General features: G+C 36.0%; 8 protein-coding genes across 13 annotated transcripts; 5 read left to right on the top strand and 3 right to left on the bottom strand.

Moving 5' to 3' along the window:
• Positions 1 to 73224: 73224 nt before the first annotated feature.
• On the top strand, positions 73225 to 79018 carry LOC123869290. Of its 2 annotated transcripts, none has more exons than XM_045912137.1 (4): positions 73225 to 73459; positions 74049 to 74184; positions 74755 to 74882; positions 78781 to 79018. In XM_045912137.1, the coding sequence occupies exons 1-4, from the start codon at positions 73440 to 73442 to the stop codon at positions 78953 to 78955; spliced, it is 459 nt and encodes a 152-aa protein (XP_045768093.1). In that variant the 5' UTR covers positions 73225 to 73439; the 3' UTR covers positions 78956 to 79018. The 2 variants fall into 2 exon arrangements, with proteins under 2 accessions (XP_045768093.1, XP_045768094.1); XM_045912138.1 differs by having other exon boundaries at positions 73230 to 73518; positions 78781 to 79016.
• Positions 79019 to 123510: 44492 nt separating this feature from the next.
• On the bottom strand, positions 123511 to 212239 carry LOC123869912. 2 transcript variants are annotated; one of them, XM_045913001.1, is made up of 7 exons: positions 211969 to 212239; positions 171274 to 171479; positions 160387 to 160522; positions 143839 to 143972; positions 134096 to 134215; positions 130750 to 130897; positions 123511 to 125708 (listed from the first exon to the last, which is right to left on the bottom strand). In XM_045913001.1, the coding sequence occupies exons 1-7, from the start codon at positions 212027 to 212029 to the stop codon at positions 125626 to 125628; spliced, it is 888 nt and encodes a 295-aa protein (XP_045768957.1). In that variant the 5' UTR covers positions 212030 to 212239; the 3' UTR covers positions 123511 to 125625. The 2 variants fall into 2 exon arrangements, with proteins under 2 accessions (XP_045768957.1, XP_045768956.1); XM_045913000.1 differs by lacking the exon at positions 211969 to 212239 and adding an exon at positions 189893 to 190144.
• An 849-nt stretch (positions 212240 to 213088) lies between these two features.
• LOC123869914 lies at positions 213089 to 235450 on the top strand. 3 transcript variants are annotated; one of them, XM_045913004.1, is made up of 6 exons: positions 213948 to 213952; positions 231957 to 231963; positions 233093 to 233244; positions 233899 to 234234; positions 234489 to 234670; positions 235093 to 235450. In XM_045913004.1, the coding sequence occupies exons 3-6, from the start codon at positions 233118 to 233120 to the stop codon at positions 235150 to 235152; spliced, it is 705 nt and encodes a 234-aa protein (XP_045768960.1). In that variant the 5' UTR covers positions 213948 to 213952; positions 231957 to 231963; positions 233093 to 233117; the 3' UTR covers positions 235153 to 235450. The 3 variants fall into 3 exon arrangements, with proteins under 3 accessions (XP_045768959.1, XP_045768960.1, XP_045768961.1); XM_045913003.1 differs by lacking the exons at positions 213948 to 213952; positions 231957 to 231963 and adding an exon at positions 213089 to 213101; XM_045913005.1 differs by lacking the exons at positions 213948 to 213952; positions 231957 to 231963 and adding an exon at positions 217702 to 217713.
• Positions 235451 to 236224: 774 nt separating this feature from the next.
• On the bottom strand, positions 236225 to 237739 carry LOC123869913 (39S ribosomal protein L4, mitochondrial). Its single transcript, XM_045913002.1, has 2 exons — positions 236937 to 237739; positions 236225 to 236484 (listed from the first exon to the last, which is right to left on the bottom strand). Exons 1-2 carry the CDS (start codon positions 237578 to 237580, stop codon positions 236268 to 236270), a joined length of 861 nt encoding a protein of 286 aa, XP_045768958.1. The 5' UTR covers positions 237581 to 237739; the 3' UTR covers positions 236225 to 236267.
• A 7708-nt stretch (positions 237740 to 245447) lies between these two features.
• On the top strand, positions 245448 to 259395 carry LOC123869910 (aminoacylase-1-like). 2 transcript variants are annotated; one of them, XM_045912997.1, is made up of 10 exons: positions 245448 to 245658; positions 248139 to 248308; positions 251000 to 251171; positions 252768 to 252914; positions 253927 to 253997; positions 255127 to 255243; positions 257139 to 257234; positions 257355 to 257488; positions 258163 to 258396; positions 258465 to 259395. In XM_045912997.1, the coding sequence occupies exons 1-9, from the start codon at positions 245571 to 245573 to the stop codon at positions 258365 to 258367; spliced, it is 1200 nt and encodes a 399-aa protein (XP_045768953.1). In that variant the 5' UTR covers positions 245448 to 245570; the 3' UTR covers positions 258368 to 258396; positions 258465 to 259395. The 2 variants fall into 2 exon arrangements, with proteins under 2 accessions (XP_045768953.1, XP_045768952.1); XM_045912996.1 differs by having other exon boundaries at positions 258163 to 259395.
• Positions 252024 to 278353, top strand: LOC123869909 (beta-1-syntrophin). Its single transcript, XM_045912995.1, has 8 exons — positions 252024 to 252038; positions 265505 to 266424; positions 267267 to 267461; positions 268196 to 268413; positions 268607 to 268692; positions 268808 to 269064; positions 269304 to 269494; positions 269886 to 278353. The coding sequence occupies exons 2-8, from the start codon at positions 265929 to 265931 to the stop codon at positions 269991 to 269993; spliced, it is 1551 nt and encodes a 516-aa protein (XP_045768951.1). The 5' UTR covers positions 252024 to 252038; positions 265505 to 265928; the 3' UTR covers positions 269994 to 278353.
• LOC123869911 (zinc finger protein OZF) lies at positions 259845 to 264166 on the top strand. The gene is made up of 9 exons (XM_045912998.1): positions 259845 to 260038; positions 260391 to 260530; positions 260962 to 260995; positions 261580 to 261611; positions 261701 to 261862; positions 261990 to 262115; positions 262895 to 262961; positions 263054 to 263182; positions 263476 to 264166. The coding sequence occupies exons 1-9, from the start codon at positions 259928 to 259930 to the stop codon at positions 263788 to 263790; spliced, it is 1116 nt and encodes a 371-aa protein (XP_045768954.1). The 5' UTR covers positions 259845 to 259927; the 3' UTR covers positions 263791 to 264166.
• Positions 264098 to 264909, bottom strand: LOC123869915 (NADH dehydrogenase [ubiquinone] 1 subunit C2). Its single transcript, XM_045913006.1, has 3 exons — positions 264660 to 264909; positions 264399 to 264542; positions 264098 to 264319 (listed from the first exon to the last, which is right to left on the bottom strand). The coding sequence occupies exons 1-3, from the start codon at positions 264817 to 264819 to the stop codon at positions 264270 to 264272; spliced, it is 354 nt and encodes a 117-aa protein (XP_045768962.1). The 5' UTR covers positions 264820 to 264909; the 3' UTR covers positions 264098 to 264269.
• Positions 278354 to 288358: the final 10005 nt, after the last annotated feature.

Genomic DNA, 288358 nt, shown 5'->3' with positions numbered 1-288358 from the left:
AGTAAATAAACAATTATTTACCAGAAATAAATGCACTTGGGTATAACTATCATCTTTTATTTGCTATATTTAGATACATTTTCCTAGACATTTAATAATGGAGATTCAATTTGTTTGGAGGCTAGACTATCGTATTGTAATATTAACAAAGCCAAAGATACAAAGAAACCATGTATCGAACTAACTTGAGCTCCAATATTAAGATTTTCTCATATGACCTATTTACCAATCACAATTTCCTATTATTAAGTAAAAATTAGGTTAGGTTTTTTTTTCAGCAGTGCACCTATTTATAATACTAGCTCTTATTCAGCATTAAATAGGGATTAGAATTGAATTAGCAGTCTAATGCAGTCTGATGGAATGACTCTTGTCGTTACAATTATTGATTTGGTAGAAAAAAATCACTCAATAGCTAAAATAAGGTGGTGTACTAATAAACTACTAGCTACCGCGGTATCAACATAGTCTTCATCAACATGGACAGCTTTCACCGGCTCACTACTGAGCGCGGACTTCATAGAGAACTCTCAGACTTGTAGTTTTCCTCACGATGTTATTCTCTGCACTAAACAAGTGATGTTTTAAATTAATTGTAATGTATACAACTACGAAAGATTTAGGAATAGTTGCCAAAGTTTCGAACCCTGACCTTCTAGTAGATAGAGAAATGACTTAACCACGGTGCCATCGCGGTTAATAATCATTTCAAGAAATGTACGAGAGGCAGCGAGCATCGATGGCTGCGAGCGGACAAAAAAAAAAGGGCAGGTATAAACCTTTTTTTTTGTGTGTCATTGTTACGCCGAGGTTTTGGGAGATCGAGCGACGACACTGTATTCTGGTAAAACCTAGGGACATTCGAAAGCATAATTCGGGAGAACTATTAATTTGATATCCATGACTTATAAAGTCGGATTTAATTAAAAAAAAGGCACACGGTCGATTAGGTGGCTCCTGGCGGCAGAGTTCCGGCACACCAATACACGCCATGTCTTATAAGCAGCGACTTCCCGACCTCTAAATTGGCCAATTTAGACATAATATAACAAATGAATATATATACCAAAATATACCATGGTAAGGGGCGAGCCCAGAGCTCATTGAAAAGAACCTAGGTTTACGTACCTAGGCAATTGAAAACGCTTCGCAGCGCAAATAGGGAAGTTGACTGCAGCCCCATAACAATGCTAAAAGACCGGATACCGGCGCAGGGATCCCCCCGTGCTAGAAGGAGCTCTGGTCAGTAGAAGATGGCCGAATCGGCATATACATGTATCAACCGACCTTTCATTCAAGCCAGAACGTATAAATTAAACTTTTTTTTTTTTTCTCCTCAGGTTTTTCTCTTGAGAGAGTAGAATGAGTCAAAATAATAATTCTATAAGATAAAGTTCTTCTTTTAAACCGCGAAAGTCTGGTAGTTTGATTGTGGACGTCTACATTGTCCACCCGACGTATTGTGCCTGCCATATACTTGGCATTACGTGTATTAACATATAACTCCAAATGCTAAAGGTGTCCCTGAGTTTAGCCGTTTTATTTATAATAATTTCCTCATTATAGCCAATCACCAAATATTAAACAGAGACGATCCACGTACCATCACAAAACTATGTTGATCTTCATTTTTATGGAGGTTTACATAGGTATTTTGTAAATCTTAGATGTTGTGTGATGTGTCACAAATACTTGTGATTCCGTAAGAACATCTATTAATATTGTAAGACACCCCCGGCCCCGTTTCTGGGCATCTTACGATAAACGATGTGTGAATGAATATATATCATTGAAGTGAGGCTTTTAGGAACATACCTAATAAAACACTGATTGAAATCATATACTTAGGTATTATAATTCAAATCCACATTATTGATCACTCAGTTAGTAAAACAATATCTTTTCCTCAATACAATTTTTTACTCCTCAATTCTTAACTTCCCAAAAACGTATATCCAAATCAAGTACTCTTTTTTCTCTCTTGACATTTCTTTGACAGCTCCCTAACGTCCCTTTTTAACCCCCGACCCAAAAAGAGGAGTGTTATAAGTTTGACGTGTGTGTCTGTGTATCTGTGTGTTTGTGGGATCGTAGCTCCTAAAAGAATGAACCGATTTTAATTTAGTTTTTTTTGTTTGAAAGGTGGCTTGATCGAGAGTGTTCTTAGCTATAATTTAAGAAAATCGGTTCAGCTGTTTGAAAGTTACTTAGCTCTCTTCTAGTTTTCTTATTAGACCGGTTATTACTATCCGACTAATACAAATTAGTGTCCAATCAAATTGTAATAAAAATGTGTCGGGTGTATTTTAATTTTGAAATTTAATTTTTTCAGATAGCTAATAATATATTCAACCTTTATGCAATACATAAGAGTTGTGTATGACACGTGTCTGAATCGTCCTCTAAAGAAGGCTCTATCTTAACTATAAATTCCTGTGTTAATCTCCCAAGGAATATGCCTTATTTTACAAAATATACGTAATTTATTGCAACTGTTGGAAAGAGGCTTCATTTTATTGCAAAAAACTTGAACGTACAGCTTCTCTCGAGCAAACTACGCTTTGAACAATTTTCGCGTTTCCTTTGTCTTGAGTTTATGACACCGTAACAAGATAGAAGTACAACGCTTTGCAGTTTTTACGTGATGCGGATGCAAAATAAATCGTATGGCATAAAGATAGAAAAGCTACTTCTAGTCACACTAATATTATAAAGGAGAAAATTTGTATGTGTGTGTGTGTGTGTGTGTGTGTGTGTGTGTGTATGTTTGTTACTCCTTCACGCAAAAACTACTGGACGGATTGGGCTGAAAAGAATGGAGATAGATTATACCCTGGATTAGCACATAGGCTACTTTTTATCCCGGAAAATCAAAGAGTTCCCACGGGAATTTTAAAAAACCTACATCCACGCGAACGAAGTCGCGGGTATCAGCTAGTATCTTATAATTCTAATACCTACTTACAGTGTTCCAACAAGTTTTCTAATTTAAAAACTTCATTGAATGACTTAATTTTTAAGTTGGGTAATTTTTTACCAATTTTACCTAAGCACCTTATTTTAATATTAATTTTAAATAAGTATCTAAATATCATGATCAATGCCTCTTCTGATGACAAAACTAGCTTACCTATCTATTATTTGCCCAATAAATCAGGTTGACTCTTCAACACTGAAATATAGCCACTTTTTTTTGTTTGTCCTAGTTTAGGGGTCAGGATCCCGTATAAGCTAATGTAACCAATTATTATTGTTGATCAATAAATATTCATTCATTCGTTTTACTGTAGCAACTCTGAATTATTACGATGAAAGAAGTCTCAATCCGCTTCGTTCTGTGTAATCGCTTATTCCCTAAACGGTTCTGGCTGACAATGTCTAGTCTCCTAGAGTGTCTAGTATAATTTAAAGTATCTAGTGTTCACAATGTGTTTCATGATGACCAGTGTCTAAGCGCGTCCAGCGTACCATTACGTCAAATGAGCTATAAGGGCTAGTGTCTCAATATGGTTTTCACCAGAATATTTTTGAAATTTTAGAAAATTTGATGGAAATGATCCAAGCTAGTTTTTAGGGACACTATTACTAAGACTCCGCTGTTCGTCCGTCCGTCCGTCAGTTCGCCTGTCCGTCTGTCTGTCAGCGAGCTGTAGGTATCGTGAACCGTAATAGTTAAATCACAGAATCTGTATTTGACGCTATAACAACAAATAATAAGTACCTAAGTATTTCAAAACGTCCGCCATGAAAATTTAAAAAACATATATGTTATTTCTTGTACGATGGTACGGAACCCGTATAATTTTATGAGCCAGCCCGACTCGCACTTGACCGATTTTTTAAATAAAAATATCTACCTACGATCTAAACACAATAGTTACTTGGTACATAAACAAACATCCAGTGGGCTCAGGTGTGTTCGGGAATTAGCCGTGTGCACTGACTCACAGCGTGGATATTTATCACACTACCTGATTTACTCACTGTTTTGTCCATAAATTCATACCCGAATAAATACTATAGTATTGGATAGAAGCAGGTGCTACTTTGCGGAAGAAGATTATTCGATATTCCATCTGCTGCTATCACTACCTGTCCCTACCCATATAAAACCAACAAAGAAACACAAATGTGCAAATGTTTGTTTCTTTGTTGGTTTGTCCTTCAATCACGTCGCAACGGAACAACGGATCAACGTGATTTTTTGCCTGAATATACATACCTGCCTAATTAAAGACTTTGAGAATGACATCGGCTACTTTTTATCCCACAAAAGTAAAGAGTTCTCAAGGAATTTTAAAAACCCATATCCGCGTGGTCGAAGTGCATAAATCGTATATTTATCTACCTACCAAATAAAATAAAAATGGTTTTATTCTAATTTATTGTTAAGGAAATGAATTTTCGAAAAGAGCAACCGCCGAGTTACTTGTTGGTTCTTTTTGGTGAGAAAGGCATTTTGTATTCTGGCAAATTCACTTGAAAATTCGAAAGCATTTGTATTTATTTAAATAAAAAAATTATTCTAAGGCTCTCCAGTGCGTCTAGGCGGTCGTTGAAATACATTATAAAGCAGAGTCATTACCTACCTACCCTTTCCTTGCTTACCCGTCTACACCTGTCATTCATTATTCAAGCCAAAGGGCGCAGTTGAGATGCGACAATACGAGTACCTATAACTTTTGTCAGAGCCTCCATCTGCTTGTATCAATTTAACATTGGCATAGTGTTTCAGCTACTTATACGACGACGACAGGTTAACCCTTAACTGGAATCTAACACTAACTTTATTTGATTAAAACTCTGTTCCTGTATATGTATGTATTACGTATATAGTAAGATATACATATAGTAAGGATCTCCAGTGCGTCAAGACGGTCGTCGAAATACATTATCAAGCAGAGTCATTACCTTACCCTTTCCTTGCTTACCTATCTGCGCCGTGTTATTCATTATTCAAGGCAAAGGGAACACTTGAAATACGTCAGTACGAGTACCTTTAACTTTTGCACGAGCTTGCATAGCTTGTTAATGGTTGTTGTTTATTGGTGTATTTTTTTAGCTATTTATGACGATGGCAACAAATACCATCTGCTTGCTATACCACTATTGTCACTGTGGATGCAATCTAGTATGGAGACGGGCTTATTTGGAAGGTACCTATACCTATGGCAGCTTTAAACCAATATCCCTAGTAGGTCCAAAAAGCAATCAAGAGATACGACAGTATGAGTTATTATAACTTTTGTACAAGCTTCTACAATACTGTACTCATTATAATTGTATATAATTGTTTAATTATAAAAATTGAAATTTAACAAAAAATAAAACAACTTAAGTATTCATTAATTATTATCTATTGGTGTATTTTAGTTACTGCAGGTTAGCCCTTGATTGTGATCTCATCTGATGGTAAGTGACGATTCAGTCTAACATGGATACGAATTAACCTCGAAGGGACATGACAATTTTTATTGAGCCCATAAACCTATTTTTTCGTTTAAATGCTAATATTGCTACAAGAAAACAGAAATATGTAGAACTCATAAAAGCATTAACATTTTCCAACATTCCAGTGATATTATTGCTGTTTTTACATTGTTGCTGAATTAAAGATGACTACAAATCACGTTTTATTACGAGAAGCATTGAAAAGAACGAAGCTAAAACGCCTCTAAGAGTTTTTATTTCCAACATAAATCATATTAATTGTTTCGCGAAGGGTTAACGACGCGACGGGGGGGTTGGATTTGTGGCAGTCGTTAACAATGCTGACAAATGTCTCCAGTAGGTACTCTCGATCTTTGTCGTATTCCTCATTACTGAAAGTCGTGTAACTTCTGTGGCATATAATTGTTGGAGATCGATTTAGACCCCTAAGTCAAATCTATATGAGTAAGAACTAAGAAGAACTTATTTCATTAGGTACTACTTAGATGATGCCAGCGAATTCGTACGCGTGGATTTAGGTTTTTGAAAATTTTGGATTTAGGTTCTCTTTGACTTTCCGAGTCTAAACTAGCCTATATTGTACCCAATGTCGTCAAAATCGATTTAACGGTTGGGCCGTAAAAAGCTAAAAAGACAACGATACTATAAATGAGATCTTCACCAAACTACTCGAAAGTATGACCTACCAAATAAAAAAAATTATCAAAATCGGTTCATATTTGGCGGAGTAATCGCGTAACAAACATACAAAAAAACCTTCTCCTTTTTTTGAAGTCGGTTACAATATAATGCGTCACATGCGGGTCTGGCAGCTTTTTCGTCTCTTGGAGGTCATTTCGTGGTGCATAATAAGCATCTATAAAATTGCCACGATTTATACTATCTGTTCTAGTTACGTTGCCAGCAACCAGTATAGATCTTTGGCGAAAAATAATTGTGTTGAGCATCGAAGCACAAATAGGCTATATGGACGTGATTTCTAAGTAAAAAAGACCGTCCAGGCAAACACAGATCTTTTCGTGCCTGCAAGCAATTTTTTTCGCTTTGTTTCGAACTAATTAGTTTACTTAATTAGTTTCTCAGTGATTTTAAGCAATATTCGATTAGACTTACGGGAGCAGAGTCTGGTCTTACTTTTAAACTACCAATTTCTTCCCAGCTGTACTTTCATCTCAGACTAATGGTAGATGCCAGGTTAGCAGTCGGGCACCTTGTCTTCATTCGTTTGTTAGTGTGAGCTTTGAAAAATTAAGCGTGAGCAAGGCGGGAAGTTGCTCAGATTTACTGCCATAGTTTTAAGCGGTGTTGATTTATGTTACATGAATTTTACAAATGATGTTATAAAAGCATTATTTTAAACTCTGTTTAAAAATATGACGTTGAAAATGTAATCTGAAAGTTCAACGCATAATTAAACCAAGAAAACTCCTAACATTAGGTGATTAGGGGTCACGACTCTCAGAAATGAGGAGTACGACGCTGAGAGAGAGATAGAAGAAAGGAGAAAAATTGTTAGTCAAAGTCATAGTCCAGTAATTCTGTAATATGAGATGGAAAGTTTTCAGAATGTTATGCAAATTAGTGGTTTTATAGATTTCGATGTGCTCTTTCCGAATTTTTATTTTGCCACCTCGTACCTTTGCCGCTCGCGCCGCCATCTTGGAAAAATGGCGCCCAAAAACAGTTTTTTCACGATAACTTCTTTCCCACTCATTTTACGATAAAAATGGCTATGTAACAATTAAACTAGAGACAATTTCCTACAAATAGTGTAGTCACCTTTTTTTGTAGACCCAATAGTTTCAGCCTACGAGCGCCACAAAGCCCACTAAAGAGTTATATAGAGAGATAAGAGTAAATATACTGCATCGTAGTTTCGATCTCACGTGCATATGAGCCTTTTTTTTGGGTTTTAAACCCAAAAGATGCCCATGGGACCTTATTGCTAAGCCTTCGCTGTCATCCGTTTGCTTGTCCATCTGTCCGTCTGTCTGTCAGCGTGCTGTATCTCATGAACCGTAATAGGTAGAAAGTTGAAATTTTCACAGAATGTGTATTTTTATTGCCGTTATAATAAAAAATAATAAAAATTTCAAAATAGCCGTCATGAAAAAAAATAAAAAAGAGCATTATTTCCTGTATTATGGTACGGAACCCTTCCTATGTGAGTTGGACTCGCACTTGACCGATTTTTCGGCGTCTCGAGCATGTTTATAATGTGGTCGCAGTCAATACACAATATCGCAATTCGTGCATGAAAAATTTTACCTCGCACTACAAACTAAAAAAATAAAAAAATGGGTCAAGTGCAAGCCCAACTCGCACACGAAGGGCTCCGTACCATCAAACAAGAATTAACATTACTTTTTTGTTTTTTTTTTATGTCAGCCATTTTGAAATTTTTATTATTTGTTGTTATAACGGTAATAGAAATACACATTTTGTGAAAATTTCAACTCTCTATCTATTACGGTTCACGAGATACAGCCCGCTGACAGACAAACGGACGGACGGACGGACGGACGGATGACAGCGAAGACTTAGTAATAAGGTCCCGTTGGCATCCTTTGGGTTCGAAACCCAAAAAAAAGGTCCATATTCACATGAGATCGAAACTGCGATGCAGTATATTTACTCTTATCTCGAGCAGAATTCTGAAGAGTGTTAGTATTATCTGAACGAAGTGATGGCTTAAATTGAAGGTGACTACCGGCTCCTGGAGATACCATAAAAAAAATCACGCCACTCACTCTACCACATGGTGGTGTGGAAATGAGTTATTTAGCCAAAACGAGTGTTGGAGTGGGCTTTGTGGCGCTCGTACACTGAAACTATTGAGTCTACAAAAAAAGGTGACTACACAAATTGTAGGAAATTGTCTCTAGTTTAATTGTTACATAGCAATTTTTGTCGTAAAATGAATGGGAAAGAAGTTATCGTGAAAAAACTGTTTTTGGGCGCCATTTTTCCAAGATGGCGGCGCGAGCGGCAAAGGTACGAGGTGGCAAAATAAAAATTCGGAAAGAGCACATCGAAATCTATAAAACCACCAATTTGCATAACTTTCTGAAAACTTTCCAGATAAGCCCCTTTTTGACGACCAAATTACTGGGCTATCAGTCATTTTTTCAAATCAGATACTATTGTACATTTTCTGATTGTCAAACAATGATGCTTGGTGATAATTACCTAAAGCTACGAGGATTCCAAACGCACTCAAGTCTGAGAAGAGTACACAACAAACTCAGCCGGGTATTCTTTTTTTATCACTACTTTACAAAATTTACTATGGGATAAAAAATACCGAAATAACGAAAATTCCGTAATATTATATTCATCTATGAAATTGTATCAACATACGACCACCATAAAACCGTCTGACGATGTGAAACGTAGTCCCAATTTTCATCTAGTCAGCAAGGCGTCCAATCCCAGAAAATTTTATGCGAGGATCCCCCGTATTCCTAATAAAATTTAAGGTTCTTTATCATGCAAAAAAATCCTTTGACTAGGTAAATTGTGTAATATTGAATGGAATAAAATGTTTGCTCGATTATTTTTTGTATTGTTGCCTATCAACCCGATCCGTCCAGTAGTTATTTCAGTCAGTCAGTTATTTCGTCTGCAACTCAGTCAGTCAGTCAGTCAGGTATTTTTTCCTTTTAGGTACCTAGGTATACCTATATTTAGATCTGAGCTTCACCATTAACCAGGCTCTCGCATATTCTGAATTCATTTCACAGTATGCGAGATAAGTCACATAAAAGTACGTTGACCCCGATGAATAGCGTGATAACATTTTTTGCTCCAAGTCAGCGTAAATTTTAGTCCCAACTTTTTATAGGCATCCTAGACAAATAAAGTTTGAGACCCTTCTACCCAAAAAATACGCAAGGAAAAACAACCGGTTAAAACTTGTCGAAATGTATTGAAGAGTTTTATTGGCTGCTTCGGATTTATAAGGGTACCCGTAGTTTTTCATGTATTATTGCCCTCTGAGAATTGTGCGTGAAAGCTATAAATTACAAGTAGGTACTCACCTAAATGTAGAAAATGGGTAGGTAAATAGGTGCATTTCAAATATTATATTAGTTGGTACTATGAGATAGTTTTTTTTTTTTTCACAATCGTGTCACAAATAAATAAAAATAAAGGTCCTGACTCACTCACTGACTAATTCATCATTTCTCAGCCCAAATCCTTAAAAACCTAGAAAGCTGAATTTTTTGCCAAACGTTCCTTTTATAAGTAAACAAGGAATAAGGCTGGATTTTTCGTACTTCCCTCGGAAGCGATGCCATGGGTGATCGCTAATTAATAATAGATAGATAAATAATGAATAATAAAAAGAAACTAACTGACTGGCACAATATCAACGTACGGCTCAAATCGCTTGGTCTAGTAACTACTAACTTGTGATTTTGCACTATTTTCTTTCTAACGTACAACCCCACTAAAGATGCATTTTTTAGTAATTACGGCAGAATCTTTATCCACGAAATCGACGTGAACAAAGTCACAGGAAAAACTAGCATATTATGCCTACGTATGTGTCAATAATATTTACTCTATTTTATTTCCTTAGGTATATTATGAAGCGGCCAATGTTGAAAACTTGTAAAATTTACAACTTCAGTTTAAAGTTCAAAATTACTGGCGGCTTGCAACAAGTTGTGAATATGCCCGACAAACTTGATGCTAATAGCGGTAACTTGGCGTCGAGCTCGTATGAATTAAACTAACTGGTTGCACCTACAGACTCTACCTATCTGGCAATTTTAAAATGTTTTTAAAGTCTTTATTTTTTGCCGGGGCTTTATCACTTCGTGGTTATGTCGCTCCCATGAACAAATCAACTTATATTAAAACTTAATCCTTAATTGAAAACATTATTTCCCTATATTACTGGACCGCAAATAGTAATGTGCAGAGCTTTCTCGCCTACCTATTACGAGAAGATTTTTTTAAATTTAAAATGTTGAAGGTAATTAAAATTAAAGCTAGCCTCATCTAATTACTACACAAATCCCACCCGTGTAAAATAGTTTCATTGGTACAGGTTGCATTTTCGCGCTGGACAGCCAGGCTGATCCTTTGGGTAAAAAATGATCCAACCCTTCTTCATCATTATTCTTCACTGATAATCTCGGTGAAAGGTTTTTGCATTAAGACTCCGTGGAACCAGGGTCTCTACGGCAAACGGAACAAAAAAATAACTCTCAATACAAGAAGTTTACTTGCATACGAGAAGAATTGCATCGGAAAATTAATTAAACCTGTCTATACCATAAGTTTTCTAAACAAATCCCTAACGTTCCCAAAATAGATTTCATAGGTAGCCCTGAGATTTCTAGACAGATATGCCTGTCGTATCTATATCTAAGAAAATCCCCTTGGCATTGGTAATATTTGTAATGAGAATTTTTTTATGTCCAATAACGTGTGAGCCTTTTTCAATATACTTGACACCAAGGTGGAAATATTATCTTCCTTTTCGTGCATTATATACGGTAAAATATGTGTATAACAAGTGTAAATTAAAAATTTATAACACCCCCGACGATCCAAAGTATTTGAGTTTTCCAAAACATCATTTTCAAATAAATAATTATGTATTTAGGCAACGCCCATCTTGACAGCTTGACATTTGTCTATTGACATAATATTATGAACCTAACGGTTATCTAACCTTCTTTTCTACAAGAAAACTAGAAAAGAGCTGATAACTCTTAAACGGCTGAACCAATTTTTTTGGATTATAGCTAAGAACACTCTCGATCAAGCCACCTTTCAAACAAAAAAAGTAAATTAAAATCGGTTCATTCGTTTAGGCGCTACGATGCCACAGACAGATACACAGATACACAGATACACAGATACACAGATACACTGATACACACGTCAAACTTATAACACCCCTCTTTTTGGGTCGGGGGTTAAAAATGACGGATAACATAATGCAAATATAGGAACTATTATATAAAAGTTTGGTTTCACTCTTATTCAGCATATCATACCTACTATAACACAAATACAATTTTTCAAAAAACGTAGCTTCTTTTGATTAATATTTGATAACAAAGAAAACAAATAAGTATCTTAGAATAAAATGTTATGGCACGAAATAAAAAAACCCATAATCGAAAACTTCCGTTCTACATTCAAACTTTAGTATGGAAATAAATCCAAGTAGATAATACCTACTAGATCCTTGAATACAAAGGAGAGTAGGTACATCCGCAAGGAAATTGTGCGGAAACATAAAACATATTCTGAAGCATTTCAGCACAAGTGTAAATTAAAAATTTATAACAACCCCCGACGATCCAAAGTATTTGAGTTTTCCAAAACATCATTTTCAAAATAAATAATTATGTATTTAGGCAACGTCCATCTTGACAGCTTGACATTTGTCTATTGACATAATATTATGAAACTAACGGTTATATAACCTTCTTTTCTACAAGAAAACTAGAAAAGAGCTGATAACTCTTAAACGGCTGAACCAATTTTTTTAGATTATAGCTAAGAACACTCTCGATCAAGCCACCTTTCAAACAAAAAAAACTAAATTAAAATCGGTTCATTCGTTTAAGCGCTACGATGCCACAGACAGATACACAGATACACAGATACACAGATACACAGACACACAGATACACAGATACACAGATACACAGACACACAGATACACAGATACACACGCCAAACTTATAACACCCCTCTTTTTGGGTCGGGGGTTAAAAATAATCTTGAGAATCCCATATTTTGAATAAAGAAGCGGAAATAAAAAAATACGGATGTACATTGTACATTTTACGCGCGTAAAAAGTTAAGCCAGAATGTTGCGATAAAATACGAATCCGATTTGAAGATAACGCTGCCGTTTTTTTGCTAAAAAGCGGTTAACTACAAAAAACAACGGCAGGTGGTAAGCGCTGCGGTTTGACGAGAGAAAGGTCCTGGGTTCGATTCTTGATAAAATAAGAGAATTTCAGTATTTGAGAGTATTATCGGTTTATCCGTGCCTTAGAGAGTGTTGGATACTCATATTCTGATAAAATAATCGTTAAAAACTTAAGAGCTGGAACTTTGAAGTCTGACTACTTTTAGTTGTGTGTGGAACAAAGACATTACAAATGATATAGTATGCCCGTCTGTCTGTCTGTAGCTATTCACGACCCATTCTTTTGACAGATTTTGACGAAAATTACACAAATAGCTTGCATCCCATATACGGATATAGGCTACGTGTTTTTATCCCGGAAAATCGGAGAGTACCCTTGGGATTTAAAAAATCTAATTCCATACAGATGAAGTTGCGAGTTACATTTACTGTAAAATGTGGAAAAATCTGGTAAGTAAATTTATTACATTACTAGCTGATGCCCGCAGCTTCGCCCGCGTGGATTGGTCAGATCCCCTGCAGCATGAGGATTGAGGAGATGGAATCCAAATTTTTTATGAAACAATGTCGCAAAGTTCCTCTATCGATTAAAAAAGAAATGACGCAAATCGGTTCAGAAATCTCGGAGATTTCGATGTACATAGGTAGAAAAACACAACTCCCTTCTTGAAAGTCGGTTAAAAAAGTAGCCTATGTTACACCCTGGTCAATCCTCTACTTGTATGTGAAAATCCCGTTAAAATCGGTTCAGCCGTTCCGAAGATTAGCCTTTTCAAACAGACAGACAGACAGACAGACAGACAGACAGACAGACAGACAAAAATTTTAAAAACGTGTGATTCAGTTATGGTATCGTTCAAATAACCATATGACCTTAATATGTGGTAGTTATTTTGAAATTACAGACAGACACTCCAATTTTATTTATTAGTATAGATTATTACCCCAGGAAAACTCCTACCCTCCCCCTATTGATTGATACCCTTTCAGTTTTGTGAACAATGGAAAGAGGCCACGACTCTCAGCAATGAGGAATACAACACAGAGAGACTTTATAACCTTAAACCTATCTTACAATTATATAATCGCGTCATGAACTACAGTTCAAGCTTGCATGAGCCCACAAATTCCTACACGTTTTCATTAAACTGTCGAGTTGCTTCGTAAATAGAGACTTGTGAGCCGTGGGAGCAATCCATTGACGTCGGTGTTCGTACTCGTACCCACTACAATAATGAATCACAATTAAAAAGCAATCTCGCTTAATGACGCAAGCTATTGTGTCGCACTCGATAAACACAGACAAAGTTACGAATACGAGGCGTGGTTTCCACATACTCCAATCAATCAATCAATCAGCTTGTTTGTATCCACGGCAGGGCGCACTCTGACTTTGCTTATACTTAAGGCAGCGTTATAACGAGACCGATGTTATATCTCGTATTAAAGTCTGAGTAAAATCAAGTGCGCTCAATAAATCTCACTCTTAGGCCTTCTCGAGAGCGTCTCACCACACACGGTCCACCTTTTTTATCTACTCACTTCCTGTTACCTTCCAGCGAGCTTGAGGTCATCCCACACTACGCTTGCTGGTACGCAGCCTTCTGCGTCAGACATGACTGTCACTTCAGGTTACTAATTTGTTAACCCTATGTCGGTCACTCAGGTTGGATCAACTACGGATTTCCTCGGTACGGAGTAGTATCTTTGTCCCTCAGAGACACCTCTCTACTTTTGTTGTCCCTTGGAGGTAAGGATGATGCAGGCTGTGATATGGACACCCCTGGAATGAGTATGGCAGTTTTCATTAGACATTTAAGTTACTTCAAGAAAGTTTAATACCCAATATCCTTGCCCACTAGTTTATTTCCTTGTCAACTAGAAAGAACGAACTTTGGAACCCTCTAATGTTGGCAACACCTCGTTCTCACGTTCGGTGTTGCTTGGTGTTGGTAGTTATGCTGTGGTCGTGACGTCAGAGCCCCCTCCATCGAGACGAAAAGATGGCGCTAGGGCGAGGACGTGGCGTGGAACGACAAGCTTCAGTTGCTGTTTGCGCTCCGACCGATTTACATTGCATTATACGGGTTGATTTTACTATCTGAGAGTTTAATTGTTAACATCAGAAGTGTGTAGTAACTTACGCTTTGAGGAAAAATCGGTCGAAACGCAAACGTACTTTTCCACCTAGAGGTCTTCAAGTGCCAGGACACCGTCGGCCGCGATGGAAACGTAATAAGGTATCTCGTAAAGATACCGAAACTGTGAGTACTTTGAATAATTATTAAAGATTAAGTGAATATGGTTTAAATTACTAAATCGTATTCTCAAACTTTTGTATAGTCAGGTGAGATAATTCGTTACTAAACTAAGTTGAAGGTATCAGCTAAAAGTCTGGCACGATTTAATATTGCGTACAGTCTATAAGTGGCCCTCATGGGAATAGTGATCGGTAAACGAAATTGTCTTTTAGTTCCAAATTCAAAGGAATATGTTTTTAAAATGGTTAATTTTTAGTTTGTTCGAATTTTATTTTGGAACTAAATGTTAAATTCACGTTTGTCCCAACTTTTTTTCGAACAAAATATTATTTAAATTATAGTGGGTCAATTATTATAGTAGCATCAGTAATATACGTCCTTAGAAGATAATAATTTAAAAACGTGTGACGATTGAGCTAGTTATTTACATAGAAGTTTTTATAATAAAAATATTAAACATGTGGGTAGACGAACAAGTTAAAATGTTATAGTGGTAGTGGTAAAAGTAATCGAAGAATGTCTTAGGTTAGTCAAACTTCACAAGTGAAATGTTAGCTCAGAGATATAAATCATGATAACCAATCCCGAACTCGTATACTGAAATGAAATGAAATTTATTTATTTGCTGAATATCAGTTGTTGAGTTCAAAATTATAACTAAGTAGCGACCTTCATATTCTACTTCATAAGCATGCAAATATTTAATACTCATCAGGAATAATCCGTACAAATAATCCTGATGAGACCAAAAAGTGAATTAATTTCTATGGTAACATGTCTCTTAATTAAATGTCAATATTAATATTATAATAATAAGTTATTATATTAATTGTAAGTAAATGTTACATAATATATGGGGTTAAAAAGTGTATATTTTTGATACATGTCACGAGGCGTTTATAGATACTGGAAGTAGTTGTCCGCGCATATCAAAATCGTTAGTAAAGGGATTTCAGTTTAAAAACATTTATTTATCAATAAAGAGCATAACAGTCTTTTAGATATCAGGAATTACAGCTATTTACATTTACAATGGTAGGTACTTACGCACATGATATCAAGTATCCATTTTAGTACTTCATATTATCTACATTGAATAATTGTGTGGGTAAGTAATAACATCCATACGTTTATAATACTAGTTTTTAGGGAAGTTTTCGTAATTGTTCTTCTTTTAAAGCATAATTGGGAGTGTATATATCCTGTTATTATTTTCCTGATAGGAATACAAGTTTGAAGCGCGTACGAGTGACTTATATTTAGAATTTTCGTATCTTTATAGAGGTAATTCTTTATTCTTCTTTATTTGCATTCATGTCTTACATCATAAATAAAAAAAAAAAATATCATAATATTACAACATGAAGCCCCGTTGGGGCGTTGCAAAGTAAAACATATGTAAATAATCAAAGGTAATATTACAATTCTTATGAAATATGAAATATGAATAGCAAAAATTATGAATTAATTATATGGTCATTAAATAAAAATAAAATAAAAAGGTCACATATAAATAAAGATTATGGGAGTTTTCAAATTATGTCCTATTATAACTAATCAGACTTTAAAAAAAAAGTACTTACAAATAAAAAGTGGTTAACAAAGTTATCACAATCTTCTTATATCGTATTATCATATTATTGAGGTATATTCATTCAATAGTTCATGCACACTGTAGTAACATTTTTGGATTAGCCATTTTTTTTTAGTTTTGTTTAAATATTGTTTCTTTTGTTTCATCTATTATTATTGCTATACAGGTTATTTAAATCAGTAAATATTTAAAAAAGAGGCTTTGTTGCAGTTTAAAATAAGTACTGTACAGGTTTACCTTAGTGCTACCTAAGTAAATAATTAATTAGATAGATAATAACTTTAAGTTATTACAGTAAAGATTATTTACATATGAAGTTTTAGTTTTATTTTTTTATATTCTGCGTGCTCATCGACATAGGCATCCCCTTTTCGATATACTATTCAATATACAATAGAATAGAATAGACTAGACTAGAATAGAATATGATATAATAATTCAAGTAAACTTTTACAAATGCTTTTGAATCGTCAAAATAATTTACCATGCATTACAATATGATGTTTGACTAGATCGTTATAATATTAGGGCGTACTTTTGGCATACAAGATGAATAATTTTACGTAAGGTTTCTATTTAAAGATAAAGCTGAATTTTTTTTTGTTGATACAAGGGTTTTTAGCAGAATTACAAAAAGGTAATAAAAAAAAAACAAAATGTATTAACATTCCTTTTGATTCAATTGCGTTAAGCGAATTTATTTTTACATTATAGGTATGTACCTATTGGGTACTAGGGAGTAATAACTTGCTTGAACGGAATGTAACAGAGTGATCCGATTCGGTTTATCCCCGAGAAAAGTAATGTAATAATGTAATAGTAGACTCGTATACACATTGACCTCTGAAAGCATTTTAGCTATTTTTTGTCCATCCAAACAGAGAACCGTTTTGTATACATGTACAAGTCGATTAGATTGAACTAGAACGAAGGTAAAAGGATTATACATTATATTTTAATAAAATAGACACAGACAGACTAGTAACGATGAAAGTAATATTTCTCTTCAGAGTTAGAACTATTGCCTGTAGTCTGTTCAATTCAAAAGTTTTGTTGTATTTGTTGGGTACCTGCTTCAAAAACAAATAATAATTACGGATTGTGGTGTGTATAATATGATAATGAAGCTTTATTTAGTTTGTAAAGTCATAGTATATCATTAATAATGCAAATTAGAATAATATTTAAAAAAAAAATAACTATGATTTATGTTGGTAGTTAATACCTAATATTACAAATGTGGGTAAAAGCTTCACATTTGCGTTGAACAAAGAAATATTCTTGTCCGGATAGCTAAGTGGGTATTATTAACTTGAGAAATTCTCATTTAAAAGATTACAATAAGAGGGTAGACAAATGCAACATTTTTATGCTCTCAGCTGCAATTCTGTGCTATAATCAGGACAGGCCGAAAATAATAAAGAGTGACAGTAAGAGTATATTGTGCGAATAGAAATATTAGATAGCATACAGTGGCAGTAGATGAATTCCCTGCGTGAATGGACAGATGAATGAGTTAAAAAGAAAGTCTTGGTTCTGGCAGTGGCATGCATCGGTGTCGCTCATAATCCATGACTCTCTGTTTATCATTTTTAAGTAGCCTAATAATTATTTGAGATAGCGTAATTAATATTTGCATATATGGAATATGAAATACCAATTATTATTATTGTTTGATACTAGAGTAATTCATGAATTAAAATAGTTTGTGGGTTATAAGATTATATTTGGTGACCAACCCTCGTAATTAATAATGCAGTGAACTAGTGAAATCATTAATATAACTGCAGTTAAGATATTGATTAGTTTAAAAAGTGATAGTTTTAGTATGATAATAATTATTTAAAGTTAACTTTGATAGCACCAGCTTTACAATCAAATGATCCGTTTATAATAATAAAGCATTGATAGTTAAAATAAAATGGATGAGATCAAATATGATTCTTATGAGATCAAATACCTTGTATTATGGTAAACTAGGCACCGGTGATCCCTTGCGTGGATGCGCGGTAGATAAAGATAATGTGGTGATTGCATACGTGGATGAATAGTGTCGGAGCACTGTGTGGGTGCACGATGCTATGGCATTGAGTATGTGTTCAGAATTTAGTAAAGGATTTTGAGATTTAGTAAAGAGGTATGATCTGATTTTAATCGTGAGTGCTAATGCATTGCTTCTTTAAAGAATATTCATGGAGTATTAAAAACCGTGTTGGCAAGGCTACCTTGTGTATTATGTTGAATAATCTATTTAAAATTAAGTATGTATAGCAACATAATTGATACAGCGAGCCGTGATAAAATTTTGGAAGATTAATTAGTTGGAATATTGCACCATGGATATAAGATATCACACTGGGATACGAAGCTTGAACTTTGATAAAATATTCGAAAGATAATTGGGAATATTGTACCATGAATATAAAATATCACATTGGAATACGATGCTTAAACTTGAAGGCGAACTTGGTACGCTTAAGTGAGTGAAATGCTCTTTAAGTGCAAGTGGTCTTCAAGTGATCTTCTACGATGCTTGACCTTGATGGCGAACTTGGTACGCTTAAGTGAGTGAAATGCTCTTTAAGTGCAAGTGGTCTTCAAGTGATCTTCTACGATGCTTGACCTTGATGGCAAACTTGGTACGCTTAAGTGAGTGAAATGCTCTTTAAGTGCAAGTAGTCTTCAAGTGGTCTTCTATAATGCTTAGAACTTGATGGCGAACTTGGTACGCTTAAGTGAGCGAAATGCTCTTTAAGTGCAAGTGGTCTTCAAGTGGTCTTCTATGATGCTTGGAACTTGAAGGTGAACTTGGTACACTTAAGTGAGCGAAATGTTCTTTAAGTGCAAGTGATCTTCAAGTGGTCTTCACCAACTTGGTACGCTTAAGTGAGCGAAATGTTCTTTAAGTGCAAGTGGTCTTGACCAACTTGCTGCATTTAAGTGAGCGAAACGCTCTTTAAGTGCAGTTGGTTTTCAACTACGACAAATCTGGTCCCCTAAGTGTGGCAAAGTCCCTTTAGATGCGGTTGTTTTGTTCTTTAAATTGAAAGCTGTTGTTGTGATGAGTGATAACGAATGGACAATATTCCTGGATCTTACGAGTACATAGTGGAGGTGTCTTGTTAAGTTGCAAGCTGTCGTATGATTGTGAAGTGATAAGTGACAATGAATGGGCAATATTCCTTAGGAAGTTAGGAAGGATCCTTACAAGTAGGTAATGTGAATCAGGTGTTAACGGTTGTTTATTTTGCAGTAATTTTATCCCGACTCGTGGGGTGCCCGGGGCGGGCACCATGCAGCATGGCCGTGTTGGCAACACCTCGTTCTCACGTTCGGTGTTGCTTGGTGTTGGTAGTTATGCTGTGGTCGTGACGTCAGAGCCCCCTCCATCGAGACGAAAAGATGGCGCTAGGGCGAGGACGTGGCGTGGAACGACAAGCTTCAGTTGCTGTTTGCGCTCCGACCGATTTACATTGCATTATACGGGTTGATTTTACTATCTGAGAGTTTAATTGTTAACACTAAAAGCAAACTTACTTTAACTTCACATTGATTGCATTGATTATTCAGACTGAGACTAACTTTATTGTATAACTTCAATAAGGAACTTTCTTATCAATAGGTAGTGAATAAGAACTTTATAGGTGTCCCACTAGACCAGACAGACTCGTGCCAGATATAAATACTTAAGTTACTAGAATTTCAATCAAAAGTTATCACTAAATCAGTAGGTATAGAAGATAATAATATAAATAACGTTCTTTTAGCACGGGGTATAATAAGTAGGTATAATAACAGAACCTTTCCAATGCAAAGTAACTGAGAATTATTTGACGAAACCTCCAATTACTTTATTTGGAACTTGATCCCGGTACTTTATAATCAACAGCTAAATCAAATTCATTCTATGATAGCCACTGAAGTAGACCAACAAGGAGGTAGGACACACAAATCATAGGTATCTGTTTTATCACCTAGCTAGTTTTCACCATTATTACAACACTATTTTGAAATGCAGACACCTACCTACAAGATTTCACCACCTACGAAACGTGTCGTAGAATCAACTTTATTGAGATTCTCGAACGCAGTTGTAAAATGCACTTTAAAGATATATTCGATATATAAACGCGATATAGGAACTATGTAAAGGAATACCGTAAGAATAAGCAAAACTATGGCTCTCTTCTAGAATCAAGGGCAATACCTATCTCTCTGCGCCTTATTCCTCATTGGTAAGAGTCGCTGCCCCTTCCATTATTCACAGTAGAGAGAAGTGGTAGAGCTTTTCTTGGGATAAGTAATAGGTACTGCAATGGACTCACAGACAGTTAAGATACCAAAGTCAAATCATAAAGTCAACAGACATAGGTTAGCATTGCTTTCAATGGAGATTGATATTAATGCGCTGTCACAACTAATTCCCACAAAGCTTGCTTTTACCGCACAGTTTTTTTATTGAAAACGATGTGTAGGTTGGAGCGTGCTTGCCTAGAAGATGCATATTGCATAAGTAGATATTCACTCTCGCCTTAGAAGTCTTTAGGTTATACGTGGCAGGATACATAGACGCTGCAAGGCCAATCTATACCTTAAGTCACGTATCAGATTTAATTATGGTTAAGCTGTATTATGTTAATTATAATTATTTATCGATTATACTTATAACCTACTGAAGTTTTGTATCGTAAATCAATCAATGATAATATTATCTAACAATTATTTGGAAAAACTAGGTAGGTAAGTAGTGTAAGTTTAATAATAGGTAAAGGTTCTAATCTAAGGCCTAGATTATAGACTTGACTGAGCGAGACGAGTGCTCAAGCATGCAGAATTTTCCGCTCGGCCTACGTTAACCCTAAAGGCTAATCTACGCCAGAACAAATCATGCAACATTGAGGGTCGCATACTACAATAATATTAAAAGTAATATTCCAATACTACTGACAGCAACAAATTTTCTCGGCGTAAATTGGACTGCCTAGATTTGTAGTATGTCGCGTGGTCGCATGTTGGTGCTCCGACGTGAAACAGCTAAGCATCATCCAAACCTGCGTGACCAAAGCGATTACGAAGCGGGAACGTCAGCTGTATGAGTCGCCTGTCACGATATTATATACTTATTTAATGTATTAATTACCGCCACAGCGCCATTGCACACCTACACCACTATAACACGATTCAAACGCGTTTACAGTGTGGGAATCACTCGTCTAGTGAGGTTCACAATTCCAATGAGGTTCACAGTTTGCATTGAAGTCGCGCAGGTATGCACATATAGATTCGCGTCATGGGCTCTCGCATCGCATCTCGCATCCCGAGTTCATGACGCGCAGATGTAGCTGTAGATTTAAAGTTAAAATCTATAGAGGGCACTATGACTGCTTGTCTTCTTTTAACAGTGTCTCAAAGTGCGCTCAATATACATATCTCAGCGTAGTGTCTTTGCACTTAGTGATATTTTTACTTGCAGTTGAAACAGTTGAAAGCGCGCCAGACGGAACTACACGCACTGCCTAGACAATTCAGTTGTAACCTGTTGAGCGGGGGCACACGATGCGTTGAAAAAAAAAAAACTAAATTAAAATCGGTTCATTCGTTTAGGCGCCACGATGCCACATCCAGATACACAGATACACACGTCAAACTTATAACACCCCTCTTTTTGGGTCGGGGGTTAAAAAATATGTCACACGAAGCGCTCCGGCGCCGCACCGGACTTGCAACCACCGAGACGAGGCGGGGAGGGGTGAATGCGTTGCTACGTCGGAGCGGCACCGCTCAGTTGTTTATGAATACATACATATTATATGGTGTAAACGAACGCTGCTACGGTGTCGGTGCGACATAACAACGTTGCGGCGCCGCACCGCTCGTGTGCCCGCTGATACGGTGAAATCTTTGCGGTGCGGCGCCGCAACGCACCGTGTGCCCCCAGCCTTATTGTGTATGCACCCTTTTATTCTAATCCATGACATACACAATGTTACACAACGCTCTCGACGTGCGTTTGTAAAACGAGTAGTCAGCGCTTGAAAATAATTGATCATGTGGAAAGGCTCTAAAATCGTCCTTCTTCAAAAATATATATAGTTTCAAAAATCTAAATTAAGTATTTCTATTCGGAAAATTTCCATCTAGTGGTGTATTCATACAATACTGAGGGAATGTATTCAAAAGAGTTAAATTGTTGTACAGTAGATGGCACTTGGCAGTGAAGTAAATTATTTTTCCTATTGTATTTAATTAATGTTTGGGGATTTACTTTTTTTGAGCAATTCAGTTTTATAATAATATTAATTTAAACAATAATTTTATGTAAACATAACATTTTATGTAACATAATTAAGTATACTATTTGTATTAAAAGTGTAATTAAGTTCTGGTGATTTTAAATTTTTGATCTGCCATCTAGTGACATGTAACTGCACTTCCACGTAATGGTTCAAATATGAATGGGACACACTTGAAGGAACTTTATTTTCCGTTAGATGGCGCTATTTTGTTTTCCGGAAAACGTAATTTATTCTCCCACTTTTTTCTCCGGCGTAGAGTGTAGGCAGGTGGCGCTGTTTGCCGAACAACGTGGCGTAGCGACGCGCTACGGAACTTTAACAGAGTGAACTTATACTACACTGTAGTCTGTTTAGAAATTAGATGCACAGAATTAGGTACCTAATAAAATGTTATTAATTTTATTATAATCACAGAGTAGTCCCACCCACATCAATGATCATTCTATTATATTTCCTAGGGAACAAATGTTTCTGATGAGACAAATTCGTCCTCGTGGATTTAAGAATTTTGAAAATCCCGTGGGAACGCTTTGACAGGATAAAAAGTAGCCTACGTCTTCGGGAAGCTATCGTAAGATATACTTATATTCACTTGAAATTCGGTTATAGTCATTCCTGCGGGAACTTTTGAACTTTTCTGGGATAAAAATAGAGGCTGTGTTAATATAACATAATATATAACATGATATAAGCTATCTTCATTCAAAATTTCAGTCAAACCGGCTCATTTATTGTGCTATGCAGGAGTAACAGATATCCAAACTTTCACATTGATAACATGAATTAGGATTAGAATAAAGCGCGGACGAAGTCATGGACACAAGCTAGTCTTTATCAAAATTTCATTGAGTTCAAATTCATAATGTTTGTTGCCTACAATTCGTATTCAAAATGAACGCATTATTGACTCATAAGTTCATAACTTTACGGTGCATGGAAACCTCTCTGCTATAAATATCTACTCATCATTTCAATTCCAATTAAACTTCAAAAACTACAAGCTCACAACCACAGTGTAATTAAAAAGAACAATATTCAATAGGCACTCTGTCTTTAAAATTTTATTTATTTAATCCACCGAAATGACCTGTGATTTAATTATGCCACGGCCAACGATATTTTCATCGAAGTGCGGTCTAGCGGTGTAATTATATTATGTAGGTATCAATCAAATAACTTTTTGCGTCCACAGCTGGACATAATCTAAACTAGTCCATAGGTACTAATATTATAAATGAGAAATTTTGATTTTCGTACTTTCATCTCATCACGTGTAATGTATGTATGAAGTCGGGCGAGCTTCACACTTGGATTTCTAGTTTCTTTTATTATGCTCGCTCGACTTCATAAACAAAATTTTTTTTTTTTTTTACTTTTTAGTGTTTGTGGTTTTTGAAGTAGGTTTTATTTTTCTTTTGAAAAATTTTATAGGATGAACAAAAGCGATTTTCGCCACGTGACAATGACAACTTTGGAGCTAGACTCCGGATGTTTTGTGCTGATTAGTATTATGTCAAGAGCGTGGATTAAGTTGGTCCTCAAATTGTAAATTCTGCGTGATTACTTACACTGTGACCTCATTGCACTTTGGCTCATACAACAAACTGCATGCTCTATGAACTCTCGCAACCAATTGAACAACAAACTGAATAACAAGCTGTGACGCACGAGGGAGTTTTATAAATTACTGCATAGAAAAACTTTTTATCGGTCTGTGGACGAAACTAGTCAAAATCAAAATCAAAATTTATGTAGGTACTAGCTGATGCCCGCGACTTAGTCCGTGTTGATTTACGTTTTTAAAATCCCGTGGGAACTCTTTGATTTTCCGGGAAAAAAGTAGCCTGTGTCACTCTCCAGGTCCCTAAATATTATCTGAGCAAAAAATACGCTGATCTGCTGCTTGCCGCGGCTGTGGCATGATTGAAGGACAAATAAACACATTTGCATTTATGATATTAGTTTCTTGTAAGGGCAACTAGTGCCGTAATGCAGATTGCAAATGCAAAAACTCAGTCAGTACCTGGTTGATCTCTTCAAATCATAAAAAATTACATTATTATCAACTAGCTGATGCCCGCAGCTACGCCCGCGTGGATTTAGGATGCATGTATTATACATATAAACCTTCCTCTTGAATCGCTCTATCTATTAAAAAAAATTGCATCAAAATCCGTTACGTAGTTTTAAAGATCTAAGCATATATAGGGACAGACAGACAGGGAAGCGACTTTGTTTTATACTATGTAGTGATGTAACAATTCAGTACACCGTCTTGTGGGCAACTCAAAGCTCAGCCGGTTTCTTCCACGCAACTTTGTCACTGAAGAATTCATGAATTAGTACATTAATAATAAGAAGTAGGCACTTACATAACATTAGAAGAAAATACCCTGAATATACTTAGGTGGGAGTCCACATTTCAAAGAACCAAAGTTATTATATTTTCATGGGTCTTTAAAAATGTTCTCTTCAATTATGTTTATATAACTCCGGTTTCTATATTTACATAATAGTTGATGCCCATGATTTCGTCCGTGGATATTAAGGTTTTAAAATCTAGCAGAAACTCTTTGATAGAAGTAACTTAAATCACACCTCAGATTTTTACCATGCTCAAAAATCACGTTGATCCGTAGCTCCTTTGCAGCGTGAACTGGATGTGTCCAGTTGGTTGGTAAATTAGTAGATGAACCAAAGTTATAACCTAGTAAAACTTTTTGTTGAGTCGGTGGACTAAAATATAGATGAGGTTGAAACAAACAGAACGCCTACGACAGCGCGGCGCGTTTTCTAGAACCTGTTCCACCTAAAGGCCGATTCACACCAAGCACGTACACGTGACACTTGCTAGTGATGCGAGTAAACCCTAACACACCGGGTTACGCATACGTCCACGCTTTACGCAGTGTTTCATATAGTTCCATACATTACAACGCAATGGTACGCGCTACGTCTACGCTTACGCAACGCTTACGTAGCCTGTGTCGTTCACATAGGCTACGTAATCGTTGCGTAAGCATACATCAAGCATCGTATGGACACAGCGCAAGTTGCCGTTACCAGCCGGGTATGCTTTTTCGTTATCACCAGTTTACAAAATCATTTAAACTTATTAGAACTATCGAAGCTGTTTGGCAACTCATTCCCAATTTTTCATATCGTTTAAATAATCCTACCCATAATAAATTAACCGGCTTAATTATATTAAATTAACCGTTGGAAAGCCTGAAGCACCGCAGAGACGTAAGCTCTCTTGGTGTGTTCTACCGCCTTTATAATGGGGAGTGCTCTGAACAGTTGTTTGATCTCATTCCACCCTCCTTTTTCTACAACCGCACCGCACGCCATCGCAAGCAATTTCACCTTCACCGCCTGGGTGTCTGGTGCACTTCGATCTCCCGTTGTGCCAGATCCTTTTTTTATCCTCGCTATTTTTATTATAAAAACATCCTTCACACTGAGAATTTTAAAAAGTTTTTTATACAAATAAACCTAAGTTAGTTACTCTAACTTCCTCATCCACCTGCTTCCCGCCACCTTCTAAAGGCTGGGACAGATACAATTACGCGCAATTCGAACTTGTTCATTGTTGTTATTGTATTACTAGAACTGTTGATATGAATTGTAGAGCACGTCATAGCAACCGCACCGCAGCAATCCTGACTCTTGAGTCGTTACCATAGTTCCCAGCTGTGCATCATACAGCCTTCCATGCATAATAATCGTTCACGCGTTCAGAATAACGTTCACTTCTTATTTCTCTTTATTGCGACGACGTTTGCGCTTGACCATATATTATAATCAATCGTAATAAAATGCAAAGATGAGGTTTAAGTTGGAGCGCGCTTGCCTTGAAGGTGCCTATGCACTTTTGCCTTGAAGGTATTTTGGTGACGTATGGAAGAAAACACGGACGACGGAAGAGTATTCGACAGCTTAGGTTAGCTTCTTAGATTGGATGTTGACCACATAAAGGTGCCAACCTTCACAGTCTCTCACTGTTCTGTGGTAGAATGATGAAGGAGGAACAAGGTTATATCTCGACACCTCCCACGTAAGTTGTTGTAAGCCACAAAATTGCCATTTTGCGTTTTTTACATAACAATGTCTATTTTTATCTATTTTATATGTTCAATTAAAAAAAATCCTAAAAATGTTGTTTTTTAAGGTACTTATGAGGCGTATAATGTTGTATTTTTCAAACGAGTACGACGTAAAATATCATATCGACCTTTACAACATTTTATGTGGGGTGAAGTCGCGCGTTTGCGCCTCGTATGTATCAGATACAACAGATCACGCCGGACTTTAAATGAAATGTTTGTAACTCAAGACACTGATATGTCACGGTTGTGTTTGCATTTTTTTATTTCATTATCGTATTTTAGTAATTTAATAGTGATGCCAAGCTAAACTATTGTATAGATTACATACAACAATTTACGTCGTTGAGGACACCCAAAAACAGTATTGTATGATGACATACAACCGTTTACGTTGCAGAATTATAATAAATTTTGTGTTAAGTGATACATACAACATTTTACTTCGGCATTTATTTCTCAAAATTTTGTTGTATGATTACATGCTATATTTTACATTGCTATGACATTGTTTTTTTCTTACATACGACATTGTATACAGTAAAACTATGTTAAAATTTAGTTTGATGGCGACGTAAACCTATGATAGTCAATGAAATAACTAATCGGCTCATCATACCACTAGGTTACCATATAATTAACAAAAAAATCACTACTGCAATATATTATTTCAGAGCCTACCTTTCCAATAAATAGGTTGGTAGAACCTGCCAGGTGGTGGAGTCCAATTTCTTTACGACCTATCATCCAAAAATAACAAATATTTTTTATGATTTTAAAGCTCATGGCCAGAAAAAGGCCAGAAATGATACTGTAGTCTTCAGCAGATGCACCTACCTACTGGCAGATCTCTATTGTACAAACACGTGACTTATGGATCTTTAATTTCGTTTTAAAGATACCATAGAGCGGAACAGGAACTCAAACGTATTCACGAAAGATCTGTCTACTAAACAGGGCCTGCTGATACGACAAAAAACTGACAACACCTCATTTCAGCTAAACTTGAGCTCTTGAAATAAGTGGAGAAGTTCTATGGACAGTTATACACAATACAACACAATACAATACAAAGACTTGTTGAAGATTTGGATACAGATCCCAGAGCTAAATTGACGGGACACTATACCCAAGATATCCCAGATGCCAGTTTATACGAGATAAGTATGGCTCTCAAACAACTCAAGGATAAAAATTCGCTCGGTGATATCAGAATCACAGTAGAATTCCTGAAAGCTGGTGGCAAACTATTACTTAAGGTCTTTCAGCGATTTTCCAATCGCTATGAGGGGATTTTCAATCCCGTCATGGCGATAATACCGTAATAAATAATAAGTAATGGTTTATTTGTTGCAATGTGGGCATAAAAGGTTAGTGAGTCTTATATTCAAATTAATCTAGTTCATTGCATAACGAAATTACAAAGTTACAAACATTACTCAAGAAGAGTCATAGACTCATCTCGCTGCTAAGCCATGTCTATAAGCTGCAGTTGTTATCGTAAGTGATTATGAATCGTCACAATAATAAGTTCGATGACTTTCAGCATCCCTAACAAGCTTGATTCTGAAAAAACTTAAGCACTATAGGTCACATTCATAAGCTGCGACATGTTATGCATAATATAACTGAAGGCTATTATAATAATCTGCCTCTTTGCTAAGCGTTTGTAAACTATGAGAAAGTTTTTGATTTGGTGGAAACTGGGGCTGTATTAAGGTCGCTATTAAGATGCTGAAACAACTGCCTGTTCATACAAATGCTGAAATAGAATCCTGTACGAAAACACCATGTCAGTCGACATATAGGACCAGACTAGGCCAGTCCAATTGCAGTGACAGAGTGCACATTGTGACGTAATTCTCTGAAACTCTTTACCGCTGCTTTGGAAGACGTCCTTATCTTTAAGCTTGGATTGGAATGAACTTGACATTAATATCAAAAGAAATTCACCTTCGATTTGTCGATGACATAGTCACTATCGCAGAAACTCTGGGAAACCTCATTAGGTTTCCCAGAGTTTCTACATTTACAGCTCAATGACCTTTGCAAAGTTTCACAACAGATGAGCCTGAAAATGAACATGAGTAAGACGAAAATTATGTCTAATTCTTATGTCTCGGCCCACCCAGTAATCGTTGAGGGCTCTGCACTCGAAATTATAGAAAAGTGTGTAAACCTGGAACAGATACCTGGACCAGGTAGGTAAGTGCAATTTCAAGAAACAGGTCAGCCAACGAATTCGACTCGGCGGCAGCGTATGGAAACTAAATTAGTCTTCGAACAGTGCGTGTTACCAGTGATGACATTTTATGGATCCGAGATAATATGGTCACATATTATAATGGAATTCATAAGAAAGTTCAGAGTCACTAAGCGGGCAATTAAAGAGCTATATTTGAAGTTTCTCTACGTGATCGAATCTGGAATGTGGATATCGGTAGGAAAATCAGAGTAACCGGCATAAATGGGTTGCGAAGCTGAAGTGTAAATGGCCGGGGCACATAATTCGAAGGACCCATAGACGTTGAGGTCCCAAGGTGCTGGAACCTCGCACTGTAAGGCGCAGCGTTGACAGACTCCCACTAGGTGCACAGACGACATCAAACGAGTCACAAGAAGCCACTGGATTCAGGTGGTGAAAGACCGTGGCATATAGAAGTCCCTACAAGAGACCTATGTCCAGTAGTGGATATCCATTGGTTGGAAATGATGAATCGGACTACACATACTACATTTTTTTTTAATTTTAAACGACGTACACTGTTGTATTTAATACATACGATGACACTCAACCCGTTTTTTCCAGCGTAATTTGTTGTAAGTATCTTATACAACATTTTACAATGATGAAACACGCCGTAAAATGTTGTATGAACAAAATCTCAGAAATGTGAAGTATTTCCATAAATTATCTTTCAGAATATGTGAAAGTACTGTAAACTATAACCAAATACCGAATTTCACAAAAATATATTGAAAAATGGAGTTTTAATTTCAATTTATATCTTTAAAACGCTCTACTGAAAAGTTGTAGTTTTGGGGATACAACAACTTACGTGGGAGGTGTCGATCTATCCAGGTCTTAATAATAATATGAGCACGGCACGGCATGGCAGGTAAAATTTACGGACACTTTTAAAAATCTCGAACTTTTAAAGCTTAATTTTCAAAGTACGGCCATAAAATTTTCCACTTTAATGCACTTAATAAGAAAACTGCTTAGCTTTTTTATATTACCCTTAATAGGTATAGTTATCATGTGCCTAAGTTCTTTTCCAGTGAATTCGCTTTTGAAGTGATCCTTATGTGACCTTATTAAATTGAAATGTTGTAGTACCTTATATACCTTCTTAGTATAGAATGGTCATGATACGTTCAGATTATTACCATATTATTGTTATAGAATCGTTGAATTTTTCCGGCATGTAAGCTATGTTAATTCTACGCACATATCGACACCTGCAAGGAATAACATTGAATCACATGATATTTGCATTCGTATTTGTGATAATTACTGTGCTTTGGAGGCTTTACACGTGGAAAATAATTATAAATAATCACCTACCGCGGTTCGATAAAAGAGTATCTAGAATTACATAAATTTAGACCAGCCAAGAAGCTACAGAAGCCAAGCCTTGAAGTAGGTAAGTACATCTGGACGCCGCAAATCCAATCAGCCTGCCCAATATTACTTAGAACCTTTGTATCAACTACCACGTACCTACTTTATTTTCATTCGTCTGTCAATACCTCTCAATTCCTTGCTCCAAATACGAAAAATCGATCCATTCTCATAGGTAGGAAAAAGGCACGGGTGGCTTACATACTATTTTGTTTCCTGTAAAGTTAACAAAAATGATAAATTCTTATTTCTTATATATGTCGATGTATTCGTAACACAATAATTATTATATTATAGGCTATAGCCATATCGTCTCGTCACACGCAGTTTGATTCTTGCGGCCGGCATAGTGAATAATAAATAAGCTATAATTATGTACCTACAGGAAGCCGAGAAGGTTGGTGACAGTTTTTAGTGTTATCGAGCTTTAAAATACGATTCCTCCAGTAGTTTGAGCTGTGTTTGAGATCAGTCAGTCAGTCAATCATGTAGTCAGTGTAGTAGTAGTCAGTCATGTAGGTATATGTATATATGTATAAAAGAAGATTTGCAAAACTTTTATACGTACTTAAAATGATTATTAATATTAGCACCCAGCATATCAAATGTAATGTTTTACATACCGTCTAATTTACAAAAGTTATTATAACCCGAGCCCGACACCAATTATTGTAATTGGCTTTGTAACAACCGAACTTGGAGAAACATGTTACAAAGAATGACATACCTAATTTAAAGTACCTGCACACGACTTAGCTACGCAGTGAGTAAAATGCAAAGACATGTAAAATGTATTAAAATAATTCTTTTTGAAATGAAACAGCACGAAATGTATGGGTAGTTAAATAATTGGCCGTAAAATAGCCACTTCAATTTTTTTTTGACTATTTTGGTGGTCAAGAACTTGGCTATTAGAACATTTTAAGAAAAATTCATTTTGTGAATAGGTAATTTTCACAAAAAGAAACTTTGAGGGCTGGAGAAAAGATTTTTGAGAAAGGATTTTATGAGAAAAGAACATTTTGAGAAAAATACATTCTGAGAAATTACAAAAAAGACATTACGAGAAAGCACATTATTTTTGTGAAATGACCACGAAATTATACTCGTACTACATTGCGCACGCGCATGCGCTCATTTAGACTAGGGCCTTAGAATAAGATCAGGACATTGAAATGACCAGCTAGAGTCTAAACAAATAGCCAGCCGAAGTATATAAAAGTGCAATACTGTGAGTACAATAATATGCCCTCTGCTATTGCCCTGAACCTTTTATACATGATGTTAATTGGATAACTGCGTAATTGCTACACAGTGGCAACTGTGGGTTACGTGGTAGAATTCCCCCTACCGTAATAAATTTAATCAACCTTAAATACGAGTATTATTAACTAAATTAAATCTTCCTTTGACCAATAGATAAATAGATTATACTTTACAAGGTCTCTCCGCCCTGTTCTTAATAAGTCTAATTCCCTGAAAATTCATATAACTATTAAATAGTCAATGTTAAATAGATAATATTTTATTCATACCTACTTATTGTATTTCCAGGATTGAAACCCACATAACTAAATTTGTAAAAAAGATACTCAATGTTATATTACGTGTTTTCAGAGCAAGACGTGGTCCTAATTGAAAACGGCAGAAGTTAAAAATATTTATTTCATTTTGGAAAATGTTTTATACTCAAAAGGAAAACAATGAAATGGATAAATTAGAGGGGTCTCTCCGTCACTCGCTTCATTCAAACGTAGTTTCAATTTCATTTGAACATCAAGCAACCAAAGTCCTTGAAATTTTGCAGACATATTCTAGAAACTAATATCTATGTCTGTGGTTTTCCAGATTTCTGTTAATATATTCGGTTTCACAGCTACGCGGTCTTAAAAATTCACATACAAATCTTTGAGCCCCTGTAATTTTAAAACTACACATTTTTAGAAAAATCTAAAACACCACAGACACAGATATTATTTTCTAAAATATGTCTGAGAAATTTCATGGACTTTGGTTGCTTATTATTCAAATGAAATTGGAACTACAGTTGTATGGAGTAAGTGACGGACACAGCCCTGTTAAACATAACATAACATTTCACTAAGTAGTTCATTCCGTTTTCATGGCTTATAGCTAGTTTTAAAAACTTGCAAGTTTCGTCGCTTAACAAAATTGCAGGAAAATGATGATTGACGACCACAAAATCACTGTCGCGAGCCAAAATTTTGACACTGACGTGGAAATCGTTCTCTTATTCATTTCAGTTTTCATACTGAGACATACAGACATTCATACAGAGTGCAGACCGTTCACTTTTATAGCTTGTCCCTTGTCGTGATGTTGGCACCATTGCAAATACACCCTAAGTTAAGGGTAGCAAACAAAGCAATGATGCCAATGACGGCAGAGGACAAGTTATAGTGAATATTATACACACAGACACATTCCTGTAGGTACATATTATTATGTATTAGTATCAATCAGTCAATCAGCCGGTTTGCGTCTACTGCTGGACATAGGCCTTCCCAAGAGCGCGCCACCACACACGGTCCACCACCACTTCTCTACCTTCTTAAGGTCGTCAGTCCAGCGAGTTGGAGGTCATTCCACACTGAGCTTGTTGGTACGCGGTCCCCACTTCAGAACACGTCTGCCCCAGCAGCCATCGGTTCTGCGACGGACTCTGCCCACTGCCACTTCAGCTGACTAATTCATTGAGCTTTAACGGTCACTTTGGTTCTCCTACGAATTTCCTCGTTACGGATACAATTATGACGTATATATACGAAGTAATATTATAACGCATTTCTAATACGAACTGATATATGTATACCCTTAACCCTTACCCTTTTCCAGTCACTTGTGAATTACAGTATCTTCAAAATTGGCGTCAACAGACTGTAAGCGTCGTCTAGGCAAGCACGCTCCATCTTAGCCTGCAATGTGTACTGCAGAAAGTTTCTCAACAGCACAGCTGGTGTCCAGAGGGTTTCCGTGTAGAGCTTTTCGGTTAATGCTTGTTATAAATTAAACAAAGCAACATAAGACAAAAGAGTTCCTTATTTATAAAAAAAAAAACACATGACCAGTAATAAAATCTATATTACATCGAGCGCAAGTATAGACTTAGTAAAAAACATTAAACTAAATAAAACCACAGACAATATACCTACTACAATGCTAAAGCATTAAACACACATAGTTGCGGGCAGTCTGAGGATGGGCTGGGAACGTTTTATTGTTAGATTTTGTATGAAAGGTTCATACAATACCGAATAAAGCTGCAGGATCCTGGCGTAGACGCTCGCGGCCACTGAAACTTCGTACCTACATACCTCTACCTCGCTCTATCTCACAATTCTGATGTAGGTATGTGGTATTGTTGATGATGTTTCACTATTTGCTATTGGTATGTGATCGCAACCACATTTTGAGAGAGAGACTACGTGTAAACTAAATTTAAATTTAACTACATATTATTTGTAGCAAATCTTTGAGCATTTCAGCTTTGAAAGTACATATATACCTACTTAGTAGTTCTCTCAAATTGTTATAATTTCCTGCCAAGGGTCACTGGTAGAGACCTCTTATAGAAATAAGTTCTTCTCTGTCCACCTTGCTTTCTTTTTCTCTTTATTGTTACAAGCTTCTGGTACAAATAAAAAAATGAAAAAAAAATTAAATATTATAATCATTATGAGGCTGGCATAAGCCACCTATAAAGCCTCTTAAAATATCAAATTTAAAAAATCTCTGGCCTGTGACAGTAGGTATACAATATAGTGTAGTCGTTAAAACAATTAAAAGTCTAAAGATAAAGAAGAGGTCTTATGATATTTAATATTTTAGGTGCTGACCTTTCAAATTGTAAGTAAAGCTTTTTGAAAGATGTTTTACAAATCTTTATTACAGGGACCGTGTAATAATTATCAAGTTTAAAAAACCGGACTTACGTAAATGTCATATCGTGCCGCCCATACTAACTAACAGATTTACCTCGTCTCCAACTTAGTTAACTGGAAAAGTATATCTTTCCGGGTCTCAGGTAACCACCAGTTTTTAGCAGGTCATTGCAGTTAAGAGCGTTAAACGGAATATGGTGGTATGCCGTTTTATCCGCGTAAATACTATGAAACGCAATGATTTATTTTGGAACTGATTGTTTCATATTTCAGGCAGAATGCTCTTCCAGATATACACTACAATAACATAATATGATACCCTCCAAACACTTCAATAATACACATATTATGGCATTGTTGGTGCGAAATGCAGCTCGCGTTTTTCCTCTACATTTGCCCCCGGCCTAAAATGTTACAAATGAAGGTACTGGGAGACAAGAAGAATGGCAAAGTTTTTTAATTTACTTAAAATATATTTTACCTTATGGTAGTATTATGAACCCTTTGTGTGAGACACACAAAGAGTTAATAAAAAGACTAGCCTACTTCATAATAAATTGTTCTCCATTTATTTCTGTCTTTCACCTTTTTAATCCGGTAAAATACTTATGTTTTAACAGATTAGTCACAAAATATTGCTGTTTTATTTTAATACCTTCTCTTTTGGAACAAATATTCTTCTTATTTTTTTTATTAGTGTTACATAATAATGTAATCATCATTAGATCCACCTGTCGCCGGCTCACTACAGAGCACGGGTCTTCTCTCAGAGTGAGAAGGGTTTTGGCCATAGTATACCACGCTGGCCACTTGCGGATTGGCAAACACCACCATTGACAATATTATAATCATAATCATAATTATGATTATGATCATAATTATGATTATGATTATGATCATAATTATGATTATGATTATGATCATTGTGTGAGAGTACTCTCAGGCATGCAGGTTTTATCACGATGTTCTCCTTCACCTTAATTACTTAGAACGCAGATTTATCTCCGAAAAGTTAGAGGTGCGTGCCCGGGATCGAACACCCGACCTCCGATTAGGACGCGGACGTTATAACCACTAGGTTAACTTTTTTTTAATCTTTCTTCACTCCTTTTCTCTATATAAAAAACCTGACAAGTGTGATTAGAACTCGGGAACTCGTACGATGAATAGAATAGGTACGATGCCGTGTAGAAACCAAAGGAATATGGGTTTAATGAAAACTGCCATGTACCTTCCACGTCAGCTCGTTTTCATTTTAGGCTGCATCATCACTTACCACCAGGTGAGATCAAAGTCAAGGGCTAACTTGTAACTGAAAAAAAGTATAATTAGTAACTTAGCAAAAGAACACGGACAGGATTGATTAATTATTATCAATTAATTTTGGCCGTACGTAAAACAAGTTTAGGTCCAGCTCTTCGACGTCATCTGTAAAAGTAGTAAGTAGGCACCTAAAGCTTTTAGGAATGAACATTTCTTAACAGGTTTATTATAGCCAAAAGCACTCAGAATAATGTCAAAAATACGGCTTATCAAAAATGTCCAAAAACTCTGAGACCCATAAAAGTTGGTTGCGACAAAATGATGCTAGTAAGTTACACCCGGCCCTATAATAAACTTGAAATATATCGAAAGAAGTTTTCATAACTCGTAAGTACCTTCTTACTACGCTTCATAATAAAATATGAAATCATCCCTCATGTTTCAGAGTCCCTTGAACTAATTAATTTTTCCTTATCATAATTACCGTATTAAGTAATAATTTACTGGCTTAATTATTTTCCCCGTAATAGGCAAAGCATATTAAATAAGGTAATTTTTTCTTTTGTTAAAAAGTTTTTCCACCAAAAAGTTATTGTTACTGACATAATAATTATTATTTATTAAATAAAGTGGACAAAGAAGAAGTTATTACCTATTATATATTGGAAAGAAAATTAATATGTTTTAAGATTGGGATTCCTCGGTGTATTTAAATGCAACGTCAAGGTGTAGACGATCTGCATTACTTTATCTCATTTTTTTTTTATCCCGGGGAGACCTAAATGACGTTTCATACCTGTGTTGTCTGTTTTTTACGGATCTTTAATAGTGATGTGGTGCAATCGATACTTACCAATAAATAGTAACCGATACCGATAACAATTATTTATTATATGTATGAGACAACAAAATGTGATGAAAATAATTCCGATTCAAACGAAAAGTATGGGATGATTCTCAATTTATGAGTTTTACATACCATTGAAAAATTCCTTAAGTGAATTATTTTTTGTTAGGTACTCACTTTATTCTTTAAGTCTTTCAAATAATATGTGATTAGTGCTACTTTTTTATTTTTTATTACACATTTCGTAAGTTAATTTACTCATTATGCAAAAATGATTTTTATCTGAACCGGAACCATAGGAGGGGGTTAAGCTGGAAGGCACTTTCTGTACCTACATAAACGTGACACAAGAGATATGTTAACTTAGAGATGTCATGTCACGACGTTTTCACGGACGAAGTTGCCGGAAAAGCTATTTATTTTCGCCGCAAATCACACGCGAGTGAAGAGCGGGCTTTATACAAGGAAGTGGGCTTTATACTCTACTAGCCGATGCCCGCGACTTCGCCCGCGTGGATTTAGGTTTTTCGAAATCCTGTGGGAACTCTTTGATTTTCCGGGATAAAAAGAAGCCTATGTGCTAATCCAGGATATTATCTATCTCCATTCTAAATTTCAGCCCAATCCGTCCAGTAGTTTTTGCGTGAAGGAGTAACAAACATACACACACACACACACACACACACACACACACAGATACAAACTTTCTCCTTTATAATATTAGTGTGATGAAAAAGCTATTTGAGCTTTAAACTACAAGCATTACGATCGATTTTAAATTGTCTAATGAACAGGGATTGGCTCCAATTTCGTCTTTATTGAACATTACTATTTTACGTACGAATCTGATGCCATCGCCTAATAAAGTGCCTAATTTCAGAGAGGCGTCACTATACTAGAGGCGATGATGGCTCGCAAAACGACCTATATCCTATAGTTCTTTAATTTCAAATTTCAAATTTGGCGGTAGACCTTCTTTTACAAAAATATCGCTATCCCTTATGACGTAACTATAATAGCGTCGATTCTGATGTTTTCTCTAAGCTAAATTTAGAGTATCTGCATCTTTTTAATATTTTTAATATCTTTTTAATATAGTTGTGATCAGAATCCGTACCATAACAGTAAAAGAAAGAAATCAATGATTAAAAAAACTACCAGTGATTTGCCATGAGCCTATACGTTCATAATTATTATCATAGAGCGTGATTTTCAGACGTTTAGAACCTAATAGGTAACTATTTTCCCTATTATTTTTTAATAAATTGTATAAATAGGTGTTTTTTTTTAGATTACACAATTTTTTTAAACCCCGATTAAACATCGTATGTATCTCTATGATCTACAACTCAACGCCTAATTTAACGTCGTAAAACAAGTACAAACACAATTTAAACTTGATTCATAAATGAAATCTGTTTGCTATCCTCTGCAGTCTTAAGATTGCTTTTTCACCAGAGATGTGCGAGTGTTAAGGCTAGAACACACAGAAAGAATGTCTACAGCGACACACAACGGAAACTTCAACACTTATGTTGACACTAAACAAGATAAAGTTGAAAACTAAAACCCGTCTGCGATCGTCTTAATAAACGCTGAAATATTATAGTAAAATTATTTTTCTGTCGCTTGGTATATTTTAATGTTGTAGTACATTTATATTTATGAACTCAGAATTTTCTCCTCTTTCATTTGACACTCTATACAATAGCAAAAAAATTTTGGAGACCCCCACTTTTTTCATGTAACATCCTGTGATGGTACGGTGTGATCGTCTATACTAGTGGTTAAGATTAGGCATTATGAAGAGATAAATAAGAAATAAACTCAGCTGAATTATAGAAACACCTAGGTATTTAAAGTCATGAGTTATTTACAAGTAATTAATTGGTACAGTACGTTGGGTGAACACGTAGACTTCTCGACCAGCTAACAGGTTTACACGGATTGAATTATAAAAAATTAATGTAAAATTTCAACTCCTCAAAATAAATATAATGAATGGAGAGATTTGTTAATTTAGAACGTCCTGTTAGTGTGGAAAATCAGTTGATACGTGTATTTGCCTTATTTAGGCCATCGGTTTGAGACCAACCGGCATTCCTCAAGCACGGGGGAAATACCTACGCTGAAACTTCAGCCTTAATCCATGTTATGTGGGGCACAGCAATTTGACTCTCCTATTTTCGCTGCGAAGCGTTTTCAATTGCCTAGGTACGGAAACCTAGGTTCTTTTCAGTGAGCTCTGGGCTCGCCCCAAAACCATGGTATTTTTGTATATTTATATATTTGTTTGATTGATTGTCAATAAATTGGCCAATTTATTAGTTCGGAGAGTCCAGCTGTATAAAGACATGACGTGTTTGCTTTGTGCCGGAATCTCGCTGCTGGTACGTCACCAATCAACCATGTACCATATAATATCAAGCAAAGGAATTACAAAGTACAGCAAAACTAGTATTTTTATCTATTCAAAAACTCGGTGATTCACAAATTCAGCTGGCGTCGGTTTTAACAGATAATGTTACCTAAAATGCTGTTTGGGAAAGATCGGTACACCATAAAAAAAAAGGTACCTACCTGCCTCGCCATCTGTCCTCCGGAGGCAGCGTGTATTCCATTGTCTCGTTCAGGGTATTTTAGTAGGTAGATGAAATTTAGCTGTTACTCGAAAGTATCCTCGACAAGGTCCCTTTAAGGTGTCTTTAGCCTGGGATTCGAACCCAGCCAACTCTATTATCTTTAGTAGTGGAGAGCATTCTTGGTATATTAGTACTAATCGTTTTGTGATAATAAAAGTATAAGGAAAAACCATCGTGAGAATTTCACATAATGGTATAAAATACCATATGATGAAGGTAAACTTGATCGAGAGTTCTCTATGAAGTCCGCGCTCAGTAGTGAGCCGGTGAAAGCTGTTCATGTTGATGAAGACGATGTTTATACCGCGGTAGCTAGTAGTTTATAGCACACCACCTTATTTTAGCTATTGAGTAATTTTTCTACCAAATCTATAATTGTAACGACAAGTGTCATTCCATCAGACTGCATTAGACTGCTAATTCAATTTTATTCCCTATTTAATGCTGAATAAGAGCTAGTATTATAAATAGGTGCACTGCTGAAAAAAAAACCTAACCTAATTTTTACTTAATAATAGGAATTGTGATTGGTAAATAGGTCATATGAGAAAATCTTAATATTGGAGCTCAAGTTAGTTCGATACATGGTTTCTTCGTATCTTTGGCTTTGTTAATATTACAATACGATAGTCTAGCCTCCAAACAAATTGAATCTCCATTATTAAATGTCTAGGAAAATGTATCTAAATATAGCAAATAAAAGATGATAGTTATACCCAAGTGCATTTATTTCTGGTAAATAATTGTTTATTTACTCATACAGTTGAGTATTTAGAAAAAAAGAAGAGAAACTGAATTTATTATTTAGACTGGGAATTAAGTAACTTTATTACATTAATTAATTCCCGGCCGAACATTTGCTTCCTAAGCCATACTAATTATTGAAAGGGAAAAGCAAATATTCAAACAAAAAAACCCTTTCGGCTTTATATAATATTATGTACACCATTTTATCTAAAATACACACATGCCCACATAATCAATAGAGATATTATCTATAATTCTTACTTCTATAATAAAGTAAATTTTAAGGACACACATTATGCGTAAATTATAATATATTCATTATTTATTCTAGATATATTTGAATCCTAGTTCCACAAAGAGAAATGTCCCATTTCTATAATTTTGGATGCAAATCTAATAGTTATACACAATATTGTAACACCTCCTAATATCCAAATAATAATATCATCTCTAATTTAGTTTGTAAAATAATTCTTTACTCAAGATTTTTGGAACTGATTTTCAAATAATCTAGTTTAAAATTAAATGTAAATTAGTACATCACCATATATCAGCTTCTGCTGGCCCGGATACACACTATTTTATTCTATTTATAATTTTTCTATTATTAACTATACAATTGCAATATATTTCTACACTTAATTAATATTCACTGTTAGGCTCTACTGCACGTTGAGCCAGACCTCAATCGAATGTCCCTCTCGGTCCCCCAGTGTAGACTTAAAAACGTCCACACGGATATCTTTTGTTCACGCCCATGATCTGAAATGAAAAAAAAACCAGCGAAATTTCGGTTTCTGATTGGTTCACTCTTGCGCACAGAATTACCCTGGCTGATGGCTAATTGGCTGAAAATAAAATGTATTTCAAACATCCCTTAATGGGCCGTACCTTTTGCTTTCTCACGCTCTTGCCTTGCCTAGACCACTCGCATAACACGTGATTACAATTTTGTACACTTGTAGAGATTTCTAAGTTAAAATTTACGACTTTTATCTAATTTATGACCGACCCTAACGCAATTTAGCTTTAGAGCAATTTATTTTGCCCTTTTGTTTTTTATACTTCCTTTCCTACAATTACTCAGAATCTTAACTAATTTATTTCTTTTCGTGCGAGATTTTTGTTTTTAAGAGCAAGGCTTCAAATTTCCGACAGTCATAAAACCGTATGACGGATGGCAAGGCCATCTCACGCTCCCCCAAAATAGATTTTTAATACACGCAGTAATCCCCTATTTTCATTGCAGCTGTACTAGTCGTTTCAAAATCTATTTTTTTTTTTTTTTTTTCTTATCTGTATTCGAGCGCTAGTCTTAAACCTCCCACGCCTATCTATTATACCCTCGGGCATGACCATAACTACTTAACTCAGGTATCTCTTTGTTTAGCGTACCCCAAACTACCTGTCTTCTGTTCCTTTCAATACTCTAGTTTTACCTATCTTTCTAGTTATCTACATAGTACCTAAACAAATGAATGGCATTGTAGTTACCCTTAACTTTACCAGTATGAACGTCTATTAATGTATATACATTATTATATGGAACTGCCCCTATTATGTACGGTCCTTCATATAAGCGCATGAATTTTTTTGTCAACTTTTTATCCGCATCTGACTTCGTAAAAGTCTTAAGTTTCACTAAATCTCCGATTTCGAATTGTATTAACTTATGATTTTTGTTATAATGTAATTGCCTACTTTCGGCCGCCTTATCTATGTTTTGCCGTGCCTGCTGTCGAATCTGTTCTAACGGTTCACCCTGTAAGTCTGCCCTCACCGATGAGTCAGTGTTGAAATCAGTCGATAGCAGAGTACGTTTTCCATATATAATCTCGTTTGGCGAATATCCCGTTGTAGTATGTATTACCTGATTGTAACAATCTTCTATATCCGATAATAGATCTACCCATGAACGATGTGATTTGTCGCAATACGTCCTGAATAATCTACCTAATTCTTTATTAACCCTCTCTGTCGAATTTGGCCGCGGATTTCTAACAGATGTGTGCGTTAATTCGATACCTAGTTGGCGAATACCTAACTCGAAAACTTTTGAAGTAAAATTCGCGCCTCTGTCTGAGCATAATGTCTTAATTGTGACCTGCTTATGAAACTTTTTTACACAAGTTAAAGTAGCCTTCCCACTAGCCTGGCGTAGTGGGTATAGTCTGATTAACTTACTATAAGCATCTTGCATTACGAATATGTATTTAAAACCAAATCGTCCTGCCGGTAAAGGTCCAAAAATATCGCAAAAAACTCTCTCTCCTATTTCCTTCGCTATTACAGTTTTTATCGGCCCCGTGTGCGTTTCCAAAGCATGTTTTGACTTTTGACATGCCTCGCAAGCTCTTACAACACGACCTATTATACGAGACATGTTTGGGAAATAATATTGACGTTTCATCAGAGCATAAACCTTGTATCGCCCGAAATGACCTACTTCTTCATGTATGCTAACTATCAAATCCCTTAGTATGTTCTCGGGAACATATAACCTTAAGATATCCCCTTTTATGTCTCTTCTATAAAGAATCCCTTCTTTAAGCACGTAGTACTTTGATTCAGAAGTGTCTGCTGTTTGCACGCGTCTAATTATCTCACTAGCAGTCTTGTCGCGACTTTGATAACTACCTATCTCTCTCCATCGCTCCCGCACTAATCGTCCTAATGATGTTTTAAATAGATTCATTTCAGGCCCCGTGACCTTGTTAGTTAATACATCGGTGGTCCCCTTTAAGTGTCGAGACAATACGTCTGCTACAATGTTTAGTTTACCTTTCACATGTTCGACTGTGTAATTAAATCGCCCTATATAATGTACCCAACGTATCATCCTAGCACTCAATAGTTTGCACGTCTGCAAGAAAATCAGACTTTTATGATCAGTCCTAATGACTAAATTCGCTCCTCTCAAATATGTTTCAAACTTTGACAAACTGAAAATGATGGCCCATAGTTCTTGTTCAGTAACTGTCCATTTGCGTTCTGTCTCTGTCAATGTTTTACTACAGAACCCTAATATTTGTTCTTCACCTGCTTCATTCAATTGATAGACATAACCCGAAACCCCCAAATTACTGCTATCGGTTTGTAAATAATAAGTTCCCTTAGGATTTGGGTGTACAAGGAGTATCGTGTCTATAAACAATTTCTTGACCCTTTCAAAACAATCGTTAATTTCCTCTGTCCATGACCATTTCGTATTTTGTTTTAATAGGTCACACAGTGGTTTAACCTCTTCGCTATATTTTGAAATAAATCTTCTGAAATAATTTATTAATCCCAGAAATCCTCGTAATTGTTTTATAGTCCGAGGTATAGGGAAGTCTAATATGGCTTTAACCCGTTCAGGATCCATACGTACCCCGTTAGTATTTACTATGTGTCCTAACAACTTTACCTCTACACATAAGAACCGACACTTCTCTAACCTTCCAGTTAAACCTGCGGTTTCTAATTTATCTAACACTCGATCTAAATGTTCTAAGTGTAACTTCATGTCCCCCGTAGTGAATATGACTATGTCGTCTAAATAGTTTACGCAAAACTCTCGTACTCCTACTAGGATATAATCCATTGCTCTCGAGAACCCTGCTACAGAAGTTTTTAAACCTTGAGGTAAAACATTATAAGTATACGTCTTCCCCATGAACGAGAACCCAGTATACTTCCTAGAATCTTTATGCAAAGGTATTTGAAAATAGGCATTATTCAAATCAATTAAACTGATATAATTTACTCCATGAAAGGATTGTAAAATCTCAGATGTGAGTGGAGGCGCGCCCGCGTCACCTACCATTTTCTTATTCAACTCTCGTGCGTCCAATAAGAGTCTTATTGACCCATCTCGCTTCTTAGTGAAAGTGAGAGGACTACAGTAAGGAGTCGCTTCCTGTCTGATCACGCCTAGTTTTTCTAACTCTTCTAATTCGGTTTTTACCTGTTCTCTATACGCCAAAGGTACCGGATAACTGTGTTTTACAAAAGGTGTTTCGTCTAATAGCTCAATAACGTGTTCGTACTTGTTTGTCAAACCTAAACCTACCGTAAATACCTTACAGTGTTTGTTTAACACAGGTAGTAATAATTCCTTTTGTTCATTACTTAAGTTCGCGTCATCTAATTTTAATCCCTTAAATTTCTCATTATCTAAATTCATGTCTGATACACTTTGTTCCACTGGCCTAGAGTTTTGATTTAATATTAAATTAATCGTGGCTGCGTTCGTCTCTCCCCCTAACCTTTCGATTTTGCAGTCCGAATTCAGCCTAACACAAGACCTAACGCCCATATGTTCAATAGTCAAAGTGTGTTCACCATTACAGTTCACTATTCCTTTTACCCGCTCTAACCAATCGTATCCTAGTATCAATGACCTAGGAAGACGTCGCATAACTAGTACAGGTGCTTCAACTAAAGTACTACCTAACTGAAACTCTATTAGCACTAACCGATTCGTGCTTTCACTTCGCGATCCAAACGCGCCTTGTATTTGAATTGCTGGAATAGCGATCTCTGGCAATGTCCCATGTTCTCTTAGAATAGAGTCGTACAATTCCCTAGTTATTCCACTAATCTGACTTCCCGTATCTATGAGTGCACTCATACTTCTTCCATACAATCTAACACATACTTCAGGTAACCTAGGTAAAGAATAATCAACACTCACATCGGTTTGTTCATCTAATTCATGATACATTGTGTACACATTCAAACCTCTCCTCATACAAGTTTCACAAGTCACGCCTAACTCATTACACTCTGTTACATTTTCAAACTGGTTTTCCAATAAGATTCCTATACTCCTAATTTCAAATTGACTACTATACTCGTTATAATCAACGCCGCCTCTTAATAACCGTTTAAGTCCCTTATCTCCGGTCCCCAAACTCTGTCCTGGCTTCCATCCACTATTAATTAAGATCCTATAGACTACACCTGTCCTTTCGTGATCTGAGGTCTTTCTGACGCCCGTGCCACACAAGAATAACTGATTTGACCTCGTTTGTGTTGGGCATTCTAGTTTTTTGATGATCCCTCCCCCACATTCTTAGACACAGTAAGATCCTCGCCCTCTTTCACGAACGTGATAGCCGGCCTAATTTGTTTAGATTCGGATACCGTAGGCCTGTTAAAGTTAACCCTAGAACCTAATCGACCACGATAGCCGCGTCCCCTCGTCGAATTTCCCCTAGCTCTCCAACTTCTTGTTGACATTGTTGCTACAATAGGTCGTCTCGATGATGACTCATTGTATCGTCTACCTCTGTAATTATTACTAACAGTACCTCTCGTAATTTGCCTAGGTTTTTCAACAATATTTTGCTCTATGTTTCGAAGAAATTTCGCTCCGTTCATGATGTTAACTTCTTCTGTTCTAGTAAACCATAATCGCTGTATATCTATAGCATAATGTCGCATAATAGAATTGACCAAATCTCTCTCACTAAACGCAATAGTTAATGACTGCATTGATTCTGCTTGCTCAGCAAAATGTTCGGACATCGACATTCCCGAATCGCTTGAATATACCGCATTAATCAATTTATATCTTATAGATTCCTGAATTTGTTCGGTCCAATAATTTCGTCTAAAATCAATCTCGAAGTCAGCGAACGTAGTCCAGCCCTTCGAATACAAGTCCATAACCTTCCGAGCATGCCCCGAGATGCAACCTAACGCTATATCTATTTCGCGATCTAATCCATTTACCGCCCTTATATATTTCTTTAATCGTTTAAGAAAAACGATGGGGTTAGTGAATGGTTTTCCGTCGAAATTTGGTTTAGTTACTGACGGCTGTACAACATATAAATTCCGGGTCTCAGATAATGTACTTGTGCTCGCGGTTTCAAGATTCGACCCCTGCCTATCAGATTTTTCATTTTCATTAATCCCGTTCGACTCGTGTGAAGAGACGCTCGCGATTTCATTTGAACCGGTATTTGAATTTAACTGATGTAATTTTGCTTCGAACTCGGTGATTTTTTTCAAAATCAACTCTAATGTAGCATTCCCTAAGGTCGTTGTTTGTTCGCTCGATTCTACGGTACTAACATCGCTTTGCCCCGCACCTACTTGCTTTGTTCTACGTCCTTTTCTACCTGAAGACATCTTTTTTTTTTCAATTTGACCCTATTTCTTTTACCTACCCAAGTGCCAACTTAAATTTTATTTGAATAACTTTCATAAGTCGCGAAGCCGTATTTTTAATACTAATATATTACTGTTACTAATTGCAATCACATGTTTGGGTCTGCTTCGATTATATGTATTCTCAGAGTTTGAAAAAAATTAAGTCTGAGAAATAAGCAAGGAATAATAGCTCGATCTCTGTAGTATCTTCTGAAAACCTGTAAATTTTACATTTATAAGACATACAGCTTATTTCTGCTCTCCTGCTCCCCCTATACATAAATAAATGTAAATGTACAACATATAAATATAAAACAACATGCAGTGTGTCCTTAAAACTTATAATTTATAAATAGCAATGTAAGTTTATAAATTTTTCTCTCTCAAATACCCAATCACAATTTCTACGTTGTGTTATTTTTATGTTAATGTAAATCTAGTCATATCGTTATTTCGAATACGTACATAGATCCCTGGTCACTCGGCATCAAATTTCTGTGATGGTACGGTGTGATCGTCTATACTAGTGGTTAAGATTAGGCATTATGAAGAGATAAATAAGAAATAAACTCAGCTGAATTATAGAAACACCTAGGTATTTAAAGTCATGAGTTATTTACAAGTAATTAATTGGTACAGTACGTTGGGTGAACACGTAGACTTCTCGACCAGCTAACAGGTTTACACGGATTGAATTATAAAAAATTAATGTAAAATTTCAACTCCTCAAAATAAATATAATGAATGGAGAGATTTGTTAATTTAGAACGTCCTGTTAGTGTGGAAAATCAGTTGATACGTGTATTTGCCTTATTTAGGCCATCGGTTTGAGACCAACCGGCATTCCTCAAGCACGGGGGAAATACCTACGCTGAAACTTCAGCCTTAATCCATGTTATGTGGGGCACAGCAATTTGACTCTCCTATTTTCGCTGCGAAGCGTTTTCAATTGCCTAGGTACGGAAACCTAGGTTCTTTTCAGTGAGCTCTGGGCTCGCCCCAAAACCATGGTATTTTTGTATATTTATATATTTGTTTGATTGATTGTCAATAAATTGGCCAATTTATTAGTTCGGAGAGTCCAGCTGTATAAAGACATGACGTGTTTGCTTTGTGCCGGAATCTCGCTGCTGGTACGTCACCAATCAACCATGTACCATATAATATCAAGCAAAGGAATTACAAAGTACAGCAAAACTAGTATTTTTATCTATTCAAAAACTCGGTGATTCACAAATTCAGCTGGCGTCGGTTTTAACAGATAATGTTACCTAAAATGCTGTTTGGGAAAGATCGGTACACCATAAAAAAAAAGGTACCTACCTGCCTCGCCATCTGTCCTCCGGAGGCAGCGTGTATTCCATTGTCTCGTTCAGGGTATTTTAGTAGGTAGATGAAATTTAGCTGTTACTCGAAAGTATCCTCGACAAGGTCCCTTTAAGGTGTCTTTAGCCTGGGATTCGAACCCAGCCAACTCTATTATCTTTAGTAGTGGAGAGCATTCTTGGTATATTAGTACTAATCGTTTTGTGATAATAAAAGTATAAGGAAAAACCATCGTGAGAATTTCACATAATGGTATAAAATACCATATGATGAAGGTAAACTTGATCGAGAGTTCTCTATGAAGTCCGCGCTCAGTAGTGAGCCGGTGAAAGCTGTTCATGTTGATGAAGACGATGTTTATACCGCGGTAGCTAGTAGTTTATAGCACACCACCTTATTTTAGCTATTGAGTAATTTTTCTACCAAATCTATAATTGTAACGACAAGTGTCATTCCATCAGACTGCATTAGACTGCTAATTCAATTTTATTCCCTATTTAATGCTGAATAAGAGCTAGTATTATAAATAGGTGCACTGCTGAAAAAAAAACCTAACCTAATTTTTACTTAATAATAGGAATTGTGATTGGTAAATAGGTCATATGAGAAAATCTTAATATTGGAGCTCAAGTTAGTTCGATACATGGTTTCTTCGTATCTTTGGCTTTGTTAATATTACAATACGATAGTCTAGCCTCCAAACAAATTGAATCTCCATTATTAAATGTCTAGGAAAATGTATCTAAATATAGCAAATAAAAGATGATAGTTATACCCAAGTGCATTTATTTCTGGTAAATAATTGTTTATTTACTCATACAGTTGAGTATTTAGAAAAAAAGAAGAGAAACTGAATTTATTATTTAGACTGGGAATTAAGTAACTTTATTACATTAATTAATTCCCGGCCGAACATTTGCTTCCTAAGCCATACTAATTATTGAAAGGGAAAAGCAAATATTCAAACAAAAAAACCCTTTCGGCTTTATATAATATTATGTACACCATTTTATCTAAAATACACACATGCCCACATAATCAATAGAGATATTATCTATAATTCTTACTTCTATAATAAAGTAAATTTTAAGGACACACATTATGCGTAAATTATAATATATTCATTATTTATTCTAGATATATTTGAATCCTAGTTCCACAAAGAGAAATGTCCCATTTCTATAATTTTGGATGCAAATCTAATAGTTATACACAATATTGTAACACCTCCTAATATCCAAATAATAATATCATCTCTAATTTAGTTTGTAAAATAATTCTTTACTCAAGATTTTTGGAACTGATTTTCAAATAATCTAGTTTAAAATTAAATGTAAATTAGTACATCACCATATATCAGCTTCTGCTGGCCCGGATACACACTATTTTATTCTATTTATAATTTTTCTATTATTAACTATACAATTGCAATATATTTCTACACTTAATTAATATTCACTGTTAGGCTCTACTGCACGTTGAGCCAGACCTCAATCGAATGTCCCTCTCGGTCCCCCAGTGTAGACTTAAAAACGTCCACACGGATATCTTTTGTTCACGCCCATGATCTGAAATGAAAAAAAAACCAGCGAAATTTCGGTTTCTGATTGGTTCACTCTTGCGCACAGAATTACCCTGGCTGATGGCTAATTGGCTGAAAATAAAATGTATTTCAAACATCCCTTAATGGGCCGTACCTTTTGCTTTCTCACGCTCTTGCCTTGCCTAGACCACTCGCATAACACGTGATTACAATTTTGTACACTTGTAGAGATTTCTAAGTTAAAATTTACGACTTTTATCTAATTTATGACCGACCCTAACGCAATTTAGCTTTAGAGCAATTTATTTTGCCCTTTTGTTTTTTATACTTCCTTTCCTACAATTACTCAGAATCTTAACTAATTTATTTCTTTTCGTGCGAGATTTTTGTTTTTAAGAGCAAGGCTTCAAATTTCCGACAGTCATAAAACCGTATGACGGATGGCAAGGCCATCTCAATCCGTTAGGTAAATTTTTTTCGTATAAAATGTAGCCTATGTCACCCGGACCTTTGCGGCAAATCGATTAACACCTCATTCATCAAAATCGGCCTAGTAGTTTAGGCGCTACAGTGGAACACACAGAATCTGGATACAAACATACACACATTCATACACTCGTACATACATACATAGACTGCTAAAATCATAACCCTTCCTTTTGACTTTGCCGCAGTCGGGTAAGAAAAGGTCGGATCGTATCTCACATGGAGTGTTCCGTGTCATCGTACAAGAAATAACACTCTTTTTTAAACTTTCATGCACCATTTTGTATTATTTGTTGTTATAGCTGCAACAGATATTTTACACAATTTGTAAAAGTTTCGACTCTCCACTTATTACGGTTCACGAGATATTGCCCGCTGACAGGCGGACGGACAGGGAATGCCTAGTAATAGTCCCTTCGGGTGAAGGGACTACTACTAGGCCTTCGGGGCCTGTACCCACAGAACCCTAAAAAGGTACGATAAGGTAAAGGTAAAGCATGGGGCGAGTCAAAACATAACATGCAACGTACTCCCTCGAGTGATACCTCGTTATATCGGTATTTAATTTAAAGTAATAATTGGTTTCTTACAGGTATACACTATACAGTTTAAAAAAAACTACTGTTTCAGAAATAATTATAACCAAAGTTTTAAGCAACTAGCATGGCTACGGAACCTACCACCATGTTCTGACACGCACGTCTTGGCCAGTTTATAACTTCAATCAGCCACATTTCCGCATTAGAGACATTGTGTGTTTCAGATGTGTTCAGACTTAACGAAACGGATTCATAAATATCTATTGCGGCCTCGACTCAGGAAGTTGATATTTGGCAAAAAATTGGAAAAATATTCGAGAGGAGGAAATGAATACAAGTTCAGATACAGCCTTGATAGTCAAACTCAATACTGAGGTTCAACTAGGTCAATTTTGAACGCCGATAACTCCAGTAGGTACAGTTAAATAGTAGGTCGTTATTCCAGACCCAGTTATTTAATCAAATGGAAATAATATCCATTGTTAACGCTTATTGAATTTGTTACTGATTTTGTAATAGGTGCCTACTGCGTATTTAAAGTGGATTTGCGGTACACAATGCATGAGTTGTGGCCGGGAATTCGAGGGTCTGGTCTGGTGAATGCTGAAATTCAATAACCGACCGTTTTGACCGAATTTCGGTCACGGCAGCCATATGTCAATGGACACTAGACAACTAGCAGGATACAAGTGTAAATTAAAAATTTATAACACCCCCGACAAGTGAAGGTTACAGTAATAACTAGAAAAGAGCTGATAACTTTTAAACGGCTGAACTGATTTTCTCGGATTATAGCTAAGAACACTCTCGATCAAGCCACCTTTCAAACAAAAAAAAAAACTAAATTAAAATCGGTTCATTAGTTTCACACAGATACACACATCAAACTTATAACACCCCTCTTTTTGGGTTGGGGGTTAGTAAATAGATTTAAGTAGGAACTAACTACGCAGCATTAAGTAGGTTAGATTATATACATAGTGATGATGATGAAGCTTTTATGGAGCTCAAATAATATCTGGTAGCATTATTAAATTAAGTCTCTGTCAGATGATACGTTTTGAGACCGTAAAGTTAAGAGGGCTCTCTCCGTCACTCGTTTCATACAATCGTAGTTCCAATTTCATTTGAATATCAAGCAACCAAAGTCCATGAAATTTTGCAGACATATTCTAGAGACTAATATCTATGTCTGTGGTTTTCCAGATTTCTGTTAAAATATTCGGTTTCAAAGTTACGCGGTCTTAAACATTTTCATACAAATCTTTGAACCCCTGTAATTTTAAAACTACATATTTTTAGAAAAATCTAAAACAACACAGACACAGATATTGGTTTCTAGAATATGTCTGCAAAATTTCATGGACTTTGGTTGCTTAATATTTAAATGAAATTGGACCTACGATTGTATGAAACGAGTGACGGAGAGAGCCCTGTTAAGTAATTTATACTAATAACGTAATTTTCTGAGCATTCTGAAAATTTTCAGCTCATAATGTTATCATACAAACCCTAAACTTTCACTGGAATTACCAATATCGAAATAGTTTGTAAATGTTATTATTTTTGTCTCATAAAATACCTACGCCCATCTGGCGGTTTTGTTTTCGTATTATTTATTAGATCGGTAGGTATATTTTGTCATTAGTTCTCCTAAATTAAAACTCTGGAAAAACCTCTACGCGTTGTAACCTGTGTTCCTCACGAATGTTTTGGGAGGATATCCCAATAATTCGTTAAAAATATTTCAGTAAACCTGCTTCCTAAGTTTATTCTAAGTGTTTAGAGATAATGAACTTGTACTTGTATCCTTTATACTTTCTAGTCGCGCGTCGGCTTGGATATAAAAATGTAAATTAACTGCCTATTAATCCTCTGCGAAAGCCTGAAAAGCAGAGCCTTTCTATTCTCTAAATGAAAGAGTTTTTGGAGTTTTATATTAAAACATAAAGTTCCAGCTTTGTGAACGAAATTTACATAGATACGAGGGTACAAATTATTACACACATTTTATACCGTACGTTTTATCGTCTGATTTATTAGTTCCAAGTTTAATTACAATGACAAATTCTACTGTACTGTTTAGTTACCAATATTAATATTATCCTCATCCTAATAAGTATCCTAATCACACTAAAGGACAAGTTTGGGTGTTCGGTAGTTTGTAGTAACAATCCACAATGACTAAACCGATTTGGCTGGGAATGAGTATGCATAACTATACCTACCCTGAATTAGCACATTTTTGTTTTTTAAAACCTAAATCTTCATGGACAAAGTTGCGCACCTACTAATATCATAACTATGATATATTATAAGTAGTTTAGTAACTTATGATGACGAGCGATTACCATAGTGGAGTCAATGAAACCTTTTCGTCGGAACTCCTCAGAAACAGCTCCAATTTAGATGTTTTTTTTTTTAATTTTTGGTTTTTTTAATATTATGTCAAACTAGCTGATACCCGCGACTTCGTTCGCGTGGATGTAGGTTATTGAAAATTCCCGTGGGAACTCTTTGATTTTCCGGGATAAAAAGTAGCCTATGAGCTAATCCAGGGTATAATCTATCTCCATTCTAAATTTCAGCTCAATCCGTCCAGTAGTTTTTGCGTGAAGGAGTAACAAACATACACACACACACACACACACACACACACACACACATACAAACTTTCTCCTCTATAATATTAGTGTGATCAGAAACCTTTTGAAGCGGGGAAGTAATTTTTAATATTTTTTAATCCCATATTTGGCGTTGTTTCTGAGGACTTCCTAAGATTGGCTGTTTTACGCCTTCATTTACTCCACTATACCTTGGCCTGGCAAACTGGCCTATCGATGGGCCTATAATCTATATATCTAATAGATTAATAAATTCCTCACGACTTCAAGTAAGATATTATTAAACAAATAAATTTTGATACGGCTCCAATAGTCTCACGTAGAACGATCGAATAAAATGGGCTCAAATGTCGGATTACAGAGGAGATTTATATATGCAGCACTTACTGCCACTGAAGTTTTATATTCTTTAAATTCATTCTTTCAGAATAAAATAGTAATGAAAATATTGGAGTTATTTCAGTTACTCCAAAATACAAAGCCCTGAGAAAACTAATTAAAAACCACTGCTAGGTAGTCACATAAGCTAACTCTGTACCAAACATCAAAATCGGATAAACTGTTGGGCCGTCAAAAGCTATCAGACAGACAGACAGACACATTTTCGCATTTATAATAATATTATAGTATATAGTATGGTTTACTTTCTTTAATAAGGATGAAGGAATCATGAAGAAACCTGCATGCCTGAGTGTACCCCATAATATTTCCAAAGGTGTGTTTAGGTTGCCAATCTGCTAATGACATCCTTCTCATTGTGAAAGGAGACCGGTGCCCAGGAGTGGGCCAGTAATGGGTTGATTGAATGAATTAATATCTAACATAAACAAAATACCAACACAATATTTTGATTTTCTCATCAGAACATTATTTTAGTACGAAATTGATTTAACGGCTGGTTCCAATCATCCAATGGTTCATCGCACTCTGTGATAAACTTGTTTGATAGGTTGATAAGTTAGCCGAGGCGTCGCGTACAATACAAAGATATTAAACAGCTATGTTTATGCATTATTATGAGGGATTGTGTTTATTTAGGTCAATTTATCCTCAGCCATCGTATAGATGGGTAACGATGTTTGGGAACATAACAAAACTGAGATATTGAGCAAAAGTGAGATTGCCCCGTCTAAGTTGACTTTGAGCCTAATTTGCTGAAATCCGCGGAAACAGATAAATTTGTATGGTGCAACATGCATTATGCGATATGCACCGCCCACCCTCCCACTGCTGGAAAAGCCAGCCACCAGGCAATGCACACTACCACTACGCAGCACCACACAAATCCTCCAAAACACACTCGACGAGCGTTTTGCACCGACACCGGAGCATCGCATTTAGCAAAGTAAATAGACCTTACAATGCACAATCATTGTAAAGTGATAAGCTTTCGTTTACTTGTAGATATATAATGGACTTCCACAAGAAACGCCTGCTTCTTCACATGCCCAACACGCTTTCTAGAAGTTTCAATACCTGGAACTGAATTTTATTACTTTCAGACTATTAGTGCTTGGCTGCAATCACACTCGCTGGCAGATTATGGAGCAGCCTAAGATGGAGCTCGTCTACCTATAACTATCTGATTCCCGTGTTGGGCCAAAAATATTTAGGCATTGGGGTTTCTGCCTAGAATTGCTCAGTACTAGCCCGGAGCAAAGAAGTTGGCTTCTGTGATTCACCCCCGTGCCTCGGAGAACACGAAATGCCGTCGTTCCTGCACCTGATCTCTCTTCGGTCGTGTCGGATTGCCGTCCCATCAGGCTATGAGTGTGAGGGAATAGAGAGTGCACCTAGGTTTGTGTACACATTCGAGCATATTTCCCGGGCAGATGGCTAATGTCTGTGGAGATTGGCCGCCGTGGACAAAATTCGAACGGGTGGACTTTATTGGAACCCAAGAAAATGGCTATTCATCTGACCTTATTTTCATTTTGAAAAATTTTGTTTAAAAAGTCAAATATCCATAACTGAGACTAACCGAAACTATCGAATATTCAAAACAATTTATTGAATCTGATGAAGTATTTATTAATGAATGCCATATCAATATCCAGTCCGGAAATCTCATATCCGTAACAACTCTAATATTTTGCTAACCTTTCACAATGCAGTACGTTTCATAGTCATTATATGGGGTAAATGGGTAAAATATAGGGTTTGTGAGTTGTGGCGCAACACAATGCGCCATTGTCAGGCTGAGCATGTTCGCCGGACAATGAGGACGGGGAGTTTTCATCTTCATGCTCATCTCACGGTCTTATTGTATTTACTCGGAATAATTTAACTCAACAAACAAGAGGAACTGAGTAATTTTGTGTCATATTTCCCATTATAATAATAAACGAGCAGCCCCGCGCTTGCTCACTGGGCTAGAGTTCCTGAAAATTCTCTCTTAGTTCGTAGGGTTGATACTCTGATATAATGTATTTGCACATTACAAACATTACCATGCTAACATGCGCAATGCACACACGTAATATTTTGCAAACATACACACACTTTTAATTAACTATTATATTTAATTGAGTAATGTTTTTGATTCTTCCTTTCTGTAAACTTCTAGAATAGAATAGAAATTCATTATTTGTTTAATGTGTGTTACAAAAGATGTTGGTAATTTCATTACAAAGTTCAACACTATTGTGGTAGTTAATTATAAATCAAATGATAATCAAGAAAACTAAATCTAGATGTGGAAGGTTGAATACAATTTTTTAACAAACATGGGTATTACCGTTCCCTAGCTTTTAATGCTTATAAGGTACCCTTGTAACATATTATTATAGAGAGCACCTTAATGCAAAATTTCAAATATCTAGGCCCACCTATCTAGAAATATCTACACAGTAGCTGTACATTGATATGTCTGTTTTTCTTTTCTGTAGCAGACTTTGTCGTTTTTACCTGTAGCAGACTTGCCAGGCTTTATTCGAGTGCCAGGCTTCACTCGAGTAAATAGGTGTCGGGTAGAATTTCAAAGAATCCTGAAACTTATCTGTAGCAGTCTTCGGTAGCATCATATTTAGAAGGTCTCTAGAAGGAATCTAGAGATAGATTCATCATCATCATCATCATCATCAGCCTATGGACGTCACTGTTGGACATAGGCCTTCCCTATAGAGCGCCACCACACCCGATCCTCAGCCTTCCTCCTCCAGCCACTTCCCGCCAGCCGCTTTATATCGTCGGTCCATCGAGCTGGCGGGCGTCCCACACTACGCTCTTAAGAGATAGATTATCTAGTCTGATTAGGTATGTCTACATTGTACATATACCAAATGTAATTAACAGTCTATAACCAAATATGTGAAGCCTACACGTGGCTACTTTCTGCAGTGTTGGGGCTAATTCCGTTTTGGCAAATATCCAGATAAATTCGGCGCATAAGTAATTCGAATTCAGCACCGTATTAATGGATCAAGCCTGTTTCATTAATGAGACCACCGATCTAAAGTTACGTAGGAGCAATGAGGTTTGATTGTGCATTATCAAAACTAGCACTAAATGAATACTAGATGATGACCGGGACTTCGTCCGCGTGGATTTAGGTTTTTAGGAAACCCGTGGAAACACTACAACAAAAAGTAGCAAAGTGAGAAGAAACTGATTCTAAACAAAGTAGGTAGGTAAGTGGGTAACAGTTCAAACGTTCTGTCTAGAAATTACAGTTTTCGTATCCAATTTTTCTCTATAACGTATAAGGTAAAAAGGATTTTAAGAAAGTCAAAGGAAATGTTTTAAACCCCTAAACCCATCGGAGGAAATCACGGGAAAAAGCTATCTCAATGTTTAAATTTCATAGGACAATAAATTATTTCATTTCAGTATGATGATTCTTAACGAATTTATCCCAATTCATAATTTCATTGCATACCCTCAGAGCCCTCAAACAATTCAATTGGCCTCAACAAGGCGTAAACCTGGCCCCCGTAGTTTAATTTTTATTATAATTTTATATTCATAATTCAGCTGAGTTTTTTGCAAAGCTATTTTGTTGCGTTGTTACGGAAGTGTTTTGATTAAGTATATGATAATGCCCGCGACTTAATCCACGTGGATTCGGATTTTTAAAATCTCTGATTTCTGGGACCAAAAGTACCTATGTTCTTGCTTCTGGCTATCTTTGCACCAAACAAATATCTACTGCCCACGACTTCAGTCACGTGGATTTAGGGTTCTTAAAAATACCGTAAGAACTATTTGATTTTCAGGGACAAAAAGATTTACCAATTTTGACGATTTTGCTTGTATTCCGAGGAAGGATATAGATTACTTTTTATCCCGGAAAAGAGTTCCCGCTGTACTATACTCATGGGGACAAAGCCGTGGACTTACTAATATGTACAATTTATGTCTTTTTATTAACCCCGACCCAAAAAGAGGGGTGTTATAAGTTTGACGTGTGTATCTGTGCATCTGTTTATATGTGTATCTGTTTGTGGCATCGCAGCTCCTAAACTAATGAACCGATTTTAATTTAGGTTTTTTTGTTTGAAAGGTGGCTTGATCGAGAGTGTTCTTAGCTATAATCCATGAAAATCGGTTCAGCCGTTTGAAAGTTATCAGCTCTTTTCTAGTTACTGTAACCTTCACTTGCCGGGGGTGTTATAAATTTCTAATTTACACTTGTTTAAATACTGCAATAATAATTTATTTTATATTGTAAAGTTATCTCTGTATTATTGTAGCGTTGAACATTCATAACTCTTTTTCCCCATTTACGTGGCTGCAGACAATAGCAGTGTCTGCTGAGTTCTACAGTGTGAAATAGCCCGACGTTATTTATGATGCATGGCTGGCGGAGAATGTTTGCTATAATTATACCCACTTACTTCTATATTTTTAGAGAGAGCTTCTGCCGTATTAGCGAATCAGTCTAATTCCGAATCTGCCTAATCGCGAATCGGGAGAGACTAGAATCTGTCCAAGACCGAGTCAGCAGGCCAATTTAGAACACCCGATTCGGTAAGTTATCGCACGATAAGATAGATATATGTACATATTTTTTGATTGAAAATACATCTTATCGTTCGATAACTTACCGAATCGAGTGTTCTGAATCGCCCGACAGGTCTACACTACAGGTACGTCGTTTCAACCGGTAGGTAAGTAAGTATGACCATTGCTCGACAAAGATTTCTTGCAAGAATCTCCACAGATCACGACCTTGTGCTCCTTGTGTCTAACGTTCCCTCTTCTAGGGAGGTTTTCTAACACTATGCTTTCAGGTTCGCAGATTGCATTCAAGCATCTTTAAATCCCATTGGTTGGTGTTGACCTGTTTTTTTTTTTTTTTAGGAAATCTGTAAAAAAATCAAACTTTCGTCGGTTATATTTTTTAAATAATATTATTAGATATACCCACAGAGTGGAATCGTTAAATGTGTACAAGCTTTTATCGTTTCAATAGCTGTAAGTACGTAAGAAATTGTTTTAACTCTGTATTGTTAGTTATAAAATCATCCGCGGAGACCGTGCGGGTGTGCGGGGCTTCCCCACTCCGATTGTCATCTCGACCTGTCGCGTACCTACACCTGACGTAAAATAAGAGCACTGAGACGAGAATCTAACACGCGACCATTTGCCTGCTGTCAACTAATGGATCGTCGCGTCGCACTGCTTCAGAGTATTTATTTCATGGAACTTATTTTTGTCCTCACTGATATGCCCGCAATGCAATGTAATATCAGGGTTGTGCGAATCGTCCGGAATCTTCGGCAAAACTTGGGCAATAAATTGAAATATGTATTAAATTTCTTTAGCGCGAAATACCCATACTCAAAGTTTTTATTCGAAATAGTTCCATTGTACACGTTTTGATTGTCAGTGTTGTTCAATTTGTAACGGACTAAGAGCCAGCGCGTGCCAGACCTTCGTTATTTTATAAAAGCTGAAAGTTTTTCTGCGTATTCAAACCTTTCATCTAAATCCAAACTATATCTGATCCAAACTTCATAGTCACTGATCGTTCCTCCCTGTGTTGGAGACAATAGGCAGAAAAACTTCCAGCTTTTATAAAATAATGAAGGTCTGGCCCGTGTGTTGGTTCTCTCTCTGTAAGAAGATATTGTATGGTGATAAAACTAAAGCTACGAGTGTTCCAAACACGTCCTGGTCTGAGAAGAAGCCCAACACCAAGTCAGCCGGGTACCTATCACTATACCTACTCGTACTTGTACCTATAACTTTAATAAATTATTTGTTGTCGGTTATATGCCACGTATTTAGAAAATCGTAGTGCTATTCTAATATCAACTAGAATGATTAAATTCCCTCATTTAATTTGCACTAGGTACTCGTATACAGGAAATTCCTTTTAACCAGTGCGCAAATTTTAATACGTTATATTAAATAAACAGAATTTAATTAGCATGTAATATGTAATGTATTATGTTCTACAAAAGTACCAAACTTATGAATATCGTTTAGTTAATATTATGTACCTATAAGAACCTTTGTTTTTTTTAAATAATATCTAGGGAATTCAAAAATAATAATAAATAATTAGTCAAAGGATTTATTTACTTAGTTGCTTGTTTGCAAATTGTCAACATTATCTATTATCTTTACGCAAGATTTATTTATGCTATAAAGAAAAGATATTCAAGTTTCAAGTCCCTTGAGTACAAGTCAGGTTTTAATGATAATTAACTAAATATAAGCGTTAATAAATTATATTTAGATTACTCCATAGGGAGGGTTGTGAAAGATGTATAATGATATTGCCACACATAAACTTCTAAATAGTAATATTTAGATATTTTGAGGTAAAGAATCTATATAATGTACCTTTTTAGGGTTCCGTACCTCAAAAGAAAACGGGACCCTTATAGGATCACTTCGTTGTCTGTCTGTCTGTCCGTCTGTCCGTCGTGTCTGTCAGGAAACCTATAGGGTACTTCCCGTTGACCCAGAATCATGAAATTTAGCAGGTACGTAGGTCTTATAGCACAAGTGCAGGAATAAATATGAAAACCGTGAATTCGTGGTTATGTCATTTAAAAAAATTATAACGTGTTTTAATTTTCAAAGTAAGATAACTATACCGAGTGGGGTATCATATGAAAGGCCTGTACACTCTAAAACAGATTTTTATTTATTTTTATGTGTTTTTGATTTATCGTGCAAAATGTTGGATAAATACCCGAGTACGGAACCCTCAGCGCGCGAGTTTGACTCGCACTTGGCCGGTTTTTTATAACAATATACCCACGCACTTAGTAAGTACACACATGTTAAAAATGCTACACAGTATAATTATATTATTAAATAATGAGTTTGGCTACGTGTTACGTTTGTCTGTCTGTTGTTACCTTTATGCAAATTATAATCACTACTGATTTCATGAATAGGACTAGTCTTCATTCTGGAGAATGGACCTTTAAAATGTTTAATACCAAAGGGAAACATAAATAATATGTATTATAGAAGACTAAATGATGCCCGCGAATTCGTCCGCGTAGATTTAGGTTTTTTAAATCCCGTAGGAACTCTATGCTTTTCCGGGGTAAACGTTATCTACGTCAATTTCCGGGACGCAAGCTACCTCTGAGAATCCCCTTTGAAAAAGGACCTTGGATGGGTTCGAAATTAGTCGGGCTCACATCGACTAAATACGTGAGTAGAGCCGTCACAACCAATACTTATAACGGAAATCACTCAATGGAAAGGTATTTACATATCATAATCCTCATTACTGAAGCAGAGAGAGATATATTAATGGTGGATAGTCAGCCTATACTCTTGATACATTTCAATTCAAAGAGATTGAATATTTTAATATCTGATATTACGTAATAAATATCTAAGCTTCTTGGAACGAAGTGATTCGTTCCAGATTGTTACCTATTACCTGAAAATCTGTTATCAACATATCATGTTAGATCATAACAATACAACATGCATAAGCTCTCTTCAACTTCTAATAAGCAGGCTACAGTTTCCGAAGAAGCTAACTTCAGCTAAGTTTTGATATACGGGGTGAAGATAAGTGAAGATAAGCTGAGGTGATTATTTCAATACAGATAATATATACTACTATTAAAATTACGTCACCTAATAATAAAATAACAAATGAGAATCCATCCATCAGCCTGTATGCGTCCACTGCTGGACATAGGCCTTTCCAAGAGCGCGCCACCATATACGGTCCTCCGCCTTCCTCATCCACCCGCTCCCCACCACCTTCTTCGGGGGGTAAGGGGGTGCACTAACATCTTAGCACCCCAATTGTCAACCTCACCTGCACGTGGTGCCCCCTGCGAATCAGCTAACGAGGCAATGACGACCGAAGAATGGCGGGATATCCATTCCAAATTGCTGGGCTCTAAAATAGCACAGACCAGAGACGGGCAGCAGCGTCACTGGTGTGAAGCAGCCTACAGCCCTGCGCTGACCAACCCGCCTGCCCAGCGTGGTCAGTAAGGGCACTACTTCCAATGAGCAGCGCCAACAGACAAATGAGAATAATAATATAATAATAATGAGATAATAAATAAATGAGAAAAATAACAAATAACTGAATTCCATGGCAGAGGCGAATCCCCTACATTCACGAAAGTAGGAATAGAACAAGAAGAGTTGCCTTATGCCAAATGACTTGTGTAAAAATCTACTTGTTTCCTTCTGGACTCCCGAGAATCATCAACGCTGGCGTGGGATGCCGAGACGCCGTACGGACAACGGCGTAATAAATTAGATACAGTACGGCAATCCCTGTATCTACTAGTGAAAACCGTATCACAGCGAGTTTCAATTGGACTATATTCAAGTTTACCAGCCGGTACTGAGGTATACCTCGTTCGGAGCCGAGTAATTGATATCAAGCCCAATATTCATTGAGTGCCTATAGCTAGTGCCCTCCGAATATTTCCTTTACTGAAACATCCATACACATACATAAAAGTGTCTTTCTGTAAGTCTGTTACCTATTCACAGCTAACCCGGTGAACCGATCTTAATGGTCAGAGAGTTTGCATCTTGGGGACGGGATGGCTTTTATCCTGTAAAATCAGAGTTTCTACAATAAATTTACAAAACCTAAGTTCAGGTGGACCAAGTGTGGGCACCAGCTCATACTCTATAATATAATAGTTTGTTTCTAAGTGTCACTGTCATGCAAGCACGGCTTAGTCGACCAACGCAAGCCTCGGACCCAATGATATTATTATTTATTATTAATCTAGAGTAGTTATATTATGGGTGCATTTCCACTGACACGGAGCTGGGCGGAGTGGAGTGGAGCGGACCGTGAATTAATCAATCACAATGCTCGAAATTCCCACTCTGCATCACTAGAAACTATGTGATTGGCCGATTCCGAATTTTGCACGCTATGTAATAATATGAACGTAATATATTGTTTCTTTATACATATGGATGTTAATTGTTAGGTTTTTTGTACCTTATACCTTTTTTATCCATACATTTTTAACTAAGTATATTTGTTGTTACATAGAAGTGTAGGTACATCGATGCTTAGTACCTACCTACCTACTTTTGCAATGTGGAATAAAATAAACCCTCTGAAGTCGTAACAGGTAAGTAGGCTCAAGGCTGCTAGAGTGGCAAATGATTCAATATTCAACAGTTTTCACTTTAAAATATCTCAATCAGCTTGAAGGAATTTCGCTTGCCTTTCATAAATTAAATTATGAAAAAACTGGAGAAATGCACAGTCTTGTTCTTCTTGTTAACTCCCGACACAAAAAGACGGGTGTTATGAGTATGACGTGTGTATCTGTGTATATGTGTATCTGTCTGTGGCACCGTAGCTCTTAGACTAATGAACCGATTTTAATTTAGTTTTATTTGATTGAAAAGTGGCTTGATCGAGAGTGTTCTAATTCTAAGCTATAATCCAAGAAAATCGGTTCAGCCGTTTGAAAGTTATCAGCTCTTTGCTAGTTATTATTGTAAACTTCACTTGTCGGGGGTGTTATAAATTTTTAATTTACACTTGTATTTATACAATCAGTATTCCGTATTATGGGTAAAGACAATATTATTATGCTGTGAGAACGTTTCTTAAATATTTATACCTACATAATTAGGTAGGCAAAACAAAATCATTATTGTATTATAGACGATTTCTTCTTACAAGTAAGTTTTCTGTATCATTCGATAGTAATATAATCGCAGGAGATATTATTGTGCACAAGTGTGTATGCACATTGCACATATTTGTATTAGACGAACTTTCTATTCCCTCACTCTCATAGTCCGGCAAAACGGCAATCTGACACGGCTGAGGACAAGCACAGAATCATCTGCTATTGGTAGGTACGTGTTCTCCAAGGCACAGTAGTCTCTTCACTCCAAACTGCTACTGAGAACATTTTACGCAAAACCCCAATATTACGATTAAATCCAGCTTCGAATAAAAAACTGCATTGAAATCAATTCCACACACAGACTGACAGACAAAGGGGTCAAATTCCCCTCTCCTCTCTTACCGATTGTCGAAACAATTGTCGAGAAATGGAACCCTTATAGGATCACTTTGTTGTCTGTCTGTCTGTCTATCCATCCGTCCGTCCTTCCGTCCGTAGTGTCTGTCAAGAAACCTATAGGGTGCTCCCTGTTGACCTAGAATCATGAAAGGTAGGTAGATAGGTTGTACAGCACAGGTACAGGAATAAATCTGTAGAGTGAATTTGTGGTTACATCATTAAAAAAAATTTAAATGTGTTTCGATTTTTAAAATAAGATAATTATACCAAGTGAGTATCATATGAAAGGGCTTTACCTGCACATTGTAAAACAGATTTTTATTTATTTTTATGTATAATAATAGTTTTTGATTTGTCGTGCAAAACGTTGGAAAAAATACCCAAGTACGGAACCCGGAAGTGTGCGAGTCTGACTCGCACTTGGCCGGTTTTTCTTGTAGGCTTAATATAAGATTTTACAACTCACCAACAATACGAAATACTTATGCCTTCAATTAAAATGGATCAAACCTTCTTGTTTTATATGCGACTACGATGCGAAATCAAATTGGTAGTACTGAAGTTTTCTCTTTAAATCAATTAAAAGGTCCATTTTAATCACCATCAACGTTGGTGAGAGTAAAATTTTGTACAAAGCACCTGGCGCTGTATCGTTCTGTTGTAATTTGTAAGTATAGTGGCATATTAATATTGTAAATTGAATACTTGAAAAGAGCAACCGCCGAGTTTCTTGCTGGTCTCGGCATTCCGAACCAGTGGTAGATTATTTTGACGATTCAAAAGCACTTGTAAAAGATAAATTGAATAAAAATGTTTTGAATTTTTTGAATTATAGTTTTCTGCCCAAACAGAATTTAATAATGAATATTACCATCATAGCGTCGACATCATTACAAAATTTTCACGTTTAATTAAACCCACACAAACATAATTTATCCTACACGTTTTAATATTAATATTCTGTTTGGTGAGATAATTTTATTACATTATATTCATAACCTTGTAGTCGATTGCAATTTTATCTTTATTAGTATTTTATGGCATGAAAACATTCTAACTTAGATCCAGCGTCCCACATTTTTGATTTGTTTGATATTGTGATTTTTAGGGTTCCGTACCTCAAAAGGAAAAACGGAACCCTTATAGGATCATTTTGTCGTCTGTCTGTCGGTCTGTCTATCTATCTTTCTGTCTGTCTGTCTGTCTTTCTATCTGTCTGTCTGTCTGTCCGTCCGTCGCGCGTCGTTTCGTCCATCGTGTCTGTCAAGGAAACCTATAGGGTACTTCCCGTTGACCTAGAATCATGAAATTTGTCAGGAAGGTAGGTCTTATAGCACAAGTAAAGGAATAAATCTGAAAACCGTGAATTTGTGGTTACATCACAGAAAAAAAAAATGTGTTTTAATTTTCAAAGTAAGATAACTATACCAAATGGGGTATCATATGAAAGGGCTTTTACTTGTACATTCTAAAACAGATTTTTATTTATTTTTAAGCATAATAGTTTTTGATTTAGGAAAAAAGTTAGCGTAGTGTTGCTTCCAAATATTTGAATACAGAACATAAATTATGGATAGCATAAATTTTACATGAGATAAACTAAATAATTGCATTGTTGACGTAATCATTCTACGAATTGTAGCTCTACCTATAGTGGACTAGCTAGCAAAGTTGGACAGCAATGTGCAGTTTTAAAATTGTTCTCAAATTTTTGCTTACGTTAGCAGCCGCGTCAAAGGCTTTTTTTTGTAATCTACAATGGAGCAATACAACAAGTTTCATGTGCAATTCACACACTGTGAACAAGCAATCGATCTAGCGCCACGCATACAGCGTTACATCCAGAACAAAGAAATAAGTACATTGAAAGTTCAATAAAACGTTCCCTCTTGCTGTATCTCGCTATGTGTGCTTTTTCAGATTCCCCAACACATTAATCCTAAAAAATAATAAAATAAAAAAGCCTTTTAATTCTCATATTCCTTAATTAATTACATAGTAGATTAGTTTTGTTAGTTATTACATTTCCCTTATTTTTCTAAGTTAGTATGGTTAGTAAGTGAACAATTTTTGCTATGGAGCATGAGCCTCTTTGCGGGTAAAGGCCACAGGCACATTAATCCTAATCCATACTAATGTATACGATGTCGGATAATATTGGAGGATAATTTCTGCTTAATCAAGCCGATAGGTATCTAGTCCAGGTAAAATTTACAGCCTTTTTACTTAAAATCAGTAAAGTTTTAAAGCCGAACTTCCCGAGTAGATCATAAAGTTACGAGTAACTAGTGTTTCATGGCGCACTTTTTAAAATAAAAGTCTCGTAGCTACCTCACATTTCATTTCTTTCGAACAACCAATTTTTAGTTAATTTAATTTGTTTAAGTATTATATTTGTTTTATTCACGAAAAATATTCACACAGCTTACAATAATCATAATTTGATCATAAACTCGTTACTCGAGTTTCCCCGTTAGGTAATACGGAACTAGGTACAATATAAGTAAATTATATTTCTTCTAAGTTTTAATTAGTTTCACTTTCCATAAACTTATTATTTTGTTTCTAATCACGAGGGATTTTTCAATTACTTTCACTGAACCACTTCTGTATAATTTTATGCCCATGACAATACAACTAAGTAAAATAAAACCATTTTCATAATGCTCCGGCCACATTAAGGTTAACGTTAATGCCTGACAACGCCATAATTATCACGATAATCAACGCGTTAAACTGAGTGGCCACACTTGACCAGTTAACGTCTAATGCCAATTGAATTAAGGTTAAAATCATCTAACGCCGAATATTACAGGAGAGGAAAATTGACGTTGCAACCACCCTTGCGCATGGTGAATGCAGTGGTTGTATGAGTGGGGAACCCGAAAGATTAAAGGCCAATTCATACCAAGCACGCACACGAGACACGTGCGTAGTGACGCGCACAATCCCCTAACACACCGGGTTACGCATACGTCCACGCTTTACGCAAGCGGTGTGCCATGTTTCATACAGTTCCATACATTACAACGCAATGGTACGCGCTACGTCTACGCTTACACAACGCTTACGCAGCCTGTGTGAACGAGCTATAAATGCGGTTCTTCTGCGTTACTTGTGTACGTAAAAAAGTGCCTACATTACTATGGAATTACACTATGAATAATAACCCTATAATTTTCATTTTTCTAATTCAATAAATTGATTTTATTTTAAACGTTTAACTTCAAATTCACCTATGACCACTTTTTTTTAATATTATCTACTTTCTTCATGATTTGTAAAACTTGAGAATTTGAGTTAGATAATAATTAGGTCAATTTTGTGATTTGAAAACGAACCAAAAGTAAAATGTACTCGCGTGTTTTAATGTAAATCTAATCACGTTTTCAGCTTTTTTTTTTGGAAAAACCTCGTAAAACTTTATAATTGAGTTTTCAAAGTTATCTTTCTTGGTTTAGGTAAGTAGGTAGGTACCTACTACTTATTAACATACTTTTTTGTCATATACATTTCGTACTCCATCCTGTCCTATTTTTATTTTGGAACAAGAGCCTTGAACTTGTGTGTGTGCGTACCTGTGTGTGTGTGTGTGTGTGTGTGTGTGTGTGAGTCAAAATATAATCTTTATAAGGTCTATATTAATATTTCTATAGTAGTAAGGCGATATTCTATCTTATCGTCACCTTTTAAAACTAAAAGCTTTAAGGTTCGCCCTGCTTAGAAAAGAAGCTCACACAAACAATGTCGAGAAATCTTTTTGTTATAACCTTCCACGATGAGTTGATTCCCACGATACACAATCAAAGCCCACGCGTTTCTTAACAATATTGACATTCTTGATGTCAAAAATGATAAAATATATAATATTTTAGGATTTTATTATAAACAAGGTAGGTTTGGAAATAAGGGAAATGATGACTAGTGACACAGCTGTTACGACACCGCATATCATACATCGCGCTGGTTAAGCAACGCTGACCAATGTTGTAACTAGATGAACGACCGACTTTGGATGTCCTAATTCAGGCTTTTTCATTTTCTACGCACATTGAGTCGGTCTCGGTTATTATAACCTTTTCGAATCTACAATTATTGTGATAACAATTTTTAAATGTAAGAGCCCAAATCCTATAGGTACTCTTAATCGAGGCGTATGTAGAAGAATCTAGGATCCAACCCAAGACCAAGAAAACCCTTACCATTACATGATTAATGGGAAAAGGTGAGGAGAGGAATAGGACGCAACCACGTCGTTCACATTCAACTACATTTTCAGGAAAAAATTTGATCGGAACAGTCTGACACTTTCAAAAGGCTTATAACGAACACGCAAATTCTCTCCCTGCGTCACGAAAAAACCTTTTGCTACGAAAATTCATGACCGTTATTATTCAATAGCTGACCGTCCCGGCTTTGGCTAGAATTTCTAAGAAAACCTCTTGTAGTGGGGGTCCTTCATCGATGGAGATCTTTGTTATATAGAGAGACTAGCTGATGCCCGCGACTTCGTTCGCGTGGATGTAGGTTTTTTAAAATTCCCGTGGGAACTCTTTGATTTTCCGGGATAAAAAGTAGCCTATGTGCTAATCCAGGGTATAACTATCTCCATTCTAAATTTCAGCCCAATCCGTCCAGTAGTTTTTGCGTGAAGGAGTAACAAACACACATACAAACTTTCTCCTTTATAATATTAGTGTGATGCAATCTCAAGTTTCTAGACCCATACATTGATTATGTCAGTTAGTCAGTTTATCATTTTATACTAAAATAAAATAGGTAGGTAGAGAGGAGAGATAAAGAGATAAAGGTTGTGTGTAGGGATGATTGTTTGTTTATTTGTATAAATTATTGTGTAGGCTACTTTTTATCCTGGAAAATTAAAGAGTTCCTAAGGAATTTAAAAAAACCGAAATCCACGCGGGTGAAGCCGCGGGCATCTTCTAGTAAGCTATAAATTATGCCACATGGGCAAAGTCGTGGTAAAAACCTAGTATCTATATAATATATTATAAGTATCGATTATTTACTGCAATCATTCGAGGTCGCAGATTGCAATATTCTTCCACCTATTAAATAATCATACAAGAATCATACTCATAATTTATTATCTCTTCGATGACGAAGTTTTTTGCATTGATATTACGTTGCTTCCGTTCGTTCGTTGCGTGCGTATATTTATTATTATTATGATAGGTAATGCACCTTTTTATTGGGTTATAGTCTTTATCCATATTATAATTGCGAAAGTGTGTTTATTTCTTGGTTTATCCTTCAAACACGCCGCAACGGAGCAACGGATACGGCGTGGTTTTAACACATACTTACTTTTTGTCCCGGAAAATCAAGCGTTCCCATGGGATTTTAGTCTCGCGGGCATCAGCTAGTATTTAATATATTATTGCCTAATATTGCAAAATGCGCCATAAAAAGAAAATTTCTTCCATCGTAAAAGATTTTACTCGTGTAAAAGATTGGACTGAAAAAGAGATTACAAATGGGATTACTCACAGCGAATAAACGAGTAAATAGAGGTTTTCCTTTGATAAGATTTTTCGACCCGTCATTAGGTGTAGGTGTTGTACCTAGCATTTAATTTGCCAACTTTTTTAGTCTTCATGGTTTAGAATTCCTGAATGTTCTTAGGCTCAGCGCAGACTGTGCGAGTAGAACACGGCGCGGCGGCACGGCACGAAGAGTGGAGTCAACTTCGCGGCCCGTAGGGTGACCTCTAGATGTGAATCTGCTGAATTTTTCTGGCATTTTAAACAGCCACCATAGACATATAGCTTTCCAATAGCGTTTCATACTAACAATATTTTAGCATTTCATTTCACGTTTTTCAAAATCCTGCAGGAACTCTTTGATTTTCCGGGATAAAAAGTAGCCTATGTGTTAGTCCAGGGTATAATCTATCTCCATTCTAAATTTCAGCCAAATCCGTCCAGTAGATTTTGCGTGATTGAGTAACAAAAATCCACATTTTCACATTTACAATATTAGTAGGATTAGGATTAGGATTATGGGTAGTGATTTTTAGACCAAAATCATCTTATGGCTACAAAGGGACCAGCCGACACACGTCAATCTTGTCAATCATTCATTCATTCGTTCGTCATCCGCGTTCTACTTTGCACACTCTACGAGGTCTTGTTTCGCTTAAGGTTCCACGTAAAGGACTAAAAGGTTTTTAAGAAGGTGAAGCAGTCGAAAGATCTTGCACAGGTTGTTTAATCTCTTACCTTTGACCCATTTGCGACAAACCGACATTCATAGAGGCGAAATTGCTAAGGAAATTGCTTTCCGTAGATTGTGTAGGTAGGACCGAAGTAAGAATGACACGCTCTATATGAGCCTGCCTTTGACGAGATAATGTAGGCACCTATCTTAAAGCTTGGCAAATTAATGTTTTGTGAAGTATATAAAAATACTCGTCATGCTCCAGTATTACATGTATTTGTATTTAATTACTTATAGTTATTATGTGATAAGAACAGATAATAACTGTCTCCTTGTGAAAAGCCGTAAATGATGAAAATCCATTAGAATCGTATCCAAAGGCCTCCGCTGTCCGTCCGTTTGTCCGTCCGCATGTCTGTCAGTCAGCGGGTTGTATCTTGTAAACCATAATAGGTTGAGAGCTCAAATTTTCCCAGAATGTGTATTGCTAACCGCTATAACAATAAATAATAAAAATATCAAAATGAGTGCCATGAAAATTAAGAAAAATTGAAAAGTGTTATTTTTTGTACGGAACCCTTCGTGTGCGAATCTGACTCGCACTTGACCGTCCTTTTTTATTTATTATTACTTATCATTTATTTATCTTTTGCATCTATGTGATTTATTTATTGCATTACTCAACTTGTGTTTTTACTTTGATTTTATTTAGGCTAAAGACATTTTTAATGTTTTAGGTTTTTTTTTAATTTTATATTACTGTTTAATTCGAGAAAACCCCTCAATTTCCAGTATTTTTACTAGCATACTGAATAATTTATGCTAATAAATAGGACAGAACTTTAAATTCAAAGGAAAAAAGTTTCACCATTACTGTTATCTCTACTTAATTCGAGCAAGTTAACCTAAGTGCAAACTAAAATATTCAAGAGTAATACTCCTGAATACGTTTTAACTTCAAAGATATTATGCAGAAAGAATTTGAATATCATTAAACTATGTAGAGACTTTCTAATATTTATATATCTGTGGTTGTAAATTGCGCCTTGCGGCGTAACCTTTTAATTCGTTAAGTGCTTTCTTATTTTATCGGATTAAAAAATTATAATCTCTCTGCGTAGTATTCTTCGTTGCAGAGGGTCGTAACATTTAAGCTGATCTTTTTTAGGGTTCCGTAGGTACCTCAAAAGGAAAAACGGAACCCTTATAGGATCACTTTGCTGTCTGTCTGTCGGTCCATCTGTCCGTTCATAAAATACCCCACTAGGTATAGTTATCTTACTTTGAAAATTAAAACACATTTTAATTTTTTTCTGTGATGTTAACACAAATTCACGGTTTTCAGATTATTCCTTTACTTGTGCTATAAGACCTACCTACCTGCCAAATTTCTTGATTCTAGGTCAACGGGAAGTACCTACCCTATAGGTTTTCTTGACAGACACGACGGACGGACGGACGGACAGACAGACAGACAACAAAGTGATCCTATAAGGGTTCCGTTTTTCCTTTCGAGGTACGGAACCCTAAAAAGAACCTGTTTCATGACAATCTGAACAGAATAAGGTAAAAAAAATGCCGTGTTAAGCTATACAGTTTCCGATAACCATGTCGGAGAGTTGCCAGCAAAACATACATTAAAAAAAAACCTTTATATTATACTTTAACCTTTATATTATAATTATGAAGTTGGCTACAACTCTATTAAGAGTACACTGAAACTTTATTTAGTTCAGCAAGTAATATTGATTAAATTCACTATAGGTACAACCAAGTTAATGTCTGCCGCCTTTCTTAATATCCGCTCTATTACAGAGGAAATTAAAACTGTCTTCACGGAATATAGATCCAAAAGGCCATTTTACGTCAGAGGTATGCCAGAAGGCTGCATACTATTAATTTAAGTTTACTGTAGCACACCCAAATGTAGCACTTGTATGTGTAAAAAAATATTTTCTTTTGCCAAAAGTAAGCGTAGGTGATTCCAAACGTCGATAAGCAATAATTATCACTTAACATTTTTTGACTAAAAGACCTTTAATCTCAATCAAAATTCATTCACCTGGTCTCTCTCGTGATGATGTGCAGTTAGAGGGAAAGGGTGACATGCACAAATAACGTTTTTTCCGTCATCTGTGGAAACAGCACTATTTTTAGTTCCACCCGCCAATGAGTTATTGCTTCGATGAAACGGACTCTTAAGAGGGCTCTCTCCGTCACTCGTTTCATACAATCGTAGTTCCAATTTCATTTGAATATTAAGCAACCAAAGTCCATGAAATTTTGCAGACATATTCTAGAAACTAATATCTATGTCTGTGGTTTTCCAGATTTCTGTTAAAATATTCGGTTTCAAAGTTACGCGGTCTTAGAAATTTTCATACAAATCTTTGCGCCCCTGTAATTTTAAAACTACATATTTTTAGAAAAATCTAAAACACCACAAACACAGATATTAGTTTTTAGAATATGTCTGCAAAATTTCATGGACTTTGGTTGCTTAATATTCAAATGAAATTGGAACTACGATTGTATGAAACAGTGACGGAGGGAGCCCTGTTAATAGAGTAGTACTACACCAGAGAGCTCATCAAAACTAGTATTACGTACTTTATTATTGATATTTCAACATTTCTAGAAACATGACGTAAGTTACTTGTTTCGCGAGAAGATAAGTAGGCGAGTAAATATGAACCACGTGCGGGACATCAGTTTATCAGATAAAACAAGTTACGCCGGCATTGCATTTGCGTTACGGCTTCAACTTACCTTAGAGCATTTTAAAATGTAGACTTGAATATAGGCATATTACCTGGCAAATGGTACCTAGTATTACGAATGACTAGTACCTACTTTTAAATTTAGAGGTCCACTCCACGCATCTTAGTGTTTGTCGGTTGATACGGTTAAACATTATTTCCTAACAACGAAATACCTTATAAGAAATGGAGTGTATTTTGCTTTATCAGTATTACCCGTCTTATTTTAGATTACATGACGCCAAATACAATATGAAGAATATTAAGATGTCAAAATCCATTTCCATATTAATAGATATAAAAAATGCGAAAGTGTGTCTGTCAGTCTGTCTTCTAGATTTTTACCGCCAATCTGTTTAACCTTTAATGACAAAATTCGGTATACAGACAGCTTGCATCCCAGGGAAATCAAAAAAATGTTAAAATCAAAAAGTTACCACAGATTCTTAAAATCCTAAATCCACGTGGACAAAGTTGCGGGTGTCATCCAGTTTATATTATGTTTGATATCAAAATATAATTAAAGGTGAACATACTTCCTAAGAGTTTGGAATTCAATATCACGTTGAAATTAACAAATAAAACAAATGATTTTCTAGAACAAGCATAATACTTTAAACCGAGAAACCCAGTTATTGACGTTGAATTCGTATAAATTGAATCGAGTTTTCAACTCTTCGTATTTTGAAGTTTAACTGGAAATATCAAAACTGCAATTTTAAAGAGTTTGTTCAAACAATGTTTTATAGCTCAAATACCCATTCAATGTATTTTGTAACTCCATTTTTAAGCGCCACTTTTTCGTTCCAGGCAGGCAGGTATACGAATATTATGAACATAAAGAAATTTGTATAATATATTTTAAAAGGTTAGTAATAAAAAGAAAGATATGAAATAATATTGAAAAAATTGCTAGTAAGTAAAGTACTTAGCCACATTAATATTCATATTGGAAGAGCTTAGGTACTGCCTAAAAGTCGTAAAGAGCTATAAAATCTAAAAACATTATAAAGTGAACTTATAATGAGTATTTTGTATAGACTTTATTTTGGTTAAAATGTGGTCTAGATTTTAACCAAATTATTTCAATAATTACCTTCCAATAATAATAATAATTAATTGCTGTTTCCATCCTAGGTACAGATCTAAGACGTTTCTTGTTCTTCATATTTATGTACGACTAATGTATGCCCGCAACTTCGTCCGCGTAAACTACACACATTTCAAACCCCTATTTTACAGCCTTAGGGGTTGAATTTTTAAAAATCCTTTCTTAGCGGATATCTGCGTAATAATGCTATTTATCATCCGTCTGAACTATGCGTTTATAGATCAGTCAGTCAGTAGGTCAGTTACCTTTTCAGTTCTCTGGACTAATTATATAGACTCATAGGTATACATGTGAAAATGAAGACACTAGTTGAATTGATTACCTTTTCAGAGTCAGTTAAAAACTGGAAAATTCCAACCACAGGTTCCAATTGTCACTATTTTGTTTGTTACAAAACAAGCAGCGTTAACTTTGCACAGAAAATACTTTCTGCCGCTTGCTTATTCTCTAGACGAAATCAAATTACAACTTGTTGCATAGGATTACCGAGACCACTTTCCTCTCCCCATAAGCGGTTCAAATTACGCGACCGTTTTAAATTTTCGTATCCCCGCTAGGGGTTTGAAGTTCTAAGTGACGTTTTGTAAATGGTAACGTTATACGAAACGTGTAGTTAGTTGGGAGGATATGCAGAAATGCCTCATTTTCAAATTAGGTTTGTTTGTGTTGTGTTTGTGCTGTCCTGGGAATATGTGCGCGCGAAATGGGAATTAAGTGAGTGGAATTTTGTTTGACAATTAACTGCATTATGAACATAATTCATTGTTTATTAATGTTCTACAGATTTTGAAATTGTTTTAAGTTATTTTTGGTTAATTAAGGCCTGATTCAGTTCAGTCAATAGTGGATGGTCCAGCACACTGGATATCAACCTTAAGTGAAGTAGGTGGATGAGGAAGGCGGAGCACCGTGTGTGAACGTGCGTTCTTGGGAAGGTCTTTGCCCATTCTTGAGCAATGGAAGCACTCACCTTAGACTGATGATTGAAAGCTTGTTTCAATCTTAACCGTGCCAGTTCCCTTTCGTGATGCAGTCGTGTTGTTGTTAATAATTATCTACCTATCTACATTTGCATGATGGTGGTCACATAAGTAAACAGCGTAAAAACTAGAGATTATGTTTAAATTCTGCGGTTGCGGTAATTTTTGATATGTACCTATTTCAAAATATTCTTTATTGCTAAAATAAGATGGTAATTTTGTTTAACTCGGGGTCCTTTTCACTATTTTGCTTGTCGTTTACAGACTACTGATGGTTCTGGGGCTTTTGATAGGAGTGCTGTATGGACTGCATCTCCTGGCACAGGATTATCAATCAATAACAGCGCCGAAGTTCCTGCGAATGCTATTCAAACGTGACCTTAACTCTACCACGAATTACGTAAGTTTTGACACATTACCTGTCCCTAGCTGCGAACCGTACACGGTCGATCTAAGGTTCACAAAGCAGCTTGGTCTTGAGTGACCGCTTCAAGCTGTGACTACATAGCAAACAATCTTCTTTTCATTGTCATACATATTATGGTGTGCCGTCGAGCAGTTAGAGCTTATAACTGGCTGGTATAGCAATAACAAAAATAGTAATTAGTGGGTTTGTCAGCAAAAAAGCGAACAAAGTAATAATAAAATCTATCTTAGAAGCAACCAGGGCTCGATTTGGTAGCAGACTTATCTACAACATAAATTCTTAAAAAATATTGATAGTAAAGTTATATATAACTATGGAGGGATAAAGACCTTCACAAAAAACCAAGGCCCAAAGCTCGAGACGCCTTGGCGACAAGCTTTTGCGAGAATGCAAAAACGAGCTTAAAAAACCATCCAATCGTGAAACGCCTTAAAAGGAGTCGCTCCGTCACTTACTCCATACAATCGTAGTTCTATTCTCATTTGAATACTAAGCAACCAAAGTCTAAGAAATTTCTCTTAACGCAAACGTATTATTTTACAGAAGGCTACAGTAAGATGGGGAAAGATATTGCGCTATGATCCAATACAATGCGCACGACTGTTCTATTGTGATCTGGGAGCACATTTGCCGGACAATGAACTACGACGAGGTTTCACCTACATGCTCGCGTAAGTATTGTGAAAAGGTACACTAAATAATTTATACGAAAGCACTGCATTCAACCGGGAAAACTATTCTTGGTTCAGCTTTATTATTCATTTTCTTCGTCCCTTGGGGAATTTTTATTAAAGTTTTCGTAGTCCGCGGCGATGCAAACCTGACCAAGCTTAGTATTAAAATGTAGTAGCTACCTACTTATTATATTACATTGTAAAGTTAGTTCAGCCCGTCCGCTCGAAAGTTGAAAGCTTAGAACTGTTAAGAGGGCTCTCTCCGTCACTCGTTTCATACAATCGTAGTTCCAATTTCATTTGAATATTAAGCAAACAAAGTCCATGAAATTTTGCAAACATTTTCTAGAAACTAATACCTGTGTCTGTGGGGTTTTAGATTTTTCTAAAAATATGTAGTTTTAAAATTACAGGGGCTCAAAGATTTGTATGAAAATTTTTAAGACCGCGTAACTTTGAAACCGAATATTTTAACAGAAATCTGGAAAACCACAGACATAGATATTAGTTTCTAGAATATGTCTGCAAAATTTCATGGACTTTGGTTGCTTAATATTCAAATGAGATTGGAACTACGATTGTATGAAACGAGTGACTGAGAGAGCCCTGTTAACGATTCCATACTTTACGATCAGTGGTGCACGGAATGTGGATTTTGCCGAGCATTTGTTTAAATAAAGCTGGACTTCGGCAGATTACGGACCGAAGTTCGACCGAAGACCGAAGACCGGTTAAAGTTCGCGCGCTTTCATAACGGCGACAGCGCCTCTCACGTGCTATTCTTTCGCCCGGGCGAGCGAAGGTCTATGGCGCGCATTTACTATGACTTGACTTTTTAAGAGTTCCGTACCTGAAGGGTGCTAACGACACCCTTTTACTAAGTTTCCGCTATCCGTCTGCCCATAACCGAGAATAATATTCAGTTTTGGGTTAACGATTGACACCCAATACTGAAATTCCAGGATTGTAACTCATTTCGTCTATGAGCTAGAGACCTTTGACACGCGGACAGACAGATGGACAGATGGACAGACAGATAGACAAACGGATGGCGAGTCTGACTCGCACTTGACCAATTTTTATTATGGCATGTGACAGACACACTGGACCCACAAACCATCATGGTTCCTTATTTTACTACGGATCCCAAAAAACGTGCGTCGTCGTGCTGTATAAGTAAACTTAGAAATAATTATGGCGCTCGGAGTCATTACCGCATTTTATCGTGTCGTGCGGTGGCTCGCGCAAAAACATCAGACGCCCTGACAGTTTACTCAATAACCAGTTCAGTCTGGTTCAGTCTAATTTATTCTATCGGTCAGGGATTTTCCTAGTTTAAATTATTTTGTACTTAATTGGATGTGTAGGTACAAATACTCGCTTGTTGGTTTAAACTTCAACCCTCGTCCTCATGTTATTAGAGAAACTTCGCTTACACAATAATACGTGATGATCCCCACTCGGACCTCACTTGAGACAACCCGGGCGCACTTCAATTACTTTATAAGACGGTGAGGTACACTTCCTTCATGCAGGAGACTACTTAATTAGTTACAATGAAAACAGTGTTCTATATTCCTCATTATTATCTACTGAAAGTTTGTTCCAATTTTTGTTACACAACTGCAAATAACAAGTGTAAATTAAAAATTTATAACACCCCCGACAAGTGAAGGTTACAGTAACTAGAAAAGAGCTGATAACTTTCAAACGGCTGAACCGATTTTCTTGGATTAGGTATAGCTAAGAACACTCTCAAGCCACCTTTCAAACAAAAAAAACTAAATTAAAATCAGTTCATTAGTTTAGGAGCTACGATGCCACAGACGATACACACGTCAAACTTATAACACCCCTCTTTTTGGGTCGGGGGTTAAAAACAATTAGTTTATTCTAGACAAAAATAGTTTATCATTTTATATTACGTATTTAAGCAAATAAAATAAAGGTACTAATTAGATACCCATTCAGATAGAAATAAACATTTATCCTTATATGAATACCGGTTCACATCCAACTTTCCATGTTACATCACAGTACAACTACATATACATAAATTACTAAGAATAAGAAAGGCAAGCAACACAAAGTTTAGTGGTATTCGCTACATGGTAACCTGATCGTTACTTTTAAGTTTTCCGAGCAAAATATACGAAAATAAATAATTATATAACCACCTATAACCACGAAAAGTTGTGATAGGTCGTTGTTCCTTTTAACGAGTATAATCGAAAAACATGCCTCTAGGGCGCAGACTGTCCGTTAATTTGCGCTATACCCATACCAAAAAAGAATACCCACCCATGTTAAAATAATACCCATCCCTATTAAAATAGTATGTTGAAAAATCAAACCTGGAAAATTCGATGGGTAAAAGAGTAAAACCTCGAACACACAAACCGCGACGCCAGAGACGCGAGATGGACACTGTACGGCAGAATGACTACACTTACGTAGTTCATACGGCATTTGGACCGCACGTTTTTTGCAGGATAGATCTTATTAAATACGGTATTGGCACATATTTTTAACCGACTTCGAAAAAAGTCGGGCGGGCTTTGATTTTTAGTTTCTTTTGTTATGCTTGCTCGACTTCATATAATATAAATTGCACGTGTAGAAAAAAAATTTTTTTTTTTACTTTTTAGTGTTTGTGATTTTTGAAATCGGTTTTCCTTTTGAATTTTTTTTATCTTTTCATCCATTCAAATCTCCAATATCCATTCAAATGTATCTTGTACTGCAAAAAATGTGCACAGTTGTAACCGTGTGAACGGTTGTACCGAGATATGTGTATGAGCCAGAACGTAGGTCTTCTATACGATTAATCATGGAAAAAAGCATGCGATGTTAATGCTGTGTGAACGGAGTCTTACGATGAACGCGCGCTATTATGATAATACTATTACACATATTGTAAATAGGTACAAGGAATTGTATGCATCAGGTCTCACACGGTTTGCAAGTACAACAGCGTGGCTCTATCCGAAACGTGCAAGTCTTCAGTCTTTACACAGACCCGTGTACTGGAGGGTGCTATTAAATGTTTTGTGGTGTAATACCACAATAGAGATGGTTATATTTATATGGTTATATATTTTGTATTGTGTTCAAACCTTAAAAAGATTATGTTTGTTTGTCGTGTAAAATATAATTATAATTAGCTGTTACTTTGACTGTATACAATAATGTATAATAAATTAATACTAGATGATACCCGCGACTTTGTTAGGTTTTTGAAATTTCCCAGGGAACTCTTCGATTTTCCGTGATAAATAGTATGTAGGAAATATTACGAGCAACAATCCGTATGTAATTGAATGTGGCCATTGTGTGTGGGTGTGAATAAATATGGTCATTATTTATATCATCTAGCGATAACCAATCTACTCCAATTCATACATATCAACTTGCTTATATACACTTTTGAACATTAAGCTTTTACGAAATCGCGCTACCAAACATGGTCCTCCTTCCCCATCCATCATCGAGTCGCGTCCGTGTTTGTGTTTTTAAAATCTCTTAAAAACTCTGATTTTTCAGGATAAATGTAAACCTACATTCGTTTCTGGGATGCGAACTATCTCTGTATCAAAATAATGTGCATATAGGTTTTTTAAATAGTGTAGCAACTTTTTGATTTTTCATTCGGGCCAAAAAGTAGCCAGCCTGTGGCCATCCCTGAGATGCAGGCTATCTCTCTATCAAATTTCGTCAAAATTCGGCCATGAAAAGGTAGCAGACTAAGAGACACACTTTCATATTTATAGCTACTTATTATTATTTAAGTGGTGCATTAGTAATCATAAATAATTTAATCAAAATTTTTGAGGTGTCCATTATTGCTCGCCAGCTTATATTCACTTGAACTAACTTTGTCTGGCATTTATTTCAGTCTAGATACCAAAGAAGAAGATAAGACTGCGATGGAGGAATTCAAGACGGCGTACTTTCATGGCAGAGCGCTTCGCAGTAATCCTGAGCTATGCAGAGAGAAATACCCGACGTGCCCGTTTAAAGCTACGCTGTTATTCGACTTGCTGCACTATTTGTTGCATGAAAAGCTTTGAAGGTTTTTTATTAGAGGACAATTTACCGTTTGACTAGTGTTCTTACAGGGGTGGCGCTTCCAACATCAATGGTTGTTTTATACAAGTGGCATTTTGGGACTCCGTCTGTGATGGCGTTTGCTGGCGCGCGTGCTGTGCTTGTTTGGAGTGTTTTTTTTTGTTAAGAGTGGATGGTTTTTGTGTTAGTTGATGTTTATTGGTGGTGGAACTGACTGGGAAGCGCTCTAAAGGGGCCTTAAAAAAAGTGGCATTTTGTCGACGATAGGGAGAACTGCTGCCGTTGTCACGTGACAGTGACTGCCGTCGACACTTGTCGAAGGAAGCCGCCAACATAAGGCGACAGCCACCAGTGTGTTGATTGACAGCCGCCAACGTGTCGACCACAGCCACCGAAGCATCAACGACGTCGCCACTGTCGTCAAAAAAGTGCCACTTGTCAATACAGGGCTACTGCTGACATCATCGCGTGTCGGTTACTGCTGACGACGAGTGTTGCAACTGCTGACTCTTCAAGACAGCTGACGGTAGCCACCATCGTCGACGGCCACAGTCACCCATGTCATAGCCAAAGTGGCATCGTCTTCAAGCACACTATGATCTAACCAGGCACATTAGCATCAATCACATGACCACAATCCCAATTACAATTTTATTGTGATTTATCTGAATTTATAGTATACCTTGTCGATGCAAAATTGTAGCTTTATTAGTTAATTTAATTGTAAGAGTGTCAGTAAAACAGAGATAATTGTATCATCACTCTGTATCTGTTAAACTACGGCGGTAGGCCTCTAGATAATTCATTATTAATGCAATCTAATATTGAAGCACACTAAACTGGCAGATACCACTAATTAAAGCCCCTAGTGTAAGTTAAAAACGTTACACTGAAGTAACAGTTAAGTTAAAACTGTATGTCAAATCACTAAGTTATTGCTATAAATGAAAGAAATAGAATGCTAGAAAAACAAAATCCACAGAAACTACTAAATCCGTGGAACTTTCGGAATCGAATTACTAACGTTTCTTCTTCTTCTAGTGCCATCTCCTATAGAAGGTTGACAATCATTAAGGCTTACTGGATTTTGTTCACCGCTGCTCTAAACAGTGACCTTGTACTCATATTGAACCACTGTCGAAGGTTATTAACGTTATTAACCTGTGCGTAACTCTGTTCTTTCGTAATGGCCAGAAAAAGACGGAAATATGTCGTGACAATATCACAACTGATATGATTGCGTTCTATCAGGACAAATTCCAGCAAGTTTGTGGATGATAATAATAATTATGTCGACGGCAAATCGCTATTTCGGCCCTTTACTGGCAATGATACATATAGATAGGCTGTACTCATTACTCACGTATTTATTCGACGTAAGCCTGACTAGTTTCCAACCTGCATTAGGGTGCTGGGTCCCTATGAAAAACGACCCCGGATGAGTTCTAAACAAGTTGGGCTTACGTCGACTAAGCACGTGAGTAGAGCCGTAACAATCTATACTTAGGTATATTATGGAAATCACTCACGCTAGTTTAAAGTTTAAACGTTAAAATCTAGAAAGTGATACTTTCAGAATCCCTTACCTACTCATCATTTGCAAATGTAAGTTTGTGGCTACTATTACAAGGGGAAGAATCCTTAGACTTGTTTGTGACATATTCAGTGTCAGTGTGGCACAAGTACAAGCAAAATTTTGAATTAACAGGGCTCTCTCCGTCACTTACTCCATACAATCGTAGTTCCAATTTCATTTGAATATTAAGCAACTAAAGTCCATGAAATTTTGCATACATATTCTAGAAACTAAAATCTGTGCCTGTGGTGTTTTAGATATTTCTAAAAATTTGTAGTTTTAAAATTACAGGGGCTCAAAGATTTGTATGTGAATTTTTAAGACCGCGTAACTTTGAAACCGAATATTTTAAAAGAAATCTGGAAAACCACAGGCATAGATATTAGTTTCTAGAATATGTCTGCAAAATTTCATGGACTTTGGTTGCTTAATTACTAATTAATTTAATACGATTGTATGAAACGAGTGACGGAGAGAGCCCTCTTAAGTATAGTTAGAAAAATACTTAGTTTGTATATTGTTATTGTATAATGTAGCTCTAGTTCGTACTTTTATTGTATAGGTACTTATAATGTAGCTCTAGGTACATTTACTAAGTGTTATACCTATTGCATGTAGGTTTATGTATTTCCAAAAAATAAAGTATTTTAATTAAAAATATTACCAGTATTTCAGTCTGCCGAAAGTTTAGTTCCCGGTAATGAGAAAAGTTTGATTTCTTTTGAACAAGCTATACATCAAAAATCCATGAATATATTATTTTTATGGTAATGCAGTCAATAATGTATATTAAGCAATCATAAAAAAAATTGACCTTATACTTTGATGTAAGATTTTTTACACATTTATTAGGTACCTGTTATCTCCCAAAGCCATCATCACCCACTTCACAGTCCCTGATCGTTCCTCCCTGTGCTGGGATAAGCAGAGAAACTTTCAGCTTTTATAAAATAACGAAGGTCTGGCACGCGCTGACTCTTAGTCCATTATTAAATTCGTTCGCAATTTCAGCTGACACTTTGACGTAACTTTAACTACCTGTTTGAAATTCCTCACCGAACTTGAATCGGTATTATCGGACGCGATGTAGGCGATGTTTCCCCGAATATCCACTTTCAAAACTTTGATACAACTTTGAAATTCATGGGTGAGTATGTGGGTTAGAAAAAATTTCGTTAACGGTCGTCTTATTTTAACAAAGATATTATAAACTCTAGATAGGCATTCATATTTCAGAAAGTGAAGACAAACTCGTATGACACATAGGTATCGTCGCTGGACATGCAAAATCCGACATTTGTTTGGTTATAGAAAACCTTTGTAAATGTACTTTTTTTACAAAGTGTGCTAGTTAAAGAGATAATTTTTTTAACTATGTGATTTTGATCAAAAATAAAGCATATTTTTTCAAAAAATTTAAGTTAAAAAGAGCCTCCTGAAAACTTATGATTTTCCACGTAGCGGAATTTTCATGCGCAGCGGCGATATTATGCGCGTAACCACAGAACACAGGGGTGGCGCTAACAAAATCAATGCGCGTAACAGTAGAGACTACATAGATGACTAGTGTGGTACTTATTTACGCATCTCGCAGATGTCAATGACACCTTCAAACATGCTTCAAAAACTGGCGGTCCGTTACCAGGGTTGTATTTTAAACGTAAATAATTTAGATGCATAGCAGGTATTAATTTAGGTGCAATTTGTAACACAATAATAGAATCTGGAGCGCAATGCTACACCTCCGAGTATGCATGTTTCAACAAGGGCAGCCGGCCGTGCGTTGTGATTAGTGTTTACCGTGTGGCATGTACTCGTAGTACTACATAATTACTGATTTCAATCTAGTTTGCTTGTTAACTTTGTAGATATTCAATAAATGGTGTATATTTAATTTTATCTACCTGCCGAAGCGAGGTCTCAGAGGCTGAGCGTACTTTGACTTTGCTAAGAGTTAAAAGGAATTGGTTAGAGGTAAAACAAGACAGGATTTATATCGAAGGCATATAAATTTTTATCGTTTTAACTCTAAATACCTAAAATCTGAGAAAGTATCGTCTATAGATCTAAGCCCGAGTCTTCTTTGGTGGACGGTCGTTGTCCTTTTAGAGTATTTTGATACACTTAGCACATTATTTATCATAATTAGGTACCTACTTGTTATTCAAAATAGTAATTAATATTATCGATATTAATTAATACTAGCGAGTGATGTGGTCCATGTGGTGTATCAGCGGATACACCACATGGACCACTTAAGGTTTTTAAAACCCTGTGTCAAATTTCATCAAATTATGTTGATGAACCGTTAAAAGGGTACCAACAAACACACTTTATAATATACTATGGATATGGATAAGTATATAAAAATGGGCGCTTATATTTGTATGAGTAAATAGAAACCAATTAGGCCTATCGTATTTTTAACGATCTCTGACAAATTCAATAGATTTTTGATCGGTTCACGCAACTTCAAGTAACTTCAGTAGACAAAGAACTTGAAAACTTTCTATAACCTAAACGCACAACAACACTGGGCGTCGCGTATTAAGGTAGAATAATCAAGATAAATCGTGCTAATCCTTACGGGAACGTTGGTTTAGGACTGCCAGTAAACTTCTTAGAGGCTTAACGTAGAAAGTCTACGGGATGAACGAAATCTTTGTGTTGTCCTTACTTGTACCTACTTAATCTCTAAACAGCTTTCATACAGAAGTATTAGGTAGATAATAGGTATTTACATTGAGTTTAATTTGTCCGTTCTGTAAACAAAATTCGTCTTAATAATTGTTATCTTTACGGGAAATCTATTGCTAAGAAGAGAATAATACCTACCTAATACTTCTAAAAACATGAATGAAAATACTCTCAAAACTTTTAATTAAAACTGAATTAATTTTAATTCCATTACCAATAAACTGTTTGTATTTTCCGAAGGCGCCTTTTATTATTTTGATAAAATTATGCAAGACTCCAAACAGACCTTAAACTGGAGAGGGTTTTATGATTTTAATAATTTAATTATATTAATATTTTCATTTTAAATTAAACAAAGGCGTTTGATTTTGAATGAAAAATTACCAAAATATTTTTAAATGAATTTGCGTTATAGCGATAAAAACATCACTTGGGTGAGATCTCGACCGATAGATACTCGTCCGAATGGCCGAGTTGCCACTTTGCAATTTTTTCAATTTTATGGATTGTCAACTCGACCGCACGTACAAAGACATGCACTATAGGTACCATATTAGTCTATTTCCCAGAGAGGTCATCTAGTATGTATATATGTAGGTATATATTAAACTTCACTGTAACTTAATGTCAAAAATGTTTTTGTTATGGATAATATTTTCTTGGACTTCGTCTGTGATGGCGTTTGCTGGCGCGCGTGCTGTGCTTGTTTGGAGTGTTTTATTTGTTAAAAGTGGATGGTTTTTGTGTTAGTTGGTGTTTTTTGGTGGTGGAACTGACTGGGAAGCGCTCTAAAGGGGCGCCGCGTGTACATATGTCGGCGAGCGCCGGCACAGACGAAGTCCATACCTGAATAGATTCAATAACTTGAAAATAACTACAAACTTGACATTGACTAGTCAGAGTAAAGCCAGATTTAAAGAAAAAATTTTTTTTCTTATTTTTTATTGTTTTCAATATTCAAGTCTGTAAGGGGAGAGCCCTGATGCCTATAACACGAGTGTACAACTTATTTTAGGCATCAACGGCTTAACCTAATTCTTGGTTGTAATTTTATGGTGAAACAATAAAAGATTTATTCATTTATTTAAAGTACATTCATACAATTCGATGGCTTTACCCAATTATTATTATAGGCAAACAGGTTCTTTGAGGATGTTTAAATAAGAAAATTTTAAAGTGTATTTTGTGTTCGGTGTCTTTATAATAAAATATCCTATTGAGTAGGTAGTATAAATGGTTTAATACACTCAATAATATTGTTTCCTCTTCCGTTCGCAGTTTTGTATCCAGCTACAGACAATAGTCATCCGCTCTATATCTGCAGCCACGAAGTTATTTACACCAAAATTGCTCTTAAAGAGAGTAATGGTCGGCGATGCGGTTCCTCGGTTTAGCAACGATATATTAAATTAAAGCAATTTATAAGGCGGCTCAACTGCGCCCTTGCACATCTGCCCGCAATGCGACTATACACTATACTGCCCTGTTTGATAGAATAGGGCTAGTGTTATCTATACATATAATAAAATTCTAAAAAAGTGGTGTCTGTACAATGGAAATATAAAAAAAAAAGTAGCAGGGGTTGTTATTATATCGATGCCGAACCCGAAATTGTAATTAATTTTTTTTTGTCTGTTTGTCTGTGTGTTTGGGCACGCTAATATCAGAAACGGCTAATTCTATTTAGATACGGTTTTCACTAATATATTGTAGTAAGCTTCACTTAACATTTAGTGTTTATTTCATGTCAATCGGTTCATAAATGAAAAAGTTATGTCAATTTAAAGAATCACGCTGCCCGAAAAGTCACTATTCCACGCGAACGAAGTCGCGGGGCACAGCTAGTTCACAATATGTTTGTAATGTTTCTTCCTAAAAGAAAAGCTGATAGTTAGGCATTGAGGTGACTTCGTAGGTGTTCTTTACGGCCAAAATTAATAATAACTATCAATCTGTAATCCATACTAATATTATAAACGCGAAAGTGTGTCTGTCTGTCTGTCTGCTACCTTTTCACGGCCCAACAGTTTAACCGATTCTAACGATATTTGGTACAGGGTTAGCTTATATCCCGGGGACGGACATAGGCTTCTTTTTATCCCGGAAAATCAAAGAGTTCCTGCGGGATTCCTAAAAACCCATCCAGTTTACAGATATGTATTAAATTTGGTACCGAGGTAGCTTGCGTTCCTGTAATTGACATAGGCAACTTTTTATTCCGGAAAATCAAACACTTCTCACGGGATCTTTGAAAACATAAATCCACGCGTACGAAGTCGCGGGCATCCTCTAGCTTGTCTATAAGTTGCTTAGCAACGTTGTTATAATTATTTCATCAAAGATTGTCCCAGCAAGGGTAAATTCAAACTGTCTCCGAGCTGGACTCGCTGACGGCTGATGGCCGCATCGCGTTAGTGCGTGGCCGCCTCCTGTCTGGAAAATCTCTGACTCAGAATCAAACAATAGTAGAATTTTACAGATGATTCAGTTTAAAGACAGGCGCCGTCTGGTCGCGTATCTCGAATTGCAGAAACGTATAGGGGCTAGACACCACCAGTGTAAATGGATATACGTGGTATGGAAACCCCTACTTTCAATACTTATGTTATAAGGTTGATGCAAAGTTCTATGTACGCTGGGCTTTGGTTACTCACATGACTGATGTCCTTACTATTTGATAAATAATAAAACAGATTTAAATAGGTCTTTACGTATTTATGCTATACATTTATTTTAGTTTCAGACGTTGGTATCAATAATTTTCAACGTAGACACATCGACCAAGTCTGACAAAAGTTGATAAAAATAGAACTCAGATCGATTGCCTACTTTATCGCAAACTTGCTGCACACGTCTGCGTGGAATCAAACACCGCTCTAACGTTTATATAGGTACCTACCTACTTATATAATATAGCCGATTTCAGATAAAAATCGGTCTCAGACAAAAAGCGGTGGTCTGCGTTAGCTCTACATATTTTTAGTCAAGAATCGCAGTATATTACCACCTATTGAGGTCTTATGTGTAAAGGCAAAGCGCCGAAATAGTTCACTTTAATCTCGTTAATCTTTTTTAATCTCTGAGATATTAGTATGGCCAACAACCGCAAGAAGGTAGGTACCTATAGAAAAAACAAGGAATAAATCACATTTACGCAATGTTTGCCAATTACGCAATTTTTTTGTTGCGGACTTTACACAACAACCCAAGAACCAACATATTGTACACAAAAAAGAAGTAGGTAAAATTTTTCACGCATTTGTTTGGTCTCTACGATACAAAGAAAAGTAAAATAACATATCAACAATTCAAGAGGTACATTACATAAATATCCGATATATTTTGGCTGTTGAATATTGATTATTTGGTTAATTTTCCCAGCAGAATCTCCGGCACGGTATTCCGGACGATGGTGTCGAACTACGGCAATAACAAATAATTAGGAACAGCGTTTGAAAAGCTTTGTTGTATCTGTATTCGAATCTACATCGTTAATATATTTACATTGTTAATTATAATAAGTATGTCTACAAAAGGAACTCATTATAAAGTAAAACCAGATTCGAAGGCTGCATGTGAATAAATAAAATCTGTGGATGTTGTACCTACTATATTATAATATAATATAATCATAAATATCTAAGCTAAAGTAGAGTAACATTTGGGGTTTGAGTTAGCACTAGACTAATGTTAGCGTAATAATTTATACTGATATGCCTGTATTTCATGATAATGTACAAGTATGTAAACTCACAAACTTGTACAAGTTCAACATTGATAAACCTCAAGAGATTACTTACCAAGCACCAATGATGTGAGAGGCTGCGGAAAATTGTAAGAAGGTGCTTAATTATTCCACGATACGACGACCAGTGGTAAATTATTTGACGATTCAAAAGCACTTGTAAAAGTTTATTTGAATAAAAATCTATTCTATTCTATTCTATTCTAATAAACGCTGAAAATTTGTAACTTGGTAATTTCGGGTCGCTTAGTTCTCTTGTCACTATTAAAAAGTAATACCATAAAACATAGTATGAAACAGGGACCGTAAACGCTTAACTACTTAACTAACACTTTTCCCAAAACAATATTTAAGATAATGTTATACTTATTATTTTTAAATGGCATCTTTTAGTGTGTATTAAGTATATCAACTTTAAAGATTAAAAACTTCCCCACTTTATAATCTAATTATTATTTATTAATAAGGCTAATGCACCGATGTCTTTTGCTTTTTCGCAGCTTATGTATAGCATCAATCATCATTTGATACAAAACTATCGCTTGCATGTCACACTTGAGTCAACAGACAAAGTCTACTTTTTGTTCAGAAAACACAAAAAAAAAACACAAATTGTATATAAACAGAATCGCGGGCCACAGCTAGTTCATTTTTTTTAAATGCCCTGAAATATAAAATCAAATTAAATAATAATTTTACAAAATCATGACAAATATAGACAAATCATGATATTTTTATGACAAACTTTCAACTTTTATCAAGCACATGCTCGAAAATTACCACAACCTTCTCGGCCCTTGGGCTACTACACCCAAAACTCGTAACATGTTTATTAAGTAGTTTCAGAACTACTGGTATAATAATAATAGCCCATTGTTAAAAGATCATCATCATTATTATCAACCCATCGCCGGTTCGTTACAGAGCATGGGTCTCCTCTCAGAACGAGAAGGGATTTGGCCATAGTCACCACACTGGCCAATCTGCAGTTTGGCAGACTTCACACACCTCTGAGAACATTATGGAGAACTCTCAGGCATGCAGGCTTCCTCACAATGTTTTCCTTCACTGTTAAAGCAATTGAAATCTAATTATTTAAAACGAGCTTAAAACGCATAAAAGTCCGATAAGTTAGAGGTGCGTACCTGGGATCGAACCCCCGACCTTCGATTAGGACGCAGGCGTCTTAACCACTAGGCTATCATAGCTTGTTAAAAGATATTGCATTATTATGTAAATACTGTTACTTGAGTTTTTGGCGGTCTCTTTGGTAAGCGGGTTATGTGGAGTTTCTACCCACTGAAACCCCCTCGGCGGCCATCCTCAACGCATATTAAAAGGCTACGATAGTTATACTGTACTGGTGTCTGTAATAATATAAATTTATACACGGCGTGAGTTAGTCAAATAACAACTAACTTGCATAAAAATAAAAATTAATATAGGGAGAGTCCCGTACAACTAAAATATAATATCAAAGCAGATTACACAAAATATTTCAAGCTCTAATATCAGGGGAATTTAATTTTAATTATTCTACGACTTGCTGTTATTATTGCAGAGGCATATTTCGTGCCTTGTTGGTAGAATTTCTAAAAAACCTAAAATATGTACCTATTCATTTTAACCAAAAGCCCAAATACCTTGACAAGCCTTGAAAAATCACGGACTTCCATACAAGCTTTCATTCTCTATTGACCCCTTTTGAGATGGAATTTTCAATAAGCCTTTCTAATTGAGCTTTTTCGTCATATAAAAGGAATTTCTGTCAAAATTCCAAGTTTCTTACACCCAATGGTATATCAGCTGTCCATTGAAAGATCATTCAGTCAGACAGGACAATTTCATTAGCCTTTTATATGTAAAGATAGATCAATTTATTTTTGTTTGAGTTGCTGAAAGACCTCAATAAGTTTTCAAGGCATTCATATTAAGAATTGAGCTAGACTGGAACACCATTATAAGGACCCAACTCTCGCAAATCAATGTTGAACTTGTTCCTAAAGAATATCTTTCAATTTCGTTGCGAACACATTTCACTAATGTGTACCTACGGAAAGCTTACTCAAATACATACGCCTACGTTAAAATCTTTAGCGAATCTTCAACATGGTTTTAACTGTTGATTAAGATTAATAGGTTTACTGTCAATATGTATATAAAACCTGTAATTAAAACTCAAGTAAAGTTATCGTTGTGGGGCAATTCCGATTTTATAACACAAAGTAAGATAGATACGTACCTTTTTTTAGGGTTCCGTACCTCAAAAGGAAGATATATCGTATCACTTTGTTGTCTGTCTCTCCGTCTGTCTGTTTGTCTGTCCGTCTGTCCATCAGTCCGTATGTCAAGTGCGAATCAGTGTCGCACTAGGGTTTCGTACAACACTGAAAAACGAAATTTCACTTACATGCAGAGAAATAAATCTAAACATAAATTATTAAGAAAATATTACAATAAAACTTAAAGCTAGCCTTATCTAATTACTATACAAATGGTGCCAAGAATACTGGCTGCATTTCCACGCTGGACAGCCAGGCTGATCCGTTGCGCAAAACATGAGGCAGCCCTTCTGTCACCCGATGAGGCTATTAAACGCTGTGAAATGTCTCGTAAAAATCTAAACATTATTAGGTAATAGAATAAAATATAAGGAAACCGAACAATAAAAATGTAACTTAATCATTTTTTGTCTAATTGAGAAAGCTCGTTATGTAGAAATTAAATCTCTGGCTTTTGATGACTGCGATGTTTCACATTAAGAATATTTTATGCTAAAACATGAATAATTTTATTATTTTAGGTGAACGTTTTGCAAGAGCCTATTTTGAATAAAGACATTATTCAAAATAGATTTTGTTTATTTTTAGTGAGTCTGAATTCTTCAGTAGGTACCTACCTATTTATTTCTTGATAGGGAAGTGAAATATCAATACAAATTATTTTTCGAAAGTTTTGTCTGGAGAAAAAAGCTAAGAAACTTATTTATTTCTTTTCCTCTTTTTAGTACTTCCCTTCTGCTTTCTTTTAAAGAACCTTCTGCTCTAGCGAAGATCTAAGCGCCTTTGTTCTAAGATACATTTTAATGATTAATTTCTATCGTGTACATTAAAGTGAGTAGACTTTACTTTTCAATTAATGTACTTAAAAGAATTTTCAGGAAATCCATCGGAGTGAAGCTAGAGCAATCAACGAGTAATAATTTATAAAATGTCTCTGATTGTCTGGTGGTAGGCTTCGGCCGTGGCTTGTTACCACTCTTTCGGTAAAGACGTGCCGATAATAAAATAGGGATTGGAAATTTGTGTAGTCCACGCGGACAGGTCGCGGTATTAAGCTAATCTTATATAAAACTATAATAGTTAATGGAAATTCTTCATGTAGGTACTATTACAGCCTCTAAGTATCTCCCTACTAACCGATGCCCGCGACTTCGCCCGGGTGGATTTAGGTTTTTCGAAATCCCGTGGGACTCTTTGATTTTCCGGGATAAAAGTAGCCTATGTGCTAATCCAGGATATTATCTATCTCCATTCCCAGCCAAATCTGTCCAGTAGTTTTTGCGTGAAGGATTAACAAACAAACACACACACATATACACAAACTTTCGCCTTTATAATATTAGTGTGAAGTGTGATAGTGTGAAGTGTGATGTGATTACATCGCACCCTTAATTAAAATCATGAGCACTGATGCGTGCCTATAAATTCAAATATCAGGCTAACGATTATGGATCTTCAACCAAATGTACCTATCCTCAGGCCATAATGTCCGATAAAGTATGATAAATCGGTCCGTGCTAGTTACGTCCAATTCGATACCCTTTCGGTTTCAGCAGGCTTTTTCAAGTGAATTGATGTAATGTGTGGTTTTAAAACAAAGAGCCTTCACTTTTCTTAATAATAAAGCCAGTCTATATGTAACTACTTATGAAAGTTACAATCATGATCACTACTCTTAACTACAGAATATCTATCCTCTAACAACTTATTGGAATATTTTGATTTACAGAAATCAAAGTATTCCAGGCTTCAATTTCTTTCATAATAATATGAAGAGACTCAAATACTCCTAAGAGAATCCACCTTGACGGTCCCAGTCGATTAATATTTCATATTATTATTTCTCTCCCTATCTATCCTTGTTCGTACATTTTTGGATACTAGCTCGGGTACTATTTTCGCTATTTAGTAGTCAATACCACTTTGTATAGTACGCGACAGGTCGAGATGGCAATCGTAGTATCGCACGCCCACACGTCACCCGCGCTATCCCGCACCGGGTTAAATAAATTTAAATAAATAGATAGCCTTTTATTTTAGACTAAGGTCCATATAAGTACATTTATAAATACATTTACAGTATGTAGTAACAATATTTCCTTATAATCCCTTTAGAGCAGGGGCTGGGCGGGTGTGCTGGGCAGGGGTATTTAGATCTTGCATGCTGCACGTTTAAATCTTGGTTTAAATATACTTATTAGGTTAAATTAAAAATATTTAAAGAAAAACAAGTTTGTTGGAACACTGTATAATAATAAATTTCGTAAGAGGGCGTGGCGGCTGAAACTGGTGACGATTTTAGGCCCAATAGGTAAATCCTAGAATAAATAATATGTAAAACCGGCGAATGGTGCTATGAATCACCAATCAGTGAATTGCAATTTTTAAAATTTTTGTCAATAATAATCTTCTTAAATAAATGACGTAAGTTGTATACAAATGTAACTAAGAATAAATGAGGTAATTATCACTACCCATATCTATTATCAAATGCGAGAATGTGTGTGTTTGTTTATTTGTTGTTTTCTCCCTCAATCAGGTTGCAACGGAACAATGGAACAATGTGATTTTTTCATGGTTATAATTAAAGACCTGGAGAGTGATAAAGGCTACTTTTTAACCCCCGACCCAAAAAGGAGGGTGTTATAAGTTTAACGTGTGTATCTGTGTATCTGTCTGTTGCACCGTAGCTCCTAAACTAATGATTTTAATTTAGTTTTGTTTTGTTTGAAAGGTGTCTCGAGAGTGTTATTAGCTATAATCCAAGAAAATCGGTTCAGCCGTTTGAAAGTTATCAGCTCTTTTCTAGTTACTGTAACCTTCACTTGTCGGGGGTGTTATAAATTTTTAATTTACACTTGTTATTTTGAAAAATCTAAGAGTTCTTCCGAAACTTAAATCCACGTGGAAGGAGTGGCGGGCATCATCAACTAGTGTTTACAAAACATCTTTTTAAAGCTTAGATGAATATCTAAGAGTAGGTACTTAGGTACGTTGATATTATAATCTTTACGTGGGGGTGTTTTTTTATGTGGGTCGCACTTACGCACAGAGTGAAGATGAAAGTGAATATTTAATAGAAGGTGTCCATCTTAATATTTTAGATAAACAATTAAGGTACTTACTCGTCTATGTCTAGTAACTCCGAAACGTGTTGCGTTGGATATTGTGGGGATCTAATATTTCAGTTCTAATCTCTATTTACAATCTTGATAACAACGTTTCTCACCTAGTTAACATGAATTACTGATCGACTATTGAATCGCAAACGGCTATTTATTCAATTTCAGTTGAAAATTTCAAAAAATTTAAATTCGAACTTTTTCATCGTATTGACCTACAATGGGATCAAAATTAAAGGTGAATAGCTAAATACAAAACGGCACTTGTCACTTTTTTACATTTTTTAGGCTTCCGTACCTCAAAAGGAAAAACGGAACCCTTATAAGATCACTTTGTTGTCAGTCTGTCTGTCTGTCCGTCCGTCCGTCCGTCCGTCCGTCCGTCCATCCGTCCGTCCTTCCGTCCGTCCGTCGTGTCTGTCAAGAAAACCTATAGGGTAGGTACTTCCCGTTGACCTAGAATCATAAAATTTGGCAGGTAGGTAGGTCTTATAGCACAGATACATGAATAAATCTGAAAACCGTGAATTTGTGGTAACATCACAGAAAAAAAAGTGTTTTAATTTTCAAAGTCAGATAATTATAACACGTGGGGTATCATATGAAAGGACTTTACTTGTATATTCTAAAACAGATTTTTATTTATTTTTAAACATAATAGTTTTTGATTTATCGTGAAAAATGTCGGAAAATTACCCGAGTACAGAACCCTCAGTGCGCGAGTCCGACTCGCCGGTTGGCTTGGCCGGTTTTTTCATTTATAATCATTATTTTGAATGGTGTAAGATTCGTTTCTTGTCTTCGTTGTTTTCATACATTTACGAGATTATCAAAACATGGTTTGTTGCTAAAGAGGCAATTGTCACTATGTACTGACAGTCGATTATGTACTGCCAACATCGATAAAATATTATGTAAAAAAATACTTGATTTTATGAAATGACAAGTTTTTCTTTTTGCATTTAGCCATTCAGTTATTTAACGATTATTACAAGGCTCTCCACATAATGATCCTACATAATGATACTTACATCCAAGATGGCGAAAAGTTGATCAAATTACCTGCTCGCTATAACCTTACCCAAACTGTCATGGATATATCGTTTCAAATTAATTAGCCATGTTACCGGATCGTTTATTTTAAAGCAACAACGATAATAAATTGTTATGGGCATGAAATACGGCCAGACATGAAATATTTTTTGGTTTCTTTACTACCAATACTTATACATGATAATATTATATCTTATCTTTCTTTCTTTATTAAAATAAATCATAATTCTTTGTCTTTTTCAAATTTTTTCTGTTGGCTTTGACTGTACATTGCTGTGTGTCGTCATGATAAATCGTATGAATATGATGTACATTATGTAATTATATGACGTAATTTGCCATCTTCCTTTGATACTTTGAGTGTCAAAAGTCTTAATTCGCATTTCGCAAATTTAACTGTCTGTTTGTAAACTTTTGTGAATGGACTTAAAATGGGAAATTACGCTGTAGACATTTTTGCATCAAAACATAAAAACCAATTAAATTATTCCAGTTACGAGGTGTTAATCTGTGGCTAATTATCACCCTACAGTCAAAGAAGCGCCGCTAAGCAATTTAACATTCTGATACAAAACTGCGCAATATAACGACTAAGAATAGATAGAATAGATATGAATGTTTTTAATTAAACTGCCAGACCCTGCCAAGTAACCAGTTTACATCTGAATCGTAGATAGAACGAAGCAAGATACTCTTCGCGCGATTGCAGTCAAGGACTTACTTGTCATAAACAAAAATTCCCAAGAACGAATGTTGAATGTCGATTATTTGGTAACGGTCTATCAATAATATATTGGCTTCATATGGATTTCTCACGCCCCAGTGTGTTGTTTTCTACGGGTCGTGTGTTTTATGATCCTTGACACGGCGGATCCAAATGGGACATTTTATTTATTGCTAGCTTTTTCACTCGCAACTTTTGTTTTTGTAGATTTATCATATCACTGCATTTGTTCAAAGCAAGGTCAGTAATAGCTGTATTACAACGAACAACCCATATAAAACTCGTGGTTCGCCCTCAAGTTATCGATACTATAATATATTATAAATGCGAAAGTGTGACTGTCTGTTTGTCTGCTATCTTTTCACGGCTTAACAGTTTAACTGGTTTTGATGAATGCATTGTGTTAGCTTACTTACATCCCGAGGATGGACATAGGCCACTTTTATCCCGGAAAATCAATGCGTTACCACCAATGATATTACAATAGAATTTTATTATAACATCATTGGTTACCACGGGATTCTTAAAGTCCCATCCGTTTAACCGATTTACCTATATGAAATTTGGTTCAGAGGTAGTTTGGAGTCCTGGAAATTGGCATAGGCAACTTTATAATCTAGAACTAGAAAATCAAAGAGTTCCCACGGGCATCATTTTGTTACAAATATTCTCCTGACCGAATTTCAAGCACGGCGTTAATTTTTTACAATTTTGGCACACTCTTAGAAGAGCCTATGTCCAGCAGTAGACGCATACAGGCCGATGGAATGGAATAGATAGAAGCTATTGTAAGAAATAAAAACTAATTTCATAAAATGTGTGCACCACCAACACAATTGAAGTCGTTGCATTTTATATTTTCCTCTCCATTTATTTGTACAGAAGTTTTACTTCCCCGTCAAAGTTTAAAGAAAGTAAACGTAAGTTAGTTATCGTTTTATGTATCTACTGCTAAAGTTACTCGCTTCAGCTAGATTCATGTTATCCTGGTAGATATGTTTAGAACTTTCCTGTGAGATCCGTATTTATAGCGAGCCATGTTAAATACTGTATAAACCTAGATGTAGAATTTTGCTGTGAGATCTTCAGAGTGAGTTTCTAAAGAAATTATGCAATAGGGAAATGCGTGAATAAGTTTAAATGCGAAGTCAAATTCTTGCATAAATCTGCTTCTACTTAGGTACTTACGTAAAGGTGAGATTCGTGTTTATTGTCGGTTCAAGTCTTTTTACCTGGCAGCGCAACGCAAAGGAGTGGTTATTGCTAAAAAGTTGGGTAAGTATTCTTTATTCTTTATTCGGCATTCGGCAATAAACGCGAAATATACTTTGACCTATCTGCTAATCCGCTAAGCCAGCGTACCACCCTATATCCAAACCATTCTCATTCTGAGAGGAGACCTCAGGTGATCAGTAGTGAGCTGGCTATGGATTGATGATAGGATGATGGGATGGGATGAGTGTAGGTATTCATTCGCGTCCACATTGTACCGGTAGAGTACGCATATTACGCACCATAGTTTTTGTAAAAAAAAAACTCATAATGGATTTTTAACTCATATTAATTACAAAACTTGGGGGCAAAGATCTGTAATTTCATATAGGTAGGTATACCTACAGCTCGATAAGTTTCAGAAACGTCCGTATCGGACAGAATAGAGGTTATTTCATAAGTGGACTATTTTCGAGTATCACACTAAGGTAATATTATCCTAGTTTCAGTTATAAACATATCAGGACAAAAGTGTGGGGACAGGATATCGCCTTACGTATCTGCTCCAGTAACTTTAGTTGGATTTATGTTTCCCTAGGGTACATCTGAAACTTTCCTGCAAGGATTATCCTTAGTCAAGTTTCTGAAGCAACAAGAAACGATGCTTGTGTGAAATAATATAAATAAATGAGCAAAAAAGTCACTTTCGTTGACAATAAATAGACTACTTATCATACAACGGCTCTCTATCAGTCATAGAGGCTTGTTTCCAAAACTATAAAGGTTCAAACCCTTCGGCCCTTTAATAATAATAATAATATCCTTCTGACCGAATTTCGGCAACGGAACCTATTCTCCATAGAAATTAGTCATCTGCGCAGAAGGTAAACCTACCTATTGCGCAAAGTGCGTGTGCAAACACATATGTTTGCGCTCGCCATTTCTATTTTCTATTCCCTTACCCTCGTGGCCTGATGGGACGGCAATCCGACAGGACCGAAGAGAGATCAGGTGCAGGACCGACTACTTTACATGCTCTCTGAAACACGGGAGTAAAATACCGCCATGTTCCTCCGAGCTAGTACTGATGACAAAAACTTAACACTACTATTTTTAGCCGACCAGAAATCGAACTCAGGACCTCGTCTTCTTCATACAAACATTCTCAACACTAGACCAACGACATACAAGAGCTAGTTAAATATTTAAACATCTTAGCATTCAAGGCTTCCCTTTCATTATGATTAAAATATAAGTACTTCTTTGATGTCTTTATTAATTTCCTTTTCTATTGTTAAATTAAATTATATTTCCATTACTCATTAGTACAATAGAATCGTAGAAAGTACTTGAAAAGACAGAAACATAGCGTTGGATAATCGAGATATTCTTCCAAAACTTGCGCTAGGAACACAGGTCACAACGCGTAGGTAGAGGTTAATCAATGTATTTTGCCATTCGTTTATTATTAAACTAGCCGATGCCCGCGACTTCGCCCGCGTGGATTTAGGTTTTTTGAAATCCCGTGGGAACTCTTTGATTTTCCGGGATAAAAAGTAGCCTATGTGCTAATCCAGGGTATAATCTATCTCCATTCTGAATTTCAGCCCAATCCGTCCAGTAGTTTTTGCGTGAAGGAGTAACAAACATACACACACACACACACACACACACACACATACAAACTTTCGCCTTTATAATATTAGTGTGATTATTTAACTAGAACACGATTGCTATCGCAACAGCTTATCTTCCAGTTCACGATCACTGAGGATTAAAAAAAAACAAAAAAAAGATACGCTTCTCGGAGGGAGACTGAGATAAAACCCTCAAAACACCCGTATTCATACAAATGCTTTCAAAATTTGAGGGAGCCCTCGCAACATATCAAACAAAATTTCGAATTAATAATAATGTTAGGGCGGATTTAACCAATTTACGAATCAGCCGTCGGCCGGCCCGTTTGATCGGCCTGCAATGCGACGCGGCACCATTTTGCCAGAAGCTACACGGAAATGTCAACAAAACTTCCCTAATGGAGCATAATATTGCACTTTCTGTTACAAAATTGATTTATTCTGGACAGGTTTACAGTTGACTCCAATCCAGTCTAAATGTGTTTTTTTGATTAAGATACAAGTTAGCCTTTGACTGCAATCTCACCTGGTGGTAAGTGATGCTGCAATCTAAGATGGAAGCGGGCTAACCTGGACCAAGTATGGCAGTTTTTTATTAAACCCATATCCCTTAGGTTTCTACACGGCATAATACTGGAACGCTAAATCGCTTGACGGCACGGCGTGTGCTCTTTGACACATGCATAGTAACAACTTGCACTTCTCTCCTACAACACTATGACGTGGTATGTCTGTTTAAAATCTCACCTTTGGGCCGGAGCATCCAATTCCTTTCATTTGATCAGATTCAAAAGCGAGCTGTCTGACTTGTAGACAATGCCAGACCAAACCAGTTTCTTGGAAAGCCTGGAGCACCACAGAGACGTAAGCTCTCATTTCGTGTTCTATATAGTGTTCTTTTTTTTGAATGAATCCAAAAATAGGTAGGTACCTACATATAACTTCCAATGTTTGGTGTTTTAAAAACTTTTTACTAACCGACTTCCAAAAAGGAGGAGGTTCTCAATTCAGCGCATTTTTTTTTTGTTTCGTTATAGCTCGGTTAGGCAAATGAGCTTAACTAAACTCAGAAATAAACTAGTTCAAAATATACACGAAAAAATTTAAAGCTAAAAAGTCCTGTGAACTCGTTGGCTTACACTTTTTCGGCTTCACGCCTGGTTGCTGTTCTATATTTTTTTGAGTGTGATATCCGGACTGTTCTAGCAATTAAATGAAATATCCGGGACATGTTGCTTGGGGTGGTTCCGGAGGTTTTTAGAAAAAATTGCCAGAGAATATTTGTGAATATGACAAAAATATTCACCACAATCTCATCTGATTATTTATTTATTTATTAAGTTGCAAGTTAGGTAGGTATATTTTATTTTTAAGAATCAGTAGGTACTAAGTATAACAACAATTGAAGCTTACTCCACATAATCTTTGGAGTTTATTCGTAGACTGCTTTATAGTACACTAGCTGATGCCCGCGACTTCGTCCGCGTGGATTTAGGTTTTTCAAAATCCCGGGGAACTCTTTGGTTTTCCTGGATAAAAAGTAGCCTATGTGCTAATCCAGGATATTATCTATCTCCATTCCAAATTTCAGCCAAATCCGTCCAGTGGTTTTTACGTGAAGGAGTAACAAACATGCACACACACAAACACACACACATACAAACTTTCGCCTTTATAATATTAGTGTGATGGTTTATTTCTCGTTTCAATATTTCACAATGAAATTTTATTGGCACGTTCTAGAAATTAATATCTATAGGTAAGATTTCTCAAATAATTCAATAGAAATCTTTAAGCCCGCGTAACTTTGAAATTATTCATTTTTACAGAAATCTGGTAAAGAAAAAGAAGGTTTAGAAAAATCTAAAACACCACAGGCACAGATATTAGTTTCTAAGTAGAATATGTCTGCAAAATTTCATGGACTTTGGTTGCTTAAAATTCAAATGGAATTGGAACTACGTTTGTATGGAGCAAGTGACGGAGAGACCCCTCTGAATGTGGCCGGGACATAACGAATTAAAAATACGTACATATCCGTTCAATAGTTTCTAAGTAGGCGTTAATGGTGGTTTGAAATCGTGTAGGTCTTTACCTTGGTGTAACCACATTCTGATAGCCATTGGTTTAGCAGATAGTATTAATTAATTGAAGTACGGGTACGGAATAAAACTAGGTACCCACCTCTACCTACCTGTGCGCTAATTAAAAGTTCTTGAATTGCATAAGAGCATCGAAGCTCGTTTATTGGACTATGAAAAAACTTTTCATTCAATAAGTATATTCATATAAAGAAATATTTCAGTAATAAATGAATTGTGTTTTATTAAAAAAAAACTCCCGGTCAAGTACGTGTCAGACTCGCGCACCGAGGGTTCCGTACTCGAATATTTTTCCGACATTTTGCACGATGAATCAAAAACTACAAAACTAGGTATTATGCATAAAAATAAATAAAAATCTGTTTTAGAATGTACAAGTAAAGCCCTTTCATATGATACCCCACTTAGAATAGTTATCGTACTTTGAAAATTTAAGCACATTATATTTTATTGTTTGTGATGCTAATTTACAGTTTTCGAATTTTCCCTTTATTTGTACTACCTGCCAAACATGATTCTAATTCAACGGGACGTACCCTATAGGTTTTCTTGACAAAACAAAGTTATCCTATAAGGGTTCCGTTTTTCCTTTTGAGGTACGGAACCTTAATTATTCCAGCTTATTATTTTTAAAAGCGAACGTGTGTTTCTTTGTTTATCCTTCAGACAGCGACGGCGTCAGATCGATGTGATATAAAACATTTATATCGCTGGTGATTTTTATTTATAAACTAGCTGTGCCCGCGACTTCGTTCGCGTGGAATAGTGACTTTTCGCGCTTTATATAGCCACGGACGCTCAGGCGCGAGGCGCCGTGATTTTTTAAATTAACATAACTTTTTTATTTACGAACCGATTGACATGAAATAAACACTAAATGCTAAGTGAAGCTTACTACAATATATTAGTGAAAACCGTATCTAAATCGAATAAGCCGTTTCTGATATTAGCGTGCACAAACACACAGACAAACAGACAAACAGACAATAAAAAAATTAATTACAATTTCGGGTTCGGCATCGATATAATAACAACCCCTGCTACTTTTTTTTTATATATTTCCATTGTACAGACACCACTTTTCTACAATTTTATTATATGTATAGATAGATGTATAGAAGGTTGATAAGTCTTACAGTAACTTAGGCTGGCTTTTATTTCAGCGAAAGGAGTCCCTTCGGAATAAAAGAAAATACACGCAGTCGAAGTCCCAGGTAAAAGACTAAAAGCTAGTATTAAGTATTTAGGTATACGTATTGGTTTCTCAACCTATCGCGCACTATACCTGCCTATCTACTAATTCCGATTGAAAATAAATGTAGGGTGATAAAATCAATGTAATAACCCTGTTATAAGGATGTGTCTTACTTTACTCATACATTTTACGAAACATTTTCAGAAAGAAGTACCGAAAGTTTAAAACTTTGAAAGCGATAAAGTTTTCGCTGACTCAGCGTCTTGTAGCTCACATCCATCGGCGTCTACGAGCATAATATTATACGAGTATTTCAACACGCTTTGTGCTTTCCTTTAAAGCAAAGTTTATTGTAAACCGCAAAAAGGCTAAAGCCATCGATGCAAATGGATATGCCCTTATAAATAAAATACAAATATAAGAAAACAAAACTTATTTATCTAGTAACTACTTCGGAGCTCAAGAATTTTTGACTTGATCGAAATTTCACGGGCAAAGCACGAAGCAATAAATTATTTGTCTCCTTGTTTTTATAGAGAAAGAGCCGGGGAGGGTCAGACCTTCGTTATTTTGTAAAAGCTGAAAGTTTAATCAGTACCTAGTCTATACATATAATAAAATTGTATAAAAGTGGTGTCTGTACAATGAAAATATATTAAAAAAAAAGTAGCAGGTGTTGTTATTATATCGATGCCGAACCCGAAATTGTAATTAATTTTTTTTTGTCTGTTTGTCTGTTTGTCTGTGTGTTTGTGCACGCTAATATTAGAAACGGCTTATTCGATTTAGATACGGTTTTCACTAATATATTGTAGTAAGCTTCACTTAACATTTAATGTTTATTTCATGTCAATCGGTTCATAAATAAAACAGTTATGTCAATTTAAAGGATTTTTAGCTACCCAAACGACGGTATATGTAATTCAAAATATGCTGCCCGAAAAGTCACTATTCCACGCGAACGAAGTCGCGGGCACAGCTAGTAAGTAATAAGTTAAGATATTATTGCTACTAATTACTACAATAATGTCCAAGAAAGTTATACAAAAACAGAAAAAGACTAAAAACCACTGACGGATGAAAATTATGGACAAATCATTAAAAAATTCATATCTCCTAAACTTCTAAAAATCGCTGAACATATTACATACGGGTGATTTGGATACCGCTTGGTATAAGGTATTTAAATTTTTCTTTTAGACTTCACACCTGCGGCCATCCTGTATAGTGACAAATAAATTACTTATTTATCGAATAACGTGTTTTACTTAACTTTCGGTAGGTAAAGATAGCAAAACCTGGTACAAAAGTTGGTAGGTACAGCCGGACCAATGCACTAAAACTCTGATCATCGAAACACTGGAAAACGAAAGCCTGGACTATCCAACTTTGACGAAATTCCATTGAGTACCTAAATAAACACGTTACACCATCTTACCTGACTACTTGTGTAGTTACATTGCAGTTCTAATAGTAATAGGTACCGTCTTACGTGAAGTAGAGGCATCTAGAATGCTCCAGGGGGTACCTATTGCTATAGAGTACGCTCGTACATGAATATAAGAGCTAAGTGTTAGAGATAAGTATAGGTAACTATGTTATAACTAACTTAGTTATGAACTTAATTAAATTTGATAGCGTTGTAGCCTATTTCTAAGGGCACGAAACTTAGGTAATTCGAAACAATAGATGGATATACTATATTGACCTATCCTACTTCCCACTAATACCTATTATAATCCAGATGATGCCCACGACTTCGTTCGCATTGATTTAGGTTTTAATAAATCCCGTGGAAACTATTTGCATTTCCGGGATAAAAAGTTGCCTATGTCAATTTCCGGCACAAAAGCTACTTTTGTACCAAATTTCGTAAAAGTCGGTTAAACGGATGCGCCTTTCCCGAGGGAAATTTTTATTTTTCCGGGATAAAAAGTTGTCTGTGTCCGTCCCCGGGGTGTAAGGGCCGTGAAAAGCTAGCAGACAGAGACAAACAGATAGATAGTCAAAGATAGACACTTTCGCATTATTATATTAGTATGTCGGAGCGATCGGCTCACGATCGTCATCAAGAAGGCTAGGTTCTAGCTTAGTTCGTCTATCTTTTGTGGGCAAAGGAAACGCGCGAGGCAAATACAATAACTAGGTGTAATGAAATGACTAAAGAGTCTTATTTAACGATATCGTTCACTAATCACTAGTCACTACGTTCTTAATCGAATGGCCACGTTATAATCTGCGTTTAGAAGTCTTTGTCATGATTTCATTAAGTTTAATTAATAGAGCGAATAACGAGTCCCCGCGGGTCGCGCTCATTCGGTATAGAGGTCAGAATTTGACTGCGAGCTTCATGCTCTTAGCTTGTAATGTAAGCTTTCCCATTAGATAAACAAACCGACCCCAGGCCACGTTCGATGGCATGGTAACCACGTCACCGTCGCTCATAATGAAAACAATGATCTCTTTGTGCTTTGCTTCGCGACAAGTTAAACACGCTAACATAAGCAAAAGCATTCCTATGAATTGGGCAAGGTGCTATCTGATATCAGCCGCCAGCGCCGCGCGCCGACACGGCGATCCTGACTCTCACACGCCCTCGTGTGCTACAGGACTTCAGCTGTTGTCATTAGCAAAATGACAACCTTTCATGTAATAAACCGTTCGGCTATCCTACGCTACTACCACAAACACAGAATGTCAGATATCCACAGATCAAAACTAATTTACCATATGGTACTAAAACTCAATCAACAATCTATTCGTTCAAAACTCAATGAAGAACAATGTCTGAACCACAATGAAGAACAATCTAAGTAATTGTCTGTACTCTAAAATAACGAAACTTCAATCCGCTTATGGCTTAAACACAAACGTACGTATGTACAAATAAACGTACACGTAACGATCAAACTGTACAATGAAATATGTAAAAGTAAGTAAACGTGCAACAGTAAACGTGATTCATTTTCAATCAACACCACCATGACTATAGGAACTAGTCCATAAGCCACAGCAACACACCACCAACGGAATACATCCGCACTCCACGGCAATAAGCCAAACCCGCCACGGGGTACACCACCACGCACACACACCCTTAACCCGTTGCCGCCGCGCAGCCTCCGACCAGCTAAACTGGGTTAGGAATATGGCCTACGATCGGACAACAGGACAGGTTGTGAGCCAAAATCAATCACGTTATCACATTAGAAATTTTTGTCATTTACTTCATACGCGATATCAGCTAGACATTATCGTCATTTACTTCACACGCGCCGACAATGGCTACACCTGACTGTTCCTCATTTCCATCATCATTATCTAAAATCATCTCAAATTCTGTGGGTACGTAACATTCTGGCATCGTCTGTGATGGTTCATTTTTAAAATTCAGTAACTCAATCACTTTAAATCAAAACTTTGAATCCAATTTATCCGATTTCTTCATACATGGTGACAAAATTACGAACAGCAAAAAAAAATTAAGGTTTGCTTCCGTTTTATCAATCTTAATTTGCAATAATGTAGCAATACAGTAAACGTGTCAGTAAAAACAACAACGTATTATTTTTGTTTAATTTGCACTAAGTATTTGCTTTCTAGTAACGTCAATATAAATTAAATCCCAAAATTTTTGGTATCGGATCAAGTTCAAGCTGTGTTTTCCGAATTTTAATTTTTCAAAAATACAAATCATACAGTTTTTGTACAACTCTAGGACTTATTTTCTTATAATCTTTTAAAAATAGTTTACGCACAATTGATTCGTGCGTAAACTTGATACTTACTACCTGATAGCCCTAAATACTATGGGCAAGCATTGAGTTTTAGAGTTACATTGAATTTTTCGGTGAAAAATACCAATTATAACAAGGTTTATAGCAATATTTATTTCATTTTTGCTTAATTTTGAAATAATACCTATCTGTTACTTCAGAAAACACAATTGTTTTTCTTTTAACCATATCTTAGAAAGCAATAATATTCGTTTTGCTTTTAATATTGTTTTAGAAAGCAATCGTTTTTCTTCAACATTATCTTAAAAGTTATCGGATGGCTACTGATCCCATAATCACTCATACAAATTTGAATTGTTAGCAGTAGTAAATCTCTATCATAATTAAAAGTCAAGTCAATATTAAAATTTTCCGTTATTACTCACAAGGAAGAACGTTCACAAGTGTGACAGATTCTAACTCTCTTCAAGTTTCAAAAAAAAAAAAAAACTTGACTTTAAAGCTCGAGATCATGATGGTGGACTTTCTTTAATTTATTTAATTTTTAACTCACTCAGGCTGGAGTTGGTTTTAAAATATCAAAATATAGTGGAAAGTAAGATAAGTAATTATTTCCAACCATTACATTAAACACTTGTTGCACGCTACTGAAATGAACAACGCAAAGACAAATCAAAATAATCTAAATTGATCTGTACACAAGGGCACAACAGATGTAAAAATGTGGAAACCCCGGTTAAACGACCCTTCCGAGCTCGGTTAGGTAAAACGGCCGTTTTAGGGCTGCAAACCTTGGTTAGGTGCTGGTGAACAGTAAAAATCACTTAATCAGCCGGTTTTCTAATAATCAGCGGTTTTAAAGTCGGCGAACTCCACCCTAGCCACTAATTTCAACTTTGTCATCAAAAACCTTCTCAAAGAATCATTGCATTGACACTCGACGATCAAAACCAGATCGTATTGATTCCATTTTTCTTAAACCACAAAATATATCGCAATAGCTCTACTTTCTCAACTGATACGCGCATCTACATACGGAATCGCCATAGCATCGGACGTAGACCCATGCAGGATCACCCCGATACGACGCATTCACGCATGCAATCGCCACACTGCCTGGTTTCCACGAAACCACCAGAAAGCAAGCTATTCGATCACACGAAAATCTCATAGTCCTTTCTAGCCATCAATGCTTCTAGCTCAACTTTACACAAGAGCCATCAATGATTCTTTGTTAATCTAGGGCTATGCTACCATTATCAAATCAATAATGTTTATTTCTCCGATTGCCCCTTGATTGAACAAATCTAAAAACTTTATTACTCTGATTTCTCCTTGATTTAAACTAAATCAACGTTCTAATTTCTCTTTATGATTTCAACTTAATTAAATTAACACCAATAGAGAATTCATCAAGCTTTTTTATAGCTCAGAATGAATTATTGCAAACTTCCAAACACTTTCTAAACAAAGCATTCTAAACACAGAACAACAGAAAAACATTGGGTACAAACGTTCATTTGTTTAGATTGTTCGGCACAGTACCTAGCAACAGGTACGTACGTAGTAATTCGTGAACTTGTTTAGTTTACAAAAGAATCACTTCAATCAGTTACTAACCGAATATGAGAGCAAGTTTACATTAGGTACATAACATCCCGTCGGTGACTATAATATCAAGTGTTGTGTTGTCGTCGGTGACTCTATAATAGAGTCACACCGCTAAGCTCTATGTTTATGTTAGAAAGAGACTCTTTGTTTGTACTAACGATAAACATCGGCACATTTTATAATTAGCTCTACGCTATTCAAATAACATAAGTACCTAGGTACAGGTACTGATTCTGATGGCAACCAAATTCCGGAGCATTCGCAACTTCTTCCCACCAGTGCCGTGTAATAAGAAAAGTATGTTGTGGTACTATACTAGGATAGGATAGAACACAAAACACGTTTTTTAGAAGATAATAAAAACAGGATAGACAAACACAATTCAATTCAAAACTGTCAAAACCCCGCCACTACAGGCACCAGTTTCAGTACAGTATTTTTTGCAGAGCAGTACCAAAATTCAGAGTCTTTAATTTAAAATTCACTCTTAGCCCTTTCTCAGCAATATTAAAAAGGAAAAGATCCAAACACTCAAAACCTAGTTTAGAGAAAGACACTAGAATCGACACCATTGAACCAAGTCAGTTTATTTTAGAGAAATACATCAGATTCATCAGAATCGACACCATCAAGGTAAGTCGACATAAAGATTTACGCAATGGTAACGGAACCCTTTTTTTCGGCATCAACTTAAAGCAACCACTTGTAAACATTGCCTCGTAACTTAACACTTAAAGACGGCGACGTTTTGTTACGGTGCGGTCACATTAAGGTAGTAGCTAGTAAGGTCGTCAATGCTTATTTAATTGGGACCAAAATCGTCCAACGCCAAACGGCACTGCGACCGCCGCCGCACACTGTTCGCGGTTACATCCACGTTCAAAGGGAAACGCCACTGAACATCGCGCTGCTGGCCGCCAATGTGGCCGGGACATTAATACAGCTCTTATTCACAACTTCACTGCGTAATATTATTTCTTTACTCGTAGATACAAACATTATACTCTTTGAAATAAAATCTCTGTCTTACTTTCAATAAACAAATCAATTCAATTATACTCGGTACTGAATATTTTCGCTTTTTCAAAACCAAATTCTAATAAGAATAGGCTTGATACAATAAAACATCTTTCTAATAAGCCATAATCTCGTTTCACAGAAAATATTCAACACCAATTAAATAACATGGATAGATCACACCTGATTAGCAGATCTCTGGCAGGAGTACACTGGTCCTGGTTCCACTTCACGTACGAGTATACGCAAATGTTCGTTCTATGTCCATAATTTCTTTCATTGCAAGTCTTCAAAATTATGACTTGCAAAATTTCGCGCATTGACACCAAATTGCACTCGCGACGGATCCCACTTCTGATGTCGGAGCGATCGGCTCACGATCGTCATCAAGAAGGCTAGGTTCTAGCTTAGTTCGTCTATCTTTTGTGGGCAAAGGAAACGCGCGAGGCAAATACAATAACTAGGTGTAATGAAATGACTAAAGAGTCTTATTTAACGATATCGTTCACTAATCACTAGTCACTACGTTCTTAATCGAATGGCCACGTTATAATCTGCGTTTAGAAGTCTTTGTCATGATTTCATTAGGTTTAATTAATAGAGCGAATAACGAGTCCCCGCGGGTCGCGCTCATTCGGTATAGAGGTCAGAATTTGACTGCGAGCTTCATGCTCTTAGCTTGTAATGTAAGCTTTCCCATTAGATAAACAAACCGACCCCAGGCCACGTTCGATGGCATGGTAACCACGTCACCGTCGCTCATAATGAAAACAATGATCTCTTTGTGCTTTGCTTCGCGACAAGTTAAACACGCTAACATAAGCAAAAGCATTCCTATGAATTGGGCAAGGTGCTATCTGATATCAGCCGCCAGCGCCGCGCGCCGACAAGTATATAATATAGTAGTAGTAATATTAGTATGGAAATCCATTTTAATTCGAATCATCCATAAACACTGTTTAAAAGCACATTTGAAGAATTTAACGATTAAATAACATTGAAATGAGATCTTTTTATGGGCCTTTAAAAGTTATTAAGCGATAAAAACAATAGGTTGTTAGTAGGATGAAACAAATTGAGCGATAAATAGAGGGAGAACATTTTGTATATTTTAACAACAAGTTAACAACAGCTATAGACAAAGAGCCCAGGAGTGCCAAACTTTCTTTATTTTATAAAAGCTGAAAGTTTCTCTGCGCATTGTCCTCAACACACGGAGGAACGATCAGCGGCTATGAAGTTTAGATCATGGTGACTTTGGAAGATAACAGGTAACAAATACGTAAGTATAAAATCTATTTACCTTGAAATTTAATACAGCCATTATTATGTAGTTACGCTTTCAGATATTACTTTATGTGTACAGTAATGTGTATACAGTATCAAATACCTACTTATGATTTTTCTTATATTATAATTTCTTATGAAATATAGATATAAAGCGATGAGTACATGAAAACAAACCCTTTCTAAATCCAGCGATTTTCGAATAAGGGCATTAGTGTCGAAGTAAAAAAAATCCAGGTATACAAAAATTGAGATTGTTACAACAGAAAGCACTCACTGAGAAATATTATGAAAAAATATAGGCTATCAAAAAGTAAGGAAGACTCCTAAAAGATGGTTGCGCCGCGTTTATGCCGGCGAATCGCATCTCGTTTTATTAATAATACCTTTACAAAAAACCGGCCAAGTGAGAGTCAGACTCGCGCACTAAGGGTTCCGTGCTCGGGTATTTTTTCCGACATTTTTCACGATAAATCAAAAACTATTATGCATATAAATAAATAAAAATCTGTTTTAGAATATACAGGTAAATTCCTTTCATATAATACCCCACTTGGTATAGTTATCTTACTTTGAAAATTGAAACACATTTACATTTTTTTTCGGGATGCCACTAACTCACGGTTTTGGGATTTATTTTCTTACTTGTGCTATAAGACCTACCTGCCTGCCAAATTTCATGATTCTGATTCAGATTTTGTTGACAGACTCGACGAACGGACAGACAGACAGACAAATTGATCCTGTAAGGGTTCCATTTTTCCTTTTGAGGTACGGGACCCTAAAAATATGACAAAATATTATTTTATTGTAACCCTAACATTATATCTAATCCATTAATATAACTGAGACGACAAAACTTATAGCCTGCCCACTTTAAGTTTTGCCGACCAGTTTGGCAAGTTGGATGGTAAGGTAGGTACCTAGGTGGCTTTTGCTTAAAACTTTTTATATCAATTCAAAATACGCGCGAACCTAAAGTTACATGCTTTAACATTCATTTCATTTCATTTCACATAAAAGGATAAATCTGCAGTAGGTAGGACAATTCATATGAAAATGTACCGACAACATTTTCATATGAATTGTCCTAGTACGGACGGCAGGTACGTTAATCCACGAGTACTTATCAGTATTTCAATTTACGATACTAGACGAATAGACCGCAGCAGCTGTTCGTTCACATTATATGGGCCAATAAACAAGTCGCTCTTTGCTCAGCTCTGCTTGGCTATTAGGTCCCCATGTAACGCATGCCTGCTTAGAACTTCCATTAATTAGACGAAATGGAGCAATTTTGGCGCTAAATGCAGGCATTGGCTTAAATTTGAATGTGGTTCTACCAAGATGAACTATCTGTAGATCTCTTAGCCCTAATTTTACCTGATAAAGATTTTAATCAATCTCATCAAAACTCAATCAAAGGTCAAACTCATAGGACATTTTCTATGAGTTGGACCTACTCCTACCTCTAAGTATTATTATTGGCTTCTAGTATCTAGTATCTACGCGTGTCATGGTTACTGATTAGTATCACACCCCAGACACTCCACACCAGCGAACTAATTTAACCATCTATTACTACTACCGGGACACCGGCTTGACCGCATAAGATGTGTGTGTGTGTGTGTGTGTGTGTGTGTGTGTGTGTGTGTGTGTGTGTGTGTGTGTGTGTGTGTGTGTGTGTGTGTGTGTGTGTGTGTGTGTGTGTGTGTGTGTGTGTGTGTGTGTGTGTGTGTGTGTGTGTGTGTGTGTGTGTGTGTGTGTGTGTGTGTGTGTGTGTGTGTGTGTGTGTGTGTGTGTGTGTGTGTGTGGGTAGGGATGAGGTGTGATTGAAGCTAATTGAGGCCATCTCAGCAATGCCAGTAGCCGTGCCATTGCACGGATATATGAGTATGCCCTGAATCCAACTGGATTATATCGATTGCAATTACAGTAAAAATCAAACGAACTTCAACATATACTCATTTAATATGTAGGTAATCATTTCGATACGATCGGGAATTTTCCCTGAAATTTTCGCGTCGTTATGGCAGCTTAGAAGCGTTCAAAGAGAAAAATAGTCATTAGGCAGGTACGTTACAGGCATCATAATAAAATATTACGTTCAATAAATATCTCCAATAAAAAAATGTTGCTAGCTCCTATAGCTACAAATAAATATAAATTAAATAATTGTCAATTAATGAGTGAAATGGGTGTGATATTTTTGCTCACTAGAGAACCGAAAGGGAAACAGTTCATTATGGTCTAGTATTGAGCTTACATTTTTATTTTGTGTAAGTCATCTTTTAGATACTTATTTCTATCTGAGCTGTAGGTATTCAAATCTGGAATGAAAGTCGAATAAGTTATTAGATAAATCCTCCGGATCTCGTTACGCAACGAAATTCAATCGCAATTCGCAGGCTTGTAAACTTTGAAGCGACGGAAAACGTGACATGAATATAAAGAAAAATCATACAGAGTAATATTTTTTTTATTATTAAAAAGTTCACGGGGTCGAACAGGTGGACCAAGTCGCGGGCATCAGCTAGTAATTTAAAAACAAGCTTGGTTTTCATTTGAATACTAAGCAATCAACTCAATGAAATTTTGTAGACACTTTTTAGAAACAAATATCTGTAAATATTTTTGGTTTTCTAGATTTGTGTAAAAATGTGTAGTTTCACGGGTGTAGCTATACGGGCTCTAAGTTTTACCTACTTACAAATCTTTGAGCCGATTAGTGTAGATATTTGTTTCTGACCTGTGTTTTCAAAATTTCATTGGTTTTGATTGGTTAGTGTTCAAATGAGAACCAAACTACGTTTGTGTGGAAGGCGCTATACTAATTTCGATAAAATTATCAACCAAAGAGTTGACATTGTATTCTATGCGGAAGAATCTGGAAGCCCACCGCATTGTTTTTTTTTTTTAAAGAATATTAGCCATGCTAATCATGACTAATACTCCCCTTTTCCCTCCAAATTAGCGTAAAGCTTGTGCCAGGAGTGGGTACGATAATTATAGTGCACCGGGTCGGTTTTGAACCGCCGACCTTTCGGAATTCAGCCCGCTCCTCAACCGTTGAGCCATCGACAGGTTTTATGCCAAAAAACCTCTGAGATTATGACCCTCAGCTATGAACAACAACACAGAGGGGAGGAGGGTCATCGCGTCGCCTTATAACGCAGACATCTTCAAATTATCAACAGAGTGATCTGAAGGGTTCCAAAACAGTGCACTTGTCTCGCTCCCACTTAGCTCGCCGACGCATTTTCATAAAAGTATCTATGGTGTCTATAGCCACATAGCCACGCATCAGTTTAGTAGGTACACAAGCGCGCTCGTCCCTTAGTTGCCATTTAACTGAAAGTTTATAAAGTTGTTATTTTCCGTTGCACTTACCTTATAGGCCAGATTGCCACTTAAACAGGCCGCAGAGAAAATGTGTTCAGTCGAGCAGTCAGATTCTTAATACTTAGATGCCGCATAAGATGTGTGTGTGTGTGTGTGTGTGTGTGTGTGTGTGTGTGTGTGTGTGTGTGTGTGTGTGTGTGTGTGTGTGTGTGTGTGTGTGTGTGTGTGTGTGTGTGTGTGTGTGTGTGTGTGTGTGTGTGTGTGTGTGTGTGTGTGTGTGTGTGTGTGTGTGTGTGTGGGTAGGGATGAGGTGTGATTGAAGCTAATTGAGGCCATCTCAGCAATGCCAGTAGCCGTGCCATTGCACGGATATATGAGTATGCCCTGAATCCAACTGGATTATATCGATTGCAATTACAGTAAAAATCAAACGAACTTCAACATATACTCATTTAATATGTAGGTAATCATTTCGATACGATCGGGAATTTTCCCTGAAATTTTCGCGTCGTTATGGCAGCTTAGAAGCGTTCAAAGAGAAAAATAGTCATTAGGCAGGTACGTTACAGGCATCATAATAAAATATTACGTTCAATAAATATCTCCAATAAAAAAATGTTGCTAGCTCCTATAGCTACAAATAAATATAAATTAAATAATTGTCAATTAATGAGTGAAATGGGTGTGATATTTTTGCTCACTAGAGAACCGAAAGGGAAACAGTTCATTATGGTCTAGTATTGAGCTTACATTTTTATTTTGTGTAAGTCATCTTTTAGATACTTATTTCTATCTGAGCTGTAGGTATTCAAATCTGGAATGAAAGTCGAATAAGTTATTAGATAAATCCTCCGGATCTCGTTACGCAACGAAATTCAATCGCAATTCGCAGGCTTGTAAACTTTGAAGCGACGGAAAACGTGACATGAATATAAAGAAAAATCATACAGAGTAATATTTTTTTTATTATTAAAAAGTTCACGGGGTCGAACAGGTGGACCAAGTCGCGGGCATCAGCTAGTAATTTAAAAACAAGCTTGGTTTTCATTTGAATACTAAGCAATCAACTCAATGAAATTTTGTAGACACTTTTTAGAAACAAATATCTGTAAATATTTTTGGTTTTCTAGATTTGTGTAAAAATGTGTAGTTTCACGGGTGTAGCTATACGGGCTCTAAGTTTTACCTACTTACAAATCTTTGAGCCGATTAGTGTAGATATTTGTTTCTGACCTGTGTTTTCAAAATTTCATTGGTTTTGATTGGTTAGTGTTCAAATGAGAACCAAACTACGTTTGTGTGGAAGGCGCTATACTAATTTCGATAAAATTATCAACCAAAGAGTTGACATTGTATTCTATGCGGAAGAATCTGGAAGCCCACCGCATTGTTTTTTTTTTTTAAAGAATATTAGCCATGCTAATCATGACTAATACTCCCCTTTTCCCTCCAAATTAGCGTAAAGCTTGTGCCAGGAGTGGGTACGATAATTATAGTGCACCGGGTCGGTTTTGAACCGCCGACCTTTCGGAATTCAGCCCGCTCCTCAACCGTTGAGCCATCGACAGGTTTTATGCCAAAAAACCTCTGAGATTATGACCCTCAGCTATGAACAACAACACAGAGGGGAGGAGGGTCATCGCGTCGCCTTATAACGCAGACATCTTCAAATTATCAACAGAGTGATCTGAAGGGTTCCAAAACAGTGCACTTGTCTCGCTCCCACTTAGCTCGCCGACGCATTTTCATAAAAGTATCTATGGTGTCTATAGCCACATAGCCACGCATCAGTTTAGTAGGTACACAAGCGCGCTCGTCCCTTAGTTGCCATTTAACTGAAAGTTTATAAAGTTGTTATTTTCCGTTGCACTTACCTTATAGGCCAGATTGCCACTTAAACAGGCCGCAGAGAAAATGTGTTCAGTCGAGCAGTCAGATTCTTAATACTTAGATGTCGTGGAAAAAATTTGCCACGTCATCATTTAAAACTGTATGTATGTATGTGTATGATGTATTTATATACTTTATTGCACCACAAAACACAAGTGATAGGCTACAAAATAAAGAAAAAACTTAAATTGTAGGTACAAAAGGGCGGTTTTATCTCTAAATAGCGATCTCTTCCAGACAACACGCTAGGGAAAATTGGATTGGTCGTCTAATTGAAGAGTCAAAATCGCACTCTTAGTTGAATCTTAAATGTGGTAGAATCTGGGCGCCACCGCATTATTATCCCAAGAAAACTTCACCATCAGGTATTCATTACTATTATAATGGATAGGGGCACGACCCTCAGTAGTGAGGAATACGACGCAGAATTCGGTTACGCGATGATTTCGATCTGAATATTCAACATATTCTAATCAATGTTCGGCAGTGACATGTTGTCTCTCTGCCAACGAATGTTCAGTCAGCAGTTTGCAACTTGCACACAAACTGCACAGTCGTAATAGTCGTTTAACTAGGTACGACTCAGCTTAACATCTACAAACGACTAACAAACGCTTTAGTTCGACTGACCGCGTCCTACCTGTTACAATTTATTGGTGTCTGACCAAATGACCAAAGGTCGATTTTTGGCTGAGGCCGATTAATCGCCTCTCACGACTACCCAAGCCAAAGCTGAAAGATTTACAACTCAAAGAATGTCTGTGAAATAATGTTTTTTTTTTAATTCATCTTCTTATCCGTCTGTCTTGTCTGTTGTCTTCTTGCTCCTTCCCAGTATGATCCCCAGCCCCGCGCGATGCCTCTTTCATTGAGGCAAAGCGCTCTCGCGCATTCGTAATAGTTCGGTGAGTTTCGACGTTTGCTAGAAACCTTCGGCTTCGGTCAAAACTTCGGTCAAAGCTGAACCTGAAAATTCAGTCGGACGCTGCAACTATTTGTATAGGTTTCGAGCTTTATAAAACCGTCCAAGGGTAGACGTTAGGACAGACAAAGACTGCGAGGAATCGAAATGATAAGATTTCTTTCTGTGCTACATAGCAGGTACCTGCTTCGTGCTTAAAAATTTAACCTTAACAGATTAAGTTAAGAAACTAGAAGCTAATAACTTTATAGTGACAGAATATTTTCATTTTTATTTTAAACTACTGTTAGTGACCAGCCAGACACTTCCAAAAGAATACAAACGATTTTCAAAACAGAATGCAACCGATGAGAAACATTGAGTTGGCACCAAAAGGACCTTGGTTTATCCATAATCACATGAAACCATGCTCACAAATTGTAACGCTTAATGTACACACATACATAATTTACGGTTCACATTATTTACCAATTACCAGTGCAGTGGTTTGGCTAGGTCCTCCTCGGTTAATCAAATCTATGCCAATACACATACCTACTAAAGCCTGACCAGGAGAATAAAAAAACGGATTAAGCACGTGTCAGAACTCAGAACACGAGAGCTTCGAAGCCAGTTTGTGAAACTTTGGCAGTCATTATTTCCTAAAACTATGCTTACACCTTAGTTTTCTTTTTTTAATTGTCAAAGAAAGTTCGCCTACCCTACCTACTGAATGAAGTAAATAAGTTCCACTCGAGAGGGAAAACAAATACTTTTCGACTCTCAGTTTTTATGTTGAAGATTTAGGACCCTGAAAATCTTATTTTCGATGTTAATATCATGCCTACTTAACTATTATGCATAGATTAACAGTTTACAGCTCTTATAATTATCGGATCTATAACATAAATATTTTATCTTAGAGATTTAGACAGACAGATAGACAGACAGACGGACGGACGGACGGACGGATAGACAGACACACAGACTGACCTTCACAACGGACCTACCTTTTTATTCAGTGCGGTGCTCATCACCGTCAGATTAGTCATCAAACAGCAAAAGCAACCTATCCGATACCCCCGCCCCGTTAACAAGTTGTAATGACAACATAATTGCAGAGCGCATGGTGAAGAGAAATGACTGCAACGGAGGCGTGAAACCAATCTCATTTCACTGAAACGAATGGATTACTGTAACGAGGCATCGCGTGTACAGATCTATACATACTCGTACAAATAAGACTGGAGTAAACTTATCTGATTTCAAAATAGCTTCTTTTATGAAGTGAAAAGCGGTGCGTGCCGCCAAGCTATTTAGCGTTCAGGTACGATGCCGTGTACCAAAGGGGTATGGGTTTAATAAAAATTGCCATATCCCTTCCAAGTTAGTCCGCTTCCATCTTAGACTGCATCATCATTCATCACTTACCACTAGGTGAGATTGCAGTCAGGGCTAACTTGTATCTGAATAAATAAATTAAAAAAAAACATAAAAGCCTAGGGTTGAGACTTCAGCTTCGTACACAATATGAGGTCTGTGGTCCGATCCCAGGCACCCACCTTTAAGTTTCGGAGTACCTTATAGCTGTTAATACCTACATAATCAGTACTCATCAGTAGTGCTCTCAGAGCGTAGATACATTCAAAATTTTAATCTTTTATTAATTTTTCTCATGCGTTGCACGAACTGCGATAAAATAAACAAACCAAGCTTTAACAGGGCTCTCTCCGTCACTCGTTTCATACAATCGTAGTTCCAATTTCATTTGAATATTAAGCAACCAAAGTCCTTGAAATTTTGCAGACATATTCTAGAAACTAATATCTGTGTCTCTAGTGTTTAGATTTTCCTAAAAATATGTAGTTTTAAAATTACAGGGGCTCAAAGATTTGTATGTAAATTTTTAAGACCACGTAACTTTGAAACCGAATATTTTAACAGAAATCTGGAAAACCACAGACATAGATATTAGTTTCTAGAATATGTCTGCAAAATTTCATGGACTTTGGTTGCTTAATATTCAAATGAAATTGGAACTACGATTGTATGAAACGAGTGACGGAGAGAGAGTTCTCTTAAACAGAAATGATACAGCGAGAATACAGTAGCCTATAATTATGCACCTCATCGTAACAGATTATTATACTTCATAATGCCAAAAGCAGATTTAATACCCTCAAAATTTGTATATGAATTTTGGGAAAATTATGAAATGGAACCATCGAGAACAACCCTTACAATAGATATCAGGTATTCCTACGCGTAGGTATTTCTTTGAAACGGTTGCAGTAATAAATTCCATGGATGCTGCTAGGATTGGTCGGGCCAAAATAAAATGGACGAGCTTTTTCAAAAAATTAATGTTATATAAAAACTATAAATGCGAATTTTCTTTAAAACATATTTGAATTTTTTTATGAAATCTGAATCTCAGCTTGGTGTCAGGGATCCAAAGTTAGACCTATAAACTCTAATTAAATTTTCGCTTCAATAAACTCTTTAGAATAAGTAACAGATATAGAGTAATGAACCAATATCTAGAAAGCAGCCTTGTCTACTGGCCAAAGTTTGCAATGGAGTGGAGGTGAGTCTTTTTATAATACCTTAAGAGGGGTCTTTCCGTCACTTGCTACATACAAACGTAGTTCCAATTTCTAGTAATTTAGGCGCTACGGTGCAACACACAGAATCTGATACAAACAAACATAGACTGCTAAAATCATAAACCTTTCTTTATTTGCTATATGCGGTTAACAAGTGTAAATTAAAAATTTTCAACACCCCCGACAAATCATTTTCAAATAAATAATTATGTATATCTAGGCAACGCCCATCTTGACAGCTTGACATTTGTCAATTGACACTTGAATATTATGAACCTAAGGGTTATCTAACCTTCTTTTCTACAAGAAAACTAGAAAATAGCTGATAACTTTAAACGGCTGAACCAATTTTTTTGGATTATAGCTAAGAACACTCTCGATCAAGCCACCTTTCAAACAAAAAAAAGTAAATTAAAATCGGTTCATTCGTTTAGGCGCTACGATGCCACAGACAGATACACAGATACACAGATACACAGATACACAGATACACAGACACACAGATACACAGATACACACGTCAAACTTATAACACCCCTCTTTTTGGGTCGGGGGTTAAAAAATAAAACACGGAGAAGACTCAAAAGACGAGCTGTCAAGGACACTATGCCAAAGTAAATAAATAAAACTTCGTTTGATGTTTTATCAAGAAAAGCTGCTGCCTGGGTCTGCTAGCTATCACGGCCCATCCGTTGAACCGATTTTAACATAACAAAAGGGATAACTTGCATTCCGTAGTTGGACAAAGGCTAGTTTTTGTCCCGGAAAATAAAAAGATTAAAGAAAATAAAATATCCGAATCCACATAAATGAAGTCACGGGCCTATTCCATATAGATAGCTTGCATCCTTGAGACGGACATAGGATACGTTTTATCCCAGAAAATCTACCTAAGAGTCGTTCAAACCTAAGAGTTATCAGGGAATTTTAAAAAACCTAAATCCAGGCGGACGAAGTCATGGGCATCACCTAGTACCTATTTCCATTATGTTTATACCATTAAAAAAAAACTCGTCAACAATCGTTACTTACTCAACTACAATCGTTTATTTGATTAAATTGCCTTCATAATTTGGTACGTAACGACGAAATGTAATCGAAGCGTCAAACCAATCATGTTCCGGTAAAATGAAACTGCTCGCTTTATGTAACGAGTTAATATAGTTAACGATCACGATTTTTTAAACAAGTTTTTGTTTTTTAATAATGTTATATTATTTTCAACAGTTAATATTTACTGGCGTATCATGTTGCTGGTTGAGCTGGCTTTTTGAAGAAAATAAATCAAACACAAAGGTAATATTATATTAGGTAGATTATTATAATGTACTAAGTACAACATAAACAAATTGGAGGTATAGACGTTTTAATACAATATCTATAGTATATATATCTTTCTAGAATCTTCTAAATAAATTTAGCAAGGGAACGGTATTGTATAGTGGGAAGCATAATTTTCTAAATAGGTGTAGTATTTAAAAAAACAAAGTCAACGTTTTTCTGTGTATAATTCAGTAGCTTCTAAACTGACTACTTCTAAACTTCTCGGTTTTCAATGTAGTTTTCATAACACACATACATTTTACGAGAAGGAATACCTGGATAAGAGTTCTCACCTTCACATATTAATAGGTAAGCGAAGCCAATACAAAGCTGTGTGTAATTTTTGGTTTGAAAACCATAATCAATCAATAAAAATCATTTATTTTTTGCACCTACCGAAACATAGATGATACCCGATAGCATTATTATGAATTTAGACTAAACTTTTTTTTCTTTCTTCTTCGGGGGAGGAAAAAATCCCTGCGGACTTCTGCCTGCTGGCAGGGTGTGTTCGACTTGCACGGAATAAAATAACCTCCCCATGTCTGCCAAGGTGAGCACGGAACTGCGTGGCATTACTTCATGCTGACCTCCTAATCTCTATCTTCTTCTTTTCTTCTTTTTCTTTCTCTTCCCTTCGTATCATGACAGCCCTCAGCATTTGGCTATATCGATGCCAGGCGTCTTTGCGCGCTATAAGATTTTGGACATTTCGGTCGATCCTAGCGCTTCTGCCCTTAGGTCGGCACAACCTGGGCATTCGAAGATTGCGTGTCTCGGGGTGTCTTCCTCTCCGCAAAAGTAGAGTCTTCGCTCGGTGCTTTCCCAATTGCGTAGAGGTAGACTAAACTAAAAAGCTACAACAAAACAAACATCCAATAACCAAACTTGGATGTTTGTCTTGTTTTACAAATTAATTAAGTTGTACAAATTTTTCCATGCGGTCCTGATTCGTCCAGTAATTAAGTCTAGCTTTAAGTTTTGTTCAAAAAAAGTACAAGTTTTCAATGAATAAATAAAAAATGGATTATTTTCGGGACAGCATTTTATTCCGACAGCACTTTACGCTAAGCCTATCAACTCCGCGCTACACTAGTCTCGGTGAATGAACCGCAATCAATGTTTATGGTTATAGGGAGTAGAGTAGACCCTCGGATATTCTGAATGACACATCATAGATAATGCTTGCTCTGGTCGTAAAAAATAATCACGAAGAATTTGCACCTAATTTAAAGGACTTAGCAGAAAATGCAAATTATAATCCTTTTGCCCGACAATAAAATATATAAAATATTACAGCGATTTTATACGATGGAAGAATTCTACGAAAATGTTTTTAGCATATTTTGATGAAAAATCCAAAACGTACCTATAGGTAAGACATATATACTTCACTGTGGTATTTCTATTCTAACAACACCTCAACAACTATGATTTTTTATTGAACAGCTCATCCATTATACTTTTGTTCAAAATTACACTGAAAACGTAGTATGATACATAATACGCACTAAAAAAATAAACTCACGCTGCTATACGAAATCCTCGTCTGCGGTTCGATAATATTAAATGAGCTTTATACCACAATATACTGCATATATCAAAATACATAAAATAAGTTCCCACAATCGGCAACTACTTCGAAATCGTAAAAATTATTTCGAGATTACAAAACAAATTGTACCTTATCTCTGTATCCATTTATTTTGTGGAAGAGTAACGTGGCCCATATTATGAGTGAGCAGTGAAGTGCTTGATTTTGGAAGTCACAAATTAATTGTTTAAGTTCCAAAGGGCGGACAGTGTTTGATTTACGTAAACATGCTCGTATGGCTGGAAAACGATACTTCAGCGACTGACCTGTGCCATTAGGGACTATTTTATAACATGTTACAATGTGAGCATTCGTAGTCAGTATAGCGAGCCAAACCGTCGCGAACTCCGCTTTACTTTCGTAAGAAGTTTCCCTAGCGTGCTGCCCAGCGGCCACCGTTCAAACGTAGTTTTATTCTCATTATTTATCAACTTGCCTGTCCCATGATAGCTACTTATCAAAAAAAGACGTTGGCCTACAACAAGAGATTTTTTTTAAATTTCCACTTTATATAAAATAATAAACTACGATTCTTATTTTTCTGTGTAGGTATTAGCTTCATAATTTACTAGCTTCTATACTTCTCAGTAAAGAGTGCAGTTTTTATGACATTGAATAAATATAGAATACCTGGATAACAGCTCCCACCTTCACATATTATATAGAGTAAGTAAGCGAAGCCAATGCAAAGCTGCGGCGATATAAATATTATTGATTAATAATTTACGTAGATTCCACATTATGAAAGGTTTTTCTGAAAATCCACCCAGGTGAAGCTGGGGTAGGGCAGCTAGTGGCATATAAAGTTCCCCATGGCTGCTACAATTTCCTTCATTGAACATTAAGGCCTGAAGCTAACATTCGTCTTGTTAAATCAGAGGAAATTCCATCTTTGCTAAGCCGTTAGCCGCAGGTGCCGTTTATTGCGAAAGTTTTACATGTCTCAAGAATTTCGATAAGACACCTGGCTGGATATCTGGCATCAGAGATATCATATTACCTACTAGAGCTTGCAATGCCCTTCAAAATGTACCTTTAACTAACTGGTGTATAAGAACATTTGTCCTGGTTTATAACACAGCCTAGATTCATACATTTCATACAGTACGACACCTTTGCTGCCTACTAACGAGCCGGATTAACGGTCGGTATGTAGGTACATATATGAACGACAGAACCGCCACTAAGTAAACAAAATAATTAAAAAAAAATAAAGAATACTTACTTAATTAAAAAAAAATGTTGTTATAGCGGCAATAATATAACCGACGGAACGGACGCATATCCGTCCGTTCCGTCAACGGAACGGAACGTCCGTCCGGACAGACAACGGAGGCTTACAAATAGGGGCACTTTGGCATTTTTCGAGTACGGAACCCTAAGAAGGAAGCTAATGGGCATCAGCATACTAGGTTTATCCATAATTTTCACATTTCAAAAGTGATTTAAATTTTTAATTTACACGTCGTACCTACTTGTACATAGGTAGGTGCCAAAAATTACGTCAACCATGTTTACCTCGTTCCGCGAGATATCTCGTTATATACTTAATATTTAATAACATTTGCACCCTCGTCCGTCACCCCGAGGCTCTACATGATCTAATAAAGGTAATGTACTACCTTATATACCGAAAGGATAGAAAGGTCAGATGGCCAATTGTGTGTGACGAAAAAAGGTTACGAAGACAATATTATGGGATAAATTGACAATACTGAAGGAATAAAAGCTATGAATGCTGACAGAGAGATAGGGTGACTACATACTAGATGATGCCCGCGACTTCGGCCGCGTGAATTTAGTTTTTTAAAATCCCAACAGACCTCTTTTGTGTTTGACAGTGACATATATTTCGGGATAAAAATAGTCTACGTCCGGGCCCAGGCTACAGCTATTTTTGTACCAAGTATAGATAGATGATGCTCGCAACTTCGTTCATATGAATTTAGGTTTTTAGGGTTCCGTACCTCAACCTTCCGCTCCGTACCTGCCTGCCTCTGCCTGCCTGCCTGCCTGCTTGCCTGCCTGCCTGCCTGCCTGCCTGCAGATTTCCTCACGACGCTTCCTTTCATCGTCAAGATATATTTAATTGCATAAAAGACACATAATTCCGGCCGTGCGTGCCCGGAGTCGAACCCGCGACCTCCAAATAGGAGGCCGAGCGACGTCATAGCTAGGCTCACTTCTTTTTAGGGTTCCGTACCTCAAAAGGAAAAACGGAACCCTTATAGGATCACTTTGTTGTCTGTCTGTCTGTGTCTGTCAAGAAACCTATAGGTGTACATCAGTGCGCGAGTCTGACTCGCACTTGGCTGGTTTTTTTCTAATAATGTACCTAATATAATTGGGTGGTTATTCTAAAAATACGCGTCTAAAAGTTTCAAGGAATTTGTCTTGAAACTTCGTAGACGTAAATTGCTACAGAATAAAAAAAACAACGTCTGTAAATACAACATTTTATTTAATTTATATTTACATAATATTATTATAATTCTCCATCGTTTATATTTATACAACAGGGTCTAATGCAAGTAAATCATAAAACTATTATTAAGTAATAGTAAAAATAGGTACTTTTGGAGTCGAAATAGAAAAAGTTGAACATACTTCTAACATTTTTGACAAAATAACAGTATAAGTTTATACTAAAAAAATACAAATGTGCCTTCTAGTAAATAATAATTGGAAAAGTACAATATTTTTATTTACAGCTTCTTATTTTTAGAGCGCTCGCAGACTACGATTGCTAATCGATCGCTAGTTGCTTCGGGTTTTAAGGTCATCGCATATACTTATTTACCCAGAGATGACTCGTAAAAGCTGATCTAAACTGACCTTTGAGCAGAAAAAGGAGAACGCAACACATTTTTTTACATTCTTTTATATAACAAATAGGTACCTATTATGAACACTCACCTAACCTATTCAAGTACTCATAATAGGTGTGACAAAAGCAAATGTTAAAAATGAACCAGGGTCAATTAAAATAATTTATAAATATCGAATCCAATCCAAATTATCGGCCTGTACTTCTCAGCACCTTCATCTTCATCTCGCCATCGCCCGCTGGACCGACGATGGCTAATAGAAGATTTTTATTTAAAAAAAAGTATTTATTACTAACGCTGCCCGCAAGTGATATTATAGTGTGTGATCTCCTTTAACTGATTTCGGCCAATTAAATGAAATCAGACTACACTTTGAACTTTTACAAATAAATAAATAATCAAAGTCAGCAGTCCATAATTATCTTTTTGTATTCAAATTAAAATATTCTACCAAAATAGATTTTACATGTCAAACAAGATATCAAAAAAATAGCTGCCTGAAACACGAAGATCTATATAACACTACACTCGTCAAAAGGTTAAAAGTATAGAGCGAGTAGGTAAAACTACTCATTTAAATTTTAATGCAAAACGTTAAAAAGCGACCGCTTTTAGTTGATCTTTCTAAATAAGTGTTTGCTAATTGCTTAAAGCAGAGAGACTACAGTTCCTCAGTCAAGTTATATCCCACTATGTTCCACAGTTAAGTTATATCCTGCTATGTTCCTCAGTTAAGTTATATTACATTACATAGGTCCAGTTGCATGACAGGTGGTTTTTTAATGTCTAAACTAGCGCTTGGCTGTAATCAGACCTGCTAGCAAGTAGCGACGTAGCCAGATGGAGCGCTCTGGCCTGGAAGATTCCTATTAACTTCTTGACTTGAAGGTACTATTAAAAGTGGTAGGAAAAACTGACGCCGGAAGAGTATTAGAGCCGGCGTACATATGGCAGAGCGCAGCGCAGAGCATTTTTCACAGTCAAAATATTATCGACATTGTATTCATTGAAATAATATCTAAAATCAATTGTGCCTCCGTGCGGATACTCGCGCATCATCGCGCATGAAATTCACGTAATGTGTCACGCGGTTAGAAAACTTCGCGGGCATGCTCTGCGCTGTGCTCGGCCATATGTGCGCTGGCCTTTACACGTCTGAGCGGTTCCAACTAGAAATGTTAACGAAAATTAAAGTTAAAGTTAAAGCTTTTGTCCAAGTTAACATACCCTGACTACTAGGGGCATTTTGCTGTTATTGACACATCCTAACTGAAACCGCCTGTCATGCAGTAGGTACGCAAATCTAGCAAATTATTGATTTTAAACTTATTTCGTGATGTGTCGGATACATTCCACTATAAAGATCCTTTTTTTCGGTTCATATTGAACTATTGTACAAATGCCTTTAGGTATTAATTACAATGCCATTCGTTATTAAATCACACATATTTACGCTTAGACTTGTCGTGAAACACGAATATATATAGATGGCACTCCAGATTCCACATTTTGTTTATTTTAGGACTAAGGCAAACAAGTTACTATAAGCAAACAGCGCTTTTTGGAAACCGTAGAAACTGCTATGAACTACTAACTTCGATTCATTAACTTCGATTTGAATACCAGTCGCAGCGATTTAACGAAGATCTAGCATACCATGATCAAACGCAAAACTCGTTAATAACCCCGATAAAGCATCGAAATAGTCACAAAATCGTTGCGCGCCGATTCTGAAAGCATCATGTGTGCATCAGCACATATCGATTTCTAGGCCCAAACGTTATTGGACTAACAAAGCAAAATAAACATTTTGGGATAAACACGTGTATTCCATTTGATGAAATACATAAATTCGGGTTGGCACAACTACAAAGTATCAACAATACAATATAGAGAAGAATTTATTAGTCGTAAAGACATCAGGATCCTTGGTTTAGGATATTACAACGTACAATATTATTATCTAATAACTACTAACTGACCATTATACTGCGATTTGTATATAAAATGACTAAGTTAACGAAATTCGTTGACTTAAACAACTAAACTCGTTGAAAAAAAAAAATAACTTTCAGTTCAGAGGCAAACTTTAAATGGTGGTCCTTAAACTTTCTATTTGATCAATCATCCTGATAGAAGTAATTCAATTTTTCAAAAACTTGAGTGGAAAATTCTAAGTGGAAATCGACGAAATGAAGCAGAAATATTATGGTCGAGAATAATGTCGAGGGCATAACAAAATACGGAATGTATACAGAAAAATGCCAAAAGGTCCATATTTTAAAGGATTAATATTTATCTACCATAACATATCAACTTCGTTAATTTTATTCACATTTTTGTCTTGTAAATCTAACTTTTTTGTCAATAGGTCTTTTTGTTATCCCTCGAAGCCTTCGAAACGATATTGGTATGTTTATTTTCTCACTGGGAAGTACTAGAACTAGGTACCTACATAATATTGTTACTTCGTTATCTTAAGACGAGAAGAACTAATTGAATTTGTATTCAGTTGCCCAAAAGATAAAATAATGTTGTGTTATACACTAATAAAGTAAGTAGTAACCTATGGTTTCCAGGGTTCCGCACCCGAATGATGCATATGGGACCCTATTACTAAGCCTCCGCTGTCCGTCCGTCCGTCCGTCTGTCCGTCTGTCCGTCCGTCTGTATGTTAACGGGCTGTATTTTTTGAATCGAAATAGCTAAAGAATTGAAATTTTCACAAAATGTATTGCCGCTATAACAACAAATAATAAAAATTTCAAGATGACCGCCATGAAAATTAAACAAAGTTATAGAGTGTTATTTTGTGTACGATGGTACGGAACTCTTCGAGTGCAAGTCCGACTCGCACTTAACCGGTTCTTGTGCTCAGAAAGGACAAAGTCCGGTTTTTAATTAAGTTTACATGGGGTCGTAAGTCCACCATGTACAAAGGATTCTTACAGAGAAAAATACTTAATTTGTTTTCCGTTTCTCCATTTCGTTCTAATTCAAATTTCTTTAAACCCGACACCATGAAGGTGATTCGTTTATTCGTTTAACTCTAGTACTACAGAATACAGAATAAGCTTCAGGTGATCTGTTCCTTTGCTTGCTATGGTCACATTTTGTCACAGGAGTTTAGCCATCACTTTATCATGGTCAGTTAGTAAGTGCCTATCTAGATTCTAGATGTTCAATTCAATTTATCTAACTATATAGTATTTTGAAACTAATAACATAAGACCTATTAAACCCCTCGATACACTGTGTCCAATCCTCGGTCCACCTGGAATAAAAAAATATCTCTTAAGATTTTTATAAACTTGACTTTCTAAAACAATGTTTTTAATCTAATTAAAAAAAAATGGTCCTTGGGTCCATATCTCTTAATTAAGAGGATCATTGTCAACGATCCCCCGTCGATTTCCTACGTATGATATTATTGTTCTCATCTCTATCTGCCCTGGTTCGTGTATTCTCGGTTCCTAGATCGGTGCATTTGTGATAACCAATTCTAATTGCTGTGATTGGCTGAATTTACCATGTTCTTGCTGCGACAGTGAGTTTGAGCCACTAGCGGAACAATGTTAGCCGGTCAGAAATGATTGCAATTAGTCAACCTGTATGACGTCCGTGTTCTGTTTTTGATTACAAAAAAGAAAAAATTGTTGTTGCAATCATCAATTTTAGCAAATAGTGAAAGAGAGTCGACCAATCAGAGGTCACAACTACCGTCACACTTTCTGTGAAACTATGGCAGTAGGCTTACCGAGTAATGAAAACAATTTTTCATTCTGTAATGTCATGTGGCAAGTAGGGTTGCCACCTGCCTCTTTTTGATTTACAGGCTACCACCATCAAAAATACGGGGTTTAGATTTGAAGAAATTTAAAAATTTGAAGTATTTGAAGAAATAGGCGGTGGTTCTCTCTGAAATGCATGGAAAGCCTATTTAGATATTTCAGTTTATTTGTAAGTTTTGTATTTTTTCTCTGTATGTTGCCGTGTCTTGATTGGTGAACTGTGTTTGCAATGTGATTTTAAATAAAAGATTTATTTATTTAAATAGCTTTTAAAAACTCTAGTTTTGTAAAGCAAAATGTTATACATTTCATGCATACAATCTTTGCATTTTAACTTAAATTTACATTTAACTTGTAATTCCACCTTCACAGTATCAATACTATGGCCGTAGCCAGGAATCGATTTCGGGAGAGGTTTTATCAGGGCCGGAACTGAATCCTGTCATGAGGAAAAAAACATTCGCTCAACTTTATGGGCTAATTACCTGGTTAGTGGAATTTCGCCTTTCAATTTGACAGTGAGATAAAATACAACAATAAAAAAGCGCGAGCGCAGTGAGCGTAAGTGTTTTTGGTTCAATTACAGAAAGAATTAAAGTGAAAGGGAAACGAGTTTAGCCATAGCAAGATTTTATTTTTAAAGCTCCCTATCCATACTAATATTACAAATACGACAGTATATCTATTTGCCTATCTATTTGTTACCCTTTCACGGCCCATCTTCTTTACCAAAATTTTGGTACTTACTATTCAGAGGTAACTTGCATCCCAGACATAAACTTTTTAGCCCGGAAAATCCCCCACGGAATTTTTAAAACTCTAAATTCATGCAAACGAAATTGCGGGGCTTACACCAAGTAATACAAATTCAAAGCGCGAGTGAAGTGAGCGCGAAATGTTTGATATATTTCCAAAAAAAAATTGGTAAGCAAATGCAAGAAATAGTGTAAGTATTATTTTAGGCTTAGGTTTTTGACGGCTTCCCAGGCGCAGTCGCCATTTCTAAATTTCTGGTCTGGTGGGAGGCTTCGGTCATGGCTAGTTATATGGTTAGTATGGCCCTAACGGCCAAGAAATTAGACTGCATCATCACTTACCACTAGAAAAGATTAAAGTCACGGGCTAACTTGTATAAAAAAAGGCTAACATCCTCAAACCAAGCCCCGCCGCCTTGGCTACGACCATGATCAATATCGAGTGGGTTTCGGCTACGCATTGCCGCAAAAGGAAAATATTCTTTCTACTGGACATAACGTCAGTGTTCGGTTTCGCCAGCCAAGTGCGAGTCAGACTCACGCACCGAGGGTTCCGATTCGGGTATTTTTTTCGACATTTTACACGAGAAATCAAAAACTGTTATGCATTAAAAAAAATATGCATAAAAATAAATAAAAATCTGTTTTAGAATGAACAGGTAAAGCCCTTTCATATGATAACCCACTTGATATATGTAGTTATCTTACTTTGAAAATTGAAAATACTAATATTTGTTCATGAACACATGACAGACGGATAGAAGGACAGATGGACAGACGGACAGACGGAAAGACAGACAGACTGATAGACAACGAAGTGATCCTATAAGAGTTCTTTTTGCTTTTGAGTTACGGAACCCTAAAAATATTTAGTTTTATTTGCCCCGTATTTTATTTTCATAATTACCGGTTTCTCTATCCTGGCATACGGGGTAACCAGTAAAATACGGGGCCTCTGGCAACCCTATTCGGAAAACACTGTGACATTCAAGTTAATGTCAAATATTTTGTTTTCAATTACAGAAAGCTGCATCAATCATTATTACAATATTTTCTTTGTTGTGATTGGCTGAATTTTTGAGTTTCAGCCAATAAACAGACTGTTTGCCAATTAAACGTCATAACAATATAAATGCCAGAAAGTTTAACCAAATAAAACAAACTTAATGAGAACCTAGTGAGAATGCAAACGGCACACAATTTATAATACATATTATGTTAGTCGTATATAATAGATATTATAGTAGTCGTTCACTTTGGTAATATGTAGTCAGATTGTCATCAGTAAAATTGATATTGGTCGATGTATCGTAAATTATTGTTTCGGTGACAAATATTTTTATTATCTATTTATCTTTGAACAGAATGGAATAGAATGAAATGGAATGGAATACAATGATAAATTTTTATTCCTGTAAACTTTTAGGTAAACTTCAAAGTGTTTTTGGATGGTCAGAAAAATTTACCACTGGTTCGGAATGCCGTTCCTACGTTTTCTAGGGTTTCGTACCTCAAAATGAAAAACGGAACTCTTATAGGATCACTTTGTTGTCTATCTCTCTGTCTGTCGTGTGTGTCAAGAAAACCTCTAGGGTACTTCCCGTTGACTCAAAACCATGAAATTTGGCAGGTAACCTAACTGCGTAATTTTGGGTAGTTTTTTTAATCGATAAAGAAAGTTTGCGACATTGTTCAATAAAAAATTTGGATTCCAACTCCTCAATCCTGATGTTGCAGGGGACCTGACTACTAAAGCTAATGGGATTTAAAAAGTGTCGATTATTAATTGATATTGAAGGTATCTATACCAAGTAAACACTTTGTCGTTGACCTCAACCCTGATGCTGTAAGAAATTGCATTCCTAAATCCTGGTGATCCCTCGGGATTTGAAAAGGATAATCCGTTTAAATATTCTTACGTGATACAGAAACAAGTTGCATCCCGGGGACGGGCTATTACGGAGAGGCAACTTTTGTTCTGGGAAATGAAAGGATCGGGATTTTTAAAAACCTAAATCCACGCGAGCGAAGCTGCGGGCATTAGCTAGTTGTAAATATGTTTAGAAGCTACTATAAGATAATAGATAAGGTACTTATTTCCTTATATTTTTAATGTATGGCAGCGCGCGGTTTTAAATTATAAATTGCACGTCCTGTCCTTTTCTGTAATACATTTTTTTCTCAATATCTACCGCTTTATCTCATAGCAAGAGTCTGTAAGACATAATACAGTGAAAATAGTCAAAATATACAATTTTTGCAGTTTCCACGTCAGTACCTGTCGAATTTTTCTAACAGTGTAAGCAGCAGAGCTGAGTTTACCATCAAGTGTTGATATGTGGGTGTTCCATAGAAGCTTTGCATCTAACATTATACCGAGAAACACGGGGTTCTCCTTTATTTTCAACATATGATTATTTATCAATGAATTTATGTCATTTAAGGTCCTGGTATTGGGCAGTGTGAATTCAACACACTTAGATTTCTTTGCATTTGGAAGTAAATTGTTAGCAATAAATCAGAGAGTGACCTGTGATATGGCATTACATATAGTATACATTGTCAAAAATTATAATATTAAAGCTGTGCGTATTGCGTGAGGAATAGGTTGCAAGAGAGTTGCAACTTGCAGGGTTTGATGCATACGCTATTGCCAGCAAACATGAGACATATTTTTATCTACAGGCAACGTCTGAGTAGGTAACGCATACGTCTAACGCAAGTTGAAATGTATTTAGTTAGACCTATCGACAAGTTTGGAGTCGGGTGCAGTCTAAATGTGGCCCGTGTGTTTAGACTGTCCGTTTCTGTCAGTTTCACGTGTCGTCCCCCGCACTTCACCACCCCGCTTGCACAAATCGAGACAGCACGAAATTTTCAAGATTTCTGGGTGTAATTTCTGGTTTTCGTAGTTCCCACATAATTATAACAATATAAAATATATAACGATAATTTTTTTACTACATAATATTCATTAAATTTTCTAGGTCTGTGGTTTTTCCAAATTTCATTAAATTGCTTCGATGTCTAGAAAAACGAGCACAAAGTTGGGCCTTTTTTTAAAGAAAAATACAAATCTTTGAGCCCCTGTAATTTTAAAACTACATATTTTTAGAAAAATCTAAAACACCACAGACACAGATATTAGTTTCTAGACTATGTCTGCAAAATTTCATGGACTTTGGTTGCTTAATATTCAAATGAAATGGGAACTACGATTGTATGGAGTAAGTGACGGAGAGAGCTCTGTTAAACCGGTGAAAGAATAAGGTTAGTGATAATTATGACAGAATCGAAAAATTACGGCCAATAACGCTCTGCTCTTAAATTACTGACGAATATAATAACCCCTGTTTTGTCCTTTAAAGCAAAATTAACGTCTAAAATTATAACAAGTGGGGTTTAAAACTAAGATAGATAGGTACTTAAGATATTAATTAGTCCACGAGTGAAAATGCTTTCAAGCGTATTAGCACAGATTAGGTATCAATTACTTCGTAATAAGTGTCTTGTGTGCTGGCTTAATGACCATTGTTAGCTGTTTTGTCTGGACTCCAGAAGTATACATATATACTTCTAATAAGGCGCTGTGGCTAGCTAAGTACTCACTATTATCTGAAACGCGATGTATAGGGAACACTATAGCCTCGCGCGTCTTCGGAAGCGGCGCTATCATTGTACGGATGACTCGCTCCTCGTCCGCAACGTGCTCATGGCTCGAGAAGTATACATACTTCTAATAAGGCGCTGTGGTTAGCTAAGTACTCACTATTATCTGAAACGCGATGTATAGGGAACACTATAGCCTCGCGCGTCTTCGGAAGCGGCGCTATCGTCGTACGGATGACTCGCTCCTCGTCCGCAACCTGTTCATGACTCCGGAAGTAAATAGAGTAGATAAACGCTGAGCATCGGATCTGCACAAAAAGAGAAACACTTTTTAATTTGCAAGGAATATCCGGAAGGATCTAAGAACATTGCATTAGATATTATCCTAAAATAATGGTAGAGATCTCTTATACAGACAATTAGTGCTTCCCTGTCCACTTCGTCTCTTTTTATTTTTACTGCCACAAATTTTTGTTCGAATAAATAATAAAAAAAGTTTATTGTTGGTACGAATAAAAAAAAGAAACTCCCAATGGTCAATAACGAGGAATACGACGACGAAGCTGTGAAAAAGTTTAGTCATAAGCTTGGTATCGACTATAGATAGCTATAAGTATACATCTCTATTACCTAAGAGTTAGTACGGAACCCAGAATAACGATACTTAGGATAGTAGGTACTTCAGGACCGATTTCGATTAAATATGAATATCATGTAAATACTTAAACAATAAGTTTACCGAGTACTACTATGGTAAATTTATTACTAAATCATATTTAATCAATCTAAATATTGATTATCTTGAATATAATCCAAATAAAAAAAACATCTGCAGAAATTGGAATATATTCTATTCCAATTTCCGCAGCCGAATTTATTTGTCTTGCTTTTCCTCGAAACTACACAATATTGGATATGATCAATATTAGTATCTGCTTATATCCTTCACTATTAATACTGTGTATATCAACAAAACTACTGACTAATGGATTTTCACCCTAAGGGTCTATCCACATAAACGACACCACTTTTGATGACATGGATACAACTCAATAATTCGGTTCATTTTATTTCACCACTGCGGCAAAAATGTGCTGGGCATGCGTTTGAAAAATGTTTTAAATAATATTTATATCTTACAATTTTCCATCTCGCAACAATATACAAGATCCTTTAATATGGATCAACAATCAATGTAGAGACTAGTGATTATTTAGCAATTCGGTTAAAAACTAATTATTTTCTTATGAGATTGTTTTTTTTTTGCCACAATAAAGTTGTTTAAATAATAATGGTACTTACAGTGGTCGGAAAGTTGTCGATATTGACCACAAGTTTGCGAGAGACAAGCGTCGTACCTGCATAGGAATGGGATAACACGTTTCCATACAATTTTCTGCCCGGCGACATTTTTGCAGTAATTGTGATTGGAGCGCGTCTGAAACGACCTTAATGTATAAGCGTCTATGATAATAATATGCTATCGCTCAAGTGGTAGACGACTAGTTGATGTTGAGGTTAATTAGTTAATCTCAATTCTAACCGACAGATTTTGCTAAAGTCCGAAAATTTGGTATTTCTCAGATTTACTATTTAGTATTGAGATTCTCTAGGTCATCTTCAGTTGAGCATAACAGAAATAGATAGATAGATAGATAGAGTTAAAAAAATAGTTTAAACCGGGAAAAACCTAAATCACCATCAAGTTGATATTATAAGCACAGGTCCAATATGGCCCAGAGTGAAATCAGAGCATTCCGACTACGCGCAGTTTGGTCTTACCTACCCCTAGAGTATTTATGTAAAGCTCGAAATCAGAAGATCCTAAATGAAGTGAAACTACGAGGCTGAGTGGAGTGAAATGGGGAGTGAAAGCCAGTGAAATCCGCAGCAAAACGAAGATTGAGTAGGTGAACTTGAATGAAAGGACCGAGTCTTGTGGAGAGCTCTTTTCAAAACTTGAAACCCTTGGGTCTCATCACCATCATTTCAACCATCATCAGCTCAACGGTTGAGGAGCGGACTGACTTCCGAGAGGTCGGCGGTTAAAACCCCACCCGTTGCACTTTTGTCATAACCACTCCTAGCACAAGCTTTACTTTAATATTCTTTATTAAAAAAAACTTTGTCATTGTTACCATCGCAATCATCATAATGACTATCACTATCATCACCCTCATCGTCATTATTACCATCATTACCATTACCATTTACCTACCTACCTTACCTTTAGTTGTTGCTCCAGTGGTTACTGGATACTTTCTCGGTAGCTATAAAATACCTACATCCAAAACAGTCCGTTCCGAGATTTAACGGTTTCCTATACGTCAATGTTAACATTTAACAAGGTAATATTCAGAAGCCTGCTAATTTTTCTACACTTTGACGAATCAAACCCGGTAATATCAAGATTATCTAGTTAATGCCGGCATTAATGATTTCCGTACTCTAGCGGTAACATATACATAAAATATACGGTTTCATTTCATCCGCTTTATTCATTTCCGCGATAACAAATTGAGGTCGTTACTAAAACAATACAGATTTGCTTTGTGGAATTAATTATAATGCCTTTTGTGCTTTTTGTGCGCGTATTTGTATTAAATATTATATTTTTCCTGCGCGGTTCTTGCTACATATAAGTACGTAAACGTATGTAAGTAAGTAGTTCTTCTTCTCTCTGGGCTGGTTTCCGCACTTAAACGTTTCCGTCTGTTGTGCGTAAGTAAGTAGTTATTAGGTTTCCACTTTGACTTTCTTTGAAAGCTTAGGTAAAAGTGTTTTTTCCAAGACGCTATTGATAAATAAAGCTACTCATATTATAAATGCGAAAGTGGTTAGTTAAATAAAAATTTAAATAAATAAAAAGTGTAATTTCACGATGATTTAATAACGATGGTACGGAACCTTTTGTGTGTGAGTCCGACGCACACTTCACCGGTTTTTAAGAAATAGACTTGAGAGCAGTGCTTAAAAAATGGATATTCCTTAACATTTATGCTGTTAATTTTATTTAATACACTTAATTAATTATTAACACAAATAATTTTATGTACCTACGGTTTGTAAATGGTAAAATTACCATTTAATTAATATTTTTACCGATAGGTTCAAAAGTGTCATATTTAATTAAAGTATCAATTTTTCATTTAACTTACTTACATAAATAAAATTTTAAACAATTCTGTTTCCATGTCTGGACGTGCTAACTACCAAGTGAGCCTTAGGTGCCAAAATAAAGAATGTATTTGTTTATTTAAATGAGAAAAAGAGTTACCGTGCACAAATAACAATATTTAGTCCCAACAAACAGCATTAGCAGCATTAACATAAAACACGACAAAAAGAAAAAAAAAAAAAAAACAACCCCAAAAAACATACAAACCATTTTCCTGTGCAGAAAAAGAAACAACAGTGGCTTAAATAAAGCTTTTCGCTCTTAATGCCCTATAAAACCATTTCTAGGAGTGCAGCAAACATCATAAAGACATTATACACTAACTCACCTTTATTTTTCCTCTGATAAAGTGGTGTTTTTGCACTACGAACTGGATAGTACTGTAAGCGGTCCATAAGCTGCCGTTCTCGCCCCCTCCCACTCTGTGCCACACGTGCTGCGAAAGTGCCTATTGACAATAAAAAGGCGCTTTAGTGCACGCGTAAAACTGTACAGCCGATAAACTCCGATATTGTTTTATTGAAATCATAATAGCTTTGCGCCGTAATTTCATCGAACAAATTGTTAATCCCTGCCATTATTATAAGTGCTCCGTTGGTCTAGTAGTCAGCATGTCCGATTCCGGATAATCCTGGGTTCGACTCCCGGGTCGGCTCGAAAATAGAGATTGGATTTATCCGTTAAGAAATTCTCAATACTGACACGGAGTTAGAAAGTTGGCGCTGTTTCATCTCAATGCCTTGGAGAGCACCTTAAAGCTGTTGGTCCTCATTCTGGTCGTGCCGGATTTCTATCCCATCAGGTAATGAGAGGGAGGGAATAAGGAGTGCACCAATATTTGCGCGCACACTGTGCACTATTATATCTTCCGCAGTCAGGAGGATAAATGCGAAAGTATTTCTATCTATTATAATATATACCTACTAGATTTTCATGGCCCATCCATTCAATCGATTATGACTACAGAGACACTTGCATCCCGGAAAAAGATATAGGCTACGTTCTATCCCAGAAAATTAAAAAAGGCCGAACGGGATTTTTTTGTCGTGGACACAATCTATTTGGTTCTCATATTCTGATAGGACGGCCGGTAATCAGGCTCGACCAAAGTGAGATCAGGTGTAAGACTAATATTTATAATATACTCTCCAAGGCACGGAGGCATTCAACTTCCCTATATCCGGGCTGCTACTAAGAATTCTTTATCAGTATTTTTATGGTCTGAAACGGAATCGAATGCGGATGCGATAAGCAACCAAATAAACTAGCTATTAGATCGTGCTCAACGATTTTTATGTACTACCTACCTACGTAGGTACTGGATTGTAAATAACTAAATTCTTAATGAGAATAAAGTTTCTTTAACCGTAACTAATTAATGTTCAATGTCATAAAAGGCTGCTTTTACTACTACCACCAGGGATGTGCTATGGACGTGTGTGATTTGTGATATCCACCAATCATTTTTAATACTCGACATAGCTTAGCATTGGTGGATGCTACGGATGGGAGCTATTGATGGGTGTTACAGGTGGAAACACAGAACGCCTCGCTTCCAAAATCAATGGATGGGAACTACGGATGCGTGAGTGGTGAAGCTATGGACCACCGTACACTGTGCTCGCTATACCGTCAATGCATTAATGTAAACAGCTTCATAGCTTAGCTTTGACCAAGCATAGCTGCATAGCACATCGCTGGGGTAAAAACCTTTACCGCTTGGAAAGTTTTACCGCGTCGAAAAAATGATTTTTGTTCGGAATAGCGTTCTAACTGTGCCGGTTTCGCCGCCACGTACTTGTAAAGGCTTCGTGATGGAGTTTATCTAAAGAAATCGATAAAGCCGTTTCGGAGATTGGAGGCCGGAGTTCGGAATTGGTTTTAGAGCTAACTGTGAAATGGCTATGCCATGGGAATGCCAAAAATATGCTAATGCGCCGTCTTACTGTTCCGAGGTGGGATTTAAGAGCGTTGAAGCATGAGCCTGCTTCCCAAGTTTAGGTATTTACCCGAGGTTCTTTGTTTGTTTCCGTGAACGGACGTACTCAGTGCAGTTTAGTTTATAACAAACCGTTTTGATCCTAGACGATTTTCAAACGGATTATTTTTTCAATATTTTTAAGTATGTGGTTGTTAGTTTGTCGTTTTTTCAAAACAGTGATGTTTTTAAAACAGTGTATTGTCTTTATAGATTAAGTACGAGTGAATAAAACTTATAATTGTAGTCAGTACTTAATACTAATCTTTTATATACTTGTGTAAGTATAAGAGAGTCAAGAAATTATACAAAATTCAACTTTCCTTATACATATTTACGAAAATATGGTTCCCTTATCATGCACAGTATAAATAGTTACACCTACTATAATAATTTTCACATATATATTTATAAAGGCTAAAATAAATGTGAAATCCGTCTAAAATTTAAACAGTCCTAAATATTTAATTTGCAATATTATCAAAAATATAATGCAATGCTAATACTCATAAAGAGATTGAGCATTTTTTTTTATTTATGGTCCTTTACAATCTTTTCAAATTGTATTGTTAGTACTAAATCGTACTTACCGTAAGCGCAAAACAATGGACAGTTCAATGAAAGGGATTAACAGGTACAAAAATGCAGATGTTACACTTGTGTAGGTATTTATTCATCAAAAATAAGTGCATTGCTACACGAGTAAGCTAGGGATACAAAAACAAAATAAGATAAAGTTCAAAACTAAAAGTTTTGAAGACTTCACCGCAGATGATTGATTTATATTTGAATATGTATAAATCATTATATACATGTATTCGAAATTTTCATAGTAACTGCTATGATTTGATATCAAACTCGATCCATCTATTTCAAGTTTATTTTTTCTTGATATACATTTCTTTTTCATGTCATGTGTAGGTAAACCAATTTCAATATACTTTTTGGGTTTTGTAGGTTATATCTCTTACATTCGTTTTGATTAAGATAAGTTCTTTTGTGACATATCGGAAAATTTTATGACATATGACAATATAGCCTCTAACACACGGAATGGTAAAGCGAAGCCAAAGAGAAATCTCATTTATCAAAATTTAATGTGCAGTTTGGCAGTAATAAGTGAATCCATGAACCAATAAACAAACAAACACGCAACACAACACGTGACAGGTTGTGATGGCAATCAGGGTGGGGACGCCCCGCACACCCACACAATCCCTGGGCTAATCCGGTGCGGGATAGCGCGGGTGACGTGCGGGTGTGCAGAACGTCCCCCGCCTCATACCTCGATTGCCATCTCGACCTGTCACGTACTATACATAGCTGCCGAAAACTCAGTCCTCCCTTAGTTGGATAAAGAATTGTTTTATCCATCCATACTAATATTATAAATGCGAAAGTGTGTCTGTCTGTCTGTCTGTCTGTCTGTCTGCTATGCTTTCACGGCTCAACCGCTGAACCGATTTTAATGAAATTTGGTACCAACTTAGGATATTTTCCGGGAAAGGACATAGGCTACTTTTTATCCCGGAAAAACAAACAGTTCCCCCGGGATAGCACACTATGTTTCACGCATTTGTCGTTCAATAACGCCGCAACAGAGCTACGGTTTGACGGCATTTTTTGCACAGATATAATTGAAGACATAACAAGTGATACAGACTACTTTTTTTTCAAAATAAACAAACAGTTCCCGAGGGACAGCACGCTATCTTTCACACATTTGTCGTTCAATAACTCCGCAACAGAGCTACGGATTGACGGCATTTTTTGGATAGACATAGTTGAAGACCTAGCAAGTTATATAAGCTACTTTTTTACTGAAAAATATGAACACTTCCCGCGGGATAGCATACTATTTTTCACGCATTTGTCGTACAATAACGCCGCAACAGAGCTACGGATTGACGCTTTTTTTTTGCAAAGACATAGCTGAGAACCTAATAAGTAATAAATGATACTTTTTCTCCCGAAAAATATGGACACTTCCCGCGGGATAGCATACTATTTTTCACGCATTTGTCGTACAATAACGCCGTAACAGAGCTACGGATTGACGGCATTTTTTGCACAGACATAGTGGAGAATCTAAAAAGTGAAATAAGCTACTTTTCTCTCTAAAAACCAAACAGTTCCTGCAGGATAGCATGCTATCGTTCAGGCATTCGTCATTCAATAACGCCGCAACAGAGTTACGGATGGACGCTTTTTTTGCAAAGACATAGCTGAGAATCTAATAAGTAATAAATGCAACTTTTTCTCCCGAAAAATATTATATGAACACTTCTCGCGGGATAGCATACTGTTTTTCACGCATTTGTCCTTCAATAACGCCACAACAGAGCTATGAATTGACGTCATTTTTTTAGGGTTCAAGCAAAAACGGAACCCTTATAGAATCACTTTGTTGTCTGTCTGTCTGTCTGTCTTTCCGTCATGTCTGTCAAGAAACCTATAGGGTACTTCCCGTTGACCTAGAATCATGAAATTTGGCAGGTAGGTAGGTCTTACAGCACAAGTACAGGAATAAATCTGAAAACTGCGAATTTAAAAAAAATATGTTTCAATTTTCAAACTAAGGTAACTATACCAAGTGGTGGTATATGGTACTCATATGAAAGGGCTTTACCTGTACATTCTAAAACAGGTTTTTATTTATTTTTATGCATAATAGTTTTTGATTTATCGTGCAAAATGTTGGAAAAAATAGCCGAGTACGGAACTCTTAGTGCGCGAGTGTGACTCGCACTTGGCCGGTTGTTTTGCATAGGCATAGTCGAGGAAAAAGTATTATAGACTACTTTTCCTTTAAAAAAAACAAATAGTTCCCGCAGGATAGCATGCTAAAACACATGATAAAATAACTTAGGCATTGCATAAAATATTGTAACAAACCTCAATTATTATTAAAACCTTGAATCACGCGAGCGAAGCCGCGGGTAATAGCTAGTTATTATTAAAACCTTGAATCACGCGAACGAAGCCGTGGGTAATAGCTAGTTCAAAAATAAAACCATCATAAAGATCCACGAGGGATGACCACGTGTAAATGATAGTAATTATCCTATTGTTTCAGGTGTTATGGTAGAGTGTACAATGTATACAACCAAAATCTAAATACAAAATACCGTACTAATGCTGTAAAAGACAATAAACTAATGCTATTATGCATATGAAAAAAAAGAAATCATAAAGGAATACATGAAACCGCGCTAATGCCATAAAAGGACGATGAATCATCAAAATTTTATTTAGCGGCTAGGACAAATAGCAAGGCGTGGCAAGGCTATTGGGATATAGCATTGTCAGCCAGTAATAACTGTAAAACTATAAGCCTTTAAGAATATTTAATTCTGAAAAATTATAATTCTAGTCAATAACTAATTATACAAAATTCAACATTCCGTTTATTTAAAAAACATGGTTTTCTTTATCACAAACGGTATAATGAAACCTTGAGTATTGAGTTTTACATATTTATAAAAGCTCTTGAAATAAATGTGAAACCCATGTAAAATTTAAAGTTAAAAATTTATTTTTTAGAAATTATTAAAAATATAGATCAATGCCACTGCTCTGATAGGCATTGATCTATTCTCTACCGAAATCGCGTTTTACAATCTTTTCAAATTTTGAAAATTAAATTGTTCCCTTTCAATGAAAGGGAACAATAGATACCAATTGCAGCTATTTGCTCGAGGCAATACTTATTTATTAACTAGCTGATGCCCGCAGCTTCACCCGCGTGGATTTAGAAAAAAAAATCCCGTGGGAACTTTTGATTTTCCAGGACAAAAGTAGCCTATCCGTAATAGCCCGTCCCCGGGATGCAAAGCATTTCTGTACCACGTAAAAAACATCTAAACGGATGATCCTTTAAAATCCCGAGGGATCACCAGGATTTAGGAATGCAATTCCTTACAGCATCATATAAACACAATTTAAAAATATACAAAAAGTTTTAATCTTTAAGAAAAAATAGCGAGTATTAAAAATACCTAGTATTGAGAAGTGATAGTCGCACTACAATTTCAGGTAAATCGTAAATAATCCGATAACAATTGCTAAGCAAACAAGCGTTACGTCCGTTCTCGGAGAGGCCTCGGCCGATACTAATTTCCTAGTTCAATTTACTATTGCTTGTTGCACGGTTTTGTAGTGTGTTTCAAGATTATTTTTTGGAAACAAATATTAATTAAATTTAATTTTTTTTTCTGTTTATATTGCAAATATGTTCTTCTTTAATGAGTACTTAGTTTTATTTATAAATGAAGAAAAATAACCCACTTAAATGACAGTTTTATGTGTCTGTAGTTTTATGAAATTATGACTTTTTTGTTTGAATTTTTATAATGTAAAAAATGCCAAATGAAAGATTTGGTTCTGTCATCTTATTAGTTCAGGACCTTTTCTTTGGTAAATATATCTTTTTGTGAGAATCGACCAAGTAACTTTTGATGTAGTGAACGTCAAAGATGACACGAAATCCAAAATTCAGTAATAGTCTTTTGGTATTTTAGGCAATAAAAGATAAACTATGAATAAATTGCAAAATGTTGTCTGTCAATTTAATAAAACAGGAAATATTCTACAAAGTAGTATATACACGTTTTACATAAATGCAGTGTTTAATAAAATATAGGGGGGCAAAATGGCTTAAAAATAGCTTATGCCGGTTCAACACTCTTAACACGCGCGCAGTTCACAAAATCTTTATAGGATAAGCCACGGATAATCTCCTAAACTCCCCACGTATAATATGTGCTCTAAATCTAAAGTTTCACATTATAAATTAGTACAGTCTAAAAGTATTGGTATCTAATATTAATTTTCTCAGAAGTTAGAAAATGAGTTTAATAACGTTACACAATTTTTAAAAGGCTTGAATTTCTGTAAACTTTATTATGATCCTTTGAGCAAGTTTATTCTTATCCATAACTTTTAAAACCAATTGCTTCCTTGGCAACTTTAATAGGTAACTTTTTCACTACTAAAATGGAAAAAGAGCCCTTATGATACGATTTTGTCCATCTATTCATTATGTCCGTCCGTCACAGATGCTTGTTTCAGTAATTCGACGCATTGGAATAGTTTGATAATGCTTGCCCAATTTTTCTACAAACCCGATGATGTCAGCCACTTGGTCCGCATGGATTTAGGTTTTTTATTTAAATCCCATGTTTGATTTTCACATTTACAATATTTGTATGAATAAGTAATAGGTATGGATAAAAAAACTTCAAAAAAATGCATTTACCTACTTTGCAAAACGGGATCGCAGTGTGGTGTAAGTGTAAGTTACATGTCATGTCGGACATCATGTGAAATGAGTTTTATTTATTTGCGTAATTATTCTGAACTAGATTTTATTTATTTTTAAGTTATATTATTATCTTACTTAACATGAAAAATGTCTAAAAATACGGTTTCCCTCCCTTATCTCTGAAGTATGCATAGCGGAAAATCTAAAGGAATTGAAGTTGATAAAAGTTCATTTATGTAGCAAAAAAAAAAAATTGAAATCGTTAACTAAGTATATATAGCACAGTTTTCAACACGTTTTTATTTTTTATTAATTGACATAATCCTTTACAAACAAACTTAGCATAGCGGTCATAGATAATATGTACTGTTTTTGGGCCATAGGTAGACTTTAAAGTAAATTTTTATACGTTTTTTCCAAGATACATAAACCTTGGCGGACGAATCTAACTCGTACTTGGCCGTTTTTTAAGTTAACCATTAGAAACATATTCTAAGTTCCAGTTTTAAAAAATATTTCCTAAAGAAAACGCTTCTTCAAGCCTTTAATCTAGACTAAGCAATTTATTGTAGGTCGGAAACTTTCAACGCAATTATCCGAGATTAAACAAGTGCGAAATCTCTTCAAGTCTTTTTCATGGTACCTACCCTCCAGTCTCAAACCGCAAACCATCGTTTCCAAAGTAATTAAAAAGATCATTAAACAACTCTCACAGGCAGCTCGCTTGTGAGAAGCCTACCATGAATGGTGCTAAGTATATTTAACAGGGCTCTCTCCGTCACTCGCTTCATACAATCGTAGTTCCAATTTCATTTGAATATTAAGCAACCAAAGTCCATGAAATTTTGCAGACATATTCTAGAAACTAATATCTGTGTCTGTGGTGTTTTAGATTTTTCTAAAAATATGTAGTTTTAAAATTACAGTGGCTCAAAGATTTGTATGTAAATTTTAAAGACCGCGTAACTTTGAAATTGAATATTTTAACAGAAATCTGGAAAACCACAAACATAGATATAACATAGATTATAGTTTCTAGAATATGTCTGCAAAATTTCATGGACTTTGGTTGCTTAGTATTCAAATGAAATTGGAACTACGTTTGTATGAAGCGAGTGACGGAGAGACCCCTCTTAATGATGGTTTTGGAATATTTTCATTGAAAAGCATAATAGTATTTTAAAATGTAAAATAATTAGTATTAAATATTAATTCCGCTTAAAAAGAAGCAACCCGTTATTTTTAGGTATTGTAATTATTTATGAAATAGGACACGGACTCGTACAAATTACATTTTGGGCATCCCTTCTTTGTATTCTACAATTTGGCGAGTTATTTTTTAAACCTTTGTATTTATTTAAAAATATTATTTCGAAGCTCTCTGATACTTTGCAATAATATTATAGCCTTTTATTATAAAAAACCGGCCAAGTGCGAGTCAGACTCGCGCACCGTGGATTCCGTACTCGCGTATTTTTCCGACATTTTACACAATAAATCAAAAACTATCATTCACAAAAATAAATACAATTTGTTTTAGAATATAGCCCTGGTAAAGCCCTTTCATATGATACCCCACTTGGTATACTAATCTTACTTTGAAAATTGAAACACATTTTAATATTTTTTGTGATGTAACCACAAATTCACAGTTCTCGGATTTTTTCTTTTACTTGTGCTATAAGACCTACCTGCTTGCCAAATTTCATGATTCTAGGTCATCGGGAAGTACTCTATAGGTTTTCTTGACAGACACGACAGACGGACAGTCGGACAGATGGACAAACAAACAGACTGACAGACAACAAAGTGATCCTATAAGAGTTCCGTTTTTCTTTTGAAGTACGGTACCCTAAAAAGTGACAAAGAATTTGAATTCTGATTCCGGAATTTGAATTTGAATTCTGATTTCAATCCTGAATGTACAAAGGTATGTGTTCCAATTAACAAAGCTCTTCACTTGAGCTGTTGTAAAATTGGAATACAAATAATGATAGAGCAGTGAAGGATGGTTTAAAAATTATATACATATTATGTTACAATCAAACTCTTATCCAGTCCATACTACTTTTGACCGGAAAAACGGTCGAATCTAATTTTGACTGGAAAATGTTCGTAAAACGTAATTTTGACTAAATATATTAGTTAAAAGAAGTTGCAAATAGTACCTGAGTCTCCGTCTGCAAGCAGTGTTATAATATTATATCCTAACCTACTTAAAACTACTTTTGACCAACGTTATCCGTCAAACCCAGTTTCGACCGCTTTTTCAGGTAGGCAAAAGTAGTTTTGGCTGGATAAGAGTTTTAACTGTAACATAATCTAACGGCAAAGCGGCTTACAACGGAGTGAAGCAAAAGCGCTAAGCGCAGCGGGTCTGATAGTCAGAGAGCCAGCGCATGCCTAACCTTCGTTATTTTATAAAATCTGAAAGTTCCTCTGTGTTCCCCAGCACAAGGAGGAACAATCAGTGCCTATGAAGTTTGGATCGTGATGGCTTTGAGAGATAACAGGTAATAAAGTAAAAAATCTTACTTACGTCAGTTTTATACTGACATAAGATTATTTACTTCTTTTATATTTTCTTTGGAATAGTATTAGAAATCACGTCATATATTGCCAGACACTTAGAGTCGTGGCAACCCCCTGCTTAATAGACGCCCTGAGTTAAAAGTTTTAAGAATGTCTACGATAAGCACTTTAAAAATACTTTATTGTGAAGTTCTATCATAATAAAATTATATGAGTCGCTTCAATCGAAGATATTGACCTTTTATGTTTTTCTTTCTTTCTTAATATCTAAAGTATTTCGAGTTGCCGCATTACGTACCGGCTCACTGTTGATAAAAAATGATAGATTCGCTGGCGGCATCGAATCAAAGCTGATACACTCCGCTTTTAGCTTCATGCCAGGTTTGTACCGCCTCTTCAACCCCAGTAACTCTGGATCACTCTTAGGCAGATCTGTAAACAAACGAATTGGTTAACTTGACCTTCAAGAACTTGATTCTAGAGTTACAATATCTTTAACAGTACCTATATATTTTGCGTTCTTCATACAATACAGGCTGTTATTTTAAGAGCGGTCAGTGAGATTAAATTTTTTACTATAACTATAAGAAACAGTAATTCAGTCTAAGGAACCATAATATCGTCAATTTTATAGAAAATAAAAACTGCATGCAAATATTTTTCATAAAATCTCATACATTCATACTCAGGTCAGGATTCAAACCGACCATTTTTTCTCAAAACAAATGGTGATTTTATTATGGTAATAGAAACGAAAAGGCTGAAATAAAAAACAAAAGGTGGCCTTTATCGCTTAGTAGCGAGTAGCGACATCTTCCCTGGTAGCAATCTCTGCCAGGAAAACTAAATTAGGAAAAGAAAATTGAATACTTAGTGGACGGGTTGTCATTAGAAACATTCTGACAAAATATAAACTCAATAGAAATTAATTAAAATAAAATAATGATCTGAATCTGTTTATTTATTTAAATACTCACAAAATACAACCTTATAAATAAATTAATATTATATAAAGATACAGACGAAATCATCAAATTTTAATACATCATCAGTTAACAAATAGCCTTCAAGGTTTATCTCAAAGTTTAAATGAATGCAAATTATTAAGAAATCTCTTTCACGAGTAGGCTCTGCAAAGGAAAAGTGGTGTTTTTTAATATTCAGAAGCCCCGCTTGAATACCGTCTAAACCTGCTTATCATACTGCTTATTATTCATAAGAATTTTTGATATAAATTACTAATTACGAATCTCAATATCTTCAGAGACGGAATTGAGGCTTAGACACTAATTAAATTATTGGACAACGAAATATAACTAGTAAATAATAAATTATATTCACACTCCTATTCAATGCGGATTATTAGGTGATATTTTGAACTCATTTAATAATATTTTAACCCCCGACCCAAAAAGAGGGGTGTTATAAGTTTGACGTGTGTATCTGTGTATCTGTCTGTGGCATAGTAGCTCCTAAACTAATGAACCGATTTTAATTTAGTTTTTTCTGTTTGAAAGGTGGCTTGATCGAGAGTGTTCTTAGCTATAATCCGAGAAAATCGGTTCAGCCGTTTGAAAGTTATCAGCTCTTTTCTAGTTACTGTAACCTTCATTTGTCGGGGGTGTTATAAATTTTTTATTTACACTTATTATTACTATGATAATTCATGTGTAGCACCTACTGTTAATAAATTAGGTACTTTATATTAAGTTTTTGGCAAAAGACAGATTTTTCTAATTGTGATCACACAATTTTAATAGTAGGTAGTTATTACCTATGTGTTTCATCATTTATTCAAAATCTTCAGTGGCTCAATGGTCATGGAACATGGGATTCGTTCCGAAAGTACGAAGGATCCCCCCCCGCCCCCGCGCGTTGCAGCAGGTACCTACACAGCATACAGTTGCAGTACCTTGTAGTACGTTGAATTAACTGTAAGGCAGTAGCCGTACCTTCTTCTAGCTCAAGTTTTACCCTTAGTTGCTGGGGAGAAGGGCATAGTCATATTATATTACAAATAGTAATTAATATATGGGAGTAAATATGGGCTTCAAAAATAATGGCTTTATTTGAAAAAACAATTTATACCCCGAAATAGGCCAAACATTAATTTAAATTAAATATATTTTTCGTCAACCGTGTGATTGATGGAACCACAACTTTTATAAAAGGCATTGCAACTTAATATGCTGCTATCATAAATTTACTTATTTGCTTAATCGTGCGAACGGTAACCACGTAGCCCTGCGTACGTGGAATTCACATAATATGCTACGTTGGACGTCATGGGGGTATACATGCATAAAATGATTTGTTAACAAGTGTAAATTAAAAATTTACAACCCCCGACGATCCAAAGTATCGTAGTTTTCCAAAACATCATTTTCGAATAAATAATTATGTATTTAGGCAACGTCCATCTTGACAGCTTGACATTTGTCTATTGACATAATATTATGAACCTAACGGTTATCTAACCTTCTTTTCTACAAGAAAACTAGAAAAGAGCTGATAACTCTTAAACGGCTGAACCAATTTTTTTAGATTATAGCTAAAAACACTCTCGATCAAGCCACCTTTCAAACAAAAAAAACTAAATCAAAATCGGTTTATTCGTTTAGGCGCTACGATGCCACAGACAGATACACAGATACACAGATACACAGACACACAGATACACAGATACACACGTCAAACTTATAACACCCCTCTTTTTGGGTCGGGGGTTAAAAAAATAAAGTACCAGAAGTCTATTAATTTCAGATCTCAATACGTAGAATCTCTAGGTGCTAAAAATTGTGGTATATATAAATAAAAATACATTAACTTCTAGTTGTTATTATGATTTGCGTAAATCTTTAAGAGAGTAATTTATAAAATGGTCAAGTACGCCTTAGGGTATTAAACAATCAATCATTACTTTATTACGAATTAACTTTTGGCGTGTCAGAAATAGTTTGATTGTTATTAAGAGGAAAGATAATGCGAATGACATAGACGATTTCACCTTCAAACTAGCAATTTTGACATGTCATGACCCTCTATTGACAATTAATCAAGCAGACATTTCAATCTGCGAAATTTACGCGGACTTTTAGTATTTTGACGTAGGAGGGTAAAAGATCCAGTAAATGAACGAATAAGGACTACCCTGACATTGACCTAAAATTAAGGTATATGAGAATCGTTCTATATATAATTTTTATATTTTGTGTGTCTGTACACAGTAGGTATACACTCTTAAATTATTTAAATATCAAAAAATCAAATAAAATGCGTGGTATTAATTATTATAACTTATTTTATTTAACAAAAGGATAAATTGCCAGTAAATGAACTGGGAATTTCAGTGAATGAACGAACTCTATCTAGTGCATAAACTCTCGATTCCTATTAATAAATAAATTCTTAAATATATTTTCGGCTTGGAATTCAAAAAAAATTGTCAGATTTTCACAGTTTTTGACTTATTGTATATTTTTTTCTACATTTTGCGCGATAAATCAAAAACTATTTTACATAATAATAATAAATAAAACCTGTTTTAGAATGTATAATAGAGCCCTTTCTGTATAATAGAGAAAAACTTAATGCCCATGTTGCACCCAAGTCGCTGGAAGTGCAACATCAGCTGCTGAATGTTTTGAGAGTAGTGAGAACAATATACCGTAACACATGTTATCAGATTTGTTCCTTTGAGCCGAGAAGCCACATGTTCTGATGCTTTTTAGACAATCTAAGATCTCTCATTAAGTGGTCCAAATCATTTTGATTGAATAGTCTAAGTTGAGATGTAAAAGTCACTACATCGTCACTACCTTCTGAAAGTTCTTGAAGTAGATTGGAGGTACTGGGTTGGGGCTGAGGTACAGATTTATCACCAGAAGTCAGAATCGTTCTAATTGTAGACTGCAAGTTACAATAGAGTCGCTTGGAACAATTTTTTTGCTGTTTATTCTGGTATATATTCACAATGCAGAAATAATAATCATCATGGTGTTTAGATGGTTCGCGCCAAATTATAATACTTTTTTTAGTAAAAGTAGGGTCTATTCTTATTTGCTCATAAACGCAATGAGGAAATACAGCTTCCACATATAAAAATTTGGAGTCCAGGCCTTGCTGTTAGCTGCTAATGGGTTCTCAAAGTAGCCCGAGTATGCTTGTTTTACAAAGTTAGACACACTTGCACGACATTCTTTAATACGTACTCGCCACCAAATGGTACAAAAATGATTGGAATAACTTGCAGATGTTCTTCTTGATGTTAACACCTCGATAAATTTTGGAAATTACTTGTGTGATCTTAATAAAGTGTGAACATACAAAGTGTGAGTATAGTGCAAAATATGGGGGTACCTGTATCTCAAAAACTAGAGCTGCTGTGTAAAAAATTAAAGTAGATCTGAAATCAGCGACGTCAAATTAGTAAGAAACAGTTTCAAAACCTAATAAAACAAAAAATTTGAATTTTGTATGCCAGTGAAATGATTCGGAATCGGAAGCCACTTTATATATCGCGAAATTTGGAAATGTGGTCAAATTTTCGAAATCCATATTTATCAATGAAAAGCGACATAATTTTGTAAGTAGTACTTACTTACTTCAGTTTACTATTTTTGAACAGTTTCGCAGAGGTACCTACAACAATCGGCCTTATTCAATCAGCCGCCATATTTATAGTAACAGGCAAATAAATACAATTAAATATTGGAACTACAATACCTATGCTCCTAAATGTATCTTAAAAAACAAGTCTCATTCAGCGTTACAAGTGCAGAAGAGGAAGTAGACAGACGGATTAACATCAGTTCGAACAAGTACTGGGCACAAAAGGAAAGAATGAAAGGAGCTTACCCAGTACATCTTAAAAGATCCGTTACAGATACATGCATCCTGCCATGCCTCACCTATGCCAGCCAAACATGGATCCAAACAAAGAATATAAAAAGAATAATAGTGACTTGCTAAAGGGCGATGGCAAGGAGCATAACTTAAGGAAAAAATATTCAAAGTGAGAATTGAAGACATAAGAAAAAAGACAAAGCCTACAGACACCTTGAGACATGCCCTAAAACTGAAATGCAAATGGTCATATTGTATCGATTTTTACAGATGAAAGAAGGACAGGAAAAATCTCCCCTTGGCCAGGTCCAGCAGGCAAAAGAAAAATAGGTAGACCGAAGACGCGTTGGTCTAATGCTATTGTGCAAATCGCGAGAGAAAATTAGCTTGATAGTACCAAAGACAGAGAGAAATGGGGATACCCAAGAGGGATCCTTATCCAAGAAAGAAGAATACCAGAAGAAGAAGAAGAATACCATATTTAAAAAAAAAATCTAAAGAAAAATTAAACCGACTTCAAAAACCACAAACACTAAAAAGTAAAAATAATTTTAGTGATTGTGGTTTTTGAAGTCGGTTTTATTTTTCTTTTGAAAATTTTTTTATTTCACAATTTTTAGTGGCCCCACTGTACTATAATATGCCATACCCAGTTAAAACCCTACTGTTTACTAAGATATTACACTGATCGCGAGCAATTTGCTCTTATCCATTGAGGAGTTCCGTTCTCCATCTCGGAAGATATTCATCAGATCTTCATCAAATTTATATGGGACCACCTGCGAAGTATACCCTATCAAACAAAAAAAAATCCAAATCGGTCCAGGCGTCTTTGAGTAATCGGGGAACATACGTTAAAAAAAAAAGATACCGAGGAATTCAGAACCTCTTCCTTTTTTTGAAGTCGGTTAAAAATATTTTTTAAATTTTGGTAACAGTTTCCTTTTTGTGATCCCAGGGAGCTTTAAATATCGATTTTGAACCAAATCAGTCAATCAACAAAGAATTTCAAAATGGCGTCGACTTTTTTAAATTTTGGTAACAGTTTCTTATTTTGTGATGCCAGGGAGCTCTAAATATCGATTTTGAACGAAATCGGTCAATTAACAAAGAATTTCAAAATGGCGTCGACTTTATTAAATTTTGGTAACAGTTTCCTTTTTTGTGATCCCAGGGAGCTCTAAATATCGATTTTGAACGAAATCGGTCAATTAACAAAGAATTTCAAAATGGCGTCGACTTTTTTAAATTTTGGTAACAGTTTCCTTTTTTGTGATCCCAGGGAGCTCTAAATATCGATTTTGAACGAAATCGGTCAATTAACAAAGAATTTCAAAATGGCGTCGACTTTTTTAAATTTTGGTAACAGTTTCCTTTTTTGTGATGCCAGGGAGCTCTAAATATCGATTTTGAACGAAATCGGTCAATTAACAAAGAATTTCAAAATGGCGTCGACTTTTTTAAATTTTGGTAACAGTTTCTTATTTTGTGATCCCAGGGAGCTCTAAATATCGATTTTGAACGAAATCGGTCAATTAACAAAGAATTTCAAAATGGCGTCGACTTTTTTAAATTTTGGTAACAGTTTCTTATTTTGTGATCCCAGGGAGCTCTAAATATCGATTTTGAACGAAATCGGTCAATTAACAAAGAATTTCAAAATGGCGTCGACTTTTTTAAATTTTGGTAACAGTTTCTTATTTTGTGATCCCAGGGAGCTCTAAATATCGATTTTCAACGAAATCGGTCAATTAACAAAGAATTACAAAATGGCGTCGACTTTTTTAAATTTTGGTAACAGTTTCTTATTTTGTGATCCCAGGGAGCTCTAAATATCGATTTTGAACGAAATCGGTCAATTAACAAAGAATTACAAAATGGCGTCGACTTTTTAAATTTTGGTAACAGTTTCTTATTTTGTGATCCCAGGGAGCTCTAAATATCGATTTTGAACGAAATCGGTCAATTAACAAAGAATTACAAAATGGTGCCAACTGTTTTAAGTTTTGGTAACAATTTCCTGTTTTGTGATCCTAGGGATCGTCAGATATTGATTTTGAACAAAATCTATGACAGTTGAAGAAAATAGATTGTAAACACTATTTAAATTATTATCATTAACAATAAATGAAAACACGACGCGCGACGTGTACTGCAGCCCCTGAGCTTGAGCACAGGCCGAACCGGTATAAACCGATTTCTCTCCGTACGCGACGTAGCGCCTGTGCTCACGCACACACGCGCCTCAAGCTTGTAGTAGTGTACCTATCGTAGCGCGCTTGTATGAAGCTTTGAATCTGTTCGCTACTCATGTGGTTATACAACGCAATACCAAACTCACAAACACTCGAACAAACATACAGACAAGTATATACTCACACACACTCACACACACACACATGGACGCACGCACACGCACTTTTGAACGGTTTGAACGGAACACGGTTTTGAAATTGAAATTGAAAAAAGTGTAAGAATTTGTAAGAAAATATTTAAAAAAGGTATATCAGCCGGTTTTTTATTCCAGCTCTTAATACATGTAAAAACGTCCAATCTGTTCATTTACTTGAGCCTTTACCCTAGTACCTAATTATATCGACCGCCCCATATCAAAACAAAGTAAATGTCATTTTTCCGAAAATCGTTTTATGTCATAAGCCTAACTTTCATAGTATGTCCCGTTGTATTGTAAGGACACCCACATTAAAGTAAAATTAAAAGCTAGTAAGTCGCTTTGACCATTTTAAAACATAGTAAGTCTATGAACTCGCTAGGTTTTTTATAGATTAATGCGCCTTACTAAGTTTTTCAAAGGAATTAGATTAAATAAAATAAATATCACCCATTATCTAAATACCATGTCAAAACAGTAAATACTTAATAATGCATTAAAACTTAAAAGTAAGATAGGAAAAGTCAAAAGGAGTTCTGACCTCTACATGTCAACGGTTAAATATGGTTTGCAAGGGAAATACTTTGCATACTTACATAATGTTTTTAGGGTTCCATATCTCAAAAGGAAACACGGGACCCTTATAGGATCACTTTGTTGTCTGTCTTTCTGTCCGTCTGTCCGTCTGTCGTGTCTGTCAAGGAAACCGATAGGGTATTTCCCGTTAACCTAGAATTATGGGCAGGTAGAGAGGTCTCAACTCTCATAGCCCAAGTAAAGGAATAAATCCGAGAACAAATTTCGTGATTCTAGATCAACGGGAAGTACTGTATAGGTTTTCTTGACGGACGGACGGACAAATGGACAGACAACAAAGTGATCCTTTAAGAGCTCCGTTTTTCATTTTGAGGTACGGAACCCTAAAAAAGAAAATGATGCACATGTAATGAATAAATGTGTAGGCCAGTCTTCACACTAAAATATTTAAACCCCTTTAATTTAAAAACTGTCATAGCCTAGTGGTTAGAACGTCCGCCTCCTAATCGAAGGTCGGGGGTTCGATCCTGGAATCACGTTCTACTAACTTTTCAGTTATGTGCGTTTTAAGCAATTTAATATCACTTGCTTTAACGGCGAAGGAAAACATCGCGAGGAAACCTGCATACCTGCAAGTTTTCCGTGTTCTCAAAGGTGTGTTCCTAAACTTCTCTTGAATTTAAACCACTTACTAGGTTTTGATCTGAGAAAGAAATTTGACATTAATTGACAAAATTGAGAGACCTAAGCTTGTATAAGAACACAGAAGTGTCATAATTCGTGTTCACTTTGCCTAACGTCTCTCGGAGAGCAGAGAGAGATTTAAACTGTTTCTTATAATCATTGGCCATATTTCAAATGCGAAAGTGTGTTTGTTGGTTTAATATTCAATCACGCTACAACGGAGCAACCAGTCGACGTGGTTTTTTGCATGGATACATTTAAAGACCTTGAGAGTGACATCTCTCTCCGCATCGTATTCTTTATTGCTGAGGGTTGTGACCTCTTTCCATTATTCCTACATCTAATGGTAGGTTTTCTTGGGATGCGGTGAGTTCAAAGAGCCTACGGAACTCGACTAGAAAAACGAGATTTTGACTCTTAGGTTTAACGGTTATGAATTAGTTATTATTATCAGTGATAAAATTGATTAGGGCTGCCAGGTAAAATGACATTTATCTCGGAAAATCAAAGAGTTTCCACGAGTTTTTTTCCAAGTTTGCGCTACTAAGTACATATATTATGAAGAGGAAAGGTTTGTTTGTTTGTTTTCGATAAACTCTGAAACTACTGAACTACTTGCACTAAAGACATAATCATCAACATCAACCGACAGACGTCCACAGTGAACATAGGTCTTTAATAGGGTCTTCCACATGCTACGGGTTTGCGCCGCCTGAATCTTTGCGCTTGCGCTTGACGACAATCATGCTTTAAAGAAAGCAATGATGAGGTCCAAGTTGGAGCACGCTTACCTAGAAGATGCCTATTCACTCTTGGCTTGCAGGTATCTAAGGTATATATGGCAGGAAACACGGCCGCCGAAATGGCGTTCCAACCTTTAGGCTCTCCCCATTGCCCGCAGCATGAATCTGAGCTTTCTTATGATGGTTATATTATTATGTACATATAATATCTCATAAGAAATCTCTAACACACAATCCAGCTAAGTAGGTCCAATTTCAAAAAAAGCTAGCTAGCCGACAAATCTAACTCAGTTAGGCAGCCTTCGGGAACCTTCGAGATGTCTCTCGTCCAAAATTCCTCAATGCTTGAAGACCAGTCTTTGAATAGTGTATGATGTCAGTGATGAAAAATGGATCCGAAATATAGGTCTTTTTTGTACACAGGAAATGCCTGACGCATACCCCTCCGTCATGTGGGGCTTTCACCAAACTTGCACTACTACGAAATCCATTTCGGAACACGGCACCCGGAACGAGGCGCGCTATCTCCTAAAAACATAGGTATAATACCTATTTAGAACACTTACTATCTGTCATCATAATCTATGACAACCTCCGAGTATTTACCTGGTAAAACCGTGACTTTAGAATAAATTTTAGTATATAAGCAGGCTTCATTTAGAAATGAAAAAATCCCTATTTTATTTTTCAACGATTATAAACACAACTTTCATTCAAAAATAATAAGCTTAAATTCATTTTAAATAATATTTTGCGACGAAATGACGCGCACAGTCCTTCCGCCATGACAGTCCAGTGGACACTGAATTCCATAGAGCGCCTGCAAGAAAATAAATAGCACAGGAAGTTTTTTGGTTAGTTTTAGATTATTTAAGAAATGAAAAACATTTAGTATAAAACTAACAGTTCGAATTGACTGTTAAACCTAAACATATCATTTTCTGGAGGTTGGCTTCAAAGTATCAAGATGTTAAAGAAAATTTTTACAGAACAAGTTGCGAACAGCAATGTTTTCAACTTGTTTTTTTTATTTATTGGGATAATGTATACTAAATTAAAAGAGGCCCTTATAATCTTCACAAACTGAAGTTTTTAATTGCATGTATTTAATAGCTGTTAATGCTTTAGAAAAATAAACAATTTACTTCAAAGTACAGCATTTTTGCGATTTGTCAAATAGCAATTACCTTAATAAAACATTTCATTTCATGATTAAAATAGTATTATTATTTTCCTTAATATTACGGTAGAATAGAAGTATTAGATACATAGATATGATGGGTATAATATATCCCTCGGTTCCAGTGACCCACTATGGAGCAATCAGGCTTTTCATTAACAGGGCTCTCTCCGTCACTCGTTTCATACAATCGTAGTTCCAATTTCATTTGAATATTAAGCAACCAAAGTCCATGAAATTTTGCAGACATATTCTAGAAACTAATATCTGTGTCTGTGGTGTTTTAGATTTTTCTGAAAATATGTAGTTTTAAAATTACAGGGGCTCAAAGATTTGTATGAAAATTTTTAAGATCGCGTAACTTTGAAACCGAATATTTTAACAGAAATCTGGAAAACCACAGACATAGATATTAGGTTCTAGAATATGTCTGCAAAATTTCATGGACTTTGGTTGCTTAATATTCAAATGAAATTCGAACTACGATTGTATGAAACGAGTGACGGAGAGAGCCCTCTTAACAACAATAATAAAAAACTTTATAATATTTACCTTTTATTGTTTTCAATCTGACATGCCTTTTATCTTTTATAGGAAATCACGACTACCAATATATAGATTACCAATACGAACTAACGCAGATGTCCGCTTTTATCTGGAACAGATTTTGATCCAAAAACGGCTGACTTTTGACGGTTAAAAGATGTGTCAATTTTTACGCGCGTGTCGTGTGCTTTTACGTACGTGTTTAATTTAATATTTTATCTTTCTGTTCGTTAAAACATACATAGACTGCTAAAAAAGCGAAAGCTAGTCATTTTTGCTGCTCATTTAAATTTTTGTTGTGCCATTTTTCTATATATTATGTAATACGTCTACGTTAAAGAAGTAAAATGTGTTGTGTTATATTTGTGCTTAATTTTATCAGACTGTTTTATCAGTCGTTTGCGGTGAACTTTACTATTAATAAAACAATATCAAAGCACTTAACACAAATACTAACATTCAAGATAAGAGGCCAAATCTGTTTTTATAGCCGCTAATGAAATTCCAAGCAGTAATTTTTCGACCATTATCGCCGGGTCCGATCGACCCGGTTTACTTGCACGATTTACAAGGCATAATTTCTTTTGTCGTGGGAAACGCGACACGTCCAACACGGACGGGGATTTAAGGGCTGGAGCTAACGAAAATGTCAGCTTTTTAGCTGTATTTTCCTAATAATATTAACTTACTGCCTTGTATTTCTTCACATGATTTTTCCATGTACATTATTGTTAACAGAGCTCTCTCCGTCACTTACTCCATACAATCGTAGTTCCCATTTCATTTGAATATTAAGCAACCAAAGTCCATGAAATTTTGCAGACATAGTCTAGAAACTAATATCTGTGTCTGTGGTGTTTTAGATTTTTCTAAAAATATGTAGTTTTAAAATTACAGGGGCTCAAAGATTTGTATTTTTCTTTAAAAAAAGGCCCAACTTTGTGCTCGTTTTTCTAGACAACGAAGCAATTTAATGAAATTTGGAAAAACCACAGACCTAGAAAATTTAATGAATGTTATGTAGTAAAAAAATTATCGTTATATATTTTATATTGTTATAATTATGTGGGAACTACGAAAACCAGAAATTACACCCAGAAATCTTGAAAATTTCGTGCTGTCTCGATTTGTGCAAGCGGGGTGGTGAAGTGCGGGGGACGACACGTGAAACTGACAGAAACGGACAGTCTAAACACACGGGCCACATTTAGACTGCACCCGACTCCAAACTTGTCGATAGGTCTAACTAAATACATTTCAACTTGCGTTAGACGTATGCGTTACCTACTCAGACGTTGCCTGTAGATAAAAATATGTCTCATGTTTGCTGGCAATAGCGTATGCATCAAACCCTGCAAGTTGCAACTCTCTTGCAACCTATTCCTCACGCAATACGCACAGCTTTAATATTATAATTTTTGACAATGTATACTATATGTAATGCCATATCACAGGTCACTCTCTGATTTATTGCTAACAATTTACTTCCAAATGCAAAGAAATCTAAGTGTTTTGAATTCACACTGCCCAATACCAGGACCTCAAATGACATAAATTCATTGATAAATAATCATATGTTGAAAATAAAGGAGAACCCCGTGTTTCTCGGTATAATGTTAGATGCAAAGCTTCTATGGAACACCCACATATCAACACTTGATGGTAAACTCAGCTCTGCTGCTTACACTGTTAGAAAAATTCGACAGGTACTGACGTGGAAACTGCAAAAATTGTATATTTTGCCTATTTTCACTGTATTATGTCTTACGGACTCTTGCTATGAGATAAAGCGGTAGATATTGAGAAAAAAATGTATTACAGAAAAGGACAGGACGTGCAATTTATAATTTAAAACCGCGCGCTGCCATACAATAAAAATATAAGGAAATAAGTACCTTATCTATTATCTTATAGTAGCTTCTAAATATATTTACAACTAGCTAATGCCCGCAGCTTCGCTCGCGTGGATTTAGGTTTTTAAAAATCCCGATCCTTTCATTTCCCAGAACAAAAGTTGCCTCTCCGTAATAGCCCGTCCCCGGGATGCAACTTGTTTCTGTATCACGTAAGAATATTTAAACGGATTATCCTTTTCAAATCCCGAGGGATCACCAGGATTTAGGAATGCAATTTCTTACAGCATCAGGGTTGAGGTCAACGACAAAGTGTTTACTTGGTATAGATACCTTCAATATCAATTAATAATCGACACTTTTTAAATCCCATTAGCTTTAGTATTCAGGTCCCCTGCAACATCAGGATTGAGGAGTTGGAATCCAAATTTTTTATTGAACAATGTCGCAAACTTTCTTTATCGATTAAAAAAACTACCCAAAATTACGCAGTTAGGTTACCTGCCAAATTTCATGGTTTTGAGTCAACGGGAAGTACCCTAGAGGTTTTCTTGACACACATGACAGACAGAGAGATAGACAACAAAGTGATCCTATAAGAGTTCCGTTTTTCATTTTGAGGTACGAAACCCTAGAAAACGTAGGAACGGCATTCCGAACCAGTGGTAAATTTTTCTGACCATCCAAAAACACTTTGAAGTTTACCTAAAAGTTTACAGGAATAAAAATTTATCATTGTATTCCATTCCATTTCATTCTATTCCATTCTGTTCAAAGATAAATAGATAATAAAAATATTTGTCACCGAAACAATAATTTACGATACATCGACCAATATCAATTTTACTGATGACAATCTGACTATTACCAAAGTGAACGACTACTATAATATCTATTATATACGACTAACATAATATGTATTATAAATTGTGTGCCGTTTGCATTCTCACTAGGTTCTCATTAAGTTTGTTTTATTTGGTTAAACTTTCTGGCATTTATATTGTTATGACGTTTAATTGGCAAACAGTCTGTTTATTGGCTGAAACTCAAAAATTCAGCCAATCACAACAAAGAAAATATTGTAATAATGATTGATGCAGCTTTCTGTAATTGAAAACAAAATATTTGACATTAACTTGAATGTGACAGTGTTTTCCGAATAGGGTTGCCAGAGGCCCCGTATTTTACTGGTTACCCCGTATGTCAGGATAGAGAAACCGGTAATTATGAAAATAAAATACGGGGCAAATAAAACTAAATATTTTTAGGGTTCCGTAACTCAAAAGCAAAAAGAACTCTTATAGGATCACTTCGTTGTCTATCAGTCTGTCTGTCTTTCCGTCTGTCCGTCTGTCCATCTGTCCTTCTATCCGTCTGTCATGTGTTCATGAACAAATATTAGTATTTTCAATTTTCAAAGTAAGATAACTACATATATCAAGTGGGTTATCATATGAAAGGGCTTTACCTGTTCATTCTAAAACAGATTTTTATTTATTTTTATGCATATTTTTTTTAATGCATAACAGTTTTTGATTTCTCGTGTAAAATGTCGAAAAAAATACCCGAATCGGAACCCTCGGTGCGTGAGTCTGACTCGCACTTGGCTGGCGAAACCGAACACTGACGTTATGTCCAGTAGAAAGAATATTTTCCTTTTGCGGCAATGCGTAGCCGAAACCCACTCGATATTGATCATGGTCGTAGCCAAGGCGGCGGGGCTTGGTTTGAGGATGTTAGCCTTTTTTTATACAAGTTAGCCCGTGACTTTAATCTTTTCTAGTGGTAAGTGATGATGCAGTCTAATTTCTTGGCCGTTAGGGCCATACTAACCATATAACTAGCCATGACCGAAGCCTCCCACCAGACCAGAAATTTAGAAATGGCGACTGCGCCTGGGAAGCCGTCAAAAACCTAAGCCTAAAATAATACTTACACTATTTCTTGCATTTGCTTACCAATTTTTTTTTGGAAATATATCAAACATTTCGCGCTCACTTCACTCGCGCTTTGAATTTGTATTACTTGGTGTAAGCCCCGCAATTTCGTTTGCATGAATTTAGAGTTTTAAAAATTCCGTGGGGGATTTTCCGGGCTAAAAAGTTTATGTCTGGGATGCAAGTTACCTCTGAATAGTAAGTACCAAAATTTTGATAAAGAAGATGGGCCGTGAAAGGGTAACAAATAGATAGGCAAATAGATATACTGTCGTATTTGTAATATTAGTATGGATAGGGAGCTTTAAAAATAAAATCTTGCTATGGCTAAACTCGTTTCCCTTTCACTTTAATTCTTTCTGTAATTGAACCAAAAACACTTACGCTCACTGCGCTCGCGCTTTTTTATTGTTGTATTTTATCTCACTGTCAAATTGAAAGGCGAAATTCCACTAACCAGGTAATTAGCCCATAAAGTTGAGCGAATGTTATTTTCCTCATGACAGGATTCAGTTCCGGCCCTGATAAAACCTCTCCCGAAATCGATTCCTGGCTACGGCCATAGTATTGATACTGTGAAGGTGGAATTACAAGTTAAATGTAAATTTAAGTTAAAATGCAAAGATTGTATGCATGAAATGTATAACATTTTGCTTTACAAAACTAGAGTTTTTAAAAGCTATTTAAATAAATAAATCTTTTATTTAAAATCACATTGCAAACACAGTTCACCAATCAAGACACGGCAACATACAGAGAAAAAATACAAAACTTACAAATAAACTGAAATATCTAAATAGGCTTTCCATGCATTTCAGAGAGAACCACCGCCTATTTCTTCAAATACTTCAAATTTTTAAATTTCTTCAAATCTAAACCCCGTATTTTTGATGGTGGTAGCCTGTAAATCAAAAAGAGGCAGGTGGCAACCCTACTTGCCACATGACATTACAGAATGAAAAATTGTTTTCATTACTCGGTAAGCCTACTGCCATAGTTTAACAGAAAGTGTGACGGTAGTTGTGACCTCTGATTGGTCGACTCTCTTTCACTATTTGCTAAAATTGATGATTGCAACAACAATTTTTTCTTTTTTGTAATCAAAAACAGAACACGGACGTCATACAGGTTGACTAATTGCAATCATTTCTGACCGGCTAACATTGTTCCGCTAGTGGCTCAAACTCACTGTCGCAGCAAGAACATGGTAAATTCAGCCAATCACAGCAATTAGAATTGGTTATCACAATGCACCGATCTAGGAACCGAGAATACACGAACCAGGGCAGATAGAGATGAGAACAATAATATCATACGTAGGAAATCGACGGGGGATCGTTGACAATGATCCTCTTAACATGCCCAAAATTATAAAGCGGTAAATTGACATGACTAATATGCCTTTTTTCCCTCCAGCTAAGTGTAAATCCTAAGCCAAAAGTAAGTATACTAACGATTGTTATTTAAAAATACGATGTATCTGACATTTCATCAATCATCATCAATAGCCTAAAACAGTCCACTGCTGGACTAAAGGCCTCTCTCAAGAGGAAGGATTGCTTATAATCACCACGCTGGGCAGACGGGTTGGTGATCGGACATTTAGCATAAGCGTTTACGTTTCACTCGAACTGCTTTATTCGTGCATATCAATAAATCATTCACCGACAACATACATGGAGCCGTGAACTAGTGCCGCGAGGATGGATGGCACACCATGGTCTGCTAAAACCTCGCAAGTGTAACCATAGGAACCCCTGCAGTCACTTCTTACAGCGTGAAATGTTGTGGGTCGAACATGACTCACCAACGACGTTCATGGAGCCGTGAACTAGTGCCGTGAGGACGGTTTTGAACAGCACGTCCGGTAAGTATAACTGTAGTGACCTTTCCACGGCTTCACGTCATCTCTTACAGCGTGAAGTGATGTGCGTCGTTCGCGTCACTTCAATCATATTCTATCAATAAATGACTCACCGACGTACATGGAGCCGTGAACTAGGGCCATGAGGATGGACGGCACGCCCGGTAACACCTCGCAATTGTAACTGTAGTGACCCGTTCATGTCATCTCTTACTGCGTGAAGTATCGTGCGTTGTTCGCAATACTCTATCAACAAATGACTCACCAACGACGTACATGGAGCCGTGAACTTGTGCCGTGAGGAAGGACGGTGCGTCCGCGGACACTTCGCAAGTGTACCTCCCGTGAGCCCTTCGCGTCACATCCTTCAGCGTGAGCTGCTGTGCGTCACTCGCGTCGCGCTGCGAAAACAATCCATGCTTAATTATTATGTTAACAATTATACTTCTTTATCCTACATGTTCCTACAACCCTCCTAGATGATTGAGCCAATTTACGGGCAAAGGGTTTAAAACTGAGCGAAAGCGGTTCGAGCGGTTTCCACAATCAGTAATGAGATGAATAGCTTCATTAAGAGTATTGACCGATGACAGCTGATCATCCATAAAATGGACGAATCAGATAAAGGCAACAATAGATGCATTACACGAGTGTACAAGAAAGGTTTAGGGCAAAGACGGATTGTCAATTGAATGATGACCAGCGGGGTGATTCGCTAACACAATGTCCAACGCTCATTTGAAATGTTTTTAATACCATTGAAGGTTTTCTATGAAAAAATATTTTAATATCACCCAACGAAGTAGCAATATTGAACCAACCAACGTCAAATAAGCTGAATGGCTATCATCGGGTGTTAGACACTGTGGAAATCAGCCCGCGGGACCTGTTTTCAAATACTGTAGCACCAATGTGAGCACCAATAACAAGAAGAGGAATAATAATGATGACGATAGGTAATGTAGAATGTAGATAGGTAAGTTTCTGTCCGTACTTTTCATACTCATAGCTGATCGGGCAAGGCAAAGACTGAAAAACTCAGGTGAACTTACATGTTATCTTACATTACATTACTTTGTACTATTATTTATTATCTAGTGTACAAGGTCATATTTTAAGCTGGATTTAAGGTCTCAGCTTTCCCAAAGGATTACGAAAACTTGCGCTGGTCATAAATAAACCTGTCTCACAAAACCTGAGGGCTAAAAAAGAAGGTCACCATGCTTTACATAATATATTATGTAAACTTACGGTTTTAATACTATTAGGTCTTGCTTCGGCACGTGCGGTGTTCGTGGTTTAGTTTTTAAATGGTGCATTTGAATTGATAAACAACATGGATGCTTTAATCCACATCAAAGCTCTAAAAGGATTTAAAACATTTGCTTTACTAATTTAATAAACATCAACATCATGATCAACCCAACGCCGGGTCACTACAGAGCACGGGTCTCTTCTCAAAGTGAGAATGGGTTTAGGTCTACCCCGCTGGCCAAGTGCGGATTGGCAGACTTCACACACCTTTGAAAACACTACGGAGAACTCTCAGGCATGGTGGTTTCCTCGCGATGTTTTCCTTCGCCGTTAAGGCAGTGATATTTAATTACTTAAAACGCACATAACTCATAAAATTGCCCGAGATTGACTCCCCGATCTCCGATAAGGAGGCGGACATCCTAAGCACTAGGCTTTCATAGCATAATAAAGATAGGTTTTAATAAATGTAGCAGCTAGCTTTATTGTACAACCAAAGCACTCAGAATAAGTGTATCTTATTTACAATTCTGTAAGTATATTAGAGAATTCATACGTACGAGTACAAGACCAAATCTCAGACATATTATCTACTAAATATTTTCATTAGTAAACGAAAATTATACCTATATGATTGTAGTAAATAGTAATCTATTTCCACGTTAATTTATAATAAGCTAGCTTATGCCCGCCACTTCGTTCGCGTCGTTTTTGGGTTTTTAAATCCCGTGCGAACTCAATGATTTCCCAGCGTTAAAATTTGCCTAATTTTTTTGTTTTTATTCAGATACAAGTTAGCCCTTGACTGCAATCTCACCTGGTGGTAAGAGATGACTCAGTCTAAGATGGAAGCGGGCTAACCTGGAAGGCGTATGGTAGTTTTTAGGGTTCCGTACCCTAAAACGTAAAACGGAACCCTTATAGGATCACTTTGTTGTCTGTCTGTCTGTCTGTCTGTCAAGAAACCTAAAGGATACTTCCCATTAACCTAGAATCATGAAATTTGGTAGGTAGGTAGGTCTTATAGCACAAGTACAGGAATAAATCTGAAAACCATGAATTTGTGGTTACATCATTTAAAAAAAATTAAAATGTGTTTCTATTTTCAAAATAAGATAACTGTACCAAGTTGGGTATATCATATGAAAAGGCTTTACTTGTACATCCTAAAACAGTTTATTTTTTTATTTTCATGTATAAATAGTTTTTGATTTATCGTGCAAAATGTTGGAAAAAACACCCGAGTACGGAACCCTCAGTGTGCGAGTCTGACTCGCACTTGGCCGGTTTTTTATTAAACCCATACCTACCCCTTTGGTTTCTACACGGCATCGTACCGAAACGCTAAATCTCTTGGCGACAGGGCCACAGAGGCTTTGTCGGTAGGGTGGTTACTAGCCACGGCCGAGCCTCCCGTCAGAAAAACTATCTACTTATGACTATAGACACTCTAGTCTAGTCTTTAACTATAACCCATGCAAAACTTTACGTCGATCCATTGCTCTGTTGCGATTAATAATAATTACTTAATTCTTTACTTTTCTTTCTGCGATTTTGAACTCAAATAACGCAGGGATCACTTACAACATTTTTTTCATCATTGAACATTTTTTTTTAATTATAATCACTTAGTCTATCGATTGACACATGTTTTATCACTAGCCACCGCCAAAACGAGGTTAATTTTCAAAATAGCGACTTGATAGGTATGCCCCTGCCGAAAATCGAACCGAATTTAATTAATTTCAAAATCCTTGATCCTATACAAGGAGAATAATTCGCTTCATGTCTATGACAGCAGATTTTACTGAACAGAGCTGGCAAGAATTTCTCAAAATTAATGTACAATATTAAAAGGTAGCTGTTTTGCACCGTATTTAAATAGACTTTACAGAAACACCTATCTGAAATTCTGACGCTGTTGATAAAGCTTTCACGAGCTTTTGAATCTCATTGAATTGCTTTGAATCGTAATCGTATTGAATTCTGCAGAAAAGTGGCAAAAACGCCTAACTCAATTATAGCTAACTTGTTCTGTTTGTGCTAAACAAGATTTGAACTGAAAAATTAACAATCGGCATTTCCGTGTGGACTACCGATAGAAGTGGACCTTAAAACTACGAAATAACTAGGTGACTAGGTGGATGGACTACATCAGTCGTAGGGAGCCGCTGGATTCAGATTCATGTGAAATTCATTGGGTGGACTAGGTGGGCGGATGTTACAATCCTTACATCATCCCTAATGACCAGGTATAAATTTTTTGAAAAGAATTCAATAAAAGGTAGGTAGCAGAACAGCCGTGTTTATTTATTTATTTACGTTTATTTATTTGGTGTTCTACGGAATTAAAAATCAGACTTTAAGTCAAAGCCCAATTACCGGATATGCCCTAAATCCATGTAAGTAGATCCCATACCACCCTCAATAAATGATTTACTAGATGAATTTCAGTATTAACAACAAAATGAGCAAATTCCACAGTACTAACAAATATCACAAATACCTACCCACAATCCCCTTTTACACGAACAATATTATAAATTGGACTGATTCAGGCCAAATACAAATTGGATTGATTCAAAATGGTGCGACACCTATATTAAGTTTTGTGTTCCCTAATAAAAGGACCCGATTTGAACCACTGTATGCCCAACGGCCATGGTCGTTGATGCGGCAAATTGATACAGATTTTTACGCAACACAATTTCTCGGGTAAAGTCAATTTACGAGACAAGAATGTCCATTATTATTAGGTTTTCGTCACGCCCTTGGTCGAACCTATAATATACACCATGTGAAATAAGTACTAATAACAATTTACAGGCATATGAGTAGACCATATACCTAGGTACAATCCTTGAGCATAGGTTTGAAACTCCCACAGTTCTAGAGTACACCACATCAAATTAAGTTTTCACCAAAAATAATAATCAAACACAACCCAAAAAATTACATGAAAATGTCAGCTGCAGGGACTAATTAATAAAGTAATATTTTTTTCATCATTTTTATAGGGAACTAAAAAGTAGCCTATGTAGTATGTCTTTCCCTGGAATGCAAGCTATCTCTGTACCCGTCAAAAACGGTTTAACGAATGGACCGCAAAAAGCTAGCAGACAAACAGACAGACAGACTAATAGACAAACTTTCGGATTCATATTATTAGCATGGATAGACGCGCGAAAAGGCGTGTGAGTCGCGAAAATTCTCGCGACTACGACTTCGCCTTTGTACTTGTAAAGGCTGTTCAGCTATTTTCAGTCCTACCAATGTACAATTAATAAGGATTTCCTTTTTCCGTACAACTTCCCACGCTTTTCCTTATCGTTGCAAAGATAGACGGAGAATGTTTTTGCCAACCTATTGGACAATTTTTTTTTTTATTAAATTATAAGTGGTTACATTATGCTGATACATTATATTATATTTATGTGTTCCCCCTGAAACACAGTTTTCACTTCATCAGGAGGCAGGGCCTCACACAAAAGTTTGTAAACACTGTTTTGTTAAGAAAATAATTATTTATTTATTTAATATAGTCGCCTCGTTGGATATAACCGATTCGATGTCGAGACCGACAAGGGCAATTTGGATTTTTTTTAATTTTTAAGTGTCTCTTGCCTAGTCTGGTAGGCGGCTCTGTCCGTGGATGACCACCCTGCCGGAAAATAATTTATGCCAAACGATAAAGCATTCCTGTACAATGCCACGTAAAAAGCAGATTAGGGGTATAGGTTTAATTAAATTAGTTGCCATGCCCCTTCCAAGTTAACTCAATCCATCTTAGACTGAGATGATAGTACATACGTACGTAGTAGGTAATAAACAAGTTTCAACAGTAAAGTCCTCATAGTTTCGGAAAAAAGTGGCTGTGACATACGGACGAACAGACAGACAGACAGACAGACATGACGAATCTATAAGGATTTATCCGTTTTTTGCCATTTGGCTACGGAACCCTAAAAAGGCTTTCTCTGGAATGTTTGCCCATTCGCTTGAAAATACGCAGTTACACGATCAATAAAACTTCTAAGTCCTATGTTTAATTAAGCTTTTAAAATTGTATCCCTTCTCTACGTAATATAAATTGCCTCTATTAATAGTTTTCATCTACAATCTATTCTAAGAACTCGACGTTAATTACTATCTAAATTTATTAGTAAATTCTTTCATTCATTAATTTTATTATTATTTATAGTAGGCCTAGTAATAAACTGTAATTACTTATTATTTAAGTCGTGATTAAATTTTTATATATTATAATAATACTAGACGATCACCGTGTCTTTAACAGAGTAGGATTCGATTTTTAAAAATCTCACAAAAGTCAAGTGCGACTCAGACTCGCGCACCGTGGGTTCCGTACTGGGGTATTTTTTCGACATTTTGTATGATAAATCAAAAACTGTCATGCATAAAAATAAATAAAAATCTGTTTTGTCCGTCTCAAGGTTGCTCAAGCCATTTCTGTAGTGTGTGCCCAATCCTTCAAAAGTCTTTTGGGGATTGATCTTTTTTCTGGGAGAAAAATTAAGTTGCCTATGCCCGTCTCCGACATGCAAATCGTCTCTATACCTTTCGTAAAAATCGGTTGAATAGATGAGTCGTGAAAAGAAAACAGGCAGACACACTTCCGCTTTTATAATATTATTAGTGTGGATTTCCACATCCACTCCCATTTACAAAGTAGACCTTTAGAACCCGTAAAATAAAATGTAACGATGTGTGCCTAGTTAGCGGTTATGTTAACCAGTAGTACCTAAATAGGCACTTATCTGTTCCGGGGTAGTGGGTAGTTGCAGGCAGCAATCATAAAAATAAATGCTTATTCCACTTTTGGGATGTTTACTTTGTAATTGGACCAAATTAAAACTTTCCAAACGAGGTCACCTGTAGGTATGTATAACGTAGGTGATTATTAAGGATAGCTATTTAGATTTCCCCTGCCGTATACAAAGGAACCACGAAAATTGTCCCCGTAAGCACGGAAGAAAATTTGGATATCGTACGTTAACTGCATAATATTATATTATTATTCTTGTGAGTAAAAAACCGTAAACATAACTTCTACTCTTAAAAATACCACCACCGACTAACGTCATATTTTATGTAATATTATTATCCAGACGTAGGTAAGATAGGCTATAATTTACAAATTATGTACTGTGGACGAAGTCGCGGACAAAAGCTAGTACCTACTAGTTTTTGTCCTTATACCTATAAAGATATACACAAACACATAAATAAGTCAGTCATCAATCATCATAGTCTGGTAAAACTGCACAAGTTTCCTTCCTAGTTTCCTTAGTTCGCTTCAATCTAAGACTGCATTATCACTTACCATCAGGTGAGATCGCAGTCAAGGGCTCACTTGTATCGGAATAAATTTAAAAAATACATTCAATTGAGAAAGTCATCCTTTTCCGAAAGTCGGATAAAAGGTGCCATAATGTTATCGTGTTAGGTATCGACGATTCCGCAGTGCGACCCTTATTTTGCACCAAATATTGCTTGCGTCAGTCGAATCGCAACTAAACGACGCCTCTTAGGGTCAATTCATACTAGCGCAGAGTCGAAACGCATCGAAGCGTCAAATTCTTCACAAGCGAAGTTGCACGAATGCGCGCGTAGTCGCGTGAATAAGCGCGTGTTCTAATTGTATATTACGTGTCTTTAGTATACATATTTGGAGTCCTGTATAAGAATAGTATGGTAAAAGGAAAGTAAAATAGTACGGTAAATGGAAAAAAACATCATTCCTTTTGCAAATCTCTAGGGATAAAGTTGTTAGTTCTCGGTGGTTTAACTGAAACCTGCAAATCAAACATCGGGGAATCTAGTCTAGTAATAAACATGTTTGAAAAAAAACATTCGTTTTTGCCCGCGACTTCATTCAGATGTATTTAGACGTTTTCCTGTAGAAAAAACATTTGTTTTCCTGAGATAAGAAGCCTGCATGTCTTGCCTTTTTTAGGGTTCCGTACTTCAAAAGGAAAAACGGAACCCTTATAGGATCACTGTGTTGTCTGTCTGTCTGTCTGTCTGTTTGTCCGTCCGTCCGTCCGTCGTGTCTGTCAAGAAAGCTATAAGGTACTTTCCAATGTCCTAGAATCATGAAATTTGGCAAGTAGGTAGGTCTTATAGCACAAATACAGGAATAAATCTGAAAACCGCGAATTTGTGGTTACATCATTAAAAAAAATTTAAATGTGTTTCAATTTTCAAAGTAAGATACCATAGATTTTCATATGATACCAAGTAAGGGTATCATATGAAAGGGCTTTACCTGAACATTCTAAAACAGATTTTTATTTATTTTTATGCATAATAGTTTTTGATTTATCGTGCAAAATGTTAAAAAAAATACCCGAGTACGGAACCCTCAGAGCGCGAGTCTGACTCGCACTTGGCCGGTTTTTTAAAAGAATATTAGACCAGTCTTGAGATCTATAAAGCGTAATTTGACTTTGTTCAGCCTTAAGCATTCTACGGCAGAGCCGATTCAGGGTAGTAAAAAATTGAAGAGGATCCTAGATTGCCTCCTAAACATGTAGTATGTATGGTCATTGGTCATTCTAGGTCGAATCCTAGATCGCCTCTTAGATCAGCCGGCAGGAGCAGATATTCATCCGATAGTGGCAGACCCATGTGTAGGTACCCATGTATAGATTTCAGATTTAGACTTACGCGGAGAACTGCATAGCGTACTTTATAGACTACAGGCCCATGTTCAAAAATGGATGGGTCATATGAACCACCAGATGACGTATATAGTACGATATAAGACCATGCAATGATAAGATTCAGCACTATGCCGTCACTTGTAAGGTGTCCAACTGAGTGCTGGTGAAAATTCAAAAGTGCAGGTAGAGTGAGTACATTTTGGTCATATATTTTTGTACGGCATTTTTACCATCGATAGATCCATGAAAAATAATAAGAAAGCGCGCAGTGCCGTAAAAAAATGGTGCGCCACAAATTCAGTAAATTTTTTGATTTTCTGACAATTTCCAGGGTAAATTTGGTCATTTCATTCTGTACGGCATTAGTTTCATACTGTTTCAATACAGCCTCTAATCCATTATTCCACAACGCCGTACAAAAATCATGCGACAAGGGGAAAAAATTGAGGGTAGCAACCCCCTCTCTTTCCGTGGTCCGGGGGGTGATTTGAAAAAGTACGGCTTTGGTTCCAAAACATTATCTAGCACTCAAAAGTACTATTAAAAATAATGCCGTCAAAAAATTAGTGTTCATTTGAATGTGTATCAATAATTATCTTAATTTCATGGTATACTTGATTTTTAAAGCTGTAAAATCATTTGACTCTGTACGGCAACTTTTTTTTTTAACATGATAGTGTAAAATACTATTGTTACATAGTATTGCCGTTCAAAAGAAACTGTTCTAAAAAAATTTATAGAGAAATACAAAAACTGAAATTTTTCAAATTATTGCATAAGTTTAAATATTCATAGATTAATAAAATATAGCAATTTTCTACGCTTTTCCCTTGTTTTAAATAGTATTGAGATAAATAAATTAGGAAAAAACTATGCCGTACATTTTAATGCAGACCATATCTTTTAGGCTGATGAAAATGACGCTACCATTTTAAGGGTGTAGTACTTTATGGCCATCTGATACTGTACGGCATTAACATATTTTTGAAGAGAACAATTGATAATATGATAAAATCACTATGCCGTCTAACTGAAGTGAACGGGTGTGTATATAATATCCACATCCCCTACAAACCTTTGGATCAACGAAAATGTACGGCATGTAAAAAAATATTATCTATGCATAAAACACTTTCAAAATAAATTAATTTTATGTTGTTTCAAATCATCCCCCGGACCACGGAAAGAGAGGGGGTTGCTATCCTCAATTTTTTCCCCTTGTCGCATGATTTTTGTACGGCGTTGCGGAATAATGGATTAGAGGCTGTATTGAAACAGTATGAAACTAATGCCGTACAGAATGAAATGACCTTTACCCCGGAAATTGTCAGAAAATCAAAAAATTTACTGAATTTGTGGCGCACCATTTTTTTACGGCACTGCGCGCTTTCTTATTATTTTTCATGGATCTATCGATGGTAAAAATGCCGTACAAAAATATATGACCAAAATGTACTCACTCTACCTGCACTTTTGAATTCTCACCAGCACTCTGTTGGACAGCTTACAAGTGACGGCATATTGCTGAATCTTATTATTTTATGCTCTTATATCGTCCTGTATACGTCACCTGGTGGTTCATATGACCCATAAATTTTTTGGGCATGGGCCAGTAGTCTATTAACTTTGACCAGACTTAAGTTTCAGTTAAAACGAGACAGATTGATACCAGCGATATAACGCTGTATCGTTTTAACAGTGTCTTAACAGGGCTCTCTCCGTCACTTACTCCATACAATCGTAGTCCCAATTTCATTTGAATATTAAGCAACCAAAGTCCATGAAATTTTGCAGACATATTCTAGAAACTAATATCTGTGCCTGTGGTGTTTTAGATTTTTCTAAAAATATGTAGTTTTAAAATTACAGGGGCTCAAAGATTTGTACCTATGTGAATTTTGAAGACCGCGTAACTCTGAAACCGAATATTTTAACGGAAATCTGGAAAACCGCCGGCATAGGTATTAGTTGCCGGAACGTTTCTACAAAATTCCATTGAGTATGATTGGTTAGTATTCCAGAAGAACTACGTTTGTATGGAGCGAGTGACGGAGAGACCCCTCTTAATCGGCTCTGCCGCAGTCTGAGCAAAGTCAAGGTTGCCATGTATAGATTTCAGATTTAGACTCTTACGCTGAGAACTACATAGCATTCTTTAACTTTGGTCAGACTTAAGTTTCAGTTAAAACGAGACAGATTGATACCAGCGATATAACGCTGTATCGTTTTAACAAAATATGCTATAGATTTCAGCATTAGATTTAAAGGAAACACTGAAATTCCACGAATGATCCCAAGTTGTATCTTTTCTGAACAACCAACCGTCTTTATTCTGTAAATTAATCGCATTTATAATCCTACCGTGAAAATAATGTTAATGTTAAAAACTTTTTACAAGTATTTTCAAACTTTGTTACTGAGAAACACGATTTAATTACAGAATTTTCGTCTTATTAAGGTTAATTAAGATAATAACACTTATTATTCATGTGTTCATGAAACTTGAGTTGTTTTCTTGATAAAGAATATAATAAACATTACCTACTAATTATAAACTTTACAATTATTAACCCCCGACCCAAAAAGAGGGGTGTTATAAGTTTGACGTGTGTATCTGTGTATCTGTGTATCTGTCTGTGGCTTCGTAGCTCCTAAACTAATGAACCGATTTTAATTTAGTTTTTTTGTTTGAAAGGTGGCTTGATCGAGAGTGTTCTTAGCTATAATCCAAGAAAATCGGTTCAGCCGCTTGAAAGTTATCAGCTCTTTTCTAGTTACAATAACCTTCACTTGTCGGGGGTGTTACAAATTTTTAATTTACACTTGTACTAATCTAGAAAAGGCCCATGAGCTCAACGGGTTCCATCAGTTCTACGAGAGTGAATCAGGAATAGAACTTAATTAGGGATATTATAATTATTTACAACCCCCGACCCAAAAAGAGGGGTGTTATAAGTTTGACGTGTGTATCTGTGTATCTGTCTGTGGCATCGTAGCTTCTAAACTAATTAACCGATTTTAATTTAGTTTTTTTGTTTGAAAGGTGGCTTGATCGAGAGTGTTCTTAGCTGTAATCCAATAAAATCGGTTCAGCCGTTTGAAAGCTATCAGCTCTTTTCTAGTTATTACTGTAACCGTCACTTGTCGGGGCTGTTATAAATTTTTAATTTACACTTGTTAATAATTATTATTATACAAAGTGTCAAACTTACATCAACTTCGATCCCAGAGATCGGGAACTCTTTGATCGGAGGCACGTCCCTTGGCGCGTACCTGTAGAACTCCCGATCGCCGCGGTACCACTTCACCTGGTACAGGTCCTCATTCTCCAGGTCGTACATGCAGCGGAGGACCACCGGCTTGCCTCTCTCCACTGCTTCAGGTATTATCATGTACACATTTCGCAAGCACAGCGATCCTGTTGACAAAATTTTAAAAATTATTACCCATATTACAAATTTGAAAGCGAGTTTTTTAATTTTTGTTTTTTACATTTATTCTGAACATCTAAAATCTAAATTATTAAAACAAAGAACCTAAAACTAAAAACCTTAAATAATATAATATCTAACTTAAATAAATTACTAAAAGAAGTCCCTTTAGGCAAGGCTCCGAAGATACTGGCAGCGTTCCGCTCTTTGAATGGCTAGACTAATTCTTTGTCCGAGATAGCTGCCAGCTCTTCGGTCTTCTGTGATGTTGACTAACCTTTTTGATATTTCCCTAAAAAGCCTTATAGAGCTGGGACCCCACGGACCATGGGTCTCGACCCGAATGGGACAAAATCATATTCGGAGCCTAGACCCCTGTATTTGCAAACTTTAGCTTTTTCAGCCGCTTCACAAGCCGCAAGCATGTTGTTGGTTCCATGTAGATGGGAAGGGGCCAGCGTGTCTGAACAGGTTGTATCCCATACCAGCACCCGGCCCATCTTCCATGGAATCAAACGTGTTTGTTTGTTGGTTTATTGGTTTGCCCTTCAATGACGCCGCAATGGAGCAATAGATCGATTTAATTTTTTGCATGGATAGTTAAATACGGTAGTAGTCGGATTTTAGTGCTGTCTTTATCTTGTTTGCCTGAGACATCATCGTAGTATGGAATTTGGATATTACATTATGACAATCTGTAGACTATTCTTGCTGCATTTTAAATTACTGTAGCATGCAAGCACGTGGCATGTCTCAATATCGCACTGTGTTACTCTGACGTAAAACGGTCTAAGTTTATCTGGAAAGAAAAATAAAGGAATATCCTTATTACATTTTTTGTTCTACCACCGACACAATACAAATGCAATGGAGGAAATGTAAACGTGGGCACTCAATAAATCACTCAACCATTATCCTTAAGAAGCTCTTTCTCTTTAAAGACAGATTAGATAGAGAACTATTTTATTTTCAGTCAATTTCACACACAACTAGGGAACTATTGTTTTTTCTGCTATTATAAAAATATACTTCACTAGCTGATGCCCACAACTTCGTCTGTCTGTAAGTATCTGCGTGAATTTAAATCATATTATTGTAAATTGAAGAATTGAAAAGAGCAACTGCCGAGTTTCTTGCTGGTTCTTCTCGGTAGGAACGGCATTCCGAACCAGTGGTAAATTATTTGACGATTCAAAAGCACTTGTAAAAGTCTATTTGAATAAAAATCTATTCTATTCTATTCATTAAATGCCTATGTCACTCTCCAGGTCTTTAACTATACCCATGCAAATACGTCGATCCGTTGTTCCGTCGGGACGGGATTGAAAGACAAACCAACAAATCAACCACTACCTACCCATAATATTATAAATAGGTACGAAAGTGTATTTGATTCTTGATTTGTTGGTTTATTAGTTTGTTGTTTTTAACCCCCGACCCAAAAAGAGGGGTGTTATAAGTTTGACGTGTGTATCTGTGTGTCTGTGTATCTGTGTATCTGTCTGTGGCATCGTAGCTCCTAAACTAATGAACCGATTTTAATTTAATTTTTCTTGTTTGAAAGGTGGCTTGATCGAAAGTGGTCTTAGCTATAATCTAAGAAAATCGGTTCAGCCGTTTGAAAGTTATCAGCTCTTTTCTAGTTATTACAGTAACCTTCACTTGTCGGGGGTGTTATAAATTTTCAATTTACACTCATTATATTCAATTATAACCACGTCGCAACGGAGCAACGGATTGACGTGATTTTTTGCATGAGTGTAGTTCAAGACATAGAGCCTCAAAAGATCCCTATGGAATTTATAAATTATATTATAGATACATCACGTATTTTAAAGCTCGTTTCTGAAATAAACTTTTCAAGAAATAATTTAATATTGTTAAGTTACGAATACACGGGAATGATAAAATTTCTCCCGGGAGAATTGTCCGGGGCTACAGGTGAATATTAGAAGTAACCGCATAAAAAGGAACCATTACTTACTGAAAAAAATTAAATTTATATCTCATTTAGGTGAGTGATGAGACTAGGTATCGCATCAATCATGAATTTTATATGATAAAAAAATATAAGAACGTAGTGATAAATCATTTTATCGTTCTGTTTACATATGCAGGTACATCAATACGCTGGTGACATGTCGTTCTAAAAAATTAAATTAAAGTTACGTAGTCATAGTCTAATAATCTAAAATTAAGTTAAAGTTAAGTAGTCATGGTCTGAGGCCACCTTCACATTGCAATGCACACACACACACACGATGAAAGTTACGTCTTGAGCTTCTTCTTTAATTAAGAGCATACCTGCAGAGTGGAGTGGAGCTGAAACACAGCGTCTTTCTTGATGACAATATAAACTAAACTTTATTTAGAGCATCCGGGTGTGCCACGCGTCCTTTTCAAAGTTGGGTTTAAAAGTTATCATCAAAAAACTTCGGCTCGACTCCTCTCCGTCTGTATGCGTTGGCCCTAAAGCGGAATTTACATTACGAAATTACTTTCATGCATGTTGAGATTAATGTCACGCAACTAATTTCAATACGCACGAAATTAGACGTTTACACTAACTCTACGAAACTAATTTCATGCTACTAAATTCTTTATGTAAGCTGGGCTTTAGGCGATAAAAGCCATGTTCTAAAGCCTAGGTCAAACATCTACTAACTCATGGATTACTAAATTAGTTATTATAACTACAATACCTATATTATTTATGATATTTTCAAAACATAAATTAAATTATAGTGTAACAAAAATCACAAATATTTCATTTTCGACTCTTGGTATTTCAGTTAACCAACAAACCTATTCAAGGACCCTCCCTTAACATAACTCGATTCTCTCCCTACGCATTTGAAAAAGTTATTGCTACTGTCGGCAATATCAAGGCAGATCCATATAAGAAATAAGCAGTCGCTACAAAATAGGGTTGCCAACTCACTCAGAATCTCTCACTTTATACAGTTTGCATTTTTTCATTTTATTGCAAACCAAACAGGTAATTCTACAAGTATAAATTGTACTCACGTAGTTAGTATAGCCGTCACAATTTATACTTATAATGGAAATCACTCACGATAGTTTAAACGTGAAATAGGTAATTAGTAATCATAGTTAGTAATATAAAACACGGACCTTAAGGTCGAACCTTATCTTCCAATCAACTAGAAAGAAAGGTATATGAAAGCCGCGTAGTGGGCGTGCTCAAAAGCAATGACTGGTACAAAAATACCTATTTTACAATGAATACTTTCTTCGGAAGCCTACTGCATTTTTGTACCCAGAAAAAACACACCATTGCTAGACTTATTGAAGGATTAGCTAATGCCCGCGACTTCGTTCGCGTGGATGTAGGTTTTCTAAAAATCCCGTGGGAACTCTTTGACTTTTCGGGATAAAAAGTAGCCTATGTGCTAATCCAGGGTATAATCTATCACCATTCTAAATTTCAGCCCAATCCGTCCAGTAGTTTACACACACACACACACATACACACAAACTTTCGCCTGTATGATATTAGTCTGATTCACGACGCAATGAAAATTACTATGCAGAGAGAGCCCTCGTTAAATTTGGATTAAGCTATAGAAATATTGCAGGTTCCGTCCAGTAAGATCAGATCAAACAGCGCAAATAATAATTTGCTTTTGAACTACAAAAAGCCAATAATATATTCATAGATTTTATATCGATGCATCCACAAACAAATAAACACAACTATAATGTTATACCTAATATTACTATGACCGCAACTTCATCCGCATGGATTGTTTTTTTTTTTGATTGGCTTTAGGATAGAAATTTATCTAGCCCACGTCACTATCCTGGTCTTTCATAATGCCCTTGTAAAAAATCTCGTCCATTGGTTGCTCGGTTGCAGCGTGATTGGAGGACAAACCAACAAACAAACAAATCATCATTATCAACCCGAGGTGACTCACTACTGAGAACGGAGCTCCTCTTAGTATGTGAATGGTTTGATAGTCGATCATTGATCGGGATGTCGGGATTGGTCATAAATCAAATCTCCCTCTCCCCCCCCCCCCCCCCCCCCCCGAATAGTAGGCTCACTTTTTACCTATTATGCTATCACAAAACACATCATTCGCATATTTTATAACTAGAAGATGCCCGCGGCTTCGCCCGCGTGGATTTCGGTTTTTTAAAATCCCGTAGGAACACTTTGATTTTCCGGGATAAAAAGTAGCCTATGTGCTAATCCAGGATATTATCTATCTCCATTCCAAATTTCAACCAAATCCATTCAGTAGTTATTGCGTAAAAGAGTAACAAACATACACACACACACACACATACAAACTTTCGCCTTTATAATATTAGTGTGATAAGTAGGAATACGTCATAGTTTATGAGATATCTTTCGTTCGCCGTCGCAATTTAATATTTTGTATGACACAAATCACCATTTTTATCCCCACAGTTGACTTCCCTAAAGATTTCCCCCGTAATTTGGCAGCCCCAAGAGTTCACCGACCTTGTCAGAGAGAGATTTCTGTCCAACACAAATAAAGCAATGCTTAGTAATTGAATTTTACTGTATTGCATGGATTGCAGTTTTTCACAAAAATTCAAACTAAAGTATGTAATTGATACCTAATAAATATTTATTAATTCATACATTATTTAAATACAAAATGGTTCATCTCTACTTATCTCTAAATGCTCTAAATGGTATGTTTTTGCTAAAACACTTACTAATTAATAGCTCAAAATATTATTTTTCTGTATAAAATGGCGGCTACAGAAAGATTACACAAACAGACACACCGGGGTGAATGTACCATAGTCTATAAGTGTCCCGTTTTTTATTTTGTAATACGGAATACTAAAAAAAACCCCCAGAGAAAAATAAATAAAATAATGTTGCTTCAGGTGCAAATGATACTTCAGCGTTACGAGTGAGGGCTTCAAACAAAGTAGCTCGTTAATTTAAAAACATCAAGCAACATGTTCTGCAAAGTTTTTAATGTTGTTCAACATTATCAGTAGGTACCTAAGTTATAATAAACGTTACACATGAATATAAAGCCCTTATTATCTTCATTGTCATCTAAATATACAAAAGGAAAAGGTGACTGACTGACTGACTAACTGATCTGTAAACGCGCGGTTCAAACTACTGCACGGGATGGGCAGAATATAAGCATGCTAGCATGCTAGCCATTAGGTTACGACTGTAGAGGCATGCAGCCTCTTTTAAGACCGGCAGCTGCGAAGAAAGCAACACACTTTGCAGCTGTCACTTAGAGAACACAATTTGAATTCGGAACGATTCAAAATATCTTGCTGGCCTGGACGAACCCCGGGCAGCGATTCAACGAATTCACCTTAGAAACATCAAGACCGCAACACCTCGGTCTAGCATCAAGCTCCGGCCCTCGTTTTATACCACAGTTTTAATTATAACCAAGGCATATATTGTAAATAATAATTGTTCATGTAATACAACGTAATAATTGTAGCGGCATTTCATTTATCAATTATCATACGCTGCATGGCTGCTACACGACCATTTATGACGTAGACATCCGCTAAGAAAGGATCTTTGAAAATTCAACCCCTAAACAAAGAAAAACGGGGATTTAAAGTTTGACAAAAGTTTGAGTTTAAAGACAAAGTCGCGGGCATAAGATAGATATAAATATTTATCATACAAAAATACTTCAATTTTATTTTTTTGACATTACATTATGGCACGACTACTTCCACGTGGATTTAGGTTTTAAAAAATCCCGGGCGAACTCTATTTTTTTAGAATAATCCATACTAATATTATAAATGCGAAAGTGTGTCTGTCCGTCGCTCTGTCTGTCTGCTACGTTTTTACGGCCCAACCGCTGAACCGATTTTAATGAAATTTATTACAGACTTGGAATACATTCCGGGGAAGGACATAGGCTACTTTCTATCCCGGAAAATCAAAGAGTTCCCATGGGATCTAAAAAAATCGAAATCCACGCGGGCGAAGCCGCGGGCATCCTCTAGTAATTAATATGTATAACTCAAAATTTAAAAAACCTCTTAAAAAAACCTCAATTTAAGAAAACTAGAAAAGAGCTGATAACTTTCAAACGACTGAACCGGTTTTCTTCGATTATAGCTAAGAACAATCTCAATCAAGCCACCTTTCAAACAAAAAAACTAAATTAAAATCGGCTCATTCGTTTAGGAGCTACTGTAAGCTTGGCCCATATTAATTATCTATAAAACATAGTTGGCGCCACTCAAATCATAACATCATATTAGAAGGCGTCATTGATTGGCTGAAGTTGTTCAACATCTGATCGATAAACGTACTGTATATAAAATTCTTATAGTTTTTAGTTGATGAATTGTAGCATAATAAAGGATAATATTTGTAATCAATATATAAGATGAAAACATCTTTATTACTTAGATGATTTGTGAAACGAGCTTGATGATTTGTATATTAGTCACTAAGTTTATTCATTGTACAATTTGGATTGGCCGATAACGATAAGATAAAAAGGGGAGTGGCTAATAAACGTGGAGAGGTTACCTGTAAGAGTGGTTTTAAAACGACGACATTCAAAAATATACTAACGTAAGAGGAACAACATTTATTTGACACAAATGTAAAAGTTAATAAATTTAAATATGAAATAAAAGTGTAATAATTTATCATAAAGATTGTGTTTGTGATTTCGTCAGACCTTACCCAAAAGGTCAGAAGAGGGACATCAAGAAAATATAATATTTTCTTGTCACGCTCACGACTCAGAGAAACAAGTGGAAATATACAGAGGAACGAGAAAGAAGTGGAGGTCTAGTAGACCACAGACATTTTGGAGCACAAGGCCAATATTTGGGCCTCAATATATCAAAGTACCTAGTCATGGCATCAAAGGATTTCTGGATAAACGGGTAGGATCTTTCCATGATTTTATTTTTATTGATACCTATTAATGGTAATTTTTTTTTTATTTGTGTGGGTTTTCGTTTTGTTTGTTCTACATTTAGTTATCATTTTGTTAGAAAGCTTTGCTCCGAGTTGGAATGGAAATTATATAACGTTATGATACCTAGAATTACCCACATGTTTATAATTCATCTTGTATATTGGTTATACAAATGCGATCGACCTTCAAATTGTGGTTTAAATAACATTGAGGTATTTAGAAGGCTTATTTTACAATGAAAAATGAAAAATGTTTATTTACAAAATACAGTCTTGTACAATTTTCCTGTGTCTGTGTGGTGGTACCCGCACTAGGTTATCCTGTATCGTGGGTACAATGGAATAGATAGTGAACATAGTGTTAAACAATATAAAAAGTGTGGTTTACTTAATGATGGGCGTTATTGTTACTTTTAAATAGTTTTCAGGATGTATCTACTATGTCCTGCCGGGGTTTTATTTCTCATTAAATGATTTCACAGGTGAATATCTCACGGAACGTGGTATTTCAATCTTCACACTTGTAATCGTGTGCCGAATTAGTTTGGTTAAGAGTTACGATAGGGATTTATTTTCACATAGTGGTTTTGTTTTACGGAAGGTAGGTTCTGGATTTAGGTTCAATCGTTTGCTGCACTCATTGTATAGATAGATGTTTTCCTTTTTCTAGCACACAGTGACGCGATATTATCACACAGCACTCATTGGGCATCTTGAATGTTGTTTTGTGAAATTATTATTTTTTGTAAACCGCTTTGGGATAAGGTAGAAAAAGTTACATGAAATAGCTTTTCGTTTTACGCCTGCCAGTGAAATAATCCGTCTCTACTTGTAATGGTTACTAAGTGATTGGGGATATAAAATGTTAATTGATAAAAATGAAGGTGATCCGTTGTAATAAAGTAATAGTGACCAGGGTTAATAAATTGAGCATTTTGAGAAATATAAATCCTAAAATGGGTGTAAAAGTAGGTTTATCTTATCTGGTTATTCTTTAACTAAATTTAAAATTATGGTAGGTAGGTAGTCAGATAGTTTTAAAATACGGGGTGCATAAATAAGTGTTTTTTTTTTTACAAAAGTGAGGAGAAATGTTTTCATTTATCTATTTTTACCACTTGAAACGCGTAATGTTTGAGTTTCAAACATAACTTTGCTGATAACAGCTCACCATGAACAACCCATGGCCGGCCCACTACTGAGCAACAAGTGTCTCCTCACAGAATGAGAAGGGTTTAGGCCGTAGTCTACCACGCTAGATAACAGCTAATTTACTTTTAATACTGGCACAATAATTTGAGTACTACGAGTAGCAGGTAGGTATAGTATATGGGCAGCGGGGTTTTTTTTTTTTTGTTTACCTGTATTCACGCAATTAACTGTGTACTGCCGCATTTAAATGCAATATGATTTTGTTTTTATTGGATTAACATCGCTTGGCGGGTTAAATTCCTGGCAAATGTTCTATTAAAATTAGAGTAAGTTTTTTTTTAATGGTAATATACCTACAGTACTGCCCTTAGGGCAGGGCGCGATTATAAGTACCTACTACCAAAATACTATTTTCTTTGTTGTACGAAAGAAATTTTAGGCAAATATCTTTGCACTACGCTCGCGTTTGTGGCATGACATTATCCCAGAAATATATTTAAAAAAATTTTCACGCTCGCTTGACTCGCTTCGCGATAGTTCAGTTTCGATATGCATTTAGTTAACGAAACTCTCAGGAAACCACGTTTGTTGTGCTCTCGAAATTGATCAGTCTGTTTGATAAAATCGAAATGCGGTGCCTTATAAATTTCGCTTAGGAGCGCCGGTAGTATCTCATGATAATATGAATAGTGATCATAATTTTTTTTTTAGGCTGATTAAGCATTGAAGGTTTTTCGGCTGGTCTGGCATTTCGCCTGATTTTATGTTTTTGCTTATTTAGCGCGTTCAGGAAAGCTTTGACAACGTTTTATAACATGAGTATATATATATTTTTTTTGTTTTAGTTACCGAAACAGAAAAAAAAAGCATTAAAGATGTGGGACCGAGGGATAAATCTAGTGTGATTTTTGGTTGGATTATGAAGTTGTAGTTAGGGTATTTAAAATAGAAAGATTTCAATTGTAGGAAATGATGTAAAACATGTTGAGGATAAGTTGTGTAATAAAGTCGATAATTCACTTGTTGGATGTCACGCGATCTCATTGCGAGGAGGAATCTTTTTCTTGTCTCTGTTTTTATAAATACGGTGTTCTGACGGGTTTTTTATTTACGTCTCGGATTATTGAATACTTTCGGTGTTTGATTGGACGGTTAGAGGTTGCAAAAGCAATCGCCCTCTAATTAAAACATTTATTTAGGCATTAGTTCAATTTGGATTAAATCTCGCGAAAAGCCACGGTGGCTGTCTCTCGCGCGTCTTGGAAAGACATTCCTAATGCCTGTTTTTCTGAGGGAGGGATGCATTATCAAGTGAGATGAGCTGCAATGTTTGCGGCTGACTATTTTGGAAAATTTGCAATCGTGGCAAGTGGAGTAAAGTTTGACTAAGCTATTTAATGAACAAAGTATATAATGGATTTGGTGAATGGTTATATTATATAACATTTTGATAAATGGATGAATTTGAAGAGTGTATGTATGTGGTTGATGCACATTTGTTTCATATTTTTACTTAAGTTATAAAGTATTACATTTGGTGAGTAGTTATTTATATTTGGTAGGGTAGGTTTGATAAACAGGTAGTTATCTTGATTAATAAGTGAGTTATCATTTTATAAATGCGTACTTTAATGTTTGATGAACTGGTATACTTGATAAATGTGCATATTTTCATACTTCAAAGACAAGTTGTACCTATTAGTTTCTTCAAGCTTTTAGTTGCTGATAATTATATTAACATTCTTTAGAGCGCATGTCCTATGGACGAAATCGTTTATACATACTTTCACTGTTTGAAATGTTACAATCATAAAGATATAGTTATGACTAGAGGGGGTCATAGCTTGTTGCCGCTCTTGTACATCCATGTGTCAACTAGGTATTGTTATCTCAGTATATTTCAGGGAACCTCCGTTCGGGTGAAAGCGATAGCTGTTGGATAAATGCTTGTTGGGTTATCAGAAGACCGTGTAGTCTTCGATGAGGTTACTTGTAAATATTATAGCGAAATAGTAAGTTTAAAAATAGAATGAGGCTAAACTAAAAAAATGAGACAAAGATAAAAATAATAACTTAAAGCATTGAAACAGCATAAAGTGAAATAGTAACTTACAAACTATACATACATATTTACGAATTATGTAGATAGATATAGTATTACTGGATTATGTATATCAAATAAGAATACTGTCAGCTCATGTTTTGTTTTCGGCGTGGTAATTTTACGCTTAAAACTCATAAGAGATATCATGAGGTTCGCTTTCTGTAAAAGTTATTAGCTTTAACAGTTAATTGATTTATTACATTATTTATTTATTATACACTCAACAAGTAAAAGTATTTTGTTTTGACAAAATCCAAAGAAGTACCTATTGGATTAATAAGGCAAGGTACGAAGCATTGGCTGGATTTTACAACATTTAAAGTTTCCTGTTCATTTTTATCATTGAGTTAATTTGAGGCGGAAGGATCCTCTGGAAAATTTTTAAGATTAAGTTATTAGTAAGAAAGTATATTTTGATTAGGTTAGTTTAAAATGTACAGCCGGTAATTTAAAAAAAATATATATATTTAATTTTACATAATAGGTGAAGCTGGTTGATGCACCAAAAATCGAATTATCATAGGAATTTAATTAAGCTAACATTTTTATTTATTATCAACTTCAAATATACAGTAGCAAACTGATTAGTTGGAATACATGCAGTGATTGGAATATTTAAGTTCCGATAGAAGAATCTATATCGTGGCTTGTTCCTTTATGGACAAGAATATTTTTTTTTGACTCGTGGGACCACTTACACAAAATATCAACGTTCGGTTTGGAGGTCTTCCATGGCTATTCCTACAGTTCCATGAGGTATTGAAGAGGTTAACACTTTGTCGCTCGTCACATCAACCAGCACGGCATTTGGGTATGATGGATGGATGTAGATAGGTACACATTTGATGGGGGGGGGGTTTAGTGGTTTGTATCAATAGGAACCAGGGGTTGAATGAGGAAGGCTGAGGACAGTACGTGTGGTGCTTACTAGGGAAGGTTTATGTTCAACAGTGACCTTATGATGATGACGATGTAGATGACGATGATGATGATGATGGACGTACGAGGACGAATCTTTTACGAAACGAATAAAGGAAAATCGAACAGATGCGGGTCATTACGGTTAACATATAAAATAATGTATAAGGTACCTACTTTCTTCTAATCTTTATGATCGATCAGCTTGTGATAGAGATCTTGATGTCGTAGAGAATAGAGATGTATCGAACGGAATATTTATTTCATTTTTTTTCCTGCTATTATGTTGATATCGCTTTTCTCTATGAAAAGGAATTAATGATAAACTAATAGGTATCATTCGGCGGCGAGTCGCGACTGTGTCGTTCCCAGGGTCGAATTTGGTAGTTCTGCTTATGTTACTCGAAACGACAAAGTACGCCATATGGTGCATATTATGACTAAAATAAAATATATAAGTATCATGTGAAATTATAAATCAAAGATTCTTTTTGCATGTAGATATTATATGGTTAAGAGGCACAAGTGACGCAACTACTGTACCCTGGCGTTTGTTTAACATTGTCCATTAGTACTTCAGAATGTGGATTTTGCTAGGAAAAAAAAAAAAAAAAACAATAGGTAATTGTAAGAAATATGGGAAGCGTAATCTGCATTAAAAGAAAAAGTTTGAATTGGAAGCAACCAGGCATAGGATTTTCATACATCCGTAATCACGTTCCTTTCAACTCTCTAACTATCACGGTTCACGATACGCCGTTCACGGTTCAGGCCGTGACGCACGTGCAGACGGACAGACGGACGGAGAGCAGAGGTTTAGAAAATAGGGTCTCGTAGGCACCCTTCGAGGGGTACGGAACTGGAGAAAACTAAATTATAATAATGATAATAGGTTTTCTAGGTTACCAAGTAAAATTACTTCTCTTAGGTCGGATTGTATTATGATGGATGCTTATGAAACAAAATTAAATGAACGGTCTACTCAAAGTGTTTTATGTTTGCAGGATCCAAGGATGTTGGAAATGAATAAATGAGGAAAAGAAAGACCCAAAACTAGGTATGGGTCAGGGACACAAAGTCCCAAGGAAGGAAAGCCCCGAGGTTACGGGCTATGGACAAAAAGTCCTATAGGAGGAAGGAGGTAGACCCTAGGATAAGGGTCATTAAAAATTTGGATCTGGAGGGAAAGAACCCTAGGATAAGGGTCATTAAAAATTTGGATCTGGAGGGAAATAAGGACAATCACATATGTATCCCGGTAGAAGAGAGACGCGCCAAGGCTCGGAATCCGCGATTTTCCAATAAGAAGGGAAGAAGAAAATATGTGCGTAAAACTATTGCGTTGAAAGTGTATGAAAATGTTTTGTGATTTAAATCGAGAACTGGCGGCGATTAACTTTAAGTTTAGAGAGTTTATTTTATCAAAAGGACAAGAAGTTCACTTACACATATTCATATTAAGAATCGCTCCCGATTCTAAATATAAATATAGAAGAAAACATAATCTTTAAAGGTATGGTGACTATACAATAATATAAAAAGTCAAAACACGTTATATTCGTTAACAAACTATACCTACATCTAGCTAAGATATCTATGGTGTTTGACACTGTTTGATTAAACTTTAAACTTTGTAAAAGATTTTTCCTCCAGTATGAGTTTCGGCAAGTACATTATGTAGTAGAGCTAGGTAGTTTACATACCATAATTAGTCCTAGCTTTATGTAATTGTAGCATAATAGGTATGTTCGTTTTGTGTACCATATTTATGAGATTTAGCTTTAAAGTGATGCGTGTATGTACGGACTTTAATAGTATTTTCCTAACAAATAGACATATTTTGAATTTGTATAATTGACTTATATAATATAGTTCATCAGTTTTCTTATATAATTCTTTAGTGGGAAGGAGAGTCTAGTTGGAACAGAACTTTTAACAATTTATTTTGAGATACTTGAAACCCTTTAAAGTAGTTTTTAGTAATTAGTTTTACATGCTCATCCCCAAATCTCTATTGAGTGTTCCTGTAAAATATTGGCTTGTGAGTTATAATTGATGCTTCGGACTTTATGCATATACCTACCTTCTTTGATTAAATTGAGGCCTCCTTTAGTTGCTACTGGTCTCGCAATTTTTGATATCTTTATGATTTTTGAAAAATTATTTATAAATTTAGAGTGTCTGCATCTTTTTATTTTAATATTAGCGGAAGAGAACAGAAAAATGAATTTTAGATTAAAGGCTAAATTTGAGTGCTACTGTAGACTGGCAGGTAAAGTTGCGAGGGTAAATAGTTTGGAATTGAATTGAGTTTATCTGCTATTTTCTAATTATATCGGATGGAAAGGGGTGCTGCGAGTGCTCTAAAATTAAGTTGCAATCATAATCAATACCAATGTATCAATAAAACTGTATATTCCTTCTAGTTAAGTTAGCAAGAATATTAATTTAATTAATTACTATCTTAATTTTTTTTTTGTTTTGTTGAACTAAGTCTTTGTCATTTTGGTTGTGAAGTTTACATGTTACTTAAGTTTTAATTTTTTTTTAAAAGCGATGAGACTCGCTTAAAACAGGATGGCCGAGCTGTAAGCTTGGCCCATATTAATTATCTATAAAACATAGTTGGCGCCACTCAAATCATAACATCATATTAGAAGGCGTCATTGATTGGCTGAAGTTGTTCAACATCTGATCGATAAACGTACTGTATATAAAATTCTTATAGTTTTTAGTTGATGAATTGTAGCATAATAAAGGATAATATTTGTAATCAATATATAAGATGAAAACATCTTTATTACTTAGATGATTTGTGAAACGAGCTTGATGATTTGTATATTAGTCACTAAGTTTATTCATTGTACAATTTGGATTGGCCGATAACGATAAGATAAAAAGGGGAGTGGCTAATAAACGTGGAGAGGTTACCTGTAAGAGTGGTTTTAAAACGACGACATTCAAAAATATACTAACGTAAGAGGAACAACATTTATTTGACACAAATGTAAAAGTTAATAAATTTAAATATGAAATAAAAGTGTAATAATTTATCATAAAGATTGTGTTTGTGATTTCGTCAGACCTTACCCAAAACTACGATGCTACACAGACAGATACACAGATACACAAATACACATGTTAAACTTATAACACCCCTCTTTTTGGGTTGGGGGTTAAAAAGTAGCTTATAATGTCACTTCATGATGCCGCGTGATTGAAGGACAAACCAACAAACAAACACACTGTCGTATTTATTATATTATTTATAGGTAGTGATATGTACAAGTATTACTAAGGCCGATCTAGTACGTTCACTAAGTTATAAGATTGAACTAAAATCAAAAAGTCCCCACGGGATTTTTAAAACCTAAATCCATGCGGTCGCGGACCCGGCTAGTTTAATAAAACATGGTCCGCCATGTTCAATAAAAACAGAGAATACAAAATTAAATGGCCAAAAATATTGCATCGAATTTAGCATTTAAGTGCCAATATGACAGCCCAATATGGCAGCCTGAGCCAGAACAATCGCAGTGGTCTCAATTTAGTATCGAATGGAGGGTAGGTAATTTTGGATAGTCTGAAAAAAAAAATTTATATGCAAATATGTTATTTGCTAATACCTAGCACGCGTTGCAAAATCACTTTTGTTTCCGAACGACTCCCGTATCAACATTGTACGTACACCAACAGTTACTGTCATCGCAATTGGTGGAACGCATAAGGGACAAATAAAAAAACAAAGTTAAACTTACATTCATTTTTATATGAATAGATTATCTACGTCTTTTTATTGATTTGGGAATTAATATTATAATGCTCAACCCATTGCCAGTCTACTACAGAGCACGGGTCTATTCTCAGAATGAGAAGAATTTAGGCCATAGTCTGCCATACTTGCCCAGTGCGAATTGGCAAACTTCACACACCTTTGAGAACAATTTATTTGGTGTTTTAATGTGTGTGAACTTTTCGTTGTAGACAGTTGCCATGTGTGTGCTTTATGTTTGTGTTGCCTATTGTTTAGTTTTAATACTGTGTGTCTCCATTAAAAATAAAAATAAAAAAAATTATGAAGAACTCTTAGGCATGCAGGTTTTCTCACGATGTTTTCCTTCACTGTTAAAGCAAGTGATATTTTATTTCTTAGAACACACATAACTTCGAAGAATGTACACTGTATGCCCGGGATCGGACCTCCAACCTCCTAAATAGGAGGCCGACGTCTTAACTACTAGGCTATCCCGCTTTTTAGGGCTCCGTACCCAAAGGATAAAAACCCTATTAATATCACTCTGCTGCCTGTCCGTCCGCGGGTCACAGGTCTCTAGTACGTAGACTAAATGAGTTACAAACCCGAAATTTTGGTATTTGGTGTCAAGAACGTTGACCCAAAACCAAATATTGAATTTTAAATTCAATAAAATTATTTATTTCTACTTATATATCCCTTAATTTAGTGGCAAGTATTTTTGCCATCAATTCCCAGATAAAATAGATAATAAATATAAATTACGTACGAACGGCTAAAATAGATCAATTAAGATAAAAGATCATTATTTTGCGAGTATTCGTGAGGCGAAGGTAGGTCCGTATATTACAGTAATTATTTACTGGAACCGCGCTCTCATAATTAAGAGCCCTGCTATATGCTGTTATAATGTTATTTATGATTTATTTTTGTGAAGATTTCGTGTTTACATAGTAAATTTATTACCATGAGAAAATTTATCACGTTTTCAATTTGAATCTAACTTAACCAACCTTAAAAAGTAATAAATGCTGGCTTGAGCTGTGAAGCTTTTAAAATGTTAAGTGTAGTGTAAAGACATACATACTAAAATCGCTATTTACCGATAAGTCCGCCTTTTTGCATCTAAATTTTAAGTTTTTTTTTCTAACCTGTCATTTGTGTTTTGTGATGCTATAAAGCATATACTTACACTTACATACACACACACTTACACATTACACACACATACATACACATAAAATAAGCAAGTGTAATCTCATTTTAAAGGGGAAACTTTTCAAATCAAACTTTTAGCTTTGACTCTGACAACATCATATTTTCGTTTGCAACGTAAACGCCTTAAACGTGGTTAGTGAAAAGTTTCCTTCTATGTGAAAAACTTTTAACGGTACCTACTCGTCATGTCGTTCGCTGAACGCTACGTGACACTGGAGTTACAAGTTTGTCTATGTATTTATGTAATAATACCTATTATACATATAGATAAAGTTAAACAGCACTAAAAGCCAACTACTACATGCATACATAGACTGCTAAGATCATAACCCTTCCTTTTGGCTTCGCCGTAGTCGGATAAAAAAGATAATCTGTTGTTATATTTTTTTAATTGAAAATATTCCAATAAAACTTCAAGCTAACCTTAGCTAATTACTATACGAATCATACATAGGTTTTAGGAAAATAGGTCTTAATAAGAAAAGGATGCAAGATATTATCATTGAACTGAATAGGTACGAGAAGATGATGCCTGCGACTAGAGCGCACTTTGACTATGCTCATATACTGTTAAAACGAGACAGTGTTCACAGGCATAAATCTGTGTCGTTTTAACTGAAACTAAAGTCTAAGCAAAGTTCAAGTGCGCTGTATAGCTTCAACCTAACTCTACGTGGATTGAGATTTTTTTAAACCTCGTGGGAAATCTTTGATTTTTCGGGACAAAAAGTGTCTCCGAGTTGCAAGCTATTTCTGTACCATTCGCCAAAATCTATTAAATGTAAAGGCCATGAAAACTTAGCAGACAGACAGATATACATTCGCATTTATGATATTAGTATGGATTAATGATATTATATAGGCAGAATAATGTAACTCCGCAGTGTAACGTAGTGCTCAGAATACAGATCTGACGAGTAGGTAGTTAAAAGTTTTCATGTAAGGCATATGTAAGGTTAGATAATATAAAAGGAAACTTTTCACTAACCACGTTAAGGCGTTCGCGTTACAAACTGAAAGATGTCATCAACGTCAAAGCTAAAAGTTTGATTCAAGTTTCCGCTTTGAAATGAGTAGGTATAGTTCGTGAGAGGTTGAGATGGCAATCGGGGTATGAGGCGGGGGGACGCCCCGCACACCCGCACGTCACCCGCGCTCGCCCGCATCGGGTTAGCGCGGGGGCTGTGCGGATGTGAAGGGCGTTCCCTCCCCGATTGCGATCTCGACCTGTCGCGTACTGGAGATAGCTTAGACTCTGAATTAACACATACTTTCCGGGAAGAGTTTCCGTGTGATTTTTAAAAACCAAGTTGATGATGATATTGATTATGATGAGGGCATAAAGAAACATCAACATATAGACATCTCTTTCTATTGTCAATCCGTTTGCTCTCGAGGGCTGTGCGGGGCGTCCCCACCCCGATTGCCATCTCGACCTGTTGCGTACTATAGATTAGTAGTATTAGATGCTTTTCTTTAAAATAAAATGTTTTTATAGAATTTATAGGAAATGCCAGTCTGGGTAAAACACCTTTTATAGTGCTGGTTCCAGCTTGTTTGTACATAAATAATAAATAACACACCTATACTTACCTATATTTATCTTTTCTTACCAAAGTAAGCCTACAAAGAAAGTAATTAATATCGTTTTCTACAAAGCTCCACTTTCTATACAGTTGGAGTAACAGGCGTGAACTTTGCCATAAAATGCTAGTCCAGAATGATTTGAAACGATACGGTCGTAAGGTAACTTACTGTTTACCTGCCTCCGCTTCGCTCGGGTGGGCTTACCTATTCGATACTAAAATAATAATTATGAACATTCAAAATTTAAAATATTTTTATTCAATTAGACTTGTACAAGTTCTTTTGAATCGTCAAAAGCATCTACCACTGGTTCGGAATGCCTTTCCTACCCAGAAGAACCTACAAGAAACTCGGCGGTTGCTCTTTTCAAAGATTTCATATACAATATTACAACATTACATACATTGAACGTGTTATACATATATAAACTTTGAATATTATGAGCTTTTTATCGACACGTTTAGCAATCAACAGTTTTCACTTTTGTATATCCCGGGCTGAGATATTTACTCTTTTGCGCAGAAGTTTTATTGACTTGTATTCGCATTAGCTTATTAAGAGTCTCAGTTTTATATAGGCTTATGCGAATTCCGAGCTACTTTTATTCAATAATATTACTGTATTTATTTATCGATCTGTACTGATAGTACATAATATTATTACATGAGAAACAGTTTGTAACTACAAGATAATTTAAGATTTTTTCTAAAAATTCTAATACCATTACCTTGTAATAAATGTAGAAGGAAAAGTATCCTCGAAATGTTCCATATCCTTTCACGACTCATGTTTTAACTTTTTTAAATATGTTATCTATTGCTGAACACAGATTTTTCAGACAAACTGACACTAACGCAGCACTTACACAATATTATTGTTTCTTATTGATGTATGTAATATAGTTTTACGCGTCTACGATATTTTTAAACGTTCACTAAGTTCGTAGCTCTGACGGCACGGGGTAGCGAACAAGCGTACAACGGGCGGTTAAGGGACGACTGCCCGAAGCAGGGTGCGCGCGACGCTAGGTTTAAGCCAGACAAGTTACTCAAATACAAACAAGTAAGGAGATTCAAGGGGAAATTGATTATTAATTGCTAAAGTACTACACGACAAGAATATCTTAAATGCTTATTTTGCGAGTGGTCAAAAAAGCGAATACTGAAACATTGATTTGAATGAATAGGAATTTGGTTCATGTTTACGTCAAAAGTTCGGATGGCGTAATTTTTAGGGTTTCATACCTCAAAAAGAAAAAGGAACCCTTATAGGATCATTTTGTTGTCTGTCTATCCTATAGGGTACTTCCCGTTGACCTAGAATCATAAAATTTATCTATTCAAAATCAACACAACAAGCCTTCATCAAAAAATATATTGTCAAAAAAATTGGTTAAGTGCGAGTTGGACTCACACACGAAGGGTACCGTACCATTGTTTAAGAAATAACACTGTTTATTTTTTTAATATTAATGGCGGGCATTTTGAAATTATTATTATTTATTATTAGAGCAGTAATAGAAATACATGTTCTGAGAAAATTTCAACTCTCTACTTTCTACTCTACGGTTCTCGAGATACAGCCCGCTGACAGACAGACGGACGGACGGACGGACAGCGGAGGCTTAGTACGGCTTAGTCCCATTGGTACGGCACCCTATAAACGAAAATACAAAACCATTTACACTGACTTTCGAAGTCAAAATCAAAGTCATTTATTCAAATTGGGTACTATCGCACACTTTCTGAGTGTCAAACAATGGTGTAGGTAGTGGTGATAATTAATTACGTTAACGTAAAAGCTACGAGGGTGCTCCAAACGAAATTCATTAGAAAGGTAATAATGCAAAGATGGTTTTAGACCACTATAACAAAGCATTACGCACATTCTTTTTTAGCGTAGTAGCACACGCCGGCTATCCGCTAGTCTAAATCTAATATGAATCCATAGCTGCTGTTGTCTGTTAACTGATACTGTCATTACCAACAATCAAATGGATAAGTAAATACTAAATAGTGTAATTATACCAAGGAGAGTTTTAATATTTATAGTGTGAGTGTAGGCTGTGTTTGAACAGCCGTTTCCCTCGACTTTAGAATCAGAATTCAATTTGAAACCCATTAGTAGTCCGGATATTATAAAAGTCATATAAAAGTAGTTCGTGCGCCGTTTATGTAGAGTATGTTATTGAATCACGAATGTTAGGTGAAGGAACCTCTATATATTGTGTTTTTTATTTCTACTAGACGACGCCCGCGATCTCATCCAAGTGAACTTAGGTTTTTTAAAAATTCCGTGGGAACTCTTTGATGTCCCAGGATAAAAAGTAACTTGGGTCTTTAACTATATCCAAACAAATATCTCAGCAAACTGTGCTGTGTGATTGAAGGCCAAATCAACAAACAAACACACCTTTGCATTTATAATGTTATTGAAAGAATTACACGATTAAAATACCATTTTTTTTTATAAACTTAGATATGAAAATACTAGGAAAATACCATATAAATATTTAAAAGAAGTTAATTCAAAGAATGTCAAAAAAAAAGTGTCAAATTAAAATATAACAGATCAAATCAATGTACGGGAGCTGTGGCTGCGTGCTCGACCGTAGCAATAGGGAAATTTCCCAACCGAGCGGTGTTGTGCTCGGTAGCGCCAGCTGGGCCGACGGTTATGCGTTGAAACTTCTATATATAGTGCAATTTGGTAAACGCTCTGTCAATGCGATTGAAAGTTGCGTGTTTCTCCTTGTATTCCAATTAAGCTACCCGTGCTGCCATCTAGGCGTAGGTCGTGAGTTATCAGGCTAGGGTTCTTGTTTCGAGCGTTGTTGATTGATTGAGTTTAGAAGCGACATCTTCTTGCGAATGTGGCAACCGCTACATCAATAAATCAAAAATTATTAAAAATCTTTGTTAAATTAAAAATTAATGTTTGTCTTTCTGTTATAATATATGCGATGGAATATCGTTGCGACATTGATTAAGTTTGTACAGTTGTTTTTGACACTTGTGGAAAAGTTTAAAGCGCGCTGCATCGTCCACTTATACATATAGGATACTGGGTAGTTAGTACGTACGCAATTCTTGAATAAACGTTTTTTTCTTTTTGCTTTTTTATTTTTTCTGTAGTATTTCTTTCTTTCTTTGTATTCAAAGATCAACTGCTCGAGCCGTCCATGTACGGCCGTCCTTAGACCTATATCCGGTCGTTATTAAATATTAGTTTCAATATGCTCCAGGTGTACAAGGAGTGCTATAAAAGAAAATGAAGCAACTAACCGTCCCGTCTATTGCCGCTGCCAAGGTATGCAATGAAATAACAGAAAATGAAATAGCAAAGGAAAAAATTTCAGCAAACTTGGCCAATTTAATTTCGAAAGAACAGTTCTTGATATTCTTAGGCGTAACTACATTCGACTATTTAATTAATTTAATATTTTAAAAGCGAAAGTGTCTCATTTTCTGTCTGTGTTAAACCGATTTTAACGAAACTTGGTAAGGAGATAGTTCGCGACCCGGAGAAGGACATAGGGAACTTTTTGTCCCTGGAAAATCCCGTTCCCACAGGATTTTAAAAGCCCCTAAATCCATATCGATCCATCCAATCCAAAGTTCAAAATCCAAGAATTCTTGTTCCGAAGTAGCCACCTACTATTTGTACGAGGGAGCGGTTACGCGCTACATCCGATCCGCTAGAGCGCGTTTGCCTAAAAGTTGCCTATTCACTCTTGACTTGAAGGTACCCTTATTAAAAGTGGATGGGAAAACTGATGCCGGAAGGGCGTTCCATATTCTAGCGGTTCGGATTAGAAACAGAAGCAAATTGCTTCGTACGATTCCGAGGAATTTCAACTACTTACGGATGCAGACATTGACGATGCCTTGCAGTACGATGGTAGAAAGGTGAAGGAGGAACCCAGAGTATGAGTATAAAAAACTATCATATCCCTTCCAGGTTAGCTCGCTTCCATTTTAGACTGCATAATCACTTACCACCTGGTGAGATTGCAGTCAAGGGCTATTTGCATTTGAATTTAAAAAAAAGAAAGGACATCCGGAGTTTTCTAGATCTAGAATTTTATGAGATTATGTTCAATTGTTTGCGTAAAGAGCCCAGTTTGACTCGCTCCGAATTCGCACGGTGGGCTTACCTTTTCTATACATAATATATGAGATTTGACAAGAGGTACTTAACCTGCCTTACCGTTCTCGCAATATCTTCTAAATGATGCTGAAAACCACATTGAAATCCACTTAGAATTTTTAATGAAAACCATGAAAACGTCAAATATTTCCCTCATTTTTATTGGCTATTGGAAAATCGGCCCAAAGATAAAGACTTAGGTATATAATTAAGGTACTCATCTGAAAATAGTCTGAGAAATACTCACATAACGATCATATTATAACATTCAAAGAACGCTGATGGGACCGCGAAAATAAAACGGAATTCATTTCAATTTTATTCAGCTTGGCTCCATTTTTATAATGATTATATGATTCATACGTGTGTTATATTCGTACTCGTATATTAATCACGTAAGCATTTTTTTAAATCTCCGTATGGTTTTGAGGCCAGTATAGTTTTGGATAAAATCTGGAACGAGGAAATTAGCAGGAGAACAAAAGCGACCGACATAGCTCAAAGGATTAGCAAGCTGAAGTGGCAATGGGCAGGCCATGTCTGTCGCAGAACCGACGGCCGTTGGGGCAGACGTGTAAGTTCTGGAATGGAGACCACGTACCGGCAAGCGCAGTGTGGGACAACCTCCAGCCCGCTGGACCGATGACCTGAAGAAGGTAGCGAGGAGCGGGTGGACGAGGAAGGCGGAAGACCGTATTTGGTGGCACGCTCTTAGAAAAGCCTATGTCCAGCAGTGAACACTTACAGGCTGATGGAATAAAATGGAAAAAATAGTTTTGGATAGGAGATCACAAAGACATCACAAGAAGGATGTTTCACAAAGACACGCCAAAATCTAATATTGCTGAGTGCAACTATTTATTGGACCTGTCAAGAACTGCTTATCGATATCGATAAACTATCAATCGACAGGTTCATTTATCAATTATTAATTCGGCCTCTATAATATGACCCATTACGCACGTCGAATAGTTGTCCGGCAACGGAGTCGACGGCGACCATTAGAATCTATAAATTATATGAAGTCACCGTGTGTACATATAAATATATGCACACAGTCGCCACAACTTCGCCATGGATGATTGAGTTGCCGGGCGACTAATGCGTGCGTAATGGTTCTAAATGCACACACCTTTTATTATTATTTTAATTTTAAATTCAATTAATTTAAATAAAATAATTAAAACATACAAACTTGCTTTAATTTCTTTATTTATATTTTTTTTTTCAATAGAAAATTAAATAAGAAATCACTGCACACCGTGTAAAATTTCGAACTCGTTCGAGTTTCTTAGTCATGAGATGGTTGGATAATTACAATTCTCTCGATGTGAAGAACTCCATCGATATTTATTGATACAACCCTAACCGTAATGATTGATTACAGAGATACGAGGTCTCGTACGTAAACTCGTACAATGGATCTATCTTCTTCAAACGGTCAATGATCGATGTGGGTCTCGAAACACATAGATTACTGTTTTGCTATACAACCCCAGTTTAATTTGCACACACAATAAAGCGTCCATAATAATATGATAGAACTAGCGACCGCCCGCGGCTTTGCTCGACGAAAATATAAACCTTTTTATTCCCTATTTTATGTGAATCCCGAAAAATCTGTCATTTTTCTTTGTTCACGTTATAAAAGGAACTCTATGCAGTATTTCAGATTTCTAGGTCCAAGAGTTTGAACTGTGCCTCGATGAATCAGTCAGTTAGTAAGTCAATCAATCCGTTAGTCAGTGTCCTTTTCCTTTTTAAATTACTAGTTTTTGCCTGCGGTCGTGCTTCGTTAAAATTACGTACAGCCTGCAGCACGCGACGTTCTGCGCTAGTAAGACCTAACCTCTTATAAGTATTGATGATTTTTATTCATGCTCGTGGCTACGCCAGCGCGGTGCTGCGTTGACATTCACTCTGGCGCTACGCCAACGTGTCCTACGCGGCCCATAGAAATTTTGTAAGACTCAACACCCACCTGCATTTCGGACTGGATTCGAGATAGCGTCTTTTAGCGACACGAATGTCTAAAAAAGGAATGTAATGTTTTCAGGGTTCATGTATATAAGTTTCTTTATTCAGCCGTAACTTCTAAATGCCTGAACAGATTTGGATATCATCATTCCAATGCTAAAATTTTTTTTATAAAAAAATCAATATGGCGTCTGTAATCTGTATTCAAATGTATTTTTTTACTTTTTAGTGTTTAATTACGATTTCCTGAAAATTAATATTGCCACAGCGGCAGCGGCACATTGAGGGAAATTCTAAAAAAAACTTGTAATTAGTCCTAAATTATTTATTTGTTATACATTACCCGCCATTATTTATTGAAACATGCGCTGTGTGCACCCTTAGTTATTGCACGTCCAACGATTTGTTTTGGTATTTTCACCGTATGCAATTACGTTAAAATAATGCACCTTTATTAAATAATAAAGACACACTTATCCTGTTTCTATACACACATAACCTTTAAATAAAGAAACATTTAGCCTGTTTCTATACACACATAGTCTGTGACATGTCTACCAGAAAGCAATATTCGTATTCAATACCGCTCGTATAAAGCTACGCAAATCTCTTTATAATCCCATCTTATTCCTTGAGACGGCGCAACGTAATCATTCCATCCAAACGTAGATATAACGCGTTGAGAGAATTCCATCAAGATTATCCGATCCTGCAACTTTTCCACACGCCGTGACTTACGAAAGGATTACAATGACTGATTTGATAGTAAATCGATTATGTCAAGCTTCTAAGGGCCACGACACACGTGTAAATGATAGCACAGTTCATAGAGAGTAATACAATCGACCATCTGGGAGGTCTAGATAATTCTGGAAAGAAAACGTCTGGAAAATTTGAAAACGTCAAGAGGTTTCCGCCCCAGCTACATGCATATTGCATGTACTCACTTTTTTTGGTTTTTTTTTTTTTTTTTAATGAAAATATTACAATAAAACTTAAAGCTAGCCTTATCTAATTACTATACAAATCATGCCCGCGTGGAATGGTGCCAAGAATACTGGCTGCATTTCCGCGTTGGACAGCCAGGCTGATCCGTTGCGCAAAAAATGAGCCAGCCCTTAAATACGATAAAGGAAGTAAGTATATGCATAAAGGAAAAGGCTCTCCAACTCGCAACTGGAACACATGGGATGTTTTGCTGGTTATGACTGGAGTGTGGTCGCTAGCCAGGCAGAAATTGGCCGAAACTTCAAATATATAAACTATACCACGTTCAAATGCAACAATTCTCCAAAATACCGAAACAATCGCTTACATGCATAATAATTTTCATACCTTCACTAGCTCCAGCTTTATTACTAGAAGGTAAATCACCAACATGCGATGTACAGCATTAATGTAAAAAATGCGCAGAATCGTTTACCGCTGGCAATGCTGGCATACCAAGTATCGTGTGTGCTTTGGCTCTAAGAAAAGCTGGACTTGGTACGGTAACCGTCATATTAATCTTCTACTGGTAACGTAGTGGAAGTGACCAATCTTTGATTAATCACCCCTCTAGGACAATACCCTTCTATCAACCGTTTGATTTCCCAACGAATAAACCAACAAACACACACTTTCGCTATTAATATAATTACTATGGATACTTTGTAGTGGTATTAATTGAAGTCTGATTTAAAAAAATCTCTTACCTACGTAATGAGCACCTGTATATATTTGTATTCAACGTAGTGGCAAGTTATTAATGAAGTTCAAAGACTAAAAATAGCTTTATTAGAATACGCAGACATTGTGTGTGACGAGAACTTCCAGCCGTCTACAATACAAAGCTTTTATCACATCACAAGTTCCACGCATTAAAGGTATTATTACAAATGGCTCCACCTTTATCACAATGAATAATTAATCTGACATTTCGATGCAAGCACAACCTTACGCTTGATGGAACTGTTGAAAGAATGACTCGATATTATTCATCTCTTTCCTACTATTATAAAGTAATAGTTCATCTAGTTAAATGTATTTTGTTCGCGGGTCTATTATGCAACAATTTGTGGACCGATCGAGATATTATAATTGTTGAAAACATACAATACTAGCTGATGCCCGCGACTTCGTTCGCGTGGATGTAGGTTTTTTAAAATTCCCGTGGGAACTCTTTGATTTTACGGGATAAAAAGTAGCCTATGTGCTAATCCAGGGTATAATCTATCTCCATTCTAAATTTCAGTCCAATCCGTCCAGTAGTTTTTGCGTGAAGGAGTAACAAACATACAGACACACACACACACACACACACACACACACGCGCGCACACACACACACACACACACACACACACACACACACACACACACACACACACACACACACACACACACACACACACACACACACACACACACACACATACAAACTTTCTCCTTGATACTATTAGTGTGAAGTGTGATTATGATTGGATCATCACTCAAAATGGTTAACTTTTTGTCTTTGTCATTTGTATGGAATTACGTAACAGAGAGAGCCTTAAAGGTACATACTAACTTTTCTCATAATCATGCCAATAGATAAATATATCCGACAAATATGCTTATGACTTAGCATAAAATATTATTTGGATCGTGAATTGGGGAGGCGGATAAATGAGCCGTCATTGTGTGAATTAATGATGCCAGAAGTCATTTTGGCAGGTCATTGCTCGTCCCTGTAATGGAGAGGATTAGCATAATATTTTCGTCTCATTTTAATAAAGCTGCTTATGTAGATTGCTTGCTTATATAAAATTTCAAATCGCTATCTTCATTAAAATATAATATGGTATTTTGATACCACCTACGTTCAAAGGTTTAATGACTTGGCTTAAATAAATAAATAATAATAATCAATTATTATTATTGTTTATTTATTTTGCATATTATATATGCAAAAGTGTGTCTGTCTGGTTGTTTGCCTGCTTTTCTTTTAGAAAGAAGAAGAAGAAGAAAGAAAAACTGTTTATTTGGTACCAACAAAAATATAACTTAAAATAAATAAAATATGGAATGGGACGCGTGGTGTGTGGATTTCATGGCCTCTTAGCGGATTTTTGACGTTTGGCCCAGAAACGACCAATACCAATCCGGTTTTGGTCTAGGAGTGTAGATGCTTACTATTAGATTGGTCTGAAAACTCGCTAGGCACAAGCTGAAGCTTTAGCTTTGAACCAAACGCTCTCGTCATTCCTGAAAATGACCTAGGAAATTATTTATTGCGATGTGCCGGCATTTCACCTTTGGACTCTTATATAAAGACAACTATATGATGCCCGCGACTGCGTTCGCATGGATTTTTTTTTTAATCCCGTGATTTTCTCTTTGATTTTCCGGGATAAAAAGTAGCCAAGTCCGTCCCCATGATGGTAATTTACAAAATATCTAATAAGCTTTCATCACGGGGCTTTCATTAGCTTTCATCAAAATCTTTTAAAAGGATGGACCGTGAAAAAGTGGCAGTCAGACAGACAGAAACACATTTACATTTATAATATTAGTATGTAAATGCAGTATAATGCACTAAATAAATAATTTGAGTATCTAAACAAATGATCTATTTAAAATTAAATACTTTGCATGCTGGTCACCCGAAATTTGGAAAAATTCATCGCATAAGATTTGTCTGTGATAGGTATACCTAGTGGGCGATATCAGAGTAATCTATGTAATAATGTCTACTAGATAAAGTAATTTTCACCATCGAACTACGTTATCAATTCCATATTAAAGGGAATATAATCGCCTGCAGACTACTGTTTGCATTCTGCACAGCTTTCCCCAAAACGCCTATTCCCTTAGACAAAAGCTTGCCAGAACTACACTGGATGACAAAAAAGCGTGGCCACTTTCCAAAATCCAGTTGACCGAGCATCGGAAAAATAAGTTCGCTTCTACAACAATGCTCATACGTGCAATGCCAGTCGGACGGATAGAATAGAAGCTTAAAATACCTGGCACGTCCAAATTTAAAATCTCGCCTTATACTACTTTTATCTAGGACTGTATGTCTCTAGTTTGTGTTTTCCAGCTAGGAAAATCCATTCACTTTATGTTTGCATATTATGTAGGTATTTCAGAATCTTTTTAAAAGCTTTTTATTTAAGTTCACTTATTCGGATTTTGCCACTCCGTCGAAATCGGTAACAGATTTTTCGGCTTCTTTCAATTTTCCGGTGGAGTTGAAATTTTGCGGGCAGTTTAGTTTAAATCACAATAGATAGTTGTGGTTATGGTTCCATTGAGCGTCTCTGATGATGTAGGTTGGAGGTGGACATTGAAACTATTTGATGGCATGCGCCAGGACGGTCGAATTTGAACTCATATTTCCATGATTTGTTTCCATGGGTTCTTTTCAATTCTTTTTTACTTATGTAAGGTTACTTTTAAAAATTGATTTGAATTGTCAACAATAATATAAAATTATTAATCTATCTAATGCAGGTAGTTTGATAAAATCGATATTTGGCTCATTCGATGTCATACAATCTGTTGCTAGGAGGCCAACAAGATTGAACTTGCATAAATACGGGTGTTTTGAAGGTTTGAGTTTAGTCTCCTTCTGAGATTCGAAGCGATATCGCATATTTTCGGTATTTGGATTGTGAACTGGATAATTAGATGTTGTGATAGCAATCACGCTCTAATTAAATTATTTATTTTGGCATTAGTTTGTTTAGATTAAGACTCTCGGATAACCTTTACACATTGAACTTGTGTTTTTTGTGTTGGTTTTGAGAGGACATTCCAATAATCCGATAAAAATATTTAAATAATACCTGCTTTTCTGAGTGACGCCAATAATTAGTACAGTACATTTAATTAAAAAATCACTTAAAAAAAGTTTTTTTTTTACATTTCTTTATTGAAGAATTATAAACTTTTTATGTGTCTATAGTTTAGTTAGTCTGGATAGGCACTTAGGTTACCTACGTACCTAGAAACTCAACACAAAATTATCATAATTACCGGAAATCTGAATACCTTCAAAGTTCAAGGGTCTCTGTGACCGAGTTGGAATGCTAAATTGCTTGGCAAATATTTACCTTTATACTGATTGTATCTACTACTAAGATTAAGATTAAACTCCAGGGGCCGCCCTTTCTTCACACTTTTACCAACGCCAACAAAGCTGTAAGATACAAAGTGCAAACTAAGCCTATATAAAGATTATACAATTAGCATAATATTATTCTGTTCGCTGAGAATATGCCGTTTCGAGTATGTGTCAATATGGTTGATCACTCGCTCCCACTTATAAACTAACTAGCGGCCCACGTTGGTTTCGCACGGATAGCCTATTACAATTTTTGCAGGGATCTCTATTTTTTTTTTAAATAAAGTATAGCCTATATCACTCAGGAATAATGTAGCTTTCTACAAGAGTAAGAATTTTTAAAATCGGTGTAGTACTTCCCAAGATAACTTCGTTTGGTAAAACGAACTTGCAAACTTTACCTTAAAATATTAGTTTGGAAAAAGAAAAAGCACTATATCGTACAAATTTAACAATTTCGACCATCAAAAAGAGTACAATTGTTCCTACTTTGAATAAATGATTTTGACTTTGACTTTGCGCAAAATTACCCCTATCCAATAATTCTCTTGCCGACGCTCGTACAAAGAATATTTTTATAAATAGACTTAGAGACACTTGGAGTCTACGTCAATGTGCCTTGACCCTAATGGCATTTAACGAAATCGTAATGACTATGCTAATCATCTCTCTAGTACAAGAGCAACGAGTCAACGGCCTGCTGAAATAGCTTCAGCTATCATTATATTTCACACAATGACGGCTCATTTGTTCGTCTCCCGAATTTACGATCCGTAAAGATGATTCGAATAATATTTATAGTAGGTACGTTATTAAGGAGGCGGTTCGTTGAATTTATAATAATTTTATCATCACAACGCTTGACTTTTTGATTTGATCACACATATACATATATTACTATGAAGTTATTGATCAAATATATGAATGACTATTAGTTAATCTCTGACTGCGATCTCATCTATGCCAATTAAACATTAACAGGGCTCTCTCCGTCACTCGTTTCATACAATCGTAGTTCCAATTTCATTTGAATATTAAGCAACCAAAGTCCATGAAATTTTGCAGACATATTCTAGAAACTAATATCTGTGCCTGTGGTGTTTTAGATTTTTCTAAAAATATGTAGTTTTAAAATTACAGGGGCTCCAAGATTTTTATGTAAATTTTTAAGACCGCGTAACTTTGAATAGAAACCGAATATTTGAACAGGAATCTGGAAAACCACAGGTATAGATATTAGTTTCTAGAATATGTCTGCATTTCATGGACTTTGGTTGCTTAGTATTCAAATGAAATTGGAACTACGTACTTTGTATGGAGCGAGTGACGGAGAGACCCGTCTCGATCTCATCTATGCCAATTAAACATTAAAACGTTTCTTTACACACTTACGAGAAAGCTAAGCAAGTAAATACGATTCGAGTATTCTTTCCAATAACGAAATGAATACGCTAGAGAATACTGTACCATTTTATTTTACTTTTGGTGTCGAATCCATATGAAGTTGTTAGATCGTAGTCAAGATATCGAATTTCTAAATGTCGACGAAATCGTACGTGATCGCATGCTACTCGTATAGAAGAGGTGAAAACACACTGAAACCTCTATTCGGTGTAGACCCGTATCGAAAAACGATCTTCCAATAATCTGTGAGTAGGTACATTAAATTATTTGTATTTATTATGCTCCTGGTACCCTTAGAAAATTATTATTGTCTAAATACCAAATATTATGTTTAAAACTTTTAACTAACTTTTTTTTTCTCTCGTGAAATATTAAATTTAAAAAATAACTAAATACAGTAGGTACTAAATTGAATCGTAAAAATAATTAAAAACCTGTCTTAGAATATACATGTAAAACCCTTCCATATGATACCCCATTTGTTATAGTTATCCTTTTTTTAAAATTGAAACACATTTTAATTTTTTTTTTAAATGATGTAACCACAAATTCACGGTTTTCGGATTCATTCCTTTACTTGTGTACTGTAGTAAGTACTCTATAGGTTTTCTTGACAGACACGACGGACGGACGGACGGACAGACAGACAGACAACAAAGTGATCCTATAAGGGTTCCGTTTTTCCTTTTGAGGTACGGAACTCTAAAAATTACTTATGTTAATTTTTTATTTATTTAATTTATATAGTTATTATTACTATAATAATGCACTTAGATATTTAAAAAAATATGAGCCCGAAATCTTATTCTTGCTTCTATAGAAATACAACATTATCATAGAAAAGAGTTTGGGAAGGGAGCCAACTTAAAAATAACGCTGTATAGAAATACAACATTATCATAGAAAAGAGTTTGGGAAGGGAGCCAACTTAAAAATAACGCTGTAAGTATAAAATAATACACAGCCTATTCCAGAACAATTTGTATAAAAGTCACATCGAAACTAAGTAAATATGGAGGCAAAAAGCTTTGAAAATCCACAACGAAATTGGCAAGAATATAAGTGCAGAAATTAATTTTAGGGAAGATAAAAGTCTCTCTCGCTCGCTCGATGCACTGCCGAAGTTGGCCGCGGGCGACGACCTATTCAACCAGAGCAAACAATACCGACAAAATATGATTAAAAGCGCTTACAGCTGAATCTTCAAGCCATACATTTAATTGAACATCAATGAAAGAAAAATATCCTTGCCATTAAATTAATAAAGCAAGAAATCTGAAATACTTATAAAAACTGCCTCCCTGAAGCTTTTCAAATTCATATTAATTAATTGGTTCCTTTTAATGCATTAGGACTTTCATTACTTTCATTTAAAAAATAACTAAATACCTATATATATAGTACCCATTTGAGTAGCAACGATATCTTTAGACTAGAAATGGGTCGCCATTTTTTCGGGATTTACCTACGCACATCTATTTACCTACGCACGTAAATGATGCCCACAACTTTGTCTATGTGGATATAGATTTTTAAATCCCGTGAGAATCTTTGATTTTCCGGGACCAAAATTAGCCTATGTTCTTTCCTATATCAAACCTATCTCCGTATCGTTCGACGGATGGGCTGTGAAAATTTAGCAAACAGAGCAACAGACGAGACAGACAAACATTTTGCATTTTGCATTGGCCCACTACTGAGAACGGGTGTCCTTTTAGAATGAAAAGAGTTGAGCTTTAACAGGGCTCTCTCCGTCACTCGTTTCTACTCGTTTCATACAATCGTAGTTCCAATTTCATTTGAATATTAAGCAACCAAAGTCCATGAAATTTTGCAGACATATTCTAGAAACTAATATCTGTGTCTGTGGTGTTTTAGATTTTTCTAAAAATATGTAGTTTTAAAATTACAGGGGCTCAAAGATTTGTATGTAAATTTTTAAGACCGCGTAACTTTGAAACCGAATATTTTAACAGAAATCTGGAAAACCACAGACATAGATATTAGTTTCTAAAATATGTCTGCAAAATTTCATGGACTTTGGTTGCTTAATATTCAAATGAAATCGGAACTACGATTGTATGAAACGAGTGACGGAGAGAGCCCTCTTAATAGTATTAGTGTGGATTTACCATAATTATTACCTGTCAGGTTTCAATTTCAATATGACGATGACTCGATGAGTATGACTCAGTTTGACTGTGAGCGATCTCCGTTATTCCTCCCACGTGGTTCACAGCAACTAAAGCGCTAAATCTGCTATAAGATGCAGTAGTCATTGAGGGGTGGATGGCGCCACACAGTCGCGTCAGGCTGCGTGCGGTGCGGGCGCTCCAAATCTCCTGGCTGGCATTGTAGAATTAGTATGAGATAATACACCGAATAGACAGAACTCGAGCGTCGATACTCAATAATGTCAGAGTAAAATGGACCTAACCTTCCCTGATTTAAAGTAGTAGATCCAGAATCACCGACTTTTATTTTGCAAATTTTCTGCTTGAATCGCGGACTGCAGTAGGTGTATCAAAGAACTTGAGCTTTAAAATAAGGTGGGGTTTCCGTTCAATTTGATATTAAAGTGTTTGGGCGCTCGAATTCTATCAACGTTAGCGATGTAGAAAATCTCATACTAACCCAGTAGATCTTCCCCGAAAATGCACCATTGTTTAGTTTATATTCGAATAGCTTTTGCCCAGGGTTCTCTTACCTCAAAGAAACTCGGATCAGTTTATGTTAACTTTTCCATATTAATATTACTCACTCAAAGTATATCTGCGTTGGTTTCTTTGCAACATAATTTTTAGTTTCTAACAACATAGTTTAAGAATTTCTAAGCCCAATAATACCTACTAGGTTCGATCCCAAAGTGAATTAAGAATCACACTAATATTATAAAGGAGAAAGTTTGTATGTGTGTGTGTGTGTGTGTGTGTGTGTGTGTGTGTATGTTTGTTACTCTTTCACGCAAAAACTACTGGACGGATTGGGCTGAAATTTAGAATGGAGATAGATTATACCCTGGATTAGCACATAGGCTACTTTTTATCCCGGAAAATCAAAGAGTTCCCACGGGAATTTTAAAAAACCTACATCCACGCGAACGAAGTCACGGGCATCGGCTAGTAAGTTAAATAAAATTAGTTCGAGATGTTTTTTAATTTCATCATATTCCATCAAATCCCATAAGATTGTGGGTGCGTACCTACCTACAATAACATGCTTTACCACTTTGTTTGCGTAGGTAAATGGTATACCAATTAGATGAGGTTAACCTAATTTCGAGAAAAACAACCACGCATTTTGAATCAATGCCTTCCTACACACCTACACACATACTATCACTGAGTTATGATTATAGAGCAGAAGACTTCATAACATCAGAGCAGGCACCAAAGACTACAATATTATACTCAGGCACTAAAAAAGCCGGCCAAGTGCGAGTCGGACTCACGCACCGAGGGTTCCGTATTCGGGTATTTTTTCCGACATTTTGCACGATAATTCAAAAACTATTACGCTAATAATAAAAAAAAAGTTTTTAGATTTTTTCCTTCACTTGTACTATAAGACCTACCTACCTGCCATGATTCTAGGTCGACGGGAAGTACCCTATTCGGTTAAGGCCCGGATAACATCCCCTTTTCCTAGTAACGGTCATGGTAGTCTATGAATAGCCTAGTTTTCTTTGATTTCACGTCACTTATTTTTCCTAATATATTTGACATAATATAGTTCCCTCACTCTAGTTCATTCTGGCTAATATCCTTAGACTATAGTGTTGCTGTACTTATTGTAACTACAGTAGGTACCTATAGTGTGTTACTCTGAAGACAAAGCCTTGGTCCCAACGAGCCACATCTGTTTGGATATGCTTTACTAGTTTGTTAGTTCTCTCTCATTGTACTGTTGAATGTTAGTAAATTTTGGCAAAGTGTTGAGTATTTAGGCGTATAGTTTGATATACAACTTTTGTTACATCGCATCCTACGCGTGCATACAGTGGTTATGACGAACGGATCCCTTTCATGCAATAAGTTATTTCTTTTAAAGAACATAATATTATTTTATACTGTTCGTGTCTTGATAAATTAGATATACTATTTACACAGCATGCAACAAGCAATTGTAATATTTTCCCTAGTTTTAATCGTGATAAATTGTTAATATCAGTTAAGTTTTTATAGCAAACTCAGAGGTACTAACAGCTCAGCAAGAGGTATTACGGCTTACTCCTCGCCGAGTATCGTGATATCTAGATGTAATCAATTATTACATAATCTGTCTCAACGTCCCTAGATCTGCCTCTAGAAAATAAGTTTTCAAAGGCAACATAAAAGATATTATTCTCAAACACGTAGACAAAAGCAATTTTAACACAGAATCTCAGAGATTTATATCAGTTACAAAACGATTTAAGAACATTAAGATTACTCTCATTTTATGTCCTTTGTTTGAAGGGATTAGAATTTAGATTAGTGACATGGAAAGGGCGGATGCGGCTGCAATATTTCTGTGAAAACTGACGATAGATATAATGCCGCCATTTATCATTTTTACACATTTTTTTTAACCAAAAATATTATTTATGCTAAGATTTAAACATCTTAAATTTTTATATAAAAGTAGAGAATGTCCGCAAACTTTTTATTCCGGAAAATCAAACAGTATCCACGCGAACAAAGTCTCAGGCATCCTCTAGTATTCTGTATTTCTGTATTATAATTATATGATTATATTCTCAGTTATTTAAAAGCGATTTTATATCGCTGATATTTTAACTAGGTAGAGTTATTATTAGTATCATTATATTTCATATTTATAAACTTAGTTGTACATAAAACCTACTTCACGACTCTTTAGGTAGGACTCGCGCATAAAAACCCTGACCGCCCTACAGCAGAAAAGCTATTATACGACTAATACCTACTAATGAGGGTCTAAAACCAATTGAAATTCCTCTCAGGACGGATCTCTGCAGCAATTGGGTAGAAAGTGTTTCTTTGACCGAAATGTAGGGACCTAGTCATCGCGCGTCGACCGCATTAACAAAATTTAGTGGAAAAAGTATAATTTGAAGATACACTATTTACGTTTATCTTTTTTTTATGATAATAAAAGTGTATGATTTACGGCTGAAGCCACAATTCACGGCAGTGAAGGAACTTCTAAAAAACGTCGACATCACTGGCAGGCGTCAAATGTTAGCACCTACATTTGAAGCAGGGAGTCCTAATTTAGTCCTATTTTTCTTTGATTTTACGTCACCATAGCCTAATATTTGACATCATCGATTTAGGGTCAAACTGAGAGTTCCCTCACTCTATTTCACTCGTACCTATAATCTGTCGATTAGTTACGTAGAGGCGCATTAATTATAGGTAGATTGATTATTTTTATCATCATTAATTTCGGCCGTCACTTTTTGTACCTTTTTATTTAATGAATCGTAGGTATGTGTTTATATGTCCAACTGCCGAAAATATTATAAAAGTACAATCCGCTGATTCATAATATCTATATCAAAAAAACCTTAGTTAAAATTTAGTTCAACTCTTTTTGTACGTTAGTTTTCCTTAGTTTAATAAAAAATTAACAGCTTCTCGCTGAGTTGCGTAAGAAGTGCATAATTATCGAGTACTGACAATGAAATCAGTGAAAAACCTAATCCCAGAAGGTCTAAAGCGCCAGGAAAATTGCGTCGCTTACGCGGTTGCTTAGAAGGTATTTGCGATATTTGTTTCAGTAAACGAATGAAAACTGAAGTATAAATTGAGCAGCTTTAGCGAATAAGTCTTCGGCATCGCAGTGAAGCATTAAAAATCCCAAAGCGTAAATCACCACTTAAGGTACCCTGAGGCAGTATGGAATTGTTTGTGATTAACTGAATAATCTCATCTCAAGTTTTCTAAAAATCAAACTTGAGATCTTTTCCTTTCAAGACCACAGACAAGCACTAAGCAGAATTTTGTAAAACATATATCTACCAATTCCAGGTGAATTGGATATGGCTTCCCGCTTCTATCTGAACCCATGCGCCATGGGAAATAACACAGACTAATTTTTGACACCGAGCATCTGTGTATTTCCCATATGACTAGTCGCTATTCAATTTTTACCGGCAGAGGTGAAATATCCATGTCACAGATAATCCAAAAATATTTGTGCCTCAAATGTAGGGAGCCAAGATAAAATCAGTTTTTCAAAGTGTAGATTACCAGATCTCTATCAGATCCAGATACCTGCAGATACCAGATCTATTTCAGATTCAAAACAAGGACTCTGGTGAACTTATACACCTGCCAGGTTGAGTTTATTTTGCGGAACTTTCATCATCATTATTTTCAACCAATAGATGTCCACCACTGGAGCTAGGTCTCTTGTAGGGACTTCCACACACCACTGTCTTTCACAGCCAATCCAGAAGCTTCATACGACCCGTTTGATGTCGTCTATCCACCTAGGAGGAGGTCTACAAACTAGGGGGCACTTTCCGGTGTGACGTCACCATTTGAGCACCTTAGGACCACGAAGTCTATCGATTTTTTCAAATTATGTGCCCTGGCCGTTGCCATTTCAGCTTCGCAGCCCTTTAAGCTACGTCAAATTACTCTGGTCTACGGATCTCCTCATATCTTACGTATTACGATTCGATAACGCAGAGAAACTCCAAGTATTGTGTAACATTGCTGTTCAAGTAATAAAATAAATCACTAGTCAAGTTCAAAATTGTATAGAATTCAGAAGCTGGGTCTATATAGCGCGGCGAGGCTGTGTCGCGAAGTGTGGTAAAGATATACCAAAGATGCCTCATTGCGATTCCTTGCGGTCGCGGTTTGGCTCGCTACCTCGATATCACCTCCATGTAAAACAAATAGTATGTAAACGCATGCTCAAGTAGCCCGTGACGTATCGCAAGGAGTTTTTTTTTTTCCTCTCTCGTCTGGCTTTACAAAGATTAGCCAATGTCAAGTTTGTAGTTATTTGTAACAAGTTAGTTAAACTATACAAGTATGGACCCCGTCTGTGCCGGCGCTCGCCGACATACGCACGGCACCCCCTTGGAGCGCTTTCCAGTCAGTTTTAACAAACAAAAAACTCACACACTCCAAAAGGGCAGAGCACGCCCGCCAGCTAACACCAACACAGACGAAGTCCAATAATTTTCTCGTAATCTCGCAAGGAGTTATCCTGTGCGTGTGTTTTAGTGTTCTGAGGGATAGCGTCCACCAGGCTGGCCGCGTCAGGCCACATTACAACGCATAAATGTGCTAGGAAATTTTATACGAAACTGTGCCAAGTAAAGACGCAGCGGGACGGATAGTACATACATATCCTCGTACCTACATCGTTGACTGTCAAGAACCGCTGTGAAGCATATTCGGCATGTATTTCACACTTAGGGCCGGCGCAAACATTATGGCGGAGCGCAGCGCAGAACATTTTTCACAGTCAAAATATTATCGACATTGTCGTCATTGAAATAATATCTAAAATCAATTGTGCATCCGCGCGCAATCCCGCGCGTGCTCGCGGATTCTCTGGTAGAAAGTCGCGTAAGGTGTCACCCGATTAGAAAACTTCGCGGGCATTCATTGCGCTGCGCTCCGCCATATGAGTGCCGGCTCTTAGTGTGAATCCTATTTACTAATTATATTATTGGGATTTGCTTGAGAGAGATTTCTGTAGCTGCAAATAGAGTAGATGTTTTTTTATCTGGAGGGTTTCTGCAAGTCTAATTACGTAGAAAACTTTATCTACGCGGTTTGCACAACTTAATGAAAATAAAGTAAAATAACAGCTTATGCTGGACAAACGCCTCTTTCCTGGTAATAACGAATTATGTAGTGCTTAGGTGCACAGTGCTGACGGTATTTTTTATTCTCAATGCGCAACGCATACCTACAGAGTAGAATGGAGACGAGACGCAGTGTTTTTTTGGTTACAACTTAATCTCAGCTTTATTTACTTCGACATATGGTTGAAATTAATGTAATGGAAACCAAACACGAATGGAACTAATAAATCAACAGGACGGTGCGCCTTCCACCGCTTCGAGTCGCCTCTGTGCGTAAGTAATAAAGCTAAGTCGGAAGTGTTATCTGAAATGAAACTGCGCCTCGGATCCACCCTACTTTGTAGGTGTACGTTGCGCCTTAGACTGACGTTGCCATGTTCACTTGATTGTTTATAAGACTAGGTGATATCCGTGGCTTCGCCTGCGTGGATTTAGGTTTGTTGAAAATCCCATGGGAACTTTTTGATTTTCTGGGATAAAAAGTACGTCCGTAGCCGGGATGCTAATCTCTAGTATCTCTGCATCTATCTCAGTTGGACATTAGGAAATCTGGAAATTTGGAAATTTGGATGGGACACGAAAAGCTAGCAGACTGAGAGACAGAATCACTTCCGCATTTATAATAGTATGTATTAGTATCATAATATGAAACATATGAGAGGATGGATATAGGTTTTTAATTAAAAACATGATATTATATTTGCACTGAAAATAATATTCTTTATTGTACCTACAACAAGAAATACAAATATAAACATACATACAATACAGAGCAATCAGTATAATTGGCGGCCTTATCGCTGAAAGCCATCTCTGCTAGCTGCTAGGCAACCATGTTGCAAAGAACATGGAGAAGGATATTAATATGAACTTAATATTAAGAGGGCTCTCTCCGTCACTCGTTTCATACAATCGTAGTTCCAATTTCATTTGAATATTAAGCAACCAAAGTCCATGAAATTTTGCAGACATAATCTAGAAACTAATATCTGTGTCTGTGGTGTTTTAGATTTTTCTAAAAATATGTAGTTTTGAAATTACAGAGGCTCAAAGATTTGTATGTAAACTTTTAAGACCGCGTAACTTTGAAACCGAATATTTTAACAGAAATCTGGAAAACCACAGACAGATATTAGTTTCTAGAACATGTCTGCAAAATTTCATGGACTTTGGTTGCTTAATATTCAAATGAAATTGGAACTACGATTGTATGAAACGAGTGACGGAGAGAGCCCTGTTAAATGAGGAAAATACATACTTGGGTAGCGTACAGCGTTTGTTTTTAAATTGAAACACCTACGCTCAAACAGGATTCCAAATCACTTTTTTAAATAACGACCTTATTTCTTAGTCCGATTGGAGTACTTAAAATTTAAAACCCCATTCTACCCCTTTTCGGGTTGAAATTTTAAAAATCCTTTTTAAGTGGATGTCTACGTTATAACAGCTATCTTCATGCCCAGCCGGATCTGTCCAGCAGTTTGAGCAGTCCGTTGATAGACCAGTCACAGTCAGTCAGTCAGTGAGTATGTCAATCATTCAGACAGTCAGTCAGTTAATTTTTCCTTTTTTTATAAATTAGATAACTTTACAGTCTACATGATTAGAAAAAGGCGGTCTCATATTCAGGAGGTCGGGAGTTCAATCTCGGGCACGCGCCTCTAACTTTTTGGAGTTATATGCACGTTTTAAGCATTTAAATAACACTTCCTTTAACGGTGAAGGAAAACATCGTTAGGAAACCTGCATACCACAGAGTTCTCTATAATATTCTCAGAGGTATGTGAAGTCGGCTAAGCCGCTATTGGCCAGTGTGGTAGACTGTGGCCAAACCATTCTCATTATGACAGAAGACTCATGCTCAGAAGTGAGCCAGTGACAGGGTGATGATGATGATGATGATGATATATGGTTGGTATAAACCAGTTCGAAGCTTGTAAAATAAAACGTCGTGACATTAAGCCAACCGTACTTACCTTGAATTAGTTGCCTTCGTTTCCTCTTGGGATGACAAGATTGCTTATTTTTTGTTAATTTAAAAAATAGTTAAGTTTTCAATTTATAAACTTCTAATTGCGTTTGCGTAAATCCAAATATTACTTGATTTTTGGGGGTTACGACCTTCAGCAACGCGGAATACGACGCGAAAAAAGATTATTTTAAAGTAATCAATGGCAGAAATCCGCTCAGAAGCTTAGAATTTATAAATAAAATGCGAAATTCTATGCAAATCAGATAAAAGATGCTGCGTTACTCAGTAAACAAGCATCTAACCAAAAGGCTTTATAAAAATATACACGCTCATGCTAAAGCATAATTTAAACTGGATAAACATGTTTGGCAAGCGAAATATTACCACACAGTACACGTTTTCATAAAACATTAATTACCTTGTAATGACAGTAGAAATATTAATGTCCGCATCGCGCCACGTGCTTTTATATCTCCCATTGCAGCGTTGAAGTGTTTTTAATTTGCCCACACCCGGAGTTTATGACATTTTACACACCACATAACTTTTATTCTACGTAACACTGCTACCAATTTAAAAAGCCATGCACTTTACAATTTTATATGACGTAATACAATTTTATTTCGCAGCACTTGTTACGTAGCTAGAACGTAGCGAGTTCGTAGCTTCGACTACGGCGTAGCGGACTGTCTAAGAGCGGACAGCTGAAATACGACTGACGATGTAGGCTACGTTCCACTTTAACTGGGGGTCAACCTGAATGCAAGCTAATGCAAACTTTGAGTGAGCCGTTTATAAAACTTTAGTATAGGAAAATGCTTTTAATACTTATATATACACTGAATTAAAAAATTTAACGATGAAAATAAAGAGTTGTAGAAAGCGTAGATCGACGAAAGCGCTGGCCATATCTACCTCAACAAACACGCATGGTATACCTACATTTTTACCAATGATTTCCAAACTTATAATTAAAAAACACGTGTACATCTATGTAGGTATAATACATCGATTGTAATGTGTGTGATACTTGTCTATATATTGCGTCGTAGCGAAATATAAATTTTCTGTCAGTAGCACATGTGGGCGGGCGGCGGCTGGACCTAAAAATATGATAAAAATAATGGATTATGCATTCATACGTCTATAACAGATCATGCAATCATAGTCGGAGGTCTAGATCCCGGGATCGAACTCCGGCTGACGTCTTAAACCACTAGGCTATCCACTACTTAGCTTAACGTAACTTAATTCTCTGTACTATCTACTTATAATCCATTGTACAAGTTTTTGTATAAATCATTTTAAAAAACTGATATTAAATTCATTAATAACACGTACACACATAGGTACTTTAATCCAAATTGCGAATGAAGGCTGTTTTGTATCACGAATATTTTTCATTCTTAGATGTACAGTGAATATGCACGTTGGCTCATCTTTTTCGCCATACTTGCTCTTGAAACGATGTTCTGTACATCCAAATTCATTGCGTATACGTGGATCCATGGAAAAATTAAAAACATCCACTAGTTACGTAACTACTACTTAGTCTATTACTATCCGCGACGAATGTTTGTTAATTTTATGTATCGATCCTCATATTTATAAAGTACTTTTTTTAGAATCGCGCCAAACTTTCATTTCTCTCTCGAGTAACTGAAGAATGGTGTTGCATTAGTCCGTAGACCACGTTCACTATAGTGAAATGTTATAATATCTACCTACTAGCGAAGATTCACTCGATACGGTATACCTAAGTGGTAGGTAAGTACAAATCATGCGGCAAATAACACTTAAATGTAGGCTTTAGAAATCCCGTGGGAACTTTGATTTGTCCGAGATGAAAGTAATTTATGTCACTCGCCGTACATCATGGTGGTCCGTTGCGATGTGATTGCAGAACAAACCAACAAACGAAAAAACCAACAAATAAACATACTTTCACATTTATAAAATGGGTAATGATTAACATAATATCTAGTTTTTACATTTGTAGCTTGAAATCAACTATGCTATACATAATATATTAGTATTTCATTATTAGTTTTTGCAGTGAAATAATCACCATGACAGTATATTCAGTTAGTTCTTTATTTATGAATGCACTCTGCAGTATTACGTGGTCGTGTGTGAGAGTCTACTATTTCAATCAACAAGCGGGACATGCTCAATAGCAAGATGCACGATGTTTTGACCGCGCAAATCAACGTTTGGTATTCCATTCATTTTTGCATAACTTATAAATAGTTATAGGATAGTTTCATATCAAAATAAAGTTATTTGATATTATTATTAAACATACTGTTATATGTTTTGCAATGTTGGAATTTCTTATATAGTTTTTTAACACACATCACACACCTCAAACTTTGATTGGAGTTTTGTAAGTTTCAAAATAAGTCAGTTACTGATAAATCGGTATCTGGCTTAATTGAAGATTGAGAACAGTAAAAAAGTAGAATAGATAATAATAATTAATTAATCAGCGCATTTTGTATGGAGAAGCGAGTATGTGTGCCTAACCTTAATTAATTAATTATTATGATGTAAATAATAATTATAATAGTTATTTTAGTTTTCTGTTGTTTCTGTTACTTTATTTCTCTTTTGTTTTTGTTATTTATTGATTTTGGTGTTGCTGTTATTTTATTTTTTGTTCTTTCTGTGTTTCTGTTATTTTTTCTGTTGTTTTTGTTATTTTAGTGTTTGTTGTTTTTGGTATTTAATTTTTTATTATTTCTGTTATTTTTGACCATTTTTTAAAAATAGGGTAAAATGTACAAAATAAATAAATGAGAGTTATATAATTATGTCGGCGGTACCGACTTTTAGCTGTCAACACTTCGCTCACTGAGCATTACGTCATCTCCCCACTGTCGTCGTTGGACTATAAAATCAGACACGCTGTGCGTAGCGAGGCATTATTCGTCCGGTTGTTGCCGAGGAAACTTCTCAGTAGGCATAGTCTGTCGTACTGTAGAATTGTGGTTACCTAAAGTGGTACTGTTGGTTAAGACGAGTTGATATTGTGGTGATTAGGTTAGATGGTCGGTTTGGGACCGGTGTAGGGGTGGAGGAGCCGGTTTAGGTAGGCTAGGTTAGGTTACCTAGTTACGCTGGTAGTTGTGACATGCAGTAAGTGAGAGTTATCATGGTTGTAGTCGAAGGTAGTTCAATATCACTTGATAGTCCAAGAATATCGTTAGTACTCCCACGAAAGCTCGGTTAATCTAAAGGTTGCTATCATGACGTATCCGCTTAGTTATTATCCAGGTTTACTAGTGGTTAGATCATGCTTCAATCTTAATAATCATTAGAAGCGCCTACAAAGTAATAAAAAAGTGAAAAGTATGCCCACGATAACCTGATAACACCCTCGGCACTCCGTTAAGGTAATTGCTATTTGACAAATCGCAAAAATGCTGTACTTTGAAGTAAATTGTTTATTTTTCTAAAGCATTAACAGCTATTAAATACATGCAATTAAAAACTTCAGTTTGTGAAGATTATAAGGGCCTCTTTTTATTTAGTATACATTATCCCAATAAAAAAAAAACCAAGTTGAAAACATTGCTGTTCGCAACTTGTTCTGTAAAAGTTTTCTTTAACATCTTGATACTTTGAAGCCAACCTCCAGAAAATGATATGTTTAGGTTTAGCAATCAATTTTAACTGTTAGTTTTATACTAAATGTTTTTCGTTTCTTAAATAATCTAAAACTAACCAAAAAACTTCCTGTGCTATTTATTTTCTTGCAGGCGCTCTATGGAATTCAGTGTCCACTGGACTCTAATGGCGGACGGACTGCGCGCGTCATTTCGTCGCAAAATATTATTTAAAATGAATTTAAGCTTATTATTTTTGAATGAAAGTTGTGTTTATAATCGTTGAAAAATAAAATAGGGATTTTTTCATTTCTAAATGAAGCCTGCTTATATACTAAATTTTATTCTAAAGTTACGGTTTTACCAGGTAAATACTCGGAGGTTGTCATAGATTATGATGACAGATAGTAAGTGTTCTAAATAGGTATTATACCTATGTTAGGAGATAGCGCGCCTCGTTCCGGGTGCCGTGTTCCGAAATGGATTTCGTAGTAGTGCAAGTTTGGTGCAAGCCCCACATGACGGAGGGGTATGCGTCAGGCATTTCCTGTGTACAAAAAAAAGACCTATATTTCGGATCCATATTTCATCACTGACAATATGCACTATTCAAAGACTGTTCTTCAAGCATTGAGGAATTTTGAACAGAGACATCTCGAAGGTTCCCGAAGGCTGCCTGAGTTAGATTTGTCGGCTAGCTAGCTTTTTTCGAAATTGGACTTAGCTGGATTGTGAGTTAGAGCTTTCTTATGAGATATTATATGTACATAATATAACCATGGGTCTCATAAGAAAGCTCAGATTCATGCTGCGGGCAATGGGGAGAGCCTAAAGGTTGGAACGCCATTTCGGCGGCCGTGTTTCCTGCCATATATACCTTAGATACCTGCAAGCCAAGAGTGAATAGGCATCTTCTAGGTAAGCGTGCTCCAACTTGGACCTCATCATTGCTTTCTTTAAAGCATGATTGTCGTCAAGCGCAAGCGCAAAGATTCAGGCGGCGCAAACCCGTAGCATGTGGAAGACCCTATTAAAGACCTATGTTCACTGTGGACGTCTGTCGGTTGATGTTGATGATTATGTCTTAAGTGCAAGTAGTTCAGTAGTTTCAGAGTTTATCGATAACAAACAAACAAACCTTTCCTCTTCATAATATATGTAATTAGTAGCGCAAACTTGGAAAAAAATCTCGTGGACACTCTTTGATTTTCCGAGATAAATGTCATTTTACCTGACAGCCCTAATCAATTTTATCACTGATATTAATAACTAATTCATAACCGTTAAACCTAAGTGTCAAAATCTCGTTTTTCTAGTCGAGTTCCGTAGGCTCTTTGAAACCACCGCATTATTATCCCAAGAAAACCTACCATTACATGTAGGAATAATGGAAAGAGGTCACAACCCTCAGCAATAAAGAATACGATGCGGAGAGAGATGTCACTCTCAAGGTCTTTAAATGTATCCATGCAAAAAACCACGTCGACTGGTTGCTCCGTTGCAGCGTGATTGAATATTAAACCAACAAACACACTTTCGCATTTGAAATATGGCCAGTGATTATAAGAAACAGTTTAAATCTCTCTCTGCTCTCTGAGAGACGTTAGGCAAAGTGAACACGAATTATGACACTTCTGTGTTCTTATACAAGCTTAGGTCTCTCAATTTTGTCAATTAATGTCAAATTTCTCTCTCAGATCAAAACCTAGTAAGTGGTTTAAATTCAAAAGAAGTTTAGGCCGTAGTTCTTTCTGGTCCAATGCGGAATGGCATACTTCACACACCTTTGAGAACATGGAAAACTTGCAGGTATGCAGGTTTCCTCACGATGTTTTCCTTCGCCGTTAAAGCAAGTGATATTAAATTGCTTAAAACGCACATAACTGAAAAGTTAGTAGTGCGTGATTCCGGGATTGAACCCCCGACCTTCGATTAGGAGGCGGACGTTCTAACCACTAGGCTATGACAGTTTTTAAATTAAAGGGGTTTAAATATTTTAGTGTGAAGACTGGCCTACACATTTATTCATTACATGTGCATCATTTTTTTTAGGGTTCTGTACCTCAAAATGAAAAACGGAGCTCTTAAAGGACCACTTTGCTGTCTGTCCATTTGTCCGTCCGTCCGTCAAGAAAACCTATACAGTACTTCCCGTTGATCTAGAATCACGAAATTTGTTCTCGGATTTATTCCTTTACTTGGGCTATGAGAGTTGAGACCTATCTACCTGCCCATAATTCTAGGTTAACGGGAAATACCCTATCGGTTTTCTTGACAGACACGACAGACGGACAGACGGACAGAAAGACAGACAACAAAGTGATCCTATAAGGGTCCCGTGTTTCCTTTTGAGATATGGAACCCTAAAAACATTATGTAAGTATGCAAAGTATTTCCCTTGCAAACCATATTTAACAGTTGACATGTAGAGGTCATTGACTTTTCCTATCTTACTTTTAAGTTTTAATGCATTATTAAGTATTTACTGTTTTGACATGGTATTTAGATAATGGGTGATATTTATTTTATTTAATCTAATTCCTTTTAAAAACTTAGTAAGGCGCATTAATCTATAAAAACCTAGCCAGTTCATAGACTTACTATGTTTTAAAATGGTCAAAGCGACTTACTAGCTTTTAATTTTACTTTAATGTGGGTGTCCTTACAATACAACGGGACATACTATGAAAGTTAGGCTTATGACATAAAACGATTTTCGGAAAAATGACATTTACTTTGTTTTGATATGGGGCGGTCGATATAATTAGGTACTAGGGTAAAGGCTCGAGTAAATGAACAGATTGGACGTTTTTACATGTATTAAGACCTGGAATAAAAAACCGGCTGATATACCTTTTTTAAATATTTTCTTACAAATTCTTACACTTTTTTCAATTTCAATTTCAAAACCGTGTTCCGTTCAAACCGTTCAAAAGTGCGTGTGCGTGCGTCCATGTGTGTGTGTGAGTGTGTGTGAGTATATACTTGTCTGTATGTTTGTACGAGTGTTTGTGAGTGTGGTATTGCGTTGTATAACCACATGAGTAGCGAACAGAGTCAAAGCTTCATACAAGCGCGCTACGATAGGTACACTACTACAAGCTTGAGGCGCGTGTGTGCGTGAGCACAGGCGCTACGTCGCGTACGGAGAGAAATAAGTTTATACCGGCTCGGCCTGTGCTCAAGTTCAGGGGCTGCAGTACACGTCGCGCGTCGTGTTTTCATTTAATTTAATGCTAATAATGATAATAATTTAAATAGTGTTTAAAATCTATTTTCTTGAACTGTCATAGATTTTGTTCAAAATCAATATCTGAGGATCCCTAGGATCACAAAACAGGAAATTGTTACCAAAATTTAAAAAAATCGACGCCATTTTGAAATTCTTTGTTAATTGACCGATTTCGTTCAAAATCGATATTTAGAGCTCCCTGGGATCACAAAATAAGAAACTGTTACCAAAATTTAAAAAAGTCGACGCCATTTTGAAATTCTTTGTTAATTGACCGATTCCGTTCAAAATCGATATTTAGAGCTCCCTGGGATCACAAAATAAGAAACTGTTACCAAAATTTAAAAAAGTCGACGCCATTTTGAAATTCTTTGTTAATTGACCGATTTCGTTCAAAATCGATATTTAGAGCTCCCTGGGATCACGAAATAAGAAACTGTTACCAAAATTTAAAAAAGTCGACGCCATTTTGAAATTCTTTGTTAATTGACCGATTTCGTTCAAAATCGATATTTAGAGCTCCTTGCGATCACAAAATAAGAAACTGTTACCAAAATTTAAAAAAGTCGACGCCATTTTGAAATTCTTTGTTAATTGACCGATTTCGTTCAAAATCGATATTTAGAGCTCCCTGCGATCACAAAATAAGAAACTGTTACCAAAATTTAAAAAAGTCGACGCCATTTTGAAATTCTTTGTTAATTGACCGATTTCGTTCAAAATCGATATTTAGAGCTCCCTGGGATCACAAAATAAGAAACTGTTACCAAAATTTAAAAAAGTCGACGCCATTTTGAAATTCTTTGTTAATTGACCGATTTCGTTCAAAATCGATATTTAGAGCTCCCTGCGATCACAAAATAAGAAACTGTTACCAAAATTTAAAAAAGTCGACGCCATTTTGAAATTCTTTGTTAATTGACCGATTTCGTTCAAAATCGATATTTAGATCTATTGATCGATATTTAAAGATCGATATTTAAACTAGGCAATCACAACAAAAACAAACTTTACCATCTTGTTGAACAAATAACTATTGTTAATTAAATTGTATCCTCCAGTGCCAACCCTACCAAAATAGTTATAAAATTTGCTCGCTTCTTAGAAGCTTTGCCTCTGTTTGCTACTCTGTGGTATAACACCATGTTAGTAAAGCTTAGTATATTTTTAACCGACTTTAAAAAAAGGAAGAGGTTCTGAATTCGTCGGTATCTTTTTTTTTATGTATGTTCCCCGATTACTCAAAGACGCCTGGACTGATTTGGATTTTTTTTTGTTTGATAGGGTATACTTTGCAAGTGGTCCCATATAAATTTGGTAAAGATCTGATGAATATCTTTGAAGATGGAGAACAGAACTCCTCAATGGATAAGAGCAAATTCAATTTTTTTTTTAATGTATGTTCACCGATTACTCAAAGACGCCTGGACCGATTTGGAAATTTTTTTTTTTTGAAAAGCTAGGTATACTTTGCAGGTGGTCCCATATAAATTTGATGAAGTTCTGATGAATATCTTCTGAGATGGAGCTGGGATGGAGATCTCCTCAATGGATAAGAGCAAATTGCTCGCGATCAGTGTAATTCCTTAGTAAACAGTAGGGTTTTAGCTGGGCATGGCATATTATTATAGTACAGTGGGGCCACTAAAAATTTTGAAATAAAAAATTTTCAAAAGAAAAATAAAACCGACTTCAAAAACCACAATAACTTAAATTATTTTTTACTTTTTAGTGTTTGTGATTTTGAAGTCGGTTTTATTTTTCTTTTGAATTTTTTTTATATTTATTCTGGTATTCTTCTTTCTTGGATATGGATCCCTCTTGGGTATCCCCATTTCTCTCTGTCTTTGGTACTATCAAGCTAATTTTCTCTCGCGATTTGCACAATAGCATTAGACCAACGCGTCTTCGGTCTACCTACCTGTCCTTCTTTCATCTGTAAAAATCGATACAATATGACGATTTGCATTTCAGTTTTAGGGCATGTCTCAAGGTGTCTGTAGGCTTTGTCTTTTTTCTTATGTCTTCAATTCTCACTTTGAATATTTTTTGCTTAATTTATGCAACTTGCCTTTTATATTCTTTGTCTGGACCCATGTTTGGCTGGCATAGGTAAGGCATGGCAGGATGCATGTATCTATAACGGATCTTTTAAGATGTACTGGGTAAGCTCCTTTCATTCTTTCCTTTTGTGCCCAGTAAAACAAGCATACTCGGGCTACTTTGAGAACCCATTAGCAGCTAACAGCAAGGCCTGGACTCCAATTTTTATATGTGGAAGCTGTATTTCCTCGTTGCGTTTATGAGCAAATAAGAATAGTTAACTACTTTTACTAAAAAAAAAATTATAATTTGGCGCGAACCATCTAAACACCATGATGATTATTATTTCTGCGTTGTGAATATTACCAGAAGAAACAGCAAAAAAATTGTTCCAAGCGGCTCTATTGTAACTTGCAGTCTGCAATTTGAACGATTCTGACTTCTGGTGATAAATCTGTACCTCAGCCCCAACCCAGTACCTCTAATCTACCATTTCAAGAACTTTCAGAAGGTAGTGACGATGTAGTGACTTTTTTACATCTCAACTTAGACCATTCAATCAAAATTATTTGGATCACTTAATGAGAGATCTTAGATTGTCTAAAAAGCATCAGAACATGTGGCTTCTCGGCTCAAAGGAACAAATCTGATAACATCAGACACTTGTGTTACGGTATATTATTCTCACTACTCTTAACACATTCAGTAGCTGATGTTGCACTTCCAGCGACTTGGATGCAACAAGGGCGTTAAGTTTCATTTTCTCTGTAGTCATTTGGACTGTTTTCCAGAAAATTTAGGTGACTTTCAAACTAAGATAACTATACCAAAGGGGATAATATCATATGAAAGGGCTCTATTATACATTCTAAAACAGGTTTTATTTATTATTATTATGTAAAAGAGTTTTTGATTTATCGCGCAAAATGTAGAAAAAAATATACAATAAGTCAAAAACTGAAAATCTGACAATTTTTTTTGAATTCCAAGCCGAAAATATACTTAAGAATTTATTAATAGGAATCGAGAGTTTATGCACTAGATAGAGTTCGTTCATTCACTGAAATTCCCAGTTCATTTACTGGCAATTTATCCTTTTGTTAAATAAAATAATTTATAATAATTAATACCACGCATTTTTTTGCGTTTTTGATATTTAAATAATTTAAGAGTGTATACCTACTGTGTATAGACACAGATCAAAAAAAAATATAAAAATTATATATAGAACGATTCTCATATATCTTAATTTTAGGTCAAAGTCAGGGTAGTCCTTATTCGTTCATTTACTGGATCTTTTACCCTCCTACGTCAAAATACTAAAAGTCCGCGTAAATTTCGCAGATTGAAATGTCTGCTTGATTAATTGTCAATAGAGGGTCATGACATGTCAAAATTGCTAGTTTGAAGGTGAAATCGTCAATGTCATTCGCATAGGTTTTCCTCTTAATTATAATAGTTACACTATGAAACTTTTTGACATTGCATAGTTGTATCTTTTTTCTTGATGCTTGATACATCCACCGAATTATAGAATTTATCAAGAGTCATGACGTAGAAACCAATAATACAACAAGTGTAAATTAAAAATTTATAACACCCCCGACAAGTGAAGGTTACAGTAACTAGAAAAGCTAGAAAACTAGATTATAGCTAAGAACACTCTCGATCAAGCCACCTTTCAAACAAAAAAAAAACTAAATTAAAATCGGTTCATTAGTTTAGGAGCTACGATGCCACAGACAGATAAACCGATACACAGATACACACGTCAAACTTATAACACCCCTCTTTTTGGGTCGGGGGTTAAAAAATTAAAAAGTGTAATTTTAAAATTGTGTAGGAATCGATAAACTTACAAACAAACACATTACATAATATTATTTAAAAAATTAAATACCTACTTTTGCTTTTTCGACGGGAGCCACTAGATCACCCTGGGATTTTCACCAGGTACATATATATGTAAGGGAGAAATTAAAGTCGTATTGCCGATATAGAGGCTACTTTAATACTAATACTTATATGCGACGCACCGTCGCCACCGCTACAAAATGCTTACGTTTAACAAATCTAATCGAGAACGGATGGCCGAGCCATAACTCCTCCATCCCTAAGAGGAAAATTATCGGAAGGATCGTTTTTAGAGTCATTCCGATGATTTTTCTTAAATAATGAAAATTTTGGCGATTTCAGCCAGACATAACATAAGAACACAAAAATACTTAAAACTACAAAACCTCTTACTTAACTGATGTCAGGTATCCTAAAATTACACTGAATTTACTGTCCTTTTGATCGTTTAAAACACTTTCAACAACAGCACTATGTTTTAATGAAAAGGCCATGTATTTCACTTCATCTAAACTAATTTCTTCCATATTAACTACACTTGCACCGGATAAAGTCGCGTTTGCTTTTAACTGAGGGAGTGTAATAATTGGAATTCTCTTTATATTATCTGATTCTACAATAGTGCGATGGTGGAGGCGAATTCCATAAATTTCTAGCTCACACGGTTCGTCGATTGTGATCAGGTAAGTGCCAAATACAAGTTGTTTGCTGACCTCATGGCCGCATCGCTTCGTCAGTGTCGTCCTCAGTCTACTATAGAGGAGCCAGCTATTTGGGTTGATTTGCTGAACCTTAATCTTTTCGATCTGGACCTGATGCTGCTTGCAGGAAATAAGGTCATCTTCGAATTTCATAAGCTGCTCTATACAGGTGAGTTCATAATACAACGCTCGGTTGTCTGCAGTACACAGGAACTGATTGCCGGTAGAAAATGACTGACATGGTTTAACAAGCGGTAAGTATTTGGTTCCTTTCGCCAAAAGGTAAGGATATTTGGGAATGATAGCCAGGGTTTTATTTTGAGGTTCATGAAAAATTGGTATTGGAATATATCTTAAAATAAAATCTTATCTATCTTAAAGTAAAAATTATACGTTGAGTTATCAGTAATCGGTATTTCTATTATAAATGTAATCTGGTTATTTTTATAAATGACTTTACACAAATGCTATTGGAGTAAGAAATTACATTTAAATGATAGAGTAATTCTATAGAGTTCACAATTAATTGATGTAAAATAGAGATTTTACTTAACGCTAATGCTGTTTCAATTTCACTCGGTCTAACAAAGATAGTACGAAAACTACTTGTAAATGCACTAAATAATTCTGTAAGATAAGTTATAAAAATCCAATTATTTCGCTTATCAGCTAAATTTTTGAGTAAAGTTTCAACCTTTGTTAAACAATTATGAAAATGAACAGAGTTCACATTCATTGTTTCAAATTACATTAATTACAGTATTTTTATCAAACATTTTAGAGACAATTTATATACTTAAGTTTTTGTAGATGGAGGGCCTGCGCCTGCATCACTACTAGCAAGACACAACAAAACTTGCGGAGGGTGTTTAATGTTCTTAATGGGCGTTTTGGTGTTCCTTTTTCGTACTTTTATGGGTAAAATATTTCCTTCAGAATGTCCTATAACTTTCGCTTTAACATATCTTGGTTTATCTCTACTTTTACGCTTATTAACATCCTTTGCAAAAACAATGTTTCCTTTAGAAAACTGAATGTTAGCTTCACCCCCTTTCTTTTCCCTAACCTTTTTCTTTTTTGCTACAATTTTATCCCAATAATAATTTCTACGAAGCCTAACTAAGCTCTCCTTAATGCCACGATGGCATGTTTTTCCTTCTTGGTAATTGTTTATCATAGCTCTCTGTTCTCCTTCATCTTGAACATATACGACTCGTTCTGTGCATTCATAAAAATTTATCAGACCTTTTTTAAAAAGCTGTATTATTAAATTACTGAATAGCCTACGATGTTCTTGTTCTTCGAAATAAATGAAATACTTTATTTTTGGTTTTATATGCTTTATCAAAAACTCCTTTACTAATTCAGGGTTGTCTGTTGGTAAGAAAACTTCTAAGACCTTCTGTTTATCACGTGAGAGATCGCTTACCTGCATTTCGTTTTTAAACCACGAAAAAACTAGAATTTGATTAGGTTTAGTATCTATGGCCTCATTCAAAATCGGTATCCCAGATGACTCTGGATTTATAGCTGAATGGATGGTATCTGTTTTACTAGATTCTGACAACACCGGGTAATCATTTACATTTTTATCATTAAATTCTATAGAACTAGCGGTCGCTGTTCGACTCAAATCTGATATAGTTACTGTCGATGAATCACTGTGACTCAATTTTTCATCTACGTTAACTATTAATGACGGATTTTCTTTGTCTGAATTTAAAGCATTAATTTCAATTTTGGATAGAGCATCAGCATTGCTATTTTGTTTATCATTTTTAATTAAATCAAGTACAGCATCACTTGAATGTTGATCGACAGGTAACTTACTTGTAACTTGCTGTTCTGAACTTGCAGGTATTATTATATAATTTAAATTGTTATTTATAATTGGAATACAACTTGATTCTGATTCATGATAAGATGCGTTAGAATATTTTAGTTGGTTTGTGTCAACGTCATAACCGAAATTAATGTCATTTGGATAGTCATTTTCATAGTAATCGTTATGAGGTAAGTTGTCTTCCTCGTTAGTCATAGTTAATTCGTTTAACTTAAAATCTTGTTTTATTTTAGGCTGTGCTGTCCTCATGGATACGTCATTAGTTTGTTGTTGGGGTTGTGGTGGTTTATACCCAAATTGCTGTGGGGGTTTGTACCCAAATTGTTGTGGAGGCCTGTACCCAACTTGTTGTGGAGGCCTGTACCCAAATTGTTGTTGAGGGCTATACCCAAATTGTTGTGGGGACATGTACCCAAGTTTATGTGGGGGCCTAATCCCAAATTGTTGTGGCTGAAAACCTAATTGGGGTCTATAACCCATGACTGGTGGTGGTTGACCTTGACCTTGCATTTGAGGCATCTTCATTTGAGCGTTATTAAAATTGAATTTGGAATGAGATGGTAGTTCGGGGTTGTAACTAAACGGTTGGGCGATCGCTGGCCTTGAACCCGAACTCGTAAATTGGTTATTACCATGCATACGATTACGCGTCTTGTACTGTTCCGTGAAGTTCACTTCCTCGAGCACCATACTCAAGGCGGTTTCTAAAGAAGTGGGTGCCTTTAGTCTAATAACTCGAACCATATGTTCGGGAAGATTATACAGAAACACGTTAAGAGCTGTGTTATTATATATAATTGCCTTGGAACGTCTCATCTCCAAGTCGTCGCATGCATTTACTTTGGACATCAATAACGAACGCACAGTTTGGATTCTATTACAAAAGTCGAGGAAACTTTCACCCGGATAAATTTTTAATGACTCTAACTCAACACTTATGCAAGCTTCGCTGCGCGGGTCTCCAAAATGCTGTATTAACAAATCTTTTAATGCGGACCACGTAACAATGTCCTCCCGTTCGGAGAGAAGCGCAGCTGCATCATCTTTCAGGCGACTCGTTATAACATTAAAAACGTAAAGATTTTGTTCATCACTCCCCTTAAACCGATCAATCACATATTGACATTTTCGCAAATAAAGATTTAATTGTCTTTTATCACCACCAAACAAAGGGATTAATTGCACAATTTCTTTAGGTACCGATGAGACGGCCGCTGTTTCCATGATGATAGAGTAATGAAATGTTCAGAGGATGCAACTGGCTTTCGTATAAACACTTTTACTTACAAGTATAATCACACATTTAACACAGTAGAACACACAATGTAAAGATAAAATAAAATTATAGAATTAGAAATTAAATTTGTATAAGTTATAAAATATAGAGTAAAAGTGTAGTGTGCTACAATAAGATAAGTTTAAAACTTATGTATTTTTTTTTTCAAATAATAAAACTTAATGATATTCAATTCCTTTTAACTTACAATTCTATATTTTCAACAATTTTTTTAAAAAATTTATTTCATTTAAATGAAGCCTCTATGTACGTAAGTGCTCTGTGCACATTCATATTCTTAGAATAGAGATAAGACCGCATAAGTCCATCCGGTGATATCAGGCGTTACAATACAATGTTATAGTGAGCAAGGTTTGATCTCTACAATAACAACTACTTATAATAATTATTAATATGAAAAGTACGGGAAATTGGAACAAGGATTGGCGAAAAGTTTCACTCACCCCCTCACCGCTACTCCCATTGCTTTTCTTGGCTTGACCGACGCAAAAGAATTTTAAATTTTGAGGTTCGTTTTGGATTTTCCTAAACCACGTAAACTACGGATTTTTTTTCCGGAAAATCCTCACCAGGCTGCGCCACTTTTGCTTTTTCGACGGGAGCTACCGGTTTACCCTGGGATTTTCACCAGGTACATATATATGTAAGGGAGAAATTAAAGTCGTATTGCCGATATAGAGGCTACTTTAATACTAATACTTATATGCGACGCACCGTCGCCACCGCTACAAAATGCTTACGTTTAACAAATCTAATCGAGAACGGATGGCCGAGCCATAACTACCTTCTCTTATACATATAATAAATATTTCTAAAAATGTTATTGCAAGTAGGCCCATAGTTCATATCGTCTGCTCCTTTACTTTTCTAGATTATATTATTATGTAAGGGACGAAAAGTTTTATCAGATATAATGTAAAAGGGTACGGAATCGATGAAGGCCGGAGATAGTCCCGCCAACACTTTCGTTTAGGTACATCTCGACGAGTATGCTGCATCATGGCTCTCTATTGAACTCCTGACCTATAATCCTGAACCTTTCATACCCTACTAGGCATGATGTATTCAGGTAGCCCTGAATACATCATATTTTGTATATAGAACGCAAAGTAGGTTAAAATTCCTGAGTTAGGCACTCTGTACTACCTGAGTGGAGTTGGCTTCGCACAGGTGTCTTACACTTGGCACACTTTCAGTCAAACAGACACGGTGTGTGACTTTACCTTAGATAGAGAAGGGGTAACCTAGTTGCGACAATGCAGATTATTGCATGGTCAAGCAACGTCGAGTTTAACCAGTAACTGAATGGGTGATGGACTTTAAAGAGAGCCATTCAACCGGGTATTGTTTCACCAATGCTATGGTAAGTAGGGACCATTTTGATTAGGGCTGGGAATGGGGCACGACCTTGGATGAATTAAACACTAATTCATCCAAGGGCACGACCTAGTAAGATTATTACGACACAAAGAGAGTGGTTGGTATGAGTAAGACCCTAAGGTCAAGTGCAAGTCGGTCTCGCACGACACGGACACGGAGGGTTACGTGTCATCGTACAAGATAGTACTTGTTTTTTTTTTCTTACCGGCTATTTTGAAATGTTGTTATAGCTACAATAGAAATATACACTCTGAAAATTTCAACTCTGCACCTATCACGGTTCATAATACAACCCGCTGACAAAGACGGACGGACAGACAGATAGATGGACAGATGGACGGATGAACAGACAGACGGTCGGATAGCAGAGGTTTAGTTATAACGTTGGCACCGTTCGGGTACGGAATCTTCAGATGACAGAACCTTTAAAAGTCGTTAAGTACCAAATCGCAGCACCGTAATAAAACTATGGGTAGGTAGGTGTGAACTGTGAAATACTGAGCCGCTAGAACATTACCCGCTAGGCAGTCGAACAATGTCGAAAGGAATTTCATTAAATTCAACGCTCACTTATTGATATGGAGGCCAGACGTTCTAGGTCGGGTCGCACTTTATTAAGACATCAAATAAATGTCGGGAGGGATGTACGTGACAATACGCCATATTGCATTGTTACGAATAAAATCGACGTCGTTCGGGGAAAAGAGAAAAGCTCTCGTACAAAATGTTCTCAATGAAATTTCAAAGCCGTGACGTTGCTTTTTGTTTTAACTTTTCTTTTAGCTTTTATATATTTACTTTTAAAATAACAAGCTAACTCGTCCCGGGTTCACTCAGGGGGAATTTCTGAAAATCCTTCATTAATTAGTCGAGAAAAACCAACAAAATCTCAAGATTCTAAATCCAATGGTTCAAGCTCTTCTACATTGATATAATGTCAGTGAATTTATCCTTCTTTTACCCGACTGCGGCGAAGTCCAAAAGGAGGGTTATGTGTTTGACCTGTATGTATATGTCCGTACTTAACGGCTTAAAATCGATTTTAGTAAATGATACGTCATTAGATTCGTCTTGATGGCGCAAATGTCACTGGCTAGGTACATATTTTTTTAATCAAAATGGTGAATTTTATGTGCGGGCTGAAAAAGGATCAATGCGGACCGAATAATTTTTTCAGGTCATCAGCTGTTAGTAATCTGATTAGTCAACTGAACACATCTCCTCTCCTCTCCGCTTAGGTGGATACCTAAGTAATAGGATTAGGTGCGGTGTTCTCACTAAACTTTCATAAAAAGCCGGCGCAATGCATTAGGCGGTTTTTGGTGCTGCAGATGCATGAGCGGCGGTGATCAACTAATTACTGACGCCATCTCGTCTTGACCATATTTTTATGTTTTCTTCCCTGTCTCATCTGTTCTTTGTCGGATCAGAACTTGGCAAACAATAAAACCGTGATTACTCCATAGCAAATAGAGCAACGTTATACTCGTAGGTACTTATGCGTCACAACTGCTATGCAATCCAGGCGCGCCGCTGTTTGCCGCCGGCGACGACCTTTTCAGCGAGAACAAACAATACTGAACAAATATCAAATGCGAGCATTTTCTTGCGCTACTCCGTGCATACTTCCGTATTCACTTGCAGTGCTGGAGGCGAAAAATTAAATAAATTATACAAATGAATCGAATATTGTGCAAATGCGCAATACTCTAGTTCTTTCAGATATTGATTTGGAAAAATTTGTATCGAAATAAAAAAAAATTGCATTGCGTTAAAAAAAACTATAAAAAGAAAGGTGACTGACTGACTGAGTGAGCAATGCACTGCTTAGACTACTGGAATCGGGCTGAAATTACTAGTCTATAAATACTGGAAGAAAGGATCACAAATAGTGTTCTTTAATAAAAATCGATTTTTATGTTTACGGAGTCATACCTACTATGATTACAGAATATAGGTAACGACTGAGACTGAACCATTTTAGTACAAACCGATAAGTTATAATCGTAAAATAGATAAAATTGGACCGACAATGTAAGGAACATGGCGGGACGCTTGTATAGCATAGTAGGATGTAATTTCAAAACAATTTTCCTTTTTAATCGCGTTCTTACATTACGCTAATGTACATTTTCAAGTGCAAAAGCACTTTCTCCAGTTTATTCCTGCAGTTTTAGACCTATATGCATGAAATTTCAGCCCGTTTTAAATTGAAAACTGAATAAAACAACGCAATCGAGCTAAGCTCTCTACCTCTACACTCTCCTTTGAATTTGCCCGATGCAGCCCAAAATAATATTACTTATAATTTTATTGGTTTTACTATTCAATGATAAATTAGCCCTTAAGAGCAATCTCATCTGATGGTAAGTGAAATTCAGTCGAAGATGGAAGTGGGCTAAGCTGCAATAGGTACGACCCATGGAACTAGGAATCATCTTCGCTCATTATTTATTTCGTCCAATTATAATTCTACTAGCCGATGCCCGCGACTTCGCCCGCGTGGATTTAGGTTTTTCGAAATCCCGTGGGAACTCTTCGATTTTCCGGGATAAAAAGTAGCCTATGTGCTAATCCAGGATATAATCTATCTCCATTCTAAATTTCAGCCCAATCTGTTCAGTAGTTTTTGTGTGAAGGAGTAACAAACATACACACATACACACACACACACACACACACACACACACACACACACACACACACACACATACAAACTTTCGCCTTTATAATATTAGTGTGATACTGACCTACTTACTATTATAGATATACTATAATAATTGTTATGGTCATTTTTCACAGCGGATAAAATTCGTGCTCGGTTATGAGTCAGATAGAAGATAATATAGTACCTAGAGCTCTACAAAATTATATTATGATCCAAGTGCTGTATTTAATACTTACGTACTGTATTTACCTACCAGGTATCTAATCATTTATAACATACATCTAATAGCATAATTAAGAATATGATTGAGTACCTACGGTTTTTAATTAAACATTATATATTAAGTAGGTACTTACCTCTAAGCTGTTTCTACTCGTATGTGGCATTGTACCTACTGGAACTTATTAAATTGGTACGGCTTTATCAGAATGAAATTGTCGGGATTCGAACCTGAGACCCCCAATTTATAAGACCTTGGCGTTCTCCAATACGTTAGAAAGGTTGTAAAGAGAGACTTAAATGAGTTTCAAACAACTTTGCTATATTAATCCGACATTGTTCCATTATGTTGGTAAAACAAGACAAGGATCTTAATAATGCTTGTACAAGTTCAAAACTGAATACCTAAGTATTTAACTTTCAACTTTGATAACTAGTTCGTGTTTTCATTTGGAACATAATGATGATACCAAGATGTCTATTAGAGATACAGTTCGCGACTTTATATTTAAGTTACTAGAACATTTTAGAGTTAGTTAAAGTCCAAAATATTCTAGAAATTGTGCAAGAAGCTATATAACTGCTGAATTTATGTAAACTCTCAATAACTCAACGGTCAAATAGCGAATTAAAAACCGAAAGATTCAAGTCTCATTCGAGAGGAATACACGTCCTTAGGTTTTTAATAAAGATTCCGTTGTCATTTCTCATAATCTTTTTTTAGAGGCACTCTACGTCATAGAGAGAATCTACCTAAATGCAAACTTTAATTTTTTAAGAGTAAGAAATACCGCACCAACCGCACTGCATCGTGCGTGGACGTATTTAAATACTGGTCGTACAAATTGAGTGCGCGAAGAAGAAAGAATAAATAAACAAAGAAACAAATTGCTACTATTCGATGGAAATACAAATTAAAATAGCTATGTACGCGATTGCCATCTCGACCAGGCGCGTATAAGTAATAGGAAAGAGAGACGCCACAGATCGACATGCATTCAATTTCCTATTGCTGGAAAATTAATTTAGACCACCTCGAATAGAGGAATTCAATTACTTAGTATAATAACATTATAACGCGCTTAATGAAATTTGCATGCGGTTGGAAAACGCAGAATAAACACAACACGAAAACAGGCCAACAACCGAAACTAAGTAAATTTATTGTAAAATAGAATATTTAATTAACCAAATATCCGAATGTAATTTGCAAAATAAACTAGTTTAGATAAAATAAACCTAAATTTATTTGCATGTGACGCAGACGAGGCCTCATTGTTAAACCGAACTAACAAACAAATGAACCGAATAGGTACAACATTAAAATATAGGTATTGTACCTAGTATCTAACTCGTATATATTTTTTTTTTTATAAAGTGCGTAGAGCAATGCGACGTGATCGTTCTATGAAACGAGACTAGGGACTAGGGCACAGCTGATCACCTTCTTTCTTTTGTCTATCGACCAGGGGCTAGGGCATATTTACAATGGGCATTACATTTACATATCTATGATTACATTATACCGTAGACATAGCTAAAAATATTGTTACGTTCATAGTAACTTCGTGGCGTATATTAGATCCTTACATAATATTATTCAGCACAAAAAAAAATTAAAACATGTTTCAATTTTCAAAGTAAGATAACTATACCAAGTGGAGTATCATATGAAAGGGCATTCTAAAACAAGTTTTTATTAATTTTTAAGCGTACCTAAAAGTTTTTGGTTTATCGTGCAAAATGTCGAAAATGATACCCTCATGATAATGGGACCCTCGGTGCGCGAGTCTGACCCGCACTTGGCCGGTTTTTTTTGTTTTGTAGCTGATATCCAAATTCAAATTCCCTTTTGGTCACTTTTATCAGCGAATTAAGGTATAAAAATTAACTATAAAAAATCGTCAGAAAATCTGTATAATGCGTACAAAATGAGATCGCAATTTCAACGTTATGTGTAAAGTGTTATGTCAAAAGTACGATTTAGGTAAGTCCTCAATTTCAAGCATTTTTAAAGATGAACTATACTTTTGACATGACAGATAACACGTAGAGTGAAAATGGTGATTGAGTTCTTGTTTGTACGGACTATACATAGGTAGTTACTGCGATTTAAGGGGCATGAGACGTTAAGAAATTAGCTCTAGTATCGACTAATGTGTCAGAATTAGTCGATTAGCTAATTTCTTAACCTGGACCCTTTCAAGTAAAGATTTTTATATAAACCTGTGAGGATGATACTGCCATTGTCGCAATTGAAAATGCCATAAGCCTACGTTGTCGTATTAGTTTAAAAATGCGAAAAACCAAATTAAATTTGAATTTCGCAGGCAGGCCCGTCGATTCCACCTTAAGTCCTGCATGTCAGTACGTATTATGCCAATTTTACCCGCTTCCACCACCAAAACGAGGAACATTTTGTCTGTTTCAAAGGTTTCTAAATTGAAATGTCAATTTGACTTTGGCTTTGACAGTGACATTTTCAACTTATTTTGATTTTTGAAGTGCGAAGTTCGTTAATTTGATTCTAAGTTTATTTCAAAGTTATTTAATTTAATTTATTCAATAAATCAATGATAACATCCTTAATTTTTTATTAATAAAAAGTATTAAACAATCGATAAAACCTTCAAACACAGGCGTTACAATTTGGACACTAACACGTGGTTTAGAAAAACATATTTTTAATTATTACAGAATACAATCATTTTATGTTATAAAAATGGATTCTGAACCTGACGACTATTATGAGATTACTTCACAGTTAGATGCTAGGGAAATACTGAGATATTTAAATAATTTAGGTATACGCAATATAAGTGGCGAAGTTTTAAAATACTTCATAACTGGTAAGGATCATACATAAGATTTAAGAGTTTACGCCAAGCAGCGTAAATATGAATGAGAGCGCTTCATATTTGTGCCTTTTGGCGTGGAGACCTTAGGGCCCAGCTCTTTTTGAGGAAATTTCAATAAGGGTTATTGAGTCGACCCAGAGCCCAAAAGGTGGCAGTTACCTTGGACAAAGAATTGATTTGGTCTTTCATAGGGAGAGTCCTGCCAATATCTTGGGTAAAATGCTGTGTGCTGCTGTGGTTTCGATGAAGTTTTATAGTTACTTAATTTAATTTTTTAGTTCTAATTTTGATTTAAGTTTACGTATTTTATTAACATTTTATTACTAATAGGTTACACATAACCTTGCATTTCTCAGCACAATTATTTAAACTAACTTATGCCCGCGACTTTGTCTGCGTGGACTACACAAATTTCAAACCCCTGATTTAGCCCTTTAGGGATTGAATTTTCAAGAATTCTTTCTTAGTGAATGTCTACATCATAGTAGCTATCTGCATGCCAAACTTCAGCCCAATCAGTCCAGTATTGACTTGTGCGTTGATAGATCAGTCAGTCAGTCAACTTTATTGTTTAAAAACTAAGTAACATAAAGTTAACGCATCTTTTGCTTAATACATCTCATTTTTTGATATCTTTAATTTCAGATTTAAAAAAGCTCATAAAGTATGACCTGCAGCACAAAGACGACAATTTCAGTGCTAAGACACAGTATTCTGAAGTTTTAGGGCCAGAAAGGTTGCATAGTGCTAGCACATTCTCTTCAAGAACTAGATCTAGGGTACAATCTGCAGAAGTAAACTGTAATAGAGATTGTGAGAGATTAAGAAAACGGACTCATGTAAGAACAGTTCATTCAGCACCCAGTCTATTTCAGCAAAAATCTGATGACAAACCCCCTCGGAGAGCTTGCTCTTGTGTCCGAGTTGACAAACAGCCAGACATACAAAAGGAAATACCTAAATCAACTGTTAGTAGTAACTGTAAGTAATTCCAATTCATTATTTATGTAGAAATCCGGCACTTATTTATTTTCACACTAACCCATCATCATATTTTTGGTTGTGTAAAAAAGCATTAAATGAATTACTAACCAAATGAATAAATAGGTACTAAGACTTATTAAATACCCATATTATGTGTATAATCTAAATACCTTCAAGGCAAGAGTGAATAGGCATAGTCATTAAAACTAAAAATTTCAGTCTAAGATAAAAATTACCTAATGTTTTTTCAGTAATCAAAGTTTCCAAACAGCTTATTAAAAGGAAAAGTGACCCAGTATCTCTGTATCATTACTACACATCTCTTTGGGCAAAATACAAGCCAAATGTACCAGGAGAGAATGATTGGTCCGACTTGCGCTGGAATATTAGACAGAAGATGGTTGGAAGTGTTGCATCTCAAAGCAACAATAAGGTAAAAGGTTTTTTAGAAGAAATCTAAAAAATAAATAAAAAAAAATGTGTTATTGAACTAATTTGAACAGAAATTAGTACCTTATTTCCAAATTGGCCCAATGATCTTACGTCAAATATGTCTCTAGCCTTATTTGATGGTATTGTACAGTTAGATTATTGTATATTGGACCAAGGGAAGGGAAAGGACTTCAGGGTCACTATGAAACTAGTAGTTTAGCAAATTGATACACATTTAGGGCTTTCAAAGGTCTCTCTTCACAAAATTTGCTGTCTAAGCTTTAAAAATTTACCACCATCTTAAAAACCCCCATTGTTCCGGTAGTTACATTTTTCTAAGTCAGAACTAGTGTTTTCAAATTCCCTAAAAAGATCTTTGTACTTAAATATAATGTTGAAAAAGTCATCTTTATTCTTTTTCAGGCTACAAATATGCAACAGAAGCATGCAGTCAAAAAGAAGAAAACACCTACTACAGCATGATATTTAAGGATTTATTTATTTTATAATGAGAAACTTTGTAATCACATCAATTTTCATTTACTATCATTGATCGATCTATTTTGGACTATATTATTTTGTTTGATGCTTGGCAAATACTTAGCCTGCATTCTCACAGAATTGGAGCAGTGTTCAATTCAAGCAGTGATAGCATAGTGGTAAAGACAGCCTTCTATTCAGGAGGTTGCAGATTCGATTCACACACACCTCTAACTATTCAGAGTTGTGTTAAGTAACTAAGTATCACTTGCTAACGGTAAAGGAAAATATTATAAGAAAACCTACAGGCCAAACAAGAGTGAATAGGCACCTTCTAGGTAAACGCGTCCCATCTTAGAACACATCATCACTTTCCATCAGGTGTGATTGTGGTCAAGCGCTTACCTATAGTGAATAAAAAAAAGCCTGAGAGTTCTCCATAATGTTCTACAAGATGTGAGAAGTCTGCCTATCCGCACTGGGCCCGCATGACAAACTATGATCAGTCCCTTGACCCTTGTCAGTCTGCGAGGTAACCCATGCTTAGTAGTGGTCCGGCAATGGGTTGATCATGATGATGATGATATGTTCAATAGACCAATAAGGTTAATTTTACATGGAGTAATAATTTTATTATCTCATGACTTGACATGAGTTTGCAACCCTTATGGCTTTAGTTTTAAGTTTGCTTAATTAATTATTATTATCATCACTATATCATCTTACAAATCTAACAATTCTGACCTTTAAAAGGTATACAATAGTACCTACTTTGAATAAATGATTTTGAGTTTAAGTTTGAATTACCTATATCATCTCTCAATAATTTTATTGGTCAAAAGCATATTGTTCATTTTCAGTTGAAAAGAGCCTTATTATAAAAAAAAAATTAAATTACTAATGCAGTAGTTTGAAGTCTAATCACAAAAATCCATGTAATTAAATAAAATCAATTTCCATTTCAAGTTTTGAAAACTCAGCATTAGTAAGTTACACTTATCTAAAATATTGTACTTGATGATAATTGTATAATAGCGTAATATATTTTTACAAGTATTGGGAATAATAAAAGAAGTTTAATATGAACATCTATTTTATTTTCACTAAAATATTATAATTTATACTTGACTAAGTTTAAATTTCGTTTGTTGCTGTGTCATAGTTGAATTCATATGGGTTAGTATTCTTTCTTCAATCCTTTCTGCAGCAGCTTGCGTTAGAATTAAGGTGTCATGCTTCAACATTGAATAAACGTTTAGTCCATATACTGGCATTATATTGACATGTGGGAGATTATCTGTTGCCACTGTTATATTTCGTGGGGCATAATCGGAACTGAAACAAATAATCAATTTTGTAACACTCATATGAAACATGTTGCCACTTTTTATGAAACCTCAAGCAAACTTGCAGTATTAACGAAGTAATGTTACATCATGTTTTTGAATTTAATTTAATTCAATTTCTATTCACAAATGACTAGCCACTAAGATAGGTGGCCTTAACTAAATAAAACTGAACCTCTAGAATTACACTTTTATTTTATTAGTGACAACTTAAATAAAATCTGTAGTTCTTTTAATTTTGCACTTTCACACTTAACTAGTATAATGAAGCTATTAGACTTAAGGTGTACCTCTTGAGTCTTGACTGAGATAGCTCTTGAGATAAAGTGCAGGTTGTATGAGGTTGGCAGTGATATAAAGTCAACTGTCATGCTTCTGCAACTCACGCCCTACCTCACAAGCTATCTCAGTGAAACAGTATTAGACTTAGTGACTACTTACTCATCTACTAAGAGTACAGAAGGACCCCAATTTCTTTCCTCTATAAGATCAATGAAATATTCAGAATCCTCCGTGGGCAGTTCTAAATCTTTCACAATGTGCAGGTCATCTTGTGCTAATTTTGCAGACAAGGTTGATGTTAAACCATAAATCCTCATATGAAATGGCAACATGAAGAAATGTGTTTTTCCGGATCGAGGTCCATGAACGATACCACCGCCTCGCCAGAGTGGAGACCTGATGGAACCATGTCTAGCACGACCCAAACCTTTCTGCGGCCAGGGCTTCCTTCCGCCACCCCTGACTTCAGCTCTAGTCTTTGTATGAGCCCATGATACCCAACGATATTTCTTTTGCCATTCTACATTGCGATGAATAAGGTCTATTCGCGGAACAGTTGCGTATACTAACGGATGAAGTTCGAAAAGTCCAAGCTTCTTCTCTTCTACCGAATCTAAGTTCTCAATCCACACTTCACGAGGTTTTGTGTACTGGGGAGGGAATTTCCAGTCTTTTTTGACTATGCTTAAATCTCTGTTTTTATCATTAGCGGAGACTGCGTTTGTGGCCGAAGAACACAGTCGAATTTGGGTGACGGCGGTTAAATTAAGTTTTTTAAATACATTTATTAATGTCGAACTCATTTTAGATGTCAAAATGTATAAGTCTAGGTTTTTTTAGGCATTAGATTTTTGTAATTGCCTAACATAACACCAATAATAAATTATTATTATTAGCAATAGCAATAACCTAAAAACTTGAAAAAACAACCTTTATCAACCTGTCACGCTGACAACCACACTGACAACCAATTGTCAAAGTACCTTGCCTACTATTTTGCCGCAGTCGGCAAAATAATAATGTGTAATACTTTACCACTAGTGGCATTTTAAGGGTACTGTGCGCTGTTCGCTAAATAAGCTGTAATAAATAAAGTGCAACAAGGATCTTATGGCGCGTGGCCAAAATCAGCACTAACCACAGATTAGGTATTATGGCACTAACGCCACCACCTTGTGAAATGTCACGCTGTCCCCTTGGATTCCTGGTCTGTGGTCCGCTTGTATGTGGTGTTGCTAGGTAAAAAATCTGTATTTCACTGTTTCTTTTTTAAATATTATAGCCATTCCATATATAACTTCATGATATAATATGCTGATGTTATATACAGCATACGTGACCAGCCCATTTCCATTTCAGTTTTCTCGCTTGTCTGATAACATCGATCAGCTTAGTTCGGTTCCTTAGGCATTCGTTTCTTAATTTATCTACCAGCCTCACTCCGAGAATACTCCTTTCCATTTTCCTTTGTGCTATCTTTACTTTCTTGATCTCTTCTTTATTTAGTGCCCAGGTTTGTGCTCCATAACTCAAAATTGGCAGTATACATGTGTTAAATACTTTCGATTTAGTGGACAGTGATATTTTTTTGTTTTTAAAAATGTATTTTAAGCTCCAGTACCTTTTCCACGCATTCGAAATTCTTTTATTTAGTTCATCGCCTTGGGTAGAGCTCTTGAACGATATCGTTTTTCCTAAATACGTAAAACTATCTACTGTTTCTAGGATATCATTCTCCAGACTTATAAAGGTCGAGCAACCTGTGTTGGACATGATCTTAGTTTTACTTTTATTCATTTTTAAACCGACTTTACCACAGTGTGTATTTAGTTCGTCTAACATTGCTTGTAGGTCTTCTTCGTTGGTGCTAAATAACGCTATGTCGTCTGCGAATCTTATATTGCTCATATATCTGCCATTAATCCTTATACCTTTTTGATGCCATTTTAGCTTTCGGAAGATGTTTTCCAGAACGCAGTTGAAAAATTTTGGCGATAAGCAGTCACCTTGCTTTATTCCTCTCTCTATTTTCAGTGGTTGTCCTAACTGATCAAGTTGTATCCTTGCTGTGCTACGTTCATACATTTTTTTCAGTAGCCTTATATATTTATGCGGTATACCATCTCTCTCTAAGGCTTGCCATAGGTAACAGTGCTCTATTGAGTCGAAGGCTTTGGTAAAGTCAATGAAGGCGATGTAGAGCGGTTGTTTATACTCCTGGACCTTTTCTACCAGCTGTTGCATTGTATGTAGATGATCGTTCGTACTATAGCCCTTACGGAATCCCGCCTGCTCCACCGGTTGTTGTGAATCTAAGATTGGTGTTAAGCGTGACAGTAGCACTTTTGCGAAGATCTTGTAAATGTTGCTGGTCAGAGTTATGGGGCGATAGTTGTTGACGTCGTTAATACTTCCTTTTTTAAATAATAGTGTAATTGTAGAGTTCAGCAGGGACAGTTTCTTGCTCAAGGATATCATTAAAAAGATTCGTTAACACCGTACTCAGCTGATTAATGCCAATTTTTAACAGTTCACATGGTACACGTGGTGGTCACGTAATGCGACAATCAGACAACAGGTGGACGCGGGAGAGCACAGTCTGGTGTCCACGATACATAGCGCGGCGCCGTGGCAGGCCCCGCACGCGGTGGCGCGCAGAGCTGGAGGAGTTCGACGGCCTTGGAGTGCTCTGGACGCGCCTGGTAGCGAACAGAGATTACTGGAAGAAAAGGGGGGAGGCCTTTGCCCGCATTTGGGATGACCTCTGAAGAAGAGAAAAAAAAAAAAAAAAAAAAAAGGTTTATTTATACTTACTAATTTGAAGAAAAAAAATACATATATATATTTACCTGCATATACATAATATTGAGAAAAAATATAAAAAGACAAAAAAGAAAGAAAAAAATATATTGAAAAATTACAAAAAAAATAAAAAATAATAATAATAATTAAAAAAAAAATTAGAGGTAGGCTAAAATAATAAATAATAATAATATACAGCATAAAATATGTGTCTGCATCATTTAGTACTAGTTGAGTAACTATAGTATTTAAGTAGGTAAACATGTTAGGTTACAAGTGCACGGCTTATCAATGGTTTTTATTATTTTTCCGCTATCTTGAAAACGGCTTTCCCAATTTCTCATTCAGTTAGTGAGATAAAAATTACTTGATTTTCAACATTGACATTTTCAACATATTCCTTAAAATTGAGGAGATTCTAATTGCTGGCAGCTTCTACAACTACGCCCCCCTGCCAGGGTCATTCAAGTGCCAAAAGATCCTTGTCGTACAGCTTGAGCTAGTACTCTGCGATAGAGTTGCAAGACTATCGATAGTTTGAGTATCGATATTATCGATATTATTGCAAAATTTGCCGATAAGTACCAAAAACAATCGATACAATCAATAGTACCGAAAGAATAACTTTCATTAACTTTCAAGTCTGTAACTATATTCTAAAATAGATTTTTACATTTTATTTTATGCATAGATACTTAATACTTTTTGATTTATCGTGCAAAATGTCGAAAAAATACCTGAGCAAGGAACCCTTCGGTGCGCGAGTCTGACTTGAACTTGGCCGTTTTTTTATTTATAAAACAAAGAATTATATTAGCCATGTTAATTATCTTTGACTATTATTCCCCATTTCCGTCCCACTAAGCGAAAAGCTTGTCCTTGAAGTGGTGCAACAATGGTGCAACGGGTGGGCTTTGAATAGGGGTGGCTCTTCCAACATCAACGGATTTGAACGCCGACCCATAGCTGATTTATTTATTTATTTATTTATTTATTTTCAGATTCTTACAATGCTAACAGCAAGCAAATGCCAAACCGCATTGCAAGTCATGATTAATGATTATATTATAATTAATTATTAACAAATATTTTCTATTACTACTATTCTATACATAACATAAAACTATTGATATTAATGTTGAACAAATCTAGGCTCTGGTGCTGAGCAATCAATTGATTTAGCGCGGAAAGTGCGCGGGAGGTTGGCGCACTTTGAGCATACCGCGTGCGGGACGACTCGAGCGCAAAGAAAGGCCACTTCCGGCATGACCGGAGCGGCTTGTCCGGCGCCCGTACCGCCAACGCACAACGCGACAATGTGTCCGGATTATCCACCTTATTGTTCATAAGTAGGTAGTAATGGATGAGAGTAGCTCTCTTTCGTCTTAACTCCAGAGAGTCTAGACCCACCATACCCGAGACGAATAAGGAAGGGTACAGATATGGATAGTATCCGTACATTTTTTTGTATAAACCACGCGCGAATTTTCGCTGGACCCTCTCAATGGTAAGTATATGACTAGCACTGAGTGGGCTCCAGACTACAGAGTTGTACTCCAACTTGCTGCGGACATAAGCATTAAATAAGGTAACACATACTAGCGGATTGGTGAAACGCTTACTCTGTCGCATAACAAATCCTAAAAGCTTATGGGCCTCCTTACATATTTTATCTATATGGTCATTAAAACTAAGTTTCACATCAACCGTTAAGCCTAGATCTCGGATTTGTGTAACCCTTTCAAGTGATTCGCCAGATATCTTATAGTCAACGATGATATTGTTAGTTTTATGTGATAGCGTCATGATCTTACATTTAGAAATATTAAATTCCAATAAATTATTCTTTGCCCATACAACTACATTGTTTATGTCCTGCTGGAGTAAGTTTACATCCTTTACATCCTCTATGCTTAGAAACAGTTTTAGGTCGTCAGCAAACATTAAACATTTTGCCTTTTTTACGACGTCAGGCAAGTCGTTAATCATAATCAAGAACAAGGTAGGTCCCAAGGTACTGCCTTGACTCACTCCAGAATGTGTTGGGTAGTAGTCTGATCTATATCTTGCCAATTGAACATATTGTTGTCTGTTCGTAAAATAATTTTGAAAAAAGTTCAAAAGTTTAGGAGTAAACCCTATATTTGATAGCTTTTGCATAAGTACAGACGTTTCCACGCGGTCAAACGCTTTTTTGAAATCGAAATATGCAACATCGACTTGTCTACCAGCATCCATTTCAGCCAAAGCATAGTCAACAAAATTTATATGGTTTGTCAAAGTAGACCGACTGGCTCGAAAACCGTGTTGGCAATTAGACATGTATATTTGAGTTTGCTGTCTAATTTGGTTGTTAATAGCGGTTTCGAAAAGCTTTGCGAAGACTGAAAGCACGGCAATTGGTCTAAAATTGTCAATATTGTTGTTGGAGCTCTGCTTGGGGATAGGCGTAACTTTAGAAATTTTCCATACATTAGGATACGTCGCAGTTGTTAATGATAGATTGTACAAGTATTTTAGAGGTTCTGCCAGCAAGCGTAAGCAGTCCTTGACGATGAAAGGTGGAACTGCATCTGGTCCCGCCGATGTGTTAGGTTTAATTTTTTTTGCCGCTTTAATTAGACTTTTGTCATCAATTAAATAGACATCGATCAGCACAGAAGATTTGGAGCGCATATTATCAGTGGTTATATCGCCTACTACGGGCCTGTTTACCAGAAATACCTACTCAAAGTAAGTAGCAAACGCTTGTGCTGCCTCCTGCTCACAAATGATTTTACCCTTGTTAATAAACTCCTTTGTAACAGATTTTAAATCTTTTTGATTTTTTAAGAATTCCCAAAAATTTGCTGGATCACTGTTGATCTTAAATTCGGTATTTTTTATATAGTTTTTGTAAGCAGAATTTATTAATATTTTAACTAGATGCCTATAGTATTTAAACATTTCCAAGTTATAGGGTTTCCCCTCAGATTTATACTTCTTATGGTTGAAATATTTAAATCTTATGTACTTTATTATTTCCGGCGTATACCATGACGGATATGAATATTGAAAATTTCTAATTAATAATCTCTTAACTGGGACATTTTGATTAAAACAGTCGTACAGTGTATCATAGAATATTTGAACAGCTAAATTCGCGTCATTTACACTGTACAGTGTGTCCCAGTTAATTGATGCCATAGCTTCGTACAGCGAGAAATAGTCCGCCTTACGCCAGTTATACTGCTTATCGCGCGGTTCCCGTGGTGACGTCGCGGGGTGCGCGGGCGGCGCGGCATGCGCGGACGACGGACCGCAGTTTGGCGATTTCAGCGCCAGGCTGAACTCGAGCGCAGGATGGTACGCGTCCGGACGCACGAGCGGCTCCGCAAGCTGTATTTTTGAAACATACTCGCCGTCAAAATTACTCAGCACCAGATCCAAGATACCACCGTATTTATTTCCGATAGTGTTCAACTGTTCTAATTTACAAAATTCCAACGTACAGTTAAATTGATTTCTTACATTTTGACTACAAGAAGTTAAATTAAAATCGCCTAGTAATATAACTTTAAGTTCTGAGTACTCAGATATAAGATTTTCTATAATATCCAACATATGTAAGTAAAAATGGTCACTGGAACTAGGTGGGATATAGATTACCCCACAAAGAAACTTAATATATTTACATGATATAATTGCAAATACCGCTTCTACACTTTTTTCATAGTTTACTACGTCATTAATTACACGAACAGTATAAGAATCACGCACTGCCAATAAAACACCACCCCAACCGGCTTCGTTAGCGCGGTCACATCGAATTACCGTATATCCTTTAGGAAACAACTCGGCGTCATATACACCACTATTTAAAAACGTCTCGGTGATCGCATAGATGTCATATGGCTGGCTTATAATCGAAAGTTTAAATGTATCAATTTTGCTACGTAACCCTCTGACGTTTTGATATAGGATATCACAGGATTTAGTCCTGCTTAGCTTCGGTGTGCTTCCGAAACCCATTTCTCCACGTCTTTATACAGATATCCTCTGGCCAATTATTCCCGTCCAGAATCAGACTGTCAAATTTTGACTTAACGCCTATTTTAAATGAAGCATAATGGCCGCGAGACTTTAGGGTTTCGACCACACACTTTTCGTTGGCGCACAAGTTTTCCAAATATTCAGCTATGTCCCTGTCGGATGTCCCTTCCTTCACATAATACAAGTGGTAGTAATTCCAACGTTCGGCAGCTTCCAAAGAAATTTTACCTTTTTCGGCTACACCACGTATAACATTCCGTTGAATTCGCGGTCGTCGGTTCGTAACCTGCGTCCATTCATTGTTTACATCAATGCAGTCAGTCCGATCATGAGGTTGCGCACGCGCAAGTGACGGCTTCTGTCCAACTGCGGTGATTGGCGGAGTGTTTGGCGCCGATGCAGTGATTGGCGTTGCCCCACACTCAGATGAGTCAACCGACGATGCAATGCTTGCTCGGCGAGGTGCGCCGGCCGGTACCTTGAGGCGCTTTATTGCCGCTGTTTCACTTTTTGGTGCCTTTAGACGCGCTTGACGAACCGGTCGCTGCAGCGCTTTATTATCGTTGCCTGCATGCACGTCCACATTCGATGACTCGACGGTACTTGACTTGTTTGTGAAATATTTTAACTGTGCTATAACTTCTGTTTGCTGATTAATTAGCGCACTTTGGTCATTCAGTTTTGTTTCTAAGTTATCCACTTTATTACACAAAGTAAGCACTGTCTTTTGCAACTCTTTTATCAAATTTTCAAGGCTTTTTTGAGCCATCTTATGTTTTTACGAATTATTAAACACGGAGATACTCATATACGTGCCGCGGATCGACGTCATCCGCGTCACGTATATGCCGTCACTGATAACGCCGACCTTTCAGAATTCAGTCCGCTACGCTATTGAGGCTCTTTATTATCTAGATTCTACTAATATAATAATAATTACCTACTGTCGTTAAACTATAAGATAAGATATCGCCTAAACCCAAACTACGTAAATAAATTGTATATTATTAAGGAAATCGTTAAAAATAAATTTGGTTGTAGGTACCTATTTTATTTAGTAACTAAATTAGATTTCTAAAATAAATGCCAGTGTTCAGTGACAATAAAATACATAAACAAGATAGTACCTACCATCTACCATCGATTTTGAAACGCCACTCCTGTACCTACCTGATAAAATGGGTGCTTCTAGACAAGCGCGCTCCATCTTAGGCTGCATCATCACTTGCCGCCGTCTGATTGCAGCCAAGCGCTAGAAAAAAATAACCAAGTGGATCCGAACGGAGCTGGAGCGATGATAGCCTACTACTAGGCTGACACTAACCACTAGGTTAAGACATCGGCCTCCTAATCGGGAGATCATGGGTTCGATCCCGAGCACGTAGGTACCTCTAACTTTTCAGAGTTATGTGCGTTAAATATCTCATAAATAACTGTAGGTAAACTAAAACATCGCAAGGAAATCTGCATACCTCAGAGTTCTCCATAATTTTCTCAATCATGTTCTCTGCCAGCGTGGTGGACCATGACCAAACCTTTTTAATTCTGAGAAGAGACGAGTGCTCAGTAAAGAGCCAGTGATAAGTTGATGTCTTTAGCGTTATTACGTTGGTATAAATGCAACCCATACTACCGATAAAATATAAGAAAAATATAAAGTAGGTAAGTGCCTACTACCTACCTATATTAAGTCCCTATATTAAGTCCCTATATTTCTAATTGTGTATAATTATAAGGCTAACATTTGCTACTAAAGTCAATCCACACAGCAAACATTGGAAGTAGAGTAGGTATTACTACAATGAAACCGGTGTTGGCTATCAATTCTTGTAGTTATAAAATTTGTAATAGCGTTTCGCAGTCGCCTCGTTGCGTGGTCGCAGTCTTTCGGTGTAGCAGATTATATCAACACCTTCGTCAGGCGCTTTTCATTATTTCTGTGTTAAAAATACAAGAAAAATGTCAGAAGAGTACAGAAATAACCCGTCGATTGCCAACTTCGTCGAATATTTGCGCATACCAAGCGTGCAACCAAATGTTAATTATGGTAAGTAGTAAATATGTTTAAAAAATAATATTACGTAGGATGAAATGACGTGTTTATGGTTTATTTGGTCGTGCTGGCGACCTATAATGAAGTGGCGCGGCGCGCTGCCGTTTTAAAAGCGAAATGTTTTAGATTCGATTTTCAGTTCTATAGACTTTTCAAACTGTACCTACACTATCAAATGGCTTTAAGGCACGCATGGCTAAGGTTTGGAATACTCTTCCCCGATCTGTGTTTCCTACTAATTACAATCCGGGTATCTTTAAAACAAGAGTGAATAGGCACCTTCTAGGTAAACGCGTCACATCTTAGACCACATCATCACTTTCCATCAGGTGTGATTGTGGTCAAGCGCTTGCCTATAGTGAATAAAAAAAAAAAATCTCGGATTTTTTACATTTTCGTGCCAGTCGTTTTTCCCGGCTAATTTTCAAAACGGCTGAATCGATTTTGACAAGACTGCTCAAACCAGACTGTGTGCGGCCCTTTGATAATAATTCATCCAAGCAGCATCCGAAATGCACCGCATTATCCCAAGAAAACTCCGACCATTATGTGATTTATAAAAAAACGTCCCGACCCTCAGCAATGACGAGGAGAGATGACGTCGTGGAGAGAACGTTGACGGACTATGCAAAGGAGTGATCTTAGCTATGACTACGGCTGCTCTAGAGTCTAATATATGAAACCGAGGGTTCATACGGAATTATTCAAAACCGAAATCCTCATCATGATGATGATAAACCCATCACTTGCTCACTACTGAGTATAGCTCTCCTCTCAAAATGAGAAGGCCCACATTGCGGATGCAGGCCTGGTGCGGATTGGCGGACTCCACGCACCTTTAAAAACATTATGGAGATCTCTCAGGCATGCAGGTTTCCTCGCGATGTTTTCCTTTACCATTATATATAGCAAGTGATATTTACTTAATTGATTAAAACGCACATAACTCCGAAAAGTTAGAGGTACACCCGGGATCGAACCTCCGACCTTCTAGGCTGACGGCATAATTACTAACCATCACAGCTTTTTCTGCTGGTATCTCTAATAGCCACTTATTTCTAAATGCAAAATTCATGAATCCGAGAGAGTTATCGGCTTATATATTCTGTTTATCCACCCTAAAACAGCCACCACATCTAGGTTGTATTGTATACTCCGAAACCTACTGCGTCCATCCATCTATCTACCCGGACGATGAAGTTGTATATTTCATATTAACTAGTCCGTGGTGGACTGCAGACAGATACACGTTTCCGTCGGGGCTGTTTTAGGGCGTCTTCATTCAACGTTGCTTTATTTTACGCTGCACTCGCTGTCATTAATATTATAATGATATTTGTATAGTGATATAGATATAATATGTAGAGTGTAGATAAAAATTTATGTAACATATCACATAACTACCTGTGCCTACCTACGTTTATGTATTATAAAATTATATGCACTGACTCTCATCTTATTGAGATAAATAATAAATTATCTTATCAGTATGACTGACAAATAAGTATGTAGATATAATACTTTATTGATAGTTTATACTATCTTATTGTACTATGTACCTACTTAGGTACCTTGTCTTATAAAATTACGTTTTCCTGGACATTATAGAAACTTTTCAGTAGTGTATGGGAATTAATAAACATATTAAAAGCATGACATGAACATGAGGGGAGAGCAGGGAATTTACTTAATTTCAAACCAGCAAAGATAATTTTGTTAGAGAGAGGCTGTAAAATATTATATCATGTTATAAACACTGCATCAACAAACACGCGCTCTATAAATCTAAAGTGAATAATAAGCATTTGATTACTATTTGCCACCGACATCCAGGAACTCTTAATCTGCCCCTACTTACGTACCCTATTTGAGATACTATCTGAGCTAAGGCCAGAGACAAATCTATAACGGGAACTCTCTTCGGCGTTTTATCTGCGCAGATGTAGTGAATAGTCGAGTCGAATTTGCAGCGAGCTAGGATGAGACCTCTGGGCCTGCAAATACAGGCAAATGCAGAAACAGCATTAAGAATCTTGGTCTAATAGGAACTTTTTCCATAAAATGTGCTGCGCATATTACTGTGAAAAAATATAACTGCGAAGCAAGACTATCATTTCATATCGTCGTCAAGATTTTGGCCTGTACATCCACCATAAATCAGCCTCCCTAGGGTGCATAATTAGAACCGTGTGTCCATGTATCCCAGACTAATACAAATTCCTTCAATAATGTGGATAGACGCCGCGAACACAATGTTTCCGAGACACCCTATAGAATGGCTGTTTTAGGGTGGACAACGGCATAAGTCAGATTTTTTCCTGAGCTATTACAAATAATAATGTTTCTTCTGGGGAAAGAGGTTAAACTAATACCATTTTTCATAAATCTTTGATATCTGAGTATTTTCTTTTTTACTTTGGTAGATATTCAGTATTATTTTTTGTTAAATTTCATTTAGGTATTTGCACTTTCAGAGGAATGCCTCAATTTCCTCAAAAGGCAGAGCGATGAACTGGGACTCCTGTTCAAGGTGTACGAGTTGGTACCACAGAAGCCAATCGCCGTGTTGACGTGGCTGGGGCAGGAACCCTCGCTTCCGGCAATCTTGCTCAATTCACATATGGATGTCGTACCTGTATTCGAGGTTCGCATACTTCTGAACTAAACTAGCTTTAGCAAACTGAAATACAATTATTGGTTACCTACCTACATCTTGGAAAGAAAAACATGTAACTAGGTATAGTTACTACTTGTTTTCCGATTTTCCAGCAATTTATTCAAATCAAAATCTATTAAAATAAAAAGATTGTTTGCAATCATTTTTCTTTACTATTGTCATGAATTTACTAAATAATGCAGTAGATATTGCAAATTTAAAGTTTGCTAAAGATCATGTACACGACTTCATCCGCGTGGATTTAGTTTTTTACTGACTTCCAAAAAAGTAGGGGTTCTCAATTCAATTCCCATTGGAATTCTTTGTTTTTCTGCGATAATAAGTAGCCTAGGTATTTCCATCTCCGACATGCATGTGCTTCCTTCTAAATTTCGTCGAAATCGGTTAAACGGATAGACCGTGAAAAGGTAACAGACAGACAGACATATTTTTAACCGATTTCAAAAAAAGGAGGAGGTTTTCGATTCGTCGGAATCTTTTTTTCTATATTTATACTTAGTATTTGTATGTACTAAAGATCAGCTCATCAGATCGGAAGGTCAGAATTCCTCTCAGATAGCAATCCACGCTCTCATTTCTTAAATGGATAAGTCTAATTTCAATGATAACTAATAATAATAATAATATAAGCCTTTTATTACTGAAAATAAAATTTACATTTAAAAAATACAATATTATGTAAGTTATACATGCTTTTTAGGTAAGTTTACATAATTCGAATTTTTAATTTTATAATTACAGTAGTAACAAATATATGTATAATATTTCTTTCCATTTTTGTTTTCTTAGTGAACACAATTTATTACTATAACAATAACTTCTTAATTTAAATTTTGATTTTTAATCACAATTTATTCTAAATAAAAACTGTTTTTTAATGGAAAAGCTCATTACACCTATATCAATCACATGGTACCTACCATAGGCCTATGGGAAGGTACTTATTTATTGTTAATTGTTATCTATAATAGTTAGTACCTACTAATTTACAATTCAAATTTTATTATTTTTTTACTAGACAACAATATCATCTTATGTTTTTATTTATAATATTTTAAAAAGCACAATAGATGTTGCTAAAATATATCCGTATACATATTACATATTCTTTGCATTACAACAGCATATTGAAGAAGCAATGATTATACATATTATATCTATCTTTATCTATCATATTGTATGTAAAATATACTTATCTAATATTACGATTCTTATAACTTATATTACAATTAAATACAAACATTTCCCTGTCTTATTTTCTTAATGGTAATTATGTAGGTAATATAATTTATAATGCACCTAAGATTCCACTTGCGAGTAATACTTACATAATCACTTTATGTTATGTAAAAATAATGTTGTTTTATAGTAAATATCTGCATGTATACAGTGTGCTTGTAAGTAAGGATCCTTTACACCACAGTTGATTTCTAGTTCGTACTTCATAGTATTAAGTATTAAATAATAATATAATATAATAGTTATTTCAGTTTTTAGTAATCCTATGTAAATATTTTTAAGCTATGATATTATGTTCTGTTATTTTCAGTACGCCTGTTAGGCGAAGGCCTCCTCCTGTTGGTTACGTTTTTCTTAATACATATTTTATTTTATTACTCTTGCCAGTTTCACCATCAGAAGGGTCGCGGTCTAGCACTCCCACGGTGACCAGCCGGCTTGGGAGGCAGAGAGGGGCAATCTTGAATTTAAAGTTACTTTTGCTTTTGATTTTTATGCAGTTTTCGTGATAACATTTTGTTATTTTTGTTGTATTTTTGAATGTTCTGATTATTATTTGTCTCCAAAGTCGACGCCATATTCATTTCATATACAGAATTTTTAGAAAGCAATTCTTTTTGGTTTTTTAAAAATACTATTTTGTCATATTTCAAAATTGCATTTCTTCCTTGCTTTCTTTCTTCTTCAAGACTTTTTCTTAATTCTTTCCTTTTTTCCAGAACATCTTTCGGAAAATCTTCCATTATGTAATAATTCGTTTCTTTAAGGCACTTTTTCTTTTTCAGCAATTCTATTTTTCTCCCCACTGAGGATAAAACTACTATTACTGGTCTCAACTTATTTTTATTTTTACCCATTCTTCCTATGTATTCAATGCAGTTTTTATCAAAATTTAAATTCATTTTGCTGTTTATTATATTTATTATGTTTTCCTCTAAATCTTGGTAGGTCTTCTCTTTTTCCTCAATGCCAAAGAAGATTAAGTTTTTTCGTCTAATATATTTTTCCAAATAATTTATATGTTGCTGCTGATTATTTATTTTTTCCTCCAGCTCATTATATTTCTCCAAGACAACTAAGAATTTTTCATCAATGTTTTTATTTATTGCGTTCATTTGTTCTTTCATATCTAGGAAGTCCTTTTTTTTTTGAGAGTTAAATTGTTCTTTAATCTCTTCTAGCATGCGTGGAACACCTTCCATTGTTAGTTTATTATTCGTGGAATAGTGCCTAATGTGCAGTGATATCTATTACTCCCGTAATTTTGTATATAGGTAGATAGTCCAATTTTTATAAGCTCAAATTAATGTAACTATGGTAAGTATGTAAAAATAGAAATTAATATCTGTTTTGGTTTGGTTATGCGGCAATAAGTATGTAGGTACCCTACACTAGACCTAATAATACATAAAATTTCAGAATAGTTGGACATACCCACCATTTAGTGGGCATATAGACGAGGATGGTAAAATCTTCGCTCGCGGCTCACAAGACATGAAGTGTGTTGGCATCCAGTATCTTGAGGCAGTTCGGAAATTAAAGAGCTCCGGGATTAAGTTAAAGAGAACCATGCACCTTAGCTTCGTACCTGGTAAGTTATGTTTAACTAATCTATTCTATTATTTTTTTTGTTGACTAGGCGGAAATCTCCTCGATCTTTTTGAGGAGATATCGGCTTATGTGGGATTTTTAGCCATTAAAACCACTTCGGTGGCCAGCCTCAGCGCATATTGAGACGCTCCGGGGTTCCTAATGTCCGAGCGCCGGTGCCTCTCTCGCGCGATGCACATAAGGCTCATCCTGGAGGATGGGCTCCCCTGGCCTCACGCACCTTGGGTCGCCGGCCAGAGCCCCACTCCAGCCACTCGCTACCCCGAGGTCCCAGCGCCCGGAACTACTGGATAGGTCGACCAGGGCGTTGATCAGCGCCATTCTGATGTGTCTGCCTTCAAGCAGGATCAGCTCACTCGCGGCCTCCTCCCTAGACCATTACTGTTTCACAGAAGGAGACCACTGCGCTCCATGCTCCACTGATGTCCTCCTACAGGCTGACAGAAATCGCTAAGGTATTGTAGAGTTGTAACTCTACAATACCTTAACTTCGATTTCTTCACAGCTTTCTATTTTATCCTTTTTGGAAAGTCTGAACAATGAAATTCATTGTGGTAACGCCGATTAATTTGCCACTTTTATATCATTGCAATACCGTCGAATGGTTTGCCACTTTCTACGAGTATCTACCTATATGAGCAGGTTTCCACAGTCAAACATTTTCGTCTATTTTCTATTTGCCACATATAGACAGAATATTTTCGAGAGTCCAAAAAGAAAACATTTTTGCCTACATCATGCATAAGCTAAAATGCAAGGCTAACGTCGTCCGCTGCTGCTCGGGTTTCGCAACATTAGCAAAACAAAACATCAATGGGCAAACCCTAACGTATAGGTACCTACCTAGGTACGTCTAAACAAAATTCCTGATGCGATGTGCTCAAATATCTTAAACTATTGCACATTCCTTTGATTTGCTAATTGAAAGCATTATATTATGATAGCTGATGCTCGCGACTTCGTTCCTGTGGATAAAGGATTATAATAATTCCGTGGGAACTCATTGATATTCCGGGCTAAAAAGTAACCTATTTGTTTTGTTCAATTTGTTCAGTTCCATATTTCAGTCAAATCCATTCAGCAGTTTTTGCGTGAAAGTGTAACAAACATCCATCCATACATACATACAAAATATCGCGTTTATAGGTAATATTAGTAGAATTGCTATGTGAACCCTGAGCGACAGATTTGAGAGTTTAGCATTGATGGACCAATGACCTGTGACCATGAAACTCGTACTCATCAAATTAATTCGTTGTACAAGAATAGAATAATAAAATGAATAAAATTGAGTACAAGATACATTATTTGCTTTTTAAGACTTTAAACCTTTGACCCACGTCAAAAACTCTGCTCGCAAAAAGATAGAGCTTACGTTTTTGTGTTGTGTTGAACAACAAAAGATTTGAGATCAAAGCAAACCTATATAAATAGTCCAGACACATTACCTGATTAGGTATGTATGTACCTACCCTTATTCTTAGGGGTAGAAACCCTCGCCTTAGCCGTTTTTCTCATACAACTATATATTTTGGGCCTGATCAATTTTATACTAAGTACTAATCTTATCTAACAGATGAAGAAATCGGCGGCCATGATGGTATGAAGAAATTCGTTCTCACCGACAGTTTTAGGGCGCTGAACATTGGGTTCGCTTTGGACGAGGGTATGGCCAATCCCGGGGAAGAGTTTGTCGTATTTAATGGAGAAAGGAGCATTTGGCGTAAGTAACAGGCATAACTTGGTTTTTTTTATAGAGAAAAAGGAAACAGTGTTAATATTTAGGCAGTAGTATTATATTGTATCTTTCAAAGATGATGACGATATCCATAGGAAGCGCTGTCTGTATAAGAGATAACATGATTGCCTGCAGGTTTGCACGTACTGAGGGAGTAAATAGTCTCGTTTTAGGGTTCCGTACCCGAAGAGTGCCAACAGGACCTATTACTAAGACTTCGCTGTTTGTCCATCCGTGCGTTCGTTCGTCGTTCGTAGCTCAATAACCATAATAGGTAGAGAGTTAAAATTTTCACAGAATGTGTATCTCTATTGCTGTTATAGTAATAAATATAAAAAATTTAAAACGGCCGTCATGAAAATTAAAAAAAAATGGAAAGTGTTACGGAGTGTGTACGATGGTACGAAACCTTACGTGTTCGAGTCCGACTCACACTTGGCCGATTTTTTAATACAGCTTATTTCTCCTCATTTTGTGATATACAACCTGTGGATTGTGTGATGTCACTACTCAGTACGCAAAAGGCATACAGAACCTGCAGCGCCATTGGCGTGCAATAAATTCTTTTAGGACTAAGTGTCGCTTCCACTCGCTACCCAATTTGTGTTTATTATTTACAATCATTCATTTCACATGATTTCATTCCATTTAATTAGTAAGATTAAATTTCTATTCAGTAGTTAACAGGTAGGTTCACATAAGTTTAGCTTATCAAGACACACGGTTAGTGTGTCCAACCAAGTTCTAAAAAGACAAATCTAATAAAAACGGTAACGCACTAGCAGTGTGTATAATATTTTACTTTCTTTAACATAATAATATGTCCTTGTTGCTTGAAATAATAAATTTATTTATTTTAATACCTATACAGAAACACAAATCGTCAAAGTTGTTTCAAACATTTTTGAATATCAAAAAAGATTTATCTATTCAATAACTTCAATTTTAAGTTAGGTTCACAATATATTTTTTTTAAATTTTAAATATTTGTTAATAGAAATCCATGTTATCTGCACTGGTCAACCTGGTCACGGATCTCTCCTTTTACCAAATACAGCCGGGGAAAAGGTAAGTTATAAAATAATAATCCAATCAATATTCAAGAAAGTTGTAAACTCGTTAGTAAAATAATAATTAATTAGAGATCTAAACTGGCTGTATTGAACGAGTGTTTACCTACTTACTCAATAGAATTATCCATTGCTTACTTTACATATTCTTGACGTACCTACTAAAATTTTATCATCACGACATGGATAATTAAGTAGTTATTAAAATATGTTATCACCTATATACACAACTACTTTTTAGTTTTTAATTATTTAAGTAACTAAGTACCTACCATAAACATTGTAAATTTTGGATAGAATCAGGCGTTACTTTGCGGAAGTTCATGTTTAGCAAGAAACAGTTAAAAATTATTTTGCTATAATCCGCCAACAGAAAAAATCTGTATGGTCAAACATGCAGTTACAAGCTAAGCACCGCTTACCTCCCCAACCAAGCAATAAAGCCAAGCTCCCAAGCAAGCACTGCCACCACCATTCACATGCAACACCATACAAGACTTTTCCACTACTCTCGACGCACGTTTCGCCCCGACACCGGAGCATCCTCAGGAGATTTTGACTTGACAATACAGCATTGTAAAGTCAAAATCTCCTGAGGATGCTCCGGTGTCGGGGCGAAACGTGCGTCGAGAGTAGTGGAAAAGTCTTGTGTGGTGTTGCATGTGAATGGTGGTGGCAGTGCTTGCTTGGGAGCTTGGCTTTATTGCTTGGTTGGGGAGGTAAGCGGTGCTTAGCTTGTAACTGCATGTTTGACCATACAGATTTTTTCTGTTGGCGGATTATAGCAAAATAATTTTTAACTGTTTCTTGCATTGTAAATTTTAATAAATGTGTGGACATTTTCGTTACGAATAACGGAAAGGCATGGCAATTCCACACATCATACCTATGTACGCTAACAATATTTTGATCTATTATTATTGCAGTTTCATATAGATATTTTAGGAAACTTGATTTAATTTTTTTAAACTGCATAAACGTCTTAGTAATGAATTCTGACTACGCAGAATGTATTGAGGTACCTATTTAATTAAAAATTAGTCGTAGATACTTATATTATATTTAGGTATACTATTATATAATTTAGGTTTACTTACGTGGTTTGTATAATTTTCAATTTATTTTAGCTCCGATACATCATCAATAAGTTCATGGACCTGAGGGAGGAACAAAAGAAAATTCTCGAAAGCAGTCCTAAGTTCACGATCGGAGATGTAACCACGATCAATCTAACTCAAGTGTTTGTAAGTAATTACTGGCCTACATTACTAATAAGTGACACGGAAGATATCGCAACTTTGAAATTAAATTCACAAACTTACACACAGAACAACACACGCACACGCGCGCGCGCGCACACACACACAAATCCATAACTACACGTATTAATTCAATACACTAATTGATTTTATCATTGTTCTATTTTTCTTTTGTATATAAATAACATGTCCATGTGGAGGTCAGCGTTAATAAAAGCACAGCTTTTAACTATTGCAGTTGTAATCGTTTCTTAGTTTTTGCAACAAAAAAAGAATTAAAAAATATATATGAAAGAGAAGAAAGCCGCAAAGCTTTGGTATCCTCTCTATTACGTTATAGTACGTAGAAGCACCGAGCACTAAACTAATAAATGGTCTGTGCCTGAAAGTAAAACAAAATGCGCACTGAAAAACGTATTATTTATTTACTGCCAAGTTGCTCTAAAGTTTGAATTTCTATACTAATTATTATTATCTCGAATTTTCACTTTATTTTTGAAACTAGGAAAAATCAATGTAAAAGTTTATTAATTTACCATTTCACGCTGCTAACACTAGGTATGAAAAATCTTAAAAATAGATCAGGTGAGTGCCTAGCGATAATTTTAAAAAAAGTTGAAAAAACTATAACCCGACTACGGAAAAAATAAGACAACTTGAACCCGACTTGGTACAAGTAAAATAAACTAAAAAGAAAGAAACAAGATTGTGCTTAGTGCTATCATCGTCTTGATTGAGATTCAACACAAAGGCCGTGGTCGTGCGTTGTCGACAGCGTATTTCTTATCCTTGATTGACGGAATTCCCAGTGATTTTATTTGTCTACCAAATTAGAATATTTTCTTTTTGCTGTCGACAACGCACGACCACGGCCTTTGTGTTGAATCTCAATCAAGACGATGATAGCACTAAGCACAATCTTGTTTCTTTCTTTTTAGTTTATTTTACTTGTACCAAGTCGGGTTCAAGTTGTCTTATTTTTTCCGTAGTCGGGTTATAGTTTTTTCAACTTTTTTTTATTTGAAACTTTTCGGTTTTAATGCGACGATTAACTGAGGTCTCGTAAATAGCCAATAGGTGGCGCTGCTGTATGAGAAATAATAAAATTATAATAAAATGGGATTTCTGTCGCTTGGTATATTTTAATGATAACTATATACTATATTATATTTAAATAATAAAAAGAATAATCAATTAATAGGGTGCAAGAACTGTATTCAACTACGTACTATATGAGAAATTCTGTGAGCTATGCGTTGTAAGCAGCTAGTGGCGCCATCTGTTATGTCTAATCGAAACGAATTTAATTATAGTAAAATGGGGTTTCTGTCGCTTGGTATATTTTAATACTAACTAAATTTATATTTATGAACTCAGAATTTTTTTCTCTTTCGTTGGACATCCCACTCGACACAATAGCAATAAAAAAAAATTTGAGACCCTCACTTTTTTTGATGTAACTTCCGTCAGGCCGATTTTTTTCGTATAAAGTATAGCCTATGTCACCCGGGCCATTACAAAGAATCGATTGACATCTCATTCATCAAAATCGGCCCAGTAGTTTAGGCGCTACGGTGGAACACACAAAATCTGGATACAAACATACATACATATTTACATACATACATACATACATACATAGACTGCTAAAATCATAACCCTTCCTTTCGGCTTTGCCGTAGTCGGGTAAAAAACCACATTTTATTTTCAATTTTGCCACGTTAATATGTATTTGCCTTCTTTAAAAACTTAGCAGATTGATCATTGATTGGAAATTTTGCAATACCTCGTACCTGGAAAAATGTGTAGAGTTCCAGTCGCTTGTCGTATACCTACAAATGATGATGACGCAACCTTTATTATTAATTTTAATATTTCAGGGTGGTATTCAGTCAAATGTTGTTCCGGAAAAATTAACAGCTGTATTCGATTGCCGCCTAGCTGTTACGGTAAATCATGAAGAATTTGAAAACATGGTAATTTCCTTAAAATATGTCTTGCTTTTTGATGCTAGAGTTGCCTTATCTCTAAACTTTAGGCTTTAGATAGGTCTAAAACGCTATTACTGACCTTAATCAGGATTTTAAAAAATTTAGGTCAAGCAGTGGTGCAAGGAAGCTGGTGAAGGAGTAACTTATGACTTTGAACAGAAAAATCCGTGCGTTGAGGTCACGAAAACCGATGAGTCTAACCCATACTGGATGGCTTTCAAATCTCTAGCTGACGAATTGTAAGTTCCCAACTTTTTAATTTAATTGATAAGAATGTTTTTATCAAGACGCACACCCAGAGTGTCCAGCCAAGTCCTAATACGACAATTTTTCTAGAAAGAACGGCACTGGCAGTGTGTACAGCTATGGCTACGGTTAAAAATACAATATTATTCGAAATATATTATTTTAATGCTGTAATCGATCACCGAAACAGATATTTAAAAATTGTAGATTTACCTACCTACGTACAGAGTAAAAAGAGTCAAACTACCTATCCCGTAAAAAGTTACGAACTGTTCTTTAAAAATAAAAAATAAAATAGCTTTTTAGGGTTCCGTGCCCGAAGTGTGCAAATGGGACCCAATTATTACTAAAACTCCGCTGTCCGTCCGTCCATCCGTCTGTTTGTCAGCTGGCTATATCTCGTGAACCATGATATGTCGAGAGCACGTCGAGAGTTAAAATTTTCATAGAATGTGTATTTCTAGTGCCACTTTATCAACAAATACATTTTTTTAATAACCACGATGAAAATTTTAAAGTAATATAAAGTGGTATATTTTATACGATGGTACGGAACCCTTTGTATGCGAGTCCAACTCGCACTTGGTTGATTTTTTATCGATTTGATTTGATTTTCGATTGGATTTATATTACTATAGTTATTTTATCAATGAAAATCATTTTACAGGAAGTTAAAGTTGGACATCAGAATATTCCCTGGCGGTACTGACAGCAGATATGTCCGTCGAGTGGGCATACCGGCCATCGGCTTCTCTCCTATGAACCATACACCTGTCCTCCTTCACGATCACAACGAATTCCTTCGTGCCGATATTTTCTTAAGAGGCATCGATATTTACGTCAAACTTATTCCAGCAGTGGCCAACGTCTAACTTTTTCTCTTTTGTGTCGTATTTTATTTTTATATCGTAATGGCTTAATAGTAGTTAATAGAACTAATGCATAATACGGTTTATTAAAACAAGAGAGTGAGTTTAAAAACCAAGCCGAAGGTAAGGATAATAGTATCCTGTATCACATGTTATACGTGTAGTTTATCTGAAAATCCAATCTTCATAGGTAACAGAGTCCAAAAAAAATTTACGTGTTTAAAGTGATCGTAATTGTATTGTTTAAGAGTTGGCTGAGCCACATTTTAAGTAACGTACATATTTTTTAGAAAGCTTACACATTCAAGTTCCATCCTTGTTTGATAATAATTGATACCTACTAAAATAAAACTTGGTCGCGACATTTGGTCTTCTCTTGGTCGCGCAGAAGTGACCACGATTACGACCATATTCGGTGACAAATGGAACAAATTTTAAAAGCTACTGCCCGATTGGCGGGTTAATTTTTTTTAATTAAACGGCCCGGGCCCCTTATAGCAGTCTAGACACTTACAAAAAAAAAATTCACTACATATTTTTTTCGTACCTACGCTAAAATGTCACTGTTTGAATTCTTATTCAAGATTCAGATAATAATAATATTATGATCGTAAATACCTAGCTGGTAAAGCATTTATTTTTGTCTGATAATTACGATTTTATTATACCTACCAGCTATTGTTATTAATAAATTAAGTAAGCTGTAGTTATTATTCTTTCATCATTAGGTATAATAATGAGATGTTTATTAAAACAACATACTTATAATGATCCCAGCAGCCCAGCTCATACGTAAGCTATAGGTATGTACCTTAGAGCTACTGGTACGAATACTACATAAATATAGGTACCTAGTTAAGTAGTTACATACTTAACATACGTACATATGTTTTTGTAATTTTAATTAAATAAGGAAATAATAAAAATTATTAAATAATAAGTAGGTATATCAAAGATATTATCATTTACCATTTACTACTTGCTGTAATTTACGTGCATGTTCTGAATAAAAATAACTACCTACAGTTCAATTTCGTTGTTTCATTTGTATATTTTCTTAATAATTAAAACAGAAAACTTATTATAAGCTCGTACCTAATATTCGCAATAAAGTACTATTACAGAAGCTTGTTGGGCACAGATGACAACTGTGCCCAACAAACAAAGACAAAAAAAGTGTTTTTGTCTTTATCACTCTTCAAAGCTTTTTTATACACTTTTAGCTTGCTCTAACAAGGTATTATTTTGATGTTGAGTTCACCTTGATTCTTTGTCTAAGACATCAATGGTCATATTATCAATATTCATAGTCTGTGGTCAAATCAATAATCTGAATACCATCCTATTTAGAGGCTCAAAAGGGTCAGAACCCAGAGCTATTAAACCAGTTTAAAAAAATTAGACCAAAGAGTATAAGTCACATGTTAGGCTCAAAGAGGCTTGAACCCAGAGCCATAAAACCAGTTAAAAAAAAGTCTGTCAAATTTGAAAAAATGTAAATAATGCTAACGCTGTAAATGCAAAATAAATAAAGCAGTAAAACCGAAGTAAAACTGATCCATAATGAATAAATTATGCAGAATATGTTTAGAGGAAGGAATCCTATCATCGATATTTACAAAAAGTTACAACCTGGCGCTGTGTGAAATGATAGAATACTGCAGTAACGTTAAGGTAAATGACTGCGAGTTTCGTAGTCTTTAAAGATTTAGTTAGTGAGTTCTACCAAAAAACCCCTACTTTCACAAAATTATCATCGTCAACAGATAGACTGGACATCTATCGTCTATTTGCTATAATAGATCTCTAGCAGGGAGTTTTACAAGCCAAGGTCTTGCGCCACCTGAAACCAACGCCTTCCTGTGACTCGTTTTAATGTTGTATGCCCACCTAGTGGGGGATTCTTCCAAAAGTGCACTATCTGGTGCGAGGTCGCCATCTAGAACCAAGCTGGTTTCACAAAATAATTATAATTACCTAATTTATTAAATTAATACTTTTACTAAGTATACTTACATATTCCTAGATAAGAAAGGATGATGGATTGCCTGAACAAATATGCAGCAACTGTATTTACAAGTTGGGAATATCCTACCACTTCAAACAATCTTGTGAAAGTTCTGATGTGCGCCTGAGACAGTATTTAGGGCTCAGTATTCCATGCAAGTAAGTAGGTTTTAGTATTACCAGACCCACCCTAGATTTGTTGGGGTGAAATGTACTTTCCAGTGGGGGTTTACGTTATAAAAAATTCTACTTCAAAATCTCAACTTCCAAGACCCAATTGTTTAATGTTTGATAACTAATAGACAGGCAGTTTCTCCTATTATTTGTCCACAATACATAATTTATGGCCTGTAGCACTCTGGTGATAATGTTAGTAGCTATCTGTCATAGAATTTTTAAAATATACTAACCCTACATCCCAATTGCCACTTTATAATATTAGTATAGATTTATATTTAAAAAACAATCTTTTACCTTAAAACTGGGTCACAGTTTATGTCAACAACAATGTAAAGATGTTACTTATTTGAAGCTTATTTCTCTTTAATGTATTGAACATTTAAATAAATCCACATTGCTTTTTTTTTCAGAGTGAGCCATGCTATGGTTATGACTGATCCCATAGTAAGTAAATTTCTTACTGTCTTACGGCCGGTTCACACATGTCTCCGTTTTACTGTTCCGTTTTATCGTGTACGTTTTTTTTTCGTCGATGGCGTATGTAGTTGTATGAGCGACTTCACACATGGCACAGTATTCTGTATACAGTAAACAATATCGTTCCGTAAAAAAATGACATTCCGTTTTGTCATCGAATACTGGACGACGGAACAGTAAAAATATACGGATACGTAGAATTTTAACGGATAGATCCATCCTTGTAGTATAGTGGCGGTATACTGCGAGTTTTCTGTTCACACATCGCATCCAGTAATGATGGATCCGTTGAACGTTATACGGTGCCTATGTGTGAACAGAGCATAAAATTATGACGTATCCGTTAAAAACGTACCAGTAAAACGGACTCCCATGTGTGAACGGGCCGTTATTGATAAAAATGTATGCACTACTTACACACTCATTTTTTGTCACGTTTGATGTGTGTAAATCATGACTAAACAGTGAGTTAATTTTTATTAGTAAGTATTATTATTTAATTGTCATGACTTATAATTTCAGTTTAATAACCATTTTAATAACATTTTCAGGTCATGACTCCACCAACAATAGTAAAGAAATGGTAATAATATAACCATCCACACTATTTAAAAATTAATGATATATTATGAGTAATATTTCTTTTATATATATGCCTAATATTTCTTACAGCAAATGTCAACCAGTGCAGAAAAAAAGTTCTTCCAATTACAAAAAGAAACCTGATTCAGAGAAATTAAAGAGAGGCCCAAAACCAAAACCCAAGAAAGATTGTATATGTAATCAATGCAATAAGGAGTTCCGATGCCAAGCACAGTTAGAAATGCATATGAGGTACCTTACTAATTATTTCAAATAGTAATTTGTTTTGCACTCACAAAAAAAAAAAATAGTTCCTGCAGATCTTCACAATAGTTAAAACGCTTAAACAACTAATTCTTATTTACTTGTTATTTTACAGAACACATACAGGGGACAAACCATTTGCATGCAGATATTGTCCTCGCAGATTTTCGCAGAAGCACAATCTGACAATACATCTGAGGGTACACACTGGAGAAAAGCCCTTCCAGTGTGAAGTGTGTAGGTAAGTACTTAATTGTTACCATTTAATTAATTCTAATGGATATAATATATTATTTTTTTATCTAGCTGATGCCTGTGACTCTTTATATGTGTGGATTTAGGTTTTTGGTTTTAAAAATCTCATGGTAACTCTGATTTGCTGAAATAAAATCTTGCCTATGTCACTCTCCAGTCTTTTTTTTTTTGATTCAGAAACAAGTTAGCCCTTGACTGCAATCTCATCTGATGGTAAGTGCGGAAGTGGGCTAACCTGGAAGGGATATGGCGGTTTGTACTAAACCCATACCTAACATACAGTTATACCCATACAGTCTCCAGATCTTTAACAATATCTATATATCTATAATCTATATATATAATTACAGGTAAAGTTCTTTCATATGATACCCCACTTGTTACAGTTATCTTACTTTTTTGTGATGTAACCACAAATTCACGGTTTTCGGATTTATTCCTTTACTAGTGCTATAAGACCTGCCTACCTGCCAAATTTCATGGTTCTAGGTCAATGGGAAGTACCCTAAAGGTTTTCTTCGGACGGGCGGACTATTAGGGTTTTGTTTTTCCTTTTGAGGTATGGAACCCTAAAAATCATGTAGATCCATTGTTCTGTTGCTGTGATTGAAGGACAAAAAAACACACACGGAGTAATGACTACTGCTAGATATTCAGATTTTTGTTGCCTCAATCCTACTTTGTCCGTAGATTCAATCCTACTTTGTTTTGCTTCCAAAAATACACTCAAAAATTAAATAATGAAATAATTGTCTCTTGTTACAGTAAAAGATTTACAGCTCAAGGAAATTTGCAAGCTCATATAAAAATCCACACTGGACAAAAGGATCATGTAAGAAAATATTATATCAGTAAATTTTTTCTAGTTAAAAATATAAAATATATAGTATTTAATACATACATATTTGAATACTTTTGTTTCAGGTGTGTTCATTGTGTAACAAATCATTCATCACATCCAGTGAACTAACAAGACACATACAGAAACATAGAGGAGTCAAGAATTTCAAATGTGATATTTGTCCATTAGCATATGTTCATCTCAGAGACCTGGTAAGTTAAAAAAAAATCATACAATACAATGTTTTTTGTTCATCTATATAGTGATCAGTTTAATATAGAAAACAAAATCAATTTTATGATAATTTTTCCAAACTTTGTCTAGGTGGATTTAATGTATTCACATATTTCTGTTAAAAATGTTGTTTTTTTTTCTGGAATAAAGTGGCTTAGATTCTAGATGTCTAGATGATGTAACATGAGCCAAACTCTATCAAGATTGGTTCATTGGATGAGCTTTTTCACATATTACCTTCTATTATTATAGTGTGGATTTTTGGTTTCAGAAATTACACAAATTAAGAAAACATCAAATTCCTGATACTTCCAAAGCACAGAATGAATACAATCCTAACAAAAATATTGATATAATTGGTTTAGATGAAGGAAAAACTATGACTTTGCCAGGGAAAGAAGAAAATAATTATACCCACAATATAACAAGCAATAAAAGTACACAAGAGCACCTGTTAATAGGAAATCATTCAATTTTCAATCCTAATCCAAATAAGCTAAATGAATCATACATTTGCTCAAATTGTGGTGAAAACTTTGAATACATGAGTGTATTAGCACAGCATTATATACATCACCATAAATAGTCAATGAAGCCTTAAAAAGCCAATCTTAGGAACTCCTCAGAAACAGCTGTGATTTTGATGTTTTTTTTTTTTTAATTTTTGCATTTTATACCTATATTATTTAAAATCAGAAGTGTTCTGAAGTGGGGAAATTATTTTTAATATTTTTTAATCCATATGTATGATATTTATATATATGACGTTCAGTAAAATGTTACCTTCTCTTTGAGAGGTTGTAGAGGAGACCAAATGCTATCAAATGACTTTAGGAGTGTAGTACTACATAGAGATTGTTGATACGAGGTTAGTCAAAATAATATGATTTAAATTAAGCTAATTTAACTTAATGTTTACTTTATTTATTTATAACTTTCTGCCATTAAACCTTTTCACAAATCAAAATGTTTTATTCCCAAATTGTAATAATTTATTTTAACATTGGATCTGCACTAACATGCAACTAAACATAATACACCAATAATAATTAGATAGATATAAAATTAACGAATTGGTACCCATGGTTCAAAGATGTCACCAATCTTCTTTCTTTCTGGAAAGGACAACAACAAAATCTGTTATTGTTGACTTCAATAAAAATACATACCTAAGAACTGCAAAAAAATACAAACCGGGAATGGGGAAATCTTCTGGGTGCAATTCAATATAATGCCTGAGAACAGCATCTTTTTCTGCTAAATATTCATGTCGTTTGTTTGTCACATAAGTTAAAACTGCTGTCCAACCCACCACACCAAGGATATGCTTTTGGATACCTACAAAGAAAAAGTTCATGCATATAAATTGCTTAAAGCTTTATATTTGCCATGTACTGGTTGCATTTAATTCAGAAAATGTCTTGATATTGTTATTGTTATTATGTAATGCTTCACCGCTCATGAGGGGACGTTTGGTGCCAAAGTTAATCATCACTCCGGTGCCTATTCCAAAAAAACCACCAAGAATGTATGGCCAGTATTCATTTAAGAATGGTCTCTTTCTTCCCTGATCTCCCATATTTAATAATTCAATAGCAGATAAATTCGAAGACATTTTGTAAATTTATTTTCTTGTTTTTAGTTTTTACTCAATTACAAAATTTTAAAATGAAAATTTCAAATTGTCAAATAGGAAATGTCATCTAAGATTTTCGGAAATTGACAGTCACAGACTATATATTCGTTTTTAACTAGCTTCATTGCTCTGGATTCTAGGACTGTAATTTCAGACATGCAAATAGAAGAGCCTAGATTGCATTGGTATCATAATGTACAAAGTACTCTGTGAATATAAAACAAATATATCATAATATTTTTTCGGGAAAAGTTGCAGTAACTAGTTAAGTAATTGTAATATATTTTTAAAAAGAGGAAAAACGATGTAAACCATAAAAAATGCATAGAATTTGAAATTACTAGTAATTAAATTAATTATAATAAGTAGATATTAAATTAATTTAATTTGTAAATGCACAATAATATTTTTGATAGGATAAAACTATAATATAGTTAGATAAACTATAATAACTATATAAAACTAATTTACATCGTATTTAAAAATCACAGAGTAGGTAGGTACCTACATTCTGTGCGATTTCGTACTGCATCTTGCAAATCTGTGCAAGGAGTTTATGTAAAGTATTCTGTGAATCTGTGTTGCAAACTATGTTGTATCTACAAAGAGTATGGCTATGGGCTATGTATTGACTATTGAGTGAAAAAATTCTGATTTTAAGTAGCTACCTACTGGCTATGCTCTAAATTAATAAACTTTTTGAGTTTTGCCATAAAATGAAAATAATTGTGTACAGTTTTCTAACAATAAAATTGAAAATTGGAAAGGGAAAAAACTAATTTGTGTTATGTTGTAACTTGTAATATAACGACTTACGTCTTGCAACCCTGACTTTGCCTGTAAATAGTAATATTGATTGTAAAATCAAAAAAATGTGAATCGTATTGTGATTGTATTTACTTGGGGTCAGTGCGAAATGTTTAAAGGAATTTTAACTAATAACTATAAGGAAATATGTAAAAGTTCATCGAGTTACTATTAGAAACTGTTATCTTTGTATCGCATTTCATTTCTGACCTTCATATTTTGGCTTTCAAACTTACTAAAGAATTAAAACTGAGATAAGGTATCAGTATTTGTTTAGAATTATGGTGGAAAACGGTGCCTCTAGTGGTGGCAGCGAAAGTCCCAACGCTACAGGCGTTAGGTCTGGCCTATTGGAAACCCTCGTGCGCGGCGTTTGGTACAGGGTTCATTGTTCCTTAGAAGACGACTATCTGAGTGTGTGCCTTGACGATGGCTATGACGCCACAACGACCCTAAACGGAACCTTAAACAACAATAATGTCGAAACACCGAACAGCGACTTCACAGAAGTACCAGAAGCAATAGCCAACCAAAAACGCTTAGTCCAAGTGGTCAAATCAGACAATAATGGCTTGGGTATATCAATAAAAGGTGGGATTGAAAACAACATGCCCATATTAATATCAAAAATATTCAAGGGTATGGCGGCAGACCTTACTGAGCAGTTGTATGTTGGAGATGCCATACTTTCTGTCAATGGAGAGGATTTAAAAGATGCCACACATGAAGAAGCAGTTAAAGCATTAAAAAGAGCAGGGAAAATGGTTCAGTTAGAAGGCAAGTATTCAAATTATTCTAGATGCCCACAACTTGATATTCTGTCTTGATATGTTTTAAAATTCCCATGGGAACTTTGGATTCCAGGATATAAAGTAGCCTATATCTGGCTCTGGGATGCAAACTATCTCTGTTACAAATACATGATGCTAACAACTTTTTCTATGTAGAATTTGAGTTTCAGAATTTTGATTGAAAGTACTTAATCTATGTCTGTGCCTAAGATGTGAGCTATCTCTGCAACTTTTGTCAAAAACAACAAGATTCTTAGTAATTTATATTAGGTTTACATCATGAAATGAGACATACTGCTGTATTGACTAAGTACCATAATTGAATTAACCTACAAATTAAGTCAATTAGGCAAAATTGAATGACTAATCCTACCTTATCTTATTAACATACTATTGCCACATAACATAGGCCTAATTCAATATATTTTATTATTCACATATTTTTTTTGGATAAGTACAAAAAATTGAATACTTAAAGTAACCACCAAACAGAATAGTTGTCTTGAGACCACCATCTTTTTTGTCTTTAAATTAAATGCGTTATGTACATGATAATATGATAAATACCTTGTCCGGACTCATTTTCATAACTATGGACTTGTTTAGTTTTATTTCAATTGCAAGTATCCGCAAAACTGCAAAACTCGATAGTAGTCATGGCTTTTCTTGAAATTACGCAACATTGTGCATCTCTATAATAGTGTGTTTATATTTAAATGGAAATACTTAAGTCATAAATAATTAATATTGGACTGAGCCAAAGCAAAGCATGGCCGGGTTTAGCTAGTAACTAATAATAGTACATAGTTATTCTTCCTTTATTTACAGTTAAGTATTTAAGGGAAGTGACACCATACTTCCGTAAAGCATCCATAATTAGTGAGGTGGGTTGGGAGCTGCAACGCGGCTACATGGTGGAGGCGCCGCCGTCGCCGCCCTCGCCGCGCCGCCGCAGAGCCGACACTAGATATGTGCCACTCTTAATGGCCTGCGTTGCTAAGAATCTGCGACACCATGACCCTGGTGAGTTTGCGTTTACTACAATAACTAAGTTCACTATAACTTTTGTTTTTTTTTTTTTTTATGTTGTGCCTTAGAATATATAATTATTTATTATAGTGTATTTAGAAAGATGTAAAATTAGTATAATTTATGTAAGTACAGTTCAGAATTGGACTCCAGCATATAAACCCAGATGGTTTAAGCTGGAGCCAAGGATTGTAAGATTAGAAAATTTTCATTTGTTACTATGGATAAATAAATAAATTAAAAAAATGCAATCATTTGATGGACTATGAACAGATTGGATGGAGGATAAATTGATGTTCACTATAATTAAGAAGGTAATATTAATTGTTGAATAAACTTAACCTAAATATATAAAAGGAAACGTGACTAACTGATCCATCATCAGAGATGCTCAATGGGCAAAATCATTTATCATCTAATCCAAACCACATGTATCTGCAAAATTTCAACTCAATTCAGACAATTGGAAGTAGCTGAAAAATCAATTATCAATTTCAATAGAATACTAACATATGAACAAGTCAAACTAATAAAAAGTTACATTATGTTATACTAGAACTCTTTGATTTTGTGGGATAAAAAGTATGTGCCTATGTGCTAATCCAAAATATTATCTATCATCATTCCAAATTTCAGCCAAATCTGTCTAGTAGTTTTTGCGCGAAGGAGTAAAAAACACACACATACAAACATCGCCTTTATAATATTAGTGTGCTTAATGATTTCAGAGGAGCGCACAATAGAGATCTACTCTCCGGATGGCGTGCACGCGCTGGCCCTGCGCGCGCCCTGCAGTACGTCGGCCGCGGGCTGGCATCGCGCGTTGCACGCGGCGGCGCGGCGTGCGGCGCGTGCGGCGCTGGCGCGTGCCCGGCCGCGGCTGCGCCCGCTAGTAGGCGACGTGCGATACGCGGGCTGGCTTGCGAGACGGCCGCCGCAGGATCAGGTGAAAAATATTGTATAATTTTAAATCTAGTCTCAGAATGCCGACCGCGGGCTGGCATCGCGCGCTGCACTTGTGGCGCTTATGGCGCTGATTCTAATAAAAATAAAATCTTAGTATACTATCTTAGATTCTATCTTGAAAGACAAGACGTGCTTGTCAGTGACAGTGTTATACTCTAAAATTATAATTCCAGATGGTCGCATCCGGCGGCTCCGACAGTTCGGACGACGCGGAAGGCTGGCAGCCAACCTTCGTAGCTATTACAGACCGCGAATTAAGGTTACTAATTACAATTTATTTTTCAATTTGTTTTGGCCTAATATATAATTTTTTTAATTTATATGGACAATCAACGAGTTAGTCGAAGTCATATCTTTAATCTGGTGTGGAGCAGGCTGTACGAAGCGGCGCCGTGGTCGGCGGAGGCGTGGTGCGCGCCTACGGAGAGCTTCGGGCTGGCGGCCACGCGGCTGGCGTGGTGGCGGCGCGGCGCGGAGGGCGCTGCAGCGCTGGGCGTGCGCGCGGGCACGCCGGCCGGCCTGTGCGTGCGCGCGCTGCGCGCCGACACGCCGCACGACCTGGCTGCCGTGGCCGGCGCGCTGGTGGACGGCGCGCACCACGCCGTGCGCGCGCAGCCCGAGTTCACTTTCCGTGAGTACCTACGCTCGAGGTGCATTGCGGCGGATTCCAACTCTAATTTCCTTAAATCCTTTCTTAATGAGTGTATATCATGAAAGGAACCCAATGTCAAAATTTGAAGCTTCTAACAACTTAAACTGTTCATTTATAGATCAATCAGTTATGATAAGTCTTTGAAACGTAAAAACGTTATAAACTTAAAACAAAAAAGAAATTGGAATAATCTGAACGAGCTTTTCCCCGTGTGGCAGGGTGTCGGTATCGCGGCGCTTGCGCGCGGCTGTCGCTGGGCGCGGGCGGTGTGTGCGTGTGGGAGGCGGCGGGCTCGCTTGGGCGCGGCGGTGCGCGCGCGTTGTATCGCCGCCCGCTGCACGCACTGCGCGCCTCTGCAGACGACGACCGCGCGGCGCTGTGGCTGCACTTCGCAGACGACGACACGCTCGTGAGTATCGCATGTGCTATATTCCTTCACGTATCTTCCAGATTTTTCCTTTTACTTGACCTATTAGTCCCTACCTGCCTGCCAAATTTCATGATGCCAGGTCAACGGGTAGTATTCTATAGGTTTTCTTGACAGATACGATAGACAGACGGACATACTGACTATAAAGATTCCTTTTGAGGTACGGTACCCTAAAAATCGCAAAAAAATACTCCGAATATCAATAAACATTTAACACTTTAATGTAATTTGTATGATTGTCATTATATATTTCATTTTTATGATACATTTATCATGCAAATAAAACTATAAGCGTTTTAAATATTTCACCACATCCACTGAAATTCAATATCCGAGGATTCAAAGTAAAATGTTAGATGTTCTTTCTCAGGAATTGGACATGGAAGGCAGCCCGAAGCCGGCGGTGTTCATCCTGCACAACTTGCTGTCCGCGCGCGTGCACTCGTTGCCCGGAGAGGCGGCGACCCATCCGCTATAACCCGACGTGGACGCTTCGCCCGAAGCGGTCTCTCGCCAACATCCTAGCATTCCAAGCAACTATCAACAATAACTAATATGTACGAATGTCTTATAAGTTATAAGCTATTTATTAACATTAAGGTGATTTCCTATCCCCATAAATGCGACTCCCATTAAAAATTCGATCGATAATAATATTCCTCCGATTTCACTCCGGTCGGTTTTGTAAGAGGAGAGTGCAGACAATGGGGATCTACACTGCCAATTTATTCTGACAGGCTGGGCCGTAGAAGTAGTATCCTCTGTGGAACTTGCTATACTGAACTGTCAGGTCTGGTATCTAACTAAACGCCGAGGAGACAACATGTGTATAGTCAACCAATCTATTATGAATCTGAATGGTCGACTCAATACATCTCCTCTCCTCTCCACTTAGGTGGATACCAAGCCTTAAACGCCACAATAAAAAAAAGTATTGTCATGTAAACATACGAATCTCCTTAGTCTAAGTAAGAAACTATGAATATGACAGCTTGCATTGGCCCGACCTATTGAGGCGCTCTCCGAGATCAGTTTTGCCTGTGGATCCCCATTGTACATGCTGCGAGCGGTTATATGAAAATCGACCTTATCTAATTCAAATAGAGTTGTAATAACAGCTGCCAGTCGGCGCGAGAATAAAAGAGTGACACTGTACTAGTGCAAATTGTATGTGTATTTATTTACAACTCTATCAAGATGAGATAAGGTCGATATTTGATTGCCTGCAGAAAGGCGCTTACTGCATTTTCAATTTAATATTCGCTGGTCTAAAAATTGCAGTATCGTATTACTTACAACAAATCACTCATTAAAAACAAAAATGACTATTCAAAAATTTGCAGTGCTGCTCGGTCACTTTTGTTTTCAATGTGCGTTAATGATAAAGGCAATAATTTATTCCGAAAGTTTGCGGTATCTTGCGGTATTTAGAAGCCTTAAACAATAGTCAATTTTGTCAGCCAACGATATTATTAACGAAAATATTATTTTCTTAGTACCTTTTTTATTGTTACAATATAGGCGTGTAGTTTTGGCGAGAACAAATTGTTGAAAATATTTGTTTCTTTAATGAATACCTACATCTTGAGATCTCACTTGCCATTTTAGCTCTATACTGTCCACTTTCATGTCAAAAGTACGATTTTAGTCTTTAATATAAAGACCAACCGTACTTTTGACAGTTGTATGTGTCAACTGTCAAAAGTACGTGTACTGTGTAGTGTGTACGGTAAAATGGCGAGTGAGATCTCAAAATGTACGCACTATATCGTTATTATGTTCTCTAAAGGTTTAATGTATCAAAACTTTAGACGAGAAGAGAAAATTAGAAATTTTAATATTTAGTAACCGAATGAATTCAGAATCTCTTGTGTTGTTCATGTAATCTGAAATTTGAGTGACTTTTTTCCAATATAGCGTAGAATTCAAATAACGCCTTATAGCAAGCAATTATTATCAAACTTGTACTTTTTTAAGTCTTAACTTCACAGTGGATGCGGCTGTATTTTTAATCTGTGCTCTAGCCCAGAAAATAAAATGCATTGCTCAAATCTTACTTCAATGCATTCCATGACTAGCGTAACGACTAGCGCACACTGAGCAGCAAAATGCTCGAGCGATCTTCATTGATAAATTGATAATCAACTCAATCACAACTAAAATAGAGTTCAAAATAGCGTGTAATAGAAAATCCACAAGGAATTATCTCTTGCACGCTATTTTGAAGTCTACTTAGCTGTGATTTAGTTCCTTATCAATTTATCAATGAAAACTGCCCGAATATTTTGTTGCTCAGTTTATGCTGACCCGTAATGTTTTTATATAGGGTGGGATTTTTTGTGTTTATTCTCTCTACATAATAAGGAGGTAACCTGGACTCTTCCAAAGAACGAATCTCTAATTTTTATTTAATTCTAAGACAGTAAGGAGTTGTATGATATGTTAACGATTATAATATATTTTTTTATAATTTATTTGTTGTATATAACCGGTAGATGTAGTGTTTTATAATCGAGAATACATTCCCAGAATGTAGTATAGATTTGCTTTAATAAGTGTAGGTATGTTTAATCTCAAATATTTTTAAGATTCGACTAGCTAATATTGCGCTGAATGTGTCACTACTCATTACATGTAATGTTAAACAATATGGCAGTAGACCACAAAATAGAAAAGTAACAGGTCTCCTCGACACCACACGTAAGGTGCACTCATGCATAGACGCGTGTGATAGCGAGCTCAGCTTATTCAACTCAGCCGACTTTTGGCTGACTTAGGAGCGATGCATACCAGCAGAGCCAAGGCCCTTTCTTGATTATAACTCAACCTAAACTTTGTTTGCTTTAGCATAGCGGCAGCGACGCGAATTACATTCGCAGCTTTTTGGATATTGCAGACGTTGCACAATCCCACCAATGCAACCAAACAATTATTAAGACCGCGATCGATATTTCATACTAAGTAAAATTAAGCATATAGCAATTATTTTCTTAACTTCAGAGAGAATACTAGAACAGAAATTTCTAAGTAATAATTTTGGTATTTTTTTTTGAATCCCCTAAAACGTCACTAACGTATTTCGCGCGGTAAGGTTAGGTTTTGTTTCCAGTATGCCAATTTGAACCTTATGTCAAAGTACATAAAGCTGAGTTAAAATCTGTTGTTATCAAAAAACTCTGCTTCACTCCGTTTATTGACGCTAGCCTTTAGGTTGATCTCGCTGTCGCACGCGTTTATATACGCATCAGATAATGTGTGAGTGTGTACTATTACCACGCCTTGGGTTAAATGGACCTTCTGTTACCTCTCTATATGGTGGTAAAACGCCTTAAAGTCCTTTTTGTATGGGCTGTTGTATGGATAATAATAACTCTTGATGTTTGTTAGGATTACCCATTCCGTGTAGGTATAAAATACTCGTATAGGACAGGAGAAGATGGGGTTTTAAATTGATCGCACACTGCCGCAAGAGGTTGAAAACCACAAGTTTGACGTGAAAAGGAAGAGTTATTCGTATTAAATCGCTTGGCAGCACGGTTTTCCCGGTAGTGTGATGACTAGCTACGGCCGAAGTCCCACGAAGGTTGGTGAAATGACCGGCTAGCCGCTAGTCAAATAACATCCTCAGTTTACCATAAAAAATGTACACTAAAATTACCGCTTGTACGCGCACTCATATACAATATTTAACCTTAGCTTAATTCAGAGTCGACCTCTGTGCTGACGGTGACGTCATTCGCATTTTCAGTAGATACTTACTGAAAATTACGTAACTTGCGGCTTTGCTACTGTGTGCTATCAACTTTAACCAAGGACAGATACAATTTTTTGAAATAATATTATTGTCTAAAGAATAGAAACAAACAGTGGACAATAATATTAGAGCAGTATGATTTCCAAAAAAACGTTTAAATTCCCTAAAATTATATTTAATCATTTATTCATAATGTAAAAAACATCACGTCATAGGTTTACAGTGTGTTTTGTATGTTTCGAACAGTAAGAGGAAATTATCCACAGAAAAGGAACTTGATCCATTTAAAAACCCTTTAAAATTTTAATTACTGGTTAGTAGCCCTTGTCAAAACGTTATTATTGAAAGTTAAAAAAAGAGAAATACCACCACAAAATACTTAGTAGTACCTTCAGGGTAGAGATTTGCTCCAGAAAGACGTTTAAATACTATAGTGATTCTGGTCTTGTGTTTTTGTCTTGTTTAGTTTTATTTGTTGTCTTGATGCAAACTGCACAGCGCTGCGGTCTAAACTTGATAAACGCCTCTCTCTCCTTTGATCTCTATCTCTCTCCTTTTATCTCTATCTCTCTCTTAGTCCAAAGATAAGATAAGATAATTGCGCAAGTGATGTCGAAGCGGGCAGACCGCTATACGTATATTTCTACATTCCTACCTGTAATGGTGGTATCACCAAACACAGTTTATCTCCTTTGGTTTATGATACCCCATACTATTTCAAACAAATAAAACATACTGTATAAAGGTGTAATAAAACTATCATAATAATACATTAACAAGTAGCTCATATCATAGGAACGAATCGTATGTTAGTTACCGTATCTATAAAAACGAAACGCTATAATGCTTAGAATAATGTACTAAATCTTAGGAGTACTTCTCTAATGAACTGTGTTGCCATATCAATTAGAAAAACTATTATAATATAATAAGTCTCAGTAATCTTATAATCTCTTAGCATTTCTATCGATACAATATTGTCATTCCTCTGTATACTGTAACTTATTACTATTGACAAATTTTTTACTCTTTGTAACAGAATTCTGCCCCCTAGCACCGAACTTGTGATCATAATATGTATTACAATCGCAATTTACTTATTTAATTAACATAATAGTTAAAATTAACCTTTTCGGATGATAGCGGTTTCGTATAGCGTTGTCTCTGTCATTGAGACTGACAAAACGTCACATAGAAATGAGTGACAGAGACAGCGCTCTACGAAGCTGAAAGCTCTTTCTAAAGTTTGATGTACATTATTTCTTGCCAGCTACTATTGTATACCTCGTTCGTACGAGAGCTTTTTAAACGTGCATTTTAAAAGCGTTGCCTAATTGCCTTGAAACATGTAGGTACCCATGCATTTATTCATACATAGGTAACCATGCATCTAATCACACGTAAGCGATTCTGAACAAGTTACTTTTTAATCGAACATTGATGTTAATTGGTTTTACAAAACCTCTAAACTACCAAAATTGAGAGCTCTAAAATTAATGTCGTCTTTTAAACAATGTTTTATGAGAATGTGGATGGCACTACTTTTGGGCTTTTTTTATAGATATGGGTGCAACCGAATCAGCACTAGTTTTAATTTTCAATGCTCGATGGTAAGTGTTAACTCCAAAGTTGTTTGCACTAATAATGGTGGGATTTTAAACGCAACGTTTTTTTACCACCGCCGTTTAAACAAGGACTTACAGTAGAAATAGCTAATGGAAAAGTTATGACAAAATTCGGTGCTACGGTCAGTGAAACGTGTTATCAAATGATTATTTATTAAGATTGCTCAGGATGCAAATGTCTTGCGATTCAATCAATCATCCTGTTTGTATCCACTGCTGGACAAATACCTTCCCGAGAGCGCGCCAACACACGGTTTCCTCATCCATCCACTTCCCGCTATCTTAAGGTGGTGAAGTCAGCGGGCTGGTGGAGGTCGTCCCATGCTGCGCTTGTTGGTACGCGGTCTCCAATCCAGAACACATATTTTGCTTTCACGATTATCGGTTTTGCGACATACATGACCTATCCACTTTGGCAGTGGGCAGGCTGTCTGGTTCAGCTTGCTATGAGTAATTCGTTGTGTGTGCGATTTATATATGATTTTTATACATGCCTGGGTAATCTTGTGTAATCATAGATGAAGCGTGCCAGTCCCTGGTGTAAAAACATGTCTACCAATCAAAATTATTTTAGGGTTGCTAATTTGCTAATGAATTATATGACAATTCAAATCTCATCATACTTTTAAGTTAAAATCAAACTGATAGATAACAACTACTAAAATGACACTAACAGTCAAAGACTACCTGATCTTAGGGCAAATGGTAAAAAATAGTGAATTTATTGATTTTTTAATTATTGTAACAAGAGTACTCCTTCCTACTGAAAGAAACACAGGTTTTTATCGGTTTATCGGGCATAGACCGATATAAAGTGAGATGTACCACTCACGACACCGATTGTTTAAATTCGAAAGAATACAATTAACTAATGGCGCCGATTCTGTTGTCTTTCTCTAAACTAAATTTAGAGTACTTTCATCTTTTTCTTTTTAATATTGTTTAAAAAAACAGGACATGGATTTTACATATTTTAAAGACAAAAGTCACGAGGTTTAACAGCTATTAGTAAGAACCTAGACTGTTACTTACTACGAGACTATTATTTATAGGTACCTACTTTTTTTATTCCAGGGACTAAAATATTATTCTCTCTTCCACCGTAGATATATCCGATACACGCACAACCAATTGATTGCATTTATGTTTATTATTTTTATATACACAATTTTGTTTATTAATACGTAATATTATGTATTTACACAATTCCAATACAATGAGTAACTATTTTTTATAATATTTTGCAAAAAAAAAAACAATAAAGGTAAAATTAAATTTAACTAAGTAGTAAAAAGTCCAATTATTGTAAAAGTTTTTTATAACTCTTGCATGTTAAAACCTACCTACATATCTACAGTAAAATAATACGCACATCCAATTTTTGACCGCGAGTTTATATGACACTGCCTCAATTTATCAATCAGTATAAAGACCAAGGCTTTATTTATTAAGTCTGTTTCACGCCGGAGCAACAACATGCGACACACAGCTTGCGCCAGTCCTATGCCAAGAAAACATCGAAATAATATTACGTTACGTTAATACAGTGTGCTACATTTAAAAAAAAAACTAAAGTTTAGCTTTGTTGTATGCCACGTGGCTTGCTGTAATGTCGCATTTTGTGGCTCTGGTGTAAATGAAACTTAAAAGATTTTTATTGGTTATTTATTGAAAGTATAATAGACTCCAAATACAACACCTGTATATACATAATTAAATTTGTATTTTATTAGTTTGTATGAATAGTTGGGTTCATTTTTGAGCGGATTTTCAAAATAGATTTCAACTTGTGAATTTTATTTTACTAGAAGATAATTTTTTTTACTTGTTCCGTTAATATTTTGTTACAGATTTATTAACTAGCTCACAATTAGTTTGATAGATAAGATTTACTTACGTGCTGCTAATTCTGTAACACACACAATCTAAAAACTTAATTAAATTATCAAGACAAAAGGAATGTTATATTTAAAAAAAAAACCGGCCAAGTGCGAGACAGTCGCCCACCGAGAGTTCCGCAGCTCGGAAAGAAAAAATCAAATAATTATTTGGTTAAAGTAATTTACCGTCTTAAAACAAATTCCTTTTATTTGCGATCGCAAAACAACAGACCGTGTATAAGGGTTCCTTTTATATTATTTTGATACGGAACCCTGACAAGGATAGCATAATGTACTTTTGTAGATCTGCCCCCCGATTGTGGAGGAAAAACGTATTCATCGTTATCGTAATCGACAGCAGATTCTGTCCTTTGATTGGTTGATTCGCTGTTTACATTTTTTCACAGCCAATCACGGGGCAGAATTTGCTACCAATCACAATAGCGATGAATACGTTTTTTTCTTAGTTCTATTCACACTTACACATTATTTTTAGACCTGCCAATTTGGTTTAGTATATAGAGAGTACACAACCGAATTAGCACTATTGACTTGCATATATTATTTATAAGCGGGCAATACAGTTAGCTATTAATTTGGCTTGTCCGCCCTATAATAATTATGCAGTATTATTCGTGTGTAATTGTACTCCTCGCAACGTATGCAAGCCCATGTTATGTTACGTATGTTATGTTATTAAATAAGATGATTCGATAGAAAAAATTCTGTAACAAATAGACCTATCGACTGTGAACTGGCAACATGTCCTATCTATTCACGATTTTACTTTATTTTTCGAACTCTGCAGTGTCTTAATTCAAGACAGTTCTCTACCTTGGAACAAAAATTTGAAAAAAAAAAAAACTATGTACGTTTAGGCGTAGGTATACAATCGCTTTAATACAACAACAAAGTAAGGAAGTGAAGGAAATAAGTTTTTTTCTCCATCCTGTAAAGGTTATTTAAAAAAAAAAGAGTATTAGCCATGTCAATGATGAGCATTCCCCTTTCCCCTCCAACTAAGCGTAAAGCTTGTGCTAGGAGTGGGTACAAAAATAGTGCAACAGAAGAGGTTTGAACCGCCGACCTTTCGAAATGCAGTCCGCTCAATTGTTGAGCTATCGAGGCTCGAAATTGAGATAGTATCAGTTGCCAGTTCAGCTTATCCGCGAGAAGTTGTATAGAGCACTCTGTTACATTATTTCATACAAATTATACTTACAGACAAAAATCAAACCGCTCAGTAACGGGTAAAAAATGAAACTAAAATTATACTACGATTATAATAAGCTTGTATGTCATTTGCATATAATTTGATCTGAAGCAAGATATTATAGCAGTAGTGTTTTGATTAATTGTTATTAATTTTTCGTCTTGAAATGTACCGATTTATAACATTTTAGCATAATATTTTTATTGGTTATTTTATTATTGTTGTATTATTTAGGTACATAATAAAATCGAAATTCTATTTTTATTTAGCGAATTATTGTGTTATTTTGTTTTAATGTGATCAACTGGTATGTGTGATATCATCGATATTTAGATCTGTCATTAATCATTAAAACAACGAAGAAAGTTTTGCTGTTTTTATCATTATTACCCTTTTAAAGTTTTACCCAAACACTATAGAGAAATCTACAGAGCGCACTTCGAATTTGCTTAGACTTAAGTTTCAGTTGAAACGAGATAGATTTATGCCAGCGGTATAACGCTGTCTCGTTTTAACGAGCAAGGTCAAAGTGCGCTCTATAGATTTCAGCCTAAGGGCGCTTCTGATGCGCGGCTGTAACGCTGCAGTCGCGCGGTTTTATTTATATGGATTTACAAGGCAGCGCGGCCGCAGCTCTGCCTCCGCGCGGCATTTTGCGGCAAGTGGCTATTATTTGACCGCTGGTTTATTTAACCGCCCGAGTGCGCCTAGCCTTAGAATCTACAGAGCGCATTTTAGTGCTGTAAGTCCTACCTAGTAGGTAGTACGTAGTACGTAGTAGGAAAGTACCCTATAGAGTATAGATGCTCTTGACAGACACGACAGACAGACAGACAAAGTGATCCTTTAAGGGTTCCGTTTTTCCATTTGAGGTACGGAACCCTAAATATCACCAATCATACCTTTAACAATATTACCTACAGGTGCGCTTCGTAATTTTGCGCTTCGATATCATTTTACACCTTTGATTGGTTCTACCTGAAAGGTAGATACCCGGTACATTTTGCTAAATACGCTTCTCTCGCCGATGCCGGGTTCGAGAGCCAAGCGATATAGCACGACGCTCGCCCAAGTGCTTTGTAGAGCACTCGAATGATATTCACAAGTCCATAGCCTAACCATGTCAATGTCACCCACTGCACCCTACACCCTGCTGCACCCTACACCGAACCCATACATGCCATTTTGCAGTGGCCGACAAGATTCAATCTTCTGTATTGTCTTTGTTGCTTTAGAATTTGATAAGGCTAATAATCTTCAACCTAGTTGCTACAACCCGAAGAAGATTTCATATTGCTTAGAGAACACCTGCTAAATCTTATGACATATGGGTAAGATTTTAGGGATTTTAGGCAGATCTGTATGTTCCTACCTACTTACTTGTAATTATAATTTTATTTTACTCTAGCTTCTCTCATTTGTAAAGTCCCTAAAGGTAGTATGATAATGCCCTTAACTTAAATAGTTCAATCAGCCTGTTTGCGTCCACTGCTGGACATCCTCCGCCTTTCTCATCACCCACTTCCCCCTAAGGTCGTCGGTCCAATGGGTTAGAGGTCGTCTCACGCTTGCTGATACGCGGTCTCAACTCCAGGACACGTCTGCCCCAGCGGCCATCGGTTCTGCGACAGACATGACCTACCCATTGCCACTTCAGCTGACTTAAGGTAATTATTTCTACAGTTGCCATCCCGTTCTGAAAAAACGGTTAGTAGCTGCAAAAAGTACCGAAATGTACATACCTACCTAGTTCCTGAGTTATCGCAAAAAACGTGCGGAGCTTTGAAAAATTGATGTTACTAAAAAAGAATGTGGGTGTGCCTAATAAATAGGTACCTAAAGTAAATAGGCCTAATGTACAAAAATCAATTTTTTTAATATAAATTTGGTGTAAGTATCTATAATAATTTAAAGAATATTTTAAATTTTACTTTTACTTTACAGTTACCTAGTTACTAAATTCTTTCCTAAATCTTAACCCGGTTTATTTAGCCAATGAAATACTTCACGAAACCTCTATCGCAGGACGCCGCCGCCTCTCATGATCGGTAAAGTTGGCTTTCAATTAATCCTAGGTAGGTGCCTAGTTTGGTTCCTGCGCTCTGCCGAATTCATTTGGAGCCTATAAATTTCCTTTATGTCGAATGCCAATGCCATTAAATGATTCGTCGACGTCTGTAGCGGACGCTTCGTATCTCACTGCTAGGAATTCAATGAAATACCGAAATGTACCTACCTATCTATCTACCTAAAGTTACTTTAGTACCTAGGTGTGGGGTTTAATTATTACTGTTACAAACAAAATAAGTAGGTGCTTACTACCTACTTAGTCTAGTTTATCTAAGTAAGGTGTATGGTGGTAATTTCGACTGGAATTTCTTTGAGATGATCTAACTAACCGAGTTACTCGGCCGAGTACTCGGATCGGCACAAATAAACCGAGTAAATCTCGATACACGGTATGACTTGTACCCGGTACATCTCTAGTTTGAAATCACTGACTTGCTCAACACATTTTGTTTTTATTGACGGCCAAAATTTAACTAGACGTAACGCTTACGTAATGCTAGGCAAGTATTCCTAAATTTTTTGTCAAGGGTTTCAAAATATACAAGTAGGTTAGATATATTACGCTGGTAGAGACCTACTTAACATGCTACCTCCCTTCGTATCGTAGTTACTTTGCAATTTACCGCTCGACTGCGTGCAAGTTAGCCAGTATACACCTGAGTATCCGATGCACGCTACATGTAGGTACATGTACGGTATGTTGCTACTTCCATGTTAGCTAGGTTCATAAGTGAAGCAAACTAGACATGGGTTTTCACATTATCAATTTTTTTTATAAAGAATATTAGCCATGCTAATCATGACTAATACTCCCCTTTTCCCTCCAATTAAGCGTAGAGCTTGTGCCAGGAGTGGGTATGACAATAGTACAACGGGTGGGGTTTGAACCGCCGACCTTTCGACTAATCCGCTCCTCAACCATTGAGCTATCGAGGCTCTGTTATCTCAACTCATAGCCGACCCATTACTAAACACGGGTCTCCTTTCAAAATGAAGCATTTAGGCTTATTTATAGCCCACCACGCTGGCCAAGTGTGGCGGACCGCTATGGTCCTAAAATAATTATTTATTAAATCCGTTTCTGAGTCCTAAGTAGGTACGTACTTCACATAAGCTCATGAATATTTTTCTCTATTGGAATTTTCTATTAGAAATAGTAATATTACGAGTAAATAAAAACTAGGCGAAATAAGAAAACGAAATTAATGCTGAAAAATTTACACTATCCTGTTGTTTGGTTCGAAAAATGCATCTAGCTTTTAAAAGTAAACAAGCTGTAAAATTCTGCATATTTACCGACTAAATTTTGTTCTCGTTGAGTTTTGCTAATGGAATAAGTCATTTAAATAACAGCACAGGCGCGGCGCAAATGAGTTTGCTCAAATAGTTTTATTGTGGACTGCTGGATACCCCTGACTTCTTTAGCGTACTAGAAAGTCGGAAAATTTATTTAATTATTCGCTTACAGTGATTAAATACACGTAACTAGGTAGGTACCTACATATTCAATTAAGTTTATTTATGGAAGCACTATTGATAAAGTACGTAATGACACACATCAATAGTAAAACTTAGTGGTTTTTTTTGTTGCGTCAAAAGCAGACTTCTTAAACATTCAATCCATACTAATACATATTATAAATTCGAAAGTGTGTCTGTTTGTCTGTCTGTCTGTCAGTCCGTCCGTCCGTCTGTCTGTCTGTCTGTCTGCTATCTATTCACGGCCCAACAGTTTAACTGATTCTGATGAATTTTGGTACAGGGCCAGCTTACATCGGCAACTTTTTATCCCGGAAAATCAAACAGTTCTCACGGGATCTTTAAAAACCTAAATCCACGCGGATGCTACCTATCCTCACTCTAGTTCAGTCTGCCATGGATGATGTGAAATCAAAGAAAAATAGTCGTTTCATAGCCTAGGTACCTAGACCTACCCACCCAGCGTGTAATGTAGGTAACATTTGACGCTGCCAGTGACGTCGAAGCCTCGACCTTTTGTTACAAGTACCCACATGGTCCCCACTGTCGTGAACTGTGGTATCTACATGAATCTTGAAAACATTGTTGGTCCCTACTTACACTCCTTTTTTTGGGAAGTCGTCTAATTAGACAATAGATTCCATTTCTACTAACTTTATTTCAGACTTATTTTATACCTAGTTCTGTGATAACCAATGATATCGGAGTTATTTCTATTTGTATTTTGGTTGTAGTTTGGTTTGGTTCACCAACTCACAATCCAACAACAATCAAACAACAAAACAGGAAAGTATCTAGAGGAAAATCGCAAGCAGAAAAATGCAAGCGGTATTCTGCTCGAATGTGTCGTAACTCGTATCGAAATGGAGAGCGTCACATTATAATATGCGCGGACAAAACGCCGTAGAGAATTTCCGCGCGTAGAATTTCGCTCGGAATTTTCCGCTTTTGCTATACTTATTATTTTTAGAATATTTGGATCAAATAAAAGTAGTAGGAATCTGCCCGCGATTTGTTACTGTACTTATATAATATAACTTAATATAATATGACGGGCTTACTGCTAAGCTCCCGCTAAGAGAGCAACCCGCTCTACCTACCTACGAACATTAGATAGGTACCTACCTACCTTATAGGCATTACGCTTTCAGCTTCTTTAATATTTAAGTTCACTAGCTCCAATAATTGAAAACAGCGGCATCAGACGACAATTAATGACGTCTCTAATGCGTCTCTACCGTCATCACAGACCGAAACAGAAAGGGTTTCAGCTATTTACAATATTGATAACCCAATTTAAGTTGGATTCCGAACAGATTGCTTGTTTCCCATCTAATTACGTTGAAGCTTAAAGGAAAAAGGTTCCAATAACGAAATTAATTATAAAATTTATTTATGAAAGTAAACATCCAACCTTTTTGTTACGAAAAGCGTAAGAAAATTTGTGAAACAGGTTTGTAGTCACATCTACTTTATAGACGCGCGTTACTAGTCGTTTTATTTTCTTAGTGAAATCACAGGGTTTAGACTTTGGCATTACCAAATACCTATATAGTCCAAAAATCGGCAAAGCTGCATATTTTTTTGCCCCTTATTATTTGCAAAGACTACGACTAGGCTTGTATACTATTACAAAATTATAATATTTAGAAACAATAAGAATGAAAGGAACTCTTCGAAAATATAGCAACAATGGTTAAAATAGGAACTGTTATAAAATACTTACTGACATTCGTAATATAAAAATTGTTTACAAACTAGTGGCTAGAGTAAGTAGAGTAACAACCAAAGCATCTATTTGAGTTTGGGGTTCGCGCACCTGCCCTCTACGGTTTATGTAAAGGGGTCTAAAATAAATATTTTCTAATGGAAAGTAGGTAAGTAGAAGGGGTGACTGCACGCTTCAATGATATGATTTTATTTGTATGTTACAAGGAGTCAAAAGTCAAAACAATAACTACGGAGTAATTCTTGAAACATGTCAGCCTAGCCAAAAGCCGACAAGGCGGACATGGCTCAAATATAATATAATATGCTAAGTCTATAGAGATTATGTTTTACGCCTAGGAGAAATGATTTGCTATCTTTCATTCAAGATATCTTTTGAGAGTTTCTGACGGTGTGATTTACCTAAATGAAGGAGGTAAATCAGACAAGACTGCGGTGTGTCGGGGCAGTTAGATTCGTTCTTCGCGCCATTCCTTAAATAATTCACAAATGGGACCTGGGAACATCTACTTAGAAGGTCACATTTTAGCGCTGCGCCTGAGGTCGTCCAACGATGGTCGAGACGAGTGCAACAAGTTGTTTTACTTTTAACAGGGAATGGGAAGTAAAAGATAGCCGTGAGTTATCCACAAAACTTTGACGCCCAGTATGTAGAGATCTAAAAAAACTGGCCAAGTGCAAGTCAGACTCGCGCACGGAGGGTTCCATACAACTTCTTACAAGATTACAGACCTATGTACTTTTTATTTTTTGAATTTACAAGACAGACATTTTGAATTTTCAATTATTTGTTGTTATAGCGGCAATAGAAATACATACCTACTTTGTGAATATGACAAGTCTCTAACTATTACGGTTTATGAGATAGGAACAACACGCTGACACACACAAAGACGACAAAGGAACAGACGGAAAGACGGTCAGCGGAGGCTTAGTAAGAAGGTCCCGTTGGCACCCTTGGTGTACGGAACTAAATAATCCTACTGAATTTATTTCAGACATTTTAAAAAGAATATAAGATTTTTTTCTAGTATCTCAAAGAAAACATGCAACCTAACAAAGCTTAATAATTTTTCTTACAATAGCTACTTATTTATAAGTAGGTAAGTATATGATAGCTAAGAACATTAGCTTGCATGCAGCTCGGCTTATTTGCGTAAATAGCCGTCTCCTTAGCAAGGTAGGTAGTTAGTTCCGTTACAGTTTCACGTGTATTTACTTGGAATTTGAGACAGTGCGTATAACGTTCATTAGTCAAGATTTGTAACGATTTCGCAGAGCTGATTTTGAGGACTTTTCCCACGGTTTTTCTTGGAAAATGCCGCTTAAAATAAAAGCAACTTGGCATACATTCTCAAGATGAAAATCTCTGAAATATTTTTTTTACAAGAATCTCAAAATTAAGTTCTAGTAAAACATGCATAATATTGAATGGTTAATTAATTAAAATGAGCTTCTTTTATATTCGGTTAGTAATTATGGGAAGTTACTTTAATATTTTTGCAGCCTATATGAGAATTGAGAGTCGAGCAAACATTAAAACCACCATTATTTATTTTCGTATACAAATGTACCTACTCGTAGTCGTTTATTGACGGAGCTTTTACGATTTATTACAAATTACAAACAGACACTCCAATTTTATTTATTAGTATAGATTAACGTAATTGCTTTGTATCGATTACCTGCTAGGTACGAGTACAAATTACCTTAACAAGTGCAATGAAAAAAAAATTGAAAGGCATGTTGTTAAAAGCCAAAATGTTAAAAGTCACGATTTCACGTACAGTGGTAGCCCATGACCGTAACTGAATGTTTCCTGCACGATGCAATAAATTCACATCAAAATCGATCTTACTGATTTTAAGAAAATTCAGCCGAACCGTTTTATGTATGAAATATGTCCAAGGACCTGCCTTGACTCTACCTATGACTTATCAAAATCGGTCCATTATTTTCGGTCCGACAACAGTATGCAATTTCATAAGTCGTACCCCCCCCGTTTCGTCTTGGGTGACTAAAAAGGCCCTAAGTACTTACGTACATAAATTCTCTGCATTTTAATGTACTAAAAGGGTACTTCTCTGATTTGGCGCAAATCGGAGAAAATAAGAGAATTTTTTAAATTGTGAAAATTGCTGAACTAAACTAAAATATAGGTGAAATCAAAAAGAATGACCGAGTTATATCAAATTGCACCCATGAATTTCAGAGATATAGGCATTTGAAGTTTTCAGTTACTGAAGGTAATGAGTTCTAGTGTGCTGGTAATGATTTTGGTAGAGAAGGCGTTGATGTTTATGCGATGGTAATGAAGCAATATTTCATTTTCAAAAAAGAACGTATTTCTTCATCTCATTAATCAAGTAAACAGAATTCATAACGGAAATATTGCAAACTTTAACAAAACTATTATTCCAGACATATCATCACCTATAAATTTTACTTGAAATGTATAAAATCATCGTGCTGCGAGAGCATATTATCACGAAAACAAATGTTTGGTGATAGAACAGTATGAGCGAAAACATGATTATTTTAATTTACATAGAAATGGCAGACCTGCGAAGAGTGTCGTATATAAACAGTTTAGTTGATGATAAAGTTAAACTAATTTTGGACACTGAAGTCAAAAAGAATTTGTAAAACTATATATACAAAACAATATGTTCGCAGACACATGTCAAGGAATCATTGCAACATCTTGGGAATGTTAAGAAATGCAATGAATACCGCACTATCAGCCTCATGAGTCATGTTCCAAAGATGTTTCTACCTATCAGCTCTTAAGGGATTAGAAATAAATGTGACAACTACTTCAATGAGAGTCAGTTTGGATTTAGATTTGGTGTTGGAACATGAGAAGCATTTTTGCTATAAACGTACTAGTCCAAAAATATAGAGACATGCAAACTGATGTATGAATTTCCTTTATTGATTATTAGAAAGTCTTTGACCGTTTGCAACAAGTGGTACTTATTCGTCGTTTGCAGGATGTTGAACTCATTTGCACAAAAGGGTTCTTTATATAATCCCATCCTCGTCACCACTGAAATATACAAGAAGTAAATAACCATGGTCATTTCGATACGCCATTTTATTCGAAGACACGTCAAACCGTCGAAACAAAAGCCTAATATATATAATTGACATACACCATCGACAATTTATATTATACAAAGCTAGCCCTTGACGTCAATTGTTGAGGTTTTGACGAATACATAATATCTTTTATTACTATAGGAGTAGTAAGTTCACAAGGAGCACATTCTTTTTCCTGTGGATGATTTTCTTCTAAATCCCTTGTTATCTTAAACAGTATTTCTCAATCGGCTTACTTCTTTTTATTTTTTCTATATATATGTTTTTTTAATTTTCAAGTAACTTTTTTCTCTGTACTCTTTGTTGTCTTGGAGTCAAAAATAATCCGTAGAGTTAAGCAAGGATGTCTTCCTCACCACTGTTATTTATCTTGCTTATCGACGAAGTTATGCGTTGTGTCACCAATAGTCCGAGAGAGATATCACGGAGCAGTAGGCAACTTGAAGACCTTGACTATGTGGATGTCCTGGTTCTCATATCAGATCGACTTGAATACATTAAGGGGCATGAGACGGGTCTGCCCGCGAAATTCAAATTTAATTTGGTTTTTCCGCAATTTGTAAACTAATACGACAACGTAGGCATATGATATTTTAATTGTGATAATAGCAGTAACATCCTCACAGGTTTATATAAAAATCTTTATTTGAAAGGGTCCAGTTTAAGAAATTAATTCTAGTATCGACTATTCTCACAAATTAGTGAGAATAGTCGATACTAGAATTAATTTCTAGTCTGCCGATTACCACAAAGAAAACAGTGGAGATGAGGATAAGTTCTACTGCTTCAGAACCGTTTTATTTAGAATACAAACCAATTAACCGAGTGGAGGAGTTCTGTAACCTCAGTAGCATCATTTCTCCTAGCGGCGGTGCCGAGGCTGATGTCGATAACTGGATTATAAAAGCTAAAGCTCTCTCTATTTGAATCGTTTGTAAATTCAGTCTTCTTATACAGGTGTGAAACGTGGAAATAACTATGTCGCTAATCCACAGAATTCAGGTTTTCCACAATAAGTGTTTCAGTGTTATTCCCCGCATTTTCTGGCCTAACACGATAAGAAATGAGGACTTGTGGTACAAATGCCAGCAACTCAAAGAAATAGCTTTGAATGCGATTGCGATTGGCTGGGCATATTTTGCGAAGAGAGGAAGAAAACGCTGCTCAAGCGGCGTTTATTGAAACCTGTCTGCCTGACAGCCTGGCGGTCAAATAAGACCTGGTCGACCAACCAACTCCTAGGAGTTGGTTGGTCTAGAGGTCTGCTTCAATGGGCCTCCTCTAGAGGAGGCCCATTGAAGCAGACCTTAAAAGAGTGGAATTCTCGTGGAACCATGTCAAAGCAGCAACCAAAGATAGGGAGACATAGAAAATAACTGCTGCAGCCCTAATATCCAAGAAGGAATGAAAGGACTCCATCATTCTTCTTTACGTTTCGCAAATTTTTCTGGATCTTTCTTTAGTTCTTCGTTTTTTGTGTTTTTAGCCTGCGCTAAATTTTTTTCGCGCGTTTTTGACTATTTCTTTTCACTATGGTAGTTTCTAAAATCGATATATGATGGTTATTTTTAATATTGAAATACCACGAGGTGCAATAATTTTGAATAGTTATTTCTAAATTGCTTGGAACAATATGGGCTACTAATTCAACTGATTAGTTAAAGAATTACTGAAGATTAATATTTTGTCACGTGATTTAATGTCAAAGGATATGAAGAAAATTACACAATTTTGGTATAACAATATTTCCTGAAAAAAACATCACCTCCTTCAATTCAACATCATTACCTTCAATTTTAAAACGGAAGGTAAATTACGGTAATGATAGAGCGTAAGTGAGGTTTTGGCAGTTTTAATTTTCTAACGTCGTATTTTAAAATGCAATATATATGGACATCAAACTACATACTTATGTTGTTATTAGTACATGAAAGAAAATAAAATTATTAAGAAAAACTAATTATTTGTCCTAAAATGATGTTGAAGGTAAAG

The sequence above is a fragment of the Maniola jurtina genome, chromosome 11 (genome assembly GCF_905333055.1).
Source record: "Maniola jurtina chromosome 11, ilManJurt1.1, whole genome shotgun sequence".
NCBI classification, from domain to species: Eukaryota; Metazoa; Arthropoda; class Insecta; order Lepidoptera; family Nymphalidae; genus Maniola; species Maniola jurtina.
This window is presented reverse-complemented; position numbering and strand designations above follow the sequence as displayed.

Coding starts and splice junctions, on each gene's coding strand:
- LOC123869915 (XM_045913006.1), bottom strand. CDS start 264,819: ATGTCTTCGAATTTATCTGCTATTGAATTATTAAATATGGGAGATCAG. Junction 264,543..264,659: donor CAAACGTCCCCTCATGAGCG/GTGAAGCATTAC, acceptor TTTTCTTTGTAG/GTATCCAAAAGCATATCCTT. Junction 264,320..264,398: donor AGAAGATTTCCCCATTCCCG/GTTTGTATTTTT, acceptor TGTCCTTTCCAG/AAAGAAAGAAGATTGGTGAC.
- LOC123869911 (XM_045912998.1), top strand. CDS start 259,928: ATGAATAAATTATGCAGAATATGTTTAGAGGAAGGAATCCTATCATCG. Junction 260,531..260,961: donor GGGCTCAGTATTCCATGCAA/GTAAGTAGGTTT, acceptor TTTTTTTTTCAG/AGTGAGCCATGCTATGGTTA. Junction 262,962..263,053: donor ACACTGGACAAAAGGATCAT/GTAAGAAAATAT, acceptor CTTTTGTTTCAG/GTGTGTTCATTGTGTAACAA.
- LOC123869909 (XM_045912995.1), top strand. CDS start 265,929: ATGGTGGAAAACGGTGCCTCTAGTGGTGGCAGCGAAAGTCCCAACGCT. Junction 266,425..267,266: donor GAAAATGGTTCAGTTAGAAG/GCAAGTATTCAA, acceptor CTTTATTTACAG/TTAAGTATTTAAGGGAAGTG. Junction 269,495..269,885: donor TCGCAGACGACGACACGCTC/GTGAGTATCGCA, acceptor GTTCTTTCTCAG/GAATTGGACATGGAAGGCAG.
- LOC123869914 (XM_045913003.1), top strand. CDS start 233,118: ATGGATTCTGAACCTGACGACTATTATGAGATTACTTCACAGTTAGAT. Junction 233,245..233,898: donor TTTAAAATACTTCATAACTG/GTAAGGATCATA, acceptor CTTTAATTTCAG/ATTTAAAAAAGCTCATAAAG. Junction 234,235..234,488: donor ATCAACTGTTAGTAGTAACT/GTAAGTAATTCC, acceptor ATGTTTTTTCAG/TAATCAAAGTTTCCAAACAG.
- LOC123869910 (XM_045912997.1), top strand. CDS start 245,571: ATGTCAGAAGAGTACAGAAATAACCCGTCGATTGCCAACTTCGTCGAA. Junction 255,244..257,138: donor TCAATCTAACTCAAGTGTTT/GTAAGTAATTAC, acceptor TTAATATTTCAG/GGTGGTATTCAGTCAAATGT. Junction 257,489..258,162: donor AAATCTCTAGCTGACGAATT/GTAAGTTCCCAA, acceptor ATCATTTTACAG/GAAGTTAAAGTTGGACATCA.
- LOC123869912 (XM_045913001.1), bottom strand. CDS start 212,029: ATGGGAGATATAAAAGCACGTGGCGCGATGCGGACATTAATATTTCTA. Junction 171,480..211,968: donor ATTTCTACTGTCATTACAAG/GTAATTAATGTT, acceptor TTTTGTCAACAG/GATCGCTGTGCTTGCGAAAT. Junction 143,973..160,386: donor CGGCTCCATGTACGTCGTTG/GTGAGTCATTTG, acceptor GTTTGTTTACAG/ATCTGCCTAAGAGTGATCCA.
- LOC123869290 (XM_045912137.1), top strand. CDS start 73,440: ATGCCTCATTTTCAAATTAG. Junction 73,460..74,048: donor ATGCCTCATTTTCAAATTAG/GTTTGTTTGTGT, acceptor TGTCGTTTACAG/ACTACTGATGGTTCTGGGGC. Junction 74,883..78,780: donor GGTTTCACCTACATGCTCGC/GTAAGTATTGTG, acceptor CATTTATTTCAG/TCTAGATACCAAAGAAGAAG.
- LOC123869913 (XM_045913002.1), bottom strand. CDS start 237,580: ATGAGTTCGACATTAATAAATGTATTTAAAAAACTTAATTTAACCGCC. Junction 236,485..236,936: donor TCTGTACTCTTAGTAGATGA/GTAAGTAGTCAC, acceptor TATTTGTTTCAG/TTCCGATTATGCCCCACGAA.